A 279,014-nucleotide genomic window follows, 5' to 3' on the forward strand; every position below is an offset into this window, starting at 1 on the left:
TAAATGTTTATTTATTTTCATTTATTTTGAGAGAGAGCAAGTGAGCGAGGGTGCATGAGCAGGGGCAGAGAGGGAGAGAGAGAATCCCAAGCAGGGTCTATACTGTCAGCACAGAGCCCAACACGGAGCTCAATCTCACATACAGTGAGATCATGACCTCAACTGAAACCAAGAGTCGGACACTTGACTGGCTGAGCCACCCAGGAGCCCCTGGTACTATTTGTTTTTTAATTGGATTTTACCTTCAGCATAATGAATACCTTCAGCATGAGAAATGGACATGAGGGAGGTTTCTGGGGTGCTCATAATATTCTGTTTTTTCATCTGTATGCCCAGTTGTGTTGAGCATGCAAAAATCTCCCCAGCTATGCACTTCTGTCAACTTTTCTTCGTGCATGTTATAGTTAAAAAAATTCTTTAAAGTTACGTGACCTTCATAAAATGAGTTGGGGAGTTATCACTTTGTATGAGGCCATAGCTATTTAAATATTAGACATATTTATTCTTGGAGTACCTGGGTGGCTCAGTTGGCTAAGCATCCGACTTGGCCTCAGGTCATGATCTCACAGTTCCTGAGTTCAAAGCTTGCATGGGGTGAGCTTAAGCCCCACTTTGGACTTTGTGATGACAGTGCAGAGCCTGTGTGGGATTCTCTCTCTCTCTCTCTCTCTCTCTCTGGCCCTCGTGGAATTCTCTCTCCCTCTCCCTCTGTCCCTTGCTCACTCATGCCCCCTCTCTCTCTCTTAAAAAAAAAATACATACATACATAAAAGCTTTAAAAAAGAGAGGATATTTCCTCTTGGGGCACCTGGATGACTCAGTCGGTTGGGTGTCCAACTCTTGATTTTGGCTCAGGTCATGATCTCGCAGTTATGGGATTGAGCCCCAAGTCAGGCTTCATGCTTGGTGTGTATCCTGCTTGGGATTTTCTCTCTCCTTCTCTCTGCCCCTTCTCCCTTCAAAATAAAGAAATCAGTAAACATTAAAAAATATATATTTATTCTTTAAAATCTAGCTAGAAATCAGCTATAAAACCATCTAGTCCTGACATCTTTCTTCCCATTCTTGCTATGAAAATACTTAAACAGTCATAAAAATAAATAAAATTGTGTAATGAACCTGCACATCCTCATCACCTTGATTCGATATTTATTATGATTTTCCCACACTTAATCTATTCCTTTTGTTACTGGGTTTGCTGTGTCTGCTGAAATATTTTTTTAAAGACTTTATTTTTCTAAGTAATGTCTACACCCAACGTGGGACTCAAACTTACAACCCCGAGATCAAGATTCACATGTTCTATGGACTGAGCCAACCAGGCACCCCTGCTGAAGTATTTTAAAGCAAATCTTAGGTTTCATGTCTAAGATATCATCCTTATATGCTTGAGTGTGCATCTCAGAAAAATATGCACATTTTCTTTCATAACCCTGATACCATTATTATACCAAGAAGATTAACAGTAATTCCTTGGTACCATTTATTTATCCATATTTAAAATCCCCTTATTGTCTCAGAAGTTCCTTTTTCTAGTTGATTTGTTTAAATCAGGATCCAAGCAAGGTCTAAAGATTGCATTTGATTGGCCTCATAAAGTTCTTTTCACCTAGAGCAGTTCTTCATTGTTTTTTCATCCAAGTGTCTTACTGAGGAACAAAGTCTATTGTCCTGTGGAAGTTCCCACAAATGAGATTTGGACCCTCATGGTGTCGTTTAACTTCTCCCATTATCCATATTTCTTGTAAATTGGATGTTTTCTACAAGTTTAATTATTTTCAGGCTCAACTGTTTTTCGAAAGAATACTTTGTTAGGTGACGCTGTGTACTTCAGACAGCCTCACGACAAGGCAAACAATATCTGGTTGTTCCTGCTTTAGTGATTATGAGAGTGAGTAGTGGATCCAGGTGGTGACCCCTCAACCTTTCACCTGATGGCTTCCATCCGTTGACGATTACAGTTGGCATCCTCTAGGAGGGTTCCAGTGACCTCTGCCTCCCAGTAGTTACACCCTTGTGTAATTTCCTCCCAGGAGTCTAAGCGAGACTCACAATTTGCTTCTATATATAGAATACAGCAAAGGTAACAGCATCTCCTTTCAAGATTAAGTTACGCAAAAACTGTGGCTTCTATTTTGTAAGTTACTAAAAATAGTCTATCTTGGTTCTACCTTGGTTCTCTCTTGGACTCCCTCTCTTGCTCTTACTTGCTATCTCATAGGGAAGCCAGCTGCCCTCTTCTGAGATGCCCTATGGAGAGGTCCCTGTGGAAGTAATTGATGTATCTCTGGTCAACAGCCGGCGAGGATCTGAGATCAGCCCACAGCCACATGAGTGAACCTGGGAGCAGACCTTCCCCCTGTCGAGCCTGGAGAAGGCAGCTGACTGCAACCTAGTGGGAGACCCTGAGCCAGGGGCACCCAGTTAAGCCAGGCCCAGATTCCAGATTTATTTTGTGTTTCAAAAATGAACGTTTACTTATTTTTGAGATAGAGGCAGAGAGAGGGGGACAGAGGACTCAACACGGGCTCTGTGCTGACAGCAGAGAGCCCAACTTGGGGTTTGAACACACAACCCAGGAGATCATGACCTGTGACGACACCAGACACTCAATCTACCGAGCCACCCAGGTGCCCCAGTGACATGTTTGTTTTAAGCTGCTACATTTTGAGGTAATCTATTATTAGCAATAGGTAACTACTAGAGTGATCTTCGCCTGGATTATTTTCACGAGGGTTTATTGATTGATAATTTTCTAATTCCGTTGTTAATTCCACATTTATTAATCAGAAATAATTTGTAAAGAAGACCTTTCCCTCATCAAGTCGGGCTATTTGAGTTACACTGAAGTACAGTCTGTACAAGAAAGGAAGTTTCCCTCGTTAGTGTCCAATTTTCCGACCTTAAGGTGTTATTCTTCTAGTTACTTCCAAAGGCCACCAACAAAGTGTTTCTCTCTCTCTCTTTTTGAATAACATTGTGGACTCATTGGCGTTTGTTTTGTTTTTAATAAGCTTTTTAAAACTTATAGTGTCATACACAAAACCACAAGTTTGGTGAATTACAGCAAACTGAAAATGTCCACGGAACCACCGCAGGTCATGAGCTAGAACACTGCCCACAAGCCCCTCGCCTGTCCTCCCCTAATCATTACTCCATCTCTCCCCTCCGAGGGTGACCAGCATGTACCTTAGATTCGTTTTGTCTATTTTTGCACTGTTTTATACAAATGTAAACATACATTTGTACATGTATACAATGGATTCTCTTGTACCTGGCTTCTTTCAGCATTATGTTTGTAAGATTCATCTATGTTCTGTATGTAGGAGTAGTCATTTTCATTGCTGTTCAGTATTCAACTGTATGAATGTAGCCTCACTTATTTATCCAGTCTGTTGATGAACATTTGGGCCATTTATTACAAATAATGCTATTGAGATACCAGTGGCAGTTAAGCAAGGTTTGATTGCTAGAAAAGACTCACAGGACCCAAAGTCTGAATGCTTGTAAGTCTCCAAGTTATTATACTAAAAATATTTATGATGGCAAAGCATTAAAATAAGGATATGCATCACAGACAACAGCAGGGGGTCCAGAGGGATGAGACCCAGGCTCTAGTTGTCTTCCCTCTGTAAGGACCATACTCTTTTTCTCCAATCAGGAATCAATGTGTGCATGGAACATTTTCGAATCAGAGAGCATGAATTAGAGTCTCAATTACTTTTCACATTTTGTTGACCAAGTAGGCATTTGCCTGTTCCATAACCAGCCTCTGATAGTCTCATCAAACCAGGTGAGAATCATCCATTTCATCAATAAACAATGTTGAAAAGTATACAAACCATCCCAAAGCTTCTTAGACCTATAGTTACAAAGCAACACTATGTATGAATCAGTAAGCTTCCCGCTTGGCCAAAGGACATTGCGATGCACCTGTAGCAGAACGGCTCAGGCTAATTCCAGGCCTGCTGGAATTAACCCTACAGCACTGTTGTTATGCAGTCATGTTCCTGTCTTTTGATACATGTCCACACACTCCTCTTGGGTGGAATTGTAGGTTACAGGGTCTGAAGATATGTAACTCTAGTAGATAATGCAAAACATTTTTCCAAAGTTGATTGGAGTTTAGAGTTCTACCAGCAGAGTATACAGATTCTCGGTACTCTCTAAGACTATATTGTTGTTCCTTTAAGTTTTAGTCATTCTGGTAGGTGTAGTGATATTTCATTGTATTTTTATTAGAATATCCCTGCTTACTTGTGAGGCGATCTCCCTTTTCATGTGTTTACCAGCCAGGTAGAACTATTCTTGTGCAACATGCTATTCAAATTTCATTCCTATTTTGCTATTGTGTTGCCCTTATTTTCCTAACTGATTTGTCAAAAATCCTTATTCTGATATGAATTCTTTGGTATATGTATTTCAAATACCTTCTCCGGTTCTGTACATTGTCTTTTAATTTTCTTAATGGTGTCCTTTGATAAATTCTTAATTCTAATGTAGTATAATTTATCAGTCTTTTCCTTTGTGGCTAAAGCTCTGAGTGTTCTGTTTAAGAATTCTTCACTGATAATTCTTTACTGAGCCTGGGTGGCTCAGTCAGTGAAGCGTTCGACTTCGGCTCAGGTCACAATCTCATGGTTGGTGGGTTTGAGACCCACATTGGGCTCTGTGCTGACAGCTCAGAGCCTAGAGCTTGCTTTGGATTCTGTCTCTTTCTCTCAAAAATAAATAAAAACCTTAAAAAAATTAAAGACTTCTTTACTTTGGGGCACCTGGGCGGCTCAGTTGGTTGAGTGTCTGACCCTTGGTTTCAGTTCAGGTTGTGATCTCACGGTTGATGAGATCACCTTTTCCAAAGTAAAAACTTCAGAATCAATCCCTGAATAATCTGTAGGCTTCCCTATTGAAAATGAAAGCCATGAAGTCACTCCTATTCAGGCAGGGAATAGATGAGTTTTCTTGGCACTGGATCTTAAAGATAAAATCATCTCTCTCACTAAGATCTCAGTTATATATTGCCATTGCTGTCATTTGAACTTTTCCCACTTGTAATAAATTGCCTCCAGATTTAATGCATCATGAAATTGAGGACCTGTTGTGTGCCAATTTTGTTTCTGATCTCCCTGTAATTTGTATCTGTTTCTAAATGGTAATAAAATCAACCTAAATCATATTTTAAAAAATAGGATTAGGGCCTGCAGAAATATATGGTGTTTCGTTAAAAGAGCATGTAATATAATCAGGATTCTGAAATAATTAAAATATAATCATCTGCAGAATTACTGTGGGAAAATTAATGCTTGAATGATACAATCATATGATGAAAACGAGCACAATAATTCTGAATTCATGTAGCTCTCTATTAAGAAATTATTAACGGGAAATGGACCAATTAGAAAGGAACTGTTCTTACCAGGTCCAGAAACAGAATAATTGAATGACTGTCAAGTCTGAAAATAGAAATAGACATTGTGATATTAAGAAAGGGAATTATTATTTCTTAAGTGTTTATTCTGAGAGAAAGAGAGAGGGAGGGAGAGAGGCAGAGAGAGAGGGAGAGAGGCAAAGAGAGAGAGAGAGAGAGGGAGGCAAAAAGAGAGAGAGAGAGAGAGAGAGAGAATCCCAAGCAGGATCAATTTCCTGAACCGTGAGATCATGACCTGAGCCAAAATCAAGAGTCAACACTCAACCGACTGAGATACCCAGGTGCCCCGGAAGGGAATTATTTTTCATGTCGCCAGAGGCATAGGGTGATAATAAACCAGATCCTTCGGTGACACTAATCAAAGCATTTGGGATACGCATGAATAGAAGGAAGAAAGGAAGAAGGAAGAAATAAGCAAAACCTATCGTGCTGAGCTAAGCCTCAAATCGAGACAGAGCCACCCTGTACCTTCAGGTTTAGATTTAGGATATAATGTTTATTTAGATGCCCCCTTCTTGCCCAAATAATACCTAGGCACTTACTTACTGATTGACTAATTGATAGACTGTATTTTTAAGAAATTTGTATACCCAACCTGGGGCTTGAACTCACAACCCCATGTCCTCAGGAGGCTCCCGGTTATTATATACCTTTTTGGCTACCACCAGTAAGTCCTGCAGACTTTTTTCTCCTAGTCTATCTATTTTCTGTAGTTTTCTCCTAATGTCTATGGCTGATTGGTTTACAAAGGCCATGATAACAGCTGCCTTGCTTTCCAGAGCCTCTGGATCCATGGGGGTATAGGTACGGAATGCCTCCATGATCCGTTCTAAAAAGGCAGCCGGAGATTCATCTTTTCCCTGTTGTACATTTCCTACCTTGGCCAAATTGGTTGGCTTTCTAGCAGCCATTCGGAGACCCCCCATTAGAGTCTGGTGGTAGACCCGGAGCCTCTCCTTACCTTCTGCTGTGTTGAAATCCCACTGGGGCCGAGTTAAGGGGAAGGAGGCATCTATCTGAGCCTGGTTGGTGGTGGGATTCCTGTCTGCGCCCGGAACTAGTTTTCAGGCCTCATTGAGGATTCTTTCTCTTTCTTCAGTCGTGAACAGGACCTGCAAAAGCTGCTGGCAATTGTCACACGTGGGCTGATGGGTAAAAAGAACAGAGTCTAATAAATCAATAAGCCCTGCTGGTTTCTCAGAAAACTTAGGATTCTGAGCATTCCAATTGTAGAGGTCACTAGTGGTGAAAGGCCAATAGTGATGGGGCTGATTCCCCTCCGCGTCTGGGGGTCCGGTGGCTCGCAGGGGCAGAAGAGTGGAGTCGGCGGCGGAGGCGGATTGCTCCCTCTGAGCCCTTTGTCTGGTAAAGGGCGGGCTTCCCCCTGGAGCGTTTCCGCCTCCCGCTCTCGGAACAGCGTCTGCCTCCCCCGGAGGGGGAGGATGGTGTTCTCCCAGTATCCTAGAGGGGTTATACGGGGGAGGAAAAATTAATTCTTCTTCAGTACCCCCCTGTAAGACAGGGTAGAGGGGTGCTGAAGGCTGGATAAGACTTTTCTTCTTTGTCCCCTGCAAAGCAAAAATGCGTTTTGGCTCCGGAGGGAGCGGGGCTAGGAAGGGCTTAAGCCAAGAGGGTGGGTCTTCTACAAGGTCCTGCCAAGTGATAATGTAAGGGAGCTGATCAAGATGGCCCGTCTTAGGCCGAGAGAAGATACTCCTGACTCGGTGGATGGTAGGGAGGTCGAAGGTCCCCTCTGGTGGCCATCCGACATTGAAAGCTGGCCACTCGCTAGAACAAAAAAACTGCCACCGACCCTTTCGGACTTCCACACTGAGGTTGTTAGCTCTTCCCCTCACATCCTTAAAGTGATCAATCATAATACTTAGAGGAGTAGTCTGAGTCTGTCCCATAACGTCCATCCAGTAATTCCACACAGCAAAACAGAGAAACACAAAAACAGACAGACAGAGGGCCCCTAGAACGTCTTCCAACTCCATGGAAGCAAAACTGAAAGCTAGCTTAGACATTTGAGGGGATTCCACATCCCTCCAAAACCGATGAGGGGATTCCACGTCCCCCCAAAGACGACGGCCTCACGCCAACCAGCGGGAGTGACCCGCCTCGTCTCAGACCTTTGAGGGGATTCCACGTCCCTCCAGAAGGGAGAATCGGAACGTCTTCCGAAACTCCCGGCCCGTGGTCCTCCAGTGCGTCCACTTAGACCACGTTGGGCACTACCAGAATTCCAGAAATAGAGTTCACACAGAAAAGACAGAACAAACAGACAGACACTAACCGTGGCCAGTCAGGCTCTCCGGGTCGGGGGTCCCTCGGGGGTCTTGGGGATCCCGGACGAGCCCCCAAATGTTATGCCCAGAATTCATGATCCCCAAAGACCACCAGGGAGCTGAGTCCGATGCAAAAGCAAAAGAGCCTTTATTCGAGCTAGCTCGAGCTCAATCCCCTACCCGCACCGATGCAGCGGTGAGATACCGGGGAGAGAGAGCGAGTTTCAAAAGCACAAAGGTTTTATAGGGGTCTAGGGGCAGCCGATTGGCTGGGGAAGGGTTGTGGCCTCGGCCGATTGGCTGGGGAAGGGTCAGAGTCCTGTTACGCAGGTCGCTGGGCGTGTTTTGATCAGGAGGTTTGAGCGGGTGAGTGGGAGGTTACTCAAGGGGAGGAGGTTTCTGTGATTTTCCTGGAAAAGGGGTCATGTCGGGGACATAGTCACTGAAGGTGGAGGACACAGAACAAGATGGAGTCGGCCGGTGTAGGCCCGCCCTTTCACAAATATTCCATGAAATTCAAAAAGTCTATTTTCTTTTTTGTTGCTTTTAAAAATGTTTTATTGGGGCGCCTGGGTGGCGCAGTCGGTTAAGCGTCCAACTTCAGCCAGGTCACGATCTCGCGGTCCGTGAGTTCGAGCCCCGCGTCAGGCTCTGGGCTGATGGCTCGGAGCCTGGAGCCTGTTTCCGATTCTGCGTCTCCCTCTCTCTCTGCCCCTCCCCCGTTCATGCTCTGTCTCTCTCTGTCCCAAATATAAATAAACGTTGAAAAAAAAAATTTTTTTTTTAAAAAAATAATAAAAATAAAAATGTTTTATTTTTGAGAGAGAGAGAGAGAGAGAGAGAATCTGAAGCAGGCTCTAGGCTCTGAGCTGTCAGCACAGATGCAGGGCTCAAACCCACAAACTGTGAGATCATGCTCTGAGCCAAAGTCAGATGCTTAACCGACTGGGCCACCCAGGCGCCCCTCATTTTTTTTTTTTAATATTATATGGTCGAAAGCACTAGAAGTGGAAGCATAACTTAACAGCTTTCTGGAGGCCAAGTTTGCAACAAGTGTGGAAGTCTGTCAGAATGCACATACTCGGAAGATGTCTCTCCAGCAGTATGAAAATACGCGTGTAAGCACAAGAGATTGTTTCAATACTCACACACACATTACGTGGAGAAGTACACAGCTACAAAAAAGAATGGGGAAGATCTCTATGTACTGATATGTCGTGATTTCTCGGAGATACTGTTAACGGAGAAAAGCAAAGTGCAAAAGAGCATATGTGGAAAGCTACATTCTGCTTAAGGAGGAAAATAAGAAAACATACGCATATCTGCTTATTTTGAAAAAGGAAACATAGGGGATCAACCTGGAAACAATGAAGTTGATTGCTGACAAGGGGTGAGGAGGTACAGGATTAAAGGGAGAGGGGAGAGAATGGCATTTTCCATATAAAAGGGCATTTAGTTCTGGCTTTTGGAAACATGTAAGTAATCATATGAGCAAAAAAGGGCAAAATGCTCTGAGTCATTATTTTACCCCTCCCCCTTGCCCCTCCCTCCTCCTCGCCCCCCCCCCCTCCTTGCTCCCAACTCCCCCAGGGCTGAGCACAGGATCTGGCTGGAATGTTTGACAGTTGAATAGACTGTCGTCCTATTCCTCCTGACGTCCACCTTGCTGTCCGGACTCTTCAGAACTGGAAAGAACCATACAGATGTGGCCCAACCCTCATCTCTTAACAAATGAGAAACCCAAACCCAGCAGGGTAAGCAAAGTCAAGGGTCAAAACTGGTACTTCTGCATCCAAGGTCCAACACTTTTTTTTTCCCCTGCAACTATGCCGCCTCTAACTTGAGTGGAACAAAACGTGCTTTGTGTACTTCAACAAATGTTTACTGATTATTATTTTCAATCTCTTATTAAACAATAACTGATGAACATTCTTGTTCTTTCCTTCTCTTTTCTTTTCCTCCTTTCTTTTTCTCTTTCATCCTTATGATCACTTTGACCCCAAAAGGATTTTAGACCGTAACACTACTACCACAAGAGAGGCATTCTAATGGATGCTGGGATGCAAAGTGCAGGTCCCCTGCCCTCAGCGAGGGACAGCTGGACACAAACAGGTGCAGAGGTGTAAATGTGTTATGCCCAGAATTTGTGATCTCCAAAGACCACTAGAGAGTCGAGTCCGATGCAAAAGCAAAAGAGCCTTTATTCGAGCTAGCTCGAGCTCAATCCCCTACCTGCACCGATGTAGCGGTGAGATACCGGGGAGAGAGAGCGAGTTTCAAAAGGACAAAGGTTTTATTGGCGCCTAGGGGCAGTTGGTGAGGTAATGGCTGTGGCCTCAGCCGATTGGCTGGGGAAGGGTCGGAGTCCTGTCACGCAGGTCACTGTGCTGTTTTGATCAGGAAGTTTGAACGGGTGAGCGGGAGGTTACTCAAGGGGAGGAGGCGAGGTCTGAGGTTTCTGCGATTTTCCCGGAAAAGGGGTCATGTCGGGGACATAGTCGAGGACACAGAACAAGATGGAGTCGGCCGGCGTACGCCCGCACTTTCAAATGCAGTCATTGAACTGGAGCCAGTATAAATAGCTTCCCTGAAGTCCTCTTGGTTTGGACGGATCATGAGCAGCTTCCCAGAGGCAGAGATGTTTAAGTCTCATCTCAAAAAAGTAAATGGGAGCTTTTCACGTTATTTGGAGCCCCAGGAAGGAGGGTGTCCCCACCAGAGGCAGAGCAAATGTGACATAGCAGAGTCAGTAAGCTTTAGTCCTTGCTATGCTCTTTAGACTTAAAAAAAAAAAGTTGGGGGGGGGTGGCATCTGGTGGCTCAGTTGGTTCGTGGGTTTGAGCTTCCACGTTGTGCTCTCTCTCTCCCCCTTTCTCTGCCTCTCCCCCACCCAAAGTAAATAACTTAAAAAACTTAAAGAAAAAAAAACCCTCTGACTTAATCAGTTCATCAGTTATAATACCACATCTCCCATTCTGCTGTTCTGCTAACTGCTGATGCTTTTTACTGATGCCCTTTCAAAAAGGAGTAATTGATTTGGCCCCTCCTACGTTGAATCCGCTCCATTTCACAAGTTGGCTACAAGGTTTTAAGTACTCAGTACACTGCCGGTGGGAACCCTCATCCCACCCCCCACCCCCCTCACTCCACAAAGCTGTGTCGATTATCACGCACTGAGGCCTGAGCTAGGTGCTGCTGCAGAATCACAGGTGAGAACAGGGATGGCAGGGGGCTGGCCTGGGGAAGAGAGGAGGTATCATTGCTCATCCACTGGGAAAAGTCCCTACGTAGACTAATTTCAGCTGTCGTTGTATTGGTTTAAAACAATTTTTTAAGTGTTTATTTTTGAGAGGGGGGGAGGGGCAGAGAGAGAGGGAGATACAGAATCTGAAGCAGGCTTCAGGCTCTGAGCTGTCAGCACCCAGCCCGACGAGAGGCTTGAACCCACGAACCGCGTATTCTATTGGTTTAACTACTGCCCCTTCCTTGAAAGCAGGCACCGTGCCTGAAAGTGCCTGGAGGTCACTCCTGACTCTCCTCCTCACACATCCTCCGTATCTATCACTGAGTCCTGTCCATTTTACCTCATATGTGTGTTTCAAATCCATCCATTTCTCTCCATCTTTATCACCACCTCCATATTTTGAGCCACATTATCTCTCCTTGGATGACCACAATGGGTCTCCTTGCATCATTGCCAATCCCTCTGTAATCCTCTCTGATGTATTGTCCACACCTCAGCCAGCATAATCTTTCAGAGATGCAAGCCTAATCCTGTTCAACTCTCACACAGGCTCGAAATCACTCAGTGACTTCCAACTGTTCTTGGTATAAAGATGTGATCTAGTTGCACCCCCAAGAGGAGCAGAGACCCCGAGTCAAGCCTTGAGGGCCCTGCGTCTCCATTCTCAGCAGCCAGGTGGGGAAGGACAACCCATGTCATCTGATGCCTCATGGTCCTTAGTCTGCCACAAATGATGCCTCACATATCATTCATTCACTTAGCATCTAGAGATCTTTCTGTATGGGCAAATAGAGAGTTATTTCTTTTTTCTAATGACCACACGGCATTTCATTGGGCTGATGTTTTCTAATTTATTTAAGCAGTCTCAACCCCACTTAAGATTTGTCCAGGGCTGTGGGCACACATTCTTGTACGTATATCTCCAGTGACTATTCTTTTTCAAAATTATTTTTAGCTCTTCCTAAAACATTCTTCCTCTTCCTGTATCTTCCACATAAACTGTCGATTCAATAAGCTCCCTAAAAAATTCTCTTGAAATTTTGCTCAAGTAATTGCAAAGAACTGCAAAAAAGTACATAGGGTGTATGTAAAGAATGAACAATGAGGATATGAAATATGATTCTCCATAGTCTGGCGCAAGCTATTCTATGGGAGCAATAATTTTGTGCAAGAAGCCAAAAAAGAAAGAGCAAATTGGAAGCATAATTCAAGAAAGAAAAGAAAATGTAGTTTTGTTGAATTGGGAGCTCATTCAACTAGTGACTAGAAGAAGACTAGTGATTAGAGTCCCATAATCAGGCAAATAGACAATGTCTCCATATTCCAGTAAACATATAGACATGCACATAATGCACATATGCAAAGGTCCCGGATGGCGAGGGGGCACTAGGTGAAGGAATAAACACAAGAGATGGGAACTGGGTGACCAGGGAAGCTCGCCCTGAGAAGACACATTCAAACAGCTCTGAGGGACAAGGGTCCAGAGCTGCAAAACCCCAAGGGGGAGCATTTCGGGCAGAGGAAACACCCAGGGCAAAAGGCCCAGGGCAGGCGTGAGATGGGCAGGCTGGAGGAGCCAAGAGATTGTGGGCAGTTGCCGAGGGGAAGCACAGTGACCGACTGGGAGACAGGCCAGCTGAGTGAAATATGTCAGAGATTGACAAATACCACACCCTCTCACTTATATGTGGAACCGAGAAACAGACAAGCAAAACAAAACAAAACAAAACAAAACAAAAACACCAGGGCGCCCAGGTGGCTCAGTTGGTTAAGTGTCAGATTCTTGACGTTGGCTCAGGTCATAACCTCACGGTTCAAGAGATTGAGCCCTGCATCAGGCTCTGTGCTGACAGTGTGGATTCTCTCTCTCCCTCTCTCTGCTCCTCTCTCTCTCTCTCTTTCTCTCTGTCTCTCAATAAGCAAACATTTAAACCAAGCTCAGATACAAAGAAGAGCTTGGTAGTCACCAGAGGTAGGGGTAGGAGTGGGGGAAATAGGTGCAGAGAGTCAAAAGGTACAAACTTCCAGTTATAAAAAAAGGTAAGTTTTGGGGGTGTAACGTACAGCATGGTGACTGTGGCTGATAATACTGTATTGCGGGGGCGCCTGGCTGGCTCAGTCGGTAGAGCATGTGACTCTTGATCTCAGGGTCATGAGCTCAAGCACCACATTGGGTGTGGCGCCTACTTAAAAAAAAAATACTGTATTGCATATTTGGAGTGGATCTTAAAATTTCTCAACAGAAGGAAAAAACATGTAACTCTGTAAGGTGATGGATGTTAACTAAGCTTATTATGATCATTTCTCAGTATGTATTACATATATGCACCAAATCATGTTGTACACCCTAAACTTATACAGCATTACATGCCAATTATATCTCAATAAAACTTGGGAGAGAGTGAGAGCCCCGCAGATAATGATCTTCTTCAGCAGGGCCAGAGACTAGCAAACCTGGCCTTCTACGTCTCTCTGGGAAGGACCACAGGTGCCCGGTCAGTACAGAGGTGTGTCCCAATGTCGTCATCAGTCACCTTCTTCCTAAGGGTCCCAATTACCCAGGGCCTTTCTCCCCAGTTCACCTTTGCAACATTCAGGTTGAAGAAAAAAACAAAAGACAGCCCAGTAGGAGCTCAAACAAAAAACTCCTTTGAGGATTCTGCAGGGAAGGACTAGGAAGGTCTCAGCTAGAAAAGAGCAGGGGTCCGGTTTCCTTTGACACCTGGATCCCAGAAAGTCAGTAACTGACGTCTGAGGGAACTTCTAATGGCTCTAGCCTGAGCCAGGCCAATTATGAAATGGAGTTTTCACTCTCACTCCCTGGCTAGCTCCTATGTATCCTTCAAAACCCTGCTCCAGTATCACCTCCCTACATGGTGTGGGTTATTGTTCCCACTTTCCATCTCTTTCCCCAGGCTAACACTAATGCACCTGCCCCCTTTGCGTATGACTTTGCACCTCCTCCCACTAGTGGGGAGACAGCATATTTCTCTGCCTCCTGGCTTCGCCATGTTGAGCTGTTCTGGCCAATGCCACGTGGGTGGAAGCTGTGCTGTGACAGTTCTAAGCCAAGACCTCAGAGACGTTGCATGTTTCCACTTGTCCTCTTGCATTCCTGCCATTTGCCATGAGACTATGTCCTGGGGTAGCCGCTGGTCCAAAGTGGATGAGACACCCGTGGAGCAGACCTGACCCCCTCCTGCCTACCGACTTGCAGACTGTAAGTGAAATAAACAAGTATTTGTTATGATAAGCCCTGGAGTTTGGGGGAGGGTTATTATGCAACATTATTGCCTCTGTGAACCCTTCTTGACCCCACACCCATGCGCACACATTAACACTCCCTCCTCTGAGCCACTTTCTCACCTCCCACACTGGTTAAAGTGCACACACTTAGACATCGGATGTAGCAAGCGTGTATCTGTTTGCCCTGCCAAGTCAAGCACCTTACTTCCCAGCAGCAGCACAATTCACCGAGTAGCTTCGTAAACTTTTCTTGAACTAAAATGAATCCAAAAAAAAGCTCCTTGAACTTTGCATTACATTACATCATTCTCTTCAGACCTCTCTGCCCTCTCCCTTTCTGCCCAAAAGCAGGGCATAAGATTTCCCTTTCCCTTTGTGTCCCCCCTGCATCTTCTGTACCAGCAAGGGGAGATGATTCTTACCAGTGGAGACAGCACCCACTTGAGTCCACATATGAAATCTTGCTAAATGTCCTTTCTCTTCCATTAATTTTCCCTGTATATTTACCCTCGTACAGTTCACTACGCTTAGAAGCCAAAACTTTTTTCTTTGTCCTGTCACTTCTGCACAATGTATTGCCCTTTTTAAAAATGGCACAAGCCCCCAGGCTTAACCACCTTTGAGGGTGGGGAGTCACATGGCTCCCCATGTGCATATGAAGTAAACTTTTTCAAGGCATCTGGATAGCTCAGTCCGTTAAGCCTCCGACTCTTGATACTGGCTCAGGTCATGATCTCTCCATTCATGGAAACTAGCCCCACAAGCTGGCAGTGTGGGGCCTGCTTGGGATTCTCTTTCTCCCTCTCTCTCTGCCCCTCCCGTGCTCGAGTCCCCTCTCTCTCAAAATTAAAAAAAAAAAAAATTTTTTTTAAAGAAATAAACCTTTTCTCCTGTTAATCCATCTTTGGTCGGTATAATTTGTCGGGCTCTGTGCTGGCAGCTCAGAACCTGGAGCCTGCTTCTGATTCTGTGTCTCCCTCTCTCTCTGCTCCTCCCTCACTCATGCTCTGTCTCTCTCTGTCTCAGAAATAAATAAACATTAAAAAATAAAGTGCAAGTCTTGTAAAAAAAAAAGATGTTTTCTGTGCAGAAACATGTTTTTATTAACGCTCATGGGCAGGAAGAGCTTCACTGGGATTGTGAGGAGCGGTTGATTATATATTTTTAAGTTGGGGATGTAGAGATAAAGGAGGTTTCCAGAAGAATTTTCATATGTTAAAGAAGACTTACGGGATCCTGGAGGTCTGGCTCTTGACAAGCTAAGGTTGCCTTGAAGGCAGTTGTGAGCTCGCTGAGAACCGTCATACTCAGCCTGTCTCAAATATTGGTCCATGGGCGGCCAGTTGTCAGGAAATTTAATTTCTCTACATTTCTTTCGCCTTTCTTCTCCTTATCATTTTGCCCATTTTCCCTTGGGAGTATTTGTCTTTTCTCACCGATTTATGAACACTCTTTGTACTAAGGACCTTAGGCTGTTGACAGTCATATGTGTTGCAAATATATTTTCTCAGCTTGCATTTTTTCCTCAGCCGTGCAGAGAATTTCAATTTTCACTTATTTAAACTTATCAATTGGCTTATTTATTTGCCTCATCCAACATTATAAATGTATTTTTCTGGGGCACCTGGCTGCCTCAGTTGCTATACTGTACGACTCTTGATCCTGGGGTTGTGAGGTCAAGCCCCACATCGGGCATAGAGATTACCTGAAAATAAAATCTTTTTTATTTTTTGTTTTTTAGAGAGAGAGAGCACAGGTGGGGGAGAGGGCAGAGGGAGAGAGAGACAGAGAGGAAAAGAAACTTAAGCAGACTTGACCTTCAGCACAGAGCCCAACAAGGGACTCAATCCCACGACCCTGGGATCATGACCTGAGCCGAAATCGAGTTGGACGCTCAACCTACTGAGCTACACAGGTACCCCTAAAAATAACACCTTTTTAATAATAATAATAAATAGATAAATGTATTTTTCTATGTTTACTTTTATTCCTTTTTTTGGTTTTAGTTTTTACCCTTGAATCATTGCTATAGCTAGGTATTATTTTGCCATGAGGCATTCTATAATTTCATCTAATAAGAGGCCTAGAGTCCAAAATGTACTAAAGAAAAATCTGCCTCAAGAAAACAAACACATAGTTCTGGGTATAAGTGGATTTCTGGCCTACAGTAGCAGCAAAATTTTAAAAATCGGGGATCCTTTATGCAGAAATTAATTCTGAGGCAGCATCTTTTTTAAAAAGTAAAGAGCTGGGGCGCCTGCGTGGCGCAGTCGGTTAAGCCTCCGACTTCAGCTCAGGTCACGATCTCACGGTCCGTGAGGTGGAGCCCGCGTCAGGCTCTGGGCTGACGGCTCAGAGCCTGGAGCCTGGTTCCGATTCTGTGTCTCCCTCTCTCTCTGCCCCTCCCCCGTTCGTGCTCTGTCTCTCTCTGTCCCAAAAATAGATAAACGTTGAAAAAAAAAAAAAGTAAAAAGCTACATGCACAAACACTTTTATATGCATTTTATTTATAATATAAAAAGTTATACCATGTATAATAATTGTGTTATTTTAATTTGAAATGTTTTCTTTAAAATTATAATTGTCAAAACTATATAAAAACATGAAAATACATATACGTTATTGTAAGGAAATACAATATCATATTTATGCAATGATTACAATATATAAAAAGTAACATGGAAAAATGAAAATTTTTTTCCATGAGGGTCTGAGTTTTTCTGATGGGGAAAAAATCTGAAGTAACCACAATGAGATCTTGGCTTAGGGAGAAAATGACAAAGATAGGTTATTTAAGGCAAACAAAGGCATGTTGATTTTTAAGAAAAACAGAGGAAAAATACAAAATATATTTCACATCTTATAAATGTGAAAATATATTTCAAATGAAGTTGTTGCTTTTAATATTCAATGTAAAAAAAGAATGGCCCATAGCGATGGAGGAAGACTGTTGTGGGGTTTATGTTGTCCTTAACTGGGAACTTGGTAACCAAGGCTCTTGATGGCATTGAAAGATCATAGCTCTCTTTCTGCCCTGTGCAAGCCAACACATTCCCTTACAATTTCCAAAAGAAACTAAGTGAATGTTTGGTTTGGTTTTTAATAGACTTTATTTTTTAAAGCAGTTTTAAGTTTACAGAAAAATGGAGTGGAAAGTCCAGAGAGTTCCCATAATCTCCCCCTCCCCCAGTCATCTATAATTAGCATCTTGTAGAGTGTGGTACTGGATAAGGAAAGAGTTAACATTAGGCAGGAAGAGATAAGGGACCTTCAGGGAGGCAGGCTGCAGCTGCAGGGGGGAGGCTGCAGCTGCAGGGGGGAGGCCGAGAAAGCGACAGCAGCAGCAGAGTTTAGGAAAAAAGAGGATGAGAGAAACGTGTTCCAGACCTGCCCGAGCTAGGTGCCATGCATGAAGTCTCACAAACTTTCTGATAAGGTTCCAAGAAGAAGTCGGGGACAGAAATCCTCAGCGGTAACCCATTCGGGACTCCTCTCACTCTTGAGAACTTTATATTCTCCCTCAATAAACTCCATCTTTGCTCACTCTCTGCTGTTGGCGAGATTCATTCTTCCACTCCATGAGACAAGGGCCACCCTCCTGTACCAGTACATTTGTTGCAACTGATGGTCATTGTTAACTGAAATCTATAGTTTAGATTTTGGTTCACTGTTGCTGTTGTATATTCTGTGGGTTTCATGTAATGACATCTATCCACCATTAAAGTATCATACAGAAAGTTTTCACTGCCTTAAAAACCCTCCCTTGCTCCCTGCAACTTCCTGGCAACCACTGCTCCTTTACTGTCTCTGCCGTTTCTTCTTTTCCAGAATGTCCTATGGTTAGCATCCTACAGTATGTGGCCTTTTTATTTTTTTTTAATTTTTTTAAAGTTTATGTATTTATTTTGAGAAAGAGAGTGAGCAAGAGAGAGAGAGAGAGAGCACAAGTCGGGGAGGGGCAGAGAGAAGGAGAGACAGAATACCAAGCAGGCTCGATGCCATCAGCACAGACCCAGATGTGAGGCTCGAACTGTGAAATTGAGAGTCTGATACTTAACTGACTGGGCCACCCAGGTGCCCCGTGGCCTTTTCTGACTGGCTTCTTTCACTTAGCAATACGCATCTAAGTTTCCTCCAAGTCATTTCATGGATGGATAGCTCATTTCTTTTTTCTTTTCTTTTCTTTTCTTTTCTTTTCTTTTTTTTCTTTTCTTTCTTAGAGAGAAAGTGTGCCCGAGAGGGGGAAAGGGGCAGACTGAAAGGGAGAGGAGCTCAAGCAGTTTCCACGCTCAGCAAGGAGCTTGACATAGGGCTCGATCCCATGCCCCTGGGATCGTGACCTGAGCTGAAATCCAGAGTTGGATGCTCAACCGTCTGAGCTACCCAGGTGTCTCTATAGCTCATTTCTTTTTGAATAATATTTTATTCCATATATCTAGCTGCACCACAGCTTATTTATCCGTTCACCCTAGGGAAGGAAGGTTTAGGTTTTTAATTACAAGTTCTGTTTTAATCAGCTTTAAGTGGCTAATGATAAACTTCCTGATATGCTCATTCATTGAAAATCTGGGCTGAGAGTAAAGGCAAGCAGCATCAAAATGGATGCAAGCAGCCTACTAACCTTGAAATTCATATTTTGGCTTTAAAAAAAAAGAAACTTCTCATTCCCTTATTCATGCTTTATTATACTTTGAAAATAAGGGGCACCTGGGTTAAGCGTCCAACTCTTGGTTCTGGCTTGGGTCATGATCTCACAGTTTGTGGGTTCAAGCTCTGTGTTGGGCTTTGTGCTGGTGGCAAAGAGCTTGTTTGGGATTATCTCCCTGTGTCTGCTCCCCTCCCTGAGCGGAGAGTTCTCCTCTCTCTCTCTCTTAAAATAAATAAATAAGCATTAGGAAAGAAAGAAAGAAAGAGAGAAAGAAAATGATCAAATACTGGAAAACATTGATTATATTTCCTGTGTGAAGATGTGCTGAGTCCATTTTAATACCTACAATTTGAGTAATACATTATGAACTAGAAAACGCAGGTTGGCAAAAATGAGAAAATGCCAATGACTCTAATTTCCATTCCTTACCCAGAGATAATCACCATTTGTATATCTGTGTATCATTGGCATGATCTTTCAGATTTTCCTATGCACTTGTAGACATTTATGCATGACATCAAACTTATTTAAGTGGGTATATTGGCTCTCATTATTCACAGGAGTTACGTTCTTTAAAGTCACCGCAAACCCCGAGTTAGAGAATATTTAACCATTGTTCCTAGAGAAAATACAGGGTTAGGTTCCTATGACCCTTTGATTGCAACATTTTCATCAGCTGATCAATACGTAATCTTATTTTATATAGATTTCTGTTTTAAATTTTTTTTTCAACGTTTATTTATTTTTGGGACAGAGAGAGACAGAGCATGAACGGGGGAGGGGCAGAGAGAGAGGGAGACACAGAATCAGAAACAGGCTCCAGCCTCTGAGCCATCAGCCCAGAGCCCGACGCGGGGCTCGAACTCACAGACTGCGAGATCGTGACCTGGCTGAAGTCGGATGCTTAACCGACTGCGCCACCCAGGCGCCCCTAGATTTCTGTTTTAAAGATCACTTAGTATATGTTGTCGATTCACTAACAATGAACTCATGGCCGACCGCACCAGAGCTCTCCCTGAATGAAGCTTATCTAACACACATATTTTCTCCATAAGACACATCACAGTCCTCTCACACCTAGGAGCTCTGGTCTACTTCAGTACTACACGCAAGGGCCATTTAAACCAGCAAAGAACACAAAAAATGTGAAAAAACGTAGCACCAAATAGACAGCAAAATGGACTTGTCTACAGCTTGAGCTGAAAAAAGAAGGCAGAGTATTGACTGTCTGAGCTCAACTGGGAAGATATGCATCGGGCAGCTCCTACTTTTGGCCTCTCTGGGCACGTCTGCAAATGACCATGAAAACACCATGAGGACTGATTTAGGGGTTACAAATAAATTTTAGCAAGTAGGGAGATCCACAAACATGGAATCTGCAAATAAGACAGTTGACTGTATATGTGCCGAGTCAATCATGTCATTCTGTAGCTGGAACTTTCTTCTTAATATATGATTAACAGTCTTCCACATCATCACCTGCACTTCTACAGGATCATCTGTAATGGGTTAGTGGGTATTTTATTGCATGAATACAAGAACATTGATTTAGACAATCTGTTCATTTCCTGTGGTTGTTCTAACAGATTACCACAAACTTGGTAGCTGAAAACAACTGAAATTTATTGTCTCATAGTTCTGGGGGCCAGAAGTCCAAAATCAGCATCACTAGACTGAAACCAAGGTGTTGGCAGGGCCATTCTCCCTCCTGCCGTTCTAGGAGAGAATCCACTCCTTGTTTCTTCCAGCTTCTGGGGGCTGCGGGCATTCCTTGGCTTGTGGCCACATCATCCCAATCTTGAAAGCTGGGATCTTCAGATCTTTCCCTGCTACTTCTTGACATGCCCTTCTTCTCTGTGTGTCAAATCTCCTTCTTACTTTCCTAAGAGGGATAGCAGTGATTGCCTCTAGGGCCCACCCTGATAACGTAAGACCTGAGCAGAGGAAAACTCAGGCACAGAGATAGTGTGCAAATCACATTTGCCTGCATCAGGCCTAACGACAGCTTTTAGCAAGAAGGGCGCTCTGGGTGAGGGTGGCTTCTGGCATCTCCTCTTGGGAGATAAGCTCAAGGTGGCGGTTGCAAGGGTCAAAGGTCCGATCTCAGGACAGCCAGATCACAACCTGAGCTGACATTAAGAGTCAGATGCTTAGCCAGCTGAGCCACCCAGGTGCCCCAAAAGGAGCATCCTTATCTCCAAGGATGAGGGAGGAGGAGAGGCATCTGAACAAACATTTTTCCAAAGAAGACATATGAATGGCCACGAGACCTGTAAAAAGATGCTCAACATCACTCATCATCAGGGAAAATGCAAATCAAAACCACAATGAGATATCACCCCATACGGGTCAGAATAGCTAGTATTAACGAGATAAGAAATAACAAGTGTTGGCAGGATGTGGAGAAAAGAGGACCCTCGTGCACTGTTAGTAGGAATGTAAATTGATGCAATCGTTCTGAAAGCAGTATGGAGCTTCCTCAAAAACTTAAAACCAGAAATACTATATGATCCAGTAATTCCACTACTGGGTAATTATCTGAAGAAAAGGAAAACGCTAATTTGAAAAGACATCTGCACCCTTATGTTTACTCCAGCATTATTTATATACCCAAGCTATGGAAGCAGCCCAAGTGTCCCAAGAAGATGTGGTACACATACGCAATGGAATATGACTTCGCCATAGAAAAGAATGAAATCTTGTCATCCGCAACAACCTAGAGACTATTATGCTAAGTGAACTAAGTCAGAGAAAGACGAATACCATACGATTTTACCTCTATGTGGGATCTAAAAAGCAAAACAAATCAATAAACAAAACCAGACTCATAAATACAGAGAACAGAGGGAAGGTGGGCGGGACGATGGGCAAAATGGATTCAGAGGTAGAAGTGCCTAGTTCTGAAATAAGTAAGTTGCGGAGATGAAATTGCAGTCCAGGGAGTGTAATCAATAATCTTGCAATAACATTGGATGGTGATAGATGGGAACTACGGCTATAGAGGTGAGTGTTGCCTAACATATGGAATTGTTGAATTACTAGGTTGTACGTGTGGAACTAATATAACAGTATAATATACCTCAATAATAAATTTTTAAAGATTTCCCTAATGGGGCGCCTGGGTGGCTCAGGTCAGTTAAGTGTCCGACTTCGGCTCAGGTCATGATCTCACAGTTCATGAGTTCGAGACCCACATCGGGCTCTGTGCTGACAGCTCAGAGCTTGGAACCTGCTTCAGATGTCTCCCTCTCCCACCCCTGCTCACGGTCTGTCTCTGTCTCTCTCAAAACTAAATAAACATTAAAAAATTTTTTTTTAATTTACCTAATTTCTTTTTTTTTTTTAATAAAACCCTGAGTCAACCCTCTGTAATTAGGACACTAGATGGGTTTCTAACTAAATCTGTATACCCCCAATTATAATTCTTTGATCCCAAGTAAACACCTTGTCTTTTAAACAGGTTTCTTGTATGTATGTATGTACATAAGTGTGTATATATTTTAAGATTTTCTTTCTGTGCAATCTCTACGCCCAGCATGAAGGTTGAACCCTGAGATCAAGAGTCACATGTTCTACCAACGGAGCCAGCCAGGCACCCCAGGTTTCTTGTTTTTGGAATGACAATATTCATAGTAATATTAGATGAATACATATTATATATGTCAGTGTCCTGTATTGTTATATACATCTCATGTATGTCGTGTGTATCCACGTACATGTCACCTTCTAGTTACTTCATCAGTTCATGAAAGAATAACCTTTTAGTACCAAAATAGTACGAGGAAAATTGTCTCAGAAAAAGCAAGTGTCAATTTGGTAACCATGAAAACTCAATACATGCTTTTATTTTTCCCATTGTGCAGCTGACAGGTAACTGATCTGTGGATGGGCTCAGAACCAGCACTGTTCTGTGGGAATCTCTGCCCTTCATTATGGAAAACATAGGATCCGATTTCACCATAGATGTTGGCCACACAGCAAGTAACAGAAAATAGATCACCAGAAAGGTCTGTATAATATAAAACCTTTTTTGGGCAAGTGGTGGAGAGAAAAATCTTCCTGCAGGTAACTCATTCATTCGTCCATTTACTGAACAGTAATGAATGGAATATCTACCAGGGTCAGGAGCCATACTCCTTGGTGCGGTCACAGGGGAGAAAAAGGGATATTTTTTGTCCTCAAGGAGCTCACATTCTCATGACTTACAATACAGTATGATGCATATGTGTACAGGTTTTAGTATTGGATTTCAGAGGGGCTGACCCAGCTTGGGGGACAGGAAGCTCTAATAGGAGGTGACACCTGAACTCTAAAGGTAGGTGGGCATGGTTGGGGGTGGGGTGCCTGAGCAGCTCAGTCGGTTAAACGTCCGACTTTGGCTCAGGTTATGATCTCACAGTTCGTGAGTTCAAGCCCCAAATTGGGCTCTCTGCTGTCAGCATTGAGCCCACTTCAGATCCTCTGTCTCCTGTGTCTCTCTGACCCTCCCCAGCTCGTGTTCTCGGTCTCTCTCAAAAATAAATAAATGTTAAATAAATAAGTAAATAAATGTAGGTAGGCAACATAGAGGTGACTGTGAGAAGCAGAGGAGCTATTGGGAGAGGTGCAGGCAGCCTGAGGGAACCAACACATGTCTCACAGGCAGGAATACTGAACCCTACTGAGAACTCATAAATACACTCTGACGGCTACACATGTTCATATTAGTGCGATTTTGAACAGTTTGTTCATCACATAAAAGAAAAATGAAAGGGAGCTATGGGTTTTTTCCTAGCTGCTCTACATTCATATTTTTTTATTAAATTGCAAATGTCTAAGTAAAATAAGCTTTCTACAAACTAGGCATTGTCTCCCACGATCCAGGCATCATGTGCAACATGATTTGTCTTCAGCACGAAACCAATTTTCTCCCCAACACAAGACTTGCTAAACTAAATGAGCTCACACAGAAGGGTCTCAAGGAAGTGGGGAATATTTTCAGTGTCTGTTTCACAGATGGTGAAAGCCACACATGTTAAATCCGTTTTTACAGAATCCTGTCCTGAGTCACGTAGACTCATCTTCAAGTAAAGGTTTCTTCCTGAAGAAACCACGTGCAACAAAATTACATATTCATATTCAAGTGAGCCTGGCTGCACAGCAGGAAATTAGACAAACATTCATCTAAATAATTCGTGGTTAGGACCTCCTACCAAAGACAGAAGACATCAGGATTTCAAGACAAACCTGAGCAGGAATCTGTAGCACCAATATGTTTTTTACCCAGTAAATGCAGGGAAGTCCTTAAGTGAGCACTTGTTTTTTTGAAAGCTGTTAATTTTCAGGAAAGCTTGGAGAATATCCATTTGGACTCAGTCACATCTCTCCTGTGTGAATATGTTTACCACATTCACGAGTGCATTCCATGTCTGGGAAGATGCTCGCCCTTGACTGCTTTTTTTTTTTTTTTTTTTTACCACACCAAAGCCTGACCTATAGCCTTGACCTCCCCAGGGGTGACATGAGGCCAGGTGATCTAGAATCAAGGCAGAAATAATGTGTTAATCAGGAATTATTTGGGGACAAGTAGCAAAAACCCATTTGAACTAGCTCAGATACAGAGAGGATTTATGGAAAGAATTCACCATGCCGTCTCTCGGACATCTGAGAGGACAGACCAGAAAGGGCTGGCCGCCCAGGAACAGGCGGCTATTCACATGGACCACATGTCTGTTTACTTCTTTCACCCAGGATCTGCTGCATTCTTCTGCTGACTCTTTTTTTTTTTCCAGTTTATTTATTTATTTATTTTGGGGCGGGGGGGGGGGGTGGAGGTGTTATGCCCAGAATTCGTGATCCCCAAAAACCACCAGGGAGCCGAGTCCGATGCAAAAGCAAAGAGCCTTTATTCGAGCTAGCTCGAGCTCAATCCCCTACCTGCACCGACACAGCGGTGAGATACCAGGGAAAGAGCACGTGTTTCAAAAGGACAAAGGTTTTATTGGGGCCTGGGGGCAGTTGGTGAGGTAATGGCTGTGGCCTCAGCCGATTGGCTGGGGAGGGGTCCTGGGGAGGGGTCCGGCAGGTGAGGGAGGGTTTACTCAAGGGGAGGAGGTGTGGTCAAGGTGAAGGACACAGAACAAGATGGAGTCGGCTGGTGTAGGCCCGCCCTTTCAGAGGGAAGGGCAGAATGAGAATCCCAAACAAGCTTCATACTGTCAGTGCCCTGACAAGGGGCTCGAACCCACAAACTGTGAGATCATGGCCTGAGCCAAAGTAGCACGCTTAATTGACTGAGCCACCTAGACGCCCCTCTCCTTCTGACTTTTAAAAATAGCAGCTTTATTATATTTACTTCACATACTGTAGAATTCGTCATTTAGAAGATACAGTACCTTGGTTTATAGTATGTTCACAAAATTATGCAGCTACTCCCTGGTTTTAGAAGACCTCATCACTCCAAAAATTACCCCTATCTGTTAGTGATGATTCCTCATCACCCCTCCTCCACTAGCCCCTGACGACCGTGAATCTACTTTCTGAATGCCTCTGGATTTGCCTATTCTGGATGCTTTGTGTATTCTGCATACTTAGTGTATTCTGGATACACTATGTGTTTTTTTATGACTGGTGTATTTCACTTAGCATGTTTTCTTTATTTTTTTTTAAAGATTTTATTTATTTTTTTTAATGTTTATTTATTATTGAGAGACAGAGAGGCACAGAGCATGAGCAGGGTAGAGAGAGAGGGAGACACAGAATCTGAAACAGGCTCCAGGCTCCGAGCTGTCAGCACAGAGCCTGATGCGGGGGTCAAACTCACAAACTATGAGATCATGACCTGAGCCGAAGTTGGACGCTTAATCGACTGATCCACCCAGGTACCCCATATATTTTTAAAAGGTTTTATTTTTTTAAGTCATTTCTCTGACCGATGTGGGGCTCAAACTCACAACCCCGAGACCAATAGTCGCATGCTCCACCAACTGAGCCAGCCAGACGCCCCTCATTTAGCATGTTTCCAAGGTTACTTCATGTTGTAGCAGGTATCAGTACTTTGTTTCTTTTTGTGGCTGAATAATATTCCATTGTATGGATATGCCATATTTTGTTTATCCATTCATCAGTGATGGGCATTTGAGTTGTTTCCACTTTTACCTATTCTAGAGAAGGCTGCTATGAACATTTATGTACAGGTTTCTGTGTAAATATGGCTTAATTTCTCTTGCATGTATACCCAGGAATGGAATTGCTGGATCATGTGGTAACTCTATGTTTCACTTTTTGAGAAACTTCTAGACTGTTTTCCACAGGTGGCTGGGCCATGTGACCCTCCCACCAACAGTTTATGAGAGTTTTTATCTCTCTCTATTCTTGTCAACCCTTGTTATTGTCTGTCCTTTTAATTTTAGCCATCCCATTGTGGTTTTGATTTGCATTTCCCTAGAGATTAGAGATTTTGATCATCTTTTCATGTGCTTATTCTTTGTACATGTTTCTTGGAGAGCTATCTATTCAGGTCTTTTGTCCATTATAATTGTGTTATTTGACTTTTGATTATTGAGTTGTAAAATTTCTTTATATATCCTAGAGATAAGTCCTTTATCATATGTATGATTTCTAAATATTTCTCCTATTCTATAGTTTGTGTTTATTTTCTTGGTGATATCCTCTGAAGCACAAAATGATTTTTCAAATTTTTAGGAAATCAAGTCAATTTTTTCATTTATCACGTGTACTTTCAGTTTCATGTCTAAGAAACCACTGCGTATTCCCAGGTCATGAAGATTCATTCCTCTTTTCTTCTGTCTCGCAGTTTTAGCTCTTTCGTGTAATGTGTAATTCTATGATCCATTGTGAGTTAATGTTTGTACACGGTGTACGGTAGGAGGCTGACTTCATTCTTTCACATGTGGAGATCCAGTTGTCTCAATACTGTTTGTTGAAAAAAACTATTTTTCCCATCGAATTGTCTTGACGCTCTTGTAGAAAATGCACAGTAAGCTTCTACTTTTTTTCTTTTAAGATGAGCTCTCTCTATCTCTCTGCCCCTTTGTGATTTCAGCCCATGTGGCACACCGTGGGACCACCTTGGCCCTGAATCTGCCTGACCTTTCAGGCAAGGGGTCCATTATTCTCTAAGTCCCTGTTTCTCTTCAATTCTAGAAAGAGAGCATCTGATTGACTTGGCCCATTCTACAAGTTGGCTTCTGTTTTGATCAGATGTCTGCTATTGTCCAGTCAGCTCTGCCTAGGGTGAGGGCTGGGGCCTGTAGCCCACATCTAGGGTGACCAACTCATCCTGGTTTGCCTAGAACTTTCCTGGTTTTAGCACTGAAAGTCTCACATCCCCCAAACCTTCTCAGTCCTGGGCAAACCACAATGGTTTTGGCCTCCCCCTCAGCAACACTGTGTGTATGTAGGGCTGGGTGGGTCATTTATAAGAGGGACGGCACAATGTTTTCACTCTCAGAGCAAATCAAATTTGTAAGTTCATTACAAAAAAAAGTGCAGTCCTAGAAGTCTTATCAATGCTTGTTGGGCAGTGTGTGCTCAGGGCCATGATGTGAGACAATTTTTAGACACGGCCCTTGGGAAGACCCAACAAACAAAACAGAAAGAAAAGCTGTGTACAGGAGATCTGAATCTAGGGATTAAAATCTGGTGGCCCACAAGCCAAACTCAGTCTTCCTTAGTCTGACTCAGTCTTACTCAGCCAACAAGGTGGTTTTATAAAATTTGCATTTGAATGCCTCTCAGGCTCCCTGGCTCCTTCCTCCTTGTTAACCTCCACGCAAACATCCCCAGCCTGATCCTGGTGTTTGAGTTTGTAACACCACCACCACCCCCCCACCCGCCCCCCACCCCCCACCTAAAGAGGACCATTTATCCTATTCCTTGTCTGGTGGTGAGAGACAGAAAGGGGTAAGTGTTCGGTGGTTGAGAAATACTATTGCCAGCTGCAAAAATGATCACTTGGGCATTGAAAACATTGGGTTCATTTAAGTGCATAACACGATTGATGAGCTATAACACTTCTTGAAGGTCACTGATACTGAAAGGGGAATCCCCAGGAAAGGTTCGAATTGGCACAGGGGACACAACTAGAAAAGTCACAAATCTGTGAAGATTTGGGTGTCCTCGCAAGCAAACCCTGAGGTGAGGACCTGAGTGGGAACAATTCAACGGAAGGTGATCCCAGACAACCCTGTAGGGAGTGGGAAGCTGACTGGGCAGAAAGCCAATAAAAGGCATGTCAGTGGGGAATCAGGGAGAGTGAGTAGACCAGAGCCCCAGGGCTGTCCCTCAGGAGGAGTGAGGGGAGCTGGCTGGGGTATTTTGCCAGCAAAGTCTGTCAGCCATTGCTTGAGGGCTGCTCCCTGCCCCAAAGAAAGCCCTGAAAGATGAAGCTGCTGGCGGTTGAAATTCAGGTCACATCTGCCAGCCTGGTGCTCACCGAGGGCAGGGGGACCAATACCCCCCCCCCCCCCCCCCCCCGCCACTCTGCTGTCACTGTGGTACCCACATCTGACGGGAATACCGCATGTCTGTCCTGAAACGCAGGTGGTTTGGAATATTCGATTTTGTCAGTCAGCATTCTTGGCTGCGGGCACCAGAGTCACACTAGCTGAGAGAAGCAGAAAAGAAACATATTACTGAGTGTGGTATGGCTCCCGGCATCTCTGGGAGGGCCACGGGGTGGGCCACCACACAGGATCTCCCAGTGAAGACTCCACTGTCCCGCTGCCGGCCCGGGGACTGCACCGCACAGAGCTGTCGCGGGGCACTGTCCCTTGCCTGCGTCCTGGGTGGAAATCAGTGAGGACCACGCAAAGGAGAACAGGCAGAGGCCATTTTTGCAGAGTGGGCTGTAGCAAGGGAGTCCGCCACCATCGCTTGCATTTGGCGGAGGCTCCAGAGCAGGCAAGGGAGTGGGGCCGCTGGAGGGTGGGGAACAGGGACAGCTTCGGGTGCAGGGCATCCCATACACCTGGGCACGTGGATTTCTCGGGTTGGGCTTGAGTCGGAAGCGGAGGGAAAAATCAGGGAAGCGGGCGGTTATCGATCACGTCCTGACTGTTTGGGGCTGAGTCGCTGCAGTTTGACTTCCCGGGCTCATGGCTGCAGAGGTGTGGATCCGAGTTCTGTTTTCACATGCGGTCTGACCATTGTCCAATCGTGTCTTCAGTCTGTCACCCACCAAATCACACGCCTCTGCTGCAGCCGTCTCCAGTCAGAATCCACCTGGCACCTGCTTCCTCGCCCGGCCCCTTGCTTTGAATGAACCCCCTGCTGTTGAAAGTAGAGCCCAGATCAGAGGCCTGAGCTGCAGGGGGGTCGCCTAGCTCTTGGGGGGTGGGGTACCTGTGGGAGACCTTCATCCACAAGAGGAAGGGGTTCAAAGATGCTGGACAGCCACACAAGTACAGCCAGTGACCAAAGATCTGCAAAACTTTGGAGTTTGGATCCAGAATGTTACATGAATCAATAGATAAAAAGAGAAATGATTTCTGGGTGCATATTCCTCCAGGGGATGAAACTTAAGCCTATTCTTCCAGAGAAAGTGCAGAAAAATTTTAAAAAACACAAGGAAATCCTCATGCTTTCTCTACCAAAAAATAACTATGGTTACCAGTTAGACACAGTGTACTTCTTTGGTCCTTTAAAAAATTTTTTTAATGTTTATTTTTGAGAGACAGAGCACGAGCAGGGGAGGGGCAGAGAGAGAGAGAGAGAGAGAGAGAGAGAGACACGGAATCTGAAGCAGGCTCCAGGCTCGGAGCTGTCAGCACAGAGCCTGACGTGGGGTTCAAACTCAGGAGCGGTGAGATCATGACCTGAACCAAAGTCGGACACTCAACCAACAGCCACCCAGGCACCTCTGGTCCTTTTTAAAAAAGTATTGAGATCACACTGTGTACACAATTTCATATTCTGCTTTTTGGTTTAACTCTGGATTACAAACATTTTACTACTTCCCCAAAACTCTTTGTAACAACATTTTATGACTTCATAGTATTCCACCGTGTGGCTGCATATGCATAATTTATGTAACTATTCCCAGAATGGGTTATTCAGATTGTCTCTCATTTTCATTGTTATTATGAGCATAAATCCTTGTCTTTGTTTCAAAGTGGGATAGTTTTAGAAGGGAATTTCTAAGCATAGAGTATGAATGCATTTGCGTTAGTTGACCCTTGGTCTACAGGATTATTTCCAAAGACAGGAGGGAGAAATACCTTTAACAATCTTTGTACTATCTCCTCTTTATTTTATTTTATTTTATTTTATTTTATTTTACTTTATTCATTTCATTTCATTTCATTTCATTTATTTTATTTTATTATTTTTTTGAGAGAGAGAGAGAGAGAGAGAGAGAGAGAGAGAGGCAGAGCCCTATGCAGGACTTGAGCTCACAAACCATGAGATCACGACCTGAGCCGAAATCAAGAGTTGGACGCTTAACTGAACCACCCAGGCGACCCTCCTCTCTATTTCTGTATGAATGACTTTCACCAGGAGAGAGGGACAGGGTAAGTGAGGATAATGTAAAGAAATAAACATTCAGGAAGGAGAGGCTTTCTGACAAACTGTCCTGAGATGCCTCCTGGCTTGGATTATATTATGAAATGGTTTATCATCTGCTGAGGCACCCTGCAAGTGTACATGAGAAATTTTTGGCTAGCTTGTGGTTTGAACAGAGAGGAGAGAAACTCATCCTGATTCTGAATGAATAATGGGAACATTTTATGGTAAATGTAGTGGCAAGCAATACGTGATACTCTATTTTTTTAAATTTATGTATTTATTTTGAGAGAGACAGAGACAGCATGAGAGAGAGAGAGTGTGTAAACCTGAGTAGGGAAGGGGTAGAGAGAGAGAGAGAGAGAATCCCAAGCACTCAGCCACCAAGGTACCCCGATACTCTAATTTTTAATTGGGGTGAAAACATTGATGGGTTACTATCTTTTAAAAATGCACATCCTAGGGTGCCTGACTGGCTCAGTTGGTGGAACGTGCAACTCTTGATCTGTAGGTTGTAGGTTTGAGCCCCATGTTGGATATAGAGATTACTTAATAAAAAATGCATACCCCAGAGAGAGAGAGGCAGAGACCTATGCAGGACTTGATCTCACAAACCATGAGATCACGACTTCAGCTCAGGTCATACTCTCGTGGTTTGTGGGTTCGAGCCCTGCATCGGGCTCTGTTGCTGACAGCTCAGAGCCTGGAGCCTGCTTTGGATTCTGTGTCTCCCTCTCTCTCTGCCCCTCTCCCCTGCTCATGTTCTGTCTCCATCTCTCTCTCAAAAATAAACATTAAAAAAAATGCATGTCCTAAATATCAACACATAGGGCCAAGCTTCACAAACATTAGCGGCTCATCAAAGTCACATGACGGGCTTGTGGAAGCACAGGATTCTGATTTGCTGATGCAGTTGGTCCTGGGGACCACACTGTGAGGCTTTATTAAAGCCCATTTTTCAAACAGATTCTTTCCTTTTTTTTTTTTTTTTTTTTTTTGGTGTTGAGTTGTATAAGCTCTTTTATATTTTAGGTATTAATTCCTTATTGGATATATTATTTGCAAATATCTTCTTCCATTCTGCAGGTTGACATTCTGGAGGTTTTGTTGATGGTTTCCTGCACTGTGCAAAAGCTTGGTATTTTGGTATAGTTCCAGTAGTTTATTTCTGCTTTTGTTATCATTGCCTGGGAGACAATTTAGAAAAAAATTGATATGGCCAATGTCAAAGAAATTATTGCCTATGTTTTCTTTTAGGAGTTGGTTTCAGGTGTCACATATAGGTCTTTAATCCATTTTGAGCTTATTTTTGTGTATGGTGTAAGAAGGTAATCCAATTTCCTTCTTTTGGCATGTAGCTGTCCAGTTTTCCTTCATCATTTATTGAAAACACTGTCTTTTCCCCATTATGCAATTCTTGCTTCCTTTGCTATAGATTAATTGACCATGTAGGTGTGACTTTATTCCTGGCCTCTCTATCCTGCTCTATGGATGGATGTGTCTATTTTTGTACCAGTACCACACTGTTTTCATTACTATAGCTTTGTAGCACATCTTGAAATCTGGGATTCTGATAACACCAACTTTGTTCTTTCTCAAAATTGCTTTGACTATTCTAGGTCTTTTTTAGTTCCATACAATTTTAGGATTTTTTTTTGTTTTGTTTTAGTTCTGTGAAAATGCATTGTATTTTGATAGGGATTGTATTAAATGTGTAGATTACTTTGGAGAGTATGGACATTTTAACAATATTAATTCTTTCAACCCCTGAGGATGGTAATCTTTCCATTTATTTGTGACATCTTCAATCTGTTCCATCAGAGTAAAGGTCTTTCACCTCCTTGGTTGAATTTTTTCCTAGGTATATTATTCTTTTTGGTATGGTTGTTTATGAGGTTGTTTTATTAATTTCTTTTTCTGCTACTTTGTTATTAGAGTATAGAAACACAACAAATTTCTGTGTCCTGTAAATTTGCTGAATTCAGTTATTAGTTATAATAGCTTTTAAGCGGATTCCCTAGGGTCTTCTGTATATAGTATCGTGTCCTCTGCAAACAGTGACAATTTTACTTCTTCCTTACCAATTTGGATATTTTATTTATTTTTCTTGCCCAAATGTTGCAGCTAGATTTCCAGTACTATGTCAAATAAAATTGGTGAGAGTGGACATCTTTGTCTTTTTCCTGATCTTAGAGGAATGATCTCAGTTTTACACCAATGAGTGTGATGTTAACATGGGTTTTCATATATGGCTTTTATCATGTTGACGTATGTTCTCTCTAAACCCACTTTGTTGAGAGTTTTTATAATGAACAGGTGTTGCATTTTGTCAAATGTTTTTTTCTGCATCTACTGGGATGATAATACTGTTTTTGTCCTTCCTGTAGTTAATGTGATGACTGATTGATCATTAATTGATTTCAAATATTGAATCTTCCTAGCATCCCTGGAATAAAGCCTAGTTGATCGTGTTGAATGGTCCTTTTAATGTATTGCTAAATGTGGTTTGCTAGTATTTTGCTGAGGAATTTTGCATCTATGCTCATCAGGGATATTGGCCTATAGCTTTCCCTTTTTGTAGTATCTTTGGTTTTGGTATCAGGGTAATACTGACCTTGTAGAATGAATCTGGAAGTTTTTCTTCCTCCTCTATTTTTTAGAACAGTTTGGTAAGAATAGGAATTAACTCTCTAATCTTATCTTGGGCTTTTGTTTGTTGGGAGTTCTTTTGATTACTGATGCAATTTCATTACTTGCCATAGGTCTGTTCAGATTTTCCATTACTTCCTGATTCAGTTTGGGAAGGTTGTATGTTCCTAGGAATTTATACATTTCTTCTAGGTTGTCCAGTTGGTTGGCATATAATTTTCCTTAGTATTCTCTTATAACTCTTGGTTTTTCTGTGGTGTCACTTATTATCTCTCCACTGTCATTTCTGATTTCATTTACTTGGTCCTCTCTCTTTTTTCTTGATGAGTTTGGCTAATGGTTTTTCAAAAACACAGATCTTAGTTTCATTGATCTTATGAAGTTTTGTTTTGTTTTGTTAGTTTCTATTTCCTTTATTTCTGCTCTAACCTTTATTATTTCCTCTGTTCTACTAACTTTGGGCTTTGTTCATCTACTTCCTTTATATGTAAGATTAAATTGTTTATTTAAGATTTTTCTTATTTTTTAGGTATCAGTATAAACTTCCCTGTTGGAACTGCTTTTGCTGTATCCCAATGATTTAGGACTCTTGTGGTTTCGTTTTCATTGTCTTCATGTATTTTTTAATTTCCTCTTTGATTTCTTCAATAACCCATTGCTTGTTAGCAGCATGTTGTTTAGCCTTCATATATTTTGAGGGGTTTTTTTTTTCAGTTTTTTCTCATTGAAAAATGAGAATTGATTTGTAGTTTCATATCATCATGGTAAGAAAAGATGCTTGATACAATCTCAATCTTTTTAAAATTTATTGAGACTTGTTTTGTGGTCTAACATGTGATCTCTCCAGGAGAATGTTTCATGTGCCCTTGAAAAGCATGTGTATTCTGCTGGTTTTGGGTGAAATGTTCTGAATGTATCTTTTAGGTCCATCTGGTCTAATGTGTTATTTAAAGGCATTATTTCCTTGTTGATTTTCTGTCTAGATAATCTACCTGTTGATGCAAGTGGGGTATTAAAGTTCCCTTTTTTTATTGTATTGATATCCACTTCTCTCCTATATCTGTTAATATTTGTTTTACTTATTTAGGTACTCCTATGTTGGGTGCATAGGTGTTTACAATAGTTATATCTTCTTGTGGGATTGATTCCTTTATCATTATGTAGTGCCCTTGTTTGTCTCTTGCTACAGTCTTTGTTGGTTTTGTTTTTGTTGTTGTTTGTTTCTTAGAGAGAGTGATCATGAGAAGGGGGGAGGGAAGAAGGGGAGAGAGAGAGAATATTAAGCAGGCTCCACACTCAGTGCAGAGCCTGACAAGGGGCTCAATCCCATGACCTTGGGATCATGACCTGAGCCGAAATCAAGAGTTTGACACTTAACCACCTGAGCCACCCAGGCTCCCGGCTACAGTGTTTGTTTTAAAGTCTATTTTGTCACATATAAGTATTGCTCCCCTGGCTTTTTCCTTCTTCTTCCCTTTGCATGGAGTATCTTTTGCAGTCCCTTCACTTTCAGTCTGTATTATATCTTTAGGTCTGAATTGAGTCTCTTGTAGGCAGCATATATATGGGTCTTGGTTTGTTATGAATGCAGTCATCCTATGTCTTTTGATTGGAGCATTTAGACCATTTACATTTAAAATAATTATTGCTAGGTATATACTCATTGTCATTTTGTTAATTATTTCCTGCCTGTTTTTATAGTTCTTCTCTGTTCCTTTCTTCTCTTGCTCTCTTCCGTTGTGATTTGGTGATTTTCTATCGTGTTGTGCTTAAATTTCTTTTTATTCTTTGTGTATCTTTTGTAGAGTTTTGATTTGTGGTCACCTTTGATTTAATACATAACATCCTATGTACATGTATAAGCAGTTTATATTAAGTTGACGGTCACTTTAGTTTGATCACTGAAAGCACTAAATTCTAACAGCACTAAATTTTTACTCCCCACTCCATGTTCATATATATGATGTCGTATTTTACATTTTTAACATTTCGTTATCCCTGGACTAATTTTTGTAGATATAATCGATTTTACTACTTTTGTGTTTTAACCTCCATGCAGGCTTTATAAGGAATTAATTTGCAACCTTTATTATGTGCTTTTTCCTGCAAACATTTTTTCCTTACATGATTTTCTTACTTCTAGTGATGGCCTTTTCTTTCCACTTAAGTGGTTCCCTCTCACATGTCTCATAAGGCCAGTTTAGTGGTGATGTACTCCTTTAACTTTTGCTTGGAAAACTCTTTATCTCTCCTTCAATTCTAAATGAGAGTCTTCCCGAGTAGAGGAACTGACTTGGCTGCAGGTTTTTTCCTTTCGACACTTGGAAGATACCATGCTGCTCCCTTCTGGCCTGCAAGGTGTCTGCTGAAAATTAAGCAGGTGGGTGTATGGGTTTTTTCCTGTATATAACTCTTTTCTTTTGCTGCTTTTCAATTTTCTCTTCAGCATTACTTTTACCATTTTAATTATTGTTTGTCTTGATACATAATATCAAGTTACAGGTTTATCTTGTTAGGGGCCGTCTGTGCTTCTTAAACCTGGATGTCTACTTCCTTCCCCAGTTTGGAGAAGTTTTCAGCTATTATTTATCTGGGATCCCTATAATGTGATTATCATTAGGCTTGATGATGTTGCAGATGGAGTTCCCTTAACCTATTCTCATTTTTTTATTATTCTTTTTTCTTTTTGCTATTCGGCTTGGTTGCTTCATTACCCTGCTTCCAGATCGCTGATCTGTTGTCCCGTATTCTCTAGTCTGCTCCTGATTTCCTCTAGCATATTTCTCACTTCAGGTATTACATTCCTTAGCTCTGATTGGTTCTTTTTTGTATTTTCTGTCTCTTTGTTGAAGTTGTCACTGAGTCCATCCACTCTTTTCTCAAGTCTGGTGAGTATCTTTATGACCACTACATTTTTTATCTATTCCTGTCTCTTTTGATGGGAGCATTTAGGCCATTTACACTTATTTTTTTAAGTTTATTTATTTTTAGAGCACAAGTGGGGGAGGGGCAGAGAGAGAGAATCCCAAGTAGGCTCTGCACTATCCGCACAGAGCCCGATGCGGGGCTCGAACTCATGAACTGTGAGATCATGCCCTGAGCCAAAGTCAGGTGCTTAACTAAGCCACCTCTCTCTGTCTCAAAACAAATAAAAAATAAACTTAAAACAAACTTAAAAAATAAAAATATAAAAGAATATAATAAAATAAAGGGGGGAAAAAAGAAGAAGAGAAAAAAAGAGGAAAGAGAAAGAAAAGAAAACACCAAAAAGAACAAACAAAACAAAACTAGGCACCTTATTTTCGGTTCCCTGGTGCCACAGGCGCTGGTGTGGGCTTGTAGACCATGGGCTCACTGGGACAACCAGACCTGCTACTTATGGTGTTCAGACCCTGCTTCTGTCTGGACTTTCAAGGTGCAGTGGGAACCTAAACTGTGCTATTTTCCAGTCCCTCTGACCTAGAGACCACTCCTGCAGCTCCTCTGCCACATGGTACAATTCTAGCGTCATCTCTTCTATACGAGAGTTGCTCTTTTAAACTGTGGCTCTTTTCTGTGCCTAAGGACAGAGGAAGCTGTTCCTGGTCCCTCAGTACTATCCCACCCCACTGAGGTTCGTGGCATCAGGCGTTGGGCTTCCCTTTGCCACCATGTCTCTCTCTCACCGTTCTCTTGCTGTTCTCTCTACCTTCGGCTGTTCAGAAGCTGTTCAGTCGGCCCTCAGCTCTTCTTCATGAGGAATTGTTCTATAAACAGGTGTCATTTGGTGTGTTCTGTGGAGGAGGTGAGTTCAGGGTCTTCGCCACCTGAGACCAGAACCTGCCTTGACCTCTTTGTCAGGCATACTGTTTATCTCCATTTCATTTAGCTTTTTTTTTTTCTGTGATTTTTGTCTTGTACATTCATTTGGGACCTATCTCTGTGTCCTCATGTTATAGAATTCTCTGTGCTTCTTTCTGTGTGTTAGGTAGGTCAGCCATGTCTCCTGGCCTTAAAAGTAGTGGCCTTGCATGGAAGAGGTCCCATGGTGTTCTATGCTGCAACCCCCCTGGTCCCTAGAACCAGCTACTCCATGGGTGTCCCCTGTGTGGACCACATGTGCCCACCTGTTGTGGCAGAGCCACAGCTGCCGTGTGCACGTGGGTAGGTGGCGCTGGTCTTCAGCCCAGGTGGCTGCAGTGACCTGCTTCGGCTGCTGTCACACATCCTGGGCAGGGTTTGCTCCCCGTGAGGTTGAGAGCCCTGGCTGCAGCTGCCACCGGGTTGCTGTTGGGTGAGGCTGGCACTCAGCCTAGAGGTTTGCAGTTAGTCTCTGCCACGGCTGCGGGCACACTGATGGGCAGGGCTTCTCCCTAGGTAGCCAGCTAAGACCCCTGACTGCACAAACTGTGGGCACGCTGGTGTTTGGGGCTATCTCCCCAACTCCCCAGGAGCCACGGCAGAGGGACACCTGCCAGGGCAGGTCTGCAGGGGGAAGTTGGGGCGGGGCATGTGGTGCTAGCCTGCCCCCATAAGCGTCTGGCTGTCCAGGCTGGGGGAGGGCAAGAAAAATGGGGTAGCGGTTTTGTTCCTGGAGAAACGTCTAGCGGATCCTTGCCCCTCTGGCACACATTCTAAGATTAGTCAGTAAATCTTCTTCCCATAAACCCTAGGCACTTTTCAAACTTGCTGCTTCTGTGCTGTGTCTCCGGACAAGTTATGTAGCATGCTGGATCTTTAAGGGGGGCCTTGGTTTTGTCTCACCGTCTGTCTCTCCCAGAGGTAAGCCCCACTAATTTTTAAAGCTCCTAGGGTCAAGCCATGCTGATTTTTTTTTAAGTTTTATTTTATTCATTTTTGAGAGAGAGAGAGAGAGAGAGCGAGCAGGAGAAGGGTGGAGAGAGAGAAAATCCCAAGCAGGCTCCCTGCCGTCAGTGCAGAGCCCGAGGCAGGGCTCAATCTCATGACAGTGAGATCACGACCTGAGCCTAGATCAAGAGACAGATGCTTAGCCAACTGAGCCACCCAGGCGCCCAAAGCCCTGCTGATTTTCAAAGCCAGACATTATGAGGACTTGTCTTCCCAGTGGGGGTGCCCATGCCAGGGGGCCCTGTGACAGGGGAGGGGCTGATCCCCTCAGTCCTTTCAGCTTGGAACGTCCCTCCATTTGTACTTAGTTGAACCGAGGGGTTCATGTCTCCCAACAACCATGTCTCCCCCAGTTCCTACCCTTTCTGATGTGTCCTTCTCTCTACAACTCCATGCAGACAGTCTGTTCTGTCAGTCTTCAGGTCATTTTCAGAGTTAGTTGCACAGATGTAGCTATTGCCTCTGTGTGACCAAGGTGAGCTCAGAATCCTCCTACTCCGCCCTCCTCCCCTGCTTACATATTTCTTCTTCATTGTTCTTAAGAACAGCGATTCTCAGGGTGGAAGGAAAGAGGTACAGCTGCAAAACAGAAGAGGTTAAGTAGTCTTAACCTCTGTAGTCTTAAATTTGACCTGGAAACACCCGTTGAAACTATGATATACTCTTCACAAAACAAAGTGAAATACTTTTCTTCTATGTCTTTCTACTGGAAAAGCTTTGGAACAACAACAAAAAAAAGGACAAGTTTTCATTGGTTTCAGCGAGTACCCTAGCACATGAACTGTTCTCCAAATCATTTACCATTAAAAGGAACCAGAACTCCTTGAGGAAATCACTTATTCCAGGTTTGAGACTGGAAATGTACAAGATAAGACTGGATCTCCTATCATATTAGAAAACAAGGAAAAAAAGAGAAAGCAAGGAAGTTATCGAAGCTACTGGAGACATATCAAGAGGACCAGAAGCCAACTGAAGGGCTCCCATTGACCAAAGATAGATTAATTTGACCTCTAGGACAGGATCTGCTCGAGTCATAAACAGACCCTGAAAACTGAAGGGTATCTCAATCCCACTTCACCAAAAACCTCTACTCCTGTGCCATGTTGGATATGGTACTATTTTGGATACCAAGTTTGGATCTTCTTTAGGCTATATCTGGGGGAGGAGTGGCCAAAAAGTTTTCAGATTTCCCCAAACTTATTTGATTTTTCCACTCCCCACCTTCTCAACCTCACCCCCCCCCACACACACCCCTACACACAGACACACCAACCACTCACCCCTTCCCTCATCGAAAAGGCCTCTCCATTCTTGTTAGTGAGAACAGCTTTCCCCTGATAACCTCTCTGTACCGTTTCAATGGCTACAGTCAAATTCAGTGATTTGAGTCAACCAAGTCTTGGCTCTTCCTATGTCAACAGATGGTTTTTGAAGTTTAGAAAGACATTTAATCTCTCCTCCAAGCCTTTCAACAACCATTGATTGAATGGGTGGGAAGCCAGAGGGTAACCTAAGATTGAAGGGCCTGAGGAGAACACAAGGTTTATGTCTTGAAACCTGACATCCTTCATGTCCTGGGTCCGGTGGCCAATCTCCGTATCCCTAAAGGTGGAACAAAGAGACATTGTGTGTCCCTGAGGGAATGCGATATAACATGTTCATTACCGCCTATGAAACAGTTCTTACCTAAAATGTGGAGTCTGAATCTGAGAATCTAAATATAACTACCAACTGAATGAAACCAAAGGTCAGAATAAAAGTTAAATCACACCATGAGAAAACAAACATAAATTATGGAACATTCTATGGGATGAAAGCACGTGCGAAATAGGGAGAGATAGGTGCTGTAGAACAACAAATACAACACGTGGACCTTGCTTGACTCAGACCAACTTATTACAGAAATACATTTTTTTACACATCCCTGATTTTTTTAATGCAATCAGAAAACTTTGACTATAGAACAAACATCTGAAATCAAGAAATCATTGTTTCCTTTGTTAGAGGTAATAACGAATGACATTGTGCTTTTTTTTTTTAAAGTTTATTTTTGAGAGACAGAGACAGAGAGACAGAGTGTGAGTTGGGGGAGGGGCAGAGAGAGAGAGAGAGACAGACAGACAGACAGACAGAATCCAAAGCAGGCTCCAGGCTCTCAGCTGTCAGCACAGAGCCCGATGTGGGGCTTGAACTCATAAGTGGTGAGATCACGACCTGGGCTGAAGTCTGAGGCCTAACTGACTGAGCCACCCAGGCACCCCTACAACCAATCAACTTCTTAAGAAAGCATATTTTATCAAATATTTGCTTTTAAGAAACAAGGAGAAGAAACGCTAAAATGTTAGCAACTGAATAATGCAAATACCAATGTGGTCACGATCAGCTTTGGGCTTCAAATCCTAAATTTGAATCCCAGCTTTGTCACTACAAGTGAAAGCGTTCATATATCTTAGAGAAAGCCTGTTGTGTGTGGCCAGAAAGGACTGTGATATCTAATAAAGCTAGCAGTTAAAGTGATAAGCCCCTGATTGTGGTTTATCACAGCGCAGATGGCACTCACCTTTGAGATAAGTGTCCCCGGGACCTCTGCTTGCCATTTCTGCCTCGGTCAAAATGCTAGCCAGTGATGGTCTCCCTGCATCTGAAGCCGGTGCAGAGACCACGTGGCCACCTTGACAGATCATCTTGTGCCCGTGTAGTGACACTGCTTGAAAAGACGCCCTTGAGACTTCGGCATGAGCTGCTGTGACGCACCCTTCTCTGAGCTGTTGGTTACTGCCTCTCTCCCATCCCCCTCCTCCCCCCTCTGCCCAACCGAGAGGGACATTTTCTGCTCAAGCCCTTGTTGCTGTGGGAAAGCACTTGTGGGCTCTGCAGTTTGCCCCAGTCTCTGAGAGTCCAGCCCATTTTGCTCAGATGTTCCTTCCACAGTGTCCTACGTGATTCTTACTCACGCACCACCCATCTTGTTGGATGGATCCCACCATCTGTCGGTCATGGCTGTTTTCTTCTGCATCCAAACACAAAGCTGTTCACTTTGTCTCTTGGTCTTATTCCTCTTGGATTTTTGGTTTTCTCCCCATCTTTCCTGTTTGCAGTGCCCGCACAGCCCCCCAGTAACTGTAGGAGCGTGCTCTTACAGTGGACATCCATGTATTTGATGGCTAGAAAATGTAACATACTAATATTTGTAAACACTGACTGATGGAGGCTGGCATTGATTTTGAGGGGAAAATTGCCATCAGTTCATGGAAGGATCACACTCCATGAGCCCATTTTTTGGCCATGCCCATGTAAATAAGGTAAGTTCCTACCCCAAACAGATGCTTCCGACTGAGATATTAATCACTTAATGTAATTTATACTGCTTTTTAAACGCAGTCCTTGGGGTGCCTGGGTGCCTCAGTCAGTTAAGCATCTGACTTCGGCTCAGGTCATGATCTCACGGTTCGTGAGTTCGAGCCCCACATCTGGCTCTGTGCTGAGACCTCTGAATCTGGAGCCTACTTGGGATTCCGTGTCTCCCTCTCTCTGACCCTTCCCTGCTCACGCTTTGTCTCTCTCTCTCAAAAATAAATAAACATCAAAAAATTTAAAGAAAAATAAAGGCAGTCCTTGTTAGGGCCAGAGTATGGTTCTGCAGAGGTTATAAGGATGTTAGTAATTTGGAGGGTGGCCCTGGAGGTAGGGGAAGGGAGGAGGGCTTCCTGGGAGGAAGGCAAGGAGCCCGCCCAGCACGGTGGCAGGGAAGGGGTAAGAGGGGCTGACCCCTGTAAGTGGCTTTCCAGAGCTGAGCTATCTGTGATCAGGTGTGAAGTTTTGTTTTTCTGTATTTTTAGTTTGTGCCTGGATTTGGTATGACAGACGATCTTGTCTTCTCGGTGCCTTGTGGAAAAAAGAGAAATAAAGGTCTGTGCCCATACTTTGGGAGGAAGCGAACTCACGGCATGAATACGGATTAAATGTACTTGCAAGTGATAGAAATCTGAAAATGAGCAAGTTTAAGCAAGATAGAAATTGTTTCTCTCTCAAGGAAACACGATCCAGAGATACCTAGTTCAGGACTGGGAAGGCGGTGCCTCGATCAGTGGGAACCTGGGATCCTGTCGCCCTGTAGCTCCACGAACATGTGGCTTTGACCCGTGGTCTGAAGTGCCAGCCACGCCGTCCACATGCCGGCTGCCAGGGAGGGGGAAGGAGATAAAGACAGGCACTCCTCTGGCCTCTAAAGACACCCGGTCAAGTTCCAGGTGACACTTCTACTCGTCTAACTGATCTGAACATACTCATGACCTCACTGCAGGGAGGCTGGGAAACGTCACTTTTGCTTGGGTGCACACGGATTCAGCCAGAAATCACAAGTTCCTCTAGAATAGGAGGGAAGAGTGATATCAGCCATGTGGCAGTTAGAGTAGTGTCCTCCCCCCCCCATCCCCAAGAAGTCCCTGTCCTAATCCCCAGAACCTGGGAATGTCACCTTACATGGCAGGAGGGACTTCGCAGATGTCGTTAAACTAGAGCTCTTGAGATCAGGAGATAATCTTGGATTATCTGGATGCGGCTGAAAATCCAGATCACTTCTTGAATCCTTAAAAGCAGGGAATCTTTCCTGGCTGTGGTCAGAGGGAGGTGTGACTACAGAAACAGGACCAGAGACAACGACATTGCTGGCTTTGAAGATGGAAGGGGCCGCGAGCTAAGGAATGTGGAGGATCACTAGAAGCTGAGAAAGACAAAGGAACAGATTTCCTGTAGGGCCTCCAGAAGGAATGCAAGCCTGCGGACACTTTCTTTTAGCCAGAACAACTCACATCAGACTTCTGAGACCTACGGGAAATAAATCTGTGTTGTTTTAAGCCACTAAATTTGTGCTCTTCTGTTAAGCAGCGTAGGAAACAAAGGTCTACAACCGAAAGTCTCTTCTGCACCCATGCAGACATCAAAGCGGTCCTCAGATGGGTAGCGGTGAGAGACCCGGGCAGGACGGAGCAAGCACCAAGCAAGGGATTTATACAAACTCACACACTCGTCCAGGATCCTAAGCAGTAATCCCTGGAGAGGGGGCTGGACGTTCTGCCCACGTGCAGGATGAGGCCTGCGCTATTAGTAAAGGAGAGGGTGACTTTCCCTTCTTAGGTGATGCAAAGATGTTATATTATCCCCTCTTGTCCCTCACAAATCTGCATTCCCGCAAAGAAAACCGTGGCAGGGAATAGATTTTCGTTATCTGGATGGAGGGGGTGGTGGTGGAACGTTAAGATCAAGAGGCCCAGATTTCGTTCCTTTTTTTCATGCAACATACATTCATTGAGTACCTACAGGCTGTCCATGAAGTCTGCACACATAAATCATCATCTGTGCTTTCCAAATTGAAGAGGTCCTGGGTGACACTGTGTGCATTTGCCTGTATCCCCGGGCTTTGTGGACACTGGCCGTGCACCCCAGAAAGCAGGGAGCCAGACAGACGTGGGTCTGCTCCTGTGGAGCTTAGCGTCCACCAGGAAGGTTAAGGACTCCACACGGGGCGGGGTGGGGGGGTGACTCTAGGTGGGGAGGGGTGTCGGGATGGGTCTGCTGTCACTGGCTCACATTGTGGTCCAGTCACTTACCAGGCTGTCCTTGAGCAGCTTCGCCTCTGTGTGCCTGGTGCAGAAAACAACATCTGGGTGGTTGCTAGGATTAACTGAGTTCACACACTTCCAAAGCATTTAGAACATAGTAAGTGCCCAATATGTATTAGCTGCTTCTGTAATTGTTGCTAGCTATGTGACCTGGAGCCTGGACCTCATTTTCCTGTCTTTTTTTTTTTTTTTTTCACTTAGAGAGAGAGAGTGAGAGAGTGAGTTGGGGAGGGACAGAGAAAGGGAGAGAGAGAATCCCAAGCAGGCTCCACATTGCCAGCATAGAGCCTGATGTGGGGCTTGAACCCATGAACTGTGAGATCATGACCTGACCCAAATTCCAGAGCTGGATGCTTAACTAACTGAGCCACCCAGTTGCCCCGATGGGGGGGGGGGGGTCTCCCTGTCTTGATAACCTGGTACACCTCACAGGGTCCATGGGTTCAGACTAGGACAAGTGTAAAAGACATTTATGTGATTAAAGCACATTACAAAGCGAATGGTGCTTTATGGGTTTACTGACTTGAGTCTGTTATGTACTGCCTGTCTCTCCTTCACTACGTGTAAACTCACAACGGCAAGGAATCTTGACCTCTTTTGTCACTGATAATGTCCCAAGCTCTAAGAACAGTGACTAGTACACAAAGCCCTCAATAAGGAATTGTCAACTTCCTTGAATGAATGAACAAATAAATGATTGATTAAGTGATCCTGGGTATAGTCTGCTTAGGCTGCCATTACAAAATACCACAGATTGGGTGCCTTAACAAACAAAAATTTATTTCTCACAGTGCTAGAGGCCAGAGAGCCCAAGATCGGGAGCTGGCTGATTTGGTTCCTAGTGAAAGCTCACTTCCGGGCCCACAGACAATGGCCTTCTTGCTGTGTCCTTACAGGCAGAGAGAGGGAGAGGGAGAGGGAGAGGGAGAGGGAGAGAGAAAGAGAGAGAGAGAGAGAGAGAGAGAGAAGGAGAGGGAGAGGGAGAGAGAGAAAAAGAGAGAGGGAGGGTTAGTTCTCTGGTGTCTCTTCATATAAGGACAGGAATCCTACTAGATCAGGGCCTCACCCTCTACTGCTAAGCTGCTCTCTTCCCTGAATGGCTGAGCCGCTGAAGGTCACAAACGATTCAGCAGTGCAAGTACTGTCCACAGACTCTAATAATTGATTTTGTGTTCATGGTGCACTTATTACAGGACGTTGTTCATTATTAACTTGTTGCAACATGCACTTATGCTTATGAATTTACAGGTATCGTAAATATGGTGACAATTGTTCAAAGGCATATTGCTAAATCTTTTTTTAAATTTTTTTTTAATGTTTATTTATTTTTGAGAGAGAGATAGAGGACAAACAGGGGAGGGGCAGAGAGAGAGGGAGACACAGAATCTGAAGCAGGCTCCAGGCTCTGAGCTGTCAGCACAGAGCCCGACAAGGGGCTCGAACCCATGAACCGTGAGATCATGACCTGAGCTAAAGTCGGACGCCCAACCGACTAAGCTACCCAGGTGCCCCTACATATTGCTAAATCTTATGTCCATGCTGATCACCAGTGTGCAAATATGTCAGTTTTGTGTGAAGGGCAAACCTTGTGCCCATAATTCTCAGGGCCCTTATCTCTAAAGTACACACATGCCTGGAGATATCAACTAAAACAAGACTCCAGATGCTAAGTAAATGGCCCCTGTTCTTGTGATAGCTACATACTGGGTAACAAAACAAATAAACATGAAATCTAGACAACATATAAATCTTTCGACCAAGAAAATACGTCGAAACAAAACACAGCACATTGCTCTAGGCTAGATCTCACAAACACACACAGCATCGATTTCACAATGATTTCAGAAGAGACTCGGAAAACCACTCCACCTCACTCATAGGTTCAATTAGCTTTAGAGCCCCAATTCCAGCGGGGTGCTGACCCAGGTCACACCTATTTCACAGTGCTGCAGGGACTCCAAGGGCCACAGGCATGGTGGCAGCCAGACCAGGAGACCAGGGGCCACTCCAGTATTGCAGCAGAGTCAAGTTAACGGTGGTTGTTATGGAGACAGCTAGTGTTCTTCATGAATGAACAGCCGTTCCTTTGCTCTGCCCAAAGAAACACTGTCTGTGCCTGGGGACCCAGCTGGCTCCTTACAAAGGCACATGCCACCAAAGAGGGGGCTCGGAGGCAGAAGTGACCTAGCCTTCTTCATACATGTTGATTGAGCTCTGCTATAGAGAACGCAACGCAAGCCTATTTTCTCCCCTCCCTACCTCCGGCCCAAACATGGCTTGATTATGAAAAGGACCATGGACAACCACAATTGGCTTTTTGCCCTGTCGGTGACTGCACACACTGAGTTTTCCACAGCTTTCAAAGCCTTTCCTAAAGGGAGTGGTGGGAAAATTCCAGAAGACAAACACTCGGTAAGTGAACCCCAATACAGAGGGGTGTTCTCACAGACCGTAGAGCAGCCTGTCAAGCCCGGAGAGTTTTTCCGGAGATGCCACCTTCTTGTTAATGGACAGTCTGCTTACTCTGCAAAGCTGAAGCTGGCTAGATGCAAACTTCGCGCTGTGCGTGCTCTCTCTCTGTATCTGCTATGTGTGGAGCAGAACACTATTTCGCGATGGGGGATATGGCCTCGGAGACTGGAGTCCCTATCCTCAAGAAACTCAGAAATCTCTTGGGTCCACAAATGAACAATCAGATAAAGTGGAATAGAAGTGGATAAACCCAACTGATACCGGGGCTGCCAGGGGTAAGCCTGTGAGATCACCAACTTTAGAGCTGAGTAAATGGAGGACGAATCATTTAAATGCATAGCTTTAAAGCACCAAGAACAGGGCTATGCAGCCATCAAGAAGAACAAGGCATGGGGCGCCTGGGTGGCGCAGTCGGTTAAGCGTCCGACTTCAGCCAGGTCACGATCTCGCGGTCTGGGAGTTCGAGCCCCGCGTCAGGCTCTGGGCTGATGGCTCAGAGCCTGGAGCCTGTTTCCGATTCTGTGTCTCCCTCTCTCTCTGCCCATCCCCCATTCATGCTCTGTCTCTCTCTGTCCCAAAAATAAATAAACGTTGAAGAAGAACAAGGCAGAGGGGCGCCTGGGTGGCGCAGTCGGTTAAGCGTCCGACTTCAGCCAGGTCACGATCTCGCGGTCCGTGAGTTCGAGCCCCGCGTCAGGCTCTGGGCTGATGGCTCAGAGCCTGGAGCCTGTTTCCGATTCTGTGTCTCCCTCTCTCTCTGCCCCTCCCCCGTTCACGCTCTGTCTCTCTCTGTCCCAAAAATAAATAAACGTTGAAAAAAAAAAAAAAAAAAAAGAAGAACAAGGCAGAGCACATGTGCTAAGAGGGAATAATCCTGGGATCCACTGGACACTGACCAAAGTTAGGAGCATAACAGCACGTGTGATGTGTTGCCCATCGGTGGAAACAGGCAGTGGCCAGGGGGAGGAAGAGAATGTGAACATGCAGAGAAAGAACCCAGAAGCATTCCCAAGAAATCTGGTACCAGATTTCCCTTTAAGGACAAAAACTAGGAAATTAGGAGTTGGAGTGGGGGTGGGGCGGGACTTTTCACTACATGTTGAATTTGTTACAGTGTGGGTGTATTAGCTTCTATGATCTTTTGAATTTAATTTAAAATAACTTCTAAGACACCTATACGTAGCATTCTTTAAAAAATTTTTGTTTAATGTTTATTTGTTTTTGAGAGACAGAGATAGCACAAGCAGGGGAGGAGCAGAGAGAGAGGGAGACACAGAATCTGAAGCAGGCTCCAGGCTCTGAGCTGTCAGCACAGATGTGGGGCTCAAATCCACAAACTGGGAGATCATGACCTGAGCCGAAGTTGTACACTTAACCAAGTGAGCCACTGAGGCTCCCTGATAGTGTTCTTTTAAAAAAATTTTTTTTAATGTTTTTATTTATTTTTGAGAGAGAGATACAGAGCATGAGTGGGGGAGGGGCAGAGAGAGGGAGACACAGAATCCAAGGCAGGCTCCAGGCTTCCAGCACAGAGCCCAACGTGGGGCTCAAACCTGCCAACATGAGATCATGACCTGAGTTGAAGTCAGACGCTTAACAGACAGAGCCACCCAGGCACCCCTCCACAATAGCATTCTTTATTTGGGGTAAAGAGAAGCAACATTGTGTGTGCGTGTGTGTGTGTGTGTGTGTGTGTGTGTGTATTGAATTCAATCCCAATCCAAATCTCAAGCATGCTTTTTTGTAGAAATGGACAAGCTGATTCTAAAATTCAAATGGAGGAGCGCCTGGGTGGCTCAGTCAGTTAAGCGTCCTACTTTGGCTCAGGGCATGATCTCATGGTTCATGAGTTCGAGCCCCGCACAGTACTTTGTGCTGACAGCTCGGAGCCTGGCGCCTGCTTCAGATTCTGTGTCTCCCTCTCTCTCTACCCCTCCCCCACGCACGTTCTGTCTCTCTCTCAAAAATAAACAAACGTGAACAAAAATTAAAAATAAAATAAAACAAAATAAAATTCAAATGGAAATGCAAAGACCCAGAAGAGCCGAAACAAGTCTGGAAAAGAACAAAGTTGAAGACCTAACACTACTTGATTTCAAGAATTATTGTAAAGCTGTGCTGTTCAAAACACCATGGTATCAGCCAAAGAGTAGGCAAGAATTCAAGGAACGGGATAGAGGGCATGTACATAGCAAACTCTGGAAGGATATACAAGAAACTAATGGCAGTGACGATCTTCTTTCAGGCTGGGAGCTGGTTGGAGGCAGACCAGGAAGGGACACTTTTCACTGTGTCCGTATTTAACATGCGAATCATGTGAATGTATTAACTATTCAAACAGTGAAATTCAATAAGCATTTATGACACTCCTTAAAGTGCAGTTTATGCTAACTTTCCAGTTGGGAGAAGAATTATCAGGAAGTATTATACACTTTCCATTTGGCAAGCCAAAAAAAAAAAAAAAGAGAGAGAGAGAGAGAGAGAAATCAACTTGTCCATCAGAACAATTCAAGATAAGGTTTAGGTCCTGGGGCTCTTGGACTTTCCAAAGACAGTAAGTTCTGTCTGAGAAGATGAGGAGAGATCACATCTGAGAAAGGTGTTCAGCCTTTGTCAGTCCAGGGGGTTCACATCCAGTCCCAAAGTCAAGAAACTTTGTCAAGAGAGAGGCTGGATTTCTGATTCTCTCCCCTGTAAGAGGTCACAGTCCACACGATGTTTTTGTTGTCTTCCTTTCTTTTTTTGAAGGTTTTTGTTTTGTTTTGTTTTCTTCTCCTTCTCCTTCTTCTAAATAATCTGTATGCCCAGCATGGACCTCGAACTCATGACCCCGGGATCGACTCTCATGTTCTGCTGTCTAAGCCAGGCAAGCACCCCTGTCTTCCTTTCTTTTTAAAAGCAGCTTTATTGAGGATAAGTCAGCTTTAGTGGCAGATAATAAATTGTAACATTTAAAGTGTATAATTTGATATTGGACATATGTATTGAGAATTGCAAAAAGTCTCAGCACTAAAGACTCCATCCAGCCCCCCAACACCACAAGACTCTACAACGGTGCCTAGTAGCCTAAGGTCTGGAATGACTGAGCCCCCTACCTGGGAAAGCTCAAGCCGACAAAAGAATTTACTGTTTGTTCCAGCCAAGATGGATAAGCCCCCAACCTCCCTTGCCTTAGAGCATTTGCTTTAGAAAACCTGCAGTTGTAAATCCTTTATCCTGTCTCTCTAAGATATATACAGATTTTCAGGCACGTGGGTGGCTCAGTCCATTGAGTTTCTGACTTCAGTTCAGGTCATGATCTCACAGTTCATGAGTTCGAGCCCCACATCGGGCTCACTGCGGTCAGCACAGAGCCCACTTCGGATCCTCTGTCTCTCTCTCTCTGCCCCTCCCCTGCTCAGGCTGTCTCTCGAAAAATAAATAAAACCATTTACAAAAAAGATATATACATGTTTCTACAACTCAGGAACATCTTTCTCAAGAATGTGGGAGCCTTTCCTTTGAAATGTGATCATCAGGAAGGATGTGGCCCCCCATTTCCCAGTCTCAGGAATGGTAGGAGCCTAACTTGGAGAAGCACCAGGTAGCAGACACAGATGGTCTTTTCTTTTAACTTTTTTTTTTCCTTAGGGGCAGACAAAGAGGGGGAGAGAAAATCCCAAGCAGGCTGCACCATGGGTGCAGAGCCTGACACGGGGCTCAAATTCATGAACCACGAATCATGACCTGAGCCCAAATCAAGAGTCCAATGCTAAACCGACTGACCCACCCAGGCACCCCTGGACACAGATGGTCTTAATCACATCCCTGAACATCCTTCAGTGGCCTTCCTTTAGCTCACCCCACTTATTAAAGGGCTTCCTGCCTTTTGCTTCTGGGGAGTTAAGCTTAGGTCATACTGAGTCTTTCCCCCACAGCAATAGTACTGAATAACTCTTGTCCTATGGCCTGTAACTAGTGTGCTGCTTTGTTTCTCTTTGACCCTGTACACCAATGAGATGATCCTCCCGATCAAGGTAGAGAACATGCCCAACTCCTTCAGAAGTGCCCTTGGGCCCCAAGGTAGGGCCTCCCTCCTGACCCTCCCCACCTACTTCCCATCCTAGGTAACCACTGCTATGCTTCCTGTCCATGTAGATGTGTTTGCATTTTCTAGACTTTGATATATACACAACCATACAATATTTATTCTTTTCTCATCTGGCTTCCCCTCTCAGAAGAATTATTTTGAAATTCACATATTGTTGGGTGTGTCAATAGTTCTTTCCTTTTTACCACTGAGTAATATTCTGTATATGCATATATTACATTTTTTGAACCCATTTACCCATTGATGGAGGAAGCTTCCTGACTTTGGGTATTACAAATGAAGCTGCTGTGGGGGCACCTGGGTGGCTCAGTCAGTTGGGCATCTGACTCATAATTTTGGTTTAGGTCATGATCCCAGGGTCGTGGGATCAAGCCCCGTGTGAGACTCCGCGACGAGCATGGAGCCTGCTTAAGATTCTCTCTTTCCCTCTGCCCCTCCCCTACTCATGCTTTCTCTCTCTCTCTCAAAACAAACAAAAACAAATGAAGTTGCTATGAACATATTTGTACAAGTCTTTATATGGATGAATATTCCCTTTTGGTTAAGTATTTAGAGTAGAGGACACCAAGTGTGTGACTCTTAGTCTGGGCGTCATGAGTTTGAGCCCCATGTTGGGTATAGTGATTACATATACAATAAATACACTTAAAAAAGTATCTAGAAATGCAATGGCTGGATCATATGGTAGTTGTACGTTTAACCTTTTGAGAAATTGCCAAATTCTTGGTTCTCGTAGTTTTGTTGTGTTATTAGTTTTGGGGCTTTTTTTGCAGATTCCATCAGATTTTCTGATACAATGATCTGATTGATGCTGATGTGTGCAAAAAAAAAGATAGTTTTCTGACCTGTTACGCCTTTTATTTCTCTTGCCCAGTTGCACCCCTGGTACGGCGTTAAAAGTGGTGGGAGCAAGCACTCATGCCTTATTCCTGACCTGAGGGGGAGAGTATGCAGTGTTTCACCACGAAGTTTGAAGTCGGACGTAGGGTTTTTGTAGATGCCCTTTATCAGACTGAAGAAGTCCCCTTGTGTTATTAGTTTGCGGAAAGTTCTTATCAGGAATAAATGTTGGATTCTGTCAAACACTTTTTCTCCATGTAAGGAGATAGCATACGATTGGGTTCTTGGTTTTGGCCTTTCAGTTAATACAGTGAATTACAATAAATGATTTTCAAATGTTAAACCACTCCACATTCCCGGGATAAACCCCCTTGGCCACGTTGTTTTATCTTTTTAATATATTGTTGCATTCAGTTTGCCAAAATTTTGTTCGAATTTTTGTATCCACGTTCATGAAGGATATCGGGGTGTAGTGTCCTTTTCTTGTGATATCTTTGATTAGTGTCAGTATGAGGATGATGCTGGCCTTGTAAAATGAGTTGGGAACTCTTTTTCTTCTCCCTCTTCAATGTTTTGGGAAGAGTTTGTGTAGAATTGTTACCATTTCTTCTTTCAATGCTTTTAAAAATTCACCGGTAAAGCCCCTGGGGCTTTGTCTCTGTGTCTTCAGGCTGCCAGAACAAAACAATATAGACTGGGTATGGCTTGTAAATACCAGAAATGTATTGCTCACAGTTTTGGAGGCTGGAAGTCTGAGATCAGGGAGCTTCCGTGGTCGAGTTCTGGTGAAAGCACTCTTCTGGGTTGCAGACTGCTGACTTCTCATTTTATCGTCACACAGTGGAAGGGACAAAGGAGCCCTCTTGGGCCACTTTTGTGAGGACACAAATCCCATCCATGAGGCCTCCACCCTCCCAAATGTCCCACCTTCTAATACCACCACCTTGGGGGGTAGGTTTCGATATAGAAATTTATCTATAAATTTCACCTTGGGGTGACACATTCAGGCCCTAGCAGCTTGAAGTTTTCTTTATAGGATTTAAAAAAAAATTTTTTTTTCAACGTTTATTTGTTTTTGAGCCAGAGAGAGACAGAGCATGAACAGGGGAGGGGCAGAGAGAGAGGGAGACACAGAATCTGAAACAGGCTGCAGGCTCTGAGCAGTCAGCACAGAGCCTGCCATGGGACTCGAACTCACGGGCCGTGAGATCATGACCTGAGCTGAAGTCGGACACTCAACCGACCAAGCCACCCAGGCGCCCCTATGGGATTTTTTTTTTAATGTCCCTTTATTTTGAGAGAGAGAGAGCAGGGGAGGGGCAGAGAGAGGGGGAGAGAGAGAATCCCAAGCAGGCTCCACACTACCAGCACAGAGCCTGATGCAGAGCTTGAACCCACAAACTGTGAGATCATGACCTGAGTCAAAATCAGGAGTCAGACGCTTAACCAACTGAGCCACCCAGGAGCCCTTATGGAATGGTTTTTAATTACAAATTCAATTTCTTTAATAAATATGGGTCTATTCTGACTATGTATGTTTTTCTTTGGTGAGCAAAGGTAGTTTATGTCTCTTAAGGGATTTGTCCATTTCATCTAAGGTGTTGAATTTATTGGCATGAAGTTGTTTGTAAAATTCTCTTACCTTGTTAATATCTATAGCCATTATTTATTCTTTCATTCCCATTTCACTTATTGTTTGGTTGGGTTGTTTAAAAGTGTCTTATTTAGTCTCCAAAACTGCTTCCTTTTTCCCTGTCTTGGCTTACAGCAGAATCTGGGGCAAGGTTGCCCACTGGAGGCAGAGTCTTACAAGAGCTGAGAAGCTCAGTTTGGTGCTTAACCCCAGTCGTTATACCAAGACACAAGGATCTGAAATTGATAGGCATAGCTGATGTGCCCCCCACCCTTTCTTAAGTGCTTATTTATTTTTGAGAGAGAGGCAGAGCGTGAACGGGGGAGGGCCAGAGAGAGGGAGATGCAGAACCTTGTGTCAAACTCACGAACTCTGAGATCATGGCCTAAGCCAAAATTGACTGTTTAACTGACCCTGCCACCCAGCCACCCCATAATGTGCCCCTTCAAGACAGGTGCCAGTGCTCAGGTCAGTGACACAGGGGGGCGGAGGGGGAGGGGCAGTCCCCAAACAACTACCTCAAATTAACAGCTGAAAAAAAACAGCAGGCTTGTTGTGCAAACACAGGTCAAGACAAATGCTCAGTTGGGGATATCTGAATAAGGACAGTACAGATGATATTAGGAAAATTATTATTAATTTTGTTAGGTATCTGAATAATGGCTATGCAGAACAATGTGGGTTTTTCCCCCCATATGAATATTAATTAAGGTATTTGGAGTGAATTTGGAACTGTAATGTATTTTATTTTATTTTATTTTATCTTATTTCATTTTATTTCATTTCATTTTATTTTATTTCATTTTAAGTAGGCTCCATGCCCTACATGGGGCTTGAACTCACAATCCTTAGATCAAGAGTCGCATGCTCTCCCGACTGAGCCAGCCAAGTGCCCCTGCAATTTATTTTGAAATACTTAAGCAAAAGAAAAAGGGTTCTATCTCCTTCTCTCTTATCGAAACTAAGTTATGGTCTGCATCAACAGAGCCCATGACTCAGCACCACTGAAGCTTTGCAGCTGGATGGAGGACGAGGAAAGAAAGCCCACACCCCTTCCTGGTAGGGACATGTTGCAGTGAAACTGCTTAAATACATAAAGTGAACAGAAATCAAAATGGCTGTGCTGATGCTTCAGAGAAGCTCGATTTTCAGGGAACCTTTATCCTTTCTTTTGCAAACCTCCTCTCCTCCCTTCTTAGCCTTTTGTATCCAGAATCCGGAACTCGGTACCACCCTGAAAACAGGAGGAAAGAGGCCAGCAGCATACATAATTCCTGTCGAAACCAGCTAGATCCTGTATTTCCCTACGAATCCCCACCCCCCAGCCCCTTCCTCCAAGAGGGCTCGAGGTGTTTTGAAGACCACAGCCTGCTGAACCTACTTTGCCCAGAAAAGCAATTAAAGCTACTGTTCCTCTGTATCCCAAACTCTGTCTTCGAGCTGTATTTTGGCTCCAAAGCACGGAGGTTTTCAACACCACCAGGAATTACATACAGCACTTCCTCCAATCCGCTGGCCAGAACTTAGCCACAGGGACAGACTTTCCTGCCAGAGCAGGTGGGGAAATGGAGAAGAGAGTCAAGGTGGTCCCATGCCCCATGGAAACTCGAGGTTCCTACTACTGCAAAGAAGAGAACAGATAACAGGGGACAGTGACTAGTGTCTGCCCCCTGTAAAAGTAACTACCAGAGCCAGTTCTCAAAAGAATGTGCTGCTGTGGGGTTGAAGAGTTGATTCCAACAGGATACTGGAATCCAGCTGGGAATTCCAGGGAAAACAAGCCCTTATTTCCCACAGTTAGGTGTGAACAGAACATGTGCCCTTTTTATTCGGAACTCTTCAGACCTATAACACAGCACTTCTCAAACTTTAATGTGCAGATTAATCACCAGGGTATCCTGTTGAAATGCATATTCTGATTCCGTGGTCAGGGGTAGACCCCAGGATTACGCACTTCTTTTTTCTTTTTCTTTTGTTAATGTTTATGTAGTTTTGAGTGAGAGAGAGAAAGAGAGAGAGAGAGAGAGAGAGAGAGAGAGAGAGAGCATGAGTGGGAAAAGGGCAGAGACAGAGAGGGAGACACAGAATCCAAAGCAGGCTCCAGGCTCTGAGCTGTCAGCACAGAGCCCGACGCAGGACTTGAACCTGTGAGATCATGACCTGAGCCAAAGTCGGACACTTAACTGAGTGAGCCACCCAGGCGCCCCAAGGATTATGCATTTCTAACAAGCTCCTGAGTTGAGACCACGGCGGCTGGTCTGAGGATCATGCTTTGAGTACAGCACCCTGTAATAGGTTGAATTGTGTCCACCAAAAAGATGTGTTCAAGTCCCAAACCCTAGTGCCTGTAAATACAACCTTATTAGGAAATAGGATATAATTAAGACATAAATTACGATGAGGTCTATACTGGATTAGTGTGACCCCTAAATGCAACCACGGTGTCCTTATAAGAAGAAGAGAGGACACACGGATTTGCACAGAGAAGGAGGCAGAGGTTGAGGTGGTGTACTTATAAGCCAAGGAATGCCAAGATTGCCAGCATTAAGCAGAAGCTGAAAGAGGCCAGGAAGGACCCTCCGCTGGAGCCTTCAGAGGGATCATGGCCCCGCCTGCATCTTGAATTCAGACCTCTAGCCTCCAGAACCGTGAGAGAATATGTTTATGTTTTCTTAAGCTACCCAGTTTGTGCTAATTTGTTATGCCACCCCTCGGAGCCTAATACCCACCCTTGATTTGGTATGTGGATGAGCTGGAAGATTCTCTCTGGGTTCTGCATTATCAATGTTGTGCCACATTTCATTTCCTTTATTCCCAAGGCAGCATTCTCAAAGTGTAGAGCAATGACTTAGGATCTTCACTTAAAATCCAGATTTATGGGCACCACTCTACCCATGGCATCAATATTCCTTTTTTTTTTTTTTTAATTAGAGAGAGAAAGAGGGAGAGGGAGGGGGAGGGGGAGAGAGAGGAGGGAGAGGGAGAGAGAGAGACAGAGAGAGAATCTTAAGCAGCCTCTATGTCCAGCATGGAGCTCGATGCAGGGCTCGATCTCCCAACCCTGGGATCTGACCTGAGCCGAAATCAAGAGTCAGATGCTCAGCTCTCTGAGCCACTCAGGTGCCCCTACCCACGGACTCAATATTCTTCAACACTGGGCCCCACACTCACTTGATCAAGGTGACAGGCTCTTTAGCACTTTCCTTCATGTTCTACGGCGTACTCAGGCTCCCTGTGAGCCATGGATTCAAGGCCAAGATGCCTGAAAGCTGCCTTTCCACCTGAGGTCTGCCCTAAAATGCCACTGTCAAGACCTCAGTCCTTCAGCTAAAGGGATCAAGGATTGAAATGCAGGTGACCTGGGGCGTTTGGCTGGCTCAGCTGGTAGAGCATCGTGAGTCTTCATCTCAGGGTCGTGAGTTGGAGCCCCACGCATTGGGTATAGAGATTACTGTAAAAAAAAAAAAAAGCTGATGCCACTACATTTGAGCCAGATGCTTTCAATCTCTTCCCAGAGAGCACATCACCCCCTTTATCTTAGATCACTTAATGCACATACAACTCAACGGGTCTCTGTCCTAAGAGATAGACAGCAGTATTTCACTTGGACACTGGTCAGTGTTGGCACCCAGGTGGTGAGACTGTCCAGGGAGCCATTATCAGTCATTTAGACCGTAGTCTGAAAAGGGCGGCTGCCATGCTGCTCACTGGCCGTGGGTACTTTAGCCATCTGAACCTCAGTTTCCTCTTCTGTAAAACGGGCACAGTAATACCTGCCCGTCCTACCGGGCAGGGGCTATTGTGTCTGCCACAGAGCTACAGGGAGTAGAAGCTAGTCCTTAAGAAGGACGCAGGCAGGGAGGGTAGAATAGGAGCTCGCGGGTCGTCCTGGGTGAGGAGAAAACAGCCTGCTTCCCTGCAGAGAGCTCGCACTGTGGTGGCGTTTCGGAAACTGTGATTAATTAACTGTGGCCGACTTGGTTGGCTATTCTTTTTAATCAATTGCCCGGGGGTGACTCTTTAATGCTATGTAAAATTACTTTAAGAATCCAGAATAATCAGCCTCTATAGATCTTCCCCCCTCCCCACCCCCAGCCAGATTTAAAAGTGCAATTTTCCTTTCCGATCTTTCCTCCTTCCCGCCCAGCCTCCACTGCGTTTTGAGGGAGCTTGAGACCGATGTGGCGAATGCCTTACAGGCCCCTGGGAAGCTTAAGTGCAAATAAGTCTTTAAGAAGACTGGGTGGCGCCTGGGTGGCTTAGTCAGTTAAGTGTCCAACTCTTGGTGCCAGCTCAGGTCATGATCTCACGGTTCGTGAGCTCGAGCCCCGTGTGGGGCTCTGTGCTGACAGCGCTGAACCTGCTTGGGATTCTCTCTCCTCCTCTCTCTGCCCCTCCCCCCTCGTGTGTGCGCTCACTCGGGGTCTCTCTCTCTCTCTCTCTCTCTCAAAAAATAAAAAATAATAAAAATAATTTTTCCCAAGCAGGGGAAAACTTCAGAACTGTAGTGGCCTTTCTGGGTGGGCAAGGATTAAATTGGAAAGGACGCGTTAGAGATGCCGTGACAATAATATGCTGTATCTTGATAGGGTTTGTAGTTATGCAGGTAAATGCATTTATCAAAACCCAACCAGTGTCCAAATGTCCATGCATTTCATTGTATCTAGATGTTTTTTTAATGACCAGCATTTAAAAAAAATGTTTATTTAGAAGGGGGGGGGAGAGTGTGAGTAGGGGAGGGGCAGAGAGAGAGGGAGACAGAAGATACAAAGCAGGCTCTGAACTGACAGCATAGAGCCTAAAGCGGGGCTCGAACTCATGAACCGTGAGATCATGACCTGAGCCAAAGCTGGATGCTTAATCGACGGAGCCACCCATGGGCCCCTCCTTGTATCTAAATATTAAGCGCAATTGGGGCATGCAGCTGGTTCAGTTGGAAGAGTGTGCAACTCTTGATCTTGGGGTTGTGAGTTAGAGCCCCACAGTGGGGGAAGAGATGACTTAAAAATAAAATAATTAATTAATTAATTAATTTAGTACAGCTAAGAAATTGACCGACCAAAAGGTGTCTTTTCTCCTTCACAGCCCGACACAGGGCTCGATTGCACAAACTGTGAGATTCATGGCCTAAGCCGAGATCACGAGTCAGATGCTCAACTGACTGAACCACCCTGGTGCCCTTGTATCATTGTTTATTCAGAACAGTTTCAGGTTTACAGCAAAACTGAGGGGAAGGTACAGGGATTTCCCATCATTTTTCCTCCTTCCCCACACATGCATAGCCTCTCCCATTAATATCCCTCATCAGTGTGATATATTTGTTACAACTGATGAACCTATACTGATACATCACTAAAAAATTCCATAGTTTACCTTAGGGTTCACTCTAGCTGTTGTATATGCTACAGGTTTGAAAAAAAATGTATAATGACATGTATCTATCATTACAGAGTATTTTTATGGCCCTGGGAAAACTCTGTGACCCGTCCATTCATCCTGCTCCCACCCCAACCCCTGGTAACCACTGGTCTTTTTAACCACTTTCTCCACAGTCCTGCCTTTTCCAGAATGTCATATGGTTGGAATCATGCAGTATGTGGCCTTTTCAAATTGGTGTCTTTCACTTAGTAATACGTATTTAAAGTTCCTCCACATCTTTTCATGGCTTGGTAGCTCATTACTTCAAAAAAATTTTTTTTAATGTTTATTTGTTTTTTTGAGAGAGACAGAACCCACGCAGGGGAGGGGCTGAGAGAGAGAGAGAGAGACAGAGCATGAGTGGGGAAGGGGGAGAGAGAGAGGGAGACACAGAACCTGAAGCAGGCTCCGAACTCTGAGCTGTCAGCACAGAGCCCAACGTGGGGCTCGAACCCATGAACCAGGAAATCATGCCCTGAGCTGAAGTTGGATGCTTAACCGACTGAGCCATCGAGGTGCCCTGATAGCTCATTACTTTTTAGTCCTGAATAGCATCTCGTTGTCTGGATGGACCACAGTTTACTTATCCATTCATCTATTGAAGGACATCTCGGTTATTTCCAAGTTTTGGCAGTTATGAAGATAGTCTCTGTAAACATCCGTGTGGAAGTTTTTGTGTGAGCGAAAGTTTCCACTGTCTTTAAGTGAAAACCAAGAAACACAATTGCTGGGTCATTTGGGAAGGGCATGTTTTATCAGAAACTGCCCAGCCGTTTTCCAAAGTTTCTGTGCCAGCATTTCCCACTGGCGATGAATGCGAGTTCTTATTGCTTCGCATGCTTGCCAGCATTTGGTCTTACCAGTGTGGTGAATAATTTTTCTTTCACCCTAGTCCTGAGAATCTTCGACAATTCAAAAGTGCATCTTTAGCAACCCCCTCTCCATGTTTCTCTCTTCTCCCTTCTTCGTTATAACATGTGCCTCCTTCTGTCCCCTTTCCAGCTACTGCTATGTGAACTGTGCTCTATTCTGGTACAGGAGAAGAAAAAAAAAAAAATATATATATATATATATATATTTAAAATTATCAAATGTTTTAGTGCCTTGATATATACATATATATTTCTATCTCTGGAGGGTCTCCTTAAAAATGCACATATGTGTTAGGGAGAAGACCATGTAAGCAAACAAGGAGATAAAGTTCCCCTGGTACCTATCAGGCATCTGGAACAGTTAGGCTTTTTTTGTGGGGACCATTGGGGTTAGGACAAGCTACAGTCAAGCCTCCGGAATGTCCCCGTCTGCCACCCTGCCCCTCCCCTGGGTTAGGCTGGCTTGGCTGCTGTATTTTTTTCTTCCACCATTAATTCAACTTCTCACGTCTCACTTCTCTGATTCTTTCCAGATTTCAAACTGTGGTCCTGATTTATCCTTTCTTTTATGAAGGTTGCTCTTCCCCGACAGGCTTGAAAAGCTTCCCTGGCTCATTACCATAGCAATAGGAGCACGCTGCAGAAATCAGCGCCAAAGAAGGGGGGTGGTGAGCTTTCGCTCCCACACACAACACCAGATCTGGGGCCACAGCCCCTCCAGGCCCACCGAAGAAGCAGCTCTGTGTTTCTGAGCTCAGAGACATTAACAGTGGGCGAATATTATCTCCTGGGCAAATTACTGCATGCCTCCAGACCTCCACCCTCTCTTGTTATCATAGGAGTTTTTCTCCAACCTAACGCAGAGGAAAATCTCCAGACGGTTCTGACCAATCCCACCCAACACAGGCGTGATCCAGTGTATAGGTCAGGGCCTCCTGTTCCACGGTGGACCTACCCCCAGAAGGGCCTAGGTCCACCTCATATCTAGGAAAGAGGCAGAAATGGGTTGTTTGGGACTGAGCACAACTGGGTAGCTGACACAGGCACAGGTCTCCTAGGCAGTGCATGGGGGCTTCTGGCTGCAGAGGAAGGCGACCCTTACCAGTGTCTGAGTGAACGGAGACAGGTCTATGGCCTAGGCAAATATAGCACCCACTCAGATGGAGAGCAGAGGGGCTGTAGGCCTGGAAGAGCCCCCACGGAGGCCTCCTGGGTGCCAAGAGGGGGCTGAAGGCCTCTGGAGGTGAAACCTACCCTCCATTTCTCCCTAGCACTGGGGCTTTGGAAAGTCAAACAACAATTAAACCTTTTTTGTCTTTCTGTTGTTCCTGTGCTAGTCACAGAGGGCCTAGATCAGGAGTCTCTGGACACCTTCTCAGAACAAAAACTTTAAATGCATAAAAATAAAATGGGGGCACCTGGGTAGCTCAGTTGGTTCAGATCAGGTCATGATCTCACAGTCCATGAGTTCGAGCCCCGCATTGGGCTCTGTGCTTTCAGAGCAGAGCCTGCTTGGGATTTCTCTCTCTCTCTCTCTCTGTGCCCCTCCTAGACTTGTTCTCTCTCTCTCTCTCAAAAACAAAATAATAATAATAATGATAAATACATAAAACATAAAAAAACAATAAAGAAACCAATCATATTGAAACATAGTTGTCAATATATTAAAAAACAAATGTGTAATATATGTGCTTGCTTAATATATTAATAAGATCAAGTACCTTGATTTCAAAGTGTTGACTTGCATACATGTTATTTGATACAAATATGTGTTATGAAAACATCTGTGTTCTTATTGGTTACAAAGTCATAGGTACTGTGAATACGAAGAATGTTTTTAAGATTTCTCAATTTCAATGTCTAGAATATTCATAGTGAAACCCACATGATAAAAAGAACTCTTTGGGGTCATCAATAATTTTTAAATGTGTTTACTTAAAAATTTTCAGTCCTGGGGCGCCTGGGTGGCGCAGTCGGTAAGCGTCCGACTTCAGCCAGGTCACGATCTCGCGGTCCGTGAGTTCGAGCCCCGCGTCGGGCTCTGGGCTGATGGCTCAGAGCCTGGAGCCTGTTTCTGATACTGTGTCTCCCTCTCTCTCTGCCCCTCCCCCGTTCATGCTCTGTCTCTCTCTGTCTCAAAAATAAATAAACGTTGAAAAAAAAAATTAAAAAAAAAATTTTCAGTCCTAAAACCCAAAATTTGAGAACCTCTGGCTTTGCTGATCAAAGATGAGAGATAGCAGGTGATGAAGGAGCGTAAGGCAGGCTGAGGGCAAAGTACAGACTAACACCCCCCCCCCCCCCAGGTGGGATGTGTGGAACATTCCTCAGGCACTCCTGGCTGCCCACGGACAAAGGAAAGGAAACAAATGGTTGACTGATAGAGATCACAGTCATGCAGGACAGGAGTCTCCTTCAGTTTACAGAGAACTTAGTAAACTGCAAGAAAAAGGCAATCTTATCCATAGTCTACTCTCCAGAAACCTATAGCCTCCATTTCCTGGAACCCTAATGTCACCCTCATCAAGACGTAAGGGGGTTTAAGTACTTGCCATGGCAATGTGGGAAACAAAGGCAAATGAAACATTAAATCCCCCTTACTGCCTAGAGTCCATTGACAAGTCCTTGAAACGGGCAGAGTGACCTTCCTCTAGGAGCTCAGCTGCCTCAATCATGACACTTTGCTAGGGGCAAAAGGGAATCTTCGCTTGACATTATCCCAACCTCTAGGATCCTGTGAGTCTAGTTTAACATATAAAAATTCCTTTGGAAACTTCGTTTATCTCTACCAGCCTCCCTCCCCCCCAACCCGAGATATATGTTGGTAATCATATTCCAGGCTTATGGCCCCCTGATACACATCTAAAGGGCCACATGACTGAGGTTTTACTAAACAGTAATAAATGACGTTTTCCTAACAACAGCTAGCCCCTCAAGGTCTTGGAAACCTTGCTTCCAAAATTCCTTACAGACTTATGCTGTCCCTAACCCCCTCCCAACCTAAAGGTATATAATTAGTCACTCTTCACAACCCCAGTGCAGCTCTTTCTGCCCTCAGGTCTTGTCTCCGTACTTTAATAAAATCACCTTTTTTTTTTTTTTTTTTTTGCACCAAAGACATCTTCAAAGAATTCTTTCTTGGCCACTGGCTCTAAACCCCACCATCACCCCAAAGCACCATCAGCAGGGTAGGCAAGAGGCAGAAACAAGTGCTGGAAATAATTTTTAAAAAGATATGTTAGATAAGAATAAAAAACATTTAAAAAGAGGATGTTGGACCCAATGATACCTAAGGTCCCAACATTAGGATTCTGTGACATGGGGGACAAAACTCTCCTCAAGCCTCAAGTCTAGGCCACTTTGTTGGAAGATGTAACAGATTACCAGATGGACTAGCTTCCTACTGAGCAGCCTGGTGAGTCCAAGGCTTAATTCTTCTCTCCACCAGACACTCGTAGAGAGAGCAGAGGAAAAGGAGGAAATCCAGGAGAGATTGAAATAGACATTAAGATATTAACTGGTGGGTTCAGGGCCTTCCCTCCCATTCCATGCCATTCCTGATGGGGGCTCGAACTCACGATCGAGGGCTCGAACCCAAGATCAAGAGTCGCATGCTCTATTGACTGAGCCAGCCAGGCGTCCTCAGAAGGGATTCATTCTACACAAGAGAGCAGCTGTGCTCTCCTTACATATCCAAGTTACCACCATCCTGCCCTGTGACAGGGGTCTGGATGTCAGAGCAGATGGAGGAAATGGTGAGTTAAGGCTTCAAGTCTCCGGAAGTCCAGGGTCAATGTGATGTGATCATCAGGCAATGCCTTGGGGCGTATCTGGGCTTCTGACAGCAGAGACTGAGCCTCTGGGAGGCTGGGGTTGGGGGACAGAGAGAAAACTGAGGGCAGAGGAGCCCCAAAGTAGACACAGAAGTTGTGTTCCTCACAATTCTGTGTAGGATGACCACAGAAGATGGGAGTGTATACCATTTAGATTTGTGGATACTTTGTCTTTCCTGATTTCCAGTCCTGGCCCCTTGGCACACATAATACGTTCCCCCCCTTTTTTATTCACATCGTGTGCTTTTTTTCTGGAAGTATTGTGCGGCAGACTAGTGCCACCAAGGTCGAGGGCTGAAGAAGATGCCGTCGTTGAGGAGGAGCTGCTGTCTTTTGCAACATCCTCTCTGCCTGAAACCTCCATCCCTCCCCCTGGGCCCTGAGTCACTGTGTCCTTGATGCCTCTCCTGATGGATTTCCAGTTGCTGGCCTCAGAATGGTACTGGACTGGTCAATGCTAAAGTATCAATGCCCTGCTGGCTTTTGGTTATCCATTACTGCATAACAAACCACCCCCAAACATAGTGGCTTAAGACAACAAACATTTTATGATTATCACTAAGGGTTGGCATGCTGACTGGGCTCAGCTGGCCACTTCTGCAGCCACATTCAGATGGAAAACTCGGGATGGGCACAGATTACCATGGGGGAATCATCTGGGGCTTTCTTCCTACACACGTCTGGCAGTCGATGGCAGATGTCAGCTGAGACCCTGGCTGGGGCTGGTGGGCAGAATACCCACGTGTCACCTCTCCATGTGGCCTTGGCTCCCCCTTCCCCAAGCATGGTGGCTGGGTTCCAACAGTGAACATCCCAGAGACAGCCAGCTGGAAGCTGTGTCACCTTTTGTGACCTAGCCTCAGCATGCATTCTGTTGTATTCTTTCTGTTGGAGCAGTCAGAAGCCCCCACTTAGATTTCTGGGGAGGAGACACAGTCCCCAGCCTCCACAGATGAGCATTGAAGAATTTGGGGGCTAGAGCAAGCCAATGCTTTCCTCTTCCCCTGAGTCAAGGCTGGACCACTGAAACCCAGCTTGACCAAATACTAGGGCTTCACCTGGCACTGATGCAGGTAATTGGCCCTCCTAGGAATGGCAAAGACTGCCAGCTGTCACCAAAGATCTCTTCTTCTTCCTTTCTTTTTTGGAAACAGTACCCATGGTTTCTAGCTGGGCACATGGCAACCCAGAGTAGGAAGCTCTGTTTCCCAGATACCTTGCAGTTGGGTGTGGGCACGTGCCTAAGATCTAGCGAAGAAATGTAATTAGAAATGTCACATGCAACTTCTAAGAGGTCTCCTTAAATGGAGGGAGCAAGCCCTTCTTTTTCCCCTGTCATCTGGGTGGAACGTGGAAGTGACAGCTTCAGCTGCAATTCCCATCTTGGACCCTGTGAATGAGGGTCACATCTGGGCGCAGGGGAGCCTGAATCTCTGCCAAGACAGCCAAGACCGTCGGCTCAAAGACTTATCCTGTGAGAGATGAAACCTTTGTGAGCTTAAGCCACTATCATTTAGGCTTCTTGTCACCGGCAGCTGAGCCTCATCCTAAACTGATGTAAAAAGCAAGGCTCCCTTTCTCGGTTTGAATTTCATGTTCCATAAAGTGGAAGCCTACAGGGAAAAAAGCTCCAACTTCCCAGGTCCTTCCACCTGGCAAGTGTCCTTGTACTGCCCCCTGGGTCATTAGATTCTCTGTTGAGACCAGTGTTTGTCAATTGCAGAGGGAGATAGGGAGCCACTGTTGGCATTGGTGGGGGAGCATTTTTTCTTGTGCAGGATACTTACCTAAAGGTCAATAGTAGACTCCTCCCCCACCCCGTGAGTCATCGTGAAAAAACAGAAGTCTCTTAGAGACCACAATATTGTATTACAGTCTTCGAACTTGCCAAGAGACTGGAACTTAATTATTCCAACCACTAAAAAAAGAAAAGATAATTTATGTGGCCTGACAGAGGTGCTGATTATCGCTACAATGGCAATCATATTACATCATATAAGTGTAATCGAACTCACATGTTGTACACCTTAAAACTACACGATATGTCAAATCAGTTTAAAAATCTTTTCCCATGACTAATACCTGGCATGACCCATCCAGTAACCATAAGGGTGTAACCTCACTCTGGGTAGACACAGTGGAACGACCCATCCAGTAACCATAAGGGTGTGACCTCTGGGTTACTCTGAGTGGACACAGTGGTTCTTCAGTCAGGTTGCTGGAAGATCTTGCTAGGTGCGGGGAACTTGCCAGACTGGGTAAGACAGTAAGTCAGTGGGCACATAAATCAAACTAGGAGAGGGAGCCAGGTACGCGTGCTCTATCCCACAGCACTTTAAGTACATACTTGTATGAAAAAAGAATACACATCAAAACAAAGCATGGAAACCACTGAAAAACAATAGACCTTTCAAACTGTACTTTCAAGAAATAGCCTCTTTTTTTTTTTTTTTTTTTTCAAATATCACTGGAAAGTCAGCTCTAATAGGAAAGCCATGAGCCAGGGAACTTAAGTTTGTACATTTTCAAGTATTCTTAATATTGCTGCAAAGTGAAACTGTGAATCTGCCATTCTGTATTCCTAAGTCTCAAGGTCAAAGAACCAACCCGCTTCAGAAGTCTTTTCTGAAGAGGCTGAGGGAATGTATTTTGAGAACAAAAGAGACGTAAAGCAGGAGATCCACCTTTTCTAGAACAACTTCATTTTGGCACAAAACACAGGACTTATCCTGGGCTATGGCATCATCGTGTATATGCAAAACATCACGTCTTCAGGTTGGTCCCCAGATTTCAGGATACCCTCAGCTTGGCCTTTTTCTTCTCTGCTCAAGGAAGCTGATAGGCATTGCACCGCCCACTCCCCTGCCTCCAGCTGGGTCCTTCATAATCCTTTGCTTCTGGACCATTCCGTAACACGTATGTCACACAGCCAGAAGCAACTGTGAACACAGCTCTGTAAGGGCATCAGTTTTAAAGGAAATTGTAGGTTTCACAACATACAAAGTCACCTTTTTACTGCTTTGGTCAGTGGCAGGAGACCTTTAAAAACTGAGTCTTTCTTTCTCAACTTCAAAACACATTAAGGTTCAAAACACCATGAGTGTATAATTACACTGTTTTACAACCCCGGTTAATACAGGACACTGAAGACAGTTATCTGTGTGTGTGTTTTTAAGTTTATTTATTTTGAGAGAGAGAGAGAGAGCCAGAGCGCGCGCATAGGGGAGGGGCAGAGAGAAAGGGAGAGAGAACCCTCGATTTTCCTGAGAATATCGAACTGTCAGTGCAGAGCCCAATGAGGCTCCAACTCACAAACCATGAGATCATGACCTGAGCTGAAATAAAGAGTTGGATGCTTAACTGACTGAGCCACCCAGGTGCCCCAAAGATAGTTATATGAATGTCTAAAATTAGAAGAAGCATCTACTTTAGAAAGATTATTCTTACCTTTTGTGCTATAACAACCTGGCTTTCCAAAAGTTTCTGATGATCAATAAAAAAACTTCTGACACAGGATTGCCTTAGCAAAAGCCAAAAACTAAACATCCAGATTGCCCAGGTAACTTTGAATTTCAGATAAGTAACAAATAATGTTTTTTTGGGTTTCTTTTAGTATCTGACCCATGCAATATTTGGAACATACTTATGCTAACTTGTTGAAGCTCACATGTAACTCAGAACCCTACACCAGTAACAAAAGGCCTTTAAGTCAGAATTCTTTGGCCCTGCTTGTGACAGAAACCCAGTGCTAACTGGCTTAAGTCAAATGGGAAATTAATTGGCTGATATAACCGAAAATCCAGGATAGCCCTGGTTTCAGATACAGCTGGATCCAGAAGATCAAATGACATCAACACCAGGTGTCTGTCTTTTTCAGAATATCAGACTAATGTCTCCACATTGTGACCCTCAGCTCTAGGGTTATATTCTCCCAGGATGGGCTGCCTTAGTAGAAAACAGAGCTTCTCTTTCCCAGTGGGTGCGGTGAGTGCCAAATGGAGTCTCGCTGAGGTAGCTGGGTCACGTGCCTATCTGTGAACCCGCGGACTCCAGGATTGTGTTAGTTTTCCTGTGGTTGTTGTAACAAATCATCCAAACTGGGTGGCTTAAAACAGCACAAGTTTTATTGTCCCATGGCAGTGGGGATAGGGCTGGGCTCTGTCCAAAGCCGCTAGGAGACCAACTGTTTCTTGCCCCTTCCAGCTTCTGGTGACTCCAGGCCTTCCTTGGCTTGTCGGTGCATCACTCCAGTGGTCACACTGCCTCTGTGATCACATGGCCTCTTCCCCTCTCTGTCTAAGACCCTCTCTGCCCTTCTCTCCTATGGACATTTATGATTGTTTCCAATCCACCTGGATAATCCAGGACAAGTCCCTCAAGATCTTTAGTTTAATCACATCTTTTGCCCTGTAAAGGTCATGTTCACAGGTTCGGGGATTAGGCCATGGAAATAGCTTTTGGGGGGGGGGGATGGTCACCATTCGGATTGCTATAGACATTTAGGACTAAAAGTCAGTGAGGAGGGATGAAAAAAATGGTGATGCTGGTAACTGGAGACAGGAAAAATGAATGCTGGAAAGCAAACTTGGCAAGATGTATGTGATAAGGACTTTCTATTCTATTCCATTCCATTGATCTCAGGTATTTAATATTTAGAGTGTCTCCACTGTGCTGGGCTCTGTATGTGTGTATATAATAGAATATTCTTTAGCCATAAAAAAAACCCAGGAAATCCTCGGGTACCTGGGTGGCTCAGTCAGATAAGCTTCTGACTCTGGATTTCCACTCAGGTCATGATCTCATGGTTCATGGATCAAGTCCCATGTTGGGCTCTGTGCTGACAATGGGGTTCTTGGGATTTTCTCTCTTTCTCTCTCTCTCTGCCCCTCCCCTGCTCTCTGTCTCTCTCAAAATAAAAATAAAAATAAACTTAAAAAGAAAAAGACAGGAAATCCTCCCATTAATGACAACATGGTGTGCCTTGAGGGCATTATGCTCAAAGACAAATATTGTATGATTTCACTATATGTAGAATCTTAAAAAAACAACCAACCAGGGGTGCCTGGGTGGCTCAGCCGGTTGAGCGGCCGACTTCGGCTCAGGTCATGATCTCGAGGTTCGTGGGTTCGAGCCCCGCATCAGGCTCTGTGCTGAAAGCTCGGAGCCTGGAGCCTGTTTCAGCTTCTGTGTCTCCCTCTCTCTCTACCCCTCCCCCGTTCATGCTCTGTCTCTCTCTGTCTCAAAAATAAATAAACATTAAAAAAAATTAACAACAACAACAACAACAAAAAACCCAACCAACCCAACCACCAAACAAAAACCTCATAGAAAAAGAGATCAGACTTGTCACCAGAGGTGGTGGGGCCAGGAGTGGGGAATTAGAGGAAGGTGGCCACAAGGTACAAACTTCCAGTTATAAAATAATTGAGTACCAGGGACGTGATATACAACGTGACGGCCAGAGCTAACGCTGCTGTATGATGTATGGGAAAGCGGTTAAGAAAGTGACTCGTAAGAATTCTCATCACAAGGAGAAATTTTTTCTTCCTTTTTAACAATTGCACCTATATGAGAAGATGGACGTTAGCTGAACCTCCTGTGGTAGTCATCTCACAATATATATAAATCAAACGATCATGCCGTATGCCTTAAACTTCAATGGTCAGATATGTCAATCATTTCTCAATAAAACTGTAAAAAAGTCACTAATTACTTGCTGATAAATGAAGGGCACAATGGAACCCTACGAGAGGGAAATGAGATGAAGGTGTGGCCCACCAGCCTAAGAAGGCAAAATATAACAAGGGGAGCCAGAAGGAACAATTAAGGGAATTTATTCTACCTGTCCCCAAACCCTGATTGTGGTCACTTACGGTCACTGGAAGATTAGAAAGAAGTGACACAAGTCTTGGGAAAAGCCAGGGTTGATGTCCAACACACCCTCGGCTTTTGCAGTCTTGGTCCAGCAGGGCAACGGTTTAACAGCAGGTAGCAAAACTACCATTTGGGGCTAGAGTAGAATATTACTCTAAATTCAGTTAAGAGGTTTTGGTTCATAAAGGATCCTTTTCCTGAATTTAAGGAGACCCTGCTCAGGTGGCAGTAAGGAATCTGGGTCACCTTTCTCAAGGTGAGTCTTTGTTTTGGTTGAAAACCATGTCCACCGTGAGCATTCCCTTTAGGAGTTTGTGTATTTGCTTGTTTTTTGTTGTTGCTGGGATTTGGGAAGGGTGAGAGGAAGGCATTCCTTTCCTAGAAACCAGAGCTACGTAGGCTAGAGAAAAAAGATAAATCTTAAACTTATTCTTAGTCCTGAGCACATGTTAGAATTATCTGGAAAGCTTGATAACAAACAAAAACACCTACGTTTGGGCTCAAGACTCTGGGGATGGGACCCTAGCACTGAAATATCCCCAAAGCTCTCAGATCATTAAAACGCCTGGCCGAGGCTGTCAGGATCAGGAACCACTGCTAGAATTTTCTAGTCTGGATACCTTGCAGATCGTTAGTAGGTGATCCGGGAGGTGTGGCCTAACGGTGCTTCTGAAACTTCCAGGCGTTCACGCTCCCACGCTTCACCCTTAGGGAGTCCCAGAAGGTCTCCCTTGCGCAGCGTCCAGGATTCTTCCTTTTATCCACTACAAAGTCTGGAGGGTCACAGCCCGAAAAATTAAAGCTTGAGAAGGAACAGCCGTGGGGACGTTAGGAACAGGGTAGGGCTGGTGGATGAGAAAAGGCAAATTTGTGAGTCTAGACCCCCGAAGTTCCTGTTACTGGTCGGCCCCTTTCCTCTGCGTAGTTTGGACCGGGACCACCGAGCAAGGAAACGCGAGTGTGGCAAGGTGGGTGGCGCTGGGTGCGGTGTCCTACATTCCGGAAACCCCCCTGCGGCCCGGGGTCGGAGTGAGGGGTGAGGGGTCGTCTCTCCCCCAGGTCCCTTTGCTCCGCGCCGCCGCGTCCCACCCTCGCGCCTCCTCTGCGGAAGCGTCGCGCCCGCTCGATGGCCGCCCTCGGAGCGGCGTCCCGCAGGGGTCGCCGGGGGACCGCGGCCGAAGCGGGGGCGCGACGCCGGCGTCGGGGCGCGGGCCTGGGGGCTGCGGCGGCGGGCCGGGGCGCGCGCACCGTGGGGCCGGCGTCCGGGCGCGGCCCCGGCCTCGCCTCCCCGCGCTCGCGGCGCCGCCTCCTCCCCACGCCGCCGGCGCGGTCCGGGGGCGGGGACTCGCCGCTGCGGAGGCCGGAGACGCGGCGGCGCTGGGCGCGGCGCAGGGCGCACGGCGCGGGGCGGACGAAAGCGCGAGGCCGGCGGCGGGGGAGCGCCAGGCGGCCTGGGAGCCGGGCCCGCAGCGCCGATCGGCCGCCGGAGCCGCGGCAGGAGGTGAGTGCGCGGCGCGCGTGTCCCGGCTCCGGGGCCGCCCCGGCCGCCTTGCCCCTCCCCGTCCCTCCCTGGCGCACCACCCGCGTCCGGAGACGGTCCCCCGGCTCGCGCCCGGGCCGCAGCCCGTCACCGGAGCCCGCTCGCGGCCCGAGCCTTCGCCGCGGGGCCGCCTCGGCCTCCGGACCCCCGGCCGCCGCGAGGGGCCGTGCGAGCTCTCTGCCCCTGCGGAGACCGGTCGGGACGCGCGGGGCCTTTCTTTTTTGTTCTCCGCTTTGTCACGCGCGTCGGCATCCGAAGTCAAAGGCTTGCAGCCCCGAAGTCGCACTAGTGCCGGTCCCGCGGGCGTGACTGGCGCCGGCGGAGGGAGGGGGGCCGCGGCGCGCCGCTCACCTCCGCGTCCTGGCACTCGGGCGCCGCGCGGGTGCCCACGTTGGCAGCGGTCGCGTCCTGGCAGGTGACCGGGAGCTGGGCGCCGAGTCCCCGCGGCCACGAGCGCCACAGCGCATCCGGAGCCCGTGTCGGGGACGCTCCGGGCGCCCTCCCTTACGTGTGTTTCTCACCTTTGGCTTGTGTGGAGGAGCATCGATAGAAGTTTTGCTCTGGTGTAAAGATAGTCTCCTGGGCTTACACATTAGTTTCTGTTTCACACCCTGTGTGCTAGTTTAATGATTCTTTTTTTTTTTTTTTTTGACACAATAAGAAAATAACCTAGTTTGATGAATGATCTTTTCAGAGGAATTTGAGAACCCTTGTATTGGGAATGCCACGATGTTGGTCGTTTTCAGATAGCCCCTTTCCAAATTTGCGTGACCAAACTTGTGTGGCCTTCATGGGTCTGAGATTTCCTTTGTCTGGGTTGGGGTCTTGAAGGCCCTAGGGCTCAAAATCCCGCAAATGTTGAGGGGCATTCCTAGGGATGGGTTATTAAGATGTCCCACAGCCTGATGAAATGTTTAACAACATTCTAGTGACTCTGTTTGGCTTATGGCCATCAGATTGACTCAAATTTAGGCAGCTTTAGTATTTCTGAAATTTTTGGAGCATGGGACCTGGGGAGGCGTGGAATCTCTTGGCGGTTTGGTCTTTGTGGGTCTCCTAGGGCATTCTAGCTCCTCCTGCTTGTGTTATAGAAGATTAAGGTAAGCTCATGTGATTGGGAAGAATGCAGAAACCAGTAATTTGGTAAGACTTGCTGTCCCTAGGCCAGAACTCAATTTTTAAGGCATCACTGGTCAAATAGACGTTGAATTCTTAGGATGTTTAAAGAAAACAATAAGCTGTTCCAGATGTATCTTGTTCTCCTATGGAGAGGTTTTCATGTATATGTGTGTGTGTGTGTGTGTATGTATGTGTGTGTGTGTGTGTGTGTATATATATATATATATATATATATTTTTTTTTTTTAATTGGTTTAGTTCAAAAATGAAGGACTGTGAATGAGAGGACTGAGTGGTGGTAGGGAGTCTGGGGGGAGGGGGTGGGTTATCAGATATGGACGACGTTGCTTTCGGGAGCTAAGGATGTCCTCTCCTTTCTAATTGCTGGCCATGGGCCCACTTATTGATGGGGGATGACAAGATTTTGTATTTATATTATTTTTTGAGGGGTGGGGCAGAATGAGGATGGTTGACTGTGTCAGCCCAGGGCTCTCTATCTTCCGTTGGCTTTTGTGGCCACCTTCCCCCAGCAGGGAGGAAACTGCTGACCTTATTGAAAATCCTCTGAATGTGCAGGCAGGCTTTCTGCATCTGAAGCACAAAGGGGAGAAGGGTAGAGCCTGGGGGAGCTGCCTCTCCAGGGAAGAGTTGGAGGCGTGGGGTGTCATTTCCAGAAGCCTGGGCTGAGCAGGTCCCATGGCTGAGCACCTTGGTGAAAGGGAGCTTAAAGGCCGCATGCCTCCCAGGAAGGGAGGGACGAGAGGCTCCATGCCCTGGTTTTAATTTAGTTGTATTATTTTTATTCCTTTTTTTTTTAATGACCTAATGTGAGAAATAACATCCATCATTTGGATAACGGAGGGGGGGCGGGGGGAAGAACCTCTTATTTTTGTTGTTGTAGTTAATATAAAAAAAAAAAGACTGTTTTACACTTCTTTTTTTGCAGAAGTAGGAGGAATGGTCTTTATAATGCTTTTGTCTCACTTCAGAAGAGTGTTGAGTGGTATTTCCATTGCTTGCCCCCCCCCCCCCCCTCGCAAGAAACATTTTTAGGTTGTGGTCATTTTCTTTTCTAGACTTTTCCAGTTACTGATGCCATTACATGAACAGTCTTGGCTTGAAGTTTAAGAACTGCTTACTAAGTTCCCAGAGTCTACTTTGCCTCACACAGAAATTTCCTACACTTTTCAGAAAAAAAAGAAGAATAAAGATGCGTGCCTTCTCAGATTGTTACAATAGCTTGATCTTCTTTTTCTTAAAACCCTTCAGGGCTGTGTTAATAGAACTTCCCCTAGCTAAGATTTTGAAGGTTAATTAGTGCCTGACAGGAGATAAATATCTATAAAAGTACTATATGATTACAATGATACAGATTATAGTTTGCTGTGGTTTCCCAAATTTTTTGATTATTCTCATAATTAAACGAAACACTTAGGATTAATTCAGTGTTGTCTAGCCGTTATCTTAATAGAAAACCATTTTTTAGTTCGTTATTTATCAATCAGGGGCACATGCTGTTATTATGGTCTTCTATCTCAAGGCCCAGTGTGCAGTCGGGGCTGGATCCCTGCTTCCCCACAGTGGAGGTGGACCCCTGTTCCAAATACTCCTTGAATTTTGAGTATTTTTTGGTCTGTTTCTCGTCAGGTCCGATTCTGTCATCATCGATTTTGCTTTGTGATGCGGCTCCTGCGGAGCTGACCAGGGATAAGAAGCCTGCACCTTCCGGGGGCTGGCTTGTGTTTGCCCATGCCTACGTTTATTGCAGTAACGTTAATTTGTGCCTTCTATATGAATCTGAAAGCTTCAGCGCCCCTGTAAGGTTTGGCTTAGTTACAGTTTTTCAGTCTACCTCGCTGTGCCGGGTGCTAAAAATCCAAGGAGTTCCTCAGGCAGCTCAGAGGGTGGTGACTTTGACCTTCAACAGAGGGGTTGAGAATGCAGATTTAGTTTCTACCTCTCCTTGCACCTATTAGTATTTTATGGTTGTATAATTAGGATACATATAATATATACTTCTAAGTTATTTTTGTGTAATTGTTGTGTTACTGAAACATAGTTGCTCGCACTTTTTGGATAAAAATAAAATGTAACTTTTAGGATTTTCTGCCCCAGCCCTGTGGAACATCTGCTATACCCTCTGGGATGCACGGTCCCTGCTGGTAGACTCAATTCTTACAGCCCAACAGCCAGAGACCAGGCATACGTGAATGGGAGTGGTTGTGTCCCAATAAAACCTTATTTATGAACATCCACATTTTAGTTGCATGTGCCTTTCACATGTCATGAAATCTTATTCTTTTGATTTTTTTTCCAGCCATTAAGAACTATGAAAACTAAGCTTACGGGCAGTCTACAGAAACAGGTGGCTGGCAGGATTCAGCCTTTGGGCTGCAGTTTGCCAACTCTGGATCTGGAGGAAATATTTGGGAGTTCTTGCCAAGAGGTAGTCTTGGCATTCATGTAGGAGGCGGCCTTTCTTCAGAAAATTCCAAGTGCTGGAAAAAAACACAGTGGGATTTGGTTGCTCTCATTCATTTCATTCATCCATCTTGCTCTCTGATTATTTCCACTATGTAATATTATATACACTTATTAACCTTTAAGGGTTTTTTTTAAAGGTTTTTTTGGAGGTATAATTGACATGTGATGTTATGCTAGTTTCAAGATGTACAGTGTAATAATTCAGTCTTTGTACCTATTGCAAAATGATCACCACAGTACGTTTGTCACCACAGTTACAAAATTGTTTTCCTAGTGGGGAGAACGTTTAAGATGTACTCTCAGCAAAGTCAAATATGCAGTACAGTGTTACTAACTGTAGTCTCCACGCTGATGAAGCCTTTTCTTTATAAACCGTCAGCTTCCAGACTTGGGGAAAACGTGGTGTTTATAATTGGGGGTTGAGGAAGTGAGAGGAGGAGATTCTCTGCCCTTCCTGGTAAGTTTTTAGAGCAATTCAAGAAGAGTGCAATGGACCTGGTCATTCAGTCCTAACGGTTTAGAGCAGGAGTTGACAGACTTCTCTTAGGGGCCAGATAATAAGTATTTTAACCAGTTTAGTCCTCGTAGTAACCCTGTGAGTAGATGTGGATAAGCTCTTCAACTCTGCCTTGTGGCCACAAAACCACGGTGCGCGATAAAAGGAACAGGCCTGGCTGTATTTACAGAGCAGGCCTACTACAAGGGGCTGGTATGCTGACCCCTGGCTTGGAGACCTTCTTGGGGCATCTTAGAATATCTTTATACCCTCAAAAAAATGTTGGTGACTGACAGCACCGAGCTGGGGCATTCTCAGGTCTGTTTGCTCACTGCGGGACGTCTGAACTTCCTGCTGAGCACCTCTCTGGCTGTCCAAGATCATGCGAGGCCATTTCCTTTGAGAAGGAATAAAGGTGGGGCTCTCTCACTGTTTGGAGAAGCCATCTTATTTCTACCGTGGTGATGTTGGTCTAACAAGCTGTTCTGATCTGATTGCTCTTAGGTACAGCTTTTGCCTATAGGATTAAAAACCCCTGTGTGGAGGGCTGCCCGGCTCGGTCAGTAGAGCAGGCAACCCTTGATCTTGGGGTTGTCGTTTTGAGCCCCATGTTGGGTGTAGAGATGGCTTAAAAAGAAAATCCTTATTTATTTATTTAAAAAAAATTTTTTTTTAAGTTTATTTATTTTTGAGACAGAGAGAGACAGAGCATGAACGGGGGAGGGGCAGAGAGAGAGAGAGACACACACAGAATCAGAAGCAGGCTCCAGGCTCTGAGCCATCAGCCCAGAGCCCGACTCGGGGCTCGAACTCACGGACCTCGAGATAGTGACCTGAGCTGAAGTCGGACGTTTAACCGACTGAGCCACACAGGTGCCCCAAAAAGAAAATCTTTAAAAAAACACAACCCTATGTAGAAGTAAGGACATGAGAAAAAAATAAAAGTATTTAACCAGTAGGTTCAAGGGGCCAGTGCATTTAGCAGATTGCTCATTTTCAGGTGTTTTTTCTTTTCTTTAAAAAAGTAATTAGTGGTTTTTGTCTTCTAGGCAAACAGTAATTTTAACCAGTAGGTTGATTTTTTTTTAAGTTTATTCATTTTAAGAGGGAGAGTGTGTGAGTGAGCAGGTATGCACGAGCAGGGCAGGGGCAGGGAGAGATGGAGAGGGAGAATATAGGGCTCGATCCCATGAACCGTGAGGTCATGACCTGAGCCAAAATGGAGAGCCGCTTAGCCGACTGAGCCACCCAGGTGCCCCTCAGTAGGTTGAATTTTAAAAATTAAGCCGGGTTTGGGGGGCACCTGGGTGGCTCAGTCGGTTGAACATTAGGCTCAGGTCATGATCTGGCAGTTTGTGGGTTCCAGCCCAACATTGGGCTCTCTGCTGTCGGCACAGAGCCTGCTTCAGATCCTCTGTCCCCACCCCACCCCCCCGCCCCTGCCCCTTTCACACGTGCACACGCTCTCTCTTTCTCTCTCAAAAATAAACATTTAAAAAAATAAAATCAAGCCAGTAGAAAGAATTGGCGGTTTTTCATGACTTCTCCAATTTACCAAGAGACTTTCGGTGCAAAAAACACACCGCTTTCTCTTTCTGCAGGAAACCTGGGCTTTCACAGAGTTCTGCTAATTTAGGTTAATCATTTTCCAGTATGTCAGATACTTGTAATCCAGCATGAGACAAAGCATTGTGAAGCCTCAGTTGCAGCCAATGTTAACACGCCTGATGTGTCTCCTACCGCTGCTGCCACCCCCCAGGTCCACAGCACTTCCAAGGTGAAGGGAGGAGGGTGTTTGGTGTGCCTGCCACCTGTAAACCGTGGCTCTGCGTGACCGTCTCAGTGTTCCTCAGGTTCCGCATTTCCTACCTGGAAGTGCCCTTCAGTTGCAGTCCCAGAAGTCGGCGCTGAAGCACCTTACCGGCCGGGGGTTCGGTGCTGGCCTCCCTTCCGCATCTCACCCTCTTACCTGGGCGGCCCTGTGTCCATTGGGAGCCCAGGGCTTTCCTAACTGTGCCTTCTGGGCAGCCGCACCCCTTCCTGGCCAGCCAAGCACTGGGTCGTAGTGAGGGGCTTCCTGGAACCTCTCTTTTTCATAACGTGGTCCTGGTCGGGGGTGCTCCTGCTGCAGCGGCAGCCGGGAGCCAGCGCCGGTGATGGGGGTTACTGTGCTTCGGGACAGCAGAGTCTACAGGATGAACACATCAGGCTGGTTCCTTATAAAGCAGCATGGTGGTGGAAGGAAGACATCCGTCACCTTTTTATGAGAAGACTCGCTGTAGAAATGGTTTCTTAATCCTCTTTCCATCTCTAATGATAATAGCATTTATTGAACAGGTACTATGCGCCAGATGTGGTTCTAAGCCCTTCTCCTATCTCAACTCATGCCGTCCTTACAGTAACCTTGTGAGGAGGAGAGTGATGCTCAGATAGGTTCTGTGGCTCCTGACAGGTGGAACCAGGGCCCCACACTGGCCAGCAGGTTCCAGAGTTTGTTCTGTTAACACTGCCCTGAGCTGCTTGCTGCTAGCACAGCACCTGTCTCCTGGCGGTTGCTCAGTATCTTTTTAGTTGGCTGGCTCAAGAAAGGAGAATATTGAATGATCATCAGAACACTTCCCTGGAAGTGAGAATTGAGTCTATATTTATAGTTTTCAGACTTGTAGTCTACCCATCCATTGACTTCTATCTGCTGGGATAACAAAAGGTCATCCAAGGATCCCATCTAGAAATATAGTCTTAGGGAATTAAGTATATGATAAAGATAGGCTTTCGAAGCCCAAGGTAAAAACAGATTTTTCAGTAAAGGGTGCTGACAGAACTGACTAGCCATTACAAAACAAACAAACAAAAAAACACCACAAAAAAAAAAAACCACAACCTGTATTTTTTGATTTTTTTTTTTTTTTACCTCTTACATCAAAAGGGAATTCCAAGTGGATGAAAGATTTAAATAAATATATGAGACCATAGGTATGTTGAGAGGAGATATGGATAAATGTATTTCTAAACTTAGAGTAGAAAATGTCTAAGTATAAACAAAATCCAGATTCAATAAGAGATGACACGATTAGGTTACTTTAAAACACCACCCACAACTAAAAACTGTGGGCAAACGATTTCAAAGAGAAAGTCAAGGAACAAATGAAAAATTGAGAAAAAAAAAAGATATTCCCATGAAAGACAAAAGGTTTGTTTAACAAAGAGCTCTTACGGATCAACAAGATGAACACCGAAGTTTAAATATGGACAGAAAATATGAAAAGGCATTTTACCAAAATGAACATACAGATCACCAGTAAATGAAAAGATGTTCATTTATGCTTATAACTAAAGAAATGTTTTGTTTTTTGTTTTTTTACTATTTATTTTGAGAGAACGAGTGAGCCAGGATGTGGAGGAGGGAGGAGGAGAGAGAGAGGAGAGAAAGAGTCTCAAGGAGGCTCTGCACTGTCAGCACAGAACCCTGGATGGGGCTTGATCCCATGAACTGTGAGATCATGACCTGAACTGAAATCAAGAGTTTGGACGCTTAACTGACTGAGCCACCCAGGCGCCCCAAGGAATGTATTTCTTCTTAAGTAGATAGACTCCATGCCCATTCATGGGGCTTGACCTCACAGCCCTGAGGTTAAAAGTCATGTCCTCTACCCGCTGAGCCAGACACGTGCCCCAAGAAATGTATTTTAAAATATCATTACTGATGAGATTGCCAAATGTTAAAATGTTTTATTTTGTGTGTTATTGTGTGAGAGAACAGACATTTCTCATACTACTAGTGTATTTACTAGAGTAAATTGTTGGAACTGCTTTGGAAGCCAATATAGTAAGAGCTATCAAAACATTTTTTTTAGAGAATTTGGATTTATAAGAGAGTTGCAAAAACAGTACGGAAGGTTCCCATGTATTCTTCCCCCAGCAATCCCCTTAATTAGTTGTCATGTCTCTATGACAGTTTGTCAGTCTTTCCCTTGCTTTTCACGATCTTGACACTTTGAAGAGTGCTAGTCAGGTGTTTCGTAGAAGGTCCCTCAATTTAAGTTCCCTTGAACTTTTCTCCCGGTGCATCGTATGAGGCGTTACGTGATGTCAGCGTGGCTCAGTGGTGACGTTTACCTTGATCACCTGGCTAAAGTGATATCTGCCAGGGTTCTCCACTGTGTGCCTGTTGTAGTTTGCTAAATATTTAGGAGGCAATAAGATTTATAAGTTTTTTTTTTAATGTTTGTTTATTTTCGAGAGAGCGAGAGTGTGCATGTGCACAGGCGAGCAGGGGAGGGGCAGAGAAAGAGGGGGACAGGATCCAAAGAGGGCTCTGTGATGCGGGGCTTGAACTCACAAACCATGAGATCATAATCTGAACTGAAGCTGGACGCTTAGCCAAATGAGCCACCTGGGTGTCCCAAGGGCCATCAGTTTTAAAGGCCTATGACCCCGCAGTACCACTTACTGAAATTTATCTCCACCTGTCTGATTTATTTCATCACCTGCAAAATGGGGGTGACCAGTGCCCCTGTCAGAGCTGATGGGAAGATTCAGTGAGCGCTGTATTTGAAACACTTGATCAGTGCCTCACGCACAGTAAGCTCCTTGCTGGTTCAGCCTCCCTTCCCAGAGCCCCTGGAAGCCAACTGTGTTTGGAATTCAGAATTCAGAGGATAATAAGATGTGCTTATATATCACATGACAGCCCCAGCAGGGTCATAACCAGACACTAATGCTTCTGCAGCAAAACATACGAATATTCACATGAAGGGAGAAAGATAAAGACTCTAAGTAGCTTCAGGTGAGTTCTGATCGGACCTTGATCTGAGTTCAGGTCAGGTTTTGTTGCTGGGGAAGTCTTTTAAAATCCCTTTGGGCTTTTAGAGCCTTTTGGATTTCAGGATTGTGGGTGAGGGATGGCACCCCTGGATAGGAGTTTGCAGACACAAACGTGGATGTGAAAGGTGTTCGTGGCAGCATGGTTGGAAATAAGCCTAGAAAACCCCGAATGATCCTCTGTAGGAGAGTGGTTAAATAAATCCTGGCACACAGTGGTGCCCCATTCAGACCTTTAAAGAGAAAAAGGCACACCATAATCTGCCTCTAGGAAAAGTACGATAAGATATATTACTAAATAATTGACATTTACAGAACAGTGTGAATGATCTTGTTTGCACTTAAAAATATGTCACTGCTCGTTTATGCATTAAGAAACATCTAGAGTGACCTCTAGAAGAGTTGCTGTGTATTAGAATCCCCTGGGAAGATTGAAAAATACCAATACCTGGGTCCTCCTCTGAAGCTGTTGAATTAGAGGGGCGCCTGGGTGGCTCAGTCAGTTAAGCATCAGACTTTTGCTCAGATCATGATCTCACGGTTTGTGAGTTCAAGCCCCACTCTGTCAACACAGAGCCTGCTTTGGATCCTCTGTGCCCCTCTCTGTCTGCCTCTCTCTCTCAAAAATAAATACTAAAAAAACAAAACAAAACCCTTTAAAGCCACCCAGTTGGGGGCGCCTGGGTGGCGCAGTCGGTTAAGCGTCCGACTTCAGCCAGGTCACGATCTTGCGGTCCGTGAGTTCGAGCCCCGCGTCGGGCTCTGGGCTGATGGCTCAGAGCCTGGAGCCTGTTTCCGATTCTGTGTCTCCCTCTCTCTCTGCCCCTCCCCCGTTCATGCTCTGTCTCTCTCTGTCCCAAAAATAAATAAAAACGTTGAAAAAAAAAAAAAAGCCACCCAGTTGGAAGTGGAGGAGTGGGGCCCGTGCTTGGGTCCCAGGCAGTGCTGGTGTCCTGCAAGGGTTGACATCACCTGGAATACAAGGGGTGATGACATCAGGTGGGAGGAGGGAGTCTTTGCACTGTGTTTTTCTCCCCAGTTGTACTTGTAGTTATATATTTATTTTTTTTTAAGTTTAAAAAGAGTATAAAAAGACTTTTGGATGGAAATCAGATATAAGGCAGTGAAAAAACACATTTGCAGCAGATACATAGAATTTTCCAGAAGTTCAGGATTTCTGAGCATTACTCTCCTTTAATAGGTACATGCTTGCTGATTGCAACTGATAATCGATTTTTAAAAAAATTATTTTCCTCTTTCATCCTGAGAGAGCAGAAGCTGGTGAGGAAGGCACCAGCAGAGGCTGAGGTCAGTTCTGTGCTTCAGCATTCTGGGGGTGCTTTATTTCAGGTGAGTCGCCGAGATTGTGCATGTCTCCATTTAGACTCCCACACTAGTACTAATTATTCAGAAGGAAGAGGTCTCCCGGTGACACACTTAGAAATACTTTAGGGCTAGAGCCGGCCCTGTCAGCTCTTCTCTGTGCTTACTCACACGAACTTAAGCTGGAGGTTGAGTCCCACATGGTCTTTGATTGCCCCTCCTCTCCCCCTCGCCCTTCACACCTTCCTCCTGCCTCCATTGTGGCCTACACCTGGCATAAAAAGGTCCCTGTTCTCAGAGATGCCTTTTGTTGTGCGTGCCACCCTCCCTCTGATAAGGTCTCATTTTATCTGGCTCAGCAAAGCCATCTGGAAAGGTCGGCTTTCCTTGTGCGTTGTGCCCAGTGCTGGTGTCTAGGCAGACCTGGTCTTGGGTGGAAGCCCACGGACAAAGCTGATGGCTCCCTTCTTGTAGAGGCCATGTCTGGGCCTCTCTGGAGAAGGGGATCGCTCCGTGCAGTTCTCCTGCTTAACGTGGACATGAACCCAGAGAGAGAAGCAGGCATTCAGAGCAAGACTGGGCCAGTGCCTCACTCCTGCTGGCAGAGCCCTACGGGGGGCGGGCGGTCCACTTACTCCGTGGGCATCCACAGTCCTGGGCGCTTTCCTGGCTTTGCTCACCAAATGCTTTAATTGGGTGTCATTAGTAATTCTGTCCAGCGTGAAAAACCCTCTCTTATTAGGCCTCAAGTAAAAAAGCCCTCTTTGGGGAATAAATCAGAAATGGATTTTTTTTCCCCCTAAAGTGATGCGGAAGCATTTCATATTTGCTACTGCTGTTCACAGAGATGATTAATTCTCAACCTGTACTGGAGAGGCAGGTACTACGCTTATCCCCATTTTACAGAGGAGGAAACAGGTGCACAAGAAGTTGTTATGTGCCCGAGGTCTCGAGCCAGCAGGGGATGGGTCTCCAGGACGATGCTCACTCCCATGAGCCTGTCCTGGGGAGGCTGGCCCACCCCCTGGGGGTGCACATCAGCGTGGGCTCCGGGTGCACTGCCCACGTGGTCTTCTCCTTGGATGGCTTCTCCTCTTGAGGCGAAAACACCTTCGAGTTGGCTGTGAGGGTGGATGTGGCCTGCTTCGGGTCCGGCACTGCTGGCGTGAAGGCTTATTTGCTTGTTTTATTTGGCAGATTCTCGCACAGCCTTTGAGATGATGGGCCTGGGAAACGGACGCCGGAGCATGAAGTCGCCGCCCCTGGTGCTGGCCGCCCTGGTGGCCTGCATCATCGTCCTGGGCTTCAACTACTGGATTGCCAGCTCCCGCAGTGTGGATCTCCAGGTGTCTTGCTGGTTTGTTTGCATGGGTGTCTGAGAGTATTTAAAGTTGCCAAGTGATGGGGTCTGACGGGTTTGCCGTTCACTACCCCCTAAAGCACTACACTCAGTGGCTTGAACGCTCCCTACCCTGAATTGGGGCCTCTACATATCCCTGCCCCCTGCCCGGGGCCAGACTTTGCACACCAGCTGTGCCCTGGGGTGGGAGAGGACCTCTTTGCTGCCAGAGCAGCCCTCTCTGCTTTTCCTGTGAGCGGACGATTTTCAGTCAAGCCACTGGGGCTGGCTCTGGGAAGGCCGCTTACTTAATTACCCTGACCGCAGCCCATCCGGTCCCCCAGTCCTCTCTAGGTCTCAGCGGTGTTGGGAATGTATGTGCATAATGCGTGTGAGAAATGTGTATGTAGAGGTGCCACTTGTTACTGGCTACTGCCAGTAACAAATCATATCAATCATATCATCCGTATCAATTAAGGATATGCATTTTAGTTTTCCATTTTGTTGTTGGTCATCGTGGGTCAGGCAGGTGCTACACAGTGACAGAGAGTCTCGTTGACCAGACTCCTGTCAGGTGCCTCTGACCCCTCTTCCCCACGAGGCCTCCGTCTTGGCCTCCCTCCACCCCTCCCGGGTCTTCAGCCGGCCCAGCTCACTTAGCAAAGAATCCTGCTAAGTCATCCCTACCTCCCAGTATCTGATCAGGCACCCGCTCCCTCTTCCTTGAAGTCTGACCCCTTGGCCTGCCTTTAGCAAGAAATCCGCCTGCCCTCTGTGTCTCCTCCTAATACTGTCCCACCACGGACCCCTCACTCTGTTGGCTCTAAACCCTTAACTGCCCTGGCTATGTTCACAGTGGAGCCGGTCCTCTCCCCTGCTGCACAGACATGAGCCCTGTTGCAGGAGTCTTGAAGGAAGTTTTCCTTGCCATGTTAATGCTGTCAGAATACTTTTTAACAGTGCTTACATACACTGTCTTCTTTTGTACACGAACTCTAAGTGGGACTTTATTTTCCCCATTTCCCCGGGGGGATGCAGGCCGAGGCACAAGAGCAGCTGGGATTCCATCCCAGTCTTTCCAGTGGCAGAGCTTGGGCTCGCAGCCATGAAACCCCATCCCATCTGAGCGTCCCCACACCTGCCTGCCCTGGCGGGGGGGGGGGGGGGGGGGTGTGCTTTCATCTGATCTTCCACTGGAGCCATTCTCTGGGCAGACGTGGGTTTGGTGTCCAGGGTTGAGGAACTGAATTTGTCTTCAGAGGATTTGTCTGCCAAAGAGTTAAGTGCTCTGTCAGCAGGGGAGGGAAACGGAACTAAATATTTGAGCACCTGGTAAAGCGTGAGGCCCTTTATGTACTTACCTCATTCCAGTCTCCCCGAGTCCCTGGGAGGGGTGCGGTGGTACTTCCTTGGAGGTCACGGTGGCCACAAGGAAGCCCAGAGAAGTGAATGCCTCTACTTATAACACTTGTCTCTCTCGAAACCCTGTCGTAGCTTCTGCACAATTCACTTCCAGTATTGTTCTTAACAGACAGAACCCCTTAAAGCACATTTTTGAGAGGAAGTGGTTTATTCTCCAGGAACACAATTTCCAGAAATTCCATGTGGGCTGTGCAGAACATGCAGAGAAGGTCTGGGGCACGAGGCCTCTGCCCAGTTAGGAGTGGGGAGTGTCTGGCTGGGGAAGGGGACTCGGGAGGAAAGGTCCAGCAGGACTGCCCATGGGGCCCTGGAGCACCTGTGTGCCACGTGTCGCTGGCTTCTGGGAGGGAGAAGCCCTCCAGGGACGGCGTGGGGTTCTCCTTCACACGCTGTGGGGTCCCTGTAGACTCGGATCCTGGAGCTGGAGGGCAGGGTCCGCAGGGCGGCCGCGGAGAGAGGTGCCGTGGAGCTGAAGAAGAACGAGTTCCAGGGAGAGCTGGAGAAGCAGCGGGAGCAGCTTGACCGGATCCAGTCCAGCCACGACTCGCAGCTGGAGAGCGTCAACAAGATATACCAGGATGAGAAGGCAAGACCCGCTTTGCTTTCCCCTCAGTTCTGTTCCAGATGCCAGTTGAGACAGCGTCGGGTTCGTCTCAGTGGGAGAATGAGCGACCGTGTGGGGACTTTTGTGATGATGTGGCATGGGCCTCTTGACCGTGCCGTGACACACTGGCTTTTCCCAGTGCCGTACGTGGTGTCCCTGTCTTCTTTATTTTGTGCATGAAAGTTGTGTCTCTTCATCCCCTTCCCCAGTTTCACCCATCCCTCACCCCCTTTCCCTCTGGAAACCGCCAGATGGTTCTCTGTGAGTCTTTTTGCTTATTTTTAGATTCCGTAGGTAAGTGAAATCCTATGACCTATTTGCCTTTCTCTGGTTTATTTCATTTAGTATAATAGTGCCTAGGTCCACCTGTGTTGTTACAAACGGCGAGATTTCATTCTCTTTTTATGACCGAGAAATATTTCGTTGTACGTTTGTACCACGTCATCTTCGTCCATTTATCTATCGATGGGCACTCGGGCTGCATCCATACCTCAGCTGTCGTGAATAATGCTGCGGTGAACATGGAGTGTCTTTCCAAATTAGTATTTTTGTCCAGGTAAATACCCACAAGTGGAATTGCTGGATCATATGGTATTTCTGTTTTTAATTTTTTGAGGAACCTCCATATTGCTTTCCACAGTGGCTGCACCAGTTTACATTCCCACCAGCCGTGCAGGAAGGTTCTTTTTCTCCACATCCTCGCCAACACTTGTTGTTTCTTGTCTCTTCGACTTTAGCCGTCTGACAGTTGTGAGGGGATATCTCACTGTGGTTTTGGTTTAGAGAAGTACTCTTCATTTACAACATTCGCAAATGTGTATTTCTCCTCTGGAAATTGTTCCAGTTTCAATGTTGTTAGAGTAAATTGCTTCCGAATTTTTCTTCATTTTTCTTGTAGGTGGGTGGCACTATTTATGCTCCTTAAATCCCCTGGAACTGATTAGAATAGGACCCAGACATCACTCACAGTGTGTATGCAGAACCCCTTAAGGCAGATTTCGGGGAGAAAGGAGAGTTCATTCTGCAGGAATAGAGTTGGCAGACACTCCATGTGGGTTTTGCAGGATGTGAAGAGAAGGTCTCTGGCCTCCAGGCCTCTGGCAGGTTGGGAAGGAAGAGTGTGGTGGGAACTGGGGAGTGTGGGGCTGGGAGGGGACCCGGGAGGGACCAGCAGGACTGGGCAGAGATGGGCTCCTTCTCCGGCCAGGGCCAGCTGGGGTCTAGAACCAGTTCTCCTGTGCAGGGAGGGAGGAAAAATAAGGGGGGTGTTTCAGGTGTCTGTCTGCCTGCTTCGACACTCCTGTGTGTGTACATGTGTCATTACCTAAAAACTGAACTCTCCTCCTTAGGAAGAGTGGCCTTTTACTCTGAGCCTCTGGCCTTTCTATGTTTTTATTTTTAGGGTTTTTCTTTTTGAAACGGTAGTGATGGGAGATAGGGGGGGGTGTGGGTCCATGTGTGGTGTTTGGTTGTTGCTTTTAGGTATCCTTGTTTTCATTTATTTGTTTTTCATGTTTATTCATTTTTCGAGAGCGGGGGACAGAGTGCGAGTGGAGGAGGGGCAGAGAGAGAGAGGGAGACACAGATTCTGAAGCAGGCTCCAGGCTCTGAGCTGTCAGCACAGAGCCCGATGCAGGGCTTGACCCACGAACCAAACCGTGAGATCATGACGTGAGCTGAAGTTAGATGCTTAACTGACTGAGCCACCCAGGCCCCGCCCCCCCTTTTTTTAATGTAAGTATCTTTGTTTTCTTAACTCCATCAGTCTACCAAGTGCTTTTGAAATTTTACCGTCCTGTGAAATCCAAAATTCTGGGCGTGATAATCTCTCACTCTGTTCAGTCTCCTCCAAACTTCTGAATATTTCATGTGTGTTGCGTGAAAGTGTGAGTGCACGTTTTGGGTGGGGAGAAGGAAAAGAGGTTGTGGGTTAATATCTGCTCGTGGGCATTCTGCTCAGGTATGGGTACATGCTAGTTTGGCTCCAGACCCCTGTAAAATGGGCGGCAAACAACCAGGTTTCCCATATCGGGTGGGCAGACTCCTCAGAGAATGTGCTGCATAAAATCGTTTGTTCCAGAGAATTCTAGGTAATGCAGTCAGTGAGGCATCATCCCACAGGTGAGTCCTCGAGATAGAAATGCTGGTTCATTTAAGTATAAGCCGATGTGGAGATAAGATGATAAGCTTGGAATTCTTGGAAATATGACTGAGCAGCTGTTTCCTGGAAACGTCTCCCTATATAAGAAGAAATGAGAGGGAACATCTTCCAGCCAGAAACCAGGTGACTCTTTCACCTTGGTCCTTTTTTTTTTTTTTCCTTAAATGTTTGTTTATTTTTGAGAGAGCACAAGCAAGGGAGGGGCAGAGAAAGAGAGAGTAAGAGACAGAGGATCTGAAGTGGGCTCTGTCCTGACAGCAGGACACCCGGGAATCACGAGATCATGACCTGAGCCAAAGTCAGATGCTTAACCTATGAGCCACCCTCACCTTAGTTCCTAATGCTTCAGTTTTATGACTTCTTTTTAAAAGGGGGCATAATGCAAGGTCTTAGCTGTCCTGCCACACGCCCAATAAGAATTGTTTGGGGGTTCAAGGTCGGGGGAGGCTCTTGTAGTTGCAATAAACAACTCACGGTAGATACTGAAAATCGAGGAGTCCCAGTAAAGAGGGTGAAACACACATCTGAAAGACAGACACTGGGAAAGAATAAGAGTCTCTTTTCATTTGGAGTTTTGAACTTTTAGAATAGGTGATAGAAAGTTGGTTTAATTTTGGGCGTGGGGGGCTAGTTTCTTAGTTCTAGGAGGATCTAAGCTATAACTCGGTGTGGTGGTAAAAGGCATGGGGTGTCCAGTCAGGCAGACCTGGGTTCAAATCCTGTTTTCCGTAGCTCCATGATATTGGGCAAATCACTTAAATTCTCTGGGCCTGTGTTTTCAGCTCTCGACTGAGAATAACAGCAGAATCACTGTTACACTTTGTGAGGTTTCAGTGAGATAATATTTATGAAAGGCTTAACACAATGCTTGACAAGGACTAGCAGCTCAAAACCCAGTAGCTGGTGTTACTACAACTAACCCTAGTGATCATAGTTAACAATAACAGCACAGACACAGGGGTAGTAGTAAACCACAGCATCAGTGGTAGTAATGCTGTTCTTTTTGGTAAGGACCTTTTTCCCCCCAGTTAAAACCGTGAAACAAAACTGTCCTACCTTTAAGAAAGGATTAAAAAGATGCTAGGGTGTCCATGAGAACCAAGAGCGAATACTGTAGCTGGGCCACAGAAAGAGTGTCCTAGTGACAGTCACCACCCCAGCGACAAGAGCTCACGTTCACGGAGTCTCTGCTTAGCCAGGCACCAAGGTAAGCATGCCACAGGGATTGTTCCCTGAATTTCTCTCAACCGCCTCATGAGATCGCCAGTCAGGCTCAGAGAATTCGTAGCCATCCCCCAGGACGAGGCCCAGACCCTGGACAGCCCCCCGGTGGGCCTCCTTCAGCTCTGCAGACACAGGGCCATGGTGAGGGGGGGCTCTCCAGAGCTCTCCATCGTCTAAATAACACGGGGGGGGGCGCAGGAAACCAGTCTGGCCCAAGTCCAAAGTTGTTGAAGCTTGGGTGATGGGATCCTGTGTGTATCTCTATGCTCCAAAAGACCACAGTATTGCAGCTAGCTCTCCTCTGGCCCTAATTCCAAATTCTCTGGCAAAAACACCTGATTCTTTCAATATAGCCAGGAAGTTCGCAGAGAAGTGGGGCTGGTCTGTCACCCATGTATGTTATTCCCCGCCCCCCACCATATGTATATATATGTACATAATGTATATGTATATTTATGTTAGGAGGGGAGCACCTGTAGTTTGAGTTGGAATGAGGCTCTTTCTCGGAATGATCAAGAGTCACCTGGTGGTCTAATAGATCCCCTGGCTACGTATGGCTGTTGACCACCTAAAATGTGGTTAGTGGGCCTGAGCAACTGAGTTTTGAATTTTATTTAGTTCTAACTATATTTAAATAGCCATATATAGGACAGCACAGGTGTGAATGATAGAGGCAGAACTCTGGTAATAAAAAGGCTGGGTTTGGCTGCTGATTAATAGTCTTGTTCAGTGGGAGAGCAGTTGGGCCAAGGCTTGGTCTTCTTAGCTTCTCTGGTGTCTTTTGCCTTTTGCTGTTTGGTTCAGAATTGGGCCTTGGGAGGTGAGGTCACCTTGTGATTGGGCGACCGGTCTCCCTGTGAATGCATCTGTCGCTCGGATGTTGGGTCTCAGAGACTATTGAATTTTTCTCAAAAGATGATGCACACACGTGTGCAGCCGTTTCTAAGTGCTCAGATCCTTACGATGCAGGTAGCTCATCTGGAGAACGGTGACAGAGACGCTGGGCGTTTTGCAGTATTGCATTTTTAAAAATAAAATTGCCTTACCAGGGTTTTTATTTTCATTTCTTTGACCCTCAAATCTGATTCCTCAATGAAATGATTTTAAGTAGAGGGCAGTAAGTTATGGGCATTATGATTAAAAGATAGAATTCTTTTTTTTTTTTTTTAAGTTTATTTTGAGGGAGAGAGTGAGCGGGGGAAGGGCAGAGAGAGAGGGGAGAAAGAGAGAGGCTCCATGCTGAAGTGCTGAGCCCAACGCGGGGCTCGATCTCATGAAGTGTGAGATCACGACCTGAGCCGAGATCAAGAGTTGGACACTCAACCGTCTGAGCCACCCAGGCGCCCCGAGAGATATAATTCTTTAAAAATAATCTAGCAGTGTTGTTAGAACGTTAATTGATGTTAATACTTTTTTTTCCTAAGGTATTTCTTACATCTTTACCCACGTTTACTGGAATCCTGGAAATTTTTTAGGAGGGGCGCCAAGTTGGAAACTTACTGCTCACCACTTTTTCCCCCGAGGTTGCCAGCTCCCCCAGAGTGGGAATATGGGTGTGTGTGCAGCGCCTCAGCTCCGAGGCCAGCTTGCTCGGGCACCCCTTCCCATGTTGCCCGGAATGGGTGGGCCCCAGTGTGAAACCTCACATGAGCTCCGGATAGCCTCGCCGTGGGTCTGTAACAAGACCTAGAACAGTGTTATTTTGCAAGCAGGAACTGCGGAGAAGTCACAAGAATAATAAGCTCGTGCCTATGTGCTCCTCCCCCAGAAAGGATTTAAAACAAAAAATATTATAAAGTTGAGGTCCCCTGTATTCTTCTTCTCTGTTCTTTCCCTCTTTCCTTCCTGCCCAAAGATAGTCACCGTCACTAACTTTCATTTAAGAGTTTTAATTCCAACATAGTTAACATACGGTGTTGTGTTAGTTTCAGGTGTACAGAACAGAGATTCACCACTTCCTTACATCGCCCAGTGCTCATCACAATAAGTGCTCTCCTTAGTCCCCAATCACCTGTTCACCCATTCACCCCGCTATTAAGAATTTCAGAGGTGATAGTTTGTTACATGTGTCGACCGGCCAGAGCATTGATCAGTCAGATTCTATCTTGGTAATTTGAATTCACCCACTGACTTTTTTTCATGTTTATTTATTTTGAGAGTGGGAGAGAGCACGAGCAGGGGAGGGGCAGAGAGAGAGAGCGAGAGAGAATCCCAAGCGGGCTCCACTGTCAGCAGAGTCCAGCGTGGAGCTCGATCTCACAAACCATGAGAGCATGACCTAAACCAAAATCAAGAGTCGGACCCTTAGCTGAGCTACCCAGGCTCCCTTCACCGATTTTTTAAAAATTTATACCGAAGTTTCTGATTTTTTTTTTTTTAATTTTAATGTTTGTTTATTTTTGAGAGAGAGAACATTAGCAGGGGAGGGGCAGAAAGAGGGAGACACAGATCCAAAGCAGGTTCCAGGCTCTGAGGTGTCAGCACAGAGCCTGATGCGGGGCTTGAACTCCCAAACCATGAGATCATGACCTGAGCCCAAGTCAGATGTTCAACTGACTGAGCCACCCAGGCGCCCTGAGTTTTGTTTTTTTATTGTAATCACTTCAACTGAGACTTCAGCTGATTCCTGAAGATGGACCTGTTGTTTTCATTTCCCTTCTTTTCTGCTTCCTCGTCTGTGGCAGAAATAGGTACGGTGAAGATGATTTGACTCCATAAACGCAATTATGCAGGCTAACATACACTTCTGTACCTTGGCAGAAACACCGGTGTAGTCGCTTTGTGAGTTGTATATGAGAAGGGATATTCAGTTTTTTGAAATACACAACAAAATGATTGTGTAAGGCAGCCTTAAATAACTTTCAGAAAAATTGCCTTTTAAATTACTGAGGGGTCCCGGGGTGGCTCAGTCCGTTGAGTGTCTGACTCTTGATTTTGGCTTCTGTCATGGTCTCAAGGTTCACGGGATCGAGCCCTGTGTCAGGCTCTGCACGGATGGTGTGGAGCCTGCTTGGGATTCTCTTTCTGCCCCTTCCCTGCTCGCTTGTGCATTCTCTCTCTCTCTCTCTCTCTCTCTTTCCCCCCCCCAAAATAAATAAACATTAAATGACTGAAATACTATTACTCTTAGTTTTGAAAATGAAAAACAAATTTTAAATCCCCCGTGCTTCCATCACTCAGAGACAATGTTCTTTTTAAAACATACAGGTTGACATCTAAACTTTTAAACATCATTGTTATATTCAAGTTTTTGTAAATGTAAGTAAGCTATGAAAATAAGCAGGGGTGGGGGGATTAAATGAGAAACACACTTGAACACGTCTGGTTTTTGCACATCATTAAAAACCCAGAAACTCTTGGCTTATTATGCATTATTCTCTTAGCAGCGTTGAGGTGACCACCCCTTCCAGACGAGAATATTCTTCGTAAATGTTTGCTGAAGGGAACTTTTGTAGACTCCCTTCATATCTAATTGGTACAGGTGACTGTGTTTTGAATAGGAAGATGCACATGTCACGTTCTGGTAATCCATTGTTGCCTCAGAAATTACCACAAAACTTAGAGGTTTAAAACCTTGACAGCGTTTATTTTGCTCATCTGGGAGGGCTCAGCAGAAGATTGTCTCTGTTGCACATTTCTCTGTTTGGGTGCCCAAAGGCTCAAGGCAGAATCGCCTGAAGGTTCCCTCATTCGTATGTCTGGTGGTCAGTGACACAAGACCTCGGTGGGGTCAAGGCCACAATGCTTGCTTTTCCTACACGGCCGCTCGGCTTCCTTGAAGCCTGGAGGCTGGGTTCTCAGGGTGCCGTCCTGACAGTGAGGGAGGGGGTGGGCCTGGAGGAGGCCGTCACCTTCTGTGTTAGTTTCCGGGGGGCTGCCGCATAACAAGTTCACCCAAACCAGGCATAGAGCAGTACAAACGTATCGTTTCCCGGTTCTGGAGGCTGGAAGCTCCACATCAAGGTGTTAGCAGGGCTGTGCCCCCTTGAAGGCTCTAGGGGCCTTCCTTAACCGCTTCTGGCCTCTGCCGTCTGTCGTCCCCAGGCTCTGCCTCCGTCCTCACCTGGCCATCTTCCCTTTGTTTCTCTGGAACTTTTGCCTCTTATCTTGAGTCCTGCTAACTTGGGCGCCATCCTCAGGACTTCATTTTATCCTGACTGTATCTGCATGGATCCTGTTCCTAAATAAGGTGATTCTTGGATTCTGGGTAGACATGAATTTTGGGGGTACACCGGCCAACCCACTGCCCCTTGTATTGGCTGCTTCAGAAGTCAGGAGGGTCACTGGCGTTCCTAGGAGCATGTCGCTAGGGCCGGCCCACGTTGAAAAGGGTCGGAACTAGGCTCCACCTGTGGAACAGTGTCAAAGACTTTGGGGTCACGTTTCTAAGCCACCACAGTTTTGGTGAAATACTTTTATTTTTTTACAGGTGAATATATTTTTACATATCAAACAGGGTTTTTTTTTTAATGTTTGTTTGTTTTGAGAGAGAGAGGGAGAGGGAGGATCCCAAGCAGGCTCTGTGCTGTCAGTGTAGAGCCTGATGCATGGCTTGAACTCACAAACTGTGAGATTGACCTGAGTTGAAATCAAGAGTCGGATGCTTAACCAACTGAGGCACCCAGGTGCCCCTCAAACAGGTTAGGTGGTGTTTTTTAATGCTTATTTATTTTTGAGAGAGAGAGAGAGAGACAGAGTATGAGTGGGAGAGGGGCAGAGAGAGAGGGAGACACAGAATCCGAAGCAGGCTCCGGGCTCCGAGGTGTCAGCACAGAGCCTGACGCGGGGCTTGAACCCACAAACCGCAAGACCATGACCTGAGCCGAAGTCGGATGCTTATCCAGCGGAGCCACCCAGGCTCCCTTAAGAGTGACTTTCTAAAGAACAAGTGACTAATGTTGAGTCTGGTCATTTGTCCTACTTCAGAGTTTTCAGAGTGCTTTCACACACTGAGCACTTGTCATTGCTGGAAGTGCCCATCCTTAGCTCTGAGCTGCAGGTGCAGCCTGGGCCCTGGAGAGGTCATGCACTGGCTCTCAGGCCTGCAGAGTGGCCTGGGGGGCTGGGCTCCAGCTGCTGGTGCTTTCCATCACCTGGGCTTTACCCTGCTGAATTTTCTTACAGCCTTCAGAGTGTTCCAGATATTTCTCTCTGGGCCAGCTTTTCTTGTGCCCCTGAAAGCGTGGTGATGTTCTTCCAGAGAGGTGGTTTTCTTGGGGGACCAGAGTGGACTTGTCTTCGATTTTTATCCCCTTTTATTACTGTGATTCATGGAAGAATCGAGTGTTCTAGAACAGCTTTCCTGTTTTTCATCGCCGCTGATTTTCCATGTCTGTCTGTGCATCCATTCAGTATTTACTCTGCCAGGCGCTGGGCTTGTGCCCCTTGGTGGAATAGTCTGCGTCTGCTGTCTGCCTGTTGGGTGATGGAAAAAGATGAGTAAGTGGGTCTGTGAGGGCCAGTTGCAGACAGAGAAACCATTCTAGCGACGTTAAGCAGAGAGGGTTTAGTGCAGGGAAGTAGGTGCCTGCAGAAGAGTGGGAAGGGTCTGGAGGAGCATCTCATCCCGGGGTGGCCTCCCGGATGGCTGGACCAGCGGGCTGCCACTGCGGCCTTAGCCCAGAGCTGGGGGCACCCCGCTTCTTGCTCCATTCTGTACCTACAGCCCCCCAGCTGCACAGCATTTCAGTGTCAAGTGAGTGTATCCGACTGGAATCTAAATCCCATAGGGAATGAGTCTGGAAAATGTACTTTAGCGTTAGAGCCTCTGCTGTTCAGGAAGGCACACTAAAAGTTGTGTGCCAGAGACACGGAGGAGACGTTCCGCCGCCTCCTCCAGGCAGGCAGGGCACGGTGTCCATGTTCTGCACTGCATGAGCCAGGGAAGAGTCCCCTCCTGTCTCACCTGGCAGTGCCCTGTAACTGTGTCCCTCCCAGGGTGTGGGGAGATGGGGGCAGCCCCTGGCAGCTGAGCATGGGGGGTGGGCAGCATTGGGCAGATAGAGCAGAGACCCCCCCTTGAAGAAGGATCTTTTAACCACTCAGGAGCTTGGACTTGAGTTTGAGGATGGGAACCATCACATGGGTTAAGCTGTCAGTGGAACAAAGCTGCCAGCTCTCTGGGGGGTTTGAAAGGCCCCAGCTCTCCGGGGGCCTGGGGGGCCTGCTTGGAGCAGGGAGCAGGGCAGGGAAGAGGCAGAATGGAGGTGAGCAGCAGGGAGAGGCATCCACGGGCCCCGTGACAGGTGGGATGTGGAAAGGCCTGTGCAGGAGCAGTGGGAACGCCCAGGAAGGGAGTCCGTCAGAAATCTGTCTCCCTGGAGAAAGGGTCTATTTAGACTGTAAATTCTGTGGTTTTCTGGCTAGATGTGGCCTTCAGACAGCTTTGTAATTAAACTTGAGTAACTCATCTCCCACGTTAAAAAAGTGTGTGTTACGGGAAACCGCAGAATACGTGACCCTCCCACAGACTCCCTTTCTGCACTGTCCCTGCATTGCAGCGGGCGTCCCCTCCCTCCCTCCCTCCTGCCCCCGTGGGAAGGGGCCTGGGATTGATTCTGGCAGAGGTGCGATGCGGAGTTGCGGGGGAGGACTGACAGGTGCGTTTTCTGTGCATCGCTCTCCTGTGTCTGTGGAGGTGCCGGCTCGGGACTTGGCTTCTTACCAGAAGGAGCATCTCCGTCCTCCTTGCTGTGGCAGGTGTGGGGGGTGGTGGGCTTTCATCTGGCTGGAGACGTGGCATTGCTGGACCCCAGGTTCGCCTCCCAACTTCTTAACCCCGCACTGCAGGACAGTGAAATACGTCAAGAACATCTGACCTACCTCTTTGGCTTGACAAGTGGGGGTCTGGGAGTGGGTTCTGTGACCCCTTACGCATCCTTTTTTATTTTCGCTCTAGTCCCCGAGTATGTGTGCACCTGTTTGCAAAAAGTCTGAATTTGCCAAGTTGTGGCCTTTCCCACAGGTGAGGGTGGAGAAGTTGTTCAGATTCCCATTTGGGAACAAAAGAACTAATGCCCGCAGAAGGGGCTCAGCCCAGGGCTTCTGCCCCACAGGGCCAGCGGGGGCGTTTCCTTGGCTGGTTAAGGAGCAGGGGGAGTGCTCCACATCCCTGGTGCTGTCTGTGCTGCCGCGAGTGTTTGTCCTCCTCTGAACACAGAGATGGTGATCTCAGGCCCTGCCCTCCACCCGCACCCCCCTGTGGTATGCTCTTCTACCCGGGCAGGACTTCCGGCTGCTGTCGGGAAGGGAGCGGGAAGAGCTGAGGGCTGGGTATGAGGAATGCAAGATGAAAGGGAGCAGCTCTAGGGGGAAGGGACCCAGAGTCTCTGGCAGCAGGCAGTTGCTGACAGAAGGATGCAGGTTTGTGGACTTAGCCTCAGTCAATTGCTGGAGAAACATCAAGGAACCTTCTGGAGTTCCCAGGGCGTGTCCCGTTCAGGTCCTCCTGGGAGTTCTCTTTGACCCTGATTAAGTAGGTCCCTGCGTGGGTTTGACCTAAAAGGCAGTTGTGGCAGGTGCTACGGGGGGGGGGGGGGGGGGGGGGCGCGGGGGGGGGCAGTCTCCTCCATTGGCCCATCCCTCCCTCCTCTCCTCCTCCCCTCCTCCCCTCCTCCCCTCCTCCCTCTCTGCAGCAGTGTGCCCCTTTCTGGGGGTGGGCGTGGGCCAGAGTCTGTCCAAAGCCGCCCCCCCCCTTGCACGTCGTGCTTGTCACCACAGTGGAAAGTGGGCCTTTCTCTGCAGAGCCGGGGATACCTGGTGACCTGCCTGGGTTATCCTGGGCTCAGCCCTGTCCCCCCAGCCAGCTGGGGTGGGGGATGTTGTTCTTTCTTCACAACCGAGGACAGAAGACAGATGGCCATTCTGGATGTAGACGGCAGCCGTGCCCTGCGCATAACTGGGTGTTTTCCCAGATGGATGTGTTTCTTTTTTCCAGGCTTCACATAGAGTTTTGCTTAATCCCCCCACGACCTTCTCTCACAACTCCGTGGCTTGAGCCCATTCTCCTGCCCACCCACCTTCTGCCCTCCCGGCGGCCCCCGCTGACCGGGTCCTCCTGCTCGCTCTGCTGACTCTGACCCCCGGACCGCACATGCTCACCCCTGGTCTCCTGTTCACCCCCTGCCCATCCCTGCTTTCTGGCATCCACGCCCTTGCACGCTCGTTCCCTGCCTCATGCTCTTTCTGGGGTTTTGCTATTGTTTTTTATTGTGCTAAAACGTGCACAGTATAAAATGACCATTTTAACCGTACTTAAATGCACAGTGCAGTGGCGTTAATTACGCTCACATTGCCGTGCACCCGTCACACCAGCCGCCTCCAGAGCTCCCTCATCTTCCCCGGTGAAGCTCCGTCCCCATTAAACACTAACACCCATCCCCCCACCCCACCGAGTCCTGGCAGTGGTGGTTTTACCTCCTGTCTCGGAGTCTGACTGCCCTGCACATCTCATAAGGGGGATCGTGTGGTGTTTGTCCTTTTGTGTCGGCTTCATTTCCCTCAGCGGAAGGTCTGATACTCTCCATCTCGGTCTGTTCCCATCTCCACACCCACACACGGACGCTCACTCCTGTGCCCCTGCTGTCTGCTGGACCTTGAATAAGGTCCAGCTGCAGGTTCCTATACTTTCTGGTGTCCTGGGTCTATGCTTAGACCTAGCCTTTCTGAGGACCGTCTTCTTTTTCACTGGGATTTAGCCCCTCTCTGCTGTGTCACATGTGCCTGCATCCCCTTCCCTCTGACTTATGCAGAAGGCCTGTCTGGGGAGCTGGGTGGCAGTGTGGAAGGCCCACCTTCGTGCCTCCGGGCCCACACTCGTGCTGGACACCTGCTGCACACGCCGGGCAGGTGTGCTGAGTTCTGGAATTCTTCACGTGGCCCCTGGGCCGGAGGACAGCGTGCCTCCCAGAGGCCTGCCTCCCCCAGTATGTGGCCCACAGGGGCCGTGATGTGAGGTGGTTGGGGTTGCTGGTGACGTGAATGGTGCTGCTGTGAGTGTGTAATCTTAGCCGAGCACCATAAATAAGTAATTGGTGCTTCTTTGCCATTGGACTCACTCTCTGCCCTCCCTCCTTTCTTTCTTTTTAAAAAATTTTATTTTTAATAAGAATAAGAAATTTTATTTGAGAGAGAGAGAGAGAGAGAGAGAGAGAGAACAAGGGAGGGGCAGAGGGAGGAAGAGAGAGAGAATCCCAAGCAGGGCTTCATGCCCAGCCCGGTGCGGGGCTCAAACGCAAGACCCTGGGGCCATGACCTGAGCCCAGATCAAGGGTTGGTGGCTCAACTGACTGAGCCACCCAGGTGCTGCTCAAAGCAGATTATTTTAATGAGCCAAACAAATGCAGCAGAGGTCACCTTTTCTCATTTATTACATGATCCGCATCATACTTGCAGTGAGCTTTCCCAAAGTTATGATTTTTAAAAGTTATTTATGTCTTATGGAGCTTTTAGAGTAATATAATTTATTGTCAAATTACTACTTTGAAAATTTACTATGAAATGTTGAGCTTTTTTTTTTTAGGAATCTAATGTAGAAATAATTTAATCACGTGTACTCATTTCCCAGAATAGAATGGTTATGATTAATTTGTACGTGGGTGATTCATCTGAAGGCCTTCCGAGTTCAGTTTCCAGTTACACTCTGGTGGCACTTCCTACCTCCTCGCCTGCTGCTGAGTGTCCCAGGGGACAGTCCACACACACACACACACACACACACACACACACACACACGCTCTGCAGGGAGCCAGTCAGTACCAAAATGGGAAAAACAGTTGGATTGTTTGGAGTAGCATATGTAATTCATTTAAAAATAATATTGTTTAATGCAGATTTTTTTCTTTGTATTGAATCTCCAAAAAGCTAGAAGCATTTTCATGGTTTCCTGAAAATGATTTAAGGAGATTTTCAATAAATATAAAACTGCACATAAAATATCTTGATGGTGTTTTATGGCTCTTTGCTCATTTACTTCAGCAGAGACTGTACTTTTCCATGCATCACTAAGCAGGCGGGGGAAGAGAACTAAAACGTATTTTCTTTGGAAGAGTAGAGTCACATGAGACGCAGAGATCTCAGGTACTTTGACCACAGCAGTTCCTAAACTTTCCTCACCCCTCAGGTAGTTGCAGACTCCACTGTGGATTTCTTGGAGTGGGTCCAAGGAGAGCGAGTGGAGACGGAGTGAGTGAAAATGCCATAATTTTTATAGAAATGGTTTAGCCAGGAGCAATCTGCTTTTGAAGATCATCAGAGTGCAGTCTCTTAAGTGCCCCTTTTCTTTCTCTGGTTTTTTTTTTTAATGTTTATTTTTGAGAGAGAGCAAGACAGCAAGCGAGCGGGGAGGGGCAGAGAGAGAGGGAGACACAGAATCTGAAGCAGGCTCCTGGCTCCAAGTTGTCAGCACAGAGCTCGACGTGGGGCTCTAATTCACGAACCGTGAGATCATGACCAGAGCTGAAGTTGGATGCTCAACTGACTGAGCCACCCAGGCGCCCCTCTTTCTTTGTTTTGTGTCAGCCCTGCTGGTGGGAGTGAAGGTGGTTTCCATGCATGTGCCAGGGAGGATGTTCAAGTGTACATTTCCACTGTTGTGCAGCTGAACTCTCACCCTCACCTTGCAGCACAGGGACTCTGGACCCATTAATTGCTAATGCCCCTCCCCTCTGCCAGCCGCAGGGAGACCATCTTTCTTCTTTCTGTTTCTGTTACTGCCCTGGACACAGCACATGAATGGAATGCAACCATATATGTCCTTTGGTGGCTGGCTGATTTTGCTTTGCATGATGTCCTCCAGGTTCTCCCATGTTGCGACAGCATATGACAGTCCTTTTTTTTTTTCAAGGCTGCATGATATTCCCTTGGATGTAGATGCCACATTTTCTGTATCCTGTCGTCTGTTGAGGGTGGCTTGCTTCTAGCTCTAAGCAGTTGTAAATAGCGCTGCCGTGAACACGGGGCTGGAGATAACTCTTCAAGATTCTGCTTTAAGTTCTTTTGGCTATAGATTTAGAAGTGGAACTGCAGCATTGATCCTGTGGTCATCTTTCATGTCTGCAGCCGAACTTGGGAAAGCCTTAACTGAGCTGTGCAAATCTGACTCCCTGCTGTGAGAGCCGCCCCCTCCCCCCCTTCTCTGGCGGCCAACTTGCCACTCAGGGCTCTCTTCTCTCCCCCACCCACCAGAATATCTACAAACACCTCTCTGGATGATCTCTCCCAGAGAGATTAATTGTCCAGATACCATCACTGTGACTTCCTTCCTGTTGTGCCAGGAAATGTTCTGTGGACTCAGAGCTCCCAAAATAAACACGATTCGTTTGGCCACATTTCGTTTCTGGGAGCACACCCCTGTACTCCAGAAAGCCCTGTACAAGCCAAAGGAAGAGTAGGGGCTGGACAGAGGTCCGGGAGGAAGCTAGAAGCAGCGGGTGACCTGGTTGTCATTGTCCACCAGTGAGCGGGAACGGGGCAGACACGCGTCTCTCCAGCCTGCCCGGTGTGCGAGTGGGAGTTTGCAGACTTCGTTGATTGTAACGAGGCAGGAAATGTTCACATGACCGTCTGATGCACAGCTAAGTATGTGTGCAAAACAACACCTACCTGTGTAAGGTGCTCAACCATTTAATAGTTTAGTCCCCTCTTCTTCAGGTTTTCGGTTGCTTTTAGCACTGGGCACAGCCCACAAGCCTGGTATCCTGCTGGGGGTTTAGATCCCGATTTGGCAAGTAGTGACCACCAGCTTGCTTTCTGGATCAGGCCTGCCGGGGCTCAGGGTTAGGCTTTGCATGTTTGCTGTGAAGAAAGCCTCATGGCCTTGAGGCTCTTAAGCAGTCTGTGCCTCAGTTTCCTGTCCTTTAAAACGGGATCCTCTGCTGGCTACCTCTTGAACCTGGCGTGGAGAGCAAGTGAGTGAGCAGACGGGGAGAGCTCAGAAGGGCGGCTGGTGAAAGCAGTCAGCCGCTCTCAGTCACGGGCTGCTTGTTACGTTATACTCCACACTCCTTCCCTCACTTTTTCCTTGGTTTTCACTGTTCTCCTGAGTCCTGTGTTGTTTCTTCCTCCTCTGTTTTCAGCCTCCCCAGTTTGGTGTAAGCCCTGTGAACCCTCTGTCCCGCCCACCCCCCACCTCGGGTGTAGGGAGCCCTTCCTCTCCTCTGCCGACTGTGGTCTGACTTGTGTCTGCACCTGGGCTCCCCCAGAGAGAGTCCGAAGTTCATGGAGGGGAGCACGTTGTGGGGCCCAAGTGTAGCTGGAGGATCCGTTTACCCCTTGCTCTGGTTACAGGCTGTTGTTCAGAAAGCAAACCTCCCAACGTGTGAGCTCCTTTTCTGGCTGCAGCACCGTCCGAGTGCTCAGCCAGAGGGCTGTGCCGGATCCCTCCCAACAGCTGCTGGGAGGTGGGGGATGGGTTTGGGGGGGCACTGCCCCCTTTTTTCCAGTAGGGACATCTTATCAAGGCTCTTCTAAGTTGTTAGGTTGTGGGTGTTTCATATTGTGTTTATCTTCCTTGCAGGCGGTTTTAGTGAATAATATCACCACAGGTGAGAAGCTCATCAGAACCCTGCAAGGTGAGTTCTAATCCCCTTCTTTATACCAGACATTAGATCTTTTAGGAAAAGCCCATCTTTCCCCTTGTCCGTTTGTGGCGACTCCCATTCTAATCTAATGGGTAGGATCACAAGTGATCAAGTAATCTGTTTTTTTGTAGTTTGTTTATTTAAATGTTTATTTTTGAGAGGGGGCAGGGAGGAGGGGCAGAATGAGAGGGAGGACAGAGAATACAAAGCAGGCTCTGAGCTGACAGCAGAGAGCCCAGTGCAGGGTTCAAACTCATGGACTGTAAGATCATGACCTGAGCCAAAGTCAGATGCTTAACTGACTGAGCCACCCCGGTGCCCCAAATTGAGTAATCTTTGGTATATTCTTTTTGCTAAACTACAGTTCCTTAAAGAGCTTTTCTTTTTAAAAACATTGTTGAACGCATTACAAGGTGTTATTGTTGTAAGAATTTTTTTTTTACCTCAATACCCAGGGTTCTTTGTCTCCCCACTTCGAAGAATGAGGAGGTGGACACAAAATGAGCAGCGGGCAAAGTTTGTTAAAGTGTAAGATCAGAAAGGAAGAATAGTATGAGAGATCTCTTTACAGAGAGAGGGCATTCGAAAGTGAATGCTTGAGGACTGTAGGCGAGGGTCCTTGTTTCATAAGGTTCTGTTCATGTCCCCTTCCCTTCCCCCTTTTTCTTTCTCATGTCCTACCCTTACTGACCAGGTAGCGCTCGGTACTGGGTTGTCCATTCCTGATTGGCTCGTTTGAGGGGGGGAGGGGGCATCTGTGGCCGTCCATTCCTGATTGGCTCATTCTCATCGTGAGGACCGTTCCTTGTGGGTCATACGTTTTAAGGTCTACTTGTTTTCAGTTAGGTCTTTCGTCAAATTCCTGAGGGAACCTGAGGGGGAGTAGGTGGTGTCTGTTACATTCTTAAGGGGAACCTGACTCCCGAGGGGGTTTGCTGTGGTCAGACCCTCCCAGCATTGTTCCAAACTGTGTGTTTTTCCCCACCCAGGGACCTCACATCCTAACTTTTTCCTTTCTGCCTACTGAATCCTGTCTATTCCTATCATGTTATATACACAAGAATTCAGATTCTCACCTTTTGATAGGTTAAGAAGTATATAGAACAGATCACCTTTCATACATATGTGATATATATGGCATGTGATATGTATAATATATATGGTATATATAGGATTTCTTTTAATGGGGCCACCCCCAATTCAGAGTTTCTTTATGAAAATTGTAAAAATGATGCAGCCCAATTCCATTTCTTTGCTGCCCTGATTCAGCTTGGCAGTCAAGGCCGGTTTTCTGTCAGGCCCTAGGAAGCAGCAGTGTGGGTAGTAGTGGGGTGAGCCCCTCTGTGCTTGGCTCCCCCTTCCACTGGGACTGGGGGCCCACAGCCCACATGGCTACAAGACGAGCCTGGGGAAAATCACAGAGCACTGGGTCCCGAGAGGGCCGGCCTTTGCCGTGGGTAGGAAACTACTCCCAGCCGCCCGAGCCTCAGTTCCGCCTCTGCACGGGAAGGTTCATCTGGAGCCACAGTATCCAGAGTGGTGGCCACGAGCCGTGTGGCCAATGAACACCTGAAATGTGGCTCATGGGAAGGGACAGAAGTTTACATTTTTGTTTAATTTTCAGTAATTTAAGTTTAAAACTGAAACTTGACTCCGTTATTGGGAACGTTAAGTGTTTGGGGGGCAGCTTGGGTATATATCAGTCTACTTTTCCAGGGTAGATTCTGTGAAAGCTCACTTCAGATCATGAATTCCCAGTGCACATTTAACGTCTGCATGGGGATGTGCTGTAATTGTCCACACCAGATTTCAAAGACAACGTGAAGGAGAGAATATAAAATATTCATAATTTTTTATATTCATTCTGTGTTGGCATGATAATGTATTGCTGTTGGGTTAGATCAGGTGGTTTATTAAAGTTAATGCTACATCTGGTTTAGTTCTTAAAACTGTGGTTTACTGACGTGGCTTGCATCGTAGTTCTGTTGGACAGGGCTGGTCTAGAATTCTAGTTCCGGCTCTGCTTCTAAGGATCTGAGTAGGAGAGATGCAAGGTCACGTGGAGTTCAGTGGGTTACTTGACTGCCGGGGCCTTTGCAGAGTTTCCTTGTCTTGTCTGGCCTTTTGAGATTCATCCATGCTGTGAATGTCAGTATTTTTATTCCTTTTTTTGCCAAGCAGTGTTCCCTTGCCCCATACTTGGTTTGATTATGGGAATTTTTTTTCTTAAGTGAGGTTTCCTGAGGTGTGATTTACTCGATAAAGTGTACCCTTTTGTAGGGTTCTTTGCGTCCCCTGGACCACTACAGTTGAGACCAGGCCCTGTCCCTCCAGGAGGTACCCCCCTAACCCTTTGTGGTCAGTCCCCTGCCTCATCTATCTGCTGGGTGGTTCTACAAACCCTGCAGTTTGAACTCTTGGAACATGTCCTAGCAATGCTTGTGAGATGGATCGTTGTTGCTATGTGTTTCGGCATTTCGTGGAATCCTTCACTTTCATTTCATTTTATTTCCCCCCTGGAGAGCCCTGTAGATACGGGGTTATGAGGACAGACTTCCAGGGTGCGGGTGTGTGTCCAGGGCCGTGTCCCGGACCCCGGTGGCGGCCATCTGGCCACTCTGCTGTCACCTTCGTGGCAGCTTCTCTTTCCTGCTCAGCCTGGCCCTTTGTCAGCTGCTGCTTTTTCTGCAAGGCTTTTAGGAGCCCAAGGTCAGGGCAGCAGGGATGGGCTGGTGCATTTCCTCAAGGAAAGCTGCTGTTTCCCAGACGGGGTTTGGGTGGTTAAAGGAACACAGGCCTCAGGAAATTGCTGGTGTGGGTGAGTCACAGGAGGGGCCGCTGGCAGGGAGCCTGGTGGCTGAGGTTGGGGTCCTCCGTGAGGGACTGCTTCTCTGAGCAGATGTCCAAATCAGTGTTTCACAGGCTGGATGAGTCTGCTGCAGGCCAGGGGACACAGTGGCATGTGTCACCTTGTGGGACAGCTCGTAGGATGTCTAAAAAAGAAACAAGTGAATAGGACCCCCTGACGCTTTTGAAGGGCCAGAGGTCAGGAAGGAGATTTAAGTGAGAGGTTTGGAAAAGAACCTAGGTGCAGATTTGGGTCGGGTTGCTGATTTTCAGGGCTCCTCCATGGTTCCGGAATGTTCTGAACCCTCTCTCCTTCCCTCCTTACTCTCCTGTGTGCCACCGCCCACTGCGTTCTGATGTGTCTGCTGTTGTCACGATGGCTGTGCCTGTGACCTGCGCGATTCTGGGTCCTCCTCTTGGCTCAGACCAGTTAAAGGCCCTGCAGAAGAATTATGGCAGGCTGCAGCAGGGTGTTCTCCAGTTTCAGAGGAACCAGACCAACCTGGAGAGGAAGTTCTCCTATGACCTGTAAGTGCGTGTCTACATCTAGTGTGCACCCCTCGGGGGCTGATGTGTTCTGAGCAAGGGGGCGGGCGGTGGGCATAAGCTGGGCTCCCCCTTCCCGTCATGGAGCACACAGGCTCTGCGGGAGGTCCAGTCCTTCCAGGGGAGTCCTTTAGAACAATGTGCTTTATTACTTAAGCGTGAGCAGTGGCTCAGAAAGCTGTGGAAAAGCCGGTGGCTCATAATACAAAGTAAACAAGAGGGCGGTGCTCCTTAGAAAGAAATGACTTTGTCAACACACTTTTTTTTTTATAACATATTTTTTTTAATGTTTATTTATTTAAAAAAAATTTTTAACATTTATTTATTTTTGAGAAACGGAGAGAGACAGAGCATGAGCAGGAGAGGGGCAGAGAGAGGGGGACTCAGAACCTGAAGCAGGCTCCAGGCTCCGAGCTGTCAGCACAGAGCCCAACGCGGGGCTCTAACTCACAAACTACAAGATCCTGACCTGAACTGGAGTCAGACACTCAACTGACTGAGCCACCCAGGCGCCCTGAATGTTTGTTTATTTTGGGGGAGAGAGAGAGAAAGAAATCATGAGTGGGGGAGGGGCAGAGAGAGAGGGAGAGAGAGAATCCTGAGGAGGCCCGGGGAGCGAACCCACAAACTGTGAGCTTATGACCTGAGCAGAAACCAGGAGTTGGCTTAACCGACTGCACCACCCAGGCACCCCCTTATCAACATACTTTGTGAAGTTACATTAAGTTTTAAAGTGCAGGTGTACTGGTGGTTAAGTTAATAATCAAAAGCCTTTAAAAACATTTTCCTGAAGTGCTCAGATGTGTCCCAAGTCCATCTCCTAGACTGAATGGCACTTTGGCATAATATCAGTGATTTGTTTCTGGGTGTCGGCATTGTGGACGTTTTGTTTCTGTGAGATTTTAGTGTCTTTCTGAATTTCTGCAGTGACAATGGAGTACTTTTATTTTTCAGCTTTACTGAAGTATGATGATCATTATGTGAATGTAAGGAATAAAGTGTGATATTTTGATATGCCTGTACCTTGTGAAATGATGTCCCAAATCAAGCTAGTTAATGATTCCTCATCCTTCTGTGTGTGTGTGTGTGTGTGTGTGTGTGTGTGTGTGTGTGGTGAGAACACTTACAATCTTCACTCTCGGCAAGTTCCAGGCATACAGTACGGTATTAGTCACCACAGCCCCCATGCTGTCTGTCCCGTCTCCAGTTACGACAGTCTGTTTTAAGCAGATGACTTCCATTGCGTACAAAAACCCTACACTTTTACTTCTCAGAGTATTTTTATGATCACAACAAAATGATGAACTTCTAGAAAGTTAGCTAGACCCCATAGTAGGATAGTATAAACCAACTTAGAGACTGGAGAGTAAGTTGTAGTCTGTGTATTTTTTCCCCATAAAGGCAGAATAATTCCAGTACAGGGGGTCTGGGATTCACAGGCAACCAGCCACCTAGGAGCCTGGTCCTCTCTTCCATTTGCTGACTTCTCCCTAGTCCGCTTTCGAGGTCATACAAATTTTTCACGTAATTGTAGTCACCAGTAGCATTTTAAAATCATTTTTTCCACTTACTTGCATTAGGTATAAATAAAAGTCTGTACTGCTCCAAAATGTTGTATTGTTAAAAATGGCTGGTTAATATTCTACGATGTGGGGGCACCAAATTTAATTCACGATTTGCCTGTTTGGATATTTAGGTTACTTCTAAGTTTTGGTTGTTATAACAAGCTTGACATCAATACGTATAACTTTAAAAAATTATTATTTTGGATTATTTCCTTCTAAAAAGGATTCACCTGTAGGTTTAGTGTTTTATAAATTGCCAAGTTGCCTTCTGAATAAGGTTCTTCACACCGCTGCGCTCTTTAGGATTCTGAAGTCCTTCCAAAAGATTGTCCCCCCCCCCAAAGCAATTTTTTCCTGATCACTTTAAAACCAACTAAACTAAACTAAAACCAACTAAACTAAAACCAGGAAGCCCCAACTACGTAAATATTCAGAGGACCTGCACCAACAGTCAATACAAAGGAAACATAATTCGAAAATATGCATATGGGTTGCCTGGGTGGCTCAGTCAGTTAAGCATCTGACTCTCGATTTCAGCTCAGGTCACAATCTCATGGTTCATGGGATTGAGCCCTGAATTGGGCTTTGTGCTGATGGTGCAAAGCCTGCTTGAGATTCTCTCTCTCTCTCTCTCTCTCTCTCTCTCTCTTTCTCTTTCTCTTTCTCCCTCTCTGAAAATAAATACACATTAAAAAATACACGTATGGAAACTTACTCAGCTAGGCCAGTGGTTCTTAATTTTAGATGGCGATTCTGCTCCCAGGAGACCTTTGGCAATGTCCGAGGACCTGATGCTGAGCATCCTATGATGCACAGGGCGGGCCCCACAACAGCATCTTTTTTCTGGCCCCAAACACTAGTAGTGCTCAGCAGAGAAACCCTGAGTTAGGCTAGTAATCAACAAGATGCATTCAGACAGAAGTGAAGACTGCCCCAGTCTTATTATTCATCCTTAAAAGATACCCTAATGCACATTTTCCATCCATTGATTGAAATAGGATAAGCCATTAATGGCCTCACTTGATAAATGTTGACCCAGATGAGGTTGGCCCAGCCGGAAATCAGAAATCAGCCAGGCCCGGGGAACGGGGAGGGCAGCTCTGCTCCCCATGGAGGAGCAGACAGTGAGCACAATGGCTGTGCGTGCTGGCCTCACTCTTTTTCTCTTAGGAGGTGGGAAGCTAGATTGCAGCTCTTTCTAGCTGACCTCATATATTGCAGTGGTTGTGCCCAGAGCCTTGTCCCAGATACAGCAGGTTTCGTGGAGATGACGTTTGTGGAATGCTGGAAGCTAGAATGAGTTATTCTTAATTTCTTTGAAATACAGACCCATTCTGAGAATCTGATAAAAAGTTACGGGCACCTTGTGAGCCATATATTCAAAGTTGTGCATTCAGTTCGTGGGACACCTGAAGCATACCTTCACCCCCTGTGAAGACACCCTGTCTGGCCTAAACCTTTTATAGAAGGCAGTCCTGGCAGTGAAAAAGCCGACAGCAAGGCCAGGGTTCCTGATGCACAAGTTAATATTCTTTCTTTAGAATCAGAGGCGGCCCGCATCCCCACTTCTCACGCCTGCACCTGTGGCAGACATCACTAAGCGATCACTGTATTGATCCACACACTGCTTTGCAGGCTCTCTCCCCAGAGCACTTAGGGTTGCTTTCTCACATGAACTGCTTGTCGTCTCATCTCCACACCATGAGGAAATAGTTTGCAAAAGCTACTGCTGGAATGCAACAGCACCAGTCGGATGATCAGTGCCCTGGATGATCGAGTGACCTGCCTTGATAGATCCCTGTACCGTGTACATTCCATTTACAGCGACTCCACCCGTTAACAATAATCACTGGTGGTCGAGTCCTGTGTGTCTCTCCTTTTAGCTCTAGTTAATGACTGAATGTTCACCACATGAGTGGAAGAGCAAGCTTACCCGAGGCCTTCAGGAAGTAACACTGTCACAGTCCATATGACCTGCGACTTAGAATTGGAGCTTCAATCTGAGGTTGTTCCCTTAATGCTGTTGAGCTGGAATGTGGAAAGCTGATTTTCATCCACAAGGCTGGGAGAGAGAGGCTCTTTGTACTTGATTTTGGCAGGGCTGAGAGCAGGTGAAAACAGTACATTGTTTCCCATTGGTAGGTTTTTAAAGGCTCAGGAATGGCTGTGCACCTGTTCACTTGCTTCTGGGATAACGTCTGATAACAGTGAATTGGAATGGTTAGTACTTTGAGGACAGAGATATCTCTTTTTGTTCTCTGTGTTGAAGCTACTGGTCTACCACCGGGGATTCGTGTGTTTGTAAGAATTTTATTTAAATGAATTTTTCAGCAAGCCTTCTCTTGTTCTGTAAGCTGTCCAAGGTCAGGAAGTCTGGCTTTCATTGATGCCCTTCTCTCCCTGTGGGTCATTGAGAGCCACTCAGTCCTTTGAACTGAAGGGCACATTACAGGAGTTCCAGGCTAAGTGCACCCATACCTGGCTCCGAAAGGCCTGTGACTCAGAACAGGTGGCCGTGTCATAGGGGTCTGGCACAGAGCCAGGAAACCCCAAGTCCCTTCTGGGTTCAGTCTTGTCACTTTCTGCCCTCTGGCTCTGGTCAGTGTCAGACTTTCAGATCACCTCCCAGCTTCCTTATTTGTAGAAGTGGGTAATTCTCCCATCACTTTTCAACCCTGACACACAAGTTACTCTGAAAATAAATCCTATGCAGAAAGCTAACTGTGATGCTTCAGAATTTCTTAGCTAAATAGGGGCTCAGTCTGAATTAGATTATATGTTCCAACAACAACTCTCTGACACCAGCTGGGTGGGTGTCCTCCAGCTCAGTTCATTTTTATTTTTATTTTTTAAAAATAAATCTTCAATTTTGGAACAGTTTTAGGCTTACATCGTTGCCACAGAGAGTTCCTGTAAACCACAGAGCCATTTTCTGTATTGTTAACACTCCTACATGGATGTGGTGTACTTGTCACAATTAATTAGCCAGTGTGGATACATTATTATTAACTAAGGTTCATACTTAATCCGCGTTTCCTCAGTTTATCCCTGATGTCCTTTTTCTTTTCCAGGATCCCCCATTAACATTTATTCACCATGTTTCCTTAGAGTCCTCTTGCCTATGACAGTTTCTCAGACTTACTTTTTATAATATTGGTAGGAATACTGGTCAGGTATTTTGTAGAACAATTTCCAGTTGGGCTTTATCTGGTGTTTTTCTCATGGTTAAACTGGGGCAACACATTTCCAGGGGAAGGCCACCGAAGTAAAGTGCTGCTTCCATCAGCCTGGTATCAAGGGGACTTACTGTCCATAGGGCTTGTCACTCTTGTTAATCTTTACCTTACCGTGGTGGGGTCTATCGGGCTTCTTCACCGTAAAACTTACTGTTACTTCGCCCTCTGTGCTGCCGTCTTAGGAAGTCAGTGTGCATAGCCTACACTTGAAGATTGGGGTGTTACGCTCCATTTCCCCTAAGGGCAGGGTGTCTACATAAGCTATTTGAAATTTTCCTGCACAGGAGATCTGGCCCTTCTTCTTACATATCTAATTATTTATATCAGCGTGGACTTAGGAATATCTATTTTATACCTTGGGTTATAATCCACTACTATTTTATTTATTTTTTGCTCACATTGTTCCAGTTTTGATCATACTCCCAGCAGTGTGCCCCGCCCCCTTTTTGAGCACTCCGTGACATTCTGGTACCAGAAGATGCTCCAGACTCATCTTCTGTGTATCCTAGAATCACTCAATCAACCATTTCTCTGAGGAGCTCCTGGTTGCTTTTTAGTTGGAGAGTGGTGCTAAGAAGCCAAGATCTGGGGACTGGGTGTGTTTGTTGCTGCTGGGGTGGTGGTGTTTCTGGGCCCTATCAGCTACAGAGTAGAGAGACCTGTGTGTGTGTGTACTAACCTGGGTTATATGCAGACATTGATAAATGTTTCTGTATGTTTCCAGCTGTATTCATATTAAACCAAGCATGAATTCATGCCGGTGTCTCCAATTCTAACCCTTTTAAGTTAATATAATAGTATATAATCGAAAATGTTCTCAACTTGGGACTGAATGCAATCATTAATATTTTGTGGCTCAAAATATTTTTGAAACTGCCTATGGAAAAGACTGGCCATTGCTTCTCTAAATCTGTTATTTTTTATCCCCCAATGTAATTCTGCATTCCTAACCCTCCTTTCAGTTAAGTATGGCCCAGTGACTACATTCTGGCCAGTGGGGAAAGGTAGTGGTAGCGTGGGACTGTAGGAAGGCTTCTGAAGATGAGGACAGTCCACCACACCCTCCTCTCCTTTCCCTTTCCTCTTCGTTTCTTCCTGCTGCCTGGGACTCACACAAGAAGGCTTGGACTCTTCACGGACACCCTCTGACATCACCCCATGGGGAGAGGATGCGTTCCTGTCAGGTGTGGGTGGAAACACAGGCTTCCCACGTGCTCTCCAGTGACACCACCATGGTGTTCTGTGGATCCGAGGTCCCTGGCCAGTCTGCCTTCTTCTCTCTACTGTTCAGTCCTCTTACGTTTGTTTTAAATACAATGCCCAGGGTTTTTAGTTGTGCTTAATGGGAGGACTAGGGAAAAATACATCTATTCCATCTTTCTGGAAGCGGAAGTCCAGTTGGATTTTGACACTGTCCAGAGTTAGCACAAACCCCACAGGTTACAACGGGCTTTGGTCCCAAGACTCTCCCCTCTTCACATGACACCCACAAGTTCTGAGTGTCCCCAGGCCGCCTGAACTTTGCTTCCTGTACTGCTCAGGGTTGATGATTCTCTAGAATGATTCACAGAACTCCTCAAGCATGTGCTGTACGTACAACTGCAGTTTTATTATAAAGGATGTAACTCAGGAACAAGTTATATGGTAGAGACTTGGTTTTAGGGCATTTGTGGGGGAGACAGCTCCTTTCCTAGTGGAATTCGGTGCTACCTTTCTAGTACATTGGTATGTTCACCAGCTGGGAAGCTTGCCAAGCCTCATCACCCAGAGATTTTATTGGAGGTTTTATTACATAGGCACAATTGATTAAATCATTGGTCGCATGGTTGAACTCCATCTCTACTTTCCCCATTCCCTGGAGGATGGGGGTGGGGCTGAAAGTCCAACCCTATAATCATGGGATTGTTTCCTCTGGCCACCAGCCCCCATCCTAAGGCTTCATGAGCTAGCGAATTAGCATAATCTGAGGTCTGGTCCAGAGAGACTCCCTTTGACTAACAGAAGACTCTCCTATTACTCAGGAAATTAAGGACTTTTAGGTCCTCTGAGCTAATAGCTGGGGACAAGACCAAATGTATGTATTTCTTACTATATCTCAGGTTGTATATATATTTTTAATTTTAACTTATTTTAGAGAAAGCATGAGTCAGGGAGAGGGGCAGAGAGAGAGAGAGAGAATGAGAATATCCCAGGTAGGCCCCACACTCAACATGGAGCCCAATGTAGGACTTGATTCCACAACCCTGGGATCATGACCTGAACTGAAATCAAGAGTCAGACACTCAACCAGCTGAGCCACCCAGGCGCCACAACACAGATTGTATTTTTTAAAATACTTTTTTTTCTAACCAATAAAATTCACTTGTTTTAGAACAGTGTGACAAATTTTTAGTGAGTTTCAGTCAACTAGTTTTCTTGCCACTTAATAAGTGAAACACACATGTTGCCCTGCCTTACGTATGCTCTTGAGATACAGAGCTGGAAGCAGGAAAACGATGAGCTCTGTCTCTTATTGACACAGTGGATTCCATGGTCATGGCAGGAAACACTTGGTGTATAGACACATCCCTAAATATTTGTCTTTTTTTTTTTTTTTTTTTTTTGCTTTCTTTCACCAAAGGAGCCAGTGCATCAATCAGATGAAAGAGGTGAAGGAGCAGTGTGAGGAGCGAATAGAAGAAGTCACCAAAAAGGGAAATGAAGCTGTCGCTTCCAGGGACCTGAATGAAAAAAAGGACCAAGGCCAGCAGGTAATCCTCGTTTTTGTTCTGTCCAGAATTTCCAGAAGGCTTTCCTCCCCTCAGTTCAGACATTCACTTCCCTTATCTGCTGTCTGATTTGCTCTTACCTTTGCCGTCCCTGGTAGGTTTGGTTCCCTGAGACATACCAGCTTTGTCTCTGGACGTTGGGACTCTGACCGGGTATGCCAGGCTCTGACCCGACCCCGTGCTCAGGGCTTTACCAGGGTGACTTTACCAGGGTGACTCCACAGCCACCCTGGGAGAGAGTTGCTGTTGTTCTGTTTTGAAGGCCCTGAGGCTCATGGAGATGGTTAAATACTGTGGCCTCTGTGCCAGCTGGTCAGTAGGGGGGCTGGGAGCCCATGTTGGCAGGGTGCGTGAAGTTTGGCCCACGAAGCTGCTGCTCGAAGCCTTCAGGAAATCTTCGCTTGTTAGTTTTAAATATAACCGTTTTATTGAGAGGTAATTTTCATTCCATACATTCACCCATGTAACAGTCACAATTCATTGGTTTTTAGTATATTCAAAAGTTGTGCAACCATTACAGTAAATTTTAGAACGTTTTCATTACCCCCAAATAAACCCATAATTGTTAGCTCTCCCATCTCATCCCTAGAAAACCATTAATCTACTTTCTGTTTCTATAGATTTGCCTTATATGGACATTTCATGTCAGTAGAATCATATACTATGTGGCCATTTGTGTCTACATCCTTTCACTTAGCATAATGCTTTCAAGGTTCGTCCATGTGTTTGCATGTATGAATACTTCATTCCTGTTTGTGGCTGAATAATATCGTGTGTGTGCACCACACTTTGTTGATTCATTTGTCAATTGATGGGGATTTGGGTTATTTCTAGTTTTTGGCTTATTATGAATAATGCTGCTGTGAACATTCATGTAGACATTTTTGTGTGGACCTAAGTTTTCATTTCTCTTAGGTATATACCCAGGAGTGGAATTGCTGGGTCATATGGTAACTCAGTGTTTAATGAGAAACTGCCAGACTGTTTTCAAAAAACAATCACACTCTTTTACATTTTCACCAGCAATTTGAGGGTTCCGATTTCTCCACATCCTTGCCAACTCTGGTTATTATCTGTTGTTGTCATTATAGCCATCCCTGCGGGTGTGGAGTCCTATCTCATTGTGGTTTGTATTTGCATTTCCATAATAACTAACATTGAGCATCTTTTCTTGTGTTTTATTGGCCATTTGTATATCTTTCTTGGAGAAATGTCTATTCAGATCCTTTGCCCATTTTTTAATTGAGTTTTTTTAATGTTTTTTTATTATTATTATTATTGAGAGAGAGAGACAGACACACACCAAGCAGGAGAGAGGCAGGGAGAGAGGGGAACAGAGGATCTGAAGTGGGCTGTGTGCTGATAGCAGCTAGCCCAATGTGGGACTCGAACTCACAAACCATGAGATCATGACATGAGCTGAAGTCGGATGCTCAACTGACTGAGCCATCCAGATGCCTCTGATTGAGTTATTTTATAATTGAGTTGTAGGAGTTCTTTATGTATGTATATAGATACACACACGTATGCATATATATATATATATATATATATATATGCACACACACATATATATGTGTATATAGAGAGATATCAGCTATATGACTTGCAAATATTTTTTCCCGTTATATGAGTTATTTTTTCACTTTCTTCATGATGTTCATTGAAATATAAAACTTTTTAGTTTTGACGAAGTCCAGTTTGTTATTCTGTTGCTTCCTATCCCAAGGTCATGAAGATTTATAATGTCTTCTAAGAGTTTTATAGTTTCTTAGCTCCTACATTTAGTCCTGTGATCCATTTTGAGTTAATTTTATGTATATGGTGTGAGGTAGGGGTCCAAATTTATTCTTTGCGTGTCAATATCCAGTTGTCTCTTGGCACCTTTTTTGAAAAAACAATTCTTTCTTCCACCGAATTGCCATGGCACCTTTGTTGAGAATCAATTTACTGTAAATATGAGGGTTTATTTGTGGACTCTCAGTTCTGTTCCATTGGTCTGTTTGTCCCCTATGTCAATACCAAACCACCATGATTACTGTAGCTTTGTAGTAAGTTTTGAAGTCAGGAAGTGATGAATCATCCAACATTGTTCTTTTTAAAGACTATTTTGACTCCTCTTTGTTGGTTGACTTTCCATATGAATTTTAGGATCTGCTTGTCAATTTCTTCAACAAAGTTGGATGAGATTTTGACTGAGATTACAGTGACTCTGTAGATCAGCTTGGAAGTATTGCCATCTTAACAACAAAGGACATCTTTTGTTCTATGAATGTGGGATGTCTTTCCATTTAATTAAGTCCTTTAAAAATCTCTTTCAAACATTGCTTCTCAACCTTTTGGCTAAGATCAAGTGTAAAAATCTCTTTCAAACAATGTTTTGTAGTTTACAGAAGTCTTGCACTTTTTTTTGTTCAGTTTATTTGTATCTTTTATGCTATCATAAATAGAATTGTTTAAATTTTATTGTCTTACTCATTGCTAGTGTATAGGAATACAATTCACTGTTCTATATTGATATATATATATCGTATTGCAGCCTTGCTGAACTTCTTTATTCTAATATTATTTGTTGGTGTGTGATTCCTTTGGATATTCTGTGTACAATATTATGTCACCAAAAAAGAGAGATAGTTGTACATTTTCCTTCCCAGTCTGCATGCCTTTTATTTCTTTTTATTGCCTAGTTGCCCTGGCTAGGGCAGTGCTAAACAGAGGTGGAAGGGCAGACATCCCTGTTCTTGATCATGGAGAGAAACCATTTGGTTTTTATCATTAAGTCTGATGTTAGCTGTGTGTTTTCATAGATGGAGTTTATCAAGCTGAATAAGTTCCCTTCTGTTCTTAATTTGTTGAGTGTTTTTATCCAGAAGAGGCATTGGATTTTTGTCAATTTTTTTTTGCATCTATTAAGATGATCATGTGTTCTTTTGTCCTTTATGTTGATATATTACACTGAATGATTTTTGTATGTTTAACCTTACATTCATGGGATTTATCCCACTTGGTCATGGTATATAATCCTTTTATATGTTGCTAGATTTGATTTTGCCAGTATTTTGTTAAGGATTTTGGTGTCTGTATTCTTAAGAGATATTGGTCTGTAGTTTTCTTGTCTTTGGTTTTGGTATCAGGTAATATTTGTTTCATAGAATGAGTTGGGGAGTATTGCTTTCTCTCATTTTTTGGAGGAGTTTGTGAAGAGCTGGTATTGATACTTTAAATGTTTGCTAGAATTCACTAGTGAAGTCATCTGGGCTTGGGCTTTTCTTTGGAGGACATTTTAAAATTACTAATTCAATGTCTTGTTGTTAAGTCCACTCACATTTCCTACTTCTTGAGTCAGTTTCGGTAGTTTGTATTGTTCTAGGAACTTGTCTGATGTCATCTAAGTCCTCAAAGTTGATATGCAGTTGTTCACAGTATTCCTTTCTAATATTTTTGTGTAAGGTCTAATATTTTATTTGCATTTATTTTATTTTTGATTTTAGTAATTTGAGTTTTCTCTTTTTCTTGTTTAATCTAGCTAAAGGCTTGTCAATTTTGTTCTTTTCAAAGAATTCACTTTGATTTCATGCATGTTTTCTGTTGTTTTTCCATTCTATATTTCTTAATTCCTGCTCTGACCTTTATTATGTCCTTCCTTGTTTTAGGTTTAGTTTGCTCTTCTTTTTCCAGTATTTTAAGGTAGAAGATTAGATTATTGTTTTGAGATCTTTCTATTTTTTTTCCTTAATATAGGCCTGTAAATTTCCCTCCAAGCACTGCTTTAGCAGCGTCCCTTAAGTGTGGTATGTTATGTATTTGTTTTCATTTTTCTCTCTTATTTGCATTTATTGTTTTTTCTTTGATCCACTGGTTATTCAGGAGTGTGTTGTCTCATTTCTACATATTTGTGAATTTCTCTAATTTTATCGTCGTTGATAATTGCATTCCATTGTGATTGACATCATACAAAGCATGTTCTCTGATCATTTTAAATTTGTTGAGGATTGTTTCATTGCCTAAGTATGTTTCTCCCTGAGAATGTTCCATGTGCATTTGAAGAATGTGATTTGCTCTTGTCAGGCCAGTGTTCTATAGAAGTCATTCTGGTGTGGTTGATTTATAGTGTTCGGGTCTTCCTTGTCCTTGTTGATCTTCTGCCTACTTGTTAATACAGTATTGAAAATACTTTCTGGGAGATCTTAACCTCAGAGCTTGGATTTATGCCAGCTGGTAGAGCATGATCAGTGTATATCATAGCATTTCTCAAGGTTTCAGTGTGTTGACTGCCAGAAGGACATCCACTCCTTGCTTGGGATTGTTGTGAGGTTAAGGTCACGGAGCCCCCGGCCGTCCTGTGCTCCTGTTTCAGCTCCGAGCCCCCGACGAGCCTCAGCCCAGGCCACAGGAAGTCGACGTGCCCCAGGCAGAGGTGCCACCAGTGAAAGGAAACGTGCCCAGCGATGGCGAGCCCCAGACACCAGCCCCCAGTTCTGAGGTGGCTTTGGATTTGAGGAGACGAGGTGAGAAAGGTGAGTGAAGCTTGGTAATTATACACGGAAGCCCTCTGCAAAGCCATGTGATGACAGCTCGTGTCCAATATTTGTGCATGGGGCCTCAGGACAGAGTGTCCCTGCTGGAGGCAGTTGGTGAGCTGGGTTTGGGCTGCAGGAGGAAGGTGACAGTCTCTGTGGGGACCTGGAATTGGCGCCTCCCTCTCTTACCTCTCGTCCCTGTAAACCAAGTGCCTTGTTCTTTGCCAGCTGTGTAAAGAGAGGCCCAGGCCATGCTTTATTGAGGACATCAGCGGGACTGTGGGATTACAGGGAGATGGCTGAGTTCTGGGCAGCTGTCACTGGGAACCAGGGGCTGCTGTGTCCCTGTGGAATGACTCCGTGGCGGCTGGCACAGCCCACTCCCAAGTACTTGTCTCCGTTATTGCCATCAGATAACCTCAGCTTGTTGGTTGTCCCTGTAATCAGGATAACTGAGTCCAAATTTTTTCCCTGAAGCACTTCTCTCTTCCTCATGGGTCTGAAGATGAGCTGCAGGTTGAGTGGCACCTGGAGTCTTTACAGAGTCACAGAGTAAATTACCCAGTTGCTCCCCTAGCCACAGCCCCTGGGAAGGATCCAGAAACTGAGTGGTATGAGGGGTTGTGTTTTTGTTCCAATGAAAGTAAATGCTGGTGAGGTTGCAGTGAACGGTGTTCTGTGCACAGAGGAGACCAACGAGATTCAGGCCGTCGGTGAGGAGGCTCTTCGGAGGGACGGGCCGGGGCTGCCGCCAGCACCGCCGGGCCCAGAGCAGGTGGCCGATGAAGACAGGCCTGCAGGCGGAAGAGGCACTGGGGAAGCGGAGGCGGTGGGCCACACCCCGCGGGCGCCAGCAGCCTTGCTGGAGAGCCCAGAGAACCAGGACACCGAGGACCTAGAGAGGGACCAGCTGGTTGTCCCCGACGGGCAGGAGGAGGAGCAGGACGCTGATGAGGAAGGTGCGTGAGCTGCTCTGTGGGTGTCCGCAGGCTCCTTTCCACCAACCATCCCCTGACACTGGAGGGGCCCCTAGGAAGCTTCCTGAACAGCAGTTTGCCATCTGCTGGTCTCATTCCTTGGGTGTCTTACAGAGTGGGAGGCGGGAGGGAAGAGCTGTGTGCTCGCGCCAGTTGCAGGTTCACAGGGAGTTGGTGGGGGGGCGGGGGGGGGGGCGTCTCAGTGGAAGGCCTGACGTGGGTGCTAGGTGCCTTGTGAACGTAGCCCACGCTGGGCCACACGCCTGGCCTGCGTCTTCCGCAGCGTCACGTGGTGTGGTGTTGCCACCGGTGCCCTGGGAATGGAGGGAGGGATGACTGGGTAGAGGGGGTTTCGTGCCGATGTGAGCATTGCAGCAAAGTGACACGTGACTCCTCCCTCTCTGGTTTGGTTGACTTTTCTTTAAAGGCACACGAAACTGTGGGAAATGGAGATCAGCACAGTATCCTGGGGTGTACTTGGGTCCCTAAAAGTAGTGTGGAAGACTTCACTCCCGACTGAGCCAGGAACACTTAGGAAGAGAAGATACCTGTCAGTGGGATGACCCACTAACAGGAGTGGGGAATGTGCTTGTTTGTGAAAATTACCTTGATGTTCTATCGATCTAATTTGTATTCAAGTTTCTCTTTCTGAGGAATGTGCTCTCACGAGGGTGCAGTTGAAGAATTAAAAAGAAAAGGAAAGTCAGGGAGCCGACCCAGTGGCACTCAGGTTTCAGACTGGCCGTGGAGCGAAACAGCTGAAGATTGGTTCAAGGTCCCGCAGGGCCTGCAGGATACATGTCGTCCTGGGGCATTTGTAGTGACCTGATTGTACAAGAAAGTGGCAGGGGCCAAAGGCATGTGCTTCACTTCCATGTCAGGCAGTGAGCAGAGGGAAACATACCAGAGTGAAGTCTATCAATATGTGTATATGAGACATTCACGTGAAACCCTATGAACATGTCTCTTGAACACATTTCGTCCTGATCTTTTCTGGTTGTTCTCTGTGGGGCTGACTTAAGTGATGAATAGTTGAATTGTGTAGGCAGGATGGAAAAAGCCATCCTTCGACTCCCAGTAGCTGCTCTATTTCCTTCTGTCAGAGTCACCAGCCCTTCTGTGGAGGTGCCGTCATTAACTAGAAACCTGTTGTTTCCAGCAACAGTGGTGCCTTCCTTTAACCTTGAGTGGATTGTCTCTTCAGAAAACTGGAATATGGGTTTAATTCATTAGGTTCCTCAGTTCCAGCCCTGAGTGCTGTCCTGTGTTGAGGGCCATGGTTTATATGGACTCAGAGTTTAATTGGACAGAACATAAGTAGAGACCTCGTACCTGCTGTTTGTTCGGGCAGCAGGCACACAAGTCCTCCCTGCCTCCTGAGAGGTCGCAGAAAGACCAGATCATTAAGCTGTCACCCGGAAAACCCCAGTTCCTGGGCTTGGGTGCCCCTATGGCCTCGAGAGAGAAATGATGTGGGTTGTGTGCTCTGTGCCTGTGCTTGTTTGCAGGGAGAAACCAGCAGAAGCTGGGAGGAGAGGAGGACTACAACATGGACGAAAATGAGGCAGAATCGGAAACAGACAAGCAGGCAGCCCTTGCAGGGAATGACAGAAATCTGAATGGTAAGAAGTGTAGTGGAGGCGGGGGTGGGGAGGTTCACCTTGCATTTCCCCTTGTGGTCCTTCACTTTGGCAGTGACTAAACAATGTGTCCCAACATTACTGTTGTAATCCATCATTTGAAGGAGACTTTCTTTTCTTCAGAAGCCTTTAAACATCGTGCAGTGGAGGGAGGGGATGGCAGAGAAGCCCAAGATGAAGACCTTTCAGAAAATCTGCATGTTCAGGGGGCCAAAGCCCTCGGGTATCAGCTGGAGCATTTGTCTTCGTGACTTCTAGGGGTTTCCTGACAGAGTGGCTAGGTCACCACTTAATCACTCTGTAGCAACAGTCAAAAGGCCTCACTGTCTGCACAGTACTTCCAAGCAGCTTTTTATAGTGGCACTTTGTGTTATTATTTTGAATTTTTAAAGGATGCAGGGCAGTGGAATGTATCAGATTCTGGATTTGTCCATTGGCTTGTGATTGGATTCCGGCTGGACATCTTGTAGCTGTATGTGCTCTTCTTGTTTCACACCGGGAGGCACATACTGGTTTGTTGACAGCACTGCCTGCCAGGTCTCGACATCGTGAAGGTCCATCTTCCCTTTGTCACTTGAGGGGGATGCTTTGAAATGGTGTGGGTTTAGCACCCATTGGACACCCCGTCTACTGGTGGCTTTCTTGACCCTGTCACCCCTCACATCTATTACCTCCTGTTCTTGAAGGATCCCTCTGGCCACATACTCTTGTTTTAGTATCCTGTGCTTCCTTGGTTCCCTTTTTTAAAATTCATTTTTCTGTCAGATTCTTGGTGTTTCCTTTCTTAGTTTTTCAGAGTTCTTTTATATGCTAGGGAGATTGCCCTTTATCCATGATGTCAGTTGCAAATACTTATTCCCAGTTTGATTTTTGGTTTTATATAGTGTCTTTCTCTCATATGACTTTTAAAATCTTTTATGTCCTCCCCTCCCCCTTCTCCCCATCCCCTAGACTTATCCCCTATCTTGATCTTTCTAGTTGTCGCAGACTCTGAGTCTGGAGTTCTCTCTTGTCCCACAAGAGAGTGGATGCAGAATTGAATACGAGAGAGGCTAATGTCCGGGAGGAAACAAGAACCCTGAGAAAGGGTCCTTGCTCTGTTTTTGTTAGGATCAGAAGGCTTACAAACATGATGTACGTGCAGAAAGAGACAATGAAACAGTGATCATTAACTTGGGTGTGAGATATGTGGTATTAGGGGTTTGGGTCAATACAAAACAAAATCCCAGTGCTGAGCAGATGGCTGTTTATGGCAGGCACCAGGTGCTATGTCTGTTTATCTTAGCTTTTCTAGGGGCTAAGACAGAGCATGCTACCTCAGGGTCAACAAGGTATTTTTCTCACTAATTAGCTCTGGGCATTTTCACCCTGTGGCGGCTTTGCACCCTGTGCTTTGTTTTACTTAATGACTAACCCTGGGCATTTCTGCCCTGCTGCTGTGGCTTTCCGCCTCTACCTGTTTTCGAACAGACATTTTCTTTCTGTGGAAGTGGCTTTCCGCTCTGTGCTTTGTTCTACGATGAGCGCTTTTGTCCTGTGGCGGCTTTCCGCCCTAAGCTTTGTTAACCCATTGGTGCAAACTCCGAGAATTCTTAAACTTATTCCCCACATCTAGTAAGCGTTTTCTTGAGTTGCTTTATGGGTTTATTGCTCCAGTGGGTATCCCTGAACACCGTAATTTAGTTTTTCCCATTTTCTTAGAATTGATACATCTTTAAGTCTCTCTCAGTCTACAGCTTCCCCTTCCATTCCTTTCCTCCATTTGCCCTGGAGTTTTCCACAGTCTATACAGTGCTGGTTATATATTCATAGTACAACTTAGTATGTTCTTATTTCTGCTCTGTTTCCTGTAAATTGGCAGCTGATATCCAGAGGCTTGATAAGACTCTGTTTGAGTTCAAGCCTGTGGTAACATGGTAGGTGGTGGTATGTTCTTTCATCAGGAGGCAAGTAATGTCTTTGTTTTGTGATGGAAGGATCAGTTGATGTTCAGTGCCTTCCTTAATTCTTTGGTGGTGGTGTTCTAATTGAACCATTTCTATTTCATTGGTTGATTGGGATATTTTTATAAATAGGCAAGTCAGTGGTTTTAGGCATAGAACATAGGATAAATGCTTCTTTTTATTTATCAATTTTCACAATAATGAATTATTTTTCCTGTTATCCTTTGAAGGTGATGATTTTAAATATACAAACTTAATGGATTTAAACCTATTTTGATGGGTTTCATTCCGTTGTATTTATTATTCTTTTTGAAGTTCAAGTTGTCCCATCTTCTTTGACTAGTGGGACCTTCCCCACTTTTATCTGCTTTTCAGGTCCCTTGTCCCTACTCAGCCTCTGCTCTTCTTCACACTCAGCTCTCTGAGTTTTCTTTCTTTTTTTTTTTTTTTTTGCTCGTGGGGCTCTATGTGGGAAGGAGCCCCAGCAGATGAGTTTCAGAAGTTTGTGGGGCTCAGCCTCCCCCAGCCCCCTCGTCTTTGCCATGGCCACTTTGTGGCCACCTGCTGTGGGGGTGGCAGAAACCCTCTTGCTTCAAGCTGCAGTTTGTACATTGGCCCAGTACTTTCTGGTGTAAATGTGTTGCCTGTTTGGGGTTCTTTTCTCCTCTTCTCAGGTCCATCAGGTGCTCCATTGCTCCCATTTTTTTTCTAGACACTGTCTGCTGCTGTTTGTCTCTGCCTGTGTTTTGGGGTCTGCAGGATTCCTTGTCATCTACTCTTGCTGTGAATGTCTGTGGTTTTTGAGTTTTTTAATGTAGTGGCTTCATGTGGGGACCCAGAGATTCAAAAACTGTGTCACTGTTGCCACTGCTTTACAGGATCATCTGGTTTTATATTTTACATTTAGATCTCCGATTCATTTGATTAACATCAAATGTATTCAAGTATGTGGCACAAGTTTGGGTCCAATTTTCTTTGTCCGAAGAGCCGTTCATTTGGCCCAACACCATCTCAAGGCTAGTGATTTGAGGCACTACCTTTACCAAATAGATTTCCATTTGTACTCAGATCTACTTTTTGGTCTTTTTGTTCCATTGGCTTCTCGGCTTACTCACACTGTACCACCATGTTCTAAGTGTAACAGCTAGTCCTTCTAGAAAATCTCAGTCAAGATCTCTTTGAATAATACTTCTTCCCATTTTCCTTCTTTAACTCAGGTCAGAAATGTTAGATCCTGGGGAACTGGGTGGCTCAGTTAGTTAAGTGTCCAGCTCTTGGATTTTGGCTCAGGTCATGATCTCAAAGATCACGAGATTGAACCCTGCGTCAGGCTTGGTGCTGATAGTGTGGAGCCTGCTTAGGATTTTCTTTCTGTCCCTCTGCCCCTTCCCTCCCCTCTCTCAAAATAAATAAACCTAAAAAAAAAAAAATCTATCATATTAAAAAAAAAAGACCTTACCATTCTTTTCCTGTTTCTTACCCCCTTTTTCATATTACCCATTTCTTTTTCTTTAAATTTATTTAATGTTTGTTTATTTTTGAGAGAGTAAGAGAGCGTGAGTAGGGGAGGGGCAGAGAGAGAAGGAGACACAGAATGTGAAGCAGGCTTCAGGCTCTGAGCTGTCAGCACAGAGCCTGATGCAGGGCTCAAACTCATGAACTGTGAGATCATGACCTCAGCTGAAGTCAGACACTTAACTGACTGAGCCACCCAGGTGCCCCTCCTATTACCCATTTCTGCCTCTCTACCCTGCATTCAGAATGATTTCCTCAGAAATCATTCTGAGTTCACCAATTTTTCCTTCTAGTTCACCAATTTTTCCTTCAGCTATACCTTCTCTGTTCTTTAATTCATGCTTTGCTTTCATTTCTAAGTATTCTTATTCCTTGCTCCTATTTTCAAACATCTTTTATTTCTTTAAATATATCTGAGTTTTGGGGCACCTGGGTGGCTCAGTAAGTTAAGCATTCAACTTCAGCTCAGGTCATGATCTTGCAGTTCAAGAGTTCAAGCCCTGTGTCGGGCTCTGTGCTGACAGCTTAGAGCCTGCTTCAGATTTCTGTGTCTCCTCTCTCTGCCCCTCCCCCACTCATGCTCTCTCAAAAATAAACAAACATTAAAAAATATATATAAATATAATCTCCAAGTTTTCTATACCATGTTTTCCAATTGCAGTGTCTGAAAACCTTGTGGGTATTTCTTTTGTTTCTGCAGATTGTCCTCATGATAGCTTGTTTCCTTGTGTTTTGTGCTTTTTAACTGTGAGCTAGTTTCCTGGGAACTTTATCTGTAGGAAGGCTCAGGGGACTGAGTTAGAGTAGTATTGCACTAGAGATCATTCACCTCTATTAGTCTCAAGGAGGGTTACAGACTCACTACCACTTCAGTAAATTCTCTTCGGATTTTTTTGTTTCACATAGGAAAATTGAGTTCAAATTATACACTTGCATGGTCGTCTCAATTAAGAAGTCCCGTATTCTAACCACTTAGGTTTTCTTGTTGCCCATTTTCACTGCACCACTTTTCCATTACCTTTAAACCAAGGACATGAGCATTTGGGAGTTTTAGTTTTATATACGGGTCTGCTTCTGGACTTGCTGCCTTGAGTGCAGTCCTCATCTTTATGTTTTGTTCCTCTGCATCTTTTGATGCTATGAAGGGAGAAGCCCAGAGTCTTCAGGCTTCAGAAGTCCTCAGGGCAGGTGTAGCTTTGATGCTTATTACCTTTAGGAGTTCTAACTTTTACTTCATTTTTGGCCTCATAGATTCCTTCTTTTTTTAAGGTTTATTTGTGTTGAGAGAGAGTGAGAGAGGGGCACAGAGAGGGAGAATCCCAAGTAGGCTCCACACTCAGCATGGAGTCCTAGGCGGAGCTCCATCTCATGACCATGATATCACAACCTGAGCTGAAATCGAGTTGAATGCTTGACTGAGCCACCCAGGTGCCCCAGATTCCCTTTTATTTATTCCTTTTTTTTTTTATTATAGATGATGCATTTTAGTATCTTAAAATTTAACTTTTTAATTTAAAAATTTAAAATAGTATATACCCTTCACCCAGGTTTCCCAAATGTTAACATCTTATAATGAAGACATTAATACTGACACAATGCTATTATTCTGATGTAGTGAAGTGTCCAACTAATACCACTTTTCTGGTCCAAGATCTAAGTCCAGGATTAAACACTGCATTTATTGTCATATCTCCTTGGGTCCTTTAACCCCAAACCATTTGTCTTCATCATTTACGACGTTGATAGTTTTTGAAGTGTTGTAGCGAGTTATTTGGTAGAAAGTCCCCCAATTTGGGTTTGATTCAACAGTGCTTCTTTAAAATATCTTTTCATATTTCATCCAGCATGCCAGTGACTATAGTTGGTAGATTTGAGGGTTCTAGAAATGGGAATCCTAACTTGATTTTTAAGTTATTTTCAGACTGTGTAGGCGATTTAATGCAGAACATGAACATATTAGCAAGTCAGAATTTTAAGCAAATACAAAGCCAATTTTTCTGTTCCTTATCATTGGTTGCACCTCAGTCCTTGGAGGATTGCACACCTTTTCTGGTGCGGTTACTGCCTTACACCTCTTTCACCATCCTTTTAAATCAGTAGTGTCCTAAATGTCTGGCTTTACAGTGAAGCTTTGGGCTTTCATCCCCTACACTCAGGTGCTCCAACAAAGCGAGGACAGAGGCAGATAAAAATGCTGTCAGCTCTTTTAAGTTGAAGAATTATCACCATCATATCATTAAAATAGTTTTCAGACCCTGCTGACTCCAGGGAGGTTAGAAAAAGGCATTCCTTCCAGCTTTGAGAACTTTTTGATTTTTATTTAAAAAAGTTTTTTTAGGGGCGCCTGGTGGCTCAGTCGGTTAAGCGTCCGACTTCGGCTCAGGTCACGATCTCGCGGTATGTGAGTTCGAGCCCCGCGTCGGGCTCTGTGCTGACTGCTCAGAGCCTGGAGCCTGTTTCAGATTCTGTGTCTCCCTCTCTCTGACCCTCCCCCGATCATGCTGTGTCTCTCTCTGTCTCAAAAATAAACGTTAAAAAAAAATTAAAAAAAAAGTTTTTTAAATGTTTTATTTTTGAGAGAGAGAACGGGGGAGGGGCAGAGAGAGACACACACAGACACAGAATCCAAAACAGGCTCCAGGCTCCGAGCTGTCAGCATAGAGCCCGACGTGGGGCTTGAACTCAGGAACTGTGAGATCATGACCTGAGCTGAAGTCAGATGCTTAACTGAGCCACACAGGCACTCTGAATAGAGAACTTTAAAAGACAGTTATTAATTCAAGGCAGCCATTTAATTCGTTTAAGCAAATCACCGTTTAATATGTAGTAGTAGTTGTAAGTCAGCATGGTGGTTTTAGATTTTGTGAGGTCTTTTCCTGTCCTTTGTGTGTCAGGGGATAGAGCAAGGACAGTCGAGCTACAGGGAGGCTTTGGGCTTCGGCTCCGTAAAGGGAAGACTTTGCAGTAGAGCTGACGGGGGTGGGGGGTGGTGGTAGATGCACCGCAGTGCCTGCGTTGGGCTCCCTGTCAGTTTCACAAAAGGGATGTGAGCAACACACAAGGGTTGTGATATCAAAAAAATGTTAGTACATTTTGTATTGTCCATTTTAGAGGGCAATGGGGGCATTATTTCACTATTTTAAATAGGGAGTTTTTATTTGATGGCTTTATTTCATGGCACCTTTGTGGCCAGACCTGTAGCCTCTTTGCTCTGCTGTCCTTGATTGGGAATGCAGTGCCCCATGATATTGCCATGGGAGATGCTGTCCTCTTGATGAGGCAATTTGTGGACACTTGGGTCAAATGCAGCCTGCCTGGCTGGCTTTCCTAAATGTTTTAATATCAGAATATTATGTGTGTTTTTTTTCTTTTTTAGTTCTTAATGCTGAAAATCAGAAAGGCGACATGATAAATTTACTTGATCAGCGTGAAAAGAGGAATCACACACTCTGAATCGATTGGAATCCTGTACTTGATGTCAGGATTGAACAGAGATCACTACAAAATATCTGTGAGGGGTTGAATACTGTGAAATGTACTAAGTAAAATACACATCTAAAGATGATTGTTGTGGAGTTTTAATATGTATTTTATGTAGGAAAATGGTCTGTTAGGTGGTTTTTGGGGGGTATTTTTGAAGTGTGTACCATGGTGTCAATTTGTCAGCTGATAGGTAAGAGAAGATCAACACCAAAAATAGAACCCAAGGTTTCCTGCAAGTATGGTGACAGTGGCACTTCTTCTGGAATGTAACTTCGCTGAAAACAATCAGAGCCTGTAGGAAGTGTCTGTCTTCTGACACCAAGAAGACCCACCACACCTGGGCATTCTTCTCTGGTACCTCTGGTGTCCCCATCACATGCTGTGCTGAGCAGCAGGTACCAGCCTGGTATCTCTGTTCTCCCCGATCAGCAATGAATGATTACTGGTTTATGTTGTCATGCGCTCACTTCGGGTTCATTCTGTGGCCTAGAGCGCAAAACTGTTAACGCAAACATCACTACCAACAGTTTTAAACAAGTCTGTAGACAGAGACATTTTGTGAGAAATTTTTAAAAGACCACTTGTATAACCTTTGTCATTAATGTACAAAAATGCTTCTAAGTGACTTATAATTTGAACATTTGTGTTCTTACTTTGCTTAGTTATGTGTGGGCAAAGCAAAATTGTCTCTAAGAAGTCCGTATTACCAAGAGCCACAAACGGATTGACTTGCCACTACAGGGGCAGCAGCAGAGCTGTTCCTGGGGCTTTGGCAGAGCATGGAGGGCAGCAAGGCACACGGTGGCGTGTTTACTGTGGACAGACTGCCCGTTCACTACAGGAGGACAGGAAGCTGACGCTTAAGGGTATATACAGTTGTTACACAGATGGAAAGTTTAGAAAGGCCGGAGAAACGCAAGTTGTTTTTGGCAGTCTATATGTTTGGCTCGTAGTAGAGGACTATTTTAAAAAGTGATTTAAAAATCAATGTTAATTTGAAAAGGACTAATCCTAATTCACATTGAGCTGCTTCTCAGTATTTCTGCTAAATAGGCTCTTGCCACTTACGAATGACTGGCAGAGTCACACTTGTGTGACTCTCAGGCCCTCTAAAGGGCAAGTGGGTGGTGATGCTTATTAGGAAATGGGGGCCCAGAGAAGTTAGAGCCCTGCAGGCCAGACAGCTGGCAAGCTGGACACTGGCCCCTCAGCTGGTCTGGACTCCCCATACCCCTGGCAGGCCCTGAAGGCAGGACCTGGTTTGTATTCAGGTTAAGATCTCCAATGTGAATGTTACTCACGTAGGGTATCTTGTTAATCACTAAGATTAAACTCCTCCACCTGGAAAAGGCAAAGAAGGGTGTTAAACACAGTTTTGTAAGGTTTTATCTAAGTCCTTGTCCAACTTCCCTTTGTGTCTTAGCCTTAGGGCTGATAGTTTTGCTTTTTCAATAATTAATAAAGTCTCTTCATTTCACGTTTAATCAGTGTGCATAGAGTTCTGAGAAATAAAGGACTGTTAGTCCAATTGCTTTGTTTTCCCTTCATGCCCTACTGGGTCCCTGAAGAATCAGCTTGCAAACTGGATTAAGGGTGGTGATTTGCCTTATTAAACCTTTTGTGGACTGAGCTGGGACGTGAATATAAATAAAAAAAAAAAAATAACCACACTGATTCCATCTTCATGTGCTGAGGCTCCAAAGGCCATTTGTTCAGGAGGGATGTCCTGTGAGCTGTTTCTCCAGACAGTCGTGCTTTATTACCCCTGGCTTACCTTGAGATCATGCAGGCACCTATTGCAAGGCAACGATTCATAGATGTGGTTTTATTTTAAACAAAAACCTGTGTAATAAGCAAGTAGATCTCAAATCCCCTACACTTCGGTTTTTTGGTTTCAGCCAAAATCAGCTATTCCCATTTTTAATAGGTGCGAACTTTTAAATTCACACCTTCCTCTATACTCAAAATGGCGTGTAGACAGGAGTGTGAGGATTCATCTTTTTTCTACAGATGGGACTGCAGATTCCCTACGCAAGACTCAATCAGATTTCCTGAAGTGTAAGCACTGCACATAATGTACTTTCATGTGATGGAATCTGAGAAATAAACCAATCCCTGTTAAGTCTGTGTGCTGTCATTCTATAACTAGACCAATAACTAGCAGGATTGTTTAAACTGGTAGTATCTGGTTATCCATTCACAGTGGAACCTGAAGTACAAATTCAAGGTTCTTTAAGGTCCAAGGGATCAGTCTACTCCAAGAGATTATTAATTACAAATAATCGATAGTTTATAGGACACTCAACTTCTAATGCTGGTCTCTGAAGTGAATTTTAGAAAAAACACAAGAAGATTCCATTAACTGGGTTATATATTTTTTCACATTGTCAGCTTAGGCTTTGAAAATGTTCATTAGTGTCTGAGTTGGGGAAATGGCTTAATTGTGTAAATAATGGTATGTGTTATTTCTCAGAGAGCAGTACAAAGTGTACTAAGCTGTCCCTTAGAAAATGGCTTATAAAATTCTGATAATGTATACATTGAAGGCTTACTCAAAGTTGGTATTCTCATATGCACTTAAAAAGCTAAAGTAAAATGCTTCATCGTTGGTGTGCCTGTGAAACACATCTCTGGGAAAGTCAAAGAACTTGACATCTTTATGTATAAATTTTATACAATGAGTTTTGTAAACCAAGGCCCTCACTAGTTGAGACAAATTACACCATCTAAAGTAGAGTAAAAATCCCTGATAGCATGAGAAAGGAAGATGGATGTGCAGCGAAGGAAGGGTGGGGTCTCTAGCGATGGGTCTGCAGGTACAGGTGGACTGAAGTCTGTTTTCCAAGCCAGCAGATCCTGGAAAGATCCCCACTTGAAAATATTTCACAGGTTAAACTGAGTATTTAGTAGTAACCAAAAAGGAGTATGCCACATTTAAACCTAACCCTACACATAATCTATACATTCCTACCTTTTGAAAATGTCACTAGCCAACATTACGCATAATGTTTTAAAAGTGCCAAAAGGACAGTTAAAGGATGTTTTTAAAAACCTCTATATTCTTACAGGTATATAATTTAAGACACCATGACACATAAAATCACAATCCCCATGTAATTTGGTCTCCATATGTAGTCTAGAGCCCCCCCCACCCGCCATTCCCTTTAAATGTATTTTGCCAAAACCCCATACAAGTGTTTGCTAAATCCCTTGTTTTGAAACTTTTGAATAATCTGTTTGAATGACTTTAAGTGTAAACACCTTCAATTCTTAACATGCATCAACAAAGTGCTGTTGTTTCTAATTTCCAGTGGTGCATTTTTTTGTCAAGAAATTTATTAACCTTTACAAACACTATTTTCACTCATTCATAAAAAATGATTTATGATTAAATCTGTAATAAAACCATAGAACGTTCATCGATGCATTCAGTTAAGACCAGTTTCATCCATGGAACATAACAAACCACTTTAAAACAGCAGTTTTCATTCACGTCGTATAAGGCTGTCAAATTAAAAGTATTTCTTATAATAGGTTGTTATCTAAGAAATCCATTTCACTTCACGTTACGTGGTAAGACTGACGGATGGATCCTCTTAGAATCTGAAAGTAGATTCTACCCCTTTATGACCCTTTCAGTCTCTCAAACAAGTTTCACAACAGGAAAATATTTGTGAGCAGAGAAATCAAATTCAGGAGGAACCTGTAAAGAAAGGCGGAAAGTAAACTAATGTATTTACAAATATTCAGACAGTACAGTTTTTTAGAGTTTCTCCAGATTTTAGAGGTAAGACAGCACAAGAGATACAAAACTGGTTTAATGACAAGTTAGAAACTAAACTGGAAGGAAAACTAGCTTATCTCTGGGTTTATGAAAGAACACTTAAAGGAAAATGGACTTAAATTACGGGAAAGAGAGCGCGTTTTTTAGTTCCTGGGTCAACAGAGTACCAAGCAATGAGATGTATCTAATAAAGCAAGGCAGAAGATAAGGAAGCCAGACAGGAAGAAAAGGAAGCCAGACAGGAAGCAGCTCAGGGAATAAACAGGTACATGTAATGGGCAAATGGTCAGCAGCACACCACATGTTGATACGGCACTGATGGTGTAACACCACCAGCAAGAGGAGTTTAAAGAATTTACCATCTCTTAAGCCATTCAACAAAGTCTTTACCTTTTTTCCATAAATTTGTTTTCACACATTTTGTTTTACTCCAAGTCATTTGGCAATTTACACAGGGAGGGAGGGGAATGGAAGGGCAGATTTTAGAAACCAAGTCCATAAAATCTCTCCGTTTCAAAGCAAAATGGTACACTCAGGTTATTTTCTGCCAATGAACCTCTTTTTTGAATGTTTTAATTCTTTTTGTAATAATATTTATGCATCTTACTTAAAAAAGGTTTTACAATAATTTAACACCCATTTATTTTCCCCACAATGTACTTACCTTAGATTCTTTTTTGTGTCCTCCTGCCAATAACTTCATGACCACAAAGTTGGGTTTGGCAACCTTTAAAATTCTATTGACCTAAACAATGAGCAACATTAAGCTATCAAAACATAAAATTCATTTATGTCTTTACATTTTAGATTTTTTAAAATTTTTATTATTTTTGCTTTATTAAACAAAGGCAATTGAGCAACATGGACAGACATACTTTTCCACAGGGCTCTAGTTTGGTCAGCCCTGACAGCCTAGAAGGGCCCCTAGGTCTCCCTCTCATTGAACCTGAAGAATGTCAGGCTGCAGAGGTGGCAGCAGGGCACTTGGTGTGGCCCAGACTGTGCAGTTTGTCTGCTATAAATCCCACCTCTGCCAGGTACTAGCTATGAAACCTTTGAGTTCTCTAGCCTCTTTGTTCCTCAGTTTCTTCATCTATAAACATGGGGGCAATAATGTGACTCATCCTGCAGACATGCTGGGTGGGTTACTAAATGAGCTAATACGTATCGTGAGCTGGGAACCACACCCGGCAGGGAGGCAGTGTCCTGTGTTTACAGTCACTCCTGACTACTACTCGCTCAAGAGCCTTCACCTAGACATGAACAGCAGAGGACAGGAATGCTGTATTCCTCTTAAAAGGGAGTAGTGTGCAGTTTGAGGAAAAATGTTCCCACTGCTCCTTGCTGACCTCTCTCCAGAAACACCCCTCAGTGCAGGTCTGGAATGGCTTCTCCTCAGCCTCATCACACATCCACCTGTCCAGATGACAGCTCCGTCTGGCCATTTAACGGGCACCTCCCAACCTGAGCTCCTGACTTCCCAGCCCTGGGTCCCACCTGTTCTGCTCTACCCGCAGCCCTCCCCACTGGCTCCATCCATGCAGGGGCTCAGGCCCAAACCCTGATGTCCTCCTTAACTCTTCTTTTCCTCACCCACATCCGATCCATCTTGGCCTTGGCATACTCAGAGAATGCAGTCACTTCTGATGACCTCCACCGTCCCCACCATCTCTCACCAGATTACTGCTGTGGCCTGCCAACTGGCTCCTCTGCTTCCACCTCTACCCCTACCACAGTCTATTTGCAGCACCAGGGCCAGAGTGATCCTTCAGAACAAAAATCCGCTCTGGTCACTGCTCTGCTCAAAACTCTCCAGCAGCGCCCCCCTTGTTCACCCCGCTCCAGCAGTGGCCTAGGCACCTGTACACATGCAGATCCCTCTGCCCACAGGGCTCCATTCCTGTAGCCCTGTGACTTGCTTTCTCACCTCCGAGATTTGCTCACAGGCCATCTTAATTAAAAAATGCCTCATCCCCCTCCCACCTCCCTACTTCTATTTGCTATCCCCATTCCTAGCTTGATTTTTCTTCATAGTACTTAATATCTTCTAGTACACTGTATTATTTATTTGGTGTCTGCCACATACTAGCCTCCACTGCCCTCAGGAGGGCTGGGATTTGTCTATTTTTTTTCACTATTAAAAAAAATTTTTTTTAAGTTTATTTGAGAGAGAGAGACAACACGTGCAGGGGAGGGCAGAGAGAGGGGGAAGAGAGAATCCCAAGCAGGCTCTGCACTGTCAGCACAGAGCCTGATGTGGGGCTTGAACCCAAGAACCACGAGATCATGACCTGAGTGGAAACCAAGAGTTGGACGCTTAACCAGCTGAGCCACCCAGGGGCCCCCACTAGTTTTTTACCACAGGGCTGAGGACATAGTAGACAAGTATTTGTTGAGTAAATGAATGAAGTCCACTGAAATAAATCTATGCTATTATAGGTACCTTCCTCTCCCCTTGTATTTTCTTTTATTGCATGGTTATACACGACAAAAAGTCATCTCTCTCCTATCCTTGTTTCCCAAGGCACTCAGTTCCCCTCCCAAGAAGCAAACACTGTTATCAACTCCTATGTATCTTTCTGGAGATATATTATATTCCCATAATCCTTGCACACATACACACAGACTTGTTGGCAGCATACTATACACAGTTTATTACTTTGCTTTTTTTAAACTTCTTGTATCTTGAAGAACATCCCATTACAGTACATAAAGATCTTCTGTTGTCCTTTTATTGCAATATATGATGTATCGTAATTCATTTAACAGTCCCGACTGAGGGACAGTGAAATTTCCTTTCTTTGCCATCAGAATCCTGCTGCAATGAATACTGTTGTGTATTAAGCACTCACTTCCCACACGTGCTCATGCAGAAAAAATAAACCCCAAGAAGCAGAACTGCTTGGCCTAAGCATCTGTGTTTTTAAACAGAGAACTACCATTAACTTCTCTTTCATGGAAACTGTACCAAGACACACTCCCCAAAACAGTCTGAGTATTACAGGCAATGCATTCTCATTTACGGAATACATGCATTTCAATGTGATTAGGTACACAGCAAACTGTGAAAATAACAAGACCGCACAACTTTAGTACTCTACAAGTTCTAAGGTCTGTACGATGATATCTCAAAGTGTTCGAACTAGCATTTTAAATGGTCAAGTGGAATAAGGTTTTTACTTCCTGTGATAAATGACTAGATCATTTTTCATATTAAAAAAAAATTTTTTTTTTAAGTGTATTTATTGTTAGAGTGAGAGAGCATGAGTGGGGGAGAGGCAGAGAAGGAGGTGGGTACAGAGGATACGAAGCGGGCTCCGTGCTAACAGCAGAGAGCCCGACATGGGGCTCAAACTTACGAACTGTGAGATCATCACCTAAACCAAAGTCAGATGGCCACCGATTGAGCCACCCAGGCGCCCCTCATTCTTAATATTTTTAAGATTTATATAATTATATTTCAATATAGTAAACTACACATTAAAATAAATATTTTATATGTTAACATTTCTGAACTGTGGATCATTTTGGATCTTATTTGTGTTCTTCCTACTCATTTTACAGTTCTATGTCTTAATTTCTCCTTGCACTGATTTCTAAATTTGCACAAAAGAGCATTTACTTTCATCACATAAATTTTAAGTCTTAAAAGGCTAGGGTAAGCAAAGCCATTTAAAATCCTTGCCAAAAACACGACAGGCTTCACTATTAATACTGTTAAGGTTCATTTTTATAAACTGTCATCCAGTAGTAAGATACATATTTCCTGCCAAGCTTTTCCTCTAGAATTACTATGACTGCAGTCTTACCTCATGGTCTGGGTTTGGGATATTTTCCAGTATCATTTTTGCCTGCTGAAAGTGCTTACTAGCTGCAACATACAGTTCTGGAGACTGAGGAGGAGGGCTGTATTTATTGAGGTCAGACATTTCCTAAAAAGGGGGAAATGCTATATTATTCAAAACATGTTTAATACGAAAAACTCTAAAATACCTTTTTTAATTAAAGAATTCTTTACTGACTCATGATTTATATAGAGACACTAACGCAAATACTTGGTATATGTCCCTAATTTTCCTGTGTAATATTCAATTCTCAATCTCCATATGATCCTATGATCCTCATACTTAAAGTAACTCTCAATTTGATGAGTGCATCCAAAAAAAGCCAAGTAATTTTCACACTAATTAAAACTGCTCTTTTACCACCTTGTCACTGGCCCAATAATGGTTGGATTGGACCATTTTAACACAATGGCTAGGTACAAGACCTAAGGTCTAAGACGGAATGCTTTACAGTAAGTTGCTTCATGAGCCAAATCACCTTGAACTGCAGATAGTGCACCGGCGGTGGTGTCATCACACTGTTGAACGGAGCAAATCTGTGCTCATATCGAACTTGTTCACTATCAAGCTCAAACTTGGGTTTTCGTACCTTGCCATCCATGTCAAATGCTACCATGGTCTAAAGGGAAAAGAAAATGAGAAAAAAGATTATATCAACACGACAAAGTGAACATCCTTATTAATACAGAATAGAAAACAAGAAACAGCTATTTACACAGGGCTAAAACAACTGTAACGCTCAGAAATGAGAAATAGGAAGAGAAAAACTGGCTTCAGTATTCATTATGTAATATGCCATCATTATATAAAAAATTGTCAAGTTCCAATGTTTAATATATTACTACCTTTCCAAGTGAAACTGTACCACATGCACATTATTTTTTTTAGGACTTACGCTTTCACAGTAGCTTTGAAACCTTCAAATAAGAAAAAAAGTAGGATATAATACGAAAAGCACAGGTCCTGTTTTTCAAACACAAGTCCGTGCTCTGTTTTATGTATTTGAATATAAACTGCAGCAAATAATCTCTCGAATTGCCAAGCACAACTTACGAGTTAATTAGTATGTACTACCTCCTAAAAGTGCTTTGCTTAAGCTGTGGAGCTGACCCTTTTCCTAATATGCTCCTAAAGAAATACAAACCTCTTTCTTCCAAGAAACCTCTTCTGATCATGAACCAGAAATAAACTCTTCCTTCTCTTATTACTTGTGTCACACATGTCACCTGACCCGTCATTACCTAGACACTTGAGACAAGGATCACCTCTGATTAGACTCGGTATCCTTAAATGTACTCAGTAGAAGATATGTGACACACAGCAAGGGTGTTAAATTAACATCTGTTAATCAAATGAATTGATAATCAAACACTTGATAAACACTTGATAAACAAATTAATGAAAACTAGACTTGGGCAAAAGGTAATTTTCAAGCAGATGGTTAATAAACACAAAGGTGAAATCAGAATCTGGAAATATCACAGAAGAAAGCCCATTTTAATTAAACTATGTGTTGAAAAGCAAAAAGAACTTCATTTGCGACAACTTACTTTAAACATTCCAGCGCACATATTCTGATATGCCTGGCTCATTGTGATCTCTCGGCTCAATGGGCGAACTGTAATTAAAAAGAAAATCACCCAGTCTTCTCCCCCTCCTCTCACATTATTGCAGGAGAAAATCTAATTAAAAAAAAATCTTCCACCTTGTTTACTAAAATTAAAAATTCACAGTTTGTTCCTACAGGTTAAATTTAGTTTTATGAACAAAACCTACAAATAATAAAATATAACTGGAAGGTTAAAAAGTCATATTCCCTAAAATAAGTAATACCATAAAATTCTGGTATGAAGTAATTTGGGTTTCTTTTGAATTCACCATTACAGAGACTTAACTTCTAAAATAGGAAACCCATGGCTATAGTCATTTAATAACCCACCCAAGCTGTTGAAACCCTCATGAAATACAAAGTAATATTTTGTTAACATTTGGAGCAGTATCTGTACCCTTCCCTAGTGATCCTGAGGGCAGTGCCCTGGAAACATTTCTTCTTCCTCAGTTGCCCACCGTGCTCTATGGTCATCTTTCTGTGCCACTGGACCAGCACAGCTCGGGACCCACTTCCCTCCTGAGCTGTCAGCCTTCTGTCAAAAGATCAAGGATCTCCTGCTGCCTTGTGCCTTAATTTATCTTGCCTGCACACTCCACGTGTCTACATCATCTTGTCCTAAGGCCCTCCAACACATGGAATAGCAAAGAAGTAAAAGAAAAGCAAGGGAAGGCTCCAAGGAGGCTTATGTCACTAACAGTGGGACTCAGTGTCTATCTTATACTTGGCTCAAGAGAAGATGGGTGAAAATTGAGGTGTAATGACTAATTCAACCATAACAAGGCACGGGTGGCTCTGCATCTATTTATGTGTAGAAATTAAAGTGCACTCCAACGTTAGTTACTTCTTGAATTTAAAAATAGCCCACAGTACCTTTCTTCTTTTTCTTTGTTTTTTTACTGCTCCGGCCTTTCTGCTGCTCTTCCATTATCCTTTCCTCTGCCATTTGGGAGCCATCAGCACGACTTAACGTGGACATCAACCATGCATAAAGGAATTCAGAGAGATACCTTAAAGGGTACCAAATGTGAGTTAATGGAAGATGTCTACACGAGACAGCTTTATCACATGTATCTCTTAATAAAGAGATATTTCTAATACTGCTTTAAAAATCTTAAAAAACAAACAAACCCTGGATTATCCAATTAGATAACTGACAGATTTTACAAGAAATTAGCATTACAGATGGTTAACTTTTCCTTTCTTGTAGACTTATATGTTGCTGGACAATGCTCAAAAATGTTTAATTTCCTACAGTGATATGCATTTTACGAATTTCTTGATAATGATGTATGTAAATCAAATGAATGCCCATTAAGCTGTTTTTTCCTTTTTACTAACTATATCAGAACACACTTCACCTCCAACCTATTAAGTAAATATTTTATTTTCCCATTAATTGTGAAAGAAAGCAATTAATACTGAAAAAATTTTGAATTGTAGGCATTATATACCAAAGCATTCTAAAAAATTAAGAACATTCAGGCTTATAATTTACTTGAGCTTAATCAATAAATGAAATGTGAAACAGATAACAGTACACCCAATACTAACTTTTCAGAAGTTTAACCAACATTACATTCTCCTATGCCAGAAAAACAGTTCAAATCTAGGATATAAATATTTATGATTATAACATAATCCTAATAAACATTAAGGACCACTACTACATTAAGCTAAAATCAAAGATTTAGAAGAAATTTTATTATGATCAAGGATGAGCATTTAATTCGTATTTCCAAAATTCCCCCAAAAGTTGTAAGGCAGGTTGCAATATTAAAACATTTACAAAAAAAAAATATTTTAAAGCAAAACGAAAACTAGTCAGAAGACACACCTTAGGATAAACAACATTCCTTTTTGTTGTAGCCAAACAAAACCCACACATTCGATAAATCAAAACAGTATGAACTGGCAAAAAACCAAAAAACCAAAAAAACCCCAAACACCTGGAATGATTTAGGTACTGTAAGTTAAACTGAATGCTATGCTTCCTGGTAGCATCGGCAAACTGGCAAACATATTTTCGTTTGATTAAAAAAAACAAAGCATACAATTTCATATGAAAATAATTGCTGACAGTGAATTTAAGAAAGGCATTTAGAGTATCCTTTTACAGGATACAAATGAATTCCACCCCCCCTGCAAATACACGGGATACAAATGAATCCCCCCCCCCCCCCCGCCCCAATACACTACAAAATCTGAGGGTATCTTAACTCAATGAGAGGATTTCTATAGAGAACGAATGCTGCCTTCTACCTTCCAAATATCGAACCCGAGGGGCATATATGAGTGAAGGAGATAATTTGGCACATGTCATGCTTTTCTTGTCAAATATCAGACATCTCAGTGAGCTTTTAAGTGCATTATCAAAATTAATACACAATCATATCTATGGAGAGTCAAAGTACCGATACTCTAGACCAGTGGTTCTCAAATTGTGATCACGGGACCAGCAGCAGTATCGCCAGAACTAGTGAGAAATGCAAATGATGGAGGCCTATCCCAGACCTGCTAAACCAGGAGCTCGATGGACTGAGAAGTGACTATGATGCACTCCAGAGTTTAAGAATCAATGTTTTCCACTGCTGATTTTTAAAGGGCCCACATGCTTTAGGGATGATATTCATGAACAATGTAACACGTTTATCTTGTGAAAATGCTGGAGCCCAATGTATAATTTTGAAACTAAAAGTAGTTAAAACTAACATGAATGTAGACCACAAGGGTATTTATAGGCATAACTAAAATTTTTTTCGTTAACAAGAAATGAATCTGCTCAAATATGCAGATAGGTTTCTAATAGAGTGTTTATCTGATTATCACTTATTTGCTAATTAAGAGCCCAATTCTTTGTGCCAAAAAGCATACATATATATATAAATTTTATTCTGAGAAATCAAGAGCACAAAAGCTTCCCAAAAGCTGACTCAAACCTCAGAGAAGGAACTTGAGCATGTTCCCCCACAAAATGTCTGGTTTGGATACTTTGTCTACTGTGAGTTAGTAACAAAACATATGCCAAGTAGCTACATTAACACCTGTTGGTAAGAGTTAGTTGTTACCTACATAAATGTCAGAGGGTATAGCAAATAATATTATTCTCGTATTACTTTAGTTCAATGTTCAAATTCAAGTTTCATAACCAAGTTAGGAGCCCTGGCAGCCATGATAACAAAACCATGTCAGCTTGGAAAAGAACTACTTTCCTTCCTTCATAGCGATGACTCCAAGGAATACACAGTATCTTAATTACTGTTAAATAATTCGAATAGGAGTTAAAAAGATGAACCTTATTAAGATATACTAAACTTAGCTGTTTGTGATAAGCAACACTGGTTATTTACCACCATACATGGCCAGACTGAAAAAAAAGATCCATTAGCTCTCAATTTATTTTCTTTCTACGGCAGCTTTCCCGTGCCTGAAGTATTTCCAAGTATCCTCTGACTACATTTCTCTATTTCATCTTCAAGTGAAAGCAAAGAACTATTGGCTGAGGAGGACAGCTCTTATGAACTCCTTCAAAACTGCTGAGAGAAACCCCCAGGGTGGCAGTGTGCAACAGTTATGGCTCCCAATGATAATCTTCATTTCTTCGCAGAGGAAAGATCTGGTTCAAATTTTGAACTTTAATTCAGTTAAGTACATTCCACAGCTAGCACCTATTGTCACTGAAGTCAGAGCTAAATGTGTGTGATTTTTCTCCCTAGAAAGAGAAAGAAGCTCTTAAATTAATCCATTTACTTTGGAATCACTTTTATTAATTTGGAAACAAACATTCAATGGCTGGAAAAAACATTTGTATGGTGTTAACAGCACTTGGAAGATGTTCAAGACGATCTGGCTCTAATTTCTAACAGATGTTTTTCAATTGTCCCACAACACATTAAATGAAAAAGTACCCTGAAACTATATTCTGTTCTACAGATGCTCTCTCAGATCTTCTCTACTTGCTCCCCACTACCGATTTTAACTCAAATTGTTCTCTCACCAATATATGTAGTAGTACTCGTGCATGCTGTAGAGTTCCAATTCAAAGCCGCTCAGAAGATACTGGATCATAATTCGCAGGTTATGATAAAGGACCCAGGTACCTAAACAGGCCAAATGTTGCCTTTGGGGTTCCTGTTTCAACAGCATGGTGTGAAGGGCTGCATCAACCTTCTCTGCCTATCAGAACAAAATGTCATAACACGGACTTTCGTTTCAAGGTAATGAAAGAATGAAAAAAAAACGACAAACAGCTAAAAATAGCATTTAGACAGAAAATATAAAACTTGTCACTAAAGAATTTATACTTTCAAAACATTTTTTGGTTCCATTCACATTTAAACTTCCCATTTCACAATGGATAACGTTTACCTAAATGCTCCTTAAACTAAAAAGACATTTTATAAAACAAAAATACAAAATATTGACTTTAGGCTTTTAATTATGTTATCAATTAATATTGCTGCTGACAGGAATATTAAGGTTTTCTTTTCCACAGCTACATAATAAATCAATTTATTATTTTTTTAATTTTAGTAATATAATTTAGTGATTCATCACTTACATGTAACACCCAGTGCTCATCCCAACAAGTGTCCTCCTTAAGGCCCATCACCCATTTAACCCAACCCCCTACCCACCTCCCCTCCAGCAACCCTTATTTTGTTCTCTGTATTTAAGAGTCTCTTATGGTTTGTCTTAAGATTTTTGTTAGAATGTGAACTTGCTATAAAACTATAGTTCTACACATATTTTATAATTTATCCTGATTATCAAAGAAATAATTTAAGAGGTTTCTCAGTTTGGATTATTGTTCTCTTTTTGTAAACTCTTTCTTTGATATATGGAAATGTTACATTTTAAGTTAAAAGTAAATTAATCATGCTAAAAACTTAAATAGTTAAAACGTTGTTCCAAAGAACTGTTTTTAAAAATCTGATCAAGGTAAATGAACTGCTTAATTTTAGAAGGGAGGGCAACTTGTTGGCTCTTACCTCATCCTGCAAGGTAGCAAATTCCTCAAGAATATGACCAAGCTTATCTCTCTGTCGAGCCCGATTATGTCCATGGATCTGAATAAGACTACAGAATGGCTGCAAATACATACGATTTGTTAACTGCCAATGTGAAATTTCTTGACACTAAAGAAAATTAACATTCTAAGTTTTCAAAATCTAGTTTAAGGGGAAAAAATTACTGTGGAGGTAAGAATCAGGACTATGCGTATTTCTTACATAGGTATTTCTTTTTAAGGAAACTTAACACAAGATTTTATCAAGAGCCAGAAGAAAGTGGCTATTAATGAAACCTGTTTTCATATGGCAAAAATATGTTACTTCAATCTTTAGATATCTTCCCACAATTCCAAGAGAATAGTTTCCTCTTCTGAGGATCTCAAGCCATAAGCCAATGTTCAAGGGTAACATTTCTGTGCTACTTTAAATATACCAGAATAATTATAAGGCTTAAGTAATGGCTGATACAGCTGACCTCTGAACAACACATGGGTTAGGGGCACTTATATCTTGCAGAGTTGAAAATCCACATATAACTTCTGACTCCCCCAAAACTTAACTACTACTAATAGCCAACTGTTGACTGGAAGACTTACTGATAACATCAACAGTCAGTTAACTCCTATTTTGTATGTTATATGCATTATATGCTGTATTCTCACAATGAAGTAAGCTAAAGAAAAGGAATTGTTATAAAGAAAATCTTAAGAAAGTACATTTATATTTATAGTACCGTATTGAAGAAAATCTGCACACGAGTGCACCTGCAAAGTTGAAACCCATGTTGTTCAAGGGTCAACTGTTCTCTATAAACCCTAAGGTTCTTCAATTCCTATTTTATATCCTAAAATATTGTTAACACTTCACTAATCAGACAATATGCACGAATGGTAAGATGCTCTGATTTAAGAAATGCGAATCAGAAGATCCTTCAAATTGAATTGTTTTAAATTTGTACAGTTTGATAGATATTATCTCACTTGATCAATAACTAGCCTATGTACGAGGTACAGGGGCAGTATTAATACCTCACTTCTTAAAGACGGGGGAATTTATAGAAAAGTGAAGTGATCTTCCTGACAATGATAAAATGTTAATGATACAGACGAGACCTGGCCTTTTAGTTCTCCTCCTTTCACCCTCCCAAGGTGCCTTGCTATATTTTAGTAACTGGAATTAGGCCTCCCAAACTGTTTCAGTTCTCCAAAAGAAATGTTTATATAATTAAATTAGAGAATGATTTATGATTAATTTAATCCACTACAAGATTTATATTTTTTCCTAATTATCCTATATTTGAAAAAAATTTGTGCTCCCATCTCAAGTAGTAATTTTAATTTTACTATAATCCTGCTCATTAAGGTAGCACAAAGAGAAGTATCTGGGGCTGGTACAAACATTCCTTGTTCATATGGTCAAAAATAGTTTTTGTGCACATTTACAAAAAATTTTAACAACTTCTGTTTTCCCAGATGGGGGTCATAACTTAATTCTGCTTGTGTGGTCCCTGGGGGTTACAGTGAGAGGACATCAAAGGTGCCTCAGTATTTAACGACCTGCCAGGAAGACTCCACATTAGAAAGCTATCTACTCAAGTGCAAGAACAGACAGAAATTTTTCATTTTTTCGGGGAAAATGACTAAGAACTGTTGGATGAAAAAAGTAACACAAATGAATGTGACTGAAGGAATTACACCCCACAATTTTTATTTTTATTTTATTTTTTAAAATTTTATTTGAGAGTGCCTGTGTGTGAGCGGGAAAGGGGCAGAAAGAGGGAGAGAGGGAATCTCAAGCAGGCATCTTGATATAGGGCTTGATCTCATAAACCATGAGATCACGACCTGAGTCGAAACCAACAACCAGACACTTAACCGACTGAGCCACCCAGGCGCCCCACTCCCCACAATTTTTAAAGTATCCATCACAACGATCCAAACTGCAGTTCTTACCCGAACACAGTGAGTAACAAAGGAGTCAATACAGTCCTTAGCCTGGTGATTATTATATAGGCAGCACCTGTAAGATAATGCTCATTAAAATCAAACTATTTGGCCTACAAAAAGCAGCAGAGATACCAACAGACCAAAATTGTGGAAAAAAGAGAAAATGGAACCAAATACCTTACTAAATTAAACACTGTTAGCATTAGATTAAGAAATATTTCACTATTATTGTGTTATTCGCACAACAAATGTACATTTCCAATTCTTCCAGTTCTATACTTCGACAGAGTTGGATCCAACAAGATCAAATTAACAAGGAGAGAAGAAAAATTCCAAAGTTCTACTTTTTCATGGCCCTACTACAATGTTATTTATTTTTCTACAACTAACACCCTCATAGATTATACCCATAATAATAATTACAAAGAAAATGCTATACAGAATCCTAATTTTTTAAAAAAAATTTTTTTTTTTCAACGTTTATTTATTTTGGGGACAGAGAGAGACAGAGGATGAACGGGGGAGGGGCAGAGAGAGAGGGAGACACAGAATCGGAAACAGGCTCCAGGCTCCGAGCCATCAGCCCAGAGCCCGACGCGGGGCTCGAACTCACGGACCGCGAGATCGTGACCTGGCTGAAGTCGGACGCTTAACCGACTGCGCCACCCAGGCGCCCCAGAATCCTAATTTTTTAAAGATGTATCCACATTTCCAACCACTGGCCAAAATCCTCACTTATACATTTCTGGCAGCTCATCCTCTATCCTCATCAAGTGATTTCCTTTCTGGTGCTCCTTGTCTCAGTTATTAAAGTGACTAAAGCCCTCCTGAGCAGTCTGGGAGGGTCTGCTACCTGCCTGGCTCTAGAGGAGCCAATTCAGCCAATTCGGGGGCTGAATAGATGGGAAGATTATTTTTGTTTCTATCCCTGAGGTCAGTGGCCTTTGCACTTAAGAACATGGGAAAAAAGCAAAGACTTTTCCCTGGCACACTGACAGGAGCAGACAACTCACTACTTCTAAGTATTTGCCATAACTGAACAATCTGACCAGAGCCTCAAAGATCAACAGAGCCACAATCATGCAATGGAAAATGACAGTGCACGCAGCAGCCATGAGAAAGAGGAGGCAGAACACCAGGAATAGGTGGTGGCAAAAGAGAAGTGCTAGAAGGTCTGCTAGATCTTTAACTCCAAAGTAAGAAAGTTACTTAAGGTGATTAAAATAAAGCTCTTAAAGGAGGAAAAAAAAAAAAAAAAGACTTTCTGGATCCCAAAATTAGGATTTTCAAATTTAAAAATTCAACAGATGAAAAGATGCTCACTTGTAGTCTTGAAGGTCAAGGAAGAACTTTCTCACATCACAGCAAAAATGACAAGAGATAAATAAAGGAAAATTACTGATTGGAAGACTTGAGGCTTTAAGGACTGAGTTCCCGACAGGTGTTGCTGAAAATCAGACACGTACATTCTGGTAAAACTCTTAAATTCCAGAAAACCAACCAACCAACCAAACCAAACCAAACCCAGAAACTTTACAATCTTCCAGAAGAAAGTGTCCAATCACTTAACAAAGGAAAAAAAGAATTAGATCAGGATCACATTTCTTATCTCTAACACTGGAATTCTAAAACAGTGGAATAACATTTACATATTATCATGCAATGAACTCTGTCATATATACAGTCAATTCCCGGTACTCATGATAGTTCTATTCTTTAAAGCTGCTGCAGACACTGAATTAGAGAATACGGCAACATTGCCGCTAGGGTAAAATACTGGGTTAGGTTCCTGCCAGCCACTGGTGACACCATCTTCATCAACTGATCACTACATGACCTTGCATTATGTGTTTAAAGATGCTTTATGTGATGTATATTGCCAATTCATTACCAAACTCATGGCTGAGTGAAGCTTATCTAACATACATATTCTCTCTGAGAGGCATGCCACAGCCTTCTTGTGCTAAGGGACACTAGACAGCGTATCATTACAGATGGAGGTCATTTGAAACTATGAAATCACCAACAAAAAGCACAAAAATGTGAAGAACATGGCACCTAATGGAGCTGTTCACGGTATAAGAACTGAAAAAGAAGGTAGAGAGTTTCCTTATTCAGTACTGGGAGACTCTTTTTTTTTTTTTTGCTGCTCTGCCCATGTCCATGAATTCAGCGAGAGCAGAGCAATGATTTGAAGGTTACAAATATATCTTAGCAAGTAAGCAAGATCTGCAAATATGGAATCTTCGAACAATGAAGGTTGAACTGTAACTAACCCTAAATAAGTAATAATCAAAGTGCTAAAGGAGACTGTTAAATAGAAAAGGGAAAGATGCAAATCAGACACAGACACTATTTCACACATATCAGATTGTCAAAAACTGAAGAGTCTGATTATGACAAAGCACAAAGTCTAAGAAAACTGGAATTCTTATACCCTGTAGTCTGGAACACAAATTGGTTAAATTATTTTGTAAAGCAATTTGGCAAAACTAGTGAAGTTGAAGATGCACATACCCTACGATCAGCAATTAATTCCAGTTCTAAGTATAGACAGCCTATGTGCACAAGGAGACATACTCAAAGAAGTTCACTACAGCACTGTTTTCAATAGTAATAAATTAGAAAGAACTTAAATGTCCATTTATAGAGAAGCAGCAAAACAAACTGCAACATATTCCAAGGGTGGATTTCAATGAACAAAGTATCAAACCTGTTGATTTCAAAACCCTAATGTTGAATGAAAAAATCATGTTGCAAAAGGATGTATATAGTGTGACAACATTTATGTGAAGTCTAAAAACATATAAAATAAATGGATGTATTATTTCTGGACACATATTTGGGTGAAGTGTATAAGCATTCATAAGAGACACAAACTGTAGTGCACAGTGGACACCTCTAGGACCAGAGGTGGAGGAAAGGACTGGCTGGAGTGTTGGGGAGGGAGGGGTGCGGGGAGTTGGATTTGAAATGGCAGCCAGCAGCTCTCAGAATGTGGCCCAGATTCCCCGGTGGGGGTGGTGACTTTGGGATGCTTTCTAGGGGACAAGGTCAAAACCATTCTCACAATAACATTAGGATGTTATTCGCCTTTGGTATTCCTTCTCTCACAAGTGTACGGTAAGTGTTTCTGGAGTCTACATGGCATGCGTTAACAGACTGAAAGCAGAAGCAGGTCAAAATGATTCAGCTATCTTCTATTAGGACAGACAGAAAACAGATCTACAAAAATGTAAAACTGCCACTTTTATCACTAATTTTTCTTAAAAACATGGTTGTCTTCCACAAAAATGTTTTGATTAATGTAATGGGTTTCCTATTTAAAAAAATTAATAAATATTTTTAAAGTATTGTTTTAATTTCTAAAACAGTAGGTAGCAATACACATGACCCATATAAACAAAAGCTATCTGGGTCTTTAATAACTTTTAAGAATGTAAAGGGGTCCCAAGACAAAAAAGCTTAAGAACTGCTGATCTAGATGTATTTCTAATAATTTAATTCGTGAAAATTAGCTGCTCCTTGATATTCAAGCTCAGCTCTACTCTAGGACATGATGTTGCTGTCGGAAGCCCGACCCTAATTCTGCACAGCTCACTACCTCAGTTCACTCACGTTTCACCACGTGCTTTCTATAACTATGCCCTAAGAGAACTATCTATCCCCTTTATCTTTCTACAAACTCACATTATGTATTTGTCTACTGTTCAGTCTCTCCCACTGGATGCGAGGTGCCTTGTTAGCAGGTGTGTTCTTCTCTTCCCTAGAACCCAAAAAGGTTCTGGCCTGGCAACAGCAAGTACTAATTTATTATATTTATTACATAAGGGAACTGATAAAATTTATAAATTCATATAAATATGCATTAAGTATTTATCAAATTTTATCAATTCTCCAAAAGGTTAATATATAAAAACCAAAGAAAAATATTGTTTAAATGGATGGTAGTGTATGTCACTTATACAAATCTGAATACTGGATGTATTTAATTACAAATTTTAAAATAATTTTTAAGTGTCTGTTTGCAGACGACATATTATGTAGAAAACCTAAAAATTCCATCAAAAAACTGTTGGACTACTTAACTGAGTAAAGCTGCAGGGTATAAAAAATCAATATACAAAAATCTGCTGTATTTCTATACACTGACAATAAACTATCAGAGAAATTAAGAAAGTAATCCCATGTATAAGAGCACCAAAAACAATAAAGTACTTAGGAATACATTTAACCAAGGAGGGGAAAGATCAATACACTTTTGAAAACTCTAAGACACTCATGAAAGAAACTGAAGACACAAATAAATAGAAAGATATTCTGTGCTTTTGGACTGGAAGAATATTGTTAGAGTCGATCCTTACTGAAATTCAAATAGCATGTTTCACAGATATAGAGAAAACAACCCCAGAATTTATATGGGACCCCAAACACTCTGAAAACAAAGCAATCTTGAGAAAGAACAAAAAAGCTGGAGGCATCACACTCCCAGATTTCAAACTATACTACCAAAGTGACAGTATTCAAAACAGAATATTATTGGCATAAAAACAGACACATAGATCAATAAAACAGAATAGAGAGCCTAGGGGGAAAAAAAAAGCATGCATATATGGTCAATTAACTTTTGACAAGCCAAGAATATACAATGGGGAAAAGACAGACTCTTCAATAAGTAATACTGGGAAAACTGGACAGCCACATGTAAAAGAAATGACAATGGACCCTTACACCATACACAAGAATCAAATAAAAATGGATTAAAGACCCACTTTTGTATGTAAGATCTGAAGTTTCTGGTGTATTAGAAGAAAACATAGGGGATCAAGATTTTTTGGTTTTGCACCAAAAGCAAAGGCAACAAAAGCAAAAATAAGCAGCAGGATTACGTCAAACTGAAAAGCTTCTGCTCAGCAAACAATCAACAAAATGAAAAAGCAACCTACAGAATGGGAGAAAATATCTGCAAACCACACGCCCAATAAAGGGTTAACCAGGGAAGGGCCAACAAAGTCCTGAAAAAGAATGTAGCCAGAGGACATGTCTTAACAAGATATTAAAACTTAAGACAAAGCCACAATAATAAGAATCATCAAAAACAAAACAAAAAGAAAACACTATCATTGGAACTGGAAAAAAAATTTCAATACATAAAGGATTTCCAAGTAAAATAAAGGTGGTCTTCTTTTAATCCAGTGGGAAATGATGGTTTATATTGTAAGTGATGTTCACCCAACAGACTACCTAGAAGGAAAATCAGGTTGAACTTCTATCTTCACACCACTTAATCTTAAATACACAAGAATAAAAATCTTTGGACAAAACCTTGAACAAAAATCTTTGGAAGTGACTAAAGGTACAACCTATGTGCTGGGGCGATTTACCTCCAACAAGAAACCTAAAATATTGGATAAAATTTAGTAGCAAAAACTACCACACAGAAGGCAAAAATTGTGATGCAAAAGAAAACTTAAGGAAAAAAAATCTGCAATGCCTATCACAAATGAAGGAGTTGAAAGATAATTTAGTCAGGACTTGTATACTATGAGGAGCTATATACTGTATGATAGATACTATTGTTTAACAATGTATATTAGATACTCATAATGTACAAACAGCTCATATAAATTTTCCAAAAAAGTAAACCACTTAAAAGTTAAGGGGCAAAGGATATAAACAATTCATAGAAAAGTATTTCTAAATGTTCAATAAATATTGTGTTAAATCCTCAAATTAAAGTAACAATGAGATATTGTTTCCTGCTAAACACACTGGAAAAAATTAAAAGGAGTTAGGGAATGTGCACTCTCATATACTGCTAACAGAAATACAAATTGTTACAATCTTTTAGAATGCAATCTGGTAATATCTATTATAAGTACACATGCCCCCATCCAGTAAACCCCAATGCACAGAATACATTCACATTATGATATATTTGGCAACCATTATAAAGAATTAATTGGATCTACATCAGATCATTTGAAACACAAATTCATGATGTACCTTTGAGTGGGGGAAAAAAAAGAATTTTAAAAACAAAAATTTTAAGAAAGCAATCCACAAAAAGTAATTAAAAGTTCATGATAAAAACAGCTTGTTTAACATGATCCCATTTACATAAAGTCAAATGTGTATCATATATCTATGTAGCACAGATCTAAGGGATCTAAGAGATCTATAGTGATGGTCATCAAAATGTTACCTCAAGGCTAAGACTTCAGGGGATTTTTATTATTTTTCACATTTTATGCACTGTCTAAACTTCAAACATGACCATATATTTATATAATAATATAAACAACCAGCTTCTGGTTTATTTTTTTTTTTAAAGCAACTTATTTACCTTCTTATTCCTTTCCTTCCCCTGCTGAATCAGTTGTCAAGTCCTATTAATTTTACCTCTGAAATGTTCCTCAGGTCTGTCTTCTTTATAATCCCAGAGTTTAATCCTTTATCTAATTTCTTGCCTGTAGTACCGAATTAGCCTACCTCAACACTTTGCCTCCTTTATCACTACCAGTTTGTTTCCTGTTAAAAACTACGCACCATAAAAAAATACATACTATCCTATGCTAATTTCCTCCTAAAAACCTGAGCACTTCCTCACTGACCATAAAGACCAAATTTTACCAAAGCATTCAAAACTCGTAAGTCCCAAACTATCTTAACCATCCAACTGCCATTTATTTATTCACTCATTCAACAAAGATTCATCATGTGCTGTGTGCTAGACAGTGTTCTTGCACCTGTGATACATTAGTGAACAAAGAGCCAAAACGACCCGCCCTGACCTTGTAGAGTTCATATTCTAACGGGAGTAGGGGGAGGACAAGAGGGAAATAAAAAATGAACACAATGAAGAATTATGTAGTGTATATATACAGCACGTAAGCACAGTGAAGGAGCAAATTATACAGCAGGTAAGAAGATCGTTGTTACAGGAGAGAGAACTATATACAGCCCAGTGCTGGGCTGAGGCGGGGGAGAGGTTGTACTTCTTAAAACAGTCTGATCAAAGCAGTCCTGGCTGAGATGAAGTTAAACAGACTTGAAGGCGGTGAGGCAGTCAGTCTTGGGGATTTCTGAGTAAAATGTCCTCCACCTCAGACTCTGTGTAAAGGTTGTAGGGTGAGAGTGAGCCTGTATGTTCCTGGAATAGCAACGAGGGCAGTGTGGCTGATGGGGGGAGTGGGGTAAGAGATGAGGCCAGAGAGGCATCAGGACAGGAGTCTAGACCTGAGTGTATGGGACCTCCTAGGCTCAATCATAAGGACTGTGGCTTTTACTGTGAATGAAACAGGGAATATAAGCAACACTGAGGCTGCCTGGGAATTTACCTCCTCCCAGAGTCAGTCCTTAATGGACTTGTATGTGGGTAAATTCTCAGGCTCCTTTGTTTTATCCCTAACAACTCTGAGGTGCTACCCACACTATCTCCAGAGCTTCCCACCAGGACATAACCAGAGTTACTTTCCCTGAAGTATACCTCTGCACAGTTTTTTTTCCTTTGCATGTCCCACTTGCCGACAACACCGCTGGTTTCTCCTGGGAACAGTTTCTTTTTTTTTTTTTCTTTTAAAGTTCATTTATTTATAAAGAGAGAGAAAGAAAGAGAGACAGAGAGAGAGGGAGGGAGGGAGGGAGGGGCAGAGAGAGAGAGAAAGAGGGAGAATCTCAAGCAGGCTCCACACTGCCAGTGCAGAGCTCAATGAGGGGCTTGATCTCATGAAGTGTAAGATCATGACCTGAGCTGAGGTCAAGAGCTGGACACTTAACTGACTAAGCCACCAGGAGCTGCTCCTGGGAACACAGGATCCACAGTCTCAGGATCTGCTTCTGAGAAACCCAAGTTAAGAGAGGAAAAAGTTTTATGTGAAATGTGGCATGATTTATTCAACAAATTGAATGCTGAACCACTAACTGTTCCTAAAATACACAATTCATATGCTCATGTCTTTAGACATGCTGGTTTCTTTGCTAAGAAATAACAACACCTTTCTTCCGTCCCCTTTGGAAAAGCTTTATTCCTTTTCTAAAATGCCAACACAAATGATGATTTCTTGCTGTATGAAATCCTTTCCAGCCTCTTATTAAAGCAACATGTTTCTATCAGAACATAATTTAAGAAATAATTATCTGCATTTTCTATTTTTATCTAGACTCAGATCATTAAGAGACCTTATCTGATTTTTTATAATTACTCCCAAAGTGCTTACCTAACACAGTGCTTTGCACACAGTAAGAATCAATGCAACTTACTGTATTTGATAATTCCTTGTAAGGTTTTCTTCTCATATTGAGCCTAATGTCAACCTCACAAAAACTTCAGTTTAAATCTAAATAATATGCAGCAGAAATCAATTAATTTTACTATGAGTTATTTATTTTCTTCATGAAGATGTGATTCCAACAGTTTTTATGCCTTGGCTGTAAACAAGCACAGAGACCTGGGGCTTTTAAGAAATGTACACGCTATGAAAAGTCTCACAGTACTTACTTTGGGGAGAGCACCGGAGGACTGACAAAAGACCGAAGTGCATCTTTCACCATGTCTTGCATGAGATGGGTTCCAAAGACCTTTTTGTTATCCACCAGGAAAGTAGTCTTAAAACAAATGTTATGTATTAGTAATGCTGTCAAAATCTTGACATATTGTACATATAACTGTCATTACTGTGACATGAACACAACAGAAGAGATTAAAGCATAAAAACCTGGTGGAAATCAATGAATCACTACCTCCACAATCGGTTATTACTTGTTAATCTATATTTAAGATGTATTCTGATGAAGGTGTGTAAAGAAAAAATACCTCTCAAGCCAAAGGCAATAATGGTGAACTAGTCAAAATGAGCTGACCAGGGACACCTGGGTGGCTCAGCTGGCTCTTGTTTCAACTCAGGACATGATTTCACAGGTTCATAATTGTGCCTGTGTCCAGCTCTGTGCGGACAGTGAGGAGTCTGCTTGGAATTCTCTCTCTCCCTCTCTCTCAAAAATAAATAAACTTAAAAAAACAAACCCCAAAATGAAATGACTATTCTGAATATGTCAAATAAGCTAATATATAAGAAAGAGGGCTTCATAAGTTATTAAACAGCAAATGGCTATAAATATTTAGTTGACAAACTTTGTCTCTTATGAACATTTTGGAATACACACTTCCTGAAATTGGAAAAATTATTTAATGATTAAATTTAAAATAGATTATTTAACAATAGTTTGAATTTCATTTTATCCCCTTACTGACCTCAGCATATTTTAATATTTCCTATACTATCCCTTCTTTGATTTCCTAACCCATTTGGGTTGTTTCCAGTTTTGGGTGATCATGAAACAAATAGCTATAAACATTCGCATACAGGTTTCCAGGAGAAAACTGGGTTTCACTTTTCTTAGGTAAACATTAAGCAGGAGTGGGATCTGTACATTTAATAAGAATCTGCCAAATTGTTTTACAAAGTGGTTGTAGCACTTCATGGAATTATCAGTAAATGCATCCTCACCAGCACTTGGTATTATCAGTTTTTCTTTCTTCTTTTTAAAAGATATTAGAAAAGAAAGATAGTGGTATTTCATTGTGGTTTTAATCTGCATATCCCTAGTACCAATTATGTTGGATATCTTAAAAAAACTAGGTTGTCTGTTTCTGTTAGGTTTATAAATTTCTTTGTATAATACAAGTCCTATGCTACACATGATTTGCAAATATTTTCTCCCATTCTGTAGTCTCTTTTCATTTTAACAGTATCTTCCACAGACTTATACTTTTAAGTTGATCAACTGACCATTTTTTAAGAATTGTGTTTTTGGTGTCATACCTAAGAATACTCTGCCTTCTAAAGTCAAAGATTTCTCCTGTCTTTTCTTGTAAAAGTTTTATAGTCTTACATTTTAGATTTATGATGCATTCTAAGTCAATTTTTTTTTTTGCATATGTCTGTCCAACTGTTCTTGCAACACTGTAAAAAATCCTGCTATGATTTTATTGAGACTGCTTTGAATCTATAGAACAATTTTGGGAAGAACATCTTAAAAATATTAATTCTTCCAATCCACAAACAAGGTATATACCTTTCCATTTATTTAGGTCTTTGAATTCTTTCACCAATACTTCTAGTTTTTCTGCATTGTCTACAAACAGGTATTAGATTTATATCTAAGTATTTTGTGGTTTTTTTTGAGATTATTGTAAATAGTACTGCTAAATTTTTGACTTCCCATTGTTCCCTGAAAGTATATAAGAATACAATTGTTTTTTGTATATTGATTGACCTCATATCCTGTGCTCTTGTTAAACTCACCCATCTGGTCTAGGAACTTCTCTAAAAATTCTGGTGCTCTACACAGAAAATAATGTCTGTAAAACACTGATGATTTCTTCCCTGTTCAGCTGTATGCCTTTTGTTTCCTTTTCCTGCCTTTTTTCACTGGCTAAAATTTCCAATACAGATCTCCATCAACTTATAATGGGGTTACATCCCAAAACCCATTTTAAATTGAATAAGCTGCAACGCATTCAATACATCTGAATACATACCGAACACCATAGCTTATAGCCTAGACTACTCTGAATGTGCTCAGAACACTTACATTAGCCTATTGTGGGGCAAAATCATCTAACACAAAGCCTATTTGATAATAAAGTGTTGAATACCTCCAGTAATTTATTGACTGCGATACCGAAAGTGAAAAACAGAATGGTTAAACAGGCTGTTTACCCTTGTGATTGTGTAGCTGAGTGGGAACTGCAACTTGCTGGTCAAGCCCAGGATCAGGAGAGAGTGTTATAATACACATTGCTAGCCCAGAAAAAGATCAAAATTCAAAATGCAAAGTATGGTTTCTACTGAATGGACATCACTTTCAGACTGTTACAAAGTCGATAAATCATAAATTGAACCATCTTAAGTCATGGGCCATCTGTAGTATGTTGAATAAGAGAGGAGTGAGAGAGCTGACATCCTCACTTTACTCCCAATCTTTGGAGGAAAGGATTTAATCTTTCATCACTAAGTATGACGTTAGCTGCCAAGTTTTTTGTATATACTCTATATCAGGTTAAGGGAAGCTTTCTTCTATTCCTAGTTTTGACGAGAGTTTTTGTCATGAATGGATGCTGACTTTTGTCAAATGCTTTCCCTGAATGTACTGAGACTTTATTTTTTTTTAAATTTTTCTAATGTTTATTATTTTTAAGAGAGAGAGAGACAGAGACAGAGACAAGGTGTAAGTGGGGGAGAGGCAGAGAGAGCTGGAGACAAGAATCTAAAGCAGGCTCCAGGCTCTGAGCTGTCAGTACAGAGCTGGACGCAGGGCTCTAACTCATGAACCGTGAGATCATGACGTGAGCCAAAGTTGGAGGCTTTGGCTGAGCCACCCAGGCGCCCCATGAGACTTTGATCGTATGGTGGATTACACTGGTTTTTTTTTTTTTAATGTTTATTTAAAAAACAAATTTAAAAAATAAATTTAAATTTAAAAATTTAAATAAAAAATGCTTATTGAAAGATAGAGTGAGCGCAAGCAGGGGAGGGGCAGAGACAGACTCCCAACCAGGCTCCACACTCCTTGCAGAGCCCAAAGTAGGGCTCAATCTCATGACCAGGAGATCAGGACTGGAGCCGAAAACAAGAGCCGGATGCTTAACTGACTGAGCCACCCAGGTGCCCCTACATGGACTGATTTTCAAAGGTTGAACCAGGCTTGCATTTTTGGGATAAAGCCCATTTGGTCATGATGTATTATTTTTTTTATATATTGCTGAATTTGATATCATAATACTTTAAGGTGGTTCTATCTATGCTCATAAGGGATACTGGCCTATAATTTTCCATGCTTTTAATGTCTTTGTTTGGTTTTGCTACTGAGATAATGCTGGCTTTATTATGTATATTGTTGCCTCTTCTATTTTTTGGAACAGACTGTACAGAATTGACCTGGAATTTTCTCTGTTGGAAGGTATTAAACTATGAATTCAATTTAACAGATGTAGGATCATTCAAGTTCTCTGTTTCTTCATGAGTTTTGATAGTGTCCTTCAAGAAATTCGTCCATTTCATCTATGATTTTGAATTTATGGACACAGAGTTGTTTATAATATTTCCCATATATCCTTTTACAGACCCTTTTGGAGTCTGCAGTGGTCCTTTCTTTTTTCATTTGTGATATTATTCATCTGTACTATACCTTCTTTTTTTTCTTGTTCTGCCTGGTTAGAGGTTCTTCAATTTTACTGATATGTTCAAAAGAATCAGGATTTTAGTTACATTAATTTTTTTTACTGTTTACCTGTTTCCTATTTTACTGATATCTCCTTTTATCTGTAGTATTTCTTTTCTTCTGCCTGCTTTGAGTTTCATTTGCTCTTTTTTTTTTTTTTAAAGCAGAAGCTTAAATTTTCAGAGCTTTCTTTTTAAAAAAACTTAATTGAAGTATAGTTGACATACAGTATTATATTAGTTTCAGATGTAGAACACAGTGATTCGACAATTCTATATACCAGGAAATGCTCACCATGGCAAGTGCAGTTACCATCTGTCACCAAAGTTATTACAATACTGTTGACTATATTCCACATCCTGTACTTTTCACCCCTGGGACCTATTTATTTTATAACTGGAAGTTTGTATCTCTTAATCCCCTTCACTTATTTCACTCATTCCCCTATCTCCAACCCCTCTGGCAACCATTTTCTTTTTTTCTCATATAAACATTTTTTTTTTTTTTTTAATTTTTTTTTTTTTAACGTTTTTATTTATTTTTGGGACAGAGAGAGACAGAGCATGAACGGGGGAGGGGCAGAGAGAGAGGGAGACACAGAATCGGAAACAGGCTCCAGGCTCCGAGCCATCAGCCCAGAGCCTGACGCGGGGCTCGAACTCACGGACTGCGAGATCGTGACCTGGCTGAAGTCGGACGCTTAACCGACTGTGCCACCCAGGCGCCCCTCTCATATAAACATTTAATCCTCTAAATTTTCCTCTAAGCACTGCTTCAGTTATATCCATCCCACAGAATCTGTATGTTATATTTTCATTTTCATTCAGTTCAAAATATTTTCAAATTATCCTCAAGACTTCTTCTTTGGCTCAAGGGTTGTTTAGAAGTGTGTTAATTTCCAAATATTTGGAAAATATTTATGGATTACTAGTTTCATTGCAAAATAGTCAGAGAGCATACTTTGTATGATTTCAACTGATTTTAAATTATTAAGGTTTGTTTTATAGTCCAGCATATGGTCTTGGTGAATGTCTAATATTCCAATATTTCTATCACAAAAATATAACACTAACTGTTGAACATCCTTTAAAAGCATCTACTTCTGTTCCAGCAATCAATAAAACAATGTCAACACACAAATAATTTGATGTTTAAAGAAGTATTTCAATACTATGTAGAACTTACTTGTAATAGAGATCTTGAAAGAACACAAGGAGATTGTTCACTAAATTCACAGAAAAAATCCTGATACACACAGAAAAAGTAATGTCATTAATAGATTAATAAAAGCCAGAAATGTTTTATTTAGCATGCCATTTTTATCAGACCTTCTGCAAATTAAATACTAGTAGAATTAAAATATGACAAAGAGCTAAGAATCATTTCTATAGGAATTGTCTAATTTTATCAATAGGACGATGGAGGATTTTGGAGCTTAATTTTTTTTTAACTGAACAATAGTCAATTGTGTATACAAATATTATGTATGCACACCATGAAAATAATAGTACCAATAATAATTTCCTAACTAATGGTAGAAGTTTACTTCCTACTTCACAGAAATAAATACCACGTAACCAGGCCAACTGGATTCATATAACTGTTCCTGAAAGATATGCTTAGAAAACTATTATATGGGTTTATACATAGATAAAAGAAAAAAGCTAAGAAAATACACTAAGATGTTAACTTCTGTAGATTATATAGGGTAGTAGTTACCTATCATTTTCATATTTTTCTGTATTTTCCAGACTCATGATCCTCAATTTAAAGGGGTACTCTGCCAAATCCTACCAAGTTTCTCTAGTCAATTCACTTTTTTAACAACTAACTTTTATACCTTGCTTACACTTTTCAAAGTGAATGTTCTCCACCACAGATGTCCTCCCATTTAACATTACAAAGAAAATTAAGTCATCTATCCAGCAGGCAATCCTCTGCTTCAGCCTCTGAATGTTATTACTGAACCCACATTTGTACCTAGATCCTACCTTGCCCACTTTAACAACGGAGGACCCCCAACTTGTACTACACACTGCATTCCTTTTGGTCTTATCAGAACATTACACATGGTCAATAATCCATCCTTGTTTTCCCCTGATATTTAAGTTCTCCCTTTCTGCCATATCCTCCCCATTTACATTTAAGTAAAATTTTCTCCCATCTTTAAAAAGAAAAATACTGTCACATGCTCCCACATTTCACTCTTAACCACTGCCTTCTCAGCCAAACTTTCTAAAGGAGTTGGCTGCATCATCTCTCCTTATTCAAAGGCCCCCTTCATCAACACACGCTAGCCTGGCTCTTCACTCTAGTCACCACTGTTGTCTGACACCAAATCCAATCAACATCTGTTTTGGACTTTATTCACCTCTTTCATCTGACCTCTCAGCAGTATGTGACAGGACTTCCTTTTTGAAAAACGTTTTAACTGACTTCCATGAGTTTCTTCCTCTGTGGTCACTTCTCAGTCTGCTCTGTAGGTTCAAAGTTTAGTTCCAGACTATTTTTCTTTTCTCAAGCTATATACTTTTTCCCTCACAATCGTCTCCGTATTCATGCTTCCTTTGATTACTACTTGTAATAGTTCCAAAACTATATATTGAACACAGACTTCTAAGTTCTATCCATATAATCAATACCTAATTCAATATCTCTACATAAATATTTCAAAGGTACCTCAAAATCGGGCTTACTAAGACCCTCAGTTGACTAAGGGTCTTTGAATTTCCCCATTTCGGTAAGCAGCACCAGTGTGTATCAAGATTTGCAAGTCAGAAACCCTGGGCCTTCCTGAAAGCTCTCTCATGTCCCATATTTTAATTCATCACCAATATGCTATCAATTTTAGTTCATACATAGCTCTAACTCTGACAACCTCATGTCACCTCCCTGCCATCCTTCTATTCTCTCTCCCTTGAACTGCAGTAACGGTCTCTTAATTTATTATCCCCCTGTGTTTACTCTGTTCCTTTCCAATCTTTTCTCTATAGTCAACCGCATCTCCCAAACTGTTAATCCATTTATTTAACTGCCCCACCCATATTCACCCATGTGAAAATGCAGAAACATGCAGACCATAAACTACAGTCATAACTGACATCTTGATATTTGTTATTCCAGTATTTGAAAAACTGAACTTCGCTGTGTCTGACCATCACTTCTGTGTGACAATGTATAAAATGGGTAAAGTATTTTTGAAACAGGACTTGACATTCACAAACATTTCCTTATGTCAATATTTTTCTATAACATGCTTTTTAACGGCACTGTGGCATATATTCTACACATACCCATAGGATGGATAGTGGTATCACCAGTGTTTCTAGTTTTTCAAGATTACAAATGATGACGCACCAAATATCTCTTTAGTTCATCTTCGCAACATATCTTAGATGATTTTCTTATGCTAAATCTCTAGAATGGGAGTTGCTGGGTCAGGATATACACTATTTTTAAGAATTCTGAGAGAGACAGCCACAGGAGTATAGGAGAGCTACTATTTCCCTCCATCAACAGTAAATATTGCTATACTTTTCAATCTAGTTATTATAAACTGCATTTCTTCAATTACTAGTAAGGTTACACCTTTTTCACATTTACTTCCTTTTCAGTGTGTATGCTCATGTCCTTTCCCAATTTTCCACTGAGATGTACTCCTTATCTGAACAGTGACCGGTTTCTTAGGCAGAACTACCAGACTGTTTGGTTCCTTCTCCCTCTAACTTTAATCTTTTCCTCTATCCTTAGCCTCAACTACTCCCTACCTCCCCTCATCCCACAACACGTATTCCTGTCCCAAGTGCTCCAGGGAGCCAGATTCTTCTCCTTCTATGCCCTCTTCATGTCCAGTGCTGGAAGTGCAGGCCTGACTCCCCCAGCTATGCTGTGTCATTCAGCATTCAACTTTCTGACAAGGCAATCCATAACTTTCTGCCAGAATGTCAAATTCCAACTGTTGCATTATTCTTATTCCAACTCACATTGATCAATTTCTTTTCAAAAATCTTACAATTAATCTGAACACAAATATACATTTACATAATTAAGAATCAAAAAAGGAGATATAGCAGAAGAATAAGAAAGTCTCTAACTCCTGATATGCCACTAACCAATCATCTATTTTGGTTACAAGCCCTCTAAGCCTTAACTTTGTTTACCTATACGATGAACTATAAAATGAACTGGGTTATGTCTATGATCTTTTCAACCTTTAAGATTCCATGATTCTTATGACAGAATAAGGAAAAAACTACAAAAAAAAAAAAAAAAAAAAAAAAAGCAAACAGAAATGGGGTAACAAAGACACAAACAGGGGAAGTTTCACTAAGCAATGAAGACTCATACTGGTGTTAATGACAAAGAATTAGAAGGGAAAACAAAGTTATTACAAGAAAAAGCATAAACAAAAGCACAAATCTTTGCTGACCATGAAAAAAAATATTCCAGAGGCTGCTGCTCAATTCCAGGAATGTAAATGAGATAATAAACATCTCCAGGAATACAGGAACAGAAGCAGCCTAGAACCAACAAGGAAGACCTCACAGGGAAAATGACATGGGCTAGGAATTACGTATCTCTATGCAGAGTTGTGCACAATAAATAAGTGTGCTTATGTCTAAATAACAACAGTATTATTCTGCATATTTTCTACCTTCCTAACATTGCTTTTCTATATTTTAACCCATAAAGAAGATTAATCCAAAATATGTAAAAATGTATATACTCTTCAACCCAGCAGCTTCATGGTTTAGGATTATAACTTAAGGAAGAAGGAAGCAGATGATACAAAGGTCTACCTACAAAAATGTTCACATTAGTATCGTTTATAACATTAAAACGCTGAAAAGGGCCTCACTATAATATGAATGAACTGGAAAAAATTGTGATCTATATTTACAATGGAATACCATGTAGCCAATTGAATAATATAGAAATATGTTTATTTGTTGACATGAAAAGAAAGATGTTCATGATATAGAGATTAGTGATAAAAGAAAGCAGGTTAACAAGCACCACGATCTAATTTTTATATGAAAATATACATGTATACATGCATGTACATACGTATGTGTATACACACAAAAGTTTTGAAGACAGAATCCAGGGTTTAAATTCCCATTCTTCAAACTTGGGTGAATTATCTAAACTTTAGTCTTTTAATCTCTAAGATGGATAGTATATAATCCTTGTGAAGATTAAATAGAAAAATACAGACAATACACATACAACACTTAATCCTCCAGCTATCAAAGAAAGCAAACAATATTATTTATCCATCGGACAGTCTAAAAAGTGATAAACTATTCTGTTGTTCAATCAAAATCATAATCCAAAGCAGAGATTTGTACTTACCAGAATACAATGTAAATTTGTTAAATTGACCACCTCACAAACAGTTTTTATTCTATCTATTAATCTTGCAAAATAGTTGACCATTTCTTCCCTTTTAATTATTTTTGCATATCGAGGGAAGGTAGGTGGAAGTAGCCTCTGGTTAACAAGGGGTTCAAAACCCATCATAATTGGATGATCTAAAAAGAAAAAAAGTAAGATTTTTCAATGTTTTGCTGAACTTTAATCCTCAAATACTAGTAAATATGAAAAGAGGCAAATTTCAAAAGCATCTCCAAATTCTTGTGACAGTATTTTCTAAATGAATTTTATAATTTACACATATCTACGCATGTGCATTTTTAAAAATGAGATAAGCAGATTTAATAACCTGAAAATTGTACTTCCCATCTACAAGTAATCGGTAGTAGTGATGGAAAGGGGTTGCTACCTCAAAATTAACTACAAGCCATGAATAAGATAAAATAGGGTGAATATATGCCCTCAAAAAAAAAGGCAATGCTGTATTAACTATGAGATTGTGAAAAGGTAAAATGGGAACATAAATTTTGGCTGTCTTCCCTTCAATTACTGAACAGCAGAATCAACTCAAACTTAGCTACATAATAATAATGCAAACTTAGCTCCCACCCCAATGAATCTGGAATGCATTTGATACTGACATTAATTATGGAAATTCACAGTGCTTTAATGAAAATAACCCATTACAAAAGACCTAAGGGTGACTTCCTCTTTCCCATTTTCTGTCCACTGGTGACACCACTTTTCACACTAGTGCAAGGCTCCAAACTAAGTCTCTGTCAACTTGTAATCTAAAATGAGGAAGTATATAAAGTGAGAATTAAGAATTTGGGATTCAGGGGCGCCTGGGTGGCTCAGTCAGTTAAGCATCTGACTTCGGCTCAGGTCATGATCTCGCAGTCTGTGAGTTTGAGCCCCGCATCGGGCTCTTTGCTGACAGATCTGGAGACTGCTTCAGATTCTGTGTCTCCCTCTCTCTGCCCCTCTCCCACTCATGCTCTCTTTCTCTCAAAAATAAATAAACTTAAATTAAAAAAAAAAAAAAGAATTTGGGTTTCAAAGTTCTCTTGCTGTACCACAAATAGGCTATAAACTAAGAAAAAATAAAATAGCTTCAGATGTTAATGAAAGATAAAATTAAGCTAAGCAAGCATCATTATTAAAATTAAAAGCAAGACTGATACTTAACCAAATTATAATAACGCTCTGTGACATACATAATTATTCCTGAGTATCAAGCAAATAAAGATGTTCCCCAGGGTTTCTGGCCTTCTTCCTTTCCTCCATACTTAAGTCCTCCCTGGTTGAAGGTATTTATTGTTATATAAATTTCAGTTTAACTAACGTCTTCCAGGTTAAAATCGTTAGCCCACAATCTTTCTTCTGAGCTCCAAATCGGATTTCTAACTGTATAATGGACATTTCTACCTTGGTTCCCCACCTCATGTCAAAAGGCCCATGTCCAAAAACTGCCATGATCTTGCCCCAAACACTGCATCTCTTTATATTCCTTGTAGTCCCTTTCTCAGTAAAATGACCCACTGCCCTTACAATTGCTTAGGCCAGAAACCTCCTTGTCTGCTTTATTTAATCAGTGCTAAGTCTTAAAGTAGTCTACATCCTAACATCCACTGACCATCCCCCCTCTTCACTCTTTTTTTTTAAGTTTACTTAATTATTTTGAGAGAGACAAAGACAGTGTGAGTGGGGGAGGGGCAGAGAGAGACAGAATCCCAAGCAGGCTCCACGCTGTCAGTGTGTGAGAAGTGAGGGAGATGATTCATTTTCAGAAATACCAAATAAAAGCTGTGCTGTCTAGTTAACGGTAGGTTTACAGACTATTGGAAATATGTATGAACCCCCCTCCCCCAGCCCCCACCCCAACAGTAGAGTCCCAAACCCTTAGACATTTCACTTCTGGTTCTTCCCTTCTCCATTTTGTGGGCTTATTTTTGCTCATGAGCATGAGCCATAGAACAAAGGGAGGGGGGACTGAAAGTCTCTGCATCACCTCAGGGAATAAATTTGTTCTAATCAGACTACTTTTTGCCTTACATGGGCAAAGGCCATGTCTGGGTAAGTCTGTAGCCTCTGTAGTGCTCAGCCAATGAGGAACCAAGGGAGGGACTTACATGCTAGGAGATAAAATGTCTGCTGTGACTGCCCCGAGTGTGCCTGTCCATCAGACACCAGTTCTTGCAGGAACCTTGATTAAAGCCTCACTTCACTGTGCTCCCAGTCTCTGCATCCCTCCTTTATTGGATCAGTGGGCTTATTTCTCACAAGTGTGGAGCCTGACACGGGATTTGAACTCAGGAAACCATGAGATCATAACCTAAGCTGAAGCCAAGAGTCACCAAGACACTTGACTGAGCCAACCAGACGCCCCTCCCCACTCTTCACTTTTACTACCACTATAAAAGCCTAACTCATTCCCCTACACTGAATGTTCCCTCATTAATTAATCCTATATGCTGCCACGTCAATTGTTTTATCTAAAATTACAACCTGATTTCATTCTCCTAATCCAAAAATTCTGTTGACTCCCTGTTATATACAGTACCAAGTGTCTCACAGGGCACTGGAAGGTACTTTACAATTTCCTGTCACTCCTGTAGGGAAAAAAAAAATCTGTATTCCAATGGAAAACTATGCATTGTCAGATTAATTCAAGGCAGCTATTTTACAAATCTACAAATGCTAGGTAACTGACAGAAGACATGCAAAGACTCACCTGACTTCCTCCCAACTCTACAGAAGAGTTCTGCCTCCAATTATAATTTATTTCAACATTCTGATGCTTCATATAAATTTGAAAGTTTTAAAACTTTTCTATCTAGTTATTTCACTGAATGAGTTTAATAAAATCCTAAACACACGTTCACTGTTGTATCTGTCGGACACTCACAGTTCTTTTTACTTTTTTCTGAAAATCATCTTTTACCACACTCTATTCCCTAAGCACCATAAACTATAATGAAGCACAATGACTTGGAAGTATCATGCTCTTTATGCCTCTTTACTTAGACAGTAACTATTCTTTCTGCCTATAAAGTCTACCCCTTATTCTTAGCCTGAGAGATCTGCCAGAGCTTCAGTTCCCTCTCTTGCTTAGTCCTCCCCCAAGTATTGTGTACATAGGCTGCTAAGTGTAATCCATGTGGGATTACGTCATTTCTCCCTGGTTCTTTTGAAAGCAATAACTGGCTTGTGTCCCAAACACCGAAATACCTGGCTCATTATAGGCAATGGATACATGCTTTCTGAATGACAAGATTTGCACACTCAAAATAAAATGAAAGACTGTTACCACTATAAAGAACAGTTGGAATTTCTCATTTACAACATTTCATTTAAAACCAAGGTAAATGTAGTAATGAGGATGCTGCAAGAAGCTTTGTTACCATACCAATACATTTTGGGATTTAATAATAAATGCACAGAATCTAAATACCTAATAAATAGTACATTAAATAGTACATTATCCTTATTATCCTTATTTTCCCTGAAAGCATGCTAATTTTCATCTGAAATTATTACCCAGAAATATTCTTTTTAAGGTTTATTTACTTTCATTACTACTTCTTTAAGTTTACTTATTTATTTTGAGACACAGAGAACACATGTGAGTGCAAAGAGGGGAGGGGCAGAGACAGAATCTCAAGCAGGATCCACACTATCAGCCAAGAGCCTGACGTGGGGCTTGAACTCACAAACACTGAGATCATAACATGAGCCGAAATCAAGATGCTTAACTGACTGAGCCACCCAGGTGCCCCTATTTATTTACTTCTGAGAGAGAAAGAGCATGCATGCAAGTGTGCGAGCAGGGGAGGGGGACGGACACACACACACACACACAGGGAGGGCAGGAGAGAATCCCAAGCAGGCTCTGTGCTCAGCGTGGAGCCCCATGCACGGCTTGAGCCCACGACCATGAGATGGCGATGTGAGCCCAAATCAAGAGTCAGACACTTAACCGACTGAGCCACCCAGGTGCCCCAATATTTTTATTCTTAATACACATATTTTAAGGTTTTAAACCACACTTAGAAGATATAGCCACTCATGGGGCACCTGGGTGGCGCAGTCAGTTGGGCGTCCGACTTCAGCCAGGTCACGATCTCACAGTCCATGAGTTCGAGCCCCGCATCGGGCTCTGGGCTGATGGCTCGGAGCCTGGAGCCTGTTTCCGATTCTGTGTCTCCCTCTCTCTCTGCCCCTCCCCCGTTCATGCTCTGTCTCTCTCTGTCCCAAAAATAAATAAACGTTGAAAAAAAAAAAAGAAGATATAGCCACTCATGAAAATCTACACTACCATGAAAAGAAGGAAATATTAATGGGAAATGGATACCACATACAGTATATTTTTCATTACATTTTTATACAAATTTAAAAATGCAACATACAGCATCCCTGACCTCTACCCACTAGATGCTAGTAGAATCCCCACAATCGGGAAGACCAAAAATGGGTCCGGACATTGCCAAATGTCCCAGGAAGCCCCACTTGAGAAACACGGGTCTAGACAAATACAATAAGCAAATTTAATTCAGTGTGGATAAGCTCAGGATGTAACAAGAGCATCTAATCCATGGTAAAATTAGACGAAAGACTGACAAGAGTAAAATCTAAGGAAAGACTCAAATGATATTAGTAAAATATTAGTCAGAAAAAAGTATTCCAAGCATATCAAAAGCCTAGAGGACAGAGAATATAGCTCCTGTTCTTTTTTCCATAAGACACTGTAACTTTCCAAGTTGTAATTTCTCCAATCTCAGGGAGTAAAAATATATGCATCTGAACAGAAAGGGGGCAAAGTCCCTATGCATAAAGCTAGAAGTTACCTGTATGCTTCTCTCCATTTTCCACACATATTTAAACTCTTCTCCCCACCCCCCCATTTCTCTGGACCTAGTCCTCGTTAATGGTTAAAATGATTCCTAGTAACTATTTTTATGTCTCAGCTGTTGCCGAATCTCATGCATAAGAACTCTGTGACTGTCCTATAGACATGGTAACCCATCTGAACAGAGAAGAACAGAAGTGCTGAGTGCTTTCCTTCCCTTATGTTCATCTGTTTTGTATCTTAAAGTCCACATGAGTGAAGTCATATGATATTTGTCTTTCTCTAATTTCACTTAGCATAATACCCTCTAGTTCCATCCATGCAGTTGCAAATGGCAAGATTTAATTGTTTTGATTGCCGAGTAATACTCCACTGTGTGTGTGTGTGTGTGTATGTGTGTGTGTGTGTATATATATATATATACACACACACACACATACACACACACACACACACATTGATGGGACATTTGGGCTCTTTCCATACTTTGGCTATTGTTGATAGTGCTGCTATAAACATCGGGGTGCAGTACCCCTTTGAACAGCATACCTGTTTTTGGTGTCTTCCTAAATTTCTTTCATAAGCTTTCTATAGTTTTCAGTGTATAGATTTTTCAACTCTTTGGTTAGATTTATTCTTAGGTATTTATTGCTTTTGGTGCAATTGTAAATGGGATCGATTCCTTGATTTCTCTTTCCGTTGCTTCATTGTTGTGGTATAGAAATGCAACGGATTTCTGTGCACTGATTTTATATCCTGCCACTTTGCTGAATTCATGGATCAGCTGTAGCAGTTTTTTGGTGGAATCTTTTGGGTTTTCCATATAGAGTATCACGTCATGATACTCTCACGTGAAGAGTGAAAGTCTGACCTCCTCCTGGCCAATTTGGATGCCTTTTATTTCTTTGTGTTGTCTGATTGCTGAGGCTAAAGTTAAGACTTCCAATTCTACGTTAAGTAACAGTGGTGAGAGTGGACATCCCTGTCTTCTTCCTGACCTTAGGGAGAAAGCTCTCAGATCTTCCTCATTGAGGATGATATTAACGTTGGGTCTTTCATACATGGGTTTTTTTTTTTAATTTTTTTTTTCAACGTTTATTTATTTTTGGGACAGAGAGAGACAGAGCATGAACAGGGGAGGGGCAGAGAGAGAGGGAGACACAGAATCGGAAACAGGCTCCAGGCTCCGAGCCATCAGCCCAGAGCCCGATGTGGGGCTCGAACTCATGGACCGTGAGATCGTGACCTGGCTGAAGTCGGATGCTTAACCGACTGCGCCACCCAGGCGCCCCTTATGATCTTGATGTATCATCCTTCTATCCCTACTTTCTAAAGGGTTTTTATCAAGAAAAGATGCTGTATTTTGTTGAATGCTTTCTCTGCATCTATTGAGAGGATCATGTGGTTCTTGTCCTTTCTTTTATTGATGTGATAAATCACACTGTTTTGCAGATATTAAACCAGCCCTGCATCCCAGGTATAAATCCCACTTGGTCATGGTGAATAATTTTTTTAATGTATTGCTGGATCCAGTTGGCTAGTATCTTGCTGAGGATTTTTGCACCCATGTTCATCAGGGAGATTGGTCTATAGTTCTCCTTTTTAGTGGGGTCTTTGTATGGTTTTGGAATCACGGTAATGCTGGCTTCGAGTATTATACTCCTTTCCTGCTACTAACTGGCATTCTTTCCTTTCATCTTGAAAGATTCCTTTAAACATTTCTTGTGAGGTGGGTCTGGAGATGGTGAACTCTCCCAGTTTCTGCTTATCTGGAAAACTCTATCTCTTCTTCAATACTAAATGGTAACTTTGCTGGGTAAAGTATAATCAGTTGGCAGTTTTTTTGTTCATCACTTTGAATATATGATCCTTCTCCCTTTTGGCCTGCAAGGTTTCTGCTGAAAAATCTGCTGAGTCTTATGGGGCGGGGGGCTGAGAGGGATTCCCTTTTACATAACAAGTTGCTTTTCTTTGGCTGCTTTCAATAGTCTATACTTGTCTTTTAACTTTTTTTTTTTTTTTAATTCAACACTGAAAATTTTAATGGACTCAAACTGGCTTACCAGTATCTTCAAGGAGGAATTTCAATGAACTTTTCATATTTTTATTTCCTTACATCAAAAACATTTTTAGTTCACACATTCAACACCAGGTCAAAGTCTTATTTTCTTTTTAAGTGATTACTTAATTCACACCGTTTCTTCTCTTGGCTGCTACTTTGGTAACAATTAGGTCCCCACCTCTCAAGAACACTGCATTGAACAGGCTGACACAGAGCCAGTGTGAACACAGGCCCCAAACCAGGGCTTGCAGAAGAACAACAGCAAAACCAGCCTTTCTCTTCACTTAGAAAGGGACTGTGAATCAGAGGGTCCACAGTTCCAATTTCCAAACATGGAAAACCTGGAGCTCAAAGTGAAAATGGAAACCAAAATGCATCAGAAATGAACTACAGTACCTCCTCACATACTCAAGGTCAAGATGGTTCATGAGAAATACGTATCTGATCATCTGGCCTTTTACTGGGAATGGCCCCACTCCAGCATTTTTAAAGGAAGATGGTTTTGTTTCTATTTCATTTCCCACAGGGATATAAAATCTACAAGGGAATATAATCAATCAGAATAAATCAGCTCACTCACAAGACACTCCCAGATAACAATTTCTAGTTGCTGAGCATAATCAGGACATTATTTCAAAGAGGCAAAATTCAGGATAATCTGAAAATTCAAAAGTGACAACTACATTTGCCGGTAGGTTTATGGGAGACACACATAGATTTTTTCCAGTGTATATGTCAAAGGACCAAGACCCCTGATCATCAAAATAAGTTATTTTGAACATTACAGTGCACAGAACAACAGAGGGAAAAACACGTTCTGGGAGAATGACCAAAAGGCATCTTACAAAAGGTTCATATCACTCTGAAGGAGAAGGAATGGAGCCCAGTGCCTTATGGCCTTCATTAGCTTGACCCTTCCTCTTTGATTACAGCAGCCTCAGTGGAAGCAGTCTCTTCTAAATGTTCTGCTGGCTTTTTCTCCTCCTACTCCTCGTCCTCCTGGGGATAGAGGTCGGGGTATTTCTGCATGCATTCCTGCATGACCCGGAACTGGTCTACACAGTCTGACCTCTTGACATCCTCTGTGCTATAGTGGAGGCAGGAAAAGGCCGACTTGAACTGTTCCCCACAGGGGCCACTGGCCATTCCCCCAAGGCATGGGCAGTTCCAGTTAACGTCTCCATCTAGCAGGATCAATCCGTGCTCCTCATATGGATCGTTGGGTTATCAGCCACCAGCTCTGCATTGCTTGGAGTTTCATGGTCTTCTCAGGTCACAAATATGATTCGATCCTTCCCTTCCTGCTGGCAGTAGGCCATGGCTGCAGCCCCGGCACTCAGACCTCGCGGCAATAGCGGCAGTGGAGGCCTAGGCGGCAGCAGGCTCCCGCTGTGACCTCTCCTCAGGCTGGGCGGGAGTCTCCGAGGCCCACGCAGATGCGGACCCGCCCCCTCCAGGCCTGCCCGCCACGTGCCTATACTTGTCTTTAACTTTTTGACAATTTAATCGTAATATGTCTTGGTGTGGGTCTCTGGATTTATCTTTCTTGGTACTTCCTAGCCCTCCTAGATCTGGATGTCTCTTTCTTTCCCCAGTTTAAGAAAGTTTTCAGCTTTTTCTGTAAGCTTTCTGCTCCTTTCTCTCTCCTCTTTCTGGGACTACTATAATGCATATGTTGGTTTGTTTTGATGGTGGTGTCCCATAAATCCCCTCAGTTTTTTTTTTTTTTTTGGTTTTTTTTTTGCTCCTCTGTAGAAATTCCTCTGTAGGAATTCCACTGCCCCATCAAGTTTGCTGATCTCTTCTTCCACTTGATCTAGTCTGCTTTGAAACCCTCTACTTAATTTTTCAGTTCAGTTATTATATTCTTCAGCTCTGTGATTTCTGTTTGGTCCTTTATATATTTTCTATGTCCTGTAGAAATTCTCACTTTAGTCATACATTGCTTCCTGACCTTGGAGAGAATCTTCATGACTTATTTTGAACTCTCAGGTAAATCATCTATCTCTGCTTCATTAATTTGTTTCTGAATATTTCTCTTGTTCTTTTGTTTAGAACATATTCCTTTGTTTCTTCATTTTCTTTGACTGGTTTCTGAATATTAGACAAAATGCTACCTTTCCTAGTCTTGACAGAGTAGTATCATGTAGATAAACTCTGCAGATCAGCCAAGCCCAAGCTCCTAGCTGTCTCTCAAACTTTGGACTATCCAAGCCTCTTCCTCTGTTCTTAGCAGCTACCAGTAGTTGAGGGTGTCTAAGCCTTTCCTACCTGTTTTAATGTAGGTATTTTCTCATCTGTCTGACGTGTAGGACTTACTCAGCTAGTTTTTGGATCTCATTCAGAAAGAAGTGTTTCATGTGCAGTTGTGCATTTAGTAGTGTGTCCATGGGAGGAAGGGAGCATCCTATGTCACCATCTTGATCAGTTCCCACTCCTAGTTCATTTTAGTGGACAATGGTCTTGGGAAGCAAGAACTGGATGTTAGGCATTTTCACTTTTAGGGTGTCACTGCTCCCAGGTTCTCTAGATCACAGAGCCAGAAAATGTATGTACATAAGGACATACATACATCTGTGTTTACATATACACATATACGTATTCATACACATACACACTTACATCTACATTTCTATATCAATCTATATATTAAAAACCAGGAATTGGGGTGTCTGAGTGGCTCAGTCAGTTGAGCATCCAATTCTTGATTTCAGCTCAGGTCATGATCCCAGGGTCATGGGATCAGCGTGGAGCCTAGTTAAGACTCTCTCTCAGCTCTGCCCCTCTCCCCCACTTGCACTCTCTAAAATAAACAAACAAAACCATGAATTTATTCCCATACCTTTAATTTCAATGCAACACTACAGAGTTCAATCTACTTTCCTCCCTTTCTAGAAATTAGCATAACTCAACTCCCCAACTGAGAAATGGGGCATACCATGATTCTCAATACATTTTTATATCTGATCAATTTCACTATAGTTTATCTTTGTATTAGTTTCCAAGGCTGTTGTAACAAACAAATTACCACAAAGTGGGTGAAAACATTTATTCTCTCAGTTCTGAAGGCCAGAAGTTTAATATCAGTTTCATGGGCTGAAATCAAGGTGTCGGCAGGGCAGCACTCCATCCAAAGGCTCTAAGGGAAAGTCTGTTCCTTGCTTTTTCCAGCTTCTGTGGCTACTAGAATTCCTTGGTCTACAGCTGCTCACACCAATCTCTACCTCCGTCTTTACATCACTTTTTTTTTTAATTTTTTTCATGTTTATTTATTTGTGTGTGTGTGTGTGTGTGTGTGTGTGTGTGTGTGAGAGAGAGAGAGAGAGAGAGAGAGAGAGAGAGAGAGAGAGAGAGACAAAGTGCAAGTGGGGGATGTGCAGAGAGAGAAGGACACAAAGAATCCAAAGCTGGCTCCAGGCTCCGAGTTGTCAGCACAGAGCCTGACGCAGAGCTTGAACTCTTGGACCGCGAGATCATGACCTGAGCCGAAGTCAGACGCCTAACCAACTCAGCCACCCAGGCGCCCCAATCGTCTTCTCCTTTTGTGTGTGTGTCCAATCTCCCTCTGCCTCTCTTTAAGAAAGACACCTAGGCAGTATTTAGGGCCCAACGAGATAATCTAAGGACAAGTGCAAGATAATCAAAACATCTTTACTTAATCACAAATAAGGTCGTGAGAATTAGGACTCTGATGCTTAGGGCTATCACTTAGCCCATTACAATCTCCTATCAATGACACTCACCTCCCCTACACAGATGTGCTCCCATCTTACTTAGGTTCTGACATGCCAAGCCATCACGATACCCACACCGTTTGGGCTCTTGTACCTCAAGCCAGGTCATTCTTCCACAGAGATGATTCCTTACCCCATTTAAGCTCTGAAACTCCATGCCAAGCCACTTCTATGTACAGATACCCTTCTTAAGCCTGCTTCAGCTACAACTCCCTTCACAGAGCCATCTTTCCATTCTGACACGCTCTTCTTTCTGCTTAGGCTCTGATATTCAATGCCGGGCTATCCTCCTGTATAGATGCTCTTTTCACTCTGCTTCTGATCTGACAGCCTGTACTTGGACACCTTTCCACAGAAACAGCTTCTTCAACATGCATAGGCTCTGAGACCCCACACCAGGCCAGCTCCGTACACAGATGCCCTTCTTCCCTTGCATGGTCTCCAACAACCAGGCACCTAGCTGCCTCTGTGAATCTGCCTCAGGTTCTAACACTCCAGGCCAGGCTACACTCACATGCCCTCCTCACCCTGTCTGGGCTCCCACATTCCTTTTAGGCTATAAAATCCTGCACTAGGCTGCTTCCCACCCCTCCCCCTTGCCCCCACTCTCCTTACCCTATTTAGGCTTTTGACACACTGAACCAAATTGTTCCCATGTAGTCACCCTCCTGATGTTGCCTAGGCTCTGAAATCTCACGGTCAGTTGCCCTATGTGCAGATACCCTTTCTCACCTCATTCAAGAAACAGTGAATCTAACCAGGTAGCCCATTCATGTTGTCTTCTCTCAAGCCACTTTACCTCCAAAATCTTGTTCTAGGACCACCTCTTTATGCCTGCTTTCACTCCACTACCATTCTGACACAGACATATCCTCACCCCACACAGGCTTTGACGGCCCTGAGGAATGTCCTGCTATGATCGCATCCTTCCTAACCACATGGTTGCAACACACGGCTCCCTTTGCCGACACCATCCTAATCCTGGGTCAGCCTCCAACATCCTGCTCCAGTACCAAGTCCCTGCTTGCTCAGGCCAACTTCAAGACTTCAGGACTGAATTTTTTTAAGAGCAGAAGGAAAAAACAGCAAGAAACCATTTTTGGTTTTGTTCCCATGTCACAGGAAATATACGCTGTCCTTTGCACTGCTTTTAATTTTGTCTTTCACTACCATTTACTTTGGCATATTTTCTTTCTGATAATTGAGAAGTTTTCTTAAATTTAATAACTAAGTTTCTGAATATCTCTAACGTTCTACATCTTCAGACAGGTATCTATTAAACTCCTCACCCATGAAAATCAATGATTTTCACCTCCCTTTACCCATCAAATTAGAATTATCTCCATCACAGTTTATATATTTAAATCTAACTATATTTCTACGGTCGATTTGTTGACTGTTAACTAGTGTCTTTGGACAAAAACAATATAAAAAGAAAAGAAAAAGTCTTCTTTCCTCCTTTACCTCTTGACTTTTAAGTGATTACTTTTATACTGTCAAGGTTCATGGCACTTCAGTTATATTTAGTAAAACCAATTTCCTACAATGAGATGGATTTACTACTTACTGCTCATCCTTTATGCCACAGCTTTTCCATTTATGCCTTAGTAAGTTGAATTTCATTCTTTATTCCAATCTTTTTCCCCCAGGAAAGTCAAAGAAAAAATATTTCCAGAGTCCTTGCAAGTTTTAATAATATTTGAGTGGCACTTAAGAGATATGACATTCTTAGATCACATTTCTTTAACCAAGAACTTTTAGATTCTGTTCTACTTTCTGTGTTGAATGCTGATGTGAAGGACTCTGAAGTCAGGCTGCACACATAACTGTTGCTTTATATCTGAAGTAATTAATACTTACCAATGTTGCATAGGACATTATGTCATTATACAGGCTTCCAATTAAGCCTGTAAATTTAATTGTATTTGCTTCTTTCTAGAAATGTTTAAAATTTTCTTTCCTGTTCCATAATTTGGTTACTCTCTTAAGGGACACCAATTATGAATATATTGAATCTTCTTTGGCTATTTTTATTCACTTTCCTTTTGCTTAGTTATTTCCTCAGTCCTGATCTCCATGTCCTTTGCAGCTTTTCAGCAATGGGTAGCATACTTTTTACTTTTTTTTTTTTTGAAAGAGACAGCATGAACCAGCAGGGGAGGGGCACAGAGACAGAGAGGGAGAGAGACAGAATCCCAAGCAGGTTCTGTGCCCTTACTGCAGAGCCTGATGTAAGGCTTGACCTCATGAACCATGAGATCATGACCTGAGCTGAAATCTAGAGTTGGACACTTAACTGACTGAGCCACCCAGGCAGTCCAATTTTTACTGTTTTCACTTTCAGGACTTTTCTCCTTCTTAGCTGGACTCTGCCTGCTCACTTGTACTATGTTATTATTTTTTACTTTATTTCTAGTATTCCTGCTTTGCAGTCTTGTTTTATAATTTTTTAATAAACTCTTTGAAGTTGTGCAGAACAATGTCTTTGGTCTGTGTTTTTCATCTGCCTTTTGTGTTTCTTTGTTCATTAAATTTCTGGAATATTTGTGTATAAATATCATGCAATTGCTTTTTTAATATCCCATCACTGAATGAATGCTTCTTGAGGCAATTATTTGGCTGAGATGTTAAGAATAGTACTCTAGACTAACAGGAAGCCTCACTGACCTGCAGTTAAGCCCCATATGATGTGCCTATGTAAGCATGCAAAGGAAATTATCTATCTTCTTTATTGAACAAAAATTACCAGTTGTTAGCTTGCTAATTAGCATCCTCTTCATCTTGCAGGAATAACATCTTTAGTGCATTTGCATGGCCCTACTTCCTTTGTATCCCCAGGATATTAATCAGACAGGTACCCACAGCCAACTTAATACCCAACTCTTACCTTATTCCAAAAGCGTCCCTGGTTTTGTCTTTCAGATTACACCAACTACTTTGGAAAACATGTGCTTTGCTGGTCAACTTATGTTTACACCAAGAAATCTTGGAATCCATTCTTAATGTTCTCCCTCATCTGGGTTCTATTGCTAATGTGTTTGGCAGCCCTTCACTTTTTTTTTTTTTAAGCCCTTCTATTTTTATTTGTATTATAAGGGTTTCTTATTTTTTAAGAAGTTGGGAGGATTCTGTTTCTCGTGTTCTTTATAGTTTTCAGTTGGTTGTGTAGAGAAGCTGCAGACATCTTTAACATCCAAAACCAGAAGTCTTCTGGATTATACACAAACACCCACATGGGTGGGACTGTGTGTGCATGGATTTTTTATTAACAAGAAAAATGTTTTAATTAAGAGTAATATAAATGTTGAAACATTATGGTATATAACTGGAACTAATGTTATATATCAGCTGTATCTCAACTGAAAAAAAAGTAAACAACTCAAGTTTCTCGCAAGAGTACGTCACAGCACAGGCCTAACGGGTTGTGATTTTTAAAAAAGTCAGCTCCCATCTCTCTTGTACACTGCCAGCTGGTAAATAAAATCAACCAGACTAAGGAAGCAAAGTTTCTGTTTCAGCACCAAGCTCAGTCCTCAGGAGGTTAGAGGTGCCATATTACGAAATGAAGCCATTTCTTCCACTTCCTCTTAGGTTTTTTTTTTTGGAACTTACCCCCTTATCACCAAATAACAGGCTTATAATGCTACTCCATGTTTTTTCAGTTTTACACATTATCTCTGACTTACTCCTTCATCTTCAAGAAGTCAGATATATGTATACTATAAACATGTATAAGTTATATACATATATACACTGCCGCCCCCTCATCTCTAATATGGTTAAATCACAATTTTATCATGATCAATATTCAGACATGTACACCATTATGTAAATGATACTCATATCTAGGCCACAGAAAACTTTGCAAACATGGAAATAACTAACTTTTAGGCTTATTTTGCAGTTAATCATTGTCTTACTTTATGTTTGCCTTCTTTCTACATAGTTAACATTTCAACCCCAAATCGTTTGCCAATTGTCTAAAACTCTTACTACATTAAACACAACAGCTATCGTATTAATTTCACTGGTGACGAAAGGTTTTATATTTGAGACATCTCCCCTAGAGCCTTGTGACTGTCTCCAAGCTAAACTTTTTCACCATGTATACACTGTTGAGTTACTATCTGATCTCACTGCATAATTACCCTCAGGATTTTCTTGATTATTCTCTTATGCTGGATTCTCATATTCCCAAAATTCCATGTTTTCCCATTTCTTGATTTACTCCAGTTATGTTCTTAAATTCCAGTAAAATTAACATACAGTATTAAGTTTCAGACGCATTATATAGTGTTCAACAATTTTATATGTTACTCAGTGCTTATCACGGTAATTGTATTCTTAATCTCCTTCACCTATTTAACCCATCCTCCCTCCCCGACCTCCCCTCTGGTATCCACAGGTTTGTTCTCTATATTTAAGAGTCTGATTTTTGTTGGTCTCTTTTTTCCTTTGTTGTTTTGTTTCTTAATTTCCATATATGAGTGAAATATGGTATATCTGCCTATCCTGACTGACTTCACTTAACCATTATACCCTCTAGATCTATCCATGTTGTTGCCAATGGCAAGGACTATTCTTTTTTACAGGTAGTATTCTATTGTTTGTGTGTGTGTGTGTATCATATCTTCTTTATTCACTTATTAATGGACATGTTTGTCCATAGTTTGACTACTATAAATAATGCTACAATAAACACGGGTACATATACCTTTTTGAAATAGTGTTTTCCTTTTCTTTAGGTAAGTACACAGTAGTGAAGTTACTAGATTATATGATAATTCTATTTTTAATTTCTTGAGGAACTCCACAGTGCTTTCCACACTGGCCGTACTGGTTCACATTCCTACCAATAGTGCACAGAGGTTCATTTTTTTTCTATATCCTTGCCAACACCTGTTGTGTCTTGTGTTCATTTTAGCCATTCTCACAGGTATGAGGTGATACCTCATTGTAGTTTTGATTTGCGTTTCCCTGATGAGTGATGCTGAGCATCTTTTCAAGTGTCTATTAGCCATCTGTATGCCTTATTTGGAGAAATGTCTGTTCCTGACTTCTGCCTGCTTTAAAATTGGATTTGAGTTTTTTTCATGTTGAGCTGTAGAAGTTTTTAATATATTTTGAATACTAGTTCCTTATCAGATATGTCATTTGTAAATATCTTCTCCCATTCAGAAAGTTGTTTTGTTTCCCTTGCTGTGTAGAATCTTTTAATTTTAGTGTAGTTCCAATAGTTTATTTTTGCTTTTGTTTCCCTTGCCTCAGGGGACCTATCTAAAAAAATGCTGCTAATGGCTGATGTCAGAGAAATTACTGCCTCAACTCTCCTCAAGGATTTTTACAGTTTATTTTGTATGTATGATGTAACAAAGTGGCCCAGATTCATTCTTTTACGTGTAGCTGTCCACTTTTTCCAACACTATTTGTTGAAGAGACTTGTCTTTTTCCCATTGCATAGTCTTGTCTCCTTTGTCAAATGAGTTTATTTTTGAGCTATTGTTTCATTGATCTATGTGACTATATTTGTGCCAGTACCATACTGCTTTGATTACTACAGCTTTGTAGCATAGCTTGAAATCTGGGATTCACATACTTCCAGTTCTGTTCTTTTTCAAGACTGCTTTGGCTATTCAGGGTCTTTTATAGTTCCAACCAAATTTTAGGATGACCAGTTCTAGTTCTGTGAAAAATGCTGTTGGTATTTTCACAGGGATTATGTTAAATGTGTAGATTCCTTTGGGTATTGTGGACATTTTAACAATATTTGTTCTCCTAACCCATGAACATAGAGTATCTATTTGTGCCATCTTCAATTTCTTTCATCAACATTTTATATAGTTTTCAGAGTCTATCACCTCCTTGGTTAAGTTTATCCCTAGGTATTATTTTTGATGCAATTGTAAATGGGACAGTTTTCTTCTCTTTCTGCTACTTTATTAGTGTACAGAAATGCAACAGATGTCTGTTTATTGATTTTGTACTCTGCAACCTTACTGAATTCATTTATCACTTCTACTAGTTTTTCTTGTGGCATCTTTAGGGTTTTCTACATACAGTATCATATCATCTGCAAATAAGCCTTACTTCTTCCGTATCAATTTGCTCACCTTTTATTTTTTCTTTGACTGCTTGTGGCTATGACTTTCAGTACTATGTTGAGTAAAAGTAGTGAGAGTAGACAGCATTGTCTTGTTTTTGACCCTAGGGGAAAAACTCTTAATTTTTCAGCACTGAGTATGTTGGCTATGCATTTTTCATATATGACCTTTATTATATTCAGATATACCTACTTTTTTGGTTTTGTTTTTAATCATGAATGGATGTTGTACTTTGTTAAATGCTTTTTCTGCATCTATTGAAATTGTCCCAGTTTTTAACCTTTTTCGTTGATGTGATGCATCATGTTGATTGATTTGCAAATCTATTGAACCATCCTTGCATTCCAGGAATAAATTCCACTTGATCATGTTGAATAATTTCTCTAATGTATTGTTGAATGTGGTTTGCTAGTATTTTGCTGAGAATTTCTGCACCTATATTCATCAATAATATTGTCCTATAGTTCTCTTTTTTTGTAGTTTCTTTATCTGGTTTTGTATCAGGGTAATGCTGACCTTATAAAATGAATTTAGTTTTCCTTCTTCTATTTTAGAATAGTTTTAGAAGAAGTATTAACTCTTCTTTAAATATCTGGTAGAATTCACTTGTGAAGCCATCTGGTCCTGGACTTTTGTTTGTTGGGAGCTTTTTGATTCTTGATTCAATTTCTTTCCTGGTAATTGGTCTGTTCAAATTTTCTAATTCTTCCTGCTTCAGTTTTGGTAGTTTATGTTTCTAGGAATGTATCCATTTCTTCCAGATTGTCTCAATCTGTTGACATATAATTTTATATAACATTTTCCTATAATCTTTTGTATTTCTGTGGTGTTGGTTGTTATTTGACCTCTTTCATTTTTTGAGTCCTTTCTCTCTCTTTCTCTCTCCTTTTTGGGGAGTCTGGCTAATGGTTTATCAGTTTTGTTGATCTTTTCAAAGACCCAGCTCCTGGTTTAATTAATCTATCATTTTTTTTAAGTTCCTATTTCATTCATTTCTGCTCTAATCTTTATCATTTCCTTTCTTTCTTTTGGGGTTTTGTTCTTTTTCTATTTTTGAAATGTATTTATTGATTCTGAGAGGGGACAAAGGGGCAGAGAGAGAGAATTCCAAGTAGGCTCCACACTCTCAGCACAGAGCCAAACGTGGGCTTGATCTCACAAACCATGAGATCATGACCTGAGCCTAGATCAAGACTTGGATGCTTAACTGACTGAGCCACCCAGGCAACCTTGTTCTTTTTCTAGCTCCTTTAGGTGTAAGGTTAGGGTGTTTGAGATTTTTCTTGCTTTTTCTTTCCTGTATCTCTACCAACTTCCTTCTTAGAACACCTTTTGCTGTACCCCAAAGATTCTGAGCCACTGTTTTCATTTTCATTTGTCTCCATTTATTTTTTTATTTCCTCTTTGATTTCTTGGTTGACCCATTCACTGTTCAGTAGTATGTTATTAACCTCCATGTATCTGTGGTCTTTCCAGATTTTTTTTGTGGTCGATTTCTAGTTTCCATCGTGGTTGGAAAAGATTCATGCTATGACTTTAATCTTTCTGAATTTGTTGAGACTTGTTTTGCGGCCTAACATGTGATCTATTCTGGAGAATGTTCCATGTGCACCTGAAAAGAATGTGCATTCTACTGATTTAGGGTGCAGTGTTCCCAATGTATTAGATCCATCTGGTCCAATGTGTCACTCAAACCCACTATTTCTTTGTTGATTTTGTTTGGATGTTCTATCCATTGAGGTAAGTAGGGTGTTAAAATCCCCTACTATCATTGTATTACTATCAATTATTTCCTTTATGTTTGTTAATAACTGCTCTATGTATTTGGGTGCTTCCATCTGGGGTGCATAAATATTTACAATTGTCATATCTTCTTGTTGGATTGTTGGATTATTGCCTTTATGATTATGTAGTATCCTTTATCTCATTACAGTCTTTGTTATGAAATCTATTTTGTCCAATTTAAGTATTACTATACCTGGCTTTCTTTTCACTTCCATTTGCATGATATATGCTTTTCCATCCCTTCACTTTCAATCTGCATGTGTTTTTAGGTCTGAAATGAGTCTCCTGTAGGCAGCATATAGATGAATCTTGCTTTTTAATCCATTCCACCACCCTATGTCTTTTGATTGGTGCATGTAGTCCATTTACACTCAAAGTAACTATTAACAGTTATGTACTTATTATTTTATGGTTGGATTTGTAGTTCTTCTCTTGCTTTCTTCTCTCATGGTCTGTTGGCTTTCTTAAGTGAAGCTTTCCTTCCTCTATTATTTCTTGAAATAGCATGATATACTTGGATTTCTCTTTATTTTATATATATCTATTACCAGTTTTTAATTTGTGGTTACTATTATGTTTTTATAACAAGTTACCTATACAAGTTACCAAGCAATCTATATTAATTTGATGGTCAGTTGAATGTGAACATATATATATATATGTATACACACACACACACACACACACACACATATATATATATATATATATATATTCGGTTTACTTATTTTGAGAGAGAGAGAGAGAGAGAGAGAGAGAGCGTGAGCAGGGGAGGGGCAGAGAGAGAGAAAGAGAGAAGATCCAAAGCAGGCCCCACATTGTCAGTACAGGGCCAGATGTGGGGCTCAAACTCACGAACTGTGAGATCATGACCTGAGCTAAAACCAAGAGTCAGACGCTCAAGTGACTGAGTCACCCAGGTGCCCCAAGTTTGAACCCATTCTAAAAGCACTAAATTTTTACTCTTCTCTCCCCCATGTTTTAGGTGTACAATGTCATACTTTCCATCCTTTTGTGAATCCCTTGACTGATGTCTAACTGTACTTACTTTACAACTTTTGTGCTTCCTACTTTTCTTAATCCTGTTTATGGTCTTTCCTTTCCACTCAGAGTACCCTTTAACATTTCTTATTTAAAAAAAAAAAAAAGTATCATTTCTTAGAGAGCTGGCTTAGCGGTGAAGAATTCCTTCAACTTTTGTCTGGGAAACTCTTAGCTCTCCTATTCTGAATGACAGCCTCGCTAGATAGACTTGGTTGCAGGTTTTTTTCTGTTGGCACTTTGAATATATTATGCTACTCCCTCTGGGCTGCAAAGTTTCTGCTGAAAAATCAGCTGACAGCCTTATCAGGTTTCTCTTGTATAGAACTGTTTTTTCGTCTTGCTGCTTTTAAAATCCTCTTTATCCCTAGTTTTTGCCATTTTAATTACTATGTATCTTAGTATTGACCTCCTTGGGTTGATTTTGTTGGGGACTCTGTACTTCCCGGATCTGGATTTGTTTTCTTCCCTAGATTCAAGAAGTTTTCCACTATTATTCCTTCAAGTAAATTTTCTGCCCTCTTTTCTCCTTCTGAGAGCCCTAAAATGTGAATGTTACACTTGACAATATTAATCTACTTAATCTACTTCTCATTTTTTAAATTATTCTTTTTTTTGGTCCTGTTTGGCTTGACTGCTTTCCATTATTCTCCAGGTCACTTATCTGTTCTTCTGCTTCTTCTAGTCTACCATCTATGCCCTCTATTTTTTTTTAATTTTTCAAATTTTTATTTTTGACAGAGAGTGAGCACACAAGTGGGGGAGGGGCAGAGAGAGAGAGAGAGAGAGAGAGAGAGAGAGAGAGAGAGAGAGAGAGAGAGAGGGGGGACAGAGGATCCAAAGAGGGCTCTGCATGGGCAGCACGGAGCCCAACATGGGGCTCGAACTTGTGAACCTGAGATCATGACCTGAGGAGTTGGAAGCTTAACCAACTGAGCTACCTGGGCGCCCGCCCTAGTGTATTTTTAATTTCGGTTATTGAGTGCTTCACGTCTGATGGGTTCTCTTCTGTTTTCTATCTCCACGTTGAGGATCTCGCTGAGATTTCCCACTCTCTTCTCAAGTCTGGTAAGTATCTTTATAACCATTATTCGGAATGGCATAACAGGCCTATTACCTCAGTTTCATTTAGGTCTCTTTCTGTGTTCTTCCATTTGGGACCTGTTCCTCTCTCCTCATTTTTTCTAACTCTCTGTGTGGCTGCTTCTATGTTTAGGAAATTCAGCTATGTCTCCTGCTCTTGACACTAGCGGTCTTATGAAGAAGAGGTCCTGTGGTACCATAGTACAATGTCCTCTGTACACCAGAACCTGGTGCTTCAGAGTGTCTATATGTGTTGTGTGCACCCTACTGTTGTTACTGAGCTGTGTCTGCTTTCAGTGCAGTCATCTGCAATGACTCTCTTTGCCTGTTGTGAGCAGGGTTTGGTGCCTGTGTTGTTCATGAACCAGTCTGCCACTGCCTTGGGTTTGAGGTGGGTCAGACCAGGCGTTTGCCAGAGCCGTGGTCACAGAGTACTGTAGGCCACTTTCCCTGTGTCTTCCCCTGAGTAGCTTTTGTTGGTGGGCAGGGCCTACAGTCAGACCAATGTGTGTGGTTATCTTTCCCTCTCCCAGGATAGGAGTCACTTTGAGAGGTGCCGATCCCTGTTGGGGATGCTTGCACGCTGTCATGCTTGAGGCACCACTCTGGATGGACTCCTGCTGAGGAAGTGTTAGAGGGGGCGGGTCTGCTGGTGAATGCAAGGAGGGGCTTACAGTGTTACCAAGGTTTGTGCTGGTCTGTTGTGATAGGGTAATAGAGTGGCTTTGGAAAACTCCTGCTGTGGGTGGCAGAAGACCACAGAGGTGGGATGTGCTGTTAGCAAGCTGGGTGGAGAGTGTGTATCCTGCAATGGTTCCCGTGACTGTTTATCTAAGCCGGGCAGACGGGAAGGGAAATGGCACCCACCAGCTCTTTTGTTCTTCAAGAAGGCTCCTAAAGATCTGTTCTCCTGCAGCATACTTCAGAGACCAGCAAATAAATCTTGTTCCTGTATACCTCAGATGTTTTTCAAACTGCTGCTTCTATGCAATATCTCAGCAGGGCTGTTGTGCTGTCTCCTGAAGGGCAGTGTCTCAATTTCCTATTGCCTTCTGGCTCAGAGCTGAGCTTGTTGATTTTTAAAGTTCCAGGTGTTAAGCCCCACTGATTGTATGAACACAAGAAGTTAAACCCGTCTGGTTTTCAAAGCCAAATGTTATGGGGATTTATCTTCCCAGCGTAGGTCCCCTTTGCCTGATGTGGGGTCTGCTGCTCTCCCCTCTCTGCATCCTCAGTGTTACTCATTCCCACAGACAGCCCTGATGATCCATTTAACTCCTGACCACGTCTCCATCCTTCGTACCCTCTTCCATGTGGCCTCTTCTCTCTATCTGGCTATGGAGAGTTGTTCTGACAGGCTTCCAGTGGTTTTCTGGGTAATTAACACTGATGTGGGTGTTATAAGGTGTATCTGTGAAATGAGGGGATCTAAGGATCCTCCCACTCTGCCATCTTCCCCAGAATCCCCTTAGTCCTTTTTTTGGAGCACATACCCAGTGGTAACTTAAAAAGCTTTGGGGAGATTAATTTGGAGATTTTACTTACAATTATCTTCCTTCACAATTAAATGATACCTTGAAACTAGGATTCGAGATTAGAATACATCCCCTCACCCAAATTCTGAAAACACGACTCCATTTTTTTCCTTCTTTCTTTCTTTTTTTTTTTTTTTAATCAGGCTTCACACCCAGTGTGCAGCCCAACACAGGGCTTGAACTCATCACCCTGAGATCAAGACCTGAGCTGAGATGGAGTCAGATGTTTAACCACTTGAGTCACCCAGGCGCCCCTGGCTCCATTTTCATTTAATCACAAGTCTATGGAGATACAATTAACATACCATATAATTCATCTACCGAAAGTACAAAATTTAAGAGCATATAAGGGGCGCCTGGGTGGCTCAGTTGGTTAAGTGTCCGACTTCGGCTCAAGTCATGATCTTGTGGTCCGTGAGTTCGAGCCCTGCGTCGGGCTCTGTGCTGACAGCTCAGAGCCTGGAGCCTGTTTCAGATTCTGTGTCTCCCTCTCACTCTGACCCTGACCCTCCCCCGTTCATGCTGTGTCTCTGTCTCAAAAATAAATAAACGTTAAAAAATTAAAAAAAAAAAAGAGAATATAAATATCATCTCGTTATAGTGAGTTTGAAGAATCACTACTGCTACAAATTATCTAAAATGTTAACTCAGCTGCAACTTTTACAACAAAAAGGTACATTATTCCTTTCATTTTAAGACATATTTCATAAATATAACCTACTGTCAACAATGTGCCAAGCACTTCAGAGATACACAAATAAGACAGTTCCTGGCCTAAGATACTGTCATGGAAAGACAAACAGGCAACCAACTACAATGTGATATACTAAAAACATGTTCTAACACAGGCATGTATGAGTGCAATGAGGCCGCAGAGGGCATATCTAGGCCAAGTATTCAGGGAATACTATGTAATCGAGGTGATGATCTCTCAAAGGAGTAAAGGGGAGAGGTGATTAAAAAAAGAATATAATGCTGACATCACAGAATGATCACCAGACAGGGTAAATATTCAGAGCCCAAACAGTAAGATACAGGAGATGGCCAAGTTCTATAGTACATTTTATGTAAGTCTACAGAGTAAAACATCCCATGGTCCCAACAGGCTGACTTACACGAAATTTTAGAACAAACCAAACTATATAATCTGGATGGGTAAGAAAGAAAAAGAGTAAAACAGACAATTACCTCCTTTTGTAGTATCATTCTGAGCCTGGATGCCATGATGCAATGAATTATGAATGGCAGAAAGAAGATCTGCTGCTTGAACCATCAATTTTTGAGCTTCTGCAACAGCACTGGTCTAGCAAATAAATCACCAAAAACATTCTTACATATTCTTTCACTGAAAGATATACATTAAATAGGAAAATCCTATAAACAATAATGAAATTAAATGTTGTAATGACATTGGTTTTCAGAAACTATTCACTTAATACAGGATGCTCAGATCCTGTTAGGATAGAAATTAGTTTTTTACCCCTTCTTATATCTTGTAGGAGCCATTAAAAACTAACAGGAAACAATGCTGGCTTATTCTGTTCATCTTATATTTAAAAAAAAGAAAGGAAAAAAAATCGAGTTTCAGGCAACTGGAAAATTTCAACATTTCTCCTATGCTATTCATTAAGTTGAAATTAAAAAAAAAAGAAAACAAGAAAACAACAGACTCAGATCAATGGTAAAGGTTGGCTCTCTACTCACCACTTCCTAACTATCTACATATTAGTTTGTAATTGACTTCAATTAATGCAAATACACACAAAGAAAAAGTATTCACCATCTAGGGCTTACTTCTGGTTCTACACAAATCCAACAGTTAATTATTTAACTGAATGAAAGATGTCTACCTAAAATTCCCATTTCTGCTTTCTCCTTTTCAATTCACAAAACAAGACTACCCACAAGCAATTTCAGCTTCTATTATTATATCCATTAACAAGTAATATAAAATATATTTATATACCAACAACAGACACGGATATGTTATGGAGCAGAATGTAAATTCATGTGACTTTTTGAAAAAATTATCAGGGCTACTCTAATATTACATATATATGTAATATTATATATATGTGATAATATACACACACACACAAATATATATAAAATCACCAGATAAAAATATACCAAATGCTCAATTCTGTATATGTGTGGTTGGGGGTGCTTTGATGGAAAAGCCTCAGAATTACTTCAATAACACACTCTATCCCCCCAAAGGGGGAAAAAAAAAATAACCCACTAAAACAGATTATAGTAAATGCCCTTACCTCTTTCTTAGTAAAGGCTATGAGCACTGTCAGTAACACTCGAGTGAATTTCACTCTGCTGAATACTGCTAAACATTGTTGGTGCTAAAAAATAAGGACTAGAAGTTAAAAGATGCAAAGTCTGGCAAAGGAATTTCATTTTCAAATATAGTATTTTAAATCCTAAATCTCAATGTTAATGACTTACTATATTACACACACTTTCACTTAGTCTTTTAAATGCCTGAAAATGAGCTGCAGAAAACATAAAACCTATTCTACTGAAATAGAGATATAAAGTAAAACTTTATCAATGGGATGAATTTTTCCTTAAGTCAAAAGTTACAATGATATCTCAAAAACTGAATTAGCATTTAAAAAAATTTTTTAATATTTATTCTTGAGAGCGAGAGAGAGAGAGAGAGAGAGAGAGAGAGAGAGAGAATATGAGCAGGAGAGGGACAGAGAGAGAGAGAGGGAAACACAGAATCCAAAGCAGGCTCCAGGCTCCTAGCTGTCAACACAGAGCCCGACATGGGGCTCAAACTCACGAGCCGTGAGATCATGAACTGAACTGAAGTCAGATGTTTAACCGACTGGGCCAACCAGGTGCCCCTGAATTAGCATTTTTAACAGGAATAATAAAAAGATGCTGTAAGCAGAGTCAGAAAATTAAGGATCTTGACAAAGGTTCAGCAACTTTTCATACTGTCCAAGTTCTTGAGTTTTGCCAAGTTTTGGTGTATCATCTGTAAAAAATCATTTTTCTTCCTACCTCACAGGAATACTGAAGAGCTTTGAAATCATGTATTTGAAAGAGGTGTACTATCATTCTATCAAAATAAATACAAGGGAAATAAAATCCCTTGCAATGTCCAACTTTTAAAGAAATACCTTAAAAAGGGCTTCCATAAATTATAACGCAGTTCATAAAACTACAACATTAAGAGGTAGACTTCTCTGATATTATCTACCAGAAAATAAGTTCAATTACTTCTAGTTCAACTTCTGGATCTCTTTCTTCTCCTTGTCGACTTCGAGTACTCTAAAATTTTAAAAAAGGTGAATTAAAATAAACACAAACTTGTAGAAATACTAGTTTATAAATACCAAAATAAAGCACTAAATTAATTTATTGAGTATATGCAAGAATCTGATTTTAAGAAAAATATTTGGAAGAAAAAAGCTGTATCTACTATTTATTTTCCTATTAATACTATATACAGAAAGTTCATTTTGATACAAATTATAAAGATCATATGGAAGAGTAAGGTATTAAAAACAGCTAAAGCAAAACAATGAAATAAGTAAAAGCATGTGGCACACAGTACTTCTTTCTTTTTAAAACGATGTATTAATTGAAAGTCTTGACACTCTCAAAACTAACCCTGTTAGAAAAAAATAGTAACCTTTATAAAAATCACATCATAAAAATAAAGTCACACTGTAAATACTGATTATTCTACACTAAAATGCAAAACCTCTCGTTTATACGTGACTAACACACGACTATTTTGACAACTGCAGGGCAGTACTATGGGAAGATCTGGCAGAAGATCAGGGTTCTAGCCCCGCACTGCCACTTCCTAGTGGCATGCCCTGTATTAATCTCAGACAGCTTACTTGACTCCTTTAAGCTGTGTTTTCCTCATCAAAAACTAGGGCACTGTATGCAACTTATTGCCTAATTCACTGCACAATTATAAATATCAACTAAGGCAATAATATATAATCACTGTGACAACCATGCTGTGTTATACGAGTGTAGAAAAACAGCAGAAATAGAACTTTTTTCCTTTTTTAAATCTCTGTGCAAACCAAATCATCACATCGTCTGGCTCAAGGATATTATTCACAGAAGGCTTTCACCAGATTTGGGGAGCCACCATTTACTGAGGTCTTCCACTGTGTTGCACACATTGTACTAGCTATTGAAGATACAAAGTTGAAGACGATAGTCCTTACCTCTGAGGAACTTAACACTCTAGAATATTAATATTTAATATTTAATTTAATATTCTTAAAACAGCAGAGTGTAATTCTAAAACACTGGCAAAAAAGTGAAACGTCTTAAAGGTTACATTTTCAATACTTGAAAGGAACATTAATTCACCAGAAACTCCTCCTGTGAAGTTGTCTTCAAATTCATTGCAAAAAAGACACAGCATATATCAAGGAAGAGGGTGGTCCTCCCTTCACTAGCTATAATCGGCTAAAGGTAACCTCACACTTAGAAGAGTTCAAAGATCCTATAGCAAAGCAACGAGAGATGGAAAATACCTTTACTCTTCTTTGCATGTCATCCTCCACATCTTTTAGCATGCCTAGAAAGAGAGACCATGAGTTTAAATGGGAAACAAATCCAAACACAAAACTTGTGAATCATCGTATAAACTGTTTTACCTGTCACTCGAAGGTCTGTCACACTGTTAGCCATTTTAAATCCATAAGTCATTGATTGAAAATCTTCCTGTACAGGAAAGCAATAATTAGGCCTTTGAGTACTAGCAAAACCTTTTATTAGATTTCTCTTACAAAATCACAATTTGCTAATATGAACACAGTAATGAAATGTCATCAGCTTATCTATATACATCCACGTTTTCCCTATAATGTATCCTTAAAACATCATATTCTTTTTTTTTTTTTAATTTTTTTTTTCAACGTTTATTTATTTTTGGGACAGAGAGAGACAGAGCATGAACGGGGGAGGGGCAGAGAGAGAGGGAGACACAGAATGGGAAGCAGGCTCCAGGCTCCGAGCCATCAGCCCAGAGCCCGACGCGGGGCTCGAACTCACGGACCGCGAGATTGTGACCTGGCTGAAGTCGGACGCTTAACCGACTGCGCCACCCAGGCGCCCCCTTAAAACATCATATTCTAATGCTGTCTCCATCTTTAATTGTTTGTCTTTAGGCAATTTAAATACACTTGCATTTAGTATGTTCATTTGCAAAATAAGGTTAATGCTTATGACAATATCAGAAAATGGTAATTCACACTTACGGAGTATTCTCACATTCACAAGTGAACAGTAAATACACAGAAATTACTGCTTGATAAGATTGAAAGATTTAAACAAGACTTTTAATTCAAAAATTATCAAATGCTTGTTTATACACTGTTCGGCTACAAAATAAAATTACTCAAAGTGATAGCAAAAGCACATTTCCACTCAGCCCCACTATAAAGAAAAAGTTATTCATACATGGATTCCTACCTGCAAAGTCATTTAAAACACTGCTGAGACATTAACAAATTAAGTAGTTTGCTAGACTCACTTTGAAGACTAGAAATTTAATATCATTTGGCTGATTCTATTAAGTCACAAGCTCTATTAAAGGAATGTTTCTGTCATGTTAGAATTCTTAACACGTATATAGAAGCCTAATACAACGGAATAACAGGCGTTTACAGCAGGGGCCAGAACTACAGCAGAATTTTTGGATTCTTAAAAGTATCAGTGTCATCTATATGTAATCTATATCATGTACTATAGGTTACAAACAGAAAAACAAACAAACAAACAAACATCAATGTCCCTGGGTTCAAAGAACTGTTAGTGTTATTATAGGACTCACAGGATTGGGACTTTTAAAAATCTCAGGTTGTGTTACAAAGCTGTGAGCTTATCCTCTAGGTAAAGTTTATGCTCTACCCCTACTTGGCCACCAAATAGGATTCTCGTGTTTTACACGTCTAAAAAGGAACTCTCCCAGTGTTTACCACATTGCTAAATGGCACCTCTATCCACCCATAGTTACTCTGGCTGAAAACCTTCACCTCGATTCCTCTCATTTTCCCACGTTCTGTATCAGATCATCAGAACAGATGACAGACTCAAACTTCCAATTTCTCATCTAAGCGCAGCTCCCGGCTTTCACAGCTGTCTCTAGTAAAGGCACCACCGCCTCTCACTTCCACAACTGCCTCCACACAGGGCCCCCTCCTTCCATGCTTATCCCTGCTACAATTTATTCACCACCAGAAGCCAAAAGGGTTGTTTTAAAATAAGTCATTTCACATCACCTCCTACTGAAAACCTTTCAACTGTTTCCCTCCTCACAGGAAAATCAAAAATCCTACATGGACTGAGGCCCTCCATCAATCACCATGTGGCCCAGCTTCCCTCTCCAACCTCATTTCCTTCTACCTACCATTCTTCTCCACGATCCCTGCACTGCAGCCACACAGGCCTTATTATCCTTCAGACACATCAAACACGTTCTCTTCTCAAGACCTCTGTACATGCTGACCCCTCCCTACAAGGAGTTTCTTCCTAAGATCTCCAAAGCCCCTTCACTCACTGTATTCTAGCCTCTGTTCCCATGTCAAACCTCAAAACAGAGCTTTGCACTGTGCATTCTCTTTAAAACAGCATCCCCCGCCATTCTACATGCCCTGTGCCTGCTTTACTCTCCTACATAGAACTTACCAACACCTGACGAGATGTATTTGTTTAGTGACACACTATCTGTCTCAAGGAATGCATGATCAATGACATCAAGGCTTTGTTGTATTCACTGCTTTATCTCCAGGGCTTAGAACTGTACTTGGCACAAAGTACTGTTCAAAATATATTTGTCAACTGAATGATGACCTACTGTAGGACAGGGGCTGTTTTCCTGGTCATCTTCCTACGTAGATCAAGTTGGCTCGGGATACTTGTGGGACTGGTGGACACTGTGGCAAACTGGAGAAGACATGCTTCATCTGAAGGAAGCCAGCCACTACTTATCTTACTGAGTAATGAAGGCACAACTAGTGTTTTTCAGAACAAAAACTTAATTTAACATAAAATCCTCCAACTTTTGAATGTTACTCATTTTTAAAAAATTAAGTAGGCCAACACCGTGAAGATAAAACAAAACACACCAGTAAGCCCCATCGATGCAACGTTTTCCAAGAGGAATCACTGCATCTAAGGAAAAGCATTCACATGATAGAATACCGCAGGTCTATGTAAATAAATACTAGCCTCGGTAACAAGAACTTCATCTAAATCACTGGAAGACTGAAGCAGACCGAGTTACATAAGCAGATGCTACCATTAAAAGATCATTCCTGAAACCTTGTAGATTTAACAAGCGCAAAAATCACAGTGAAACCAGGGAGACAGACCAGTTACTGGACACTACCCAACAGTACAAGCAGGAGCTGAGGACGATTTGGATTGAGATTATAACTGGAGGTGATGAGAGGTTGTTGAAATCAGGATATATTGAAAAGGTAAAGCCTACACGATGTGCCAAAGACGCGAATGTGGAGTAGGAGGTAAACTTCACAATCAAGGGTCATTTTCAGGTGTTTCGTCTGAGCAACTGGTATATGATAACACAATTTACTGAGAGGGGGCAGACTTTCAGAGGAGTAGGTTTAAAGGCAGAAATGGAGTACAATTTTGATTAAGTATATAATTTCTTTAGTTATCCAAGTGAAGATTTCAGGAAGGCACTTGCGTGAGTCTGGAAGTCAGGGGAGTAATCAGGACTAGAGACATAAATTTGGGCTTCATCAGCACAGAGTTGTATAATATAGAGCAGAACCAGAGGACATCAACTGAAGCAGAAGGGACACAGGAGCCCAGGTACGTTCCAGCATCCTGAGGAGCAAACAGGAGATATGTGCTAACCAATGAGGAAGAAAGAAATCCAAGAGACAGCTGTATCAGGAAGATGAGAAGGAAGTATTTCAAAGAGAGGTCAACTGTGTCAAATGAAGTCAAAAGCTGCAGAGTATAAACAATGGAGTTAGCAAAATGGAGATCATTAAGGGCCTTGTTAAGACCAGTTTCTGTGCAGTGGTAGAAAAAAATGTACGAGAGGGTGAGAAGAGACAAGGAGAAAGTAAAATAAGTAAACATTAACAGCTCACTCAAGGAGTTTTTTGCACAGGGTAGCAGAGAAATGACAGTGTAGATATAAGGAGTCATGGGATCAAAGGAACTGTGGTATTTTGTTTTAAACTGATTGATATTTAAAGCATGTTTACATGCCATAAGAATAATCTAGTAGGGAAAGAGACACTAACAATGCAATACAGAGATGGGTTAATGATTGCAGCAGGCAAGAGGGAACAGAATGGAGAACACAAGTAGAGGCTGAGCTTATACTGTCAGGGATACTTGTATTTTCACAAGATAATAGGTAGATGATGTGGGTTCCAATACAGGCTAGCATGTGTGGTTGTGAGAAGATGAGGTACTCCTACCTACATCTGATTCCATCAAATATTTCATTAAGGTACAAAGTAAGCTGACACTGGCAACGGAGGTCTTGAGAGATAAAAGATGTGGAGAAGTCCCTGAGAGGCTATGAAACCAAGTTTACCACAGAAGTGTTGAAAGATAGGACTGTCTCTAGTGCTGAGTGCCCATCTGAGATTTGCAGTCCTAAAATTAAAGTGAGAATAGACACACAGATGTGGGTTTTCTCGAGCAGCCTTCTGCTGTTTGGGTGCAAGCAGCAAGTAGACAGATGGTTGGGGTTTTGCCATGTAAGTGACACATTATGATGAGATGAGAAGGGCAAGGGAGTTAAGGGTGTCTGAAAACGAATGATTTCACCAGCGGACCATGGAAATGAGGCCACAAGAGAGAAAGGAGCAGCATCTGGGAATCTGGGAGGTCTCTGTGGAACTGAAGGATAGCAGGAGCAGGGGAAGCCAGAAAGTAAGTGGTAGCGATCAAAGGGTAGTATTTTTGAATTCAACATCTTGAAAGTGTAGATTAGTAAGGAAAGTTTTGCCTCCCTTATCCATTTCTGAACCATTTTCTGAGGACACAATGGTGGCTGGTATGGACTAGATAACCAGGGATACAATTTCGAAACACAACCATAGCCATTATAGAGTCTGTTATCCAGTGAGAGAATTAAGACATCTTGACAGGTACAAAGCCCCATGTTCTTTACTGTACTTTACAATACTGCCAAGATATAGTTGCAGAAAGTTATCACGGATATTCAGCGTTCTATAAAACACAGTATTTAAAACAATGCAGCACCACAAGAAAATTTAGAATGATAAAATATTTTTAATCATAACTGCAGAACACCCAATACCAGTACTTAATGCGATTCCAACTAAACCAGTAATCTTGACTGTGCTAATAATATAATAGTCTAATCAAGTAAAAATGTTTTCAATAGCTTCTAAAACAATTGCAATATATCAGTTACAATTTAATATTGCTTTAAAAAATCATTTCAGAGGCTCCTGAAATGATTTGATTCATTCAACCAAATCTGAGTACCTTCTACAGACCAGATACTGAGTAACACATCAGGGCTACAAGGAAGGGTCACAGATGATTCACATCAAGACTTTAAACAATCTAAATGTCCATTAGTAAGTGCCTTGTAATTTACTGTATATACAATGGAATACTAATAAATAATAACATTATTATGTACTTACTATATGCCAGGCACTCTTCTAAAAATTTTATTGTATTAACTTTACTAACCCTCACAACACCCTGAGGTGGGGACTATTACAAACTACATTTTATAAATGAGGACACTGAGGCAGAGAAGCACCACACAGTGTATAGGTGACAGAGGAAGAACACAAACTTAGGTGGCGTCAATCCCTGCAGGCTGTACTTTTTAAACTTTTATTTTGAAAAAATTTCAGAACACAAAGTCCCATATTCCTTTCTGATATTCTTCAAATGATAACATTTTACCATATTTGCATGATGATTCTCTAGATTGTTTTCTTAAACATTTGAGACTAAGTCCTACTCTGTGATGCCATTTTACCTCTAAATCCTTCAGTAAGGGGGCGCCTAGGTGGCTCAGTTAGTTAAGCGGCAGACTTCCACTCAGGTCATGATCTCACGGTTCATGTGTTTGAGCCTCCCAGTGGAAACTGCTTGGGATTCTCTCTCTCCCTCTCTCTCTGCCCTCCCCTGCTCGCGCCCATGCTCTCTCTCAAGATAAACTTAAAATAAATAAATACTTGTGTGATTTTTCCAAAACAAATAATCACTCTCATACATAATCACACTACAATGATCAAATTAGGAAATTCATGTCTCTTTAATGTGGAGCATTTCCTCCATCCTTATCTTTCCTGCCTGACATTTTGGAATAGTACAGGCCAAAGTTATTCTGTGCACATCCTTCAATATGGGTTTGCCTATGTTTCCCCAAGATTAAATCCAATTTATGTCATACTGGATAGGAATACCACAGAAGTGATGCTGTGTTCTTCATGGAGCATTGTATCTGGAGGTACATGTTGACCTGTCCTATTGTTGGTGATATTAAGTCTGGCCGCTTAGCTAAGATGGTATCTGCCACGTTTCTTCACTGTAAACTACTCACTTCCCTTTGTAATTAATATATATCTTGCCAGAAGATACTTGGAGGCTAGGTACAAATCCTGTGCTCATTATACTTTTGTTCACTAGTTTTAGCATCCTTTAATGATTCATGCCACAGATAATTATTCAAAACCTGTACTCTTAACATGATGTTATGCAGCTAATAAAAAACAATGAGGTAGCTCTCCACCTACATGTGTTGGTAGGTATAGAAATCTATTTTCTATTGTCTGTGGGAAAAAGTTGCAGTTTATATAATTTTATCACGTTAAATAAAATACACATGTATACATATTATTAGGAAGTATGTGAAGAAATATACACCAAATGGGTAATAGCATTTACTCTTTACCAGGCAAACCAGAACTTTAAAAAAAAAAATTGTTTTTAATATTTATTTTTGAGAGAGAGAGAGAGAGAGAGAGAGAGAGACAGAGCTTGAGCAGGGGAGGAACATCTGAAACAGGCTCCAGGCTCCAAGCTGTCAGCACAGAGCCCAACATGGGGCTCGAACCCACAAACCGTGAGATCATGACCTGAGCCAAAGTCAGATGCTTAACCAACTGAGCCACCCAGGCACCCCAAACCAACTTTTATAGTTTATTTTTGTATTAGAAATATGTTTGGCTGCAAATAAGACAAAAATCCAACTACAGTGACTTAAGTGATACACACTTCTAGCATGCCAAATAACAGGAATACCAGAAGTAATCTTTCAGCTCTATCATCCTAAGCTGAGACCATCTCAGATTTTCAAGTTTACAAAATGAAGCAGGAGTTACCTTCAAACATTACATCCACAATCAAAGAAAATGACAGAAGGAGTGGGCTATACATGCATTCATTGTTCAAACTGGCACACTATTGAGAGTAAAAAGGGATGCTATTAATAACCACACAGGATAAAAGGTGCCAAGTAAGACTGTTCCATGCAAGCCAGTACGCAGACACCAGCTGTAATAGAAGAATGTGCTAAGAAGAGCAGAGAAGAAAACTGAAATCTGTATGGGCAAGTCAGGAGAGTGGGATCCAAGCCTAAAGATAAATAGGACTTTTCCCTAAATAGGTAAGGAGAAAAGACGTAAGAGCCAGAAGGAGCATACTGTGCACAGGCATGGGATAATGAAAGAGAATAGTGTACTCAGGAGCAGCTGAACAACAATATGCCACAGGGAGAAGGAAGAGGAGTAATGAATACCACAATGAAATGACAATGTAAGAGTGATCATCAAGAAGGCAAGAGATGACAGGTGTCGGTGAGGATGTGGAGAAAGAGAACCCTTGTGCACTGTTGGTGGGATTGTAAACTAGTTCAACCGCTATGGAGAACAGTATGGAGGTTCCTCAAAAAATTAAAATAGAACTACCCTAAAAAAAAAAAAAAAGGCCTACCCTATGATCCAACAATCCCAATTCTAGGTATAGATCAAAAAGAAATGAAAGCAGATAACGAAGAGACCTACATAGCTCCCATGTTACTGCAGTACTATTCACAACAGCCAAGACACAAAAACAACCTAAGTGTCCACCAATGCATGAATGGATAAAGATGTGGTATGTATGTATGCATGTATAGACAATGGAATTCTACTCAGCCATGAGAAAAAAGGAAATCCTGCCATTTGCAACAACATAGATAGACCTGGAGAATACCATACCACATGAGTAAGTCAGAGACAGAAAAACAAACACTATATGTTACCTCTTACGGTGGAATCTAAGAAAACCAAAATTATAAAAGCTAGTAAAATGGTGAGTAAAAGAATAAAATGGCGGTTTCCAGGAACTGGAGGGTGAGGAAATGGGAGAGGTGTTCAGGGTACATATTTACAACTAGGCGGTAAGTCCTGGATCTAACACAAGCACAGATTATAAACAACAAAACTCTATTATAAACACTAAATGTGCTAAGAGACTAGATTTTAACCATTCCCAGCACTAGCAGAAATGATCATTATGTGATGCAACAGGTGTGAGCTATGGCAATTATACAGCAATATAAATGCATCATATCAATGTGCACTACACCTTAAACGTCCACAACACTGTATGTCAAATATAACTCAATAAAACAACAAAAAAGATGAGTAATAAAGTTAGGGCTGGCTCATGGACAGCGTTACTCTAAGAGGTTTTTGACTATTATCATGTAGGCAGCAGAAAGGGTGAACTTCTGGTTAAATGCTGACTTCTACTATACCTCTTAAAATCATACTAACAATGACACTATAGGAATTACAAGTTTGAATCCCAAAGGACAAAGAGAATGGAGGACAAGAGACAAAATGCATAAAACAATTTTTGGAAGATGCAAAGTAATGGACAAAAAGTAACTGACTTATGTGAGTGAAAAAAGCTAAACCAATGCCACTCGGAAGTAAAGACAAAGAAAACTTTCAAGAATTCAGAGTTCCTGGATGGCTCAGTTGATTGAGTGTCTGACTTTGGCTCAGGCCATGACCTTACAGTTTGAGTTCAAATCCTACATTAGGATTGCTGTTGTCAGTGCAGAGCCTGCTTGGGATCCTCTGTCTCCCTCTGCCCCTCCCTGCTTGCATGGGGGCTCTATTTTTCTCTCTCAAAAATAAACAAACATTAAAAAAAAAAAATTAGAGGTATCAGACACCTTTGTAGACTGAGGTATGGCATCAGAAGAAGCTGATGTTTAAGGAAGGAGCTCTTAGTCTCCCTCCACCCTCACCCTACATAAGCAAGGCAATATATGCCTGTCATTAAGGTGTGTTAACACCCAGCAGCACCTGGCACATGCTAACAAATAGACAGTATCAGTCAAAGACAGGCAAACTATTTCTTACAGAGCCAGATAATATATATTTTACCCATTGCAGGCCAAGTGGTAAAGTGGAGTATATTATGTAGGTACTTATATAACTGTTTAAAACACAGAAACCGTTCTTAGCTCAAGAGCCATAAAAAACAAAGGCAACAGGGTAGGTTGGTCTGCAGGCTGTAGTTTGACAGCCTTTGGTTCACAGGACTTCCTGAGGGTTTATATGTGGGGAATGAGAGAAAGAGAAGAATCAAGGATGACTGCAGGATTTTTGTTCTACACAACGAGAAGAACGGAGCTCCATTTGCTGAGATTGAGAAGACTACAGAAAGAAGAAGTTAGGAGGCAAGGGGGAAATCAGCAACTCCATTTTGGAAACGTGAACTCTGAGACAGACATCTAAATGGAGAATGCAGAATAGGCAGTAAGCACATAGAAGTCTGAGATTTAGGGAAGTCTAAAGTCTAGGCTGAGGATACAAACTTAGGCTTCATTAGTAGAGACAGAATTTAAGACTATGAAACTACACGAGGTCATCAGGGAAGTGAGTACAGACAGAGGTGTAAAGATGGAGCCTGAGCCACACCAATATTTAGACTGTGCTGTCCAATATGGCCATCACACAACCAATCAAGTAGTGAGTGCTTCAAATGTGGATGGTTCAAACTGAGATGTGTTGTGAGTGTTACATACCACACTTGGAATACTTGGTACCAAAAAATACAATTTTATGTTTCACTAATGTTTTTTAAATAATTATCTACTGGAATATTTTAGATATACTGGACTAATAAAATGTTCCAAAATTAATTCCACCGATAAGCTACCAGAACATTTTAAATGATATAAATGGCTTGTATTCTGTTATCTATTGGACAGTGCTGGCCTACAGAATGAGATGACAAACCGGGGCACCTGAGTGGCTCAGTTGGTTAAACGTCCGACTTTGGCTCAGGTCATGATCTCATGGTTCGTGGGTTCAAGCCCCATGTCAGGCTCTGTGCTGATAGCTTGGAGCCTGGAGCCTGCTTTGGATTCTGTGTCTCCCTCTCTCTCTGCCTCTCCCTCATTTGTGCTGTCGACCTCTCAAAAATAAATAAACATTAAAAAAAATTTAGGGGCTCCTGGGTGGCTCAGTTGATTGGGCGGCTGACTTCGGCTCAGGTCATGATCTCGCAGTCCGTGAGTTCGAGCCCAGTGTCAGGCTCTGTGCTGACAGCTCTGAGCTTGGAGCCTGCTTCGGATTCTGTCTCCCTCTCTTTCTAGCCCTCCCCCGTTTGCACTCTGTCTCTGTCTTTCAAAAATGAATAAATGTTAAAAAAAATTTTTTTTAATTTTTTAAAAAAAGAATGAGATGACAAACAAGAACAATCAGTGAGGCAGGAAACCAGGGAAAAAGAGCCAAGAAAATAATTTGTTTCAAGGATGGACTCCATGTCAAAAATCTGATGACCAATCAAGTTTAAGACCAAACATTAACCAACGGGTTTAGCAACACTGAGGTCTTGGATGACCATGACAATGAAGCTTTGGTGGAATACCATTCAAAGCCTAACTCAAGTGAATTCAAGAAGTCTGGCTGAAAAGAACTGAGATATGGGGCAGAAGCTGAAGTATGCCAAAAAATGGCATTTTTTTAAGACTGAGGAAGATAAGGCATGTTTGCATGCTGACAGGAATGATCCAGTACAGGGGCATATTCATTATGCAAGGGACAGAGAGAATTACTAGAGCAATATTTTTGAACATAAGACAGGGTATGGGGTCTAATACATACGCAGAAGGGATCAACCTTAGGAGAGAAGGTTCATCTGGATAGAAGGGCCAAAGAACACAGGGCACATGTGCAGGTAGGTGAGAAGATTACTTCCATTATTTAGTGCAGCAGGAAGGTAGGTTTGCTTCAAGTGAGTAAATTGGAAGCCTGAGGAGAGGGAGGGTGAACGAACCAGGGAAATGTAAGACTACTAAGGAGCACTCATGGCCCACTTGAAGTTAGTGGTGATGAACTGAAAGTAGGAAATCAGTGTGAATGTATTTTTCTCCAGTTACACTGTGATGTGCTAGTGTAAAGGCACAGGAGATGGAGGGTTGGATTTAACTAGAATTGAGGTCCAATAAGGCAAGAGAGGAAGAGAGCTGCAAGTGTAGGCAAGGGAGTTATTGCAAGGAAGGAAGATGGTATTTAAAATCAGAAAATAGGACCAAATGGGTAATGACAGTAAAAAAACAATATGACATATACAATGGAGTATTACTCAGCAATCAAAAAGAATGAAATCTTGCCATCTGCAACTACGTGGATGGAACTAGAGGGTATTATGCTAAGCGAAATTAGTCAGAGAAAGACAAAATATCATATGACTTCACTCAAACAAGGACTTTAAGATACAAAACAGATGAACATATGGGAAGCAAAAATAATAAAAACAGGGAGGGGGACAAAACAGAAGAGACTTTTTTTAATTAAAAAAAATTTTTTTAATATTTATTTATTTTCGAGACAGAGACAGAGCATGAATGGGGGAGGGGCAGAAAGACAGGGAGACACAGAATCTGAAGCAGGCTCCAGGCTCTGAGCTGTCAGCACAGAGCCCAACACGGGGCTTGAACCCACGGACCATGAGATCATGACCTGAGCTGAAGTCGGACATTCAACTGACTGAGCCACCCAGGCGCCCCAAGAGACTCTTAAACATGGAGAACAAACAGAGGGTTACTGGAGGGGTTGTGGGAGGGGGGATGGGCTAAATGGGTAAGGGGCATTAAGGAATCTACTCCTGCAATCACTGTTGCACTGTATGCTAACTAACTTGGAGGTAAATTAAAATAAATAAATAAATAAATAAATAAATAAATACAATGCAAAAAAAAAAACCGAACAAAAAAAAACAATATGATAAACTGGAGCCCAAGTAGAGATGAACCATAGGAGTCAGAATACAAGCAACCCAGAAACAGAGGTGGGAGCCTGAGAATAGGATCCTTCAAACTGAGATCAGTAAAGGGTTGGAATGACCAAGTTTAAGGTATAGTCATTAGAAAGAAAACTCCTAAAAGCTTCCAAAGAGAAAACATGGGTATAAAAAATCAGGATGGCAACACTGAAATTAAGAGTCAATAGAATAAGGCCTTCAAAATTCAGAGGAAAATTATTTTCCAACCTAGAAATCTATTACAACCAAACTTTCAATCGAGTGTGAGGGTAGGGGAGACATTTGCAAACATGTCTCAAAGAACAAGTTCTCAAGAAGTTCTCAAGTTCTCAAAGAACAATTCCCTCTCCGTCTCCCCATGGAACTGGAAATACTGCACCAACCAAAGTAATAAAGAATAATAATAAAGGCATAAAATCCAGGTAACCAGAAATCTAACAAAGAGAGGGAAATGAAATTCCCAGGAGAAGGGCGAAGAGAAAACTGGAATCCCAGCTATACAGTGGACCTAGAAGGGCACTGATCCAGCCTGAACCTAGAGAACAAAGGAGCTAAAGAGGGTAATTTCAAAAAATACATAAACCGATAAGACGATCTTATGATGGGAGAGGGAGAACCAAGTACACAGAAAACTATGCAAACCAAAAAACAAGAGGCAGTTATCATTTCAAGAAAAACAAAAATTTGTATGAGAACGGAAATGTACGTTTACACCACTTTGGCTCATCTGTCATTAGTATTTATACAATCACAATAATGTCAACACTGATTAATGATTTAACAAAAAACTGAATTACTATTTGGATACAGGACAGGATAATATGTGAATGCTAGTTATATGCTAAAAATGTGCTGACATACCAGCTAAAAATTGCTAATATCCAGGGGCTTCTAGGTGGCTCAGTCAGTCAAGCTTCCAACTTCAGCTCAGGCCATGACTTCAGGGTTCGTGAGTTTGAGCCCCGCATCGAGCTCTCTGCTGTCAGCTCAGAGCCCGCTTTGGATCCTCTGTCCCCACTCTCTACCCTTCCCCTGCTCACATGTGTGTTCTCTCACTCTCTCAAAAATAAGCACTTCAAATTGTTTTTATCCAGAAATTAGAATACACGCCTATTATCCAGAAATATGGAATTAACTACTGGCAAAAAGCTAAAAAAAATTTAATATTATTATGGAATGAGGAAAAAAACAGAGAACTATAATTTCTCATTATGCATATTGTGGGGTACTTGATTTTGCATAGTATGTACAAGTACTTTTTAAACATTATTTCTAATGTTTGGTTTTTGAAAGAGAGAGACAGAGTGCAAGCAGAGGAGGAGCAGAGAGAGAGGGAGACACAGAACTCAAAGCAAACTCCAGGCTCTGAGTCGTCAGCACGGAACCCGATGCCAGGCTCGAACTTATGAACCATGAGATCATAACCTGAGCCGAAGTCGGATGCTCAACCAACCAAGCCACCCAGGTGCCCTTGTACAAGTACTTTTATTAAAATACACATAGTAGGAAAAATTTTCAAAGAGCAAAACCATTATGACCAAATTACCTACTTTTAAGAAGGTAACTAGTGGTCAAGTGGAGAGTGGCCTAGAGGGAAAGAGTGGGCCAGAAGGAAGAGTACAGACACTCACAAGGAATCTAAACCTGAAGCTAAGAAAGGCTCAAAGTAAAGCAGGAACAATAAGAGAGAAGGAAAAGCAATGCCCAGATTCAAGACACTTGAAAGGTAAAAATAAAAGAATTCAATCAGATAACCCTATAGATACCATTTTGCAAGAATGTAGAATGCAAGTGGACCAGCGGTGTGATGGGGGAACTATGGTTCCCATTTTGTATATGTACACAGGATATTAAGAAAGACACATCTTTAGACAAGTGAAATGTCTCCAGTTCAGAAGTAAAAACAAAGCAGAGACACATCTTGAGGGCAAAATATAACAGCACCTAGAACTTCAGAAGCAGCATTTCAAACAAAGAAATGACTGGTTTATTACAGTTCATTCTTACTTATTCATTACTAGCTCTCTTAAGAACTTTCACTAGGCAATCAATTCTTTTTCTAATTTAAAAACAAGATAAACCTATCTAGCAAATCTGAAAAGTTTATAGAAACAAGAAAACATAGGGGCACTTGGGTGGCTCAGTCAGTTAAGCATTTGACTCTTAACTTCAGTTTAAGTCATGATCTCATGGTCATGAGATCCAGCCCTCCTCAGGCTCTGTGCTGAGTGTGGACCCTGCTTGTGATCTCTCTCTCTGCCCCTCCCCAGCACTCTCTCAAAATAAACAAACATTAAAAAAACAGAAGAAGAAAGAAAAAACAATCTCTTCAGCCCAGGAGATTTTACTTATATTTCTTCCTAGTTTTCTTTTAATTTTACACAGTTGCTTACACTATGTGCCACTTTCCTGTTTAAAAGTATATACTCTCCTATGATTCTAAACATCATTTTCACTATCACTATGTATAATAAATTATAAATTATTTATTTATAATTATCCATAATAAATTATCCATGGTAATAAATTATCCATAATTTACTTCAAGCATAACCTTAATGGTGGCATTTTGGTTGATGCTAACTTTGAAAACTTATTACTATTGAAACTTATCACTATTGAAAACTTATCAAAGTATTGGGCATGAAGTGTCCATGGTTCTAATCATTTAAGGCTGAGTTCTAGAGATGAATTAATTTCACCTGTGCTAACGCACACTCCCACTATAATAAAAACCAAAATGACAACTCACTGTATCCTTACCAATACTGAATGGTATCATTTATAAATATATTTAGTAGATGAAAAATGATCTAATTACTTTTTGTTTTAATTGTATTTCTTGGATCACATAAGGCTAAATTTTAAAAATATGAGGGCAATTTATTACCTTCCTCCAAGAGTAAGTTGTTTATTTTACTGCCCATTTATTCATCTGGGCTTCAGTGTTATGCTTTATTTGAATGAGAGCCCAATAAAGAAATATTTGGTTATTTTTGTTATCCAGATTTTTCTAAAAAAATTTTTATCAGCTTTTTCCTATTAGTCTTTCCCTTTACAATTTCTCCCATTTGTAAGTCCTTCATCCAGAGGATATGCAGAATTTCAATTATATTTATATTACAAAAAATTTATTTTCATTTATTTTAAAGTTTTCTATTTATTTTGAAAGAGAGAGAGCACAGGGAAGGGACAGAGAGAGGTAGAAAGAGAATCCCAAGCAGGCTCCACACCAGCAGCACAGAGCCCAATGTAGGGCTCAAACTCCCTAACTGCGAGATCATGACCTGAGCTAAAATCAAGAGTTGGACACTTAACTGACTGAGCCACCCAGGTGCCCCATTTTCATTTATTTTAAAACAAATTTATCCAGGCACATAATAAAAATTCCAACAGCACAAAAAAGTATATAGCCCAATCCTCAAGATTCCAGTTATCTTGGAGTGCCTGGGTGGCTCAGTCAGTTAAGTGTCCGACTTTGCCTCAGATCGTGATCTCACAGTTCGTGGGTTTGAGCCCCACGTTGGGTTCCATGCTAATAGCGTGGAGCCTACTTGGGATTCTGTCTCCATCCCTTCCTCACTTGCGTTCTCTCTCTCCCTCTCAAAATAAACTTAAATAAAATCTTCCAATTATCTTATTTATGAAGATAAATACCTCCCATTTAAAAAAAAGAAAATAAAATGGGAGTAACCTACTACATACTTTTCTACACCTGACTTATTTTACTTTATTTTGGAGACCTAATCTTACTTGTATACATAAACCTACCTCCTTTGTAAAGGGGGCACAATACCCAACTGTATGAAGGTAGCATCACTTAATGAGTCTCCTGTTGATGGACATTAAGATAGTTTCTAGACCTTAGTTACTACAAACAAAACTACAATTAATGTCCTTGCATACAAGTCTTTGTGCACAGCACAGATCTATTTGTAGAATTCTTAAAAGTGAAACTGCGGAGGTAAGTCATACACATTTTAACTTATATTAATATTACTAATTGTTCTTTAAAACAGTTGTGTGAATTTATGATACCATAAAAACATATGAGTCTTGCTTATACTGGAAACCTGAGTCCTTACTAACAAATGTGGAGGGCATGCTAAACTAAGAAAATCATCATTTTACAGTGAAGATTAAACCAAGCAAGTATTGATGGATGCTAAATCTAGGGGATAGGTTTTAATGAGCAGGATATTTCCATGATCTTAAAGAGCTTCCCTACAGATTGCTTATTATATGCCAGGCTAAAAACTAACCATACAGTAATCAGAAAACACCTTGGGACAAAATAACATCACCACTGAGGGGGCCGATGGACACTGTATGCCTCAGCTGTGGCACCGGAAGGAAGACACAATATTACTTTTGTTGTATTCCAGCCAGGATTGCTTAATCTAAATGTAATCATGAGGAAAAACACACAAATCCTAAGTGAGGAACATTCCATGAAAAAAGGCAAACCAGGAGAGGCCTGTGTTCTCCAAAATTATCCATGGTATGGAGACAAAAAAAAAAAGGCTGAGGAACTTCTGTGAATTAAAGAGACTAAAAAGATAGGCAACCAAATGCAGGACATGATCCTAGACTGGAACCCGTAGTATAGGGTAAAAGTGCAAAGAAGGACAATGCTGGGTCACCTGACAGGAACAGAATACAGAGAATGGACTGTTATTACAGATTCACTGAAGTTGATAACTGTGCTGTAGCTGTGTATGAAAGTGCTTCTTTCTTAGGAGATGGCACACTGAGAGATGTTTGGAGGGAGAACTTCAAAATGTATGCAACTTAGTCTCCAACGGTTTGGGGAAAAAAATACATAAACATGTATATTCATACACAACAGAAACTGAAGAAGTAATTCAATTGGAACAATTCATTAATAGCAGCTGAATCAAGGTGAGAGATAAATGGTGTTCTTTGTGTGGTTACTATAACTTCTGATAATTTGAAATTATTTCCAAATAAAAAGGTTTTCTTAAAAAAAGATTAAAAAGGGGCGCCTGGGTGGCGCAGTCGGTTAAGCCTCCGACTTCAGCCAGGTCACGATCTCGCGGTCCGTGAGTTCGAGCCCCGCGTCGGGCTCTGGGCTGATGGCTCAGAGCCCGGAGCCTGTTTCCGATTCTGTGTCTCCCTCTCTCTCTGCCCCTCCCCCGTTCATGCTCTGTCTCTCTCTGTCCCCAAAAATAAATAAACGTTGAAAAAAAAATTAAAAAAAAAAAAAAGATTAAAAAGAGAGAAATGATGACTGTTCATCTCTCACACACACAGCACGAGAGTTCCTGTTTCTCACCCTCATCGACACAGTATAAGAAATTTCTAATCTTTGCCAATAATGGGTAAAAAAAGGCACCTCAGTTTTAATCTACATTTTTCTTATGTATCTTTTCTCATGTTTAAAGGCCATTTTATTTTCTGTAAACTATTTTCTGACTTTTAACAACTTTTTACACTTAAAATATTTCATTGATCTGCAATTTATTTTGATGTTGTTATAGACTGAATGTTTGTGTCCCTCCAAAATTCCTGTTAAGTCCTAACACCCAATGTGATGGTATCTGGTGGTGGGGCACCTTCTGAGAGATGATCAGGCCATGAGAGTAGAGCCCTATGAATGGGACCAGTGCCCTTGTAAAAGAGATCCCAGAGATCTCCCTTACACTTTCTGCCATGTGAGGACACAGTGAAAAGATGGCCAACTATGAACCAGTAGTCAGGCCTTCACCAGACATTGAAGCCGCTGGTGCCTTGATTGTGGACTTCTTAGCCTCCAGAAATATGAGAAATAAACTTCTGTTGTTACAACAACCCAAAGATTAAGGCAGATATAAAATGATGATAAGTTAATTCTCAAGGGTGCTAACCAACTGTCCGACTAACCAACTATTTGCTAAATGAATCCTTTCTCTGCCCTAGGACTAGGATTTTTGATGTCCTTTTGGGCATACGTTGAGAATGTAAGTATTTAATAATTTGTGTATCTCTTCTCATTAACTTAATCTTTTTAAAATTTTCACTCAAATGTGTAAGATATTCCATAATGATACCCACAGCAATTAAAATAGGTAGTTAAGTAACAAATAAGTGTATAAAAGTAGGCAGTATTTCATAGACAACTCACAAGCCATATATTTAAATGTGATCATATTAGCTATATATTTAATTATTCTCACATATATAAATTTAGAAAAGCTATACATTGTATACACTGAACCACTGTAGGAGACTAAAATATTTATTTTGGATTAGTAACAGTGTTAAAAAGAAACATAAGTTTCAACAAAAGGAAGAATTAAAAAAATAATTACTTATCAATAATTTTAAATACTATCACATTTCTCCATAAAATTTCTCATAAGGAGAAAAAAAATCTTCCCATGTCTAAAACTTAAAACACTTCCTAAGGGCAAGGTACTTAGTATAAACTGGAAGAAAATATTTATATCCTGAAATATTTTTCATACCTTTGTTTTCCTTAGCTCCCTATTATCCAAAAACTGAAAGTACAACACTTCTGTGTTATAATTCTTAAGAGACTTGAGGCTGTGTCTTCATAGTCTTTGTGAATCCCCATAATATTCAGAGCAAAGTACTCTCTCAGCACATAGTGGATACTCAATGAATGGTACCAACAGAACGAACATATACTAAGATGAAAGTTTTTTCTTAGAACTGGATTATTTCAGTCAATATATCTGTAAACAGCATAGCATCATTTTTAAAAACTGTTTTTAACTACATGTATCAATAAAAACATGTATCATATAATCATTTAAATATATCACAATAAATAAAGTGGTCAATGAGTTTCAGGAATTCTTATATTACAAAATCTTACCTCTTCAAAAACAGCAGCTTTATTTACTTTTTCCCTTGCAATGTCACAGATTTTCAGAATTCCCAGAGCAAAAGCTTTCATGGCAGGATCTTCTATAAAGTCTGGATTATGAATGTAAAGGCACGTGAATACTGTCTGTGCCAAGGAATGGCCTTCTAGCCAGGTTATCTATAAAGAAGTAAAAGAATGTATATGTTTAAGATGACACAGAGGGTCTGCAAAGTCTAAATAGATCCGACAGTCAAGGGCTAGAAAGCCACAGACCCAAATAAATATATAATTAACCACAGGATTTCAAAGATGATTAAAAGGAAGCTAAGAAAAGACAGAAGAATTACAATTCACTTTCACTGACTAAAGTCTTTCAAAAATCATACACTATAAATATGATTAGCTATCTAAGGGAAACATTCTTATACAGAATTCAGTGTGCAATATATTTGGAGACTAATGAAATTAGAATGCCACCTTACATAGAATCTAAAAGCAATCAATTCCACAGTGGAGTCAATAAAAATCCATTAAGTAGGGAATTCACAATTTTAGAACTAACCAGGTGCTTAGCCACTCCTTTAACTCTCCTTTTTCATCCTCACTACTATTAACTTAGTCAAGAGCATCACACCTCCCCTAGATTACTGCAAGAAACTGCACAATGGTTTTCCTACCTCTCTTCTCTAATTCAATTCTCCCAACCAGAGGGAACTTTCTAGGAAGTCACAGTTTTTAGATTAACCAAGTGTACTCTTACCAAACAGCAAAAACAAGTATCCATTATTCCTATCAATTCAGGCAAGGTGAGGTCTTTAATTTTAATGGTGCCATCCTAAGAGAGGAGAAATATGACATATGAGAAGTTTTTATAAAAGTTATAGTTTCTATGTCCAGTAGCATTTTGGCCTCCAAGAATTAAATGCTTAAAAAATAATAATTCTAGAACTATATCATCATCTGATAAAAACTGAAATGCCAAATTAACTCTGTATTCTTGAAATATATCTTAAATAGATCTTCAATACAAAAAAATCAAAGCCTCTTAATTTGAAAAGAATAAAGGCCTTTATAAACAAAAAGTTAAACAAGTATTTAAAAACACAGTTCAAATTAGTTTTAAGCATTAATAAATATGAATCATTTTAATGGATCAAAAGTACTTAGAAAAGTAAACATTTTTAAAAACCCTTCCCTTGGGGTGCCTGGGTGGCTCAGTTGGTTGAGCATCCGACTTTAGCTCAGGTCATGGTCTCATGGTTCATGCGTTCAAGCCCCACATCGGGCTCTGTGCAGACAGCTCAGAGCGTGCAGCCTGCTTCGGATTATGTGTCTCCCTCTCTCTCTGCCCCTCCCCGACTTGTGCTTGCTCTCTCTCTCAAAAATAAAAATAAAAAAAATTTTTAAAAACCCTTCCCTTAAGGTCATCAATTTTACTACTTGTAAATTTTATTTAAATATCCATTTATTTAGCAAATCTTTCTTCATAAAATATGCAAAATTAAACTCTGTGGCAACTGTGAATGAATTTCTAAGTCAATCCTCACAGAATGAATTTCAAATTCACAACCACAAGCATTCTGCTTAGTGTGTTAATATATAAAACTTAACCGCTTAACCAACTACCCTGGTATTTGAATATATACTGAAATGCTTTAAAAAATTAGTAAACACACACACAAATTTAGTGCCAGCTTGTAATGAAGACCTTTGAACAATTTACAGACTTCAAAAAAAAAAAGATAACTAAAGCTTGTAACTAAGTTTTGTTTATGTACCTGAGATGCTTGTAAAAAAAATTGTATTTTAATATGCCAAGTTTGATGGGCACTGTTTTAACATGTGGAATAACAAATGATAAAACAAAAAGCACAATGGTATTTACCTTGATAGCTTGTTCAAAATTGAGAACTTTTCGATTAACTTGGTTTCCAATCATGCCAGCATCCATCTTGGGATCCATCATTTCAATAGCAGACATGGCTTCAAAAAGACCAAATCTGCAAACAAAAAAATTGACCCCACAAATTGTTTTGAACCAGTAAGTTTACCCAGATTCCCTCAATGATATAATAATTATAGTACTTTAAATATATAGTGTTCTATATATTTAGTCTTCCCAATTTGGTAACACTTCTATTTCAATTAAATAATCTCCCTCTGGGGCACCTGGGTGGCTCAATCAGTTAAATGTCCAGCTCAGGTCATAATCTCAGGGTCGTGAGATTGAGCCCCACTGTCGGGCTCTACACTGGGCATGGAGCCTGATTAGGATTCTCTCTCTTCCTCTACCCATTTCTGGCTTACGCATGTATGTAACTCTCTCGCAAAAAAAAAGAAAAAAAAATTTTTTAATTAAAAAAATTAAATAATCTTATTTTAACATAAAAATTCTATGTAGTGGTCAAATTATTTGCATACACTGTGCAGGTGAAAAAACAAAAGTTGTTTTTTGTGTTTCCTTTAAAAAGGTTGCACATTAGAAATTTTGGAAAAAAGATCAACTGATCTATAATGGATTTCACTTTGCCTTCTTTAAATGGTGTTCTCTACTTAATATTTAGAAAGTTGTATTGGAATAATCATTACCAAATGTAATTTTTGATTTTCTTTATATCTTGAATAATAGGAATAATGCAGCACATTACCATCTACAATGCCCGAAGTTCTGGCAGTAACATAATGAAAAATAATCCAGGAGTCGTGTTAACTTGTATCTAGTATTTATGGCTTATTAGCCATATAAACAGATAGTTGTGGTGCACTGTGGACTGGTTAGTGAGTATATCATTAACAGATATGCCTTAAAAAATGGGACAGGAACAAGAAAAGCTTAAAAGAAAGTCTGATAAGTGATCAAGCTACTGACTTCACATTTTGCTTAGTCTAAGCTATTAGACTACCAGGAAAATAAAAACATTACCTTGTTACAATACATCATTTCCTCTTAGAAAAGCAGCAAGACATTAAAACCAGCTTTAAGGAGACAAACTCTTCCCTTCAATCCCTCAAATCTCTCAATGCTTCAAGATAATCTGACAAGATGAGTAAGTTATTATTGAAAACAACTCTAAACTATGCTAATCAAAACCCAAATAGTATTTTTCAAAGAGCTTGCCAAGCCAAAACAGAAAATATGCAAAAATGGAAGAGAATTCTTTCAACAAAAACAGTATTCACCAAATATCAAAGATACTATAAGACATAATAATTACAAACATTCTAGAATACACAGATCAATAGAAAACAGTCTAAACCCACATTTCTGTAGGAATTCTGTATGATAAAAACAGAATTTCAAAGTAATGAAAAATAGTGGATTAATCAATAAATACTGCTGAAACAAGTGGCTAACCATCTGGAAAATGTGAAATCTTTGATTCACACAATTTTAAAAAGTAAACCCAGGCAGATTTAAGTTCTATACCTAAAACAAGCAAACAAAAGATTTCAATAATTTTTGAATTTCTGAACAAAAAAAAGATTTTCAATGATTTCAAAAAACTATAAAAGGAGAAGCTGATGTATGCAATTGTGTAAATATTTTAAATTTATATGCAATGATAATAAACCATAGTTAAAACACCATAATTATCTAGAAAGGGTATTTTTAATATAGGTAATTTTTAAAAAGTTGTTATCCAGAATACAACTGACTCATACAACAAATAAGGCAACTAGTCCAAAGAAAAAGAGGCAAAGGACAGGGGCGCCTGGCTGGCTCAGTCAGTGGAGCATCCAACTTCGGCTCAGGTCATGATCTCACAGCTTGTGAGTTCAAGCCTCGCGTCGGGCTCTGTGCTGAGAGCTCAGAGCCTGGAGTCTGCTTCGGATTCTGTGTCTCCCTCTCTACTCCTAACCCACTCACATTCTGTCTCTCTCTCAAAAATAAACAGACACTTAAAAAAAAAATTAAAAAAAAAAAAAGAGGCAAAGGACATGAATGGACAATTCACAAAAGAAAAAAGTGTGTATTTATAATAAAAGTGAAAAGCTGCTCAAATTCAAATGTAATCAGGCAATGCAAAACAAAACAATGAGGAATTGCTTTGGCCACTCAGAAAGCTTAAAAAATATACTAGTTTACTCTCATATACTGTTGGTGGGAGACTGATACAGACTTTTTTTTTAGTAAAGTTTGGCTGAACCTATTAAAATCCAGTCATTTGATTTCTAGGCTTCCATCCTAAAATATATTTGCACATGCATACAAAGAGGTTTGTATAAATTAAATGTCTTCAATTTTCCCATGTTACTAATCCCATGTTCCCATGTTGCAATCTAAATGTCCATCAATAGGGATACTGCAGAATAAATTATGGTATAGTCACTGTAAAATACAAAGCAACAGCTAAAATGAACGAGGTATAGCTTATATACTAACATGGAAAGATCTCCGAGATACACTGAATGGGAAAAGAATTTTCAAAATAATACATACTATAGACAGGAATTTATAATCAACTATTTTTACAGATTTTATTCATATATATATTTTATAGGTCCAAAAGGACATGCAACAATCTCATAATAGTGATGATATCTGAGCAAAGAGTAAGCATGGGGGACGTGGGGGCAGTACAATGGGAAATTTTTGCTTCATCTCTAATGTTTGAATTCGTTTAAAACAAAGTATCCATTACTTACAAGAGAATAACTAAAAACAAGTTTTTAATGGCACAATTAAAACCCTAGACCAGTGAAGTACTTGCCTAATTAGTAAACGCTCTACAGAAATTACAGCAGCATTAAATTAGGATTTCTCCATTCATTCAACAAATGCTGAGCACCTAATATATGCTAGACGCGGTTCTAGGTTCAAGTGAACAAAACAAATTTGCCTGCCGAGAGTCCAGAGAAAGGAAACAAACAGTAAAGATAAAAAGTTACATATATGTTAGAAGATTGTATAGTAGGGAGAAAATACAAGACAGCTAAGGGAGAGATAAATTACAAGAATATAACTTTAATAGGTGTTCAGGGGAGGCTGCTGACAATCATGTTTCCTGGGCTGAGCCTAAAACCTTGGGGAAATGAAGACCACTTGGTCCCTCTTCAGCTGTCTTCTCTCAAATCTTGTTCCACAGTGAGGAGTCACACTCTTTCCTGCATTTGTTTGTGGTATGGTTTCGTTGTATCTTTCCTAGAACCGCCTGCAGCACCAAAAGGACGACCCAGAGTGGTTCTTAGTGTGGTCGATCCCTGGATCAGCACATCAACCTCACCTGGGAACTTGTTGGAACTTCAACTTCTGCGGGGTCCCACACCAGCCCTAAAGAAGGAACTCTGGGGGGTTGGGCCCAGCAATGTGTGTTTTAAAAACCCCTTGATGTCTCTGATTCACATTAGTTTGAGAAAAATTAAATTTCAGGATCTACTCCTGCTCCTCAAATGTCCCATCTTGGCCATTAACTGATTTAACATTTCACATTCCTAATTTTGAAATTGAGCCTGGCCATAGTAGTACGAGAATTGAGGTTATCTGCGGGAGTACAAATAAAATCAAGCATCTCCCTTTTTTCGCCTTTCCCAGGATTCTCTCATCCAGCCATTAAATCATTCATCGTTGGTCATCAACCAGCCTATCACAGATAACACAAAATCTGTATCTTTTCCTCAAGAAATTCCATATCCTATACATCTAACTCTTAAAGAAAGGACCATAAATCATAGTTTTACCAGGTACAACCATTTCATATCATAACTAAGGTCAGCTGCCCCAAAACAGCTCACCAAGATTAAAAATAGATTTCTAATTCATTTTATTTTTACAGCTTTGAAATGAAGTATTACCCAGGCCTCAAGGAATACTATTGCACACACAAAAAAAACCCCAGAAATATTAAACTACGCTATTTCAAATACTTACAGCTTATCATGAAGCAGTTCTCCCAACTTTAATTCTAAAAGAAACAAACAGAAAAATCCTTTGAATAACACCATCTTTATATTTAAATTTTAATTCTAAGAAAAAAAAAAGAAACAAAACAGTTTTGTTTGAAAATGGGCTTTCATTACTTTAAACTTCATTTTCTAAGAAATTATTTCTACTCCATTACTAACATAATGCCTTCTACACGATGAATATTTAATCCCTATAAATTGAACTTTTAATAATTAGCAAGCAACCCACCACAGGCCACAAAAATCCAATCAGAATTACCAACCTCATTTTAAAATATCACTAGTAAATTTCCCCCAACTATGCTTTTTCAGAGAACTGACTGCTGTTTTTTAACTTTCTTAAACCACTTTTTTTTTTTTTAACGTTTATTTATTTTTGAGACAGAGAGAGACAGAGCATGAATGTGGGAGGGTCAGAGAGAGAGGGAGACACAGAATCTGAAACAGGCTCCAGGCTCTGAGCTGTCAGCACAGAGCCCGACACAGGGCTCGAACTCACGGACCGTGAGATCATGACCTGAGCCGAAGCCGGCCGCTTAACCGACTGAGCCACCCAGGTGCTCCTACCACTTTTAAGTTGTTTCTTAAATCGCTTGGGGTCATAATCTAACCTTTTTTTTGTCCCAGGAACAGTGTCAAAGCTACTTTTTAAAGTTACATTTTATTTAGGGGCACTTCAGTCGGTTGAGTGTCTGACTTCAGCTCACGTCATGATCTCATGTTCGTTAATTAAGCCCCACATCGGGCTCATGCTGTCAGCCTGTCAGTGCAGAGCTTGCTTCAGATCCTCTGTCCCTCTCTCTTTGTCCCTTCCCTGCTTGTGCTCTCCCAAAAATAAATATAAATATAAAGAAAAAAGAAAAAAAGGAAATCCCATTTTATTTAAATGTAGAAAACACCTGAGTAAACAGCTAATCAAAACAGTATTCATCCTCTATAAAGCAGTTCTCAACTTTGGCTTCATGTTGGTATCAACTCTGGAGCCTGTGAAAATCCCAACATCCAAGCAGCACCCTAAACCAATTAAATTCTAGGGGTGGTCCCTCTGCAATGGTTTCAAACCACTACAGGTAAAATCCCAATGTGCAGGGAAGGGGAGAACTACTACTGTAACATTTTAAGTAACTTAAATATTGATGGTCAAATCCGGTAAAAGATGCAAAGCCCCAGTTTTCCGAACTGTACCCCTCCTACTGATCTTAAGTTAAAGAACATTCATTTTTAACAATTCCAGGTAACAAAACAGATAAATCAATGAGAAGCATATCAAAAACTACAATATAGTATGACAGAACATAACAGCAGTTCTCACAGATGGTCTGGGAACGCAGGTGTCTGTAACATTAAAATTACTTTCACAGTAATATTAAAACATTTTCTTTTTCATTGTATTGACATCTGCACTGATAACACAAGAGCAACAGCATAAAGGGAAAAATAAAAAAGCAACGAGGGCTACACTGCTTTAGCTTCACCACAAATTAAGACAGTGGCCCCCAAGCTAAATAGTGTATTTTTTTTACCTCCAAGCACTTGCAGTTAAAAAGACAACATTTTTAAATGTCACTTAAGTCCTTGATGAAGCAGTAAAATCACTAATCTCAAGGCTGGGACCAGGGTGCAGCAAGTGAAGCATTTCCTGTGAGAAATTTAAGCATGAACTCACTTTCAGGTAGTGAGTTGTTTTTGTTTTTAAGTTTACTTATTTCGAGACGGAGAGAGGGAGAGCATGAACAGGAGACGGGCAGGGAGAGAGAGAATCCCAAGCAAGCTCCACATTGTCAACACAGAGCCGGATATGGGGCTCAAACTCACAAACCATGAGATGAAATCAAGAGATGGACTGACTGAACCACCCAGGTTCCCCTCAGGTAGTGAATTCTTAAGTTTTCCACCCTAGGTGCCTCACTTCATTCTAGTGCTGGTCCTGATTTACCTGATTAAGTCTCAATCTTTGAGTACATCTTTTAAATATTCTATTTGACAAAATAGGAAATATAAACAAACACGTCTGCTGCATATCAAAGTAAGCTGTTATTGTAAGGAAAAGCACTTGCACAATTACAATGGAACACCATTTTTACTTGAAAGAACAAATGACAAACTATACTTATTCAGACTTAAGAATATGCCATTTTCTTGGAAAGGAGTTTGTTGCTTTAAGAAAAACTGAAATTTTGTGTTGCCAATGATAAAATTCGAGCTTGTAAGCAAAACTTAGAATTTGGAGAAACATATCTACCACTGTGAACCTGATAGCTTCCCAATATTAAAAAAGACTTTTCTGATAATAGTGGTAATATTAACAAATGTGCTTTTCAGTATATCAGCATTTAGAAGATATGCTTAAGTCAATGAACCAATATTTTCCAAATGGAGACACACGTTCCAAAATTAAGCATTCCAAGTTCAAGGCACACCAGTGGATTTTAATGTAACAGAGAGAATGGAAAGTCCGCTGATAACAGATCTTCAGATTCCATATCACAACTCATCTTTAAGAAACTACCACCTGTCAAGTTTTGTTGTACTGTAATATCAAAGAAGTATATCCACAATTACCTGAAAAGGTTCCTGTTTTTCAACTATATATCTGGTGAGGCCAGATTTACCTCATATACTTCCAACAAATACAGACAGATTAGCAACTCAGATGCCCTCTATTACGCTGACATTAAAGAGATTTTCAAAAATATAAAACAACTCTAGTCTTGGAAGTTATTCTTTTTTTTTTTTTTTAATTTTTTTTTTCAACATTTATTTATTTTTGGGACAGAGAGAGACAGAGCATGAACGGGGGAGGGGCAGAGAGAGAGGGGGACACAGAATCGGAAACAGGCTCCAGGCTCTGAGCCATCAGCCCAGAGCCTGACGCGGGGCGCGAACTCATGGGCCGCGAGATCGTTACCTGGCTGAAGTCGGACGCTTAACCGACTGCGCCACCCAGGCGCCCCAATTCTCTTTTGAAAAATAATTTATTTTTCATCAAAAGACATATTAACATGGAATGGGTTTATAATTGTTTTTAAATCAATTGGGAGGTATTTTTAAAATTTGTTTTAGGGGCGCCTGGGTGGCGCAGTCGGTTAAGCGTCCGACTTCAGCCAGGTCACGATCTCGCGGTCCGTGAGTTCGAGCCCCGCGTCAGGCTCTGGGCTGATGGCTCAGAGCCTGGAGCCTGTTTCCAATTCTGTGTCTCCCTCTCTCTCTGCCCCTCCCCCATTCATGCTCTGTCTCTCTCTGTCCCAAAAATAAATAAACGTTAAAAAAAAAATTTTTTTAAAAAATTAAAAAAAAAATAAATAAATAAAATAAAATTTGTTTTAAGTTTTAATGAACATCTATATCCATATCCATATGGAAACACACAATTTTTGAGTGTAAAGGTATAATTTTTAAAAGTATAATGGGGTCCCAAAATCAAAAAATTTGAGAACTGCTGTAATAATTTATCAAATACTTATGGTAGATTTAGGGTACCAAATAGCTTCACCAAACTTAAAAAGAAAAACACTCCACAGACCTTGAACCAAGTCACTCTGTGCCTTGGTTTCCTTATCTGTAAAATGAACTGCTGAACTAGCTGACTCTCAGTATGGTCCCTTAGAACACCAGGAATCAGATCACAGTAAACTATAGGCAGGAAGCTTGAAAATTTGCTCAACTAAGCAGAGTGCAAGCACTTTTACTGCATGATCAACACCTGGACACGGAATCATGATCTTCTACAGCACTACAGACCTGAGTAGTCTGGGTCTTATCCAACTATGCAGCAGTTCTGAAAAGACTTAGCGAGAAGGATAATGTTTTACATTTATCATTAGCAGTCAGAGCAATGACATCATAACATATCATGTAGTCTCTGGACTACTAATAAGAGAATGAGATTCAAAAAGGCAAGTTAACATCTTAGTACTACTACAGAAATTGTTTTGATCTTGCATGCTGTGGGAAATGTTCTTGATGACCCTAGGGATTATAGACGCACCAAACCACTGAACTAAGTTAACACAATGATTAAAAAAGTAGTTACTTCTACTTTTAAGTTAAAGCCTTAAATAGGTACAGTAGTACAGAGCTTAAACCACTCCAAGCAAAGGAAAAAATTAGATATGAGGAAAAATTGATGATTCAAATTTTTTGACTACCTTGACAATCGTCTTTTTCTTTTATCCTCACTCTCATGTAAAGTATGAATGGATCTGCTGTGAGAGAAAATTTAACTCAACTTTGTGGGTCACAGAATTTCCTAACATTTTACTGAGGACATCATTCATTTTGCCTTGGAAATGAACAATGAATCATAACTTGTGGTGGAGTTTGGGTATGCAGCAGTTGAAGCATATGCTCATTTGGATGAAACGTTATCTTGCAAAAGAAAAACATGCACCTATGTGACAACGCAAATACATATACGTTATCATCTTGTAAATGAGATCATGTATAAACTGACGTTATAGATCTTTGATAAAATTTCTACCCATAACATTGTAAATGATGGTTAAGTTCCCAGCTAGGATCCTTATGAATACCCTACTGAATCTATGATATAACCGAAATCCAATACCACTGTAATAGTAATATTTAAACAAAATGACAGAGGTTTACCACTGGGTAAGGGTGGCCAATTGAACACAGGCAACTACCTTTAATTCCCTCCAGAAATTTCATTAAAACAACCAAAGGAAGTATGTATGTGTGTGTTTGTGTTTTAAGAAAGGTATACACTCCAAAGAAGAGAAACAGGTACAGAAATAGTGTAATAGTACAACTTGGAAACAAAAAGACAAGTAGTTTCTTAGCAAACTCAAGAAAACCAAATCCTAAAAAGCAGGAGTGAAGAAAGCCCAAAACATGACTTACCATTTGCCTCTAAAAGTACACATAAAGGGAGGCTAAAACATGGAACTGAGCAGACAGCGCAGAGCCCTGTCCTAATGTACAGAGCAGGACAACTGCCCTCCCTTCCCCACACGTAACACTGAAGACTTTCTGTGAAGAGGGGGAAAACGTCCCCAAGGACATAAGGTTACCTGAAGGCCAGGGTAGAACACTGGAAAGAGGGGGCATTAAGTGAGTATGTGAAAACTCCAGATCTCTTCCCTCACTTATCTGTTAAATCACAGGCAGTCAAGTCAGAGCACCAGCACCAGTCAAGTCCACATCAGTAAGTCCCACTCAAAAATTCAGAGCTTCCCACTGGCTTTTGGTCTCCCACCCTCAGACAACAAAGAAATCTTAGGTATCTGAAGTAATCCTCAAATATGAAAGATATAAAGGAAACAAACTTGAACAACAAAAAGGCAAGTTGGCAGAAAGACACTATGTAGAGGAAAAATCAAAAGAACTATTATCCTTAAAGAGATAAAACGGTGCAACCCTGAAACAAAACCAGGACATTTTACTTAAAAAAAGGGGAGGGGGGAATTGTTCTGAGAAAAGAAGTCTTAAAAACATTACAGTGGAAAAGAAAAAATCACTAGGTTTGGAAGATGCGAGTCTTAGTCCATTCAGGCTATTGCAACAAAAAATACCATAAACTGGACAGCTATAAACAACAAACATTGATTTCTCACAGTTCTAGAGGCTGGGAAGTCCAAGATAAAGGCACCAGCAAATATCTGGTGAGGGTCTACTTGCTAGATAGCCATCTTTCTACGGTAACCTCAAATATCAGAGGGGACTACACCCATTCATGTGGGCTCCACTCTCACGATCTAAGCACCTCCCAAAGAAAAACAGTATCCTTTTGTAAGGAGAATACAAGAAAGAAAGAAAGGAAAGAAAGGAAAGAAAGGAAAGGAAAGAAGGAAAGAAGGAAAGAAGGAAAGAAAGAAAGAAAGAAAGAAAGAAAGAGGAAATAGAGTAATTAAAGAAAGTTTCTTAGAACTGAAGGATCAGACAAGGTAAGAAGACCCCAGGAGTCATCGACCAGGCAAGCCACTATGAGAGGTCTGTATAAGAGGTCAAACAGAAGACTCTAAAAGGTTACACAGGAAAGCTCAGTTATCAGAATGTCATCAAACTACTTAATAGCAAAATCAGAGCAAAAACATCAATGGGTCATGCCCTCAAAATTCTTAAAGGTATCCAGACACACTATGTTATCAATAAAGTGGGAGGATAAAATAAAAATATTTTCAGACACCCAGAGCCTCAAAAAATTGTATCTCCCATGCATTTTACTCAAGAGGAGAAAAAAGATGTCTAACCTAGGGGTGCCTGGGTGGCTCAGTCGGTTGAGCGTCCGACTTCAGCTCAGGTCATGATCTCACGATCTGTGGGTTCGAGCCCCACGTAGGGCTCTGTGCTGACAGCTCAGAGCCTGGAGCCTGCTTCTGATCCTGCGTCTCCCTCTCTCTCTGCCCCTCCCTCACTCTCACTTTGTCTTACTCTGTCTCTCAAAAATAAATGTAAAAAAAAAATTAAAAAAAAAGATGTCTAATCTATATTAAAGTAAGAAACCCCAGGCTGATGATCTCAGGATCACACTATGTACAAAGCTTCAGACTGGAGCAGTAAGAGGCTCGAGGAGAAATTTCTTCAAAGAGATGAAAAACAATACGATGTCTGAGGTATCTGAATGTCTTAAGGAGCTTAAGACAAATGAACAATCTAAGGTAGAACTAATGATAACTACAAAGATTCTGAATAAGAGTTTTTTGTATATAACAAAACTGTGCGGGAAGGAAAAATAACAGCTTTACTCTTTGACTCCACAATAGGTAATATTTGCTTATCCAGAGCGTAGCTATAACTATATGGGTAGAGGTACATACGTGATTTCAAATTGGGAGTGCGAGGAATCAAGAAATAACAATAGAAGCATGCTATCTATAATTATGAATTATGAATATTCCTCTTTGAGGAATAACCACCTCAAAGAGGGAAAGTGGTGAGTTCTGAGGACACCTCTTCTGAGGACACCTCTTCTGAGGACACCTCTGTTAACCAAACCTCCCAACATAAAGGAGGATATACAATACCCACCTGATTAAGAAAATCTGATAGATGCATTCAACAATGCAGAAGAGCCCTCAAAATGTATCAACGGTCCCACTCTCTTCCCACTGCTGGCTCTATGTTAATGCTAGTTGTTAGAGGTGTTAAGACATCCAGTATCCATATGTTCCTTTCCTGAAGAATCCAGGGTCAGAAAGGGTAAATGATAGTTGGACATTCTTGAAAGTTATCTAAAGAAAGAGAACTATGCAGTACTATTGACATTTTGTGCAGAATAATCACTTCTTTGTGGGGGCTACCCTGTGCAGCATCTTTGCTGTGTACCCGCTAGACACCAGTAACAGTCCACCCCCCCACTGTGACAACCAAAAACATTGCAAGACACTGGCAAGTGTTCCTTGAGGGGCAAAATCATCCCTGGTGGAGAACTGCTGATCTCAAGTGACCCACAATTACCAGCGCTGCCCAGTCCCCATGCCTTACGACTGAAAACACTCTTGATAGGGTGGAACAAGGAAAACATAATTTTCATTTCCAAAATCAAAATCACTTAAAGAAAAAAAGTATTTTACAGGGTGCCCAGATCTTTCACCAAGACAATTTCCATCCAACTTTTTTTTTTTTTTATCTTTGAATAATGTGCTAACAAACAGCACATTCCTAGAACAATGATTCTCAAATTGGGGTTTATGAATTCAGCAAGGGAGGAGTGTATATTTTTTCTACAATAATTGTTAAATGCTATATAATCAGTTCGATAATTTTTTTTAAAAAGATTACAGAAGCATACTGCAAACCAACTGGATAATAAGGTTTATAATCAAGTATTGCTACAATTTCAGTGCTCAATCTTATGTTCATAATGAAGCTAGTTTCAGGCAATCACCCAAAATGATACCATTTAATGTAATGCAGGGGTTCTAAAACTTCTGAAGTAGGAGATCCAGATACTCTGATTTGAAGAAACACGGCCTTAATATATTCATTCATTCTTAAAACAAATATATATTAGGCACCTACAAGTGTTCTAAATGAGAGAAGACAATATAGAAAGGAAGAGAAAGAAGCTTAAGAATCCTAGGTTTTGAAACAGGGAAATCAATAAAAGGAGTCTTCTGAAGTAAAGTAATGGGCAAGAGTTGAAGAAAGTGGACGGGAAAAGAGGCCTTAAACAACAGGGCCTCTGAGAAAGACAGACTAATGACGAATGAGTGAAGCCATCAAAGACATAAGAAGATGGGATGACAGGAAGGGCCTATGTCTTTCTAGACTAAAGCTCAAAAAGATGAAGTAATGATAACGAACCTTGGATTACCTCTGGGTTCTAGACACCTGAAGGTATTCATCATCCTAGGAGAGGCTGTTGGCTATCCACAGAGTGTGTGGAAGAAGGGAATCTGGTAGGTAGAAGGAGCAACGTACGTTTTATGATCTTCTGTGTTTAAGTGAAATTTCTAAATTAAGGGTTTGTTTATATTCAGAAAGCACCTAACTTTAGACAACCAAATGAAATACGAAGATTAAAAGCTTTTTATAGGAAGCAGAGATGGTTTGAATTCGGCAAAGTTTCCTGGAGAAGCAAAGCTCAGAGGTGTTATTTAGATGAATATATTATATATCAGGCAAAGTAACAATAATGGCACCATATATTCAAAATAATTTCAGGGGAAAAAAAGCCAAGGGCCTCAATGTCAGATACAGGAAATGTCAAGGGAATGTGTGCCCTCTGCCTAACAGGAGATAAAGGAAGTGATGAAAGTTACAATTTGATCCAGAGGAGTTTGACGAGCCACTAAAAGAACAAGGAGAAATGTGCATGAAGAACACTGTGATCACTATGCAGATTGTTTTCTCAGTACCAAAATAAATAAATAAATCACCATAGTTTAGCCAAATGCCATCACAGTGTTACTGAAGAGACCACTACAACAGTTAAAAGGTATTAAGAATATTTGTTTTAAATTTGGTCTTCTGAAAGTTGCTAGAACAGAAGTCTAAACTAAATTGACGCCATGGGGTGCCTGGCTGGCTCAGTCAGATGAGTGTCCCGCTTTTGATCCTGGGGTTGTGGGATCGAGCCCCCTCAGGCTGTGCACTAAGTGTGGAGTCTACTTGAGATTCTCTCCCTCTCTCTCCCTCTACCCTGCTTCTCTCCCCCAACACACTCTATTAAAAAATAAACTGAGGGGCGCCTGGGTGGCTCAGTCGGTTGAGCATCCAACTTCAACTCAGGTCATAATCTCAAAACTCATGGGTTTGAGCCCCACGTCGGGCTCTGTGCTGACAGCTTGGAGTCTTGAGCCTGCTTCTGATTCTCTCTCCCCTCTCTCTGCCCCTCCCCCACATGCACATGCTCACGTGAGCTCTCTTTCTCTCAAAAATAAATAAACATTAAATAAATACAAAAATAAATTGACATCATGAATCTGATTATTTCAGGAAGATAAAACAAATTATTAATACCACAGGCTCAAGAACTGCCAACAGCCTTTAAGTCCTAAATCTACATTAACTTTTTAGTTTCAAGAATGCCTCACACCTGTGCCTCCTGAGACAAAGCAAGAGCTAATTATGGAAGATTTAACAGAATGGTTTGAGGTTGGCAACAAAATGACATGCTACCCCCTCTCAATCCCCACTGAAACAGGTATTAAACCATATTGCCTATTCAAGGTTTCTTCCATGAAGCAGCGAAATTATTTACTCTTCCTCAAACATCAAACTCTCACTAAACTCTGGCTGTAATGGTTCCTCTGTCTAGAATAATTCCCTCCCATCCACTTATAGAAACTCGACCACTCCTTTAAAGCCCAACTCATGCCTTATGAACTTCATAAAACCTTTCCCATTTAGGTTCAGAATGACAGCCCTCTAATATAGATCATTTAAAAAAGTAGTGCAGGGGCACCTGGATGGCTCAGTCAGTTGGGCATCCGACTTCAGCTCGGGTCATGATCTCATGGTTTGTGAGTTCAAGCCCTGCCTCGGGCTCTGTGCTGATGGCTCGGAGCCTGGAGGCTGCTTTGGATTCTGTGTCTCCTCTCTCCCCCTCCCCCACTTGTGCTCTGCCTCTCTCAAAAATACATAAATGTAAATAAATAAATAATCAGTGCAAAATGATGGGTATGATCCACTTAATAGTTTAAGATCTCTAGGTACAACAATTACACTGTAACTTAGACTTCTTTCTCTCTCCCTTGGATACACAGATATGAGCAGTCCCCCAATTAGTCCCAGTGTAATGTTCTTTCCACTATCTCACTTACACAAACTGGACACGTATCTCGAAACAGTGGATGGGCAGGCACATGATTTATCATTTTGCTTATATTCAGCTGGCTCTCTTTCCACCTTCAGCTGCTCCAAGTCTCTACTCTTCCTCTCAAGAGCACTAAACACTCCTCCTCACCAGCATGAGAAACTTAACTCATTCAGTAACGAAACAGAAGCCGTCCAGGTGTGCATCCCTCCACCATTCCTCACCATCCACTTAGAAATATGTTTCTTCACCAATCCTAACCTCAGTTCCTCCTGTCTCAGTATGTCCTTATTCTATACCCAAAAGTTAATTTCCCTACCATGTTCTTGATCTCATCCTCTTCAAATTCAAGCTCTCACTCTACCATTTGTTTCTTTCACTTTTCAGTCTCTCCTTAAGGCTCCTTCCTCTCAGACAACAAGTATGCTCATTTCTCTCGTCATTTATGCCTACGCATTTATTAAACTATTACAATGTACCAGGAAATGTTCTGTGTGCTAGGGCTACACCAAGATCTCTGCACTCACAGAGCTTACATTCCAGTGGGGAAGGTTGACAATAAACAAGAAATAACTGAAAATGACGGTTTCTGACAGTAGGTTAAGCATTACAATAAAAACAAAACAAGTAATTCAACTGAGGTGGAGTTGTACAGAAGAGAATGGGGCTAACTCTGCTTAGACCGGTTGTTTTGAGAAATCCTCACTGGAGAGGTAACATTTAAGGAGCTGGCTACGTGAAGACCTGGAAGCAAAGGAGTTTAAAACATAGAAAAGGAAATATACAGACGTCCAAAGGGAAACTGCCTTGGTGTACTTAATGACATAAAAAGGACCGTGTGACTAACATAATGAGGCTAGTGGGGCAGTGGTACAAAAACGAAGTCAGTGGTGGGCAGGCACCAGACCATACAGGCCATGGGGACAGAATGCGGATTTTATTCTACACAGAACAGGAAGCCACTGAAGGCTCTTAAACAGGGAATGATGTGATTCGATCACTTACAAACCTCAAACATACAATACTAACATCTTTAGTTCCATACAACTCATGTTTCCACAGTTTGAAATTACTGCCATGCACTCTCCACTCTGTTACTTAAAGCCAGACAAACTGAAGAAATTGCTTCAACATCTGTATTTCATGCGATATCAAATACCGACTGGCTTTGAATGAAAGTTAAAATCAGAAGGTAGAGAATGAATACGTGTGGTTAACAAACTTGATAAAGCACACTTACCTGTTGATGTCCTTACATTTAATGAGTTAGTCCACAAATCACAATCAAGATTGTATTTTATCTTTTCCCAGATTTTGAGCTTCTATTCCAAAAATTCAAACTCACCTCGACAAGCTTCTTCAAAATCTTGGGTTATGTCCACCCAGTTTGTATTGCTTTTTTCCATCTTTTCTGGTATACTGAGCTCCCATCCTGAATCATCATCTTCTACAGAAGCTTTCATGACCATAATGCCTATAAAATTAACACTGGTGTAAAAGAGATTGTGGCTTTCAAGGCAAGGGTATTTTTGCAATCCTTGTGTGTTTGCTGAAGTACTCGATGGAAGTCTTACTAAATTGCCAGACCTCATCCGAGTTTGAAGATGGTACTGGAAAAAAAAATACCTTAATGCAACTAAATCTTACACAGACACTATCGCTGTTCATTTACTAATAGTCCAGCACCTACCAGGGCTCTAAGAGTTTGCCTTCCCACTATCTAAGAAGAAAAATCACAAGCCGCCCCACCACTGGCCCCAACAGAACCAACTCCAGAGCTTTCAACTTTCCACACTGGCCACAAATGGCCAAGACACTCTTCACAGTCCCCTCCTGCAGCCCGGGAGCCCATGAGGCAACTACTCAAGTCAGGGTGATCCCTCACCTGGCCGGAACTCTCTGGGCCGACCTGGACCCCCGCATAGCCTCGCACGGTGGACACGGAGTGCGGGAGCGCCCCGCGGGGTCCAACCCACCCGGCCCAGGGTGGCGGCGCACCTGAGGCGGGGACCCGCCCCACGTCCGCCCTCCCCGGGTCAGCCCGGCCCGGCCCCGGCCCCACAGGGCACGGAAGCAAGGGCAGAGCTGTCGACGCGCGGGAGGACGGGCACGCCCGGTGCCGGGTCGTCGCCCCGGCAACACCCGGCAAGGCCCGGGCCTCGGCGGGCAGCGGACTCGGGGGAGCCTCCAGCTCCTACCTGAAGCGCGGCGGGAGGGCCGGGGCCCCAGGGTGACCTGGCGTCCCAGGGTCTGCCACACGCACGGGGGGCTGCGACTCTAGGACACTGGAGGGAGGGAGTTTCAATGGCTCTGCGCTGGCGGTCCCTACCTACTTCTCCCGTGGCCGCCCGCGCCGCCACGCACCGTCCAAACCGCGGAAATAACGACGCCGCCTCTGCCGCCGCCGCCCCCTCCCCTCAGCCCTGCCCGACCGGCCGCGTGCGCGCATGCGTACGCCGGGTGCGCGCGACCCCGCCCCCTCTCCCTCACTCCTGGGGACTTCGCATACCCCGGCCACACCCCCTCCCTCACCACCGCCGCCGACGGCAGCCGACTTCTCTTCTCGCGGGATTAGAGCCAATCGCGAGACCGGAAGCTACCTTCCTTCTGCCTCAAGCCGAGTCCCGGGCAGTGGGCGGGTCCCGATGAGGGGTGGAGCCAGAGGGGGTGGTCTCAGAGCTGGCCCAGACGGGCTCCGTGGGATATTTTTAGAAAGGTACCGCTAAGGGGGAGGGGAAAAAAAGCAAGGACAATATTTGTAGACCTTAGCAGTTGTGGCCACGCAGGAAGAGCCTGGCTGTGAATTTCATCGAGCTAGTGCTGCCTGACACAGGATTTATGTTTCCTAGAGAGCCTGGAGGTTTCTTGGGGGAAAAGAGAAGCGAAATATCTAGAGTCAAGCCATTTTCTTTGAGACTTGTAAATATTTTACGTTTTTCTTAAAGTTAACAAAATGATCAGTTTTAAAGTGGGATTTTGCAAGTAGACTTCCACCAGTAAGAAGCACATCTTTACCACTAATTTAATTCCCATTAAAATGGCCAAAATTTAAAAGACGACACCAAATGTTGACAAGGATTTGGAGCAACTGGACCTCTCCTGTTGCCCACGAGAAAGCAAAATGGTACAATCACTTTTAACAGTTTGTCTTTTACCAGAAAATTGATCGTACACTTACCATTTGACCTAGCAATTCCACTCCCAGGTATTTTCTTAAGAATATGAAAATATGTGTCCACTTGTACCTTACATTTCATAGCTTCATTTTTAATAATCCAAAACTGGAAACCCATATGTTCATCCACTGGTGAATGGATAAACTTATCGCTCATCCATACAATGTAATGAATAATAATTACCAACAAACAGGGGTGAACTACTTGACATGCAAAATCATGAATCGCAAAAAAAATTATGTTGAGCAAAGGAAATAAAAAGCATAAGCAAAAGAATATGATTCCATTTATATGAAACTTAAAAAAAAATTTTAACGTTTATTCATTTTTGAGAGACAGAGAGAGACAGAGCATGAGAGGGGAAGGGGCAGAGAGAGAGGGAGACACAGAATCTGAAGCAGTGTCCAGGCTCTGAGCTGTCAACACAAAGCCGGCCGCAGGGCTCGAACTCATGGAACTGCGAGGTCATGACCTGAGCCAAAGTCAGACGCTCAACTGACTGAGCCCCCCTGGCGCCCCTATATGAAACTCTTAAAAATAAAAATGCAGTTTATACTGACAAAACAGAGCATTGAGTGCCTAGATGTCAAGGAAGGATTAACTAGAATAGGGCTAGATGATTTGAGGTGATAGAAATGTTCTGTTTCTTGATTATAGTAGCCACTATACAGTAGCCGTTTTAAAAAAGTAAAAAGTACATCTTTGTGTCTCTTACAGAAAAATAAGGTTTATAACGGCAGGAGCTTTGCCAGTTTTGAACAAAATTATATCCACCTCTCTTAGGGTGGTGGTTGGCATGTAGTAGGTTCTCACTAAAGGCACTGAGGATGAAAATGTAGGGGAAAATTACAATAAAGAAAATCTATACTGTTTCTCCAAAACCATTTGCTGAACTTTGCAGAGGCCATAAGAAATCTAGAAAAGGCTGAACTGACTGCATCTGAGTTATTCAGTATTATGTGTAGATTGTGACAAAAACTGATATAGCAAGAAAACAGAAAAACAAAACCCCCCTACCAATGTTTTGAAATAAGACTGCTTCAGAACTCAAAAACAAAACAAAACAACAACAAAAAATCACCAGAACAAGGCAGCCAAATGAAAAAGGATTTTCTTAACTTCTTCACTAAAATTGTAATTTACATGAAATTCAAGTTAATTTTCACAAGCTCTAATTACCTCTCCTCTTTAAAAACCATTTTCCCTGGGCACTTGGGTAGCTTAGTTGGTTGAGCAGCTGACTTTGGTTAATGCCATGATCTCGTGGTTCCTGAGTTCCAGCCCCACACTGGGTTTCCTCCTGTAAGCCTGTCAGCATAAAGCCTGCTTTAGATCCTCTGTTCCTCTCTCTCTCTCTCTCTCTCTCTCTCTCTCTCTCTGCCCCTCCCCCATTGAGCTTTCCAAAAAATAATTTAAAAAAATAAATAAATAAAAATAAAAATGATTTTCCCTGAGAGGCTTAATTTATGATGACATCCCATATGCCTCACAGTCTTAAAAAATGATGAATATTTTAGACATTAGATAAACTACATGATGAACAAATGAATGTAATTGATCAACAAATAGTCTGTCTACCTAAACATGTCTACAAATATAGAGTAGATGAGCAATTTGGCCAGCTGGAAACAAATTCCTATGAAACTAAATCTTGACTCATAAAATCCTAAGTATTCCATGCTTAAACATTAATATTGAAAGGAAATTTAGCTTGATATGATTATTTTATATTGATACAAGGAACCAGTATAGCATCAGTTTGATAAAAGCAGAGCTACCAAAGTGACCTTTATGTCTGAGTGTATCCAGTTTTATCACTACATGAAATAAATTAAGGATGTCCTAAAGCCTGTAGGCAGTTCAGAGAAATGCTTTCAAAAAAAGGAAACAGAGTAAAAATACCCTACTGTTCCATGTGACAGAAAGAAACATGGCATTATTTTTTTTTATTAAGTATAGGTAAAATCAGTTTAGTTAGTTCTATTGTATTTAATTCTCCTTTTTAAAAGTCTTATACTTATGTATCTCAAGAATACACAGTATAGGGACACCTGGGTGGCTCAGTCAGTTAAGTGTCCGACTTCGGCTCAGGTCATGATCTCGTGGTTGGTGAGTTCGAGGCCTGCATCAGGCTCTGTGTTGACAGCATGGAGCCTGGAGCCTGCTTTGGAGTCTGTGTCTCCCTCTCTCTCTGCCCCTCCCCCCACTCACACTCTGTCTCTCTCTCAAAAATAAATAAACATTAAAACATTTTTTAAAAAAGAATACATATTTACAATAGCCAAGATATGAAAGCAGCCGAAGTATCCATCTATAGATGAATGAATAAAGAAGATGTGATACTCACACACACACACACACACACACACACACACACACATACAATGGAATATTACCCAGCTATAATAATCATTTGTGACCACATAGATGGACCTAGAGGGTATTATGCTAAGGGAAATATGTCAGATGGAGAAAGACAAATACCATGTGATTTCACTTACATGCGGAATCTAAAAAACAAACCAATAAACAAATAGAAAGCAGAAACAGACCCAAAAACACAGAGAACAAACTCTCAATTGCTAGAGGGGAGAGGGCAAGGGAATGGCCCGAATGGGTGAAGGGCAGTGGATACAGGCTTCCAGTTTGGAATGAATAATTCATGGGGATAAAAGGTACAGCATGTAGTCAATGATACCTTTAATGGCTTTGTATGAGGACAGATGGTAGCTACATTTGTGGTGAGCATAGCATAATGTACAGACTTGTTGAATCACTATGCTGTATACCTGAAATTAATGTAATATTGTGTATCAACTATACCTCTGTATAAAGAAAAAGAGTAAAAGGATACACAGAAATCCAATAAAAAGTTATTTAAAAAGTTAAAATAAACTTCTGTATTAGAGGATAATGTATAATTATCCTCTGTAAAATGTTTGTAATGTGTCATTATAAACACATTTTCTCACACATTTTTAATTAGTTGTTTCCATCCATCGCTTATTGCCACTGTTAACTAGTCCTGTAGTTTTGTTTAAATAACAGCACTTAAGTAACAGAAAATTCAATACAGAATAGTTTCCAATAAACATCCAGTTTTCATAATTTAATATTAAAGTGACAACACATGTGTGTATACTGTATATGTCTTTTTTCCCGATATGGCTGTGTCCTGGATTGATAGCCTAAAAGTGGAGTCCCAGGGACACCTCAGTTGGAAGAGCATCTGACTCTTGATCTCGGGGTCATGAGTTTGAGTCCCACTTTGGATGTAGAGATCACTTCAAAATAAATAAATAAATAAATAAATAAATAAATAATCCCCAACTTCACCGAGTGAATGTACCATAATTTATTCAACTAGCTCTCTGTTGATGGACATTTAGGTTGTTTCCAGGTTTTACCATTATAGATGGCATTACCATGAGAAGCTCTGCACCTATGTCTCTTCGCAATTTTGCCAGTGTATCCCATAAACAGAATTTGGGGTCTAAGTATACATGCATTTGTAATTTTATATTGCCAAATACCCCTCTACAAAATTTGTTCCTTTTTTTTCTAACATTATTTTCAATTTTATTTTTTATTTTATAGACAGAGTGAGTGCAGGAGCAGGGGCGAGGAGCAGAGTGAAAGAGAGAGAATCTTAAGCAGACTCCATGCCCAGTGCAGAGCTCGATACGGGGTTCAATCCCATGACCACAAGACCATGACCTGGGCTGAAATCAAGAGTTGGACACTCAACCAACTGAGCTATCCAGGTGCCCCAAGTTTGTTCCTTTTTTAATGTCCACCAGCAACATGCAAGACCACTCATTTTCCCATGGCCTCATCAACACAGTATATGGTCAAACTTTTAGAGTTTTGCCATGTGGCTACATGATAAAAATGGTATAGTTTTAATATGCATTTTCTTATCACAAATGAGGTAGAAAGTCTCTTTATCTTTTTAAGTGAATTTTATATCTTTTTGTTTCTATCTCTAGCCTTTTTTTTCCTGTAGATTACTGGTTATTTTCTTTTCTACTTTTAAGAAGCTCTCACTATTAACTCTGTAAGGATTTACGTTGCAGTTTTTTAAACCAGTGTGTCATATGTCTTTTTACTTTGCTTTTGGTTGTTCTTTTATACTTGCTACATGAAAGTATTTTTTAGTCAAATTTATCAACAATGATGTCATTTAGTACCATGGGTTTAATTGAGACGCCATAAGAGGATGGTGTCAAGAGAGAAGTACAGCAAAACCTTGGATTGTGAGTAACTTGTTCTGTGAGTGGTCTGCAAGATGGGCAAACATTTCTAATAAATTTTAACTTGATAAACAAGCAATGTCTTGCAATACAAGTAGTACATGAAGCTGAACATTACATGATCACAACTGAGCCAATGGTTCTTCTCTCTCTTGCTGTGGGATTGTGGGTGATCATCAATGCAATGGCACATTTCTGAGAAATCCTCAAAAGGAGGCAAAAGCAAGTGTCATTGGATAGGTTCCTTGTTAACGTTGCACAAAAAGAAGAAAGATTCCATTGAGCCAGTAGGTAACAGTGATACTGTTAGTCACAGTGAAAGTCTTCCTACATAATAACCCTCCTCTCTCTCTTGTCTCCCTCACACCAGCCACGAAGGTTTTCAAAGGTAAGTGCAGGTTAATTTATTTTTCTTTTTATTTAGTATTTTCTTTATTATTTTGTATTATATTACAGTATTGTAATCATTTTTATATGAATATTTTTGGGTTGTGGAACAAATCATTGGAGTTTCCATTATCTCTTATGGGGAAATTTACTTTGATATACAAGTGCTTTGGATTACAAGCATGTTTCCAGAATGAATTATGCTCACAAACCAAGGTTTTACTGTAGGATCAAAATGGAGTGCTGAGGAAGCCCAACATTTGAGATCAGGTAGAGGAAGAGAACCTATGGAAGGGCTCTGAGAATAAAGACCAAAGCAAGAGAAAAATCAGGAGAGTGGTTCACTGAATCTGAGAGAGATGTCAACTCTCAATTATCCCTCTTTTTTTAAGTTTTTTTTTTTTTTATTTTCATGAAGCCCAATTCATCCATTTTTTTTCTTTTTTTTCAAATTTATTTATTTAAGTAATCTCTAAATCTAATGTGGGGCTCGAACTTACGTCCCCCAGATCAAGAACCCATGCACTCCTCTGACTGAGCCAGCTGGGTGCCCCTCAATTATCCCTGTAATAAGACTTACATAACTTATTACAGTCTTTTCATTGTAAAAAATCTTTTCATAATTCCTTTTTATAAATGATTCTCAGCAGTTCCTTCAAACTTTATCATGTGAATTTTTTACTTAACAAAAGGATTAACTACATATGTAGACTTCTTATGAATACCCTTAATGAGTTGACTAATCCATTAGATCTTGAAACTCTAAAACTTCTGTCAAAAGGGAAGTCAGCAGAGCAGACACCAATAAATACTGGAAAAAAACCTTTATGAATTAGATAAACTTTAGATCCTAATTGAAATACACTGAGAAGAATTTGAAACTACTGAGCAAACTTAAACAGCGACTGGATATTTGATATCCAGAAATTAATATTTTTACATGGTATAAAGACATTGTAGTAATCTTTAAAAAAAACAACCTTTGTTTTTTAAGAGACCCATATTGAAATATTTATAAGTGAAAAGATATGATGCCTGGTATTTCCTTCAAAATCATCCTGTGGGTTGGGGATAAACAGAGAGAGGAAATAAGATGTGTTGATAATTGTGGAAGATGGTGATGGATATAACTACTCACAGTATTATTCTCTCTACTTTTGTCTGGTTAATTTTCCCATAATAAAACTTTTCCTTAATAAAGAAATTAAGAACCACATGTTTGTCCCTAATGGCTTTAGCTCATTGAAGAATATTCTTTACTCTGCTGTGTTACTATAGTTCCAGTGTAGGAGTGCTGACAATACTGACGCCATCTTTGATGCTCCGTCTTGTTCATGTTCATCTCTCTTGGGGCTTCCAGGCCCCTTGGAGATTAATATACATACCTTAGAAATGCCTGCCAAGGTCAGGATAGGTAGAGGGGAGGACTGCTTTGGCTTCCCATGACTCTGTTAGAGATAACAGTCGTTTGCCTTCCTGGTGCACAGGAGATGCCACAAGGTCTAATTAAGGGTTACCTGTCAGGCACATGTGAACACTTTGATCTCACTACACAGCCATTCTGTGTGCCCCCTCCCTCTATAAAATCTGTGGACTAAGGTCTGCCTTTTTTGGAGAATAATGAAGCAGCTGCCATGGATCAACCTCCACCCGATACTCCCGGGTAGGAAGTTACACTGAATTAAAACTCTTGTAAACTGAATGGAGTTGCCTGCTTCGTTTTCCTGTCTCAAAGTGCCTCCTCGGTTCAGGGGATACTTTACCATTTCTCCCCCACTTTCTGACACCTAGCCATTTAAATAACATAAAACACTGCAAGTAAGTTGCTGTGAAATAAAACATGTTGGTGTGGACACTGCAAACTGGGAATTTAAAAATGTCTTCCCTGGGGCGCCTGGGTGGCTCAGTCGGTTGGGCGGCCGACTTTGGCTGGGGCCATGATCTCGTGGTCTGTGGGTTCGAGCCCCGCGTCGGGCTCTGTGCTGACAGCTCAGAGCCCGGAGCCTGTTTCGGATTCTGTGTCTCCCTCTCTCTGACCCTCCCCCATTCATGCTCTGTCTCTCTCTGTCTCAAAAATAAATAAACGTTAAAAAAAATTTTTTTTAAATAAAAATGTCTTCCCTTAAATGTTACCCTAAACACTTATTGTTCAGTGACCTAAATTTTTTTTAATGTTTATTTAAAATGTCCTTCAGTGACCACTAGGTAGATTTCTTATTATAAAACTAAAAAGTTTGAACACCTGGGTAGCTTAGTAGGTTGAGCATCCGACTTTGGCTTAGATAATGACCGCACGGTTCGTGGGTTCAAACCCCACATCAGGCTCTGTGCTAACAGCTCGGAGCTTGGAGCCTGCTACAGATTCTGTGTCTCCTTTTCTCTCTGCCCCTCCCTCACTCATGTTCTCTCTCTCTCTGTCTCTCAAAAATAAACATTAAAAATTTTTTTAATAGATATTTTAATAAAACAATTTTTTTTAACGTTTATTTATTTTTGAGACAGAGAGAGACAGAGCATGAACGGGGGAGGGTCACAGAGAGGGAGACACAGAATCGGAAACAGGCTCCAGGCTCCAGCTGTCATCACAGAGCCTGACGTGGGGCTCGAACTCACAGACCGCGAGATGGTGACCTGAGCCGAAGTCAGCCGCTCAATCAACTGAGCCACCCAGGCGCCCCCCCAAAAATTTTTTTTAAATAAAACTAAAAAGCTATTCATGCATGTAAGCTGAAACATAAAAATCACCCATAATCCCAGGTAAGAGAAAACCTTTGTTCATACTATTTATTCATTTCGTCCATGCATATATAGGTTTCTATTTTGTCTATTAAAGGTGAGTTCTCACTGTACATATTGTTTTGTATTCTATTTTTTTAACTTCAAGATTGATTCTGAATACCATTATTGTAGGACACTCAGACACACAAGTATTTTCCCACTCAGGAATCCTTTAAATCCCACTTATAGATGTGGTCATTTCTCCTCTGTGATACTGATCTTGTCAATTTTTTTCCTTATTGTGCTTGTAAGAAGTTTAACTCATACAATTTACCCCTTTTTTTTTCAAAAACCAGCTTTTTAATTTTGTCTTTTTTGTCTTTTTTCTAATTTATTCCTATCTTATTCTTATTACTGTACTGAAATTTCATAATGACTTACTAAGGCATAACTCTTATTTTCATGTATTTTTCTGGGCATTAAATGAACCCTTTGAATGTAAAAATACACATCTTTCAGGTCTAGCGAGTTACCTTAGTGTTTTATTATGTGCTTCCCTTTTCTCTCTGTCCTCAACTTCTAGAAATATTCTTCAGATATCAGATTTCTTGAACTGGTCAATTTTTTCACCAAAAAAATTCTGTTTTGAGGCGCCTGGGTGGCCCAGTCCGTTAAGCATCCAACTCTTGATTTCAGTGGATTATAAAATTACATAATTACATGTAAATTACAAATTTACATACGTAAATTTCCCCTACTTTTCTGATATTTTGGTTATTCAGTACCACTTGTCTATATTGTCTAGAAGGCTATTTCATACTGAAAGTAAAGTTCTAGTACTTTGTCACACTCAGATTCATGGCTGCTTACTCCATTTTTAAACATCTTTGAGGAAAAGGATCTTTATTTTATATTCCCGTCTCTTCAAAATTCCATTTCAGTGACTTGAGTTTATAAAACTATTAAGGCACTCATGCTTCAGATTCTGTACTTTACAAGTACGCAGTGTAGTTGAAAACAATAATTTCAGTTGCCTAAAGAACAGCTTTCAGGTGCTTGAAGGTTTATAGGAAACCTCTTACGATTATCAGCCCTGAGATAAAATGTAAAACCACTTTTATTCTAACTAAATTGAACCAAAATATAGACACTTACATGAGACATGATCTTGTAAATTTCTCTTTATCTTCAAACATGATTTTTATTTTTTTATTTAAGAAAAAAATTTTTTTAATGTCTTATTTTGAAAGAGCGAGCTAGTGAGCGCAAGTCGGGTAGGGGCAGAGAGAGAGAGGGAGAGAGACAATCCCAAGCAGGCTTCATTCTCAGCACAGAGCCCGACACAGGGCTCCATCCCATGACTGAGATCATGACCTGAGCTGCTGTTAAGAGACATTTAACAGACTAAGCCACCCAGGCGCCCTTGAACAGGACTTAAAAAGCTACAAATGATCATGTTTATCTTTCAGAAAATATGAAATGCTACTTTAATCTGCACAGTCTCTTAGGATCTGGAGTCCTTGGCGAACTCTGCCAAAGTTAAAGTTTGGGCAACTCAAATGTAGAAAATCATGAAGGAAACTTTGTTATTTATAGAATGGTATATTTCCATCTTTCTGCACCAGTTATTCTTAAAATATGCTTGAGGATAAACAAAGGAGAATAACATTCATTGGTATTATTAAGTGAAAATATATAATGTGAAGTTAAGACTAAGATTTATTCAAAGCCAAATGCAGTAACTAAAGAATGCAAAATGAAATCTACTCTAACAAACTTCCTTACAAAATGATTACCAAAATAATTTGAAAATAATCCAGATAAAATATACTGGCAAGTGTGTAGGGGGTAAAAAAAGATCATCTGCTACAAACTATGATTCATAACATTTCCAGTATTGTTCTAGCCTTTTTCTCTTTGGAAACAGTCAAGAACTGGGATTTCTGCAGATATACCAATATATGAAATATAGAGTTCATGTTATAATATAATGCCAGCACATGAGTGTTAAAAAATCTAGAGTTATAAAAAAGAATCTGAAGCAACATAACTTGCAGGTTCTAGGAGAGGCTAAGCTATGAGTTCCATCCTTCCACACACACACATATTGCAATGAAACAAACAATGTAAGAGAGATCTGCAAGGTGTTTGGAACACTATTCTTTCATTATTTGCTCATCTTTTCTGGAAATTAAAGTAGATGGGGCAAGACATGAAACAACTTTCTTAGTTTCTTTTGTACAGAACTTTCATTTCTGCATAAATTTTTTTTCCTGCTAATGGCAGTGTGCATCCACATTGGGGAATCTTTCCACATAACATAGACATGTAAGAACTACAGGTTTCCTTGAATCTTCACGTGGTCATGGCCTCTCTTTATTCCACATAAGAAAAATATAAAGAAAAAATTACTTTGTTATCAAGTCCTGCATTCCAAACTCCACTTTTTGGTTCTGAAACTTTTACTGATTACTGCCATAACTCAACAAATATCTACTAAGCGCCTTTTCTGTGTCGAGTAGTCTTCTGTGCAGTGGTGACATCGCAGGATACAAGACCAATAAGATCCTTGCTCTCACAGAAATTACAACTTAGGAAGGTAAGTTATTCTGGTGTTTTATTATTAAAAAATCTAATTAGAGGTAATTCAGAAGAAAGAAAAGCAGGAAAAAGAAATTCTATGCCAACACAATTATTATTAGTATTTTGCTCTCTTTGCTTCTCGTTATTTTCTCCCCCTCTGCCAGAGTTTTTGGCTGTTTTCCTGTGTTGGGGGCCGGAGTGTGATGGGGTATTAACATACCACATCCTAGGTTTTTCTCCTTGTAAGTGTGTGCCCATGTAACTGCATAATCTTCATGATTATCATTTTTAAAAATTTTTATTTATTTAATTTTAAGGGGAGGGGAGAGGGGCCGAGGGGGGGGGGGAGAGAGAATATTAAGCACACTCCATGCTCAGCATGGAGCCCAAGGCAGCTTTTGATACCACGATCCTGGGATCATGATTTCAGTCGAAATCAAGAGTCAGTTGCTCAACCAACTGAGCCACCCATGCACCCCAATCGTCATTTTTATCGTTGATAATATTCAAGTGTTCACTGTTTCTTGAGACTGGTATTTGGATGGGATCCCAAACACCAGTTCACATATTCCATCCTTAGGGAAAACTAATCTCTACTGGGGTTTGTTGACAAATGCTACTTATATCCCAAATCCTTTTTTTTTTTTTTTTTTTTTTTTAACTTCAGGCTTGCTGATCAGGAGTGGCTAGGCTTGTAATGGGTTTATACAGACAGGAGACACATGTTTATGCTGTTGTCCAATGGTGTGACATACTTTCCCATAGAAATAAAATGATTAATGATGCTTCAATTCCCAGGCCAGTCCAGATCACGAAGGGCTTTGTTGGTCTTGGATGTACTTAGGTATACTCTTAGCATGAAGCGTCTTCAAAAATTCAAATGGCTTTCGGACCCAGAATTGTAAAGTGAACAACTGCTGTTGCGTTGGTGCTAGAAGAAAATATGTGTGACATTACCAACGACTACCATGCAAGTGAATTTTTGGAATAGGGCTTATTTATAAACTTTTGACTGTTACAGCAATGTTATTTTTTCTTGTTAAAGGAAACAATTGTCAGTGGATAGTCAATTGTGTTCACCCATTTATTTTATCTAGATAAAAAGAGTCTGGTTGCCTTTACTTGGAAAGCAAAATCTCTGGCTTTAGAGATGTTGTTTGACATTCTTCAGATGATAGAACCTATAATTCAGACCTCAATCCCCAAGGATACTGTGCATATGTGCAGAGAACAATCTGGGTTCTGAGGGTATACTAAAAGATATGACCATCAATTGGCTTCTAATTTCAAGGGAGAGAGTTACAAGCTAACAACTACAACAGGAGCCACAATGAAGTAAAGTGCCACAATAGTGGTAGAAGCTTTGAAGAAAGTGAAAAGACAACCCAAAAAATGGAAGAAAATTTTTGTAACTCATTTACCTGACATAGGATTTGTAGATAGAGTATATTAAAGACTGTTACAACTCAATAATAAAAAGAAACAATTTGACAATGGACAAAAGATCCAAGTACGATACACAAATGGCCAATAAGCACACAAAAAGATAATCATCATCTTTAGCTACCAGGAAAATGCAAATCAACTGAGATACCAATGAGATACCAATGAGATACCAATGGCTTCATGCCAATAGAAGAGACCCATCATAAAAAATGTTGGCGAGGATGTGGAGAAACTGGAACCCTCATACGTTGCTGATGGGAATTTAAAATGGTACGGCTGCTTTGGAAACAGTTCAGAAATCCCTCAAAAGGCTAAACATAGGGAGACCATTCTACTCCTAGAATGGCTTCTACCCAAAGAAATGAAAACATATATCCACACAAAAACAAGGACATGAATGCTCATAGCAGCCTTATCCATAATAGCCCCAAAATAGAAATAACCAAAATGCCCATCAACTGAAGAATGGATAAATAGAATGTAGTATACCCATACAAGGGAAGATTATAAAAACAGATGAGGTACTGATATGTGCTATAAGATGAATGGACCTTGAAAACATTAGGCAAAGTGAAATAAACCAATCAGAAAAGATCACACACAATTCCATTTATGCAGAGCATCTAGAATAGGCAAACCTGTAGAGATAAGAAGCCGAAAATCCAGGGGCGATGGAGGGTTGTGGGTGATTGCTAAGGGGAACAGGGTTTCTTTCTGAGGTAATTAAAGTGTTTTGAAATTGATTCTAGTAATGATTGCACAACTCTGAATATACTAAAAGCCATGGACTTATACACTTTAAATAGGTGAATTGTACGGTTTGTGGGTTACATCTCAATAAAGCAGTTTTATTTATTTTTTTGTTTTAGAGTGAGAAAGAGCATGCATGCACATGAGGCGGGGAGAGGGGCAGAGGGAGAGAGAATCTCAAGCAGACTCCACTCAGGGTGGAGCCCAATGCAGGGCTTGATCCTATGACCTGGGTTCACGATCTGAGCTGAAATCAAGAGTCCAAAGCTCAACTGGCCGAGCCACCCAGGTGCCCCTCAATAAAGCTGTTTTAAAAAAAGGATTTGGGGTAGCTGGGAGTGGGAATGAAGACTGCCTGCAAATGGTCATGATGAATCGTTTAGGGGTGGTGAAAATGTTTTATTATAATGATGGTTTCACAACTTTAAATTTATTAATAATCATTGAGGCATACCCTTAAAATGAATAAAATTTATGGTATATAAAAAGTATTGATATATAACTTAAGTAAACTCTCAGAGGGCTTAGGATTCCGGCTCAACAGCAAGAAACAGTCTTGGTAAGAACTCAAATTTCTGGAATAGTATGCTTCCTGAAGCAGAAGTTCCGTAAGGCAGCATAATTTGTGGCCAGCCTCAACACCCAGAGGCGTTGCTGCTAACAATAGTATTTCACAAATTCCAGGTGACTAGTCCCATGCTGGTTTTCCACTGGTTAGGTGGCCAAGAAAAGGCAACTTGTAAAGATGAGCACTTGGTCATGGCCCCACGTGAACCTTCAGAGCACACAGCTATGTATAGTAGTCTTGCCAGCACCGCATGGCCATCCATGGTATCTTCTTACACTGCAGTGTAAGAAGATAACTTCTTGGGACACAAGTTATCTGAGCCCACTGGATTGGATTGCTTCCTGGCAGATGAAATGTTCTAAAACGCCCAGAGAATGCCAAAGTTCAAATGGATGGGGGACCGGGGGGGAAGGCATTCATCTATAAAACTCCAGGAGAAGTCAGGAGTTCAGAATTTTTCTGCACAAAGTAGAGTCATACCCAGCTGGTGTCTCTGCTCTCTCCCATGCCTGGAAGGCCAGAACATACCCATATGGCTAGCCATCAATGCAGGCAGAACTGTATCTATGATCCAGATGGGATGTCTGACTTGGAATGGCAAGGAAAGAGCTTTGTCTGATTACCTGTTTTCTCTGCCAGTCAGGCCCATCAGGATTCCACTAAGACCACGGAGCAGGTAAAAACACGTACCCAGTTTCTGGTCAAACGTGGAACCCTGATCGCTCACTATAGCTTAGCTACCTACTGTGATATTCACAACTCCAGAGGCATCCCAAAAAACCCTTCAAGTAGCACATGAATAAGATGTTGCATTGGTCTTAGGCTGAGAGCTACCAACCACCAGGAACCAAGCTAATGTGGCCCACTACACAGTACCTTGTCCAAGATCAGTATCATACCTGGCAATTGAAAGCAAACAAACATTGATGGAGAAATTAAGTGAAAGGATGACATACTAGTACAGCCCATCTAATCTGTGTGGGTTGAAGTGCTCAGGCTGGGCTAGAGGCCCAGAGTCCTTAAGACAGTAGGATCTCCGGAGAAAAATCAGAAGAGCTGGAAATGTGGGTTTGGGGGTCATCTCAAAGGGTAAGTGGTAGTGACTGCATGAAGCGGGACTTGAGGTCTTTCTCAGGCACTTACCAGCTAAATATCTAAGTATAAAATTTACTTTTCCTGGCCAAACCTCAAGTTCATCATCTGTAGAACTACCTGTCTTTAGCGTTGTCAAATATAAGAGAATTTCTTCTATACCCCTGAAGCCACAGGAATAAGTGAGATACTCTCCCCCACTCCCAGGATAGGTTCAGAATAAGACAGAAAGAGCAGGGGATGCCTGGGCGGCTCAGTTGAGTGTCTGACTCTTGATTTTGATCTTGGAGCCCAGTTGGGATTCTCTCTCTCCCTCTCTCTCTCTGCCCTTCCCACATTCTCTCTCTCTCAAAATAAAAAAAAAAAAAGGAGAGAGAAAGAGCAGAAAGACGTAATGATAACAAAAAGATAGCAAACATGTAAGGACTGATTTTATATTTGCTGATAATCAAGAACAAAGCAGGATAAAAATATAGGTTACCAAGATAGGGAAGGCAATTTCTGTTTAAATATAAAATGTGACATTTACATGACAGATTCTCAAGAAAGAAGTGGTCTGAAAAAACAGCAGCATTGGATGATTGTTTTATAAATGTAACGTTCCAATTTTGAATATGCCTATTTAAGAAATTTCATTTAAGTTTCTTTAAATTGAGGTTTAGGTTACTAACTTGCCAATAACCCACTAATTCTAAGAATTGTCACATTCTACATTATCTATTATACGACTCCCAGTAAGAGGAGTTTAATAGGAGTTTAGAGTTTAGTGCAAAGTGAAAACGGTAATTTCTCAGGACACAGAGGAATATACTGTTTGATAGGCAGATCGGGGGTAAACATGACTCTCAATTTGGATCCACCAACACCTGAGTTTTAATTTTGGCTTCACCATTTACTAGCTCTCTGAACTTCAAGTCACAACATACCCAAGCTTCAATTTTACCATCTTGGAAGTAGTCATAATACTACATATCTTTTAGGTTTGGGTTAAGAATTAAATGAGGCATCATCAAGATGTTTATAAACTTTATCCTACAAAACAGCATAGCATTTGGTCATGAAAAAGAATCAGTTGTTAAACATTTATTACTTTTCTGAACCCAATATGTCAGGTGAGTATATACACTATAACGAAAGAAACATTGGGACTCATAACTGTAATTTAGGTAATATTTGGTTTCTAGCAAAATTTGGAATCTTCTAGACTCGGAAGTTCAACCTTGGCTGCACACTGGAATCACCAAGAAGTCTTTAAATATTGATATCCAAGCCCCCATCAGAGATTCTGCTTTACTTGGTCTCCAGTATGGTTAGAGATTTCTAGATGTACAGCCAGGCTTGAGACCCACTGCTCTAGAGAAAATTGTCAAAAATACAAGCTGGGGAACCACACCATTGAATTTTAATGTAAATTTAGCTAATCTAGCCTGGGTGTAGCCTAAAGTACCTGGGATGAGCATGAATATACTGAAAACAAAGGCTCAGCTTTCTGTTCCAAGACCAGTTCATTAACAGGAATCACTGGACTCAAAACAAAACACCTTCTTGCTGGCCTCCTCACCAGGTACCCTCAGAAAAGTTGCTTATGGCCAGGCTGTGTTGTGCTTGTGATTGGTTTTCCAGAGAAACAGAACCAATAGAATGTAGGGTGTATACGTGTATGCATATATTAATTATGAGAAAATGGCTGGTGCCATTCTGGAGGCTAACACTTCCAACATCTGCAATTGGCGAGCTGGAGACCCAGGAGAGCCGATGGTGTGGTTCAAGCAGGTTTGAGATTCAAGAGTCACTATTTTAGTTAGAGCCTGAAGGCAGAGAAACCAAGGGATATTCCAGCCAGAAGGCAATCAGGCAGGAAGAGTTTCCCCCTACTCACAGGAGGGTCAGCCTTTTTATTCTATTCCTTCAACTGATTGGATGCTGCCCATCCATATTTGAGAAGAGAATCTCCTTAATTAAGTCTACTGATTCACATGTTAATCATATCCACTGAAATCTTGCCATTTGCAACAATGTGGATGGAACTGGAGTGTATTTTGCCAGCTGAAATAAGTCAGAGAAAGAGAAATATCACTCGTACGTGGAATTTAAGAAACAAAACAGATGAACATAGGGGAAGGGAAAGACAAATAAAATAAGATAAAAACAGAGAGGCAAACCATAAGAGACTCTTAAATACAGAGCACAAACTGAGGATTGCTGGGGGATGGGCTAAATGGGTGATGGGCATTAAAGAGGGCACTCGTTGGGATAAGCACTGGCTATTGTATGTAAGTGATGAATCACTAAATTCTACTCCTGAAACAAATACTATGCTATATGTTAACTAACTTGAATTAAAAAAAAAATAATAATAATAAATGACATTTAGTACCCAATTTTACAAAATGCTAATCTTACCTAGATATACCCTCAGAGGCGCGCCTGGGTGGCTCAGTCGGTTGAGCGTCGGACTTCCCCTCAGGTCCTGATCTCTTGATCTGTGAGTTCGAGCCCCGTGCCGGACTCTGCGCTGACAGCTCAGAGCCTGGAACCTGCTTCAGATTCTGTGTCTACCTCTCTCTCTGACCCTCCCCCGCTCATGCTGTGTGTCTCTCTGTCAAAAATAAATAAACATTAAAAAAAAATTTAGATATACCCTCAGAAACACACTAGAATAATGTTTGGCCAAATGTCTGGGCACCCTGTGGCCAACTCAAGTTGACACATAAAATAAACCATCACAGTGGTATTTGATCTTAAGCCCTATCTGCTGCTCCTGCAGGAAACACAAAAAGGCACCCAGGAGCAGGAGTAAGGAGACTGGAGACAGCTGTCTGGTTCTCTGTAGTCTAGTTTCCTAGTTTCCTTTCCTGGTAACTGAGGGGAAAGAATGAGAAATTTACAGACTGCTATGTAACTGACTTCCATATTTATAGGTTTCTAAAGCACTTAGTCATGGTGGCTTTGAGAACTGCTACAATCAATTCTGTTTCCCTCACCAGCACATGGGTCATCGAAAGGAGAAAGCATCAAGTCATAGGGAGAAGGTGAATGAATGTTTCCCTCTGGCCTAGAGAAGTCTCATTCATGTTTTTACTTTAATATTACTGAGATACCACAGTCTTAAATATTTTAGTTTACTAAAAGCATTAGGGCTACTAAATAATCTTCACCACTACTGCACTCCATTCCTAGATAATTCTTTTTTATAAAATACTTTGCTTGGGTTCTTAAAGCTTTGCATTAGTTTTTTTCCTCCCTACATACTCCACTTGTGTCATTGGAACTTAACCTCTGTGACTCTACATGCTAAGCTCTGATTGTTGAATAGACGCTTCTCTCTGCACTCTGGACTTTTCTCAAACTCCTGCCATCTGGAAATGCAACCCAGCCTTTTAGAAGCTCAAAAAGCCCGTGTTGTATAATAATACCCAAACCTGGAAGAAAAGCAGTCACCCTAAATATCCCTAAGTTCATGCATTTCTCCTGTAGGAGGCGCTCTCCAACCCCTCCGTGCAAACGCCTGTCTCTGTTATCTTTGTGTATCATCAGTGCTTCCCAGACCTGAGACCTCAGCCTCACCCGGGAACTTGTTAGAAACATAAATTCCCAGGCACCGCCCCAGACCTAGTCAATTGCAAACCCTGGGAGCGGAGCTTAGCAATCTGTTGTAACAAGCCTTCCAGGTGAGGCCGATGCCTATCTTTGTGAAGTTTTGTGCTAATGAGAGCGTACTCTGCTGCCTCAGAGCTATACTGACACACCTCTACAAACGAATGTTCCTTTCTCTTCCAACTCATTAGGTGGGAAAAACAGTTTCATAACCCCGTCTGTGGGCCGATGCTCTCAGTGTTGCACACAAAGGAGCAAAACATCAACCGATTCCTACCTGGATTTCTGAACAGCACAGGCATGAAAAGGGAAGGGATGAAGAGGCACGAAGCAGGAGAAGGAGAAAGCCAAAGTTGTGAGGTGAACTAGCACCTCTTTTATTCTTTTTTTAAAAATTGTTTTTAATGTCTTATTATTTTATCTTTAAGAAAGAGAGAGAGAGAGAGAGAGAGCATAAGTGGAGAGGGGCAGAGAGAGGGAGACAGATTCAGAAGTAGGCTCCAGGCTCTGAGCTGTCAGCACGGAGCCCAACACAGGGCTCGAACTCACTAACCCTGAGATCATGACCTGAGCCAAAGTTGGACACCAGGCTGAGCCACCCAGGCACCCACACCTCTTTTATTATTTTTGTTTTTTTTTTTAATGTGTTTAATGTTTTATTATTTTATCTTAGGGAGAGAGAGAGCGAGCGAGCAGGGGAAGGGGCAGAGAGAGAGAGGGAGACACAGAATCCCAAGCAGGCTCCAGGCTCTGAGCTGTCAGCACAGAGCCCAACAAGGGGCTTGAACTCGTGAGCAGTGAGATCAGGACCTGAGCCAAAGTCAGACGCTCTACCAACTGAGCCACCCAGGTGCCTCAAACCTCTTTTATTCTTTTTTTTTTTTTTAATTTTTTTTCAACGTTTTTTATTTATTTTTGGGACAGAGAGAGACAGAGCATGAACGGGGGAGGGGCAGAGAGAGAGGGAGACAGAATCGGAAACAGGCTCCAGGCTCTGAGCCATCAGCCCAGAGCCTGATGCGGGGCTCGAACTCACGGACCGCGAGATCCTGACCTGGCTGAAGTCGGACGCTTAACCGACTGCACCACCCAGGCGCCCCCAAACCTCTTTTATTCTAATAGAGAGACATTAACATGGCTTTTCGTAGGTTCCATTCTGAATATTTATTTTTAAGTGATTTTCACATTAGTCTACCAGAGTAGAAGCCACTGAAGTGGAGCTTTTCAAACCTGAGAATGTATCAGAACTCCCTGGAAGGTTGGGGGAGGGGGAGTTTGCTAGCACGAGCTTCTTCACCCTGAGATCCTGATTCGGTAGGTCTAGGATGAGGCCCGTGACTGCACTTCCCAGGTAATGCCTTGTTACTAGTCTTTCGACCACACTTTAACGCTGCACTAGAGGACAGAATCCATGCCTCAAGCATTTAATAAGTGCCCAGTGTATTCCAAACCCTACATTAGCTACCTAGAAAAGAAAGAACACAATTGATTTTCAATAGGTTCCTAGTCTTATAGGAGCAAAAAGATACACAGTTTTTTGGTCAGCTTTAGATTTATTAAAGAGAAAGTTCCCATGACATGGGGATAATAACAGTACTCACTTCGCAGCACCATTGAGAAGATTTTTAAAAGATCATACGTGGGAAAGCACAGACTGTCAAGAACTTTTCAGCAACGGCTGGCACACAGCAGATGCCTAGAGCTTGGTTCTTGGAGGTGGTCGTATAGGAAAAGGGGAAGCGGGAGGCCAGTCAGTGGTGGGCTTCTGAAGAGTCAGTCAAGCAAAGGGGAGCAGGAGTCACTCACCAGAGGCTGTGGGTGTGCTCACTGATGGCCACAGCAGGCAGTTGATGAGAAAACGAAAGCCCCGGTGCAGATAGGGGTATAAATGATTCTCCAAACCAAGTGGCAGGGAGTACATCTTGAAAATCCAGCAACAAAATTCAGCAGATGGAAGGAAACAGAAACAGTTGAAGGAAAGCAAAATATGTATTCTGGGAAACTCTCAGAAACACGGCTCACTGCATCCTACCCTTCCGCACCAACCGCAACATGGAATGGGATTGGATTGCCTGCGTTTAAAAGCCATGCACCAGATGACCCGAATAAATCCATGATCAGGAGGAAGTTATGGTGAATCACCCAAAGTAATTCTGTTTCCTCTTTCAAAGCCTTTGTTTCTATAGAGGCAGAGGTTCACAGAACCTTGATTGCACGTTGGAATCTCCTAGACAGCTTGAAAAAATACTGATGTTTGGATCTCACCTGCAGAGACTCTCATTTAAATGGTCAGGGATGGGGCGCCTGGGTGGCGCAGTCGGTTAAGCGTCCGACTTCAGCCAGGTCAAGATCTCGCGGTCCATGAGTTCGAGCCCCGCGTCAGGCTCTGGGCTGATGGCTCAGAGGCTGGAGCCTGTTTCCGATTCTGTGTCTCCCTCTCTCTCTGCCCCTCCCCCGTTCATGCTCTGTCTCTCTCTGTCCCAAAAATAAATAAACGTTGAAAAAAAAATGTAAACGGTCAGGGTTTCGTCAGGGAATAGAGAATTCTCTAATGATTCCAATGTCCAGCCAAGACATATTTTGTCAGTCCAAAGGATGCCTAAGCAGATTGCGTGGGAGGTACAAATTTGCATGGTCCTGGAGGTTCATTCCCTCTATCCTTTCAGTAGATTAGCAAAGAGCTGGCCCACCAGGTCTGAGTTCACTCAGAGAAAAATAGGCTAATACAGACAGCTGATCTCAGAAGGCTTCATTTTTCTATTCTATATTTTAATTTATATCTTTCTTTTTTTATTTGCTAAAAGTAAGAGAAATGTCATGGGAATGCTTACATTTTCAAATAGAAGTAGGGAAAGTAACTTACCACTGAATAAATTTAAGGGGAGAGTGGAAGTAAAGAAAGAGTAACTTCAGCAAAACGGCATATAAGGAGGTCCCAGCCCCCACCACCAGCCCTCCAAAGAGCTCCCACAAAATAATTTAGCATGAATCACTACATTGTACACCTGAAACTAATATTATACTCTATGTTAACTGTACTAGAATTTTAAAGGTTAGCCAAAAAAAATAATAATTTAACAACTATCCATGGATGAAAAGAGCACTGGGAATGCTCCAGATTATAATTAAGAAGCTATGGCAACCCAGAGGAACACAAAAACCAAGAATGGCCACACAGAGAAGGTAGGAGCCATTTTACCTGCCCCCTTGCCCCCCAGCAGGCCAGCACAACTTAGTGCCAAGAGGAATCCCCTACACCATGTGTTCCTCTAAGGGGGCTAAGGAGAGCAAAAGGATCCCAGAAGCTTTTAACACTAAGGACTCCAGCAGCCCACACTCCTTCCTTGGATCCCCACAGCCTTCACTGCCAAGGACCTAAACGATCTTGGCCAATGGAGACCTCAGCTGCTGGAGCCGCTGGGAGCCCAAGCCAGTGTACCCCCTGCCCCTGAATCAACCCCACTGTGGCCCACCTTCCTTTCACAGCCCTGTTACCACTGCATTCACACTCACCCACTCCATATCTGGAGATGCTACATACCCACCAGAGCCAGGGACACCATGGACTTGTTGGAACTCAGAACGTGTCCATAGAATGAGCATCACCACATGTCCCTGGATATTGCACCAGACCTAGCACTGCCACCCCCCCTCCAGCTGACACCCCTTTGTCCACCTACAATTGAAAGTCTCTCCCTGCTGATGCTAATCCTGAAAGTCTGGAAGAGGTGATTACTTCTTCAAGTGTACAGATAGAAACACAAGGCTACAAGGAACACAAAAATTCAAGCAAACGTGACACCACCAAAAGAACACAACGAATTTCCAGTCACTGGCCCCAAAGAAATGGATACCTATGAATTACCTGACAAAGAAGTCTAAACTAATTGTTTTTTTAAATATTAAGTTTATTGTCAAATTGGTTTCCATACAACACCCAGTGCTCATCCCAACAGGTGCCCTCCTCAATGCCCCTTGTTTTAAAAAAGCTCAGTGGGCTCAGCTGAGCTCAGATAGACAACTCAACAAAATTAGGAAAGCAATACATGAACGAAACAAGAAGTTCAACAAAGAGATGGAAATCATTGGAGAAGAAGTTCTGGAGCTGGAGAATATAATGAATGGAATACAAAAAATGCAGTCGAGAGTTTATTTTATTTTTATTTTTATTTAAAAAAAATTTTTTTTCAACGTTTATTTATTTTTGGGACAGAGAGAGACAGAGCATGAACGGGGGAGGGGCAGAGAGAGAGGGAGACACAGAATCGGAAACAGGCTCTAGGATCTGAGCCATCAGCCCAGAGCCTGATGCGGGGCTCGAACTCACGGACCGCGAGATCGTGACCTGGCTGAAGTCGGACGCTTAACCGACTGCACCACCCAGGCGCCCCTGCAGTCGAGAGTTTAGACAACAGACCTGATCAAACAGAAAAGAGAATCAGCAAACTCAATAAATCCTTTGAAATTATCCATTTGAAGGAGACAGAGGAAAAAAGAATGAAACAGAATGAAGGAATCCTGCAAGGTTTATAGGACACCATCAAGTGAATTGTTGGGAGTCTCAGAAGAAGAAAAAGAGGAGAAAGGGATCAGAGAGATTGGCTAAACAAACAATGACTGAAAACTTCCTGAAACTGGGGAAGGAGACATCCACATCCATGCAGCCCAAAGAATCCTAAATAGGCTGACTACAAAGAGGTCCATATGGAGACATATTCTAATTAAATTGTCAAAAGGCAAAGGCAGAGAGGGAATTTTGAAAACAGCGAGAGAAGAGTGACTCACCACACAGAAGGGATTCCACAGTGAGGCTACCCGTGGATTTCTCCACAGAAACCTTGCAGGCCAGGAGAGACTGGGATGATATATTCAAAGAACTAAATGGAAGAAAAACTGCCAACCCAGAATACTACATATGGCAAAAGAATTCTTTAGAGATGAAGGAGAGATAAATCTTTTTCAGACAAAAACTGATACAGTTCAACACCATTAGACCTGTGTTACAGTAAATGCATAAGAAAGTCCTTCAAATTGAAATGAAAACATGCTAAACAATATGAAAGCATAAATCTCAAAATAGACATTAAAACTGGCTATAGAGACAAAGAAGTTTATTGTATGACAATAGGGTTAATTCGACAAGAAGATATGACAATTATGAATATATTCACCCCCCAACATCAGAGCACCTAAATTTATAAAGCAAACATTGACAGATCTGAAGGGAGAAATTTATAGCAATGCGATAATAGCGGGAGCCAATACCTCACTTTCAGTAATGGATAGAACATCCAGACAGAAAATCAATAAAGATACGCCTGACTTGAAAAACACTAGATAAAAAGGACCTTAAAAAAGCTAAACTCAGATACAGAGTAGAATGGTGGTTACCAGGGGTTGGAGGGTGAGGGAAGTTGGGAAATGGGGAGTTGTTGGGCCTAGGGTACAAACTTACACTTATAGAATGCATATTTTCTGGGGATTTCATGTACAGTATAGTGACTACAGTTAATAATACAGTTGACCCTTGAATGCTGACCCCTCCAGCAGTCAAAAATCCATGTATAATTTTTGACTTTCCCAAAACTTAACTGCCAATAGTCTACTGTTGACCAGCAGTAACCCTACCAATGACATAAACAGCCAATGAAAACATATTTTGTACGTTATATATGTTGTATACTATATTCTTATAATAAAGTAAGCTAGCAAAAAAACAAAAAAAGCAAGCTAGAGAAAAGGAAATGTTATTAAGAAAATCATAGGAAGAGAAAAGACATTTACAGTACTGTACTGTCTTTATCAGAAAAAAATCCATGCAATTCAAAGCCTGTGTTGTTCAAGAGTCCACTGTACTGTATTGAATACTTGCAATCTGTGAAGAGAGTAGATCTTAAGTACTCTTGTCACACACGCAAGAAAAAAAAGAAGAAAGAAAAAAGAAAATGGTAACTATGTGAGGTGCTGGATATGTTCACTAGCTGAACATATGTGGTAATCATTTCACAATATACATGTATATCAAAACACCAAGTTGTACACTCTAAAGAAAAACTAAATCAGAGACTACAGTTTGAATATACCCCTAGACCAAACATTAATAGTCACATAAACAAAATATGAAATTGTTCTGATTTCTCTGAAATGCTGACCCAAGGAAGCTGAAACAAAAAAAGAGAGAAAGGCAGGAAAGTGTTTTCTAACTACACTCCCTGAATCAAGTCAAGCTTGTTTAACATACTGGTTATATTACTTTCACCTATCAGATGGCAAAAGCTTAGAATATCTGATAACACCGAATATTGGTGAGAATGTAGGAAAATGGAACCCTCATACTCTGTCAGGAGAGTCATTCAGTCACACCATTCTGGAGAGTAATCCAAGAGTACTTGGTCAATAGTGTCCTATATCCTCTGTGATAGAACAACCCCATATTGCATACACCCAGAGAATCATACACACAGGTCACAAAGTGCTCATGTACAAGGATGTTCATTGCAACATTGTTTGGGAAAACCAGCAACTGTAGGGAATGGATAAATAAGAGTTTAACTTCCAGGGTTTGTATAGAAGCCACTTAGGAAATATATAGTGCAAGGGATGTTGCATCAGGCAACTTACAGTATCCATCATTTAAGTCTGGTTTAAATCGAAATTCTTAAGATCACACTAGAATACCAAAAAAACCTCATGGAACACTTGACTTCTGGAGTCCATGTCAGATCCAACCAGAAACTGGCAAGTTTCCATGTATTTCTCCAAACACAGTTTAGTAGCTCCAAGTAGAAGATCTGTGATATGCCACAATTATCCACCCCCCACTGCCCCCACCCATGATCAAAGGCATCTCCTCCAAAGATGTAATCTTTTATGCTTTGCCATAAAATCCCTTCCTAAGTCAATTCTTTCAACAACCCAAACTGGAAATTAGAGACAAAATTCCTTTACTAAAATATGAGTTGTGACCGCAATATTGTTTGCAGTAATGAAAAAATTGAAAAAAATCTGTGAGTATAATTCGCCAATGGAGTCTTTCTCATCTCTCAAAGATGTTTAAGACCCTTTGTTCCCTTGCAAAGTTAAACGTTAGCAATAGTAGTGGTTTCAATCCCTAGGTTTTATTTGAAGTGTGTTTCTTTCTCACCATTTTCAAACTTAATATCCATTTCCCCTGAGGGCTCCAATACTGAATATAGTGGCATAGTGTCCAGTTTTTCCAAAAAGTACTCGTTTCCAGCCTTAAGTGTTGGTATCTATTTCTTCTGCGTATTATGATGAAGCTATAAAATAAAAAAATCTCTAAAGTAAGATTTTTCCTCATATTTAGGATGATTACATGATCTATCATTTAAACCAGGATATATCTGAGAATGGAAAAGCCTACAGGCCCAATCAGCCTTACCCATGTAAGGCAAAAAGTAGTCTGATTGGAACAAATGTACCTTCCCTGAGGTGATGCAGAGACTTTCAGTCCCTTCTTCCTTTGTTCTTTGGTGCATGCTCATCGCAAAGCTGGGAAAATGAGCCCCCGAAAAGGCAGAAGGGAAGAAGAACCAGGAAGTGAAGTGTCTAAGGGTTTGGGACTCCACTGTGGGAGTGGGGGTGAGGTGGGGGGGGAGGGTCATACATATTTCCAATAGATTGTAAACCTACTGTTAACTAAACAGCACAGCTTTTATTTGGTATTTCTGAAAATGAATCATCTTTACTTCTCAGAGGAAGGGGCTCTAATAATAATTTGTGTGGAACCATAGGTGAAAATTAGGGCTGTTTGAGATGAACTGATATAATGGTCAGTGATTAACCAACTGAGAACCAACCAGAAATCATCTAGTGGGAGAACCAACTCTTGAGCCTATTGAGGGGCTACTGAATCCAGAGTTAGATTCTCCACTGTTTCCTACTTGGTTCTGAAATCATAATGGACTTAGGGACAACTGATTTACTCTGAGGACCACTGCCCAGCACCCACCAAGAGACAGAATGAAGTGGCCATTTTGTGACTTTATTTATCTATTTATTTATTTATTTATTTATTTTGCTTTGTGATTTAAAAAAAAAAAATTTTTTTTAACGTTTATTTATTTTTGAGACAGAGAGAGACAGAGCATGAATGGGGGAGGGTCAGAGAGAGGGAGACACAGAATCTGAAACAGGCTCCAGGCTCTGAGCTGTCAGCACAGAGCCCGACGCAGGGCTCGAACTCACGGACCATGAGATCATGACCTGAGCTGAAGTCGGCTGCTTAACCGACTGAGCCACCCAGGCGCCCCATTTGCTTTGTGATGTTAAAGTGGCAAATGTTGGTCTTCCATCAGTGAAGAGTTTTTTCTAGACAACGCAAGTCTCCAAATTTCAGAAATAAAAATCAGAATATACCAATAACCAGTATACCCATACCAGTTTTTAAAAAAGCAGTGAGAGAAAAAGAGAGAGAGAGAGAGAACAAAAACACAAAGAAACTCTACCTTCTCCGCCCTGACCTAAAAGTACCCGGTACTGATTTTTTAAAATTAAATAAAAGGTTCAGCTTTATTTAAATATTTTTACTTAAAAACTTCATATGTATTAACTATTATATTTTGCCCTTTAATTTTCTTAAATGAGGAATATTCCACATTGAGTTAAATACACAAATCTGAAACTCACAATGTGAGGTGATTGTGTTACCAGTAGGAGAGCCTGTGTTGTGTGAATGGAGGTTTCAGTTCTTGGATTTGCCAGGAAAGACTTAAGTGAGGATCCGAGCTCACATAAAGACAGCCAGAAGGAAGGTAGCAAGAACAAAGCAGTTTATTAAAGACAGTATATTCTGGTCAAGGCCAGAGGTGGCGACTGCTCTGAGGCTACAGAGGTCCTTTCTTTTTATGTGAGGTGGGGTGGACATCTAGGGTCCTGGACCGGGTGGTCTCTGAGGGAGGCTGCTTCCAATCCTTTGGGGGACTCCTCCCACAGGTTGTGAGGAGGAGTTTTTGACCCTACCCTGTATATGCTGGAACCATCATGGCAGCCTTCCCCCGCCATGAAGGGCACGGCTAAAACCACAATGCAAATGCAATATAATGAGTCTAGGGCTTACCCTGGGGCAGAGCTGGAAGAGGAAAGCACATGTCCTACACCTGTGGCTCTTAGTCTATTAGTCCCAGGGTCTTAAAAACCAGAAGGCCAGGATGATGAGGGACCTTGGAAGTCACAAAGTCAGGATGTTGTGCCCCCAGACTTCTAAATGTGTGATGTTGTGCCTCTGGGTTTCTAACACGTAACCTATTTATCACTGTCCTTGCCTGAGGGTCATGTCTGTCTACTCCCGCATCCAACCGATGGATATACACATATGCCCTCTTGTGCAACCCACACTGTATCAAGACTCGGGACTTTTCCTGTGTCCCTCTCAGTCAATTCCTACTCAGCCCCAGAGGTGAAAGATATTGATTTTCATCACAATAGATAACATTCGCTGCCTCTAGAACTTCATAGCAAAGAAATCATATAGTGTGTACTTTTGCGTTTGTCTTCTTTGAAAGGGATCCATGTTGCTGCATGTAGCAGTTTAATCCTTTCTTATTGCTCACTAGTATTTCACTGTGTGTCTATACCACTAGCTCTTCATCCTCTCTCCTGTTAGTAGACGTCTGGGTTGTTTCCAGTTTTGCAAAGAAGGCTACTACACGAACGTTACAGCATATGTTTGTTTGTGGACATATATTTTCATTTCTCTTAAATGGCTAAGAATGGGATTGGTGTGTTTATGAAAATATGATCTAGGAGTGGTTTTGGCGCATTTCTGGAAATCCAGTATCTTCCTCTTTACCTTTTTAATTGGAGTACCTAGGTTTTACATTCAATGTAAATAAGTACAATGTAATTATTGTGGGTGGTTTTTGATTTTTATTTGTTTTCTGTTTGGCCCGTGTTTTCTTTGTGCCTTTGTTTTTCTCCTACCTTCCTTTGGGTTAATCAAGTTTGGTTTTGTTGTTATTTGGTATTCCATTTTATCACCTCCATTTCCTTTATGTAATTCTTTGAGTTATTTCTTCTTTTGTATGTTTGTTTATTTTTGAGAGAGACAGAGCGTGAGCTCCTGCACAAGCAGGAGAGGGGTGGGGGGAACAGAGGATCAGAAGTAGGCTCCGTGCTAACAGCAGAGAGCCCAACGCGAGGCTGGAACTCATGATGAGATCATGACCCCAGCCCATCAGGGGCTTAACCAATTTAAGATTGTCTTATCTTATTATGTATTATAGTAAGGTGTTATAAATCCCACAATAGAATGATACATTGTTATTATTTTTGCTTTAAAAATAAGTAACATTTTCTAGAAATTAACGAATGTGTGATACAGATAAATAATTTTTTGTTTGTATACACATTTATTCTTTTTTAAAAATTTTATTTACATGGGGCGCCTGGGTGGTGCAGTCGGTTAAGCGTCCGACTTCAGCCAGGTCACGATCTCGCCGTCCGTGAGTTCGAGCCCCGCGTCGGGCTCTGGGCTGATGGCTCAGAGCCTGGAGCCTGTTTCCGATTCTGTGTCTCCCTCTCTCTCTGCCCCTCCCCCGTTCATGCTCTGTCTCTCTGTCCCAAAAATAAATAAACGTTGAAAAAAAAAATTAAAAAAAAAATTATTTACATTACACATTTACTCTTTTTTTTTTTTAAATGTTTATTCATTTTTGAGAGAAAGAGAGTGCGAGCAGGAGAGGAGTAGAGAGAGGAGACACAGAACCTGAAGCAGGCTCCAGGCTCTGAGTTGTCAGCACAGAGCCTGGTGCTGGGCTCAAACTCACAAAATATGAGATCATAACCTGAGTCAAAATTGGAAGCTTAACCGACTGAGCCACCCAGGCACCCCACACATTTACTCTTTCTGATACTGTTCGTTCCTTCCTACAAATTTGAGCTTCCCTCTAGTATCATTTCCCTTCACAGTTAAAGAACCTCTAGTATTTCTTTTTTTGTTGTTTCTTTAAAGTATTTTTTAAAGGGGCGCCTGGGTGGCTCAGTTGGTTAAATGTCCGACTTTGTCTCCGGTCATCATCTCCTGGTTCATGGGTTTGAGCCAGGCTTTGGGCTCTGTGCTGACAGCTCAGCCAGAGCCTGCAGCCTGCTTTGGATTCTGTTTGTTTATTTTTTATTTTTTTATTTTTATTTTATTTTATTTTATTTTTTTTAACATTTATTTATTTTTGAGACAGAGAGCATGAACAGGGGAGGGTCAGAGAAAGAGGGAGACGCAGAATCCGAAACAGGCTCCAGGCTCTGAGCTGTCAGCACAGAGCCCGACGCGGGGCTTGAACTCACGGACCACAAGATCATGACCTGAGCCGAAGTGGGATGCTTAACCGACTAAGCGACCCAGGCGCCCCCTGTTTGTTTATTTTTGACACAGAGAGAGAGTGGACAAGTGGGGAAGGGGCAGAGAGAGAGAGAGAGAGAGAGAGAGAGAGAGAATCCCAAGCAGGCTCCAACACTGAAGGCACAGAGACCTATGTGGGGCTCACAAACCGTGAGATCATGACCTGAGCCAAAGTCTGACACTTAACACACTGAGCCACCGAGGTGCCTGAAACTTCTAGTATTTCTTATAGTACTGGCTGAAGATAAATTCTTTAGCTTTTGCTTGTAAAGGTATTTATTTTACTGTTATTTTTGAAGGATATTTTTACTGAGATGGAATTCTAGGTTCACAGATTGGTTTTTTCTTTTAGCATTTTAAGGATGTTGTTTCATTGTCTTCTGGCTTCCATTCCTTCTGATTAGTCAGCAAAAACCCCCCTATTGAAGATTCTGGATCTGTGAACTGCTCCCCAACCCCCACCAATCTGGGAAAAGCCTTGGGCATCACCTGTGCAAGTATTTATTCTGCCCCATTTTTTTTGGATTTTTTTTTTGGATTTTTCTCTTGGATTTCAATTACATGTGCATCAGATGATTAGATTATAACCCCCGGTCTCAGAGGATTTGTTCAGTTTTTACACTTGTTTTCTTATTACATTTTGGTTTGGATAATTTGTAACATATTCACTGATCTTTCCTCTACTCTGTCAAGTCTGCTATGAAGCCCAACTAGTAAATCTTTATTTCTAACATTGTCTTTTCCAGTCCTAGCATTTCCATTTGCATCTTTTCTATACTTTCCATTTCTGAGATGAAATTCCCTGCCTGCATGTTTTCCATCTTTATATGTCACTGTTATTTTAAATTCCTTGTCTGCTGATTCTAACATTGTGTCCATCTGTGCACCCGCTTTTATTAGCTGTCACTTTTATTTCCTTCTTTTTGTATTCATAAAAAATCTTTTATTTTTTAGGGGCACCTGGAAGGCTCAGTTGGTTATGTGTCCAACTCTTGATTTTGGCTCAGGTCATGATCTCACGGTTCGTAGGGTCGAGCCCCACGTCGGGCTCTGTGCTAACAAACAGCTCAGAGCCTGGAGCCTGCTTCAGATTCTGTGTCTCCCTCTCTCTCTCTCCCCCTCCCCTGCTTGCACTCTGTCTCTCTCTCAAAAATAAGTAGACATTAAAAATTTTTAAAAGTGTTTTATTTCTTAAATTTTTTAAATTAAGTTTTTATTTCAGTTCCAGTATAATTAACATACAGTGTTATATTAATTTCAGGTGACAATATAGTGATTCCACAATTCCATACATCACTGTGTTCATCATGACAAGTGCACTCTTTAATCCCCATCAATCTATTTAACCCATCCCCTACCCATCTCCCCTCTAGTAACCATCAGTTTGTTATCTCTCTCTCTCTTTTTTTAACGTTTATGTATTTTTGAGAAGAGAGAGCAGGGGGAGGGGCAGAGAGAGAGACAGAGAGGGAGAGATTGGAAAGAGGATCTGAAGCGGGCTCTGTGCTGAGAGCAGAGAGCCTGATGACAGGTTCAAACTCACTAACTGCAAGATTGTGACCTGAGCTGAAGTCGGACTGAGTCACCCAGGTACCCACAGTTTGTTTTCTGTAGTTAAGAGTCTATTTCCTGGTTTCTCTCCCTCACTTTTTTCTTTGCTTGTTTGTTTATTAAATTCCTATATGAGTGAAATCATATGGTATTTGCCTTTCTCTGACTGACTTATTTTGCTTAGCATTATACTTTCTAGCTCCATCCATGTTGTAAATGGCAAGATTTCATTCTTTTTTATGGTTGAGTATCGCATTGCTATAAATTTCTCCCTTCAGATCTGTCAATGTTTGCTTTATCCACTTGTGTATTGATTGACACTTGGGCTGCTTCTATAATTTGGCTATTGTAAATAATGCTGCTACAAATATGTCCTGCTTTTTTAGGTCTTATAACTATAGCAGCCCTAACAAACTAATATATAGACTATCCACTTCTCAATCGACTTGGAATGCTGGAGGGGGAAAGCATGTTATTTATTAAGTGCCCTAAAATACCCCGATTATCTGTCAAGTAGAAGCATTCAATTAATACTTATAGAATGACAATTTTAACAACTTCTTAATAAAAGCAAGTTGTTTTTCTGATGTTTGTTCTGAATTTGTTTGCTCAATAGTATAATATCCTTAGAGAAGTTTATATTGGCATTAACATTATCTGTAGTTACTTCAGTGGTTGATAGTGATAGCTTTGGGACAGTGGTTTATGTCACATTGATAATGGTAAACACAGGTCACAAAGCATTGCAATCTTGATTATTACTTATCTGGAAATTCTTTATGGCTTGTTGAATGTCTGCATTTTATCCAAAGCAATGGGCCTGAATCAGGGTTGATTACACCTTACAAATACACAACATATTTACAGAATGTCTTCAACTGCAGGCAGGATAGTCAATGAAGGGAGTAAAGATTAGGGGTTAAGAGCACAGGCTCTGGAGTCTGAAACTCTTAGTTCAAACTCCAACTCTGCCATTAACAAAGTCTGTAGATATTTCTACATCTAAAAAGTGCAGGTAGGGTTTCCTGGGTTGCTCAGTCGGTTAAGCGTCCAACTCTTGATTTTGTGTGCACATTCCCTCTCTCTCTCTCTCCTCAAAATAAATAAACATTTAAAAAGTGCAGGTGACAACAACAGTACCTATCCTGTGTGGCGCTTTTGAGCCTTAAATGGGTTAAAGCAAGCAGGTGACTAGTGTTATGTGTGTGTTAAACCAGAAGAAAACAAAAGCTGGCAAGGAAATTAACAATGCCGGAAGGAGTTGTATTTCTCCTCCCTCATATAAATCTACTAAAAGGAGATGCTTGCATTACAGACAGAAATATGGCACTTTCCTTAAATCAGTGCACAGCTTCCTCTTCTGGGTCTAGGGGGGGACAGCCCATGATACCAGGGGGAACCACTGGGAGACAGGAAGAAGAAGTGGAATCAGTGGCTGTGTTGAGATTTATTAGGATGTTACATAGCATAAGAGATGTCAGCTAGTGCACTGCCCTCTTTACCCACCCCTTGGTTACTTATGTGACAAATGTCTTAAGTTACTTTCTTTTTTAAATTTTTTTAAAAAATTATTTATTTTTTTAGAGACAGAGAGAGACAGAGCATGAGCAGGGGAGGGGCAGAGAGAGAGAGGGAGTCACAGAATCCGAAGCAGGCTCCAAACTCCCGAGTTGTCAGCACAGAGTCCAACGTGGGGCTCGAACTCATGAGCCGTGAGATCATGACCTGAGCTGAAGCTGGATGCTCAACCTACTGAGCCATCCAGGCGCTCCAGTTACTTTCTAACTGTCAAGAGGGAACCAAGGCTGCAGGTCCACATGAGAACCTGGTTTATGGAGTGGGAGTCTTCGTAAGAAGCATAGGTAGGTATTCGGTAATCAGGAATAACTAGTACTAGAAAAAGTTCTCTACAATAGGAGAAGTTCGAATAGGGGGAATTTAATAGAAATTGTTAAAAAAAAAAGTTCAATTAGAAATTTATCCTGAAAGACAAAACTGAACAGTGTAAACATTTTCTCTTATGTTGAACAAAATTTAGATTATAATTTCAGCTAAGCCTTGAATAATGGAATGAAGTAGAAGAATCCTAGCTTTGACTTTTACAGGATAGTGGAGATGCCATCCTTTATAACCGACTTTCACAGCATGAGTGTTTTTGCAAAAATACTTACGGGTGTAATCAAATTTCTCAAGAGGCCTTTCTGAATCCTTGGATGGTTAACTTATTCCGTTTTGAAGCTCCTCTCATAACCTAATCATCCTCATTAATTTTTCCCCCTCATTTATTAACTGTCCTAGATATGTCAGGTTGCATGGCATCTCTTGTCTTTTATATGAATTTTGCTTTCCGTTACAACCTGGTAATTACAGGAGTTAAGTCATGAATTTTCAGAAAACAAAATCCTCTTAGAATAATTCCCATCTCTTGAGGAGGTGTAAATATGTTCAATATGAGCCATTTCCGACCGTTTGAACCATTGTAAACATTCACGTGCTCGCTTCGGCAGCACATATACTAAACATGTATAAAAACGTCATTCAACATTTATAAAATCATGTGATTTCCTGAAATTGCCTTAAAATTTTGTTTTAAAGTAATACTAGAGAAAGGTTTAGGGGCAGGACTGCGTCTTCGTATATACCTTTTCATGAAAGGTTACCAACTGGCATATTTTGGACAACAGCCCCCTGCATTTCTGTGTTTGATCATATCTACCATCTCATAGTTACAGTGAGAACACATGGAAATATTTAAGGAAGATGTGTCTCGGACATGTGAAAGTGACTGTCTACTTTTTTGTGTTGTTAAGTAACTTATATCCCAACTTGAAATCAAACAAGAAAGCAGCCATAGATACTCACATTTGCACTAAGAGCATTTCATGAGGCCCTAGTAACTGAAACTGACCAGTAAAGCTGGAGATAGAAGTTAGCAAGTTACAGTTCTTCCTTTGGTCCTCAGCGACCGCCAGTCCAGACATCAGCATCTTAAGGCAGGTGCTAGATTTATTCCTGTTTTGCTTAACAAATTATCATATACAGTTGTGAGCACTTTATTTAAATGTGACACTTTTTCTTTTTTTTTTTTTAATTTTTTTTTCAATGTTTATTTTTTGGGACAGAGAGAGATAGAGCATGAATGGGGGAGGGGCAGAGAGAGAGACACACACAGAATCGGAAACAGGCTCCAGGCTCTGAGCCATCAGCCCAGAGCCTGACGCGGGGCTTGAACTCACGGACCACGAGATCGTGACCTGGTTGAAGTCGGACGCTTAGCCGACTGCGCCACCCAGGCGCCCCAAAATGTGACACTTTTTCAATGAGACAAGTTTAAAAAAAATTATTTTTTTAACGTTTATTTATTTTTGGGAAGAGAGAGACACAGCACGAGCAGGGGAGGAGAGAGAAAGAGGGACACACAGAATCTGAAGCAGGCTCCAGGCTCCGAGCTGTCAGCACAGAGCCCGACGCCGGGCTCGGACTCACGGACCGCGATATCATGACGTGAGCCAAAGTGGGTCGCTCAACTGACTGAGCCACCCAGGTGCCCCATCAATGAGACAAGTTTTTGAGTGCTTAGGCAGCCATAAGGAATAATCATTGTGCTACTCCTGCACTATCCCTTTCTATATATCATTCATATCGGAATGAATTAAGATTTTATGCAGGTGGATACCTCTCTTGCATCATTTCTGTCTCAACTCAAAGATCACCTCTGCAAAGGCCATGTCTGATTAGCTCATGTTGTATTCCTATATCACTTTCTATCTTGCCATCCTGCCCCATTTTCTTATTACTATGTGAAATTATCTTGTTCATTCATCTGCGTGGTTATTCCCTACTCCTCACCCCAAGAATGTAATCTCCTCAAGGACAAGGACTATACCCATTGTATTCACTATATCTCCAATGCCTAGAACAGTGGTTGTTTGGCACATATCAGATGTGTTGAATGAAGTAATGAATTATGAAGTTGCAAAGAGTCAGCTAAATTAAGGAAGCTGAGCGAGTCTTAAAGTTTTATTGAAATATTTGCGTTAAAATATTGATATAAAAAATTAACTTGCAATTATTTATGGAGCACAGTGCAAGTGTCAGATACATTTTCTTTTCTAAACCCACGCTTCCATTATTCAAATATATTTTATCAGCTTCTGAGATCGCTTTCCTGCATTGGAGAGCTAAATTTGGAAAAAGTACCAGCATTTGTATGCAAATCTGGCACTCTCCCTGTCTATTTCTTGGAAATTTATATGCTCCCCAAAGGTAGAGCTAGACAGAAAATATGTGGCTTGAATGAGGTTTGCTTTAATTCAAGGCAATTTTTATTCTTAGTCAACAGAAGTTACACACTCATCTTACTGTAGAAATGAAATTCTCTTCTTTTCAATACTCTTCTCTTTGAAAGAGCAATATACATGTCTAAGAACATTGAAATCATTCCTGGCAAAATCACTGTTTCATTTTCAGTGATTCATCTAATAATTCCTCTTTCTAGCATGCACTGTAAATTTTAGTATGTGTGATAAATTAGACTATCAAAAATATTTCCCTGACTGATTTTTAAATGTTTATTTACCCTTGAGAGAGAGAGATACAGAGCATGAGTGGGGGAGGGGCAGAGAGAGAGGGAGACACAGAATCTGAAGCAGGCTCCAGGCTCTGAGCTGTCAGTACAGAGCCCGACGCAGGGCTCGAACTCATGGACAGCAAGATGACTACCTGAGCCGACGCCCAACCGACTGAGCCACCCAGGGGCCCCTCCTTGACTGTTTTTAAAAATACCTCAATAAGTAAGAAATAAATTAAGGAAAATATTGTTGCTCATATATTCACGATCAAATGTGAGGATAGCACACATTAATGAAATCAACAACCCATTCTTTAATTTTATTCATTAGTTCCAGCCTCTCCTCTAAATATCCTCTCCACTAAATCTATTACTGAATGAGCAATGAAATATAAAATCCAAGGTTTATGTTTTACTGTTTGTCAAAATTAGGCTAGGTTGATTAAAATTAGGCTAGGTGTCCTTCCCTTCTGGTAGATTTCCCACCACGAGCTTCCAAAAGAAAAGAAAAGAACGGCTTCTTCTCAAACATTATATCTGTGAAACTAGTGCTCTCCCACCAGGCCTCTGTTAGTGCTCTTACCCCAGGCCTCTATTAGAATTCAAGAACTATGTTACTGTTGTGTTGGAGAAACTCTTACAGCTATATAGTTTCGTAGCTGGGGGTAAAATTACATCCTATTAGATGTTCTCAGGTCAGTCAGTTTACACCCTTAACTTCAATTTTATTACTGTAATTAAAAAGTCAGGAGACTTTGGCTTAGAACCAGTTTTATTCTGCATTCAGAAGTCAATGAGTGGCAGGGGTGCCTGGGTGGCTCAGTCGGTTGGGCGTCTGGCTTGGGCTCAGGTCATGATCTCATGGTCTGTGAGTTCGAGCCCCACATTGGGGTCTGTGCTGACTGCTCAGAGCCTGGAGTCTGCTTCAGATTCTGTCTTCCTTTCTCTCTGTCCCTCCCCCACTCGTGCTCTGTCTCTCTCTCTCTCTCTCTCTCTCTCTCTCTCAAAAATAAATAAACGTTAAAATAATGTTTTTAAAAAAGAAGTTAATGGGTGGGGAGTGGGCAAAATGGGTGAAAGGGAGTGGGAGATACAGGCTTCCTGTTAAGTAATAAATAAGTCATGGGGATGAATGGTACAGCATAATGAATATAGTTAAAAAAAAAACAAGATTAAAAAATCCCTGTGATGGACAGTGGTTGATTCACCCACGTATGTTCAACCCCAGATAAATAATGTATAGTCAACTGTAGTAATTCTATTTCTCTTCCAAAGTGAAGTGAGGAAAATATTCTTGGGTTGATGATGACAGACCTGCACTAAGGAATCCACCAACTCTAAAGGCTGCTATGCCTTTTGGAGTTTGATTTAGTAACATAATGAATTCTTTTTAAGTTTACTCATTTATTTTTGAGAGAGAGTGAGCACAAGTGGGGGAGGGGCAGAAAGAGAGGGAGACACAGAATCCGAAGCAGGCTCCAGGCTCTGAGCTGTCAGCACAGAGCCCGACACGGGGCTTGAACCCACCAACCGTGAGTTCATGACCTGAGCCGAAGTCGAACGCTCAACCAACTGATCCCCTAGGAAAGGAGTCCATAGCCATGATTCCATTTCACTAAGAAGAACCTCAGATTTTGGGTGCTGCTATGAATCAAATGTCCCAGAGATCTTCTTCACCTCGATGGTGAGACCAGCACCCTCTGAGCTTTAGTTGGACCTCTTTTTTAACTTTTTGTAGGCCAGGAGACTTTTGTCTAGCTTGCCATTCTTTGCAATGGCCCCTGAAGTCTCTGAACACTATCACTAGTTCTACCTACTTATTACACATGCTTTTGGGACCACTGGGGATTCTCCAAGATTTCAAAGATCCAGTACATTCCAACGTGGCATCTTCTTAGTAAAGTAATGCCCAGCAGTTTCAGTGCCTATAGACGGACGAGGGACTGGATTATTGCACTAAAATAACCTGAATCTGTAGACTTGCATTTTACAGTTGCCTCTCTTCCCTATAAACAAATGGAAGTGAGATTTACTAGCACACTGAGATTGTTATGTCTAGTCTGATAAGTGGATCTAGCATGTCTGAATTTCAGCAAAATGTTCTAACAAAGCCTCTCGTGCTAATCTTGTAAACAAATTGGAGAAATGTGAGCTGGCTATTGATTTATACTTGTTATTGCTATCATTGATTTATATTTGTCATTAACGTTTAAATGCTCAGACCTTCAGCATGCTTTGAAGCACTGTCATCAAAAGTGCTCTATTCAATATTTTGTTTTTCAGTACGTTTCTCAGTGAACAAAATGAAAACAGAAAAAAACACACTTTAGGATCATTTCCCAATGATACAAAATTGAGGAACATGCCAAAATGATGAACAGCGGCAGCAGAATCCAAAAATAATTTGACAGGCTGGGTCAAATCCAAAGAAAGCTGTTTTCATAAATAATATAAAAAGATGGCGAAGATCATGTAAAACACTGTTACAAAGAACCTGTGATAGGTAGAAGGAAAAAGGAGGTAGCCATATTCATCTATTTGGAGGACTATCACAGGGAATTAGAGACAGATATATTGTCTATGCCTCCATAAAGTAAAACTCGGATGAACTTTGTGGCTCAATAATGAAAGGACTTTCATATTGGAGGCAAAGGATCTGAATTTTGAAAAGAATGATCTGTATTAGGATGTAGTGGCATAGTGAGATTCCTACGGTGTACAAATTCAAACCAAAGCTAAGTGGCTATATGCAGTTAGTTGCGTGATATAGATCCGTTTGAGAAGAGGAACTTAGAACTATCTTCCTGGGGGGTCATTTTTTAAATTAGCTTGTGGCTTTTTGTGTTTGAATTGTGTTGGAGAGCAAGAAGCCGGAGGCACTGTGGGAATGTCCTGAGGAAAGGGACGGAGCAGCACGAAACTGAAAGCAGTTTTATTCCCAGGACGGAAGGCTGCTGGGACTGCTCGTTCTCTCCAGAAGGACATCATATGGGCACCAGGCCTGCGGATAAGAATATTTTGTCTGGCGCCAGATGTACTCTTGACCCAGTATGGAATACACCGCAGGTACATGACCTGTCCAGATGCCAAATACTATGTTGTATGTGCTTGCTGTTATCAGACAATTTGCAAAAATAAAAGAGGCTTGAGCCAGGAGACCGGTGCTTTGGCTCCTGGAGAGTCTTAGCCTCCTGCTTTCTAATTCTCTGGTCACTGCATCTTTAGGACCTGTCTTTCTTTTTATTTTATTTTATTTTATTTTATTTTATTTTATTTTATTTTATTTTATTTTAATGTGTATAGAAGATCAGAGATGCAGAAAGGAATGAGGAATAATAAAAATCATGGCATTAGTAAATCTAAATGTGTTTTTATGATATACAACAAAATTAATAATGTCTTAGTTTCAAATATTTGTACGGTTGAATATAAGACCACAATGGTGTATAATTTGGGAGGGAGGTATATGGATTTGTGCTGTTCCAGAAACCTCCAATTGTACTGGGAATGGGTAAAAGTGCCACTAATATTAAACTTTGGCAAGCTAAAAACTGCACGTTATAAAAATATTTTTTAGAAAACCCTGCGTGTTATAATATCTAAGGCAACCACAAAAGAAGAGTAAAATATGTAACTTCTTAGTGAATAGAGATTAAAAGTCAAATTAAAAAAAATCAATCAACACAAAAGAGGTCAAGATAGAGAGGAAAAAGGAATAGAGAGCAAACAGAGGAAATATAAATCATGTAGTAATCACAGATATATAATCATATAATCAGCCAACCAACTCAAGAATCACTACGAACCCTAAGCAGGATTGGAAAAAGAAAGCACACTTAGGCGCTTTGGAGTAAAATTGCAAAAACCCAAGAAAAGGAGAAAAATCTTCAAAGCAGCCAGAAAAAAAGGCAGATCGTCTTAAAAATGAACAACTAAAATGATAAGTTTACTTTTCCATAGACAAAATGGAAGCTAGAAGACAATGGAATGGCACCTTCAATTTGCTGAAGAAATTAGATGCCATAGCTACTTGGTAAAATCGATAAATAGTGAAAATGCCCTTTAGAAATGATGTAGGAGTAAAGGCATTTTCAAGAAAAAAACATTAAATGAGAGGTCATCACCAGCAAGCTCATACTATAAGTATAAAAGGGTATACTTCAGCCAAAAAATCGGGACATAACTTCATAAACGATTATCCTTCAAAATTGGATAAACTGGTGTTATGTAAAGCTCACCACCTTGTTATTTTTCTCCTTTCATACGGATCAGTGAAAATTTGATTATCTGGAAGGAGGAATTTACAGACTAATATTTTGGAGCAATGACTTCATATTTATTTTATTTTCTACAATGGCATTTAAAAGATATCATAAAATCTAAATAGAAAACTTATTATTGAATAAAATGCATGTAAGTATCCAATGAAAGTCTCTCTAAATTACCAATCTTATGCTAAATTAAGACAGATTCTCAAGTCATGTGTCAGCAGAGTCAAGCTTCCAATGGTCCTCTTCTGTGTTGGTAAAGAAATCTGACAAGTATTTATGATTTAAGAATACAGAGACATTCCTAAAAACAGTGGCCACATTGCATCTCCGAGTTAACATTATGCCCTGAGCTAAGATTTATCAAGCATGAAGAGTAATAAATAAAACTGTCCTTATCTGCAGATGACATGATTGTCTACATAGAAAATCCTAAAGGATATATAAAAATGCTCCTAAAACTTAAGTTCAGCAAGGTCACAGGATATAAGATAAACAGACAAAAATCAATTGTATTTCTATAGCCTAGCAGTAAACATGTAGGCAGCAAAATTTAAAATGTGGTATTATTTACGATTACTCAAAAAAGGGAGAAATATGTAGGTGTCAATCCCACGAAAATGTATAGGACTTGTATGCTGAAAACAATGTAATACTAATGACAGAAATCAAAGAAGATCTTAATAAATTGAGAGACATACTTTGTCCACAGGTTGGTAGAGTCAACGTAGTAAATGTGCTCATTCTTTGCAAATAGATATGTAGGTTTAATACAATTTCAATCAAGAGCCCAGCAAAAATTGTGGATATAGACAAATCATCCTAAAGTGTATATGGAAAGGTAAAGGAACTAGACCAGCTAAAAAATTTTTGAAAAAAAAAAAAAAGGAATGAAATGGGGGGACCAATCTACTTGGTTTCACGACTTATTGTATCAGTACGGTAATAAAGACTGGGATCTCGGGAAGGAATGAACACATAGACCAGTGGAAAAGAACAGAGGACTCAGTAATAGACCCACAAAAATGGACCCTCAACTGATCTTTGACAAAAGTGCAAAGCAATTCAGTGGAGGAAGAGTAGCCTTTTTTGATACATGGTTCCAGAGCAACCGGAAACCCGCTGGCAAAAAAAAAAAAAATGAACCTTGATTCAGTCACGCCTTACACAAAAATGAACTTAGGTGGGTTACAGACTTAAATACAAAATGTAAAAGTATAAGGCTTTTAGAAAAAAGCATGGCAGAAAATCTTTGGGATCTGTGGCTAGGCCAAGAGTTCTCAGACAACACCAAAAGCATGATCGAAAGAAGGAAAAATCCATAAACTGCACTTGACCAAAATTAAAACCTTTTGCTCTGTGGAAATCTCTAATAAGAGGATGAAAAAGCAAGCTACACATTGGGATAAAACACTTGTGAGCCACATACCTGACAAAAGAACAGTATTAAGAATATATAAACAAGGGTGCCTGGGTGGCTCAGTCGGTTGAGAGTCTGACTTTAGCTCAGGTCACGATCTCACGGTCCGTGACTTCGAGCCCCGTGTCGGGCTCTGGGCTGATGGCTCAGAGTCTGGAGCCTGCTTCCGATTCTGTGTCTCCCTCTCTCTGCCTCTCCCCTGTTCATGCTCTGTCTCTGTCTCAAAAATAAATAAATGTTAAAAAAAATTAAAAAAAATAAATAAAAAATAAGAAAAAAGAATATATAAACAACTCTCAAAACTCGACAGTAAAAGAACAAAGAACAAACAGTCCAAATAAAATATGGCAAAAGCCATCAAGAGACACGGCACTGAAGAAGACACACAGATGGCAAATAAATACTTGAAGGGATGTTCAACATCATTGCTCATCAGGGAAATGAAAATTAAAACCAGGAGGAGATATCACCACACACCTATGAGAATGGCTAACATAAAAGATGGTGACAACACCAAACGCTGTTGAGGGTGCAGAGAAGCTGAATCATTCATATATTACTGGTGGGAATGTAATATGGTACAGCTGCTCTGGGAAGCTAGAAGTTTCTTAAAATGCAACATGCAACTTGTCTACAACTTAGCATTTGCACTCTTGGGCATTTGTTCCATAGAGATGAAATTTTATGTTCACAGCATAACTTGTATGCCCTTCACCTTGAAGCAGGTGAATGGTTCAACAGACTGCGGTATGTCTACACCACAGGCTACTGCTCAGCAATAAAAAAGAGTGAAATATTGGTATACATATTAACTTGGATGACCCGTGAGAGAATTGACCTGTATGAAAGAAGCCAATCTAAAAAGGTTACATGCTGTAATGGCTCCATTGGTGTAACATCCTTGAAATGAAAAAATTACAGAAAGGGAGAACAGAGTAGTGGTTGCTTGGGGCTAAGTACAGAGTGGGGTTTGTGGGAGGGGGGAGTTGACCAAACAGTGCTGCATGGTGATAGAACTGTCCGGTATCTTGACTGTATCAATGTCAATATCCTGGTCAATATCCAAAAAATAATAAAATTTTTATTCAAACACACACAACACATAATTTATCTTCTCTGCCCTTCAAAATGTGAACTTCTTTAGAAAATTTCCTGGTGACATAAGATTCTTCATTAATTACCTCAATTTACCAATATTCCAAGGTCTCAAAGTCAGTTAGACTGTATAATCTAAGTTGACATTAAATCGTTAAATCCCTGTTACTATTAAGAAGGCATCAGAAAAAGAAAACCTCCCAGGATAGCGTGATTGGAGAATGTCTGCAAGTCTTCAGTAATGTTAGAAATTTACAAGCCAATTATGTAACAATTGTTTTAAAAATTCAGTTTAATGCAATCCGTTTCCTTGTATATATTATCAATTGATGGTGTAAGGAATAAGGATAACAAATTTAGGAGTTTACAGTTAATTAGCCTTTCTTCCAAGAAACAAATTCAGATTTGGCACAAATAACAATGTCATGTTTGCACTTAATTTTTTCACTGTGATATAAATCAGAGAGAAGACACTCAGCTGTCCTTTCATATCCAATTCATAAAATAAAGTTAATTTGTTTAAGGATTTTTTAGTATTAGAAGTATTAAGTGAACTTAGCTAATGCTTAAACCAGAATTCTTCAAATCAATTTTATGGTCTGGTACTAAAACCCTCTAAATCTTAGTAAAACATCTTAGTACAGAAGCGTTCCTTAAAGATTTCTTACAATTGCTAATTGTCGGCCCAACGCCAACAGTGCCAATGTGCATTTCTTAGGTCCTAATCTTGTAACTCAGATGCAAGGACCCTGAAGAAAAATAAACCAAAGTTATATTTTCATTTGCTAAAGATACTTACCTTTAAGTAATGGCCTCATAACTCAGTTGAGTAATTGATTTTTACTTGGAATATAAAAAGGATCTTCTCCAGGTAGAAAACCATTATAAGATTTAGTTCCCTAAAGACTGATCTCTTTAATGTATTTTAAAGTATTTGTGCAAGTTATAGAGTATATCATACTGCTTGGCAGTTCCATGAACTTCACACTTATTTCTTCCATCCTGGAAAGTTTTTCTCAAAGAGCATAGAGCATAGCTCATATAGCATTAAAGGTTTTACTTCTTTTCTTTTACTTTCTCTCCCCGCCCCACTCCTGGAAATCTTTGACACTTCTTATTTTAGATTTAAGTACCTTGTAGTGTCTAGAAATCAATCAAAATAGAAGCATCATTGAATTTGGGACTTTGTAATTTTATTTGCTAATTCCCTATGGAAGTGGGCCATCCTCTCTTGTTCAGAGATAGCTTTCAAGGGAAGCACATGTCTTTTACTGGAGGTGGCATAGTGATGCCAGCTTTGGAGTAACAGACCCCTTACCCAAATGGGGAAAAACCTTTACTCACAAAGTAGAAGCATCCTATCAAAATCTGACTTTAAGGAGGCCCTCCTGTGAGGTCCGAGTCCTTATCCCTAAGTCTGACAGAATAATTCTTGGACAGAGATCTGTGCAAGGTGATATTAAACATGTTTGATGGTGGGGGCACCTGGGTGGCTCAGTCGGTTAAGTGTATGACTTCAGCTTAGGTCATGATCGTGTGGTTTGTGTGTTCAAGCCCCGTTGTTGAAGTCTGTGCTGACAGCTCAGAGCCTGGAGCTTGCTTCGGATTCTGTGTCTCCCTCTCTCTGCCCCTCCCCTGCTCGCCTTCTCCCTCTACCTCTCAAAAATTAACATTAAAAAGTAAAAAATAAAAAAAAAATGTTTGTGGCTATGGCAGATGCCTGAACATTCAGATGGATCCCCAGACAGCATATAACAGCTTCCACATCAGAGCTGATCCTTGTCCACTTACAGATCTCTGACTCTGGGAATTCTTAATCTGTAGAAGTTGTTTCTTCCTATTTCATATACACTTGAAGAGAGAAAACAAATTTAACCAATTAGATTGCAAAAGAGCCACGTCTTTTCTTTTTAATGTTTATTCATTTATTGAGAGAGAGAATGAGAGCGCATGCACGCGCGCGCATACACACACACACACACACACACACACACACGTGGGGGAGGGGCAGAGAGAGGGAGACAGAATCCGAAGCAGGCTCCAGGCTCTGAGCTGTCAGCACAGAGCCCCACATGGGGCTTGAACCCACAAAACACGGGATCATAACCTGAGCCAAAGTCATAGGCTTAACTGACTGAGCCACCCAGGGGTCCCAAGAGATCCAGGTCTTAATGCAAAGATTTCAAAACCCCACAGCAAAGCCTTGCTACTGGCACTCAGAGCTTTCCCCCACAGTTTGATTTGACTCATCTTTGTATTGCTGTGACGTGTATCTATTTTTCTGAGGGTAAAAAACACAGTTGCTTGGGTAGAGTTTAGGAAGGAAAAGACTTTGAGCCAATGTGCCATTACACCTGCAGATGAGACTTTAAGAAGCAAGAGAGAAGGCATTCACGTGGATGTTCTGAGCTTCCCATGAGCGGGGTTTTCTCTCTTCCTCCAGGTGGCAGCAGCTCCTGTTACTGAAGACAGGTCAACTTGTCAGCTCTGGTTTTATATCTAAGTGCCTCTCTATGATACACACCCACAGTTCACTAAGACTGGAGGCAAACTACTCCTCCAGACTAAAATCTTTCAAAAAGAAAGACTGGCCTAAATCATAACCCAAACAACTCCACACCCCTAGAAAATAACTTCCCAAATAGCAGTAATCACCCGTGGTTGTCTGACCATATGTGGCAGGAATGGCTCACTGTTAATGGCTCACAGATGATGTGTTTCCCCTTCCTAATGGCACAGTTAGACTCCATTTCCTAGCCCTCCTCTCAGTGAGATGTGATTATGTGGCTGAATTTAGCTGATGGCTTATGGGTGGAAGTGACTTTAAAGAAATAAGTGCATGCCTCTGTCCCCTTTTTCCTGTTCCATCATGTGGTTTCAGACAAGACCCTAAACTAGAGCCACAAGATGGAAGGAGTCTGGTTCCTGAGTCACCTCCTGGAGAGCAGACGCTGGACTCCGCCGATCAGTAGTGTCACCCAAGTAAGAAGTCTAGTTCTTTTGTGTTTGAGCCGTTGCATTTCTTGGTTTCTCTGTTACAGCAATTTAGCTGACCGTAACACTATACCTGATAAAATATTACTCTGCAGATAATGTTAAAATTGGCATTTCTGAATTTTTTGTCTCCATATATAAATGTAATCAATATGTATATCTACTGGATATTTCAAATCTTGAGTAAATTCAGACATTGACTTAAATCTCTCTCCTAAAGTAATACTTGCAAAAAAAATTGCAAAAACTTGCAAAAAAATTAATCAATTAATACTTGTTTCCAAGTAATGTATAAAATTTGTTTCAAAAAATTGTAAAACTTATGTTTTTGCATCGGTTGCTCTCAACTTTATAAGGGTGGCTCCCAAATGTTGTCAAAGAATATTCTAGAATGTAAGTTTTTATAGAAAGAAAAGAACATTCATACATTTATTGTAAGGCATAGTATAGGACCCTACCTCTCAGTTTGCTTATAATCTAACACCAAGGAGATAAGATATATGCACAAATAATTTTAGCACATGAATTGGTGATAGGTTCTAAAAATTGGTTTGGAAATTATTAAATGTGAAAACAGTCAATACCAAGAGAGTATGTATGTTTCTGAGTGACTCATAATTGTCCCAGAAATGCAAAAGCTAATAACTACAATAAAGCATTTACTGTAGAACAGGGATGAAATCATTTCTACTTTTAGTTTTGGGGATGGAAAGACCGAAATTAAAAAAGAAATGTACAGATGTTTCCAGTGCTCAAAGACTTCAAGTACAACCAACATGAATAGCTATTTTAAGACCCGTGTTGGGATGGGGGGAACAAGACCAAACCAACAGTCTTGAAAGTAATCAGGGGAATTTTAGAAAGACTGTGAGAGTATTATAAAAAAGTTGAAGCTAACATTGTTGTAGCAGAAGAATGCCCATTCCTCCTTTCGGTGGACTCAGTGTCTCAGAAGTCTGCATGTACTCTAAGGCTGATTAAAGCTGGTTTTACTAACCATTCAAATTCAGATCTCTCTACCCAGGTTCTAGACTGTGGTCTAATACGTGCAGCTGTTCAGTAACAATTGCAGGCTGAATAACATTTCCAAAAGCTCATGGGTGGACAGCATGAAATCCTAAAGGCAGAATAAAATTTCACTGTAGGGGCGCCTGGGTGGCTCAGTCCATTAAGCGTCCGACTTCGGTTCAGGTCATGACCTCACGGTCTGTGGGTTCAAACCCCAGGTCAGGCTCTGTGCTGACAGCTCGGGGCCTGGAGCCTGTTTCAGATTCTGTGTCTCCCTCACTCTCTGCCCCTCCCCCACTCTCACTCTTTCTCTCTCTCAAAAATAAATAAACATTAAAAAATTAAAAAAAAATTCCACTCTTGACTTAGGTAAGGTTATTAAGTCATGAAATAAATGCATATTGCATCTTTTTATGAGAGATGTGATCATTATGGCAGGATTTCACTGCCAACAAAACAGGTTCCAAATGTTCACTGATCATTTCATAGCTTATGTCTTCCCCCTCTGCTATGTGAAAGCATGTATACGTGTACAATATTACCGCTAACTAATATCCCTTGAGGTCTTCTAGAGTCATGCCCAATGCATGCGATCTTAATTTCAGGGAATGGAGGAATGTTTTGTCTACCCAAGAGGACCTTTTCTTCTTTGTTGTATATGCTAGATTTACTTACCAAATGAGTAACAGCTATCTGCTAATTGAACAAAACCAGAATAAATGATGAATAGATATTAATGAAATACATTTTTAGCATTTTTATTTTTCCAATGTTATATAGTGGAGGTCTAGCATAGCTCATGATTTTAAATTGTATGAATTCAACTACATGTACTTGACAAAAACAAAAACTGATTATACATATACATACGTACTATATTTTTTCTGTGTCTTAAGGGCTTTTAAAGAGAATTTTGACAATTTTTGTCTTTTAGATTAGAACCTAACTTCCAGGGTGCCTGGGTGGCTCAGTGGGTTAAGCGTCTAACTCTTGATTTTGACTCAGGTCATGATCTCATGGTTCATGGGATTGAGCTCTGCATCGGACTCTGTGCTGACAATATGGAGCCTGCTTAGAATTCTCTCTCTCTCTCTCTCTCTCTCTCTCTCTCTCTGTCTCTTTCTGCCCCTCTCTGGCTCATGCATTTTCTCTCTCTAAAAATAAATAAACATTAAAAAAAGAATCTAACTTCCCTGTACGAAATAATTCTACTGCATCTAATTTTTAAAAATACTATTACCAGGGTGCCTGGGTGGCTTAGTTGGTTAAGCCTCTGACTTTGGCTCACGTCATGATCTTGTGGTTTGTGTGTTTGAGTCCTGCATCAGACTCTGTGCTGATAGCTCAGAACCTGGAGCCTGCTTCAGATTCTGTGTCTCCCTTTCTCTCTGTCCCTCCCCTGCTCATGCTCCATCTCTCTCTCTCTTTAAAAATAAATAAGCATTAAAAAAATACCATTACCAAACGAAAATGAATCTTGGCAGTTTTCTGTAAGGTATAAGCTAACTTCGATATTTTAAAAGTGTGCATGTGAAAACTATTATTAGCTTTACTGTCTTTACTTGTAATTTTATTTTATTAAAAAGTCTTTATTGAGATATAATTGAGACGCAACATTATGTTAGTTTCAAGTGTACAACATAATGATTTGATATTTGTATATATTTTAAGTGATTACTATAATTCGAGTTAACACCTGTCACTGTACACGTATAATCATTTTTCTTGTGAGAATTTTTAAGATTTACTCTCTTAGAAACTTTAAAATATGGACTACAGTATTATTAACTATAGTTGCCATACTGTACATTACATTACCTTGACTTATTTATTTTATAACTGCAAGTTTGTACCTTTTGATGCCTTCTACACATTTCCCCCCACCCCATCCCATTGGCAACCACCAGTCTGTCCTCTGTATCTATGATCTTGGGTGGTTTTTTTTTTCCAGTTTCCATGTAAGTGATATCAAATGGTATCAAATTGTCCCTCTTTTTCTGGCTTGTTTCACTTAGCATAATACCCTCAAGGTTCACCCATGTTGGGGTGCATGGGTGACTCAGTCATTTGAGCGTTCAACCCTTGATTTTGATTCAGGTCGTTTCCCAAGGTTGTGGGATCTCTGTGTCTGTAGGATGTCGTTAGTCCAGGCATCTGATGGCCGTTAATTACCACAGACACAGCCCTGACCTTGTGGTTTGTGGTTGGGGGACAAGTCGTCCAGGCTGTGGTTGACTGTACATTGGTGAGTTCGTAACAGACAATAAACACTGAACAGAAGTAAAATGTAAAAGGTCCTGGGTATGGAGGCACAGATTCTTCAACAGTTACCTTATTAATTCAGAGTCCACTGATTTAGAATATGTGATAGTCCAGACAAGGTCTGGGAGGATGGTTATTTGTCTAAAAGATGCTCTAACTCACAACCAAAGTTCTTTCTAGTTTCAAGATAATCCATCCCTCCTCTTCTTTTAACATGTTTATTTTTGAGAGAGAGAGAAAGAGAGAGGGAAGGAGGGAGAGGGAGACATAGGATCTGAGGCAGGCTCTGTGCTGACAGCAGAGAGCCCGATGTGGGGCTCGAACTCACAAACTGTGAGATCATGACCTGAGCTGAAGTTGGACGCTTAACTGACTGAACCACCCAGGTGCCCCCATCCCTCTTTTAAATTTTTTTTTTCAACGTTTATTTATTTTTGGGACAGAGAGAGACAGAGCATGAACAGGGGAGGGGCAGAGAAAGAGGGAGACACAGAATGGGAAGCAGGCTCCAGGCTCCGAGCCATCAGCCCAGAGCCCGACGCAGGGCTCGAACTCCCGGACCGCGAGATGGTGACCTGGCTGAAGTCGGACGCTTAACCGACTGCGCCACCCAGGCGCCCCTTCCATCCCTCTTTTAATGACCACTGACTTAGTGGCCAATATATGTCAGACTTTGGGCTACAATTTAGCACTGAAAAGAGTATAGTCCCTGCTTCAAGGGGATTAGGGGGAGATATATAGCATTAGCCATGCATAAGGGAAATAATGGAAGCAGAGCACAAGCACACAGTTTACCTTATTGTTGGTAGGGGAGAGAAGGGGCAAGCTTAGAATCCTAATAAAAGTATAAAGAATGTCAGGCGTATATTAATAAACAAATTGCTTTCATACAGTTTTAAATTCAGTTACATATTGTACTACCTTTGATCATTCTTATCTGTTAGTGAAAAGCATTCTTTTATTAGTAAATGAGAACTTTATTAGTCAGTGCAAACTTGGCCATTAATTTCCTGACTCTACATGTATGAAGGTAGTAAAATTATTTCTAAAAATTATCTGATTCAGAGTTTTTCTTATTTGTAATAAATTTTCCAAATGCATGAGATTTTATTGCCACGGCAATAAAATGACCTGGAGAATAAAAAAGACACAGAGAAAGCAATCAGATGCTGAAACATAGTGGATTCTCTTATCTAAAGGAGTAAGGCTATCACTGAAATACTTGTGCTTTCTAGAATATGAGTATCCATAAATATCCTTGCTACTTTAACTAAATATCATGTCATCCCATGATTCAGCAATCACACTACCAGATATTTACCTATTTGTGGTGTGTGCATGACATCATGTATTGGTCAAAACGTACACACAGATCCTTGCAACGCAAAGAGTGAATTGTAACGTATACAAATTTAAAGATGTATTTGGGAGGTCAGAGGGTACCAGGAAAACATGCAGACTCTTGACAGGAGACTCCAACTGCACGACAAATGTATGAAACAACCTCACTGGAGGGACAAAGAAAAACGTGCTGACCTCAATAACTCTGGCAATGAATGGAGTCTGTGAGACTAAGGGCAAAATGAACCGCGGTAATACTTTACTCCATTTGATAACATTGTTTCCTTTAATGGGATAGGAAGGCTGATACCGTACATGTATACTGGACTTGAACAGTTAAGTAAATTGAAGAGAGATGTGGGAGCCAGGTTTCCCACTATTGAAGTAGGAGCTGACAGATCAGGATAGGAGGTTAGAATGGCCCATATGGTAACAATTTAGAGTTGGCGACATCAGGAAGAACTCAGGTTTAACATGAAATAGATACAGGTGATCATACAGAGAGATATTTATGTATGTGCATATACAAGGTGTTTTAGTTTGCTGTAGCTGCTGTAACAAATTACCATAACTGAATGGCTTGAAACAGGTCAAATCTATTCTTTCACAGTTCAGGAGGCTAGAGGTCCAAAGTCAATGTGTCAGCAGGGCTGTACCCTTTCTCGAGAGTCTAGGGGAGAGTCCATTCCTTGCCTCTTCCAGATTCTGGTGACTTTGGGCATCCCCTGGTGTATTTCTGCATCACTCTGATCTCTGCCTCTGTGATGTCTCTTCACTTCCTCCTCTTTGTGTCTCTTTTATAAGGAGGCATTTGGTGGCATGTAGGGCCCACCCAGATGATCCAAGATTATCTCCTCATCTCAAGAGTCTTAATCACAATTGCAAAGACAATTTTTCCAAATGATTTACATTCACAGGCTCAAGGGGTTTTGGAGAGGGAGGGGGCAGCGCGTTTTTGGCTTACTATACACAGATTAGTACACACACATGTGTTTTCCCTGACAGCTTAGAGGGCCTAAGAGAAACAACACCCTGGTAGCAACAGGTATATCCATTGTCCAGATGTTGGTTTCTAATACCATTATCCAGTAGAAGAAAGCAGGGATCCTGAAGCAATGGCTGATTCTATAACTGGGACAGGAAATATACAAGATGAGCCTGGAACATTTTGTAGTGCAAGAAAGTAAGGAAGTGTTCAAAATGACAGCAAAAAACATTTATGGGAGTGCTTTATTTTTTTTATTTTCTATTTTTTTTTTCAACGTTTATTTATTTTTGGGACAGAGAGAGACAGAGCATGAATGGTGGAGGGGCAGACAGAGAGGGAGACACAGAATCGGAAACAGGCTCCAGACTCTGAGCCATCAGCCCAGAGCCTGACGCGGGGCTCGAACTCATGGACCGCGAGATCGTGACCTGGCTGAAGTCGGACGTTTAACCGACTGCGCCACCCAGGCGCCCCTATTTTCTATTTTTTAAATTATTTATTTATTTATTTCATTTTATTTATTTTAGAGAGAGAGAGAGAGCACACAAGTGGGGGTGGGGAGGGAGAAAGAGGCTCCATGCTTAGTGCAGAGGCTGGTGGGGGCTCGATCCCACAACCCTGGAATCATGACCTGAGCCAAAATTAAGAGTCGGACCCTAAACCAGCTGAGCCACCCAGGAACCCCTATGGGAGTGTTTAAAAAAAAATTTTTTTTTTGTAATGTTTATTTATTTTGGGGACAGAGAGAGACAGAGCATGAATGGGGGAGGGGCAGAGAGAGAGGGAGACACAGAATTGGAAGCAGGCTCCAGGCTCTGAGCCATCAGCCCAGAGCCTGACGCGGGGCTCAAACTCACGGACCGCAAGATCGTGACCTGAGCTGAAGTCGGACACTTAACCGACTGAGCCACCCAGGTGCCCCAGTATGGGAGTGTTTTAAAGGCAGACAGGAGTCAACTGGAAGAGCTCTAAATGGCTAAAGTTGAAAAAATTTGAGTAAGAAAATAAAGTAGTATTGGATTATGACCCAAAATTTAAAATAAATATCCAAGAGGGGCGCCTGAGTGGCTCAGTTGGTTAAGTGGCTGACTTTTGGCTCAGGTCATGATATCACAGTACATGGGTTCAAGCCCCACGTCGGGCTCTGTGCTGACAGCTTGGAGCCTGGAGCCTGCTTCAGATTCTGTGTCTCCCTCTCTCTCTGCCCCTCCCCTGCTCACACTCTGTCTGTCTGTCTGTCTCTCTCTCAAAAATAAACATTTAAAACAATTAAAAGATAAAATAAATATCCAAGAGTCCATAGTGATATAAATAAGTGATTGAGTAAATTCATAACCAGGGGAGAAGAGGCAAATCTCCTGTGAAGAATTCTAAATAGTTTATGTAGGTACTGTGCCCTAAAGGAGGAGAGCATGACTCCCCATCCTGTAAGTGTGGACGTTGCAGTGACTTCCCTCCAAACAGTATGGTATGGGAAGGGAGGAAGGGAATAACTTCGCCATGGAGAATCCTGGCAAATACTACTTCAGCCACGTGATGAAGGTCAACGTCAACAGTTAGAAATCACATTGATAGTCTATACCTTTGATGTGATGGAAATGACACTTATGTGGTTTCCTCCCCCAAACCCATAATCCTAGTTATCATGATAAAAATACCAAATTTGAACTGAGAGACATTTTATAAAAACTTCACCAGTACTTCTCAAAATGGCCAAGGTCATCAAAAACAAGGCAAGTCTGAGAAACTGTCACAACCAAGAGAACCCAGAGGAGGCATGACATCTGGGTGTCATGTGGTATCCTGGATGGGATCCTGGGATGAAACATGGACATAAGGGAAAAACTAAGGATATGTGAATGAAGTGTAGACTATAGTTAATAATACATCAATAATGAGCCAATATTGGCTCATTAATTGTAACAAACGTAACACACTTGTAAATGGGGCAAATCTGACTCGGTTGGTTGAGTGTCCGACTCTTGATTTTGGCTCAGGTCACAATCTCATGGTTTGTGAGTTTGAGCCCCACATCAGACTCTGAACTGACGGCATGGAGCCTGCTTGGGATCCTCTCTCTCCCTCTTTCTCTCTCTCTGCACCTCCTCTTCTCACGCTCTCTCTTTCTCAAAATAAATAAACATTTTTAAAAATGGTGAACTTTGTGCAGAGGTGGGGGCAGTATTTTGATACTGTCTATACTATTTGGTCAACATTTTGTAAATCTAGAACTGTCCAAAAACAGGTCTATTGATAAAATAGCATCTTCATTACTATGTCTTCATAGTCAGTTTTTTCTTCTTTAAAATTTAAAGAGTGTAACTTAGTAGCCAGCTCACTTGGATGGGCAGGCATGTCGTGGGGTCTAGGGCGAGCTGCAGAACCCACTTCCCTCGGGGATCTGTGTGGGCTTTGACAAGATTCTTAGCCTCTCTGCACATCAGTTGCCTTGTGGACAGAATAGCAACAAACTTCCTCTCCTAAATTTGTGAGATTTATTTTTTTTTATTTAATTTTTTATGTTAGAGAGAAAGAGTGTGTGCAAGTGGGGGAGAGGGGCAGAGGGAGAGAGAGAGACAATCGTAAGCAGGCTCTATGCTTAGGGTGGAGCCCAATTCGGGGCTGGATCCCATGACTCTGGGATCATGACCTGAGCCAAAATCAAGAGTCAGAGCCTCAACCGACAGAACCACCTAGGCACTCCTGTGAGATTTAAATGAGATAGTATCTTGGCAGTAAGTTCCATGAGGCAAGGAATCTTGTCTTTTATGACTTATCAGTGCACCCTTCACCCCTGGTCTGCCTGGTACAGGTCAGCAAACTTTTTCTATAAAAAGCCAAATAGAAAATATCTTAAGCCTTATGAACTACATGGGTTGTTACACCATTTCAATTCAGCTGCGGTAGCATACAGGCCGACTCAGACAATATGTAAATGAATGGTCGTGGCAAGGTGACAATTAACCTTTATTGATGGATTTTGAAATTTAAATTGCATGTGTAATTTTCATGTGCCATGAAATATTACTTTTCCTTTGATTTCATCCTCCGACCGCTTCAAAATGTAAAACCATTCTTAGGCAGGAACTAAAGCTCACTCTGGGCCCATGCATCAAAGTTAGCTGGCCAGAAAGTCAAGCTCTTTCAATTGTCAAAAGAAGAAATAAATGAGAAGATTAGGAAGAAACTGAAATACAAATGAGGATACGATTTTTTAAGATCTTAAATCCAGAAATGAGGATAGGATTTTTTAAGATCCTAAATCCAGACAGTGGGCTGGAGTTAGCCTACAGACCATAATTTGCTGACCCCTGGTCTAAGTATTCACTAAATTCAAAAAGTATGTAACGGTACATTAGTAGCATTAGCATTATCATCTATTTCTTTTATAACTGTAGCAGCTAGAAAGTGAATGTTTACAAGATGATGAGACTTGGATTTATAATTTCAATTGTATATTTGCAATGACCTCCTTTAAAAACACCCAAACACCACCTTCTTATCCGCAGACCGCAAGGTTTACAATCACAGACCTTTACACCCTTAACTTTCTAAAGGGTTGACAACACAGGAAAAAAATTAAAGTCATCTGCCTTTTCTTTACTTTCTTTCCTAAATACGAGAATTTAGAAATAAGATACAAAGTATAAAAAACTATTCCTTCTGTTCATTTATTTTATGGATACTTTGCAAAACTGTTTCAATCAGCTCTCAAGATTCTAGTTCAGAACCTCAGAGAGAAAAATTGCTGCTATGTGGAAATATTACACAAGTCTCTCTGACAGCATAGCATGTTAGCTCGTTATCCCGAGGTTCTGTTCAGGAACAATCTATGCTGGAGGGAGCTGCACCCTGCACAGAAATGTTGAAGAAGCAAGGGTCTGGTTTTACAGAATCATGGGCATGACCCTAGAGTCAGAAGGTAGTTTTTCCACAATTAATCTGAAGAGAAACAAAGGAGCAGGAGCTATTTGATTTATTTCCGAACTCTGGAACTCGGGCTCAAAGTCTTAAGGTCTGGTGAAGCTTCCTAGAAAAATACCAATTCGAGGTGAAATAGGACTGTTTTCAATGAACAAAGATGCGTTGAGGTTGTTGAAATGGTTTTAAAAATCCGCTTGATTCCTAGCTTCTGGAGTCAAGTGCTGGGTGTTGCCTTCTGTTCTAGCCCCTACGGCACTTAGCAACCATTTTCCAAATCATATGCGCTGCGTTGTGGAAGCAAATGACAAATTCTTTTTCATTTAATTTAGCTGTTGGAGTGGAACCAAGAAAGAGTAGAGGAGCCTGGGCCAACAGTTGGAAAAAAATGTTAGTTAGCCTATGCTCCCACCTTTATTCTTCAAACAGGCCCTCTGATACACTTGCCCCTGTCTTTTTAATTTTAAGGAGGGGAATGTGCGTCTTTAAAATCATACCTCACTTGAGATTAGGTCCATCAAGAGGTTTCATGGTACTTTTTCCTCTGGAAGCCCCTTATGTGATGCAATCATGAATCAATGAAGACTTGTGTAAACTGTGATGTTCTAGACAAATGTAAGGCTTAACAAAATTGCTCTAATTCCCAAACAAAATAAGTTACTTAAAACTACTTCGTGAAGTGATTAAAATTAATAATACACTGGGAGGACAAACCACTACATTTAAAAAATAGGTTGCCTGTAGGAGAGAAAGAATGGAGAGGGCAGAAAAATATTCAAATGTATTTCTTCAGATGTATTTTGTTCGTGTTTTGGATTTTGGAACCATGTTTATGTTTCACATAATCGTAACAAAAAATCAGGTGTAAAATTAAAATATAATCAAATGAACTTGAAAGTAGATCCAGTTGATGGCATAAGTAGAGAGAGAGGCATTATTCCAAGTATCTTTAAAATATAGTAATTTGATTGCATATACCTAGCGGTATATACCCAAAAGACTAAGAACTGTAAAAATAATCCTCAACTGTTTTCAGTAATCATATTGTCAGAGGTCCTGGTAGACATGGGTGGAGTCTGCCTAATTCTGCACCACCCCACCCTGACCTTTCTCATGTTTTATCCTAACTCTAATTCAGTGTCTCCTTCTAGAAAACCCAACCTGTGACAGAGGCAGTATTTTGCTATTATTCTGAGACCTTTATATGTGTGGCTTGAGGTAAAACAAATGAGTAATCATGTCCAGTTTGCTTAAAATCAGAATTTTCGGAGGAGAAAGAAGTCTCAGTGGCAGATCAAGGCTTACATAAAAACTCTGCAGATATGGATTTTAACTCAAGGTTATTAAGTTATTAATGTGAACATGTGATATACTTTATCCTTAAAATTTGTATTTTTGTATCAGTCAGCTTTTGCTGCTTAACAAACCATCCCAAAGTTGAATGGCTTCAAACAGGAAACATTTTCATTTCTCATGATTCTGTGAATGACTTGGGTGGGTCTTCTGGTTTGGGTTGTCTAGTTTGGGGAGGGATTGTGTAGGACAGCATAATTCACATGTCTGTGGGCTCAGCTGGATCAGGCAGGATGGTGGGTGCCTCTGTCCATGTGGTTTTTTATCCTCCAGGAAGTTAACTGAGTCTTGTTCCTAGAAGTACAGTGAACAAGCCTGTATTGGCCACTTTTTTTTTTTAATGTTTATTTTTTATTTACTTTGAGAGAGAGAGAGAGAGAGAGTGAGAGCAAGCACACTTGGGGGAGG

General features: G+C 41.7%; 2 protein-coding genes and 1 pseudogene across 6 annotated transcripts; 1 reads left to right on the forward strand and 2 right to left on the reverse strand.

The window, feature by feature from the left end:
* The first annotated feature begins 69,327 nt into the window (after positions 1 to 69,327).
* Positions 69,328 to 126,143, forward strand: GOLM1 (golgi membrane protein 1). Of its 3 annotated transcripts, XM_047829129.1 has the most exons (11): positions 78,566 to 78,933; positions 80,170 to 80,318; positions 81,489 to 81,637; positions 83,459 to 83,638; positions 99,556 to 99,610; positions 102,892 to 102,994; positions 110,434 to 110,563; positions 114,939 to 115,098; positions 115,788 to 116,060; positions 117,587 to 117,700; positions 124,553 to 126,143. In XM_047829129.1, exons 3-11 carry the CDS (start codon positions 81,509 to 81,511, stop codon positions 124,627 to 124,629), a joined length of 1,221 nt encoding a protein of 406 aa, XP_047685085.1. In that variant the 5' UTR covers positions 78,566 to 78,933; positions 80,170 to 80,318; positions 81,489 to 81,508; the 3' UTR covers positions 124,630 to 126,143. The 3 variants fall into 3 exon arrangements, with proteins under 3 accessions (XP_047685087.1, XP_047685084.1, XP_047685085.1); XM_047829131.1 differs by lacking the exons at positions 78,566 to 78,933; positions 80,170 to 80,318 and adding an exon at positions 69,328 to 69,477; XM_047829128.1 differs by lacking the exons at positions 78,566 to 78,933; positions 80,170 to 80,318 and adding an exon at positions 69,877 to 70,010.
* Positions 126,144 to 127,951: 1,808 nt separating this feature from the next.
* Positions 127,952 to 222,335, reverse strand: NAA35 (N-alpha-acetyltransferase 35, NatC auxiliary subunit). 3 transcript variants are annotated; one of them, XM_047829125.1, is made up of 23 exons: positions 222,108 to 222,335; positions 221,255 to 221,383; positions 209,653 to 209,686; positions 205,669 to 205,783; positions 204,544 to 204,618; positions 203,793 to 203,960; positions 185,299 to 185,365; positions 185,176 to 185,219; positions 183,890 to 183,940; positions 182,917 to 183,000; positions 181,835 to 181,949; positions 158,436 to 158,614; positions 154,266 to 154,325; positions 149,356 to 149,462; positions 140,862 to 140,928; positions 138,889 to 138,987; positions 137,895 to 138,073; positions 134,771 to 134,907; positions 133,839 to 133,906; positions 132,767 to 132,907; positions 132,253 to 132,375; positions 129,108 to 129,188; positions 127,952 to 128,362 (listed from the first exon to the last, which is right to left on the reverse strand). In XM_047829125.1, exons 2-23 carry the CDS (start codon positions 221,376 to 221,378, stop codon positions 128,303 to 128,305), a joined length of 2,178 nt encoding a protein of 725 aa, XP_047685081.1. In that variant the 5' UTR covers positions 221,379 to 221,383; positions 222,108 to 222,335; the 3' UTR covers positions 127,952 to 128,302. The 3 variants fall into 3 exon arrangements, with proteins under 3 accessions (XP_047685081.1, XP_047685082.1, XP_047685083.1); XM_047829126.1 differs by having other exon boundaries at positions 222,239 to 222,326; XM_047829127.1 differs by lacking the exon at positions 222,108 to 222,335 and adding an exon at positions 221,795 to 221,816.
* Positions 165,667 to 166,686, reverse strand: LOC125149937 (mitochondrial intermembrane space import and assembly protein 40-like; annotated as a pseudogene).
* Positions 222,336 to 279,014: the final 56,679 nt, after the last annotated feature.

This window comes from Prionailurus viverrinus, chromosome D4, assembly GCF_022837055.1.
Source record: "Prionailurus viverrinus isolate Anna chromosome D4, UM_Priviv_1.0, whole genome shotgun sequence".
NCBI classification, from domain to species: Eukaryota; Metazoa; Chordata; class Mammalia; order Carnivora; family Felidae; genus Prionailurus; species Prionailurus viverrinus.

Coding starts and splice junctions, on each gene's coding strand:
- GOLM1 (XM_047829131.1), top strand. CDS start 81,509: ATGATGGGCCTGGGAAACGGACGCCGGAGCATGAAGTCGCCGCCCCTG. Junction 81,638..83,458: donor CCCGCAGTGTGGATCTCCAG/GTGTCTTGCTGG, acceptor GGGTCCCTGTAG/ACTCGGATCCTGGAGCTGGA. Junction 83,639..99,555: donor AGATATACCAGGATGAGAAG/GCAAGACCCGCT, acceptor TCTTCCTTGCAG/GCGGTTTTAGTGAATAATAT.
- NAA35 (XM_047829125.1), bottom strand. CDS start 221,378: ATGGTCATGAAAGCTTCTGTAGAAGATGATGATTCAGGATGGGAGCTC. Junction 183,001..183,889: donor ATCCAGAAGTTGAACTAGAA/GTAATTGAACTT, acceptor CTTATTTTTTAG/CACCAACAATGTTTAGCAGT. Junction 133,907..134,770: donor AACAAAGAAAAAGAAGAAAG/GTACTGTGGGCT, acceptor TTTTAATTACAG/TTCGCCCATTGAGCCGAGAG.